This window comes from Falco cherrug, chromosome 5, assembly GCF_023634085.1.
Source record: "Falco cherrug isolate bFalChe1 chromosome 5, bFalChe1.pri, whole genome shotgun sequence".
Classification (NCBI taxonomy): Eukaryota; Metazoa; Chordata; class Aves; order Falconiformes; family Falconidae; genus Falco; species Falco cherrug.
This window is the reverse complement of record NC_073701.1, coordinates 58,322,539-58,610,896: the sequence shown is the minus strand read 5'-3', so window position 1 is coordinate 58,610,896 and position 288,358 is coordinate 58,322,539. Positions and strand designations below refer to the sequence as shown.

At 39.3% G+C, this 288,358-nt stretch overlaps 1 protein-coding gene across 1 annotated transcript; it reads right to left on the bottom strand.

Annotated features, from left to right (window-relative positions):
• Positions 1 to 52,586: 52,586 nt before the first annotated feature.
• TRHDE (thyrotropin releasing hormone degrading enzyme) lies at positions 52,587 to 266,850 on the bottom strand. The gene is made up of 19 exons (XM_027812500.2): positions 265,332 to 266,850; positions 259,296 to 259,569; positions 228,154 to 228,280; positions 185,003 to 185,157; positions 179,058 to 179,171; positions 167,090 to 167,227; positions 150,265 to 150,330; positions 132,449 to 132,514; positions 129,776 to 129,963; positions 110,592 to 110,680; positions 101,584 to 101,717; positions 101,430 to 101,485; positions 85,273 to 85,420; positions 83,091 to 83,188; positions 82,504 to 82,611; positions 67,814 to 67,981; positions 67,120 to 67,260; positions 62,048 to 62,129; positions 52,587 to 60,173 (listed from the first exon to the last, which is right to left on the bottom strand). The coding sequence occupies exons 1-19, from the start codon at positions 266,141 to 266,143 to the stop codon at positions 60,030 to 60,032; spliced, it is 3,108 nt and encodes a 1,035-aa protein (XP_027668301.2). The 5' UTR covers positions 266,144 to 266,850; the 3' UTR covers positions 52,587 to 60,029.
• Between the last annotated feature and the right edge of the window lie 21,508 nt (positions 266,851 to 288,358).

Genomic DNA, 288,358 nt, shown 5'->3' with positions numbered 1-288,358 from the left:
CCTGTTGCTATTGCTTGCCCGTAATATTTACTTCTCATGACAGTATGAGGAAACCCTCTCAGAAATCCAGCCAGACCAAGGCCCAGTTTAACGACTTGTAGGAAAAGAGGAATAAAAAGACAGGGATTAGGATTTGAATATGTACCTAAGAACAAGGACAGTTCACAAATGTAGCAAGACTATGATTTTTTGTTGGAGTTATACCCCAGCCAGGAGCAAAAGGAAAACATGGTAGGAAGCCTAACTTTGGTGCATGGGGGAAAGACATAGAATCATAGAATCATAAGAATAATTTAGGTTGGAAAAGACCTTTGAGACCATCAAGTCCAGTCATTAAATCACCTCCCTAAGTACTGCATCTATGTGTTTTTTAAACACCTCCAGGGATGGCGATTCTGCCACCTCCCTGGGCAGCCTGTTCCAGGGCTTCACCACCCTTTCAGTGAAGAAATTTTTCCTAATACCCAATCTAAACCTCCCCTGGCATAACTTGAGGCCATTTCCTTTTGTCCTGTCACTAATTATCTGGGACAAGAGACCTACCCCCACCTGCCTACAACCTCAAAAGGTTGTAGAAAAGGTTCTTAGAAGAAAGAAGGGACTTTTTATGTTATAAAGGCAGACTGCAGGACTTGAAGTACTGCAGGTGGTATTATCTGATTGTTTGACAACTTATTTTCAAAATACTTGAAAAGCTAGATTATAATTTGCATTATTTGCAGAAATGCTGTGGTTTGTAAAAGTCCAAGAGGGTTAATAGTCTAAGCTAAAAGTCTTAAGCAGTTTACTCCCAAGGTAGAATATAAAAAACTTAACCTATTCCCCACCTTGAAATGACAATGTGTATTTCATAACCTATTGATTGCTCTGCTCCTTCCCCACTATACTCCTAATTCCTCTTCACCCATCGTGGCCACATCAATTCTAGTGAGCCAGCTGGCCAGGACACAGCCTCAAGCATTGCACTGCAAATACCAACATCATTTTGCTGTTAAGGACACTTCTTGGCATAGCTTTCACAAGCACTTTCCCAAATCCAGTACTTTCCCAGACAAGGAATATTACTGGCCCCAAACTGTTCCCAATAAGCAATTTGGATAAGATCCCCGTGCTTTAGGGAAAGACAGTTTAGCAGTATGATACTGATTATGTCATTTGTAGTGAGGGCCCCAGAAAAGTCCTGGATCAATTTTCTCAGTAGCTGTCTCAAAAAGTCAGAAAAAGAGTGAAGCTGGTGACATTGAACGATGATGTAAGGGAGTCCCAAACAGCTTCCATAGGCTCCACTCTTTCCCTCAAGACACTCTCTCTGCTGACATTTTTGCCAAAATAATGAATGTTCACAACAGGAAAACTTCATTTCACCTGACAAAACAAGCAGTGTTTTATGCTCTGCCCAGTGTCTATTTAAGTGGCGAATAACAGTGTTTAACACTCCAGCAGCACACGAGTGCACACCTCTCCTTCACAAAATTCAGGAAATACCAAGCAACAGGGCAACCTTTTGCTTCTTTTTATCCCTTTGAATGAAGACATCAAGTGGCATGTGAATAACTGGGAGACGATGTTCTCATTAAGCAGCAAAGACCAGTGGGTGACACTTGACTTGCATACAACTACTCCAGCCACTTTATGTATATGTGGTAGAAGCAGAAATTGTCCCCCTGCTCTATGGGGCTCCTTTAGAATATTGGCCATTTTTTCTGTGCCCTGCCTTCCCCTCAGCTGTTGCTCTTCTCCTTGAATGCTTCAGGAGAGAAACGTGGTTTTGTATTGCTTTGTGAGCAGCAGTGAGTTTTTGCAAGCAATCCTGTCATCAGCCAGTGGAACAGGGAGACAGAAAATGTATATACAAGCATCTCCCCTGACAGTATATGTCAGTGCTCAGAGACTTAGACTAGGTCTCTGAAGTCCTGAAATAGCACTCTAAGCACTGAGAGATGTACCTTCTCCTCAGCCTTAGCCCTGGTTCAACACAATTTTAGAGGTATGAACTCCTCCAGATGTTTAGGGCGAGGATGCGTAGCAGTGAGCATCCCTTGCCAAGCAGCCAGTGGCGAGGAAGCTCAGGTCTCAGCTTTGTTGGGAATCTCAGCTATCGAGACAAGACTAGGTGGTGAAATGAGAGAGACCAAGTCAACGAAGAGGCACAAAGTCTCAGTAGGTTCGTCACAGCTTCAGCCCCCTCCTTCCTTACAAACACAAAAGGCCTGGGCATCTATATAGCACTTTAGTTAAAATAAAAGTGGTTTAATGGGATAAAGTTTATAGGGAACTGAAATATGCCTTAACAGGCTGCTTATGTGTGCTCTAGAGACCTTGGATAATTAGGATTTCCGAAGAAAGCAAGGCAGCAGGATAACTGCATAACTCTTAATGGAACACTGGCCAAGAAGAATTGCCCTTGACTATTTTTTAATACTCTTTCAGCTAGAGCTGGAAATGATTTCTCAGTGCAGTTTTGAAGTGAAAACAAATCTATTTGTATTGACTATGAATATTTGTCAACACAGATTTTAGAATGGGTAAAAAATTGTATTTCATCTCTTACAAATCTCAAACACAGAATATGAACATTAAAATCTGAAACAACCAACAGTCTGAACATAGACAAATTTAAGTTTTGGGTTTTGGTAAACCAGGTTGTTTACTGATTTTTACTCTTAACTTTTCATTATTGGAACTCATTAGTAGTAAGAATACTGTCATTTAACTATGTTGTTTTAAAGTAACAATAAAAGTTCTTTAAAAGAGATGATTATTTTTCTGCTGTTACACTGCCTACAACTGCAGTCATAGTTATTGCACATAATCAATATTGACCAGTTAAGCAAAAGATTTAGTGCATGATAAATTAACATCCTTACCACAGTAACAGTATTTTTCCTGTTTCCAAAATAACTGAATTCATTCGTGTCCTTTGGGAAACAACATTTTTTATATTTACTGTACCTGTTGCTTACAGATCAATAAACACTTCAGTAATGTATATGATTGCTGATTGTGACTGATATAATTTTAACCACTGTGATAAATACGAAATATAGTCACCATAAAAATAATGAAAATGTAATGAAAGGCAGGCAGACTTGTAATAAAGGAAGGATAGTAAATGCCAGGAGAGTGTTCCTATTAGATGTCAAAAATAGTGTCATATAAAAGAGACAAAGTTAAATGCTTTAGCATTACTGTAATTTCAATTCAGAAAATGAAATGAGATTGCTAACAGCAGCTACTGCTGGAGGGTAGAAGATGGTTAATTATATTTAAGCTAGCTAACAGTGATCTCAAAAGTTCACTTGGGGTCCAGTCTTGCTCCCACTGAAGCCAGTGACAACAAGATCAAGCTTTGATGAGGTTCCTGATGTCAGCGTGATGTTTGCTCAGTTCTAAGAAAGCAAATTATCAAAGCTATAGGAAATTTCCCCCATCTCCAGAGCCTGTGTTTTTCTTTTAGCTAGCCTGAGCATGTAGGAATTATCCACATTATTGCATTGTTAGTTACTACTATGTAAAAAACATTTTCATCAAATCTATATTGTTACTTTAAATGGGATTTTTAACTAATTGAATTTGCTCAAATAGCTTTGTTTCCATGGAAATGCATTACCTTTTGCAAAAGAGGAAGTTCTAAAAGCAGAAAAGCTCTCTTAGACATCTCTGCATGTCCCAGTTCTCCACCAGCCACCATTCCCAGCTGGCACAATGCAATTAGCTCACTGGCAAGACAGGCTGCAGTGCCTTTGGGAAACAGAGCAGAGCCCAGCCTGAGGAGGTCATGAGAGGGCTGGGCACTGCACCGGTAGTTCCCAGGAGATGGTGTGGTGGGTTTCTCAGATGAAATCAGTCTTCCGGGACTTAGGTGTTGGTGTTATTGATGTTTGTTTGACAGGAAGAGGTTTGGTTTGGGTGATATCCTGGTTTGGGTATTTTTTTTGCCAAAGTATTGACATTTTCTATGGAAATATATTGATCAAGGAAAAGAAATACAGTTTTATAACTGTACCTATAATTTTCTGGTCCCCTTTAGTAAAATATTTATCTAACAACACAGTGCTGGGAGGGATTCCCAGCCACTGACTTGGGGTCCACACTACCTCAGGGACTCAGCAAGAAATCCCTGAGTTTAATGAGGAACATTATTCCAAATAATTACTATCAATATTCTGCTTGAAGACAAATCACAGTCATTGCTCCAAATGCTAGAGTGTTTAGTCTATTTTTACTTCCAACTTACCTCTCTTAAAAATCATTTGTTCCTGGTTTTAAACAGCTTTTCCTCTTCCCTGCTCTTTGCCTTCAACCTGAAGTAGAAACAGTAACATCCTCTGCTTGGTGGTTTAAACATCCAGAATCTTTTTCTCTCCCTGGAAAGGTTTCTCCATCCCTCTGATCACCACAATAGCTCTTCTCTGTATTTGTCCCAGTCTGAGTTTGTTCCTTATACATGTTTCTCAGGTAGGGCAATGTCCAAAGTGACATTTGTGGAAGTGAAGTTACTAATTCATAATTATCTTGAGATCGACTACTTCCCTTTGCACCTTCCTCTCCAAGCTTTCTTTCCAACTCGCACGCTCTTTGCTCACTGTTCAAGCTTTCTTATTACCCCCTTAATAAGGAACCCCCCTGTTCTATTTGTACTTGTGATTCATTTAATTTCTATTAAACCATATCTCAGAGTCATGAAGTTCTTCATATGCCACATCTCTCTTCTCTGTATGAAAGATGTTTCTGAACTTCATTCATACCATCAACAAATTTCATCAGTGCCCTGACACTTCTAGTGGCAAGAGCATTTCTGAAAAAAATAAAACTCAATTCCACAAAGAACTTTTGAATTACTCCACTGGTAATCTCCTACAAACCTGACAGCTTTTCTGTCAATGCAATTTGTTCTCGTCTTCTTTTAGTGAGTTCATTTAATGTGTTATCATTCTACTAACCCACATCTTCACCCTCTTAACTCATAATTTCCCATGTGCCACTATGTCGAGTGTTTTCCTAAAGTCCAAAAAAGATGCGATCTACTGGATTTTCTTTGTCTAGAAAAACACCTCTCATCAAAAGAAATCTGTCAAGAAAATCTGGCACATCCTTTCTCTGGTAAACCTCAATATGCCATTTTTCTGTTTACCACTGTGTTTACAAATCCGTTCATGTCTTCCCATTTTCTATATATGACTGCAGGCATTTGTTACTCCCTAGTCATGTGCTCTACCTGTCTTTACTTAACTGTTTGACTAAAAATGTCTGGTAGCAAATCTGTGATTTGATACAATTTTATTGTATAATTAATTTATTGAGTATTTTTGAGGAAGAGAGTTATCCTTTTTTTCCTTTTTCTGTTGAGTGCTTGGGGAAGAACAGGGTAAACCCATTAGTATCAATACAGTCAAGGTTTTTCTTTCTTCGGTGGCTCAACCTTTATTTATTATTCATTATTTCTTAGTGAAAAGGGGATTGTTCAAGGATTGTGCTAGACTAATTAAATAAAATAGGATCATATTAACTCGTTCTGCTTTGGGATCTAAGTTTAGAATTTGGGCTGAAACTCAGAAACATTAGCTAAAATTGAGTGACTTACAAATTCAGGTAGGAAAAAAAAGTGACAATCCAATGCCACTTTTCAGTAGGTCTGCCAGTCTGAGATTACAGTGCCTAAAAATGTTTCTTCTTTAGTGGCATGCCCCCAACCCTGGAGATGAGATCTCTTCACTTCCTTTCATGGAATGCCTGGTTTATAATAGGACAAACAGATATGTGACCAGGAAATTAATTCTGGTGTTTTGTTTTTTCTATTTTAGAAAAGCATTTTCAATCCTGATGGATTCAAGAGGTCCCAGAGGCCTTGAACACCTCTCACCTTTTTAGCTTCCTCAGAGACTTATTGTTACTTAGTGCTCCCATTTCTGTGCTCAGCATCTGAAGTCCACAAGTCTCACCTCCCTAATTATCAGAGCAGGACTAACAGAAATAAAGAAGATTTATAAATTTTGACAATTTTAGTTACATGGTTGTCGGTCCTTCAGCTGGGAAATATAGATTGTTCACTTTCTGAAAAGCAAAACTGAAATCTATGCTACATCCTGTTCTGCAACTGAAAAGCTGGAGGGCTTTTTTGTTGAATGTATTTTCCCTGAGATGTGCATAGCTTCCCTACCTCAAAGACTCTCCTTTTGTAGGTCAGTCTGTCGTTCCAAAAATATAAGGGCTTTTTACTTTGTGGTAACTTTGCTTTATCACCCATATGAAAGTTCATAATTTTGAACGTATCAAGTGACCAAAGACGATCTTTGAAAGAATCCACTTGGAGAATTCATTCAGAATCCTCCATCTAAAAGCTCTACAGTAATCTTCTGACAAATTCTGTCATAAATCAATAATTTTGACTCTTTTGGTAGTCATTAGTTTTGAGGTGCAGTAGGCATTTTGTGTGGTACGGGTACACAAATTCCTGTTTCCATATCATTATGTGTCACAATACTCTACAAGTAGTTTCCTGACAACAACTTTTTTCTTGATTTCTCTGGTAAAAACATTTTTTTCCTTATATCACAGGGCAGTTTATCAATGGCTATATAATTTTCCTAGGGCCACCTCAAAAGTAAAAGAGACACTTTCATATTTCATTATTCTGCTTTCCACAATACTTTAGTAATCTAGCTCCTTCACTTTATTTACAGGGTTAGTTACGTATTCCTAAATTTGAATAGGGTGTGAATACATATAAGTGCATTTTTACCAGTAAAATAAGCAAAATAATATTTTTTTTATAAAGTTTATATTAAGGGACAAAGAAGATGGGAATTTCTTTTTCTCTGCTTCTACCCTAAAAATAGTGTGTGGGCAATTTGAGGGGGGCAAAACTCTGCTCTCAGCTAGAAGTTTGAAACCTCCTTTGAAATTCATGAGAATTTCTCACATATATATGAGACCAGAATTCTGGCCACAGTGTTTAAATGTAAATGGCCTATTTATTTATCTCATCTAGATTTCATTCAGAGTTAAAGACTTAAAGGTTTATTTATACTATAAAGTTGCATCACTGTCTAGCAACAAGTATATATTTGAAATAAAATAAAATATATAGAGATAGTCATATAGCTAATCTACTGTGGATAGCTGCTCTTATATCTCAAAGGAAGATTGTATTTCTATAAAATCTTTGTAACAGTTTGACTGAATACATTGTTTGTGGTTATAAGAGTATAAGTATCTAAGTTTAACGGGAAACAATTATAGCCTTAACTCAATACTTTAACTGATAAAACCTTTTGCATTAACCAGGCTTACAATGATGAATTTTAGGCCAATTTCCCAAAAGTGAGTAAGCTTTATGTTGAACCTATTAAACAGCTAATTAGAATAAGGTCCTGGGCATTTAGGTTATCAGATGTTGGTCTGAAAAGGCATTGTTTCTATGACCAAAGGTAAGGGATTTTTGACTAATACTTTGTGCGGTTGCAGAAATGCATTTTTTATTCCCCAAATTTTGTCATAAAACATGTTTGAAGATGAGAATTAAAAAAGCCTGGGTAGTTCTAGTGACTGGCTACTGTTTAAATACTAGCAATACTGTTCAAAGGCCATATATCGAGCAGACATCCTTTTTGTACCCCTGCATCAGCTATCCCATGCTCACAGAAAGCAAGCTATTCCCAACCCAGTAGAAATGTGATCTTGTACATATACCTAGCAGAAAGGCATTCATTCCACTGAAGGTAGTTCTACAGAAATGTGTTTATTAGCATTCCTAGAGAGTGTCCTACCACCAAAATCAAGTAATGATATGTATAAAAATGAGGAAAAGATTTAGCAATACTTTATTCTTCTTTTCAGAAATGACTGCCAAAAATGGTTGTAGTACAGAATATTAGTACTGCAGTATATCAGCAGGGATATGAAATATCTTAGTCCCGCAGTTTTTTCTGGTTTTGAGAGGAAGTATTTTGCATTTCTAAAAGTTAATTAATTCACTACAGAAATGAAGTTCGGAAGCAAAAGTTTGAGTCCACAATCAATCCCAGAATTTTGCATAAAGTAAAGGTGAAAGGAAGCTTATTTTGAAATTCCTTCAAAGAAAAATATGTCAGTATTATTTCAAAAACCCTGAGGTCACATTGATTTTAGATAGCTCCATTTTGGTCATACTTGAAAAGGGCAAATAAATATTTAAGGGAAAATATTTCTGATGCACTTTACTGAGTGCTGCTACTTGAGCCAAACTAGGCGGGGGGCGGGGGGGAAGGTGGGGTGGTGGAGAAGTGGAATAAAAATCCGCTCTCCCCCCCACACACAAAAAAAATAATAATTAAGAAAGCAGCAACCCTCCCTGGCATGTGCAGAGAGATAGATGAATCACAGAGAATGCCCCAAGGATCAATAACTCTTAGCTCTGTCAGAATGAAGTTTGGGAATACTCCTTAGGTACCTAAGCTTCCATCTTTTTTCACTTTGAGACCACAGATTGTTAGTTTGAATGCTTTTATTGCTCAAACTATCAGGTAGGAAGTCAAGTCTCTGGTCATTTAGTACTTCACAAGTCAAAAACACTGTGATCAAGAGAATATACAGCTTTCAACACTGAGATTATCACAGGATAAGCTAAGGTCAAGGATGTTGTACTTTCAGTGTTATTGAAAAATGGTTAATGTATATAAACCAAATGGAAATGAAAAGAATATGCTGTGCACATACAATCCACTAAGACAGTGATGCCAATTTCACAATTTCCACATGGTATTCCTCATAAATTACTATTAAGTCTCTTCAAATCTTACCACATCTTTGCATCCTACAGAGTCTAAAAGAACTATCAGAAGATTTTGCTATAGATCTTAAAGGCCAACAAGAATAATGCACATGCTGACTAGGAAATAAGTGTGTCACATGGTAGAAATTATCAACTTTCTCCAGTTGCAGAAGATACATTACAGTATTTTACTGAAAAATATCTCAATACACAGACATATATGCAGTAGAGTTTCTAATAAACAGTGACTATTAAACAGAATTAATCATTTAAAAAACACTGAGTACTAAAAATAATGTCTGATTTCATAAATTCCTTACCATCCATACTGAATGAGCATATCCCAGGGAAGGTAGCCTGTCATTCAAGCCATATAAAACAGCAGTACTCAGAGAGAAGAAAAAAAACCAAAACATATAGGTTTATGAAATGTCAAGTAGTGTGTCACTTCCCAGCATTTGCAGTTCACAGCGTGTACATTGCAAAAGTACAGCTCTTGCTCATAAAAGAACAATAGGAACTACATTACAAATTACAAGGTTAAATTACAAACCCCAAAAATGGTGTCTGCATGACGTTGATTTACAAAGCAGTGATACCGGCATGTTCTGGCAGGTTTTCCATCCTTATCAAGGTTTTGAAGTGGTTGACTTCCCTTTAAAACCTGGCAGATGTTCTCACTCTTCCACCAGGAAGTAAGTCAGACCAATTCTTCAAACCAGGCTAGAAATACTTCATAACATTTTCCCCCTTGCGAACCTTGGCAGTGGACACAGTGACACTGACTGCAGGGAGCTATCCATGAAGTTCCCACCAGAAACCATTTACTTATTTTTAGAAACCTCTCACAAATTATTGTGCTGATCTTGTGACTGGAACTTGCATTTCCTGAATCAGGTTTAAAGTTCTCTGCCAGACGTTTTAAAAGCAAAATGACTGTAGATAAAGACAACCAGGAGTCAGGCTACCTACCTGCTGCAGGAAAACCTGGCAAACACAGAAAATACTTTTTGTGTACTTATTGATATTGTGGGTGGGTGCATTTTATTTCCAGGTGAAATATCAAAGATAATATTCAGGTGAAAAATGATGTTGTAAACTCATATGACATCCATATTTTTTGAGCAAAACTCTCAGGTCATCTGGGCATCAGCTTTCAAAATACGCTTTTCTTCCTTCTCCGTATAGAAAGGAGATGCATGAAGTGAACCTCTGACTTACATTTTGTTTGTTTGCTTGTTTGATGAAATGATAAAACTATATAGGAAGGGAAATACTGTCAGGTGAAATGTTTAATTTTGTCAGGAAACACTATTTTCTATCCAAAGAACAAACAATCCCTCAACATATCAGTTCCCAAACATATTTCTGTATTGTAGCTGACCTGACTTCAGCTGTATTTATATATCCCAGAGTCAAATACTTTCTAAAAAACTTGGGGAAAAAGGATCAATGTTTTGTCCATATATTATGGCCAGGCAGAAGTAGCTCGGTGTGTCACATGACAGCCACAAACTATTCTGCAGTTTGTTGGTTTGTTTTTTTTTCTTTTGGCAGCAGAAATACAGGAAAAACTTTCAAAAATTATGTACAGAACAGGCTAGATAAAACACTGACTTATTTTGTTGCTGTTGATGACCAATAGTCTTTTTCAAATACAAAAGAAACTATCTACAAAAATCAAATGAAAAGGAAATGAGAAGATATGAAGAGTGAAGTATGAGGAAAAATACAGATACTGCAGTAAAAGGGTTGAAAGAAAATATGGTTTTGCAATTACATGTGATTACCTGTGCCTGTATACATTATATTGCAAATTGACTATTTTTTTAGTGTTATAAATCAGACAGGATATATTTATTAGGATTTATTAGCATTTAGAGACTTTCAGTCACACATAGATTGTATGCTTCTATTGTATGGCTCTTTGTGATAGATTTTCCGTACCGGATATTCTATTGGTCATGAACCAAATGGAAAATAAAAATCACTGCCTTCTCAATGTCTTCATTCTGCCCTGTAATGGCTATTTACATTAGTGATTATTCTCTTACTGTCCAAAAAATACAATGGCATACATTAGATGTTTCATAATTTGTATGCACTTCTCCTTACCACTGTATTCTTCTCCAGTGTAGAATTCAACAGTCTGAGCTGAGTTCAGCTTGCTTTCCCTTGTCACAAAAAAAAAAAAAAAAAAAATTAGTGGTTTTTGCATGTTTAAGCAAATATTAACTTGTGAGCTTGTAGCTAAATTTAAGCAAGTTTTTGCTCCTGCACTTAAACAGCTTTGATGATTAAAACGTATGTCTCCTGGAAAATGAATATTGCAAACACAGAGTGATGTATTCCAACAGTGAATAATGAGTAGCTAGTAAGAGATATTAAACAAGAAGTATGTCAAAAAAAGTGTTTTAGCTATCGTTAAGACATCACACTGCCTACCCTTCCTCTGTTACATACAGTAGCCTGTAGCCAACAGCAAAACTTGATAACATCTTTAGACATAAAGAGATGCTACTATCAGTTTCATCGCTTTAAGCTAATGTTGAAATCCTAATGAGTACTAAAGGTTTCTTTGAGTGGTACAGTCACAAGCAAGTGTATTTGTGACTGGAAATTATTTATTCTGTGTTTACACAGAGAAGGTAAAATTCTTCTGAAATGAACATTTATTTTATATCTACATATTCCTATATTCCAGGCACCTGAAACTGTTAAAAACTGTGAAAACAAGAAATGGTCCCTAGAACCTCAGCCCTGAGCAGCTGTAACGGCATAGCCCTCCCATCATCTTCTTCAGAAGGACACCACTTGTGAAAGAAATTTTAACTGAACCTTCAGATCCCTTCTATTGGGATGCTGCTGCCCACCTGTCTTTGCCCACATCACTGTGAACTTTTCCACAGGAAAAAATTCTGATTTCTGTGCTTAACAGAAATCTTCAAAAGCACATTGTGTAACACAGTAAGGAAGGTCACATAAACCAACATGCAGCAGAACTGATGTCATCCTGTTTACTTACTGGCTTAAAAAGCAATGGTAGGCTATACAGAGAGGTTTCCAGTTTGTCAGAAACTGCACTGGATTCATCTCATGATTCTAGCACTGAGTATTCATCTCCATCAATATTTCTTAAAAAGTGTCTGTCAAACTACTAATAATCCAACTATTTTTATCAAGTAAACTACAGTTAACAGACTACCTATTGATGTATGCTTTACATCATAACACAGTAGTTAGAGCATCCACTGAGATGCAGGGAATCTAGCTAAGTTCCCTTTATAGCCTGATGGAGACAAATCTGTATCTCCAAAAGATTTCATAGTCACTGGAACATCAGCTGTTCTGAGTGATTTAACACCAGAAGCTGACCCATTTTGCATGGTGAGCAAAAGGTTTATTTGGTCAGAGGCACACAGAGAGAGAACTTTCAAGATGTCCCTAGGCTTCACCTATTTTAAAGAGCTGAGAGGTATTCAGGCAAAGGACCTCATCACCTCCTCTGATTGGGGTCTTCCTGTGGCTCACTGTAGGGCCTCCTTCCCTGCCTTTTCCTAGGCATCCTCATAGAAAACACAGTTTGGAAAAATTTGTCTTGAAAGACAGCAGCAGCAACTGCTCTCACTCACTCTTTTTGGGGAAAGGGTAGCTCATGGACCTTGGCAGCAAGTTCACACCTTATCCTAGGCACACTCCTCTGACCCTTTGGACTAAGCTGCCCCAAATCTCTTCTGTGTTGGAACTGCACCCCCTGGAACCAGCTCTGTCTCTAAATGGCCTGCACACCTTGGTACAATGCCATAGCTTAGGGCTTATTTGCAACTTTATAAGTTAAAGGAAACATATTACCAGAAATATTGCTAAAACTAGCAATTACTTCTGTCAACTTGCCTTGTATTTTACAGCTATGAGCTTCAATTAAATCTTATTAAAAATAATATCGCATACAAAATAACGGAAATAATATTAATACATATTTATACTCCATAACTTTGAGTCATTTCAGATACACTGATCACAAAAAAGCTATGGAATTCTTTAAAACTCTAGTAAAAATGGGAGAGTACTGTGTAAGAACTTCAGATTGAGGCCACGTTTTTTAGCTCAGCCAAAACAGGTCACAGATGTCACCAGTAACCAGAATGTATCTCAGTGGCTCCACCAAAATGAACCCCTCAGGCTGGACAAAGCATCTGTTTAAGAAGCACTGCAGCTTAGCTCAGAATCCAAAAGGAAGTGTTACCCGCATCCCCAGCTGCAGGGCAGAAGACTGATGCAAGAGTTTTGCAAACTAAAGTTGAATGAATAGCAACTACACTGCACTCTCCAGACAACAGTGAAGATGCACCTGAGCAAGCATTGAAGCAGGATCAAATCCTAGTAGGAATCTAGAGACAGTAGTTTGGTCTGAGCATAACTCTGTTGTCTATATGAGAAGTCAAATCAGATCTCTAGTACAATCAGACTTCAGTTTCTTTCAGACTTTCTTCCCCCAAAGGCAGTACTGTGCAGAGTACACCGTCTCCCTTCACATCTGCAGAAGTTACTGGCTTACTGGGCACTAGAAAAAGAGGTAGAACCAAGGCATGTGAACCTTCTCCCCATGAAGCTTACGCATGTGAAAAAATCATATAGGAATTCTAGTTTCATATGAGTGAAAACCCCCAAAACTATCTCAAAGATCACCACAACCTCTTCCTGCCTCATGTAGCCTCCAACACCAGACAAACTCCACCATTATTAAGGCTCCTGAAGTCTGGCAACATCAGTTTAATTTGAGACAGTTTTTGCATGATATCTTGCACTCACTTCTGACACATCTGGAGCTTCTGAATGATCAAGAAAATATTCCTGACCAATTCTGATATGGTTTTCAAGCCTCAGGGAAGCATTTCTCCTTCTGAACTTCCAAGTCTGCTGTGGAGCTTCCTCGGGAGCAAAGTTCACCATCCTTTCTCGCTTGTCGATTCTGATAAGACCATGACCCAAGGAAGAAAATATGGAAGTCTTCTGAATTTCATCAGTAATTATCATACCAAAAGAGAAATTGCCTAGACTAAGTTCCAACAATTGTTCATTGATCTGGCAGCGTCTGAGCATGTATGAAAACTTTGATGTTTGTAACCTGAAAATGTGCAGTGGTGTATCTCAAGAAATATTAATCGGGTTTATGTATAATTTAAGTCAGAACTTCAAAGCTTCTGTTTCTGCAGACATACCTTCAGAACAAGAACATTTGTGAGACATTTGAATTATTCCTACAGTGCAAATGGACAAAATGAAAACAAGAGGAAAAGGTGAAGCAGAGGAAGAAGGGAACAGATAACAGAAGAGATTAATTAGAATATAATGATGGGAGACAGATTATTATTTGTGACTTTTGCCATGTTTTATAAATCATGTATTACATCAATATATTATTCAATAGGTTAATATATAGCACATTATATAGGTGATGATTTCCACCCCTGAATATACTGACTTATGTAAGAATGTTTGTCTGTGACCTTGTTGACATTACCTCGTTACCCAAATCACCACTCTGTATGTCTGTGGTAGCTTGGCATGATCCTGGTCTCTACATTGTCTGAAGCAAAGATTGTACTTATTCTTTTCATTTGTCAGGCCTACAAATAGCAGCAGTAGAAACAACATCAGCACAGATAACTTGTGGTTGACTAATTAGAGTAGAGATGTGGTTAATAAGGTCTGTTCAGTAGAGTTGTAAACAGCCAGTGCCTTGATAGAGAATCCAATCAGTTGCTCAAGGTGGCTGACAAAGTAAAAAGAAGAGTTGCAAGTTAACAGCAATTCCAATGAAAAGGTCAAAATAGGGTGTTTTTCTGCTCTCTGCCTAGAATTACATCAAAGAGCAGAAACTAGAGCTGAGCAAACAATGTACAAAATACAACTGTCTTTATTTTAACTTGGTTCAAGCTAGCTCGCACTGAATATTTTGCATAAGGCAAAATCTCTCCTGTCAAAAAGATCATAAAATAATAAAAATTAGAGTGCTATGAAAGTCATGTAATGAAGGGAAATGGTGTAAAGGAAACCCATTTTCACTCCTATGACCACTGGGGAACGTAGATGTCTGGTAACCAATAATTACCTGGAAATAACTGATGGTTTGAATATGTGTTCTGAATATGCAACACAGTGAATCACCCAAGGAAAGAATACTAATTATTTTTTTTCCAAAGCTGAGGCAGACTGCATAGTCCAATGAATTACACTATACTTTCCCTGTACTGCACTGACAGAAATTTCTTCACAGGGAAATGCATGGGCTTTAATAGCAAATACTGTTGCAAGTACTGTTGCAACAGTTTACACAACGGGTAGCAAAAAGCCCTGTTGGTTTTTTTCTAAACACAGCATCCTTACTAGCTTTCATTGTATGCTATTTCAAATTGCTACCCACACATTTCGTCCAAAGAGAAGAGATTTAAAGACTCTTTCTTCACCTCCTGCTGCACTGTGGATCAGAAGTGTCTCCAAACCCACCTCTGTAGGCATTTTGTGACCATGGGTGGGAAAGAAAGAGATCTGTACCTAACAGCTTTCTGAGATGATGGGATACATGGTGATAGTGAAATGCTCCCCTGTTCCTTTTCACACCTTTTATAGTAGAGAAGCAACACAGAAGATACATTAGCAACCATTAGAGGTGATTGGAAAGAGTTCTTCCACACTACAGAGATTTTTATGATTTCAGTAGTTTTCTGTTTCACATCACAATTACAGTGTCCATAGTTGCCTCACAACAATGAGATTTATGGTGTTAAGAACACCTGAAACAGCACGTTCACTTAGGATGGGAAAAAGTCTAAACTAAGACACTGGGTTATATCACCCGGAATAGGAATATAAATGCTGCTTTCACACATCACAGCTTGTTCTGTTATCATCAGCCCTTGCAAAAAGGGTTTGCCTAGCATGGAAGTCTCAGCCACAGAAGAAAAATCTTTCTTACCAAAAGTGTCAGTAAAGCAGTCCATGTTCTTAGGATCTTAGGTTTCTATGGGCAGTATATTTATTTCTCAGCCAGCCCTAGTGCACCAATAGTCATTCTGTGCTGGTGCAATAACTTGCTGAGGATTATTAAAGCACTGAGCCAGTGCTTTATACAGTTGTGTTTGAAAGGAAAAATAAAAAATGCTTTTGCCAGTATAGTTTATTTTATCGGAAGAAATGATATAAATTATAGCACAACACTTCCCTTTCCTGGCACAGGCTGTCTCTACAGAAAAAGCATTTGCCACTAGAACTGCACCAGCTTACCTACATCAACAAATCTGTTGTAATATATAAAATGCCTGAGACAGGCACAATCACTCTAAGAGCTGCTTCTGGTGCAAAAGTGGCCTTCAAGCCCTTAACCTGAAATACATTTGTAACTTAATTGCAACTCAGTCTCTATAAAGCATTATAATGCATGGCAGCATCACAACAGGCAAAATATGCTGAAAAGAAAGCCATCGTTGTTACCAAAAAAATCTAGAATATAAAGTCAAGAACAGGTAAATAATATGAACAATCCAGAAGAGATGCTTCATTCTTGTTAAAGTTAATGTTGATGCCTGCTATTGCATTGCTGGCATTTGCACATGATTTGGCATCTGGGCTCTTTCAGTTAGAAAGTAGATGCAAACAAGAGAAAAATAATCCTGGAAAAGGCAATTGAAAATTCAACTTAGAAGACAATATCAATGGAACATTTTCCTTTTCTCCCACCCTACCTTTAAGTTTCATTATTTAGTCTGCTTTCAGATTATAAGGAATTAGATTTTCCCTTAGTTATTTTGGTTTTCTTTTAGAAACAAATATTTCAAGGTCAAATGAAGATGAATAATGGAAATTTTGAGTCTTAGGTATATTCATAATCAAATGGGTTGTCTTCACTTTGTTGGAAAATGTGATACAAGTGTCATGCAGATCATTAAGAAGTCTCTGATATATGACCAGTCATGTTTTTCAGGTTTTCATGGAAATGTTTTCAACCATTAAATAAAAGCTGTTATTCATTGCTGCCTATTGATCCTTCAGTGTTTATACCTTCTATTTTAAAAGCTATCAGCCAGGATGTGAGTGAAAACAAAGCTAATTGGACTGAAATGACTAATCACATGCCATGAGTAACAAACCATCAAAATGAACTGTGCTGCTTCTGTGAAAGCAGCCTGTGCCAACAGTCACTGGTTAAGAATTACGGCCCACGATAAGATGCTGTGTTCTGAAAAACCTGCTGAGGGTCAGTGTGTTTCTGAAGTCCAAGATAACACAGTCAGGTTTAGTACTGAGTGCTCCTTGGCCGAATATTTCTAAACACTTATGGCCAGATCTCATCTGCTTCAGTCAAGGCTTGATTACTGAAACCTGTTTCTATAAGGCCCTGCAGAAGGACCAGAACTGCTTAAGACTTCCCCCGTTGCCCATCTATGTCCAGAAATAACTATATTGGAATTTGTGATTCAAATTCTATTAAAATTATTTTGATGTGTAAATGCTTTTCGAAAAACCTCAAGGCACCAACTTTGGCCCTGAATCAACTTCTAGGTGATAAAACTTTTGCTGGTTTCCCACTGTCAGAAGACGTGTGAGACTACCTTGGACATGATAAATATAGGGTCACAACAGCAGCAGTCCTTTTCCCTCAACTGAATTGATACACTAGTGCTATGCTTCCCAGAAATACTTCTAAAGGAGGAAATAATTTTCTCGTTACATAAAATTTCACTTGTACAGGTTTGTACCATGAAGTGTCAGAAAGTGTCCTTCAAGTTCAGTGTGAGACCTATTCAAAGAAAGGAAACCATAAAGGTGATAAATGCATAATAATTACGTGTGAATAAATAAATCAGACTGCTTTAAAATAAATCTTCTCTTTTAAAAATGTACTTACATTTTTTAATTACATAAATTCTAGCCAAGAATATTAAAGAATTGTTAATGAAAATGGCGCCTTAAATCAGAACCATAGAAGTCAATGTCAGTAGAAATAACAGAAAAGACACACGATGCTGCACTAAAGTCCAGCTCTGGTATCAGTTATCAGAGTTATTTAGTGCACCATTTCCTTCTGTAAAAAAATCACGATTCACAACTACATAAACATGCTTTTCAGAGGAAAGGAAGAGCGCTCTCTTCTCAGTTTGTCAGACACCCTTCTGGTGTAAATCAAAATCAGTCTACTGAAGTAACAGGAATAACACAGATTTAATTGGTTGAGAACAGTGTCCACAACATCTTTTTTGTTATCTAAAGAAAAATAGGACTAAATAATAAAAATTGCACTAAATAAACACTGAAATTTTTCAATGTTTTAAATGAAACCAGTAACTTCTTATGGAAGAAATGAACAATTTTTATTTAAAAGTTCTTCCTACTTTGAGAGACTGTCAGATCTTGGCTGCTAGAAGGCTGAGAATGGTTGCCTTCCATAATTCAGTCTCTACACCTTGAGCTGCTGTGGAGATGTCCACCAGCTTACACTGGTTCTCGTGCAGTAAAGAGACACTGAACGTTTTACAGCAAGGAGAGTCCTCATTTGTTTTACCTCATGTAACTGCATCTGGACTTCCCTACAGAAGGTAAAAAAAATCCCAACATGACAACTGAGACCCAGAGTCACAAGAGGAGGAATCTTCTGCCATCCCTTGCTTTTCTGTCAGAAATTTTCCAGTTTACACAAAAACATTAAAATACATTTTCTAATAAATTATTTTCCAGGGTGTTCAAGATTTGGTTCCATTTTCTTCTGTGAAGAATCACACTTTCAAATGGGCATCTGGAGGTCAGCTGGTCTAAACAGCTGCTCAAAGAGCCAACTTAAATTAGGCTTACATCCTGTAGTAATCACCCATCAACACGAGGAAAAAAGACAAATCTAAAATAAGTTTGAAATCTGATGTGCAGCAATAAAAACCCATACAACAAGCAAGCAGAAGAACTGATGAGGAAAACTACAGTGTTAATCCCCAGACATAGATAAAGAGGTTATAAACAGCTATAAAATGCACATGTTAACAAGATGTGGACTATATTGTAATGAGGACATCCTTCTGGAACATTATGAAAGGCATGTCCAAAGATGTGGTGCAGTATTTCCAGGACTCAGAAAAGTATTTGTTAAAATACAGTATAACACAGGGTCATGCAGCAGCTGGGAGGGGTTGGCACATCACAGTCATGTAATGAGCTTGTAACATGTTCTTCCACCTCTAAAGCTCAGATTTTTCATCTTTTCATTTAAGGTAATAAGAAGGTTTAGTTGTTTTATAAAGTGGGGAGCAGGGCACTTATCCCATTTTTCTAAATGCAGGGGTTTTTTAACCATCCGTTAAATTGTTACATTTTGTCCATTTTAAACAATTTACAACTAGCAGTGCTCTATGAGGCATCAGGCACTTGAAACCTTTAGTGGCTGCTGAAACCAGCAATTGTAGCTTATTTATCAGAGCTATGGCTATGCTAGAAGCCTGAAAAAATACTGCAAAAGCTACTAAATATTCAGATTTCTTTTTCTGATTTTTTTGAACATACTTTATGCCTGGTCAAAGCTGAACATAAACCTACAAAACAAGGGAAGGCTGATATTAGAATAGTGCATGCATGTTTGGTAAGCATTTTCTGAAAAGGATACTAAAAGATATGGAAAATATTTAGAAAAGAACTATAGGGTTGATCTCAGGTCTGGAATACAAATACCTTGCAGTGACAGATTTAAAGGATACAATTTGTTGAGTCTGTCAAAAGAAACAGGAGCTGGAACTTGATTATAATATGGAAATGCCTCAACAGGAGTAAAGTAAGTTCCAAACACCATTATAATCTGCAGAAAATGTAGACCAAGAAACAACATATGGGGGCTGAAAATAAACAAATTCAACATTTAAAACTTCTACATGTATTTTTTCATTCAGCTTGCTAAAAAAGGGAATTGTGTTTGTGCCTCTCTTGTCTGTCTGTCTCTACCTGCTTGTGCACGAGCCTCTTGATAAATTGCAACCATGTCTCCCACAGAAGTAGATTTATTATCTCAGAAGTAGTCTCAGAAATTACTAAGTCTCTGCAAGATGCCAGAAAATAAGCAGCTAGAGGAGAAAGACTGTGTAGATTCTCCCCAGCAAGGGAAGGACACACACTCAGCTCCCATTAGACACCAAGGAATCCTACTGGATGAGCTGTTATGCATGCTCCAGCTGTAAGGAAAAGCTTCCATTACAGCTAACATGCTACTAGACACTGGAGAATCTGAATTAAAGACATAAATCCATAGGAACACAAGATCTTGTTTCTACTACTTGCAGAGCTAACAGCTAAAAATGAGTATGATTAAATTCTGGAGCAAAATAAAAAGGGAAGAAATGCATCACCTTAATTTATTGCTATTTCCAATAAGGTCGTGTCAGGTTAGGTTTTTTATGCACACATGGTAAGAGTTTTTCTCCTGGACAGTCTCACATCTACACAGAAGAGAATATCAAAGGGTAGAGGAATGGAACAAAGAAGCATCACAGTTGCAAAGTCATTATGTCATTAAAAAAGGTATGAGCTGTGTTTCTTGGCAAGGGGTCAGAAAAAACAGGGCAATGGGCAATTGCCCATCTCGGTGAGAAAGGACACAGCTTGAAAGCCTACCTGCTCTGTTAGTCATGCATACCTCGAGACTATGGTTAAGCCGGGGTTTGTGTACTACTTTCACTGTTTTTCCTAAATGCAGTGTATACACATTGAGTGTGCTCCACCTGAAAACAGGCAGCATCTGCACAGCAAATGTTGGCAAAGAAGGCTCACTGTACTCTTGTGCTCATGATTTAACTACAAATACTTTCATAAAGGAACAAAAAGCTGCTTCATATAACCAATAGGTCAATGACAAGAACACTCACCTGGAAAGCGAAGGACATAGTCACAAATCTCTGTTGCTCCTGATTTAGAGCAAGGATCTGCAGCTGGGTTTTTGTAGCCCAACCAGCTGTCCTAGCCTGTAAGTTTTAAAGGCAGATTCACCCTTTTCTGCTCCTCTCTCAGGCCAAAACTGTATTTAACTATTTCATGCAACTGTAATAGTGTCATCCAAGAAAATTGCAAAAGAGATCTTGCCCTTGGAAGTGAGAGATTTGGTCTCAGCTTTCAAACAATCTCCTGCTGCTCACCTGAATATTCCAGCTATGGGCTTAAACAGGCTGCTAATCGCAGGGTCCCATCTCTATTGCTTATGCAAGGTCTGATCCAGCTCTGAAGATGCCTACCAAATAAGGCCTTGCAGATAGTGACACAAGGATTGTCCAATTTCATGATCTTACCAGGAATTGCAGATGTGAGTTTGACTGCGTGACTATGTGCAAACCACTGTCAGAGGTGACACTTCACATTCCAGGTTAACTGACAGCAAGACAACCATTTTCAGCAACACATTGGTGCCTAAATCTCATACATGGGCGAAGAAGCCTATAAAGGCTGTCAAAGTTATGAATCATGTGGCTTCTCCTCACTTTACACATCCTGAGTCATTCTCTAGTTTTACACTGCATCACCTGAAATTTTGTGTCAAATCAGATCTCCCCTGGAGTGCCTCCATGGTTTCTGAGACACGGCTTTCCAAGAGGCAGTCTCCTGATCTGTACAGATGCTCTGCATTCACAGTTCTGAGATTTTTGGCTCAGTATTCAGCTATACTGAAATACATCCCACATGAATAAGCCAAATTTACTAGGTAATCCAAATTGCCCTGGGGAGACATTTAATTCTCATCATTATCTGTCTATAAAGTGTCTCATCCATGCATTGTACCAACTCTGTTCATAAATATATTTTAAGATCATTGAAGATAATACTGAACAGCATCCAGCCTCATCTGAATACCATCACTACCCCTTGAAAACCCTTTGATCCATGATTCCCTTTGACAGTTGCTTTTTGGGATTTGCTAGTTAGTGAATTCTTAATCTATTTAATATATGAGTGACAATATAAAGTGTCCATTTTTAATCAGAATATTGTGCAGTGCTAAGTTAAAGGCCTTATAATTCTATTAGAATTGAGCAATTACTTACCTCTATCAACCAAGCTTACTATTTTCTCAGAGTGAGCTCAGCATTGTCATATTTGTAGACTTTATAGAGGTCCCTTACCCACTGTTATTAGGATGAACTGTAAAAAACCTATTTCTTGGCTAAGGTGAACTGATCCAAAATGTCTTGTGGCCAATAGTCTTTCTTTCAAACACTCACTTACAGCAACAGAAAAGAGGTTTCGTACCTGCTAACCTGCAACCCCAATGCTTTCTTTACACCCCCCTTTGTTTTTCTTTCAACATGATTCACCTACAGTTTCACAGGTCACTCCTTGACTAATACCTAGGGAACATTCCTATTGCAAACTGCACAATACTGGAGTAAAAAAAAAGCTGCGTTTCTATGAAAAGATGGATATTTAAATACCTAAAGTGTTTTCTGGTTTGAAGTAGAGACTACTTAACATTAATGGCTGGTTTTGTTCCTTTGCCAACATTTTACTTTAACAAGCTTCTCTTACAAACCAGTAGGCTACCAAACACTAGTTATAAGTTTTGCACCACCACAAAATGTATAGAGTGAAAAGAATGGAATATTCATTTGATGTATCAGGAGGGCTTGAAAGACAGCACAGCAGAAGAAGCGAAGAAGAAATAGGAAGGTTACAAATGTGAATTCTTGCATTTTGCTGGCCCAGGGCACTGGTAGTGCCCTCAAGCAAGAGTTGCAAAAGTGATTCCATCCAATGGGATAGTTGAACACATGATAGATGGTGTACAGTTAGCCAGTTAGGCTCTAAAGGGCATTATTTTAACAAAACATTAAAATCGAAAAATAACTACACAAAGAAGAAAACACATGAAAATGAAAAGTCCTAGTTAGCAGCTGCTTACCCCACCCCACCCCCAGCCCAGAGTGTTGGTTTTTTCCAGATGTTTGCCCAAATTAACCCTCTTGGTTCACCACAGTGAATTTTTCAAAAGTATCAGGTAGTATTAAAATGTCAGTGCTTTCTCTTCTCTATTCCTAAAGACGTCCAGCAAAAACTTCTGCTGGTATTTCCACAATCACTAACAAAAGCCAGAAGTTTCTTGGTGAAGCTTTAAATTATTGACTGAAAAGAGATCAGAAACTTGCACTGCACTCAGCAGAAGCTGATTGGAAAGATCTGATGACCATTAGTAAGGGTTAGATCTGGTCCAACTTGCCCTTATAGTGTGATCAAAGTCTTATCTCCAAGGTTTTTTACAGCTCTTATATGAATGACAGCAACAATCTATTTCCAGCCAGATTTCCAGAAAGACTGCAGCCAAAAGGCCAGAGCACTGGGGGCTTTCTTCCTCCTCTGATTGGGAGGCAGCAGTTTGCTTCACAGACTACCGATTTCCCTGCAATAGTAGTTTCATTAATATCTGTCGCTTGTTAAAAGGTTGCACCCACCCCAGCCGAGAACAAAATCAAACACAAAAGGAAATAACACTGAGGATCCATCTATGTGAATATTCCTCTTATTTACTTTTTTTTTTTACAATAACAATGAAGGTGAGCAGCAGAAGCAATTGTTTCTTGCTATCTGTTTGACATAATACAAAGCAAGTAGTTATGGAAGAAATACAGTATTAGCTACCCAAGCATGCATTCAGCCTAGCATGTGCACTCATGTGCACTGGAAAAACACAGTACACAAATGCAGACACAACTGTTAGAGAACTGGGACATGGATGGGCAGTAACATGGAGAAATGTATGTTCAAAAATCCATTCAACATTGTTCTTTTCACCTGTCTCTTGAATACTGGGTTCACAGATGTTTATGACCTCCCCAAAGCAATGCATGCAAATATTCATAGAAGCAGCTTTAGTTATAGAAGTGGAGGGTCCTAGTACACGGCAACGTGCAGCTGACCTTCCAGCTTTCCGAGGCATAAATGTAGGGCACAATTACAGAAAACGGAAAAGACAAAAAAAAATACTCAGGGAAATTAAGATGCTGTGAGTTTTCTGAATATAAATCAATTTCCCAATATTATTTTCATATTTTTATTGTCCATGTAGATTATGTCCAGTGACATAAAGGAAGTAACACTAAAATTATGCCAGAAGGGAGGTAACTTTGGCATTGAAATGGAAGCCAATGGAGAATTTCTTTTTACATGTTTTCATGGGAGCATTTTCTCAGGAGACATTAATGAATTTATATGGAAAGCTGTCTGTTGATTTGGGAATCACTCAGTGAGGAAACAGAAACAGATCACTGCTATTTCCTGTACTTCAAGTATGATAGTACTGTAAAACCATTATTGACAAAAGGTGCTAAATGTCAGTATTCCCATGAATACCTCCTTCCCTCTTTCACACAGGAATTGTCAGCTATGTCTGTGGCTGCTCCTGTCTCCAAGGTTCCTCCAAAGGCAGGGCCAAGGTAGTAGGGAAAGGACAGGCCTGGAATCACACAAAGCTGGTCCCACGTGGTTCCCATGGAATTTTTCCCGTGATGCAACTTGTTGTACTGTCCATTCCAGATACAACCAAAAGCAAAAACCCTGGATACTTTGATCCTGCAAGTAGCCTGAAGGTTGTTGGAGACTAGACTGGTCTCAAGGAACTATCCAAGGAAGATTCCCACTTCTTGTGGGATGGACGATATGAACAGTAATAAAGAATACTTGGCACAGACTCTGTGAAAATGCCATAAACTACCAATAGAATTTTACACTGTTTTCATAGGCAGTAGCAAAAAGTCTAAGACAATTTGGAATCAGAGCTATTATATCTGGTATTGTCTATTTAGGCAAGACTTCTGCCCATGTGGTTCTCACTATGGGGATGGATTTATAACAGATTTCTTATTTCTTTTTCAGTCTGATGATGTTCATGATCACCACTGACAGAAAATGTTGATAGAGTTTTCTAAACTTTTCAAAATAACATTTTTGTCAGTACTTGTTATTTTAAAATTTTTCACAGAAAGAGATGAGATTTTGCAAAACTTACTATTTTTCCCTTTCCTTTTATCTCTATATGTGAAAGCATTCTCAGATGTTTTCCTTTTAGTAAATTTTCTATTAACCTATAAAGTCACATTAGAATGCTTTATAGACAAGTCTTGCTTGGTTAGTTATATTGCAGCAAACTTCTTTCCTATGTGATTAAAAAAGAAATATTAAGCCATCTTAGTCCCAAGATATGTAACTGATTATTAATGGCTCTTGTTTGGAACCTGACCTTATAAAAAGATAGTTGATTTTGTTTTTCCAAATAAGTATAAATAATTCAAGGAGGTGGTTTTATAAGCTGGTTATTACCTATAAAGATGTAGCTTTTAAGACAGCCTTTAGTATAAAATATGTATAATGATCACATATATTATTAACAGGTACCCAAAATTGTTAGCACGGTACCTTATTACCAGAAAAACAAATGTGATATGGAATTCTGTGTCAGAAGAGTTGTGTGAAAGTAGACTGTTCTTAAATGTATCTGCTTTACCTTCACGGGAATTTAAACAATCAGTGTAAGGGCTTCATGTTTTGTCTCATTATAAATTTAGAGATAGAAGAGAAAATAAGAACTTCTATCACAGCACGGAGGGCAGAAAAAGCATGTTTCACTGGAAGGGAAAATAAGCATATTTGCCATTGAGAGGACAATCTGCTATTTCATTCCTTTGATGCAGTTCATATTATGATGGTCACAATGTCAGGATTAATTAGACTAGAGGGTGGTGTAAATGCCAAAAGAAAAAGTTGCTGTACATCTGTTCTAATTTATCTCATGGATGTTCCTTCAGTGAGTAAGTGAAGAATGTGGCTTGGGCCATCTGTGACCCAGTTAGAGAGAGCAGGATGGCTTGTTGCCTTGCGGGTGCCGGGACAGGAGTTGTGATAAGGTCAAAGGATGGTTTGGAGAGTGCTGGGGAATTTCCACTCATTGTATGTAAATCTCTGACTGGAGAGAGGTAGGAGAGACTCTCAGGTGATCCAACTGACCTTGAAAGGGAAACTAAAACCTGGATCTTCTCAGGATAATCTTCAGCCTGTAAGCAAAGGAATAGACATATTGATAAGTGTTCATTTATTGATGAAGAAATAGTGCCAGGAAGAAAGCCAGTTACAGTCCCTATGGAAGGAGGAAAAGCATCCTCTTACATTAGCTTTTACATCATACAAAAGAAAGTATCCTCTTACGTCAACAGGACTTAAGACACCCAAGGGGAAAGAGGGAAAGAGGGCAGATGACGCTTTTTAAAGATTCAATAAAAGTTTCATATTGACCTGTACTTTCAATATAAATTTTAGGAAAATTACATTGAGGTACTTTACAACGTAATATAATGCACAATGAGCAAAAGCTGTGTGCATTTGATCAGCTATCTATGAAGCCAGAAGAACAGAGCAGACAAGATGAGCTAGCAGAAATTCCACATGTGGTTCTCAAATGCTGGGTCATACAGAACGGGGGGAATGACAGTTAGAAACAGTAAAATCATAGTCAACCTAAATATACGTCTCACACACAGCCACCTTACAGGTGCCAAAATTCAGTTAAATTGGGCCAGCCAGAATCTGTGTTTTTCTCTGGTAATGATCAATAAAAATACTGACATTTAATACAAAAGAGGATTGGAAAGCAATGTGTTAAAAAAACCCAAAACAAAACAATAAACTATCTGACAGCTGAGAAAAAGCTATGTAAACAGTCAACTGGAGATGAGTTTGTAATAAGTAATAATGGCCATCAGAAAGTCAGTGCAATTTTCTGTTGAATAAGCTAAGGGATCACATCCTGGAGTTTTAGCTTTCCTCCACATGCTAGGGAAGAATTTTGAGAGATATAATTAACAATCATGATTCTACAGGGATTAGCTGAAGAGAAAAAATGGTACAGGGATGGAAAGGAATTTGCTAACAGTGCTGTAATGCCAGTAGGAGAAAGCAAGGTACTCAGCTTTGTCAAAAAAAAAAAAAAAAAAACGGGAAGAGAGAGAGTTTTTAATAAGGTATCCACATGAATGGGCATAACTACAAAGGAACAAGATTCAAAAACCTGAAGGATATGAATAAGGATGGGGAAGAACAGAAATTATTTGAAGCAGCAGGAAATTTGAGTATCAGCATTGTGAGAAAGTGTCCTACAAGTGTGGCCTATGAAAGTGAAGAACAGCTTCTTCAGTAACTGCTGAAGCATATGTCTATAGAAAGCTCCAAAGAAAGCATTAAAAAGACAGACTGGTGGAACCAACAAGCTTCCACTACAGGTAGCTAAGCTAAATAATGCATACCTAGAGGTTATTTCCACCACTAATTTTCTATAGCACTTAACTTAATCGAATAATTGAAAAGCTGAAACTTTCATTCAACAGCACATTGAAACAGGTAGACTTAAAATTCCTCCAGGAAGGTTTTTCTTAACTATTAGTTTTGCTAGTACTACTGAGCAAAAGGATTACCAGAAGATCCCACTCAAAGAAAGAATTGGGAATAATGTCTTGGGTCTTTTCACAGGTTCAAAGGTACAAAATAATCCTGACTTTTTTACATGAAGGTCCCCAGATCGCTCAAACCTCAGCAGTTCTGAATTACCATGTTATTGTTTTCTTCCTAATGTCTGCTATGTATCAATAGTTATAATGGAGAGAGATTGATAGAAAGCTGAGATTTAGTAGCAACTCAGCAATTAAACTGCACAAATAGTCTTTCTTCTACTGTTCCCTGGTGGATACAATCCTGTTCATTAATCTGTATGTTGATTACAGCTCCTCCGTGATATTGATCTGTGTTTCACAGTCTTGTGATTGCAAGAACATGTAGTTGCCACGGGCAGCTACAGTACTGCATACACTTTGAATTAATGCTGAAATATTTAAAGCCAGAAAAAGAAAAAACCTACTGGTCCTTAAATTGATTTGAGTTTATGTACTTTTGCCATGGCGATATTTTATTTTTCCCTCCAGCTGCTCTTAATACAAAGATTAAATACAAGAATTAAACAAATGTAGACAAAAGAGGAAAGAAAAAAAGACAAACCCTTAGATGCTCTTTAACTCAGGAAATCTCACAAACGCTATTCTGTAACTGTTGAACCTATTTTAGGTCTTTACCACAACTTCTTCCCCTTGTTTAGATACATTTGTGTGGACAAGTACAAAGAAGTTTATTATTTGTCATTTATTCTCTAAGACACAGTGAATGTATTTCTCTTCCTCTTGCATCCCAGTTCCATGTTCTGAATCTTCTGTATTTTTCTTTGGATTCACTCTAAAGTAACAATTGTTTAGTTTATATTTTGTTCATTTAAAGAATGCACGCTCAGATGGAATAGTCCATCTGTGGATTCATCCATGCCTGAATTGGGCAATTATCCTGTCAGTTGTCTTCTCTGTGCATCCATACCACCAGATACAAGTCCAGAGGTGAAAGCTCCCAGCTGGAGGGGGCCCTCACATCGCACCTGGAAGAAAATCTAAAGGGTGGTGTAGGGGGACAATCTGAAGGAGAGGCATTTTGTATATGTCTGTACAAGGAGACAAAGCAGAGCTATAGAGGATATGCAGGAAAGGGAAAGATGAATCTTAACACCAGGGCTGCCTGGAAAAAGCATGTAACATGACAACAGCAAATAAAAGCAGAGCTGGTATAGTCAGTGTATGCCCCTCAGGAGCCCACCCTGTCCCTTTGAGAGATTGGCTGCGATGTCAGCAACTTTCCACTACTGAGGCAGAGAAAACACTCCTCAACGATTTTTCTTCCAGATTTCTCTTGTGATGAAAAGGGAGTCGCTGCAAAGAAGAAAGAAATGCTCCTGAAAAGAGAACAGAAAGAAGAAAAATGACTGGAAAGAAGAAAGGGACTGATGGCAAAAGAAAAAAAGAGAAGCTTAAAAAGAATATAAGAAGCAAAGCACAAAAAACAAAGGAGGGAAAGTAACATTAACCAGAAGATGTAAAGTTTTTCTGCAATATTCATTTTTAAGAATGAAGAGCAAAACAGATGCACTACAAAATCAGTTTGATTGTCAGTAGGATGGTTATTTATAATAAGATACCAGCCCAGTCCTGAAACATTCATGTGTTTACATGCTGGGGATCTTTCTATCATTTTAAACATTTTTTCATGCCCTGAATTATCAGGAAGAACCTGAGAATTTTATTTTTTTTTAATTGTTAATGATACTGATACAGCTGATAACCACTAAGTCACAATGCAGATGTGAAAAATGTGAGTTTGAGTTCTTGGTTATACTTGGTTTATGCAGAGATTTGTACAAGGCTGTCATATATTTATGGGAGTGCCCCATGAGTATAGTTTGCATACTATGAGATCCTTATGTGAGTCACTTTCAGGGTGACTATTTTCAAAGATTATTCAGTATCTTCTGTTGGTGCTATTCCATTTTATATAGATTTAAATTATTTATAATATGCACTGGGTCAAGAACTATGTGAAAGCTCTGCCTCACTTGCAATGAAGCTAATAGCTGAGGTGCTTTAAGACCATCTTAATCACTGCTTAACTTGACACTTCACCAGGGATTACAAATCAGACTTGATTAAAATGAACCCATACCTTGGCCACTGGAGTTTGTAGCTTGACATCTTAATACCAGCAACCTTTGGCAGAGAGACAGAGCAGACAACTGCGGGCAGCAGCTTCTTAAACTGCCAGAGCTGGATCCATCAGAAATTTTCTGCCCTGAGTGTGAATTCTCAACCCAGTGGTAAGGCTGCCCACCTAAGAAGGTACAATCCTAAGCCACATCACTTCCAGAGTTAAGCAGAACAGATATTTACCCCTTGCCTTGCTCAGAGAAGTGTCCTTTGTTTGATAGCATCCAGTTCTGGTTTTTCACCAACACTTCCTGTGGATCGTTGAAAATTTTCCAAAAAAAGCAGTTTGTTGAAACAGATTAAAACCCATGGTGTGTTTACACTTTAGTGAAGCAGTGTGGCTTGTGTTCTGCTTTCTGCCCAGGTCCCGAAGCATACAGACACCTTGAGCACAACAACAGACAGCTCTCAATGAGCTGGAGATTTTCTCTGACAATACTTTTGTTATCAAACGTCTGGCTGCACTTATTTTTCATTCACTGACTGCTTGATTCATTGCCAGCAGTTCTGTGCCAGTTGAAACATCCAACCCAGTGGATGGCTAACAGTGCTATCTATGGCTTTAAACTACAGCCAGATTTCACAGAGCTTAGCCAGCAGGAGCTGCCTGGAAAACACACAGGGTCGGTGCATCTCCTGGGTGCAGCAAGGGCCGTGGCTGGGAGCATCGCAGTGCCCGGACCCTGCAGAGGCTCCCTGGTACCAGGAACCACACCACTAGTGAGCTTCTTAAATATACACCCAGTTTTCGCTCTCTGGCACTAATTGCATTTTTTTCTATTTCTAGATATGGTCATTTCCATGTCTGAGTTTTCTGCTTCTCTTTTGCATTTGGTTTAGCCAGTTCTTCCCCTCTGTTAATTTTCCTCTGTTTTACATCTTCATGACATTTTCCTCAGAGGTCATTTCTTCGTGATATTTTGTAATCAGGTGTTCTCATTTGTTGGCCTAGTATTTGCTTTATGGCTCTCCACTTGTTTTTTGATTTTGTTGCTATTGCCTCCATTTTTTTACTGTTATTTCCATTTCCATCAGGCTGCCCTTATTCTTTGGACTACTGCTCTCAGCCTCTACAGCAACACTTCCTGCTGGCTTTGATCCTAAATTACCTTTTTTTCATATGAGGCTCCTTCAAATGACATTTGGAATTCAAATTTCCTGAGCTTGCTGTTGCAAGCCCCAGAGTAGTTCTGGAGAAAAGAATGGCCATCCGTACCTGATTAAAGCCAAAAGGTTTGGACAAGCACACTGCAAGTTGTCTGTTCCTGCATGGATCAGCGCTGCAGAGCTGTCCCTGCTCCCCCAGCTTGGCAGAAGCACCCTGCCATCTTACAGCTGCTGGCAAGCCTCTGACTCCTGCCTCCAGCAGCAACCTGCAGGGTAAGGCAATGTGCCGCGTCAGGACGATTGGCAGAGTCCGGCCCTCAGTATGCAAGAACGTGCTACGTTTTACCTTGCTCCTGACAGATGCAGCTTCCACTTCTCTACATTTAATCTTAGCCATGCTCTGTGCTTTGTATTTGCTCATACAGTCTCTCCATGATGATGCACTTTATCCATCCTTTTATTTATTATTTTAAATCCTTTTAAAAAAACCCAGCCAGCCTTATACCAGGAAGGTTGATTCACCGTCTGTTCAAAGTGGAAAACGTCAGGGTAAAATAAAATTTGAGTAAGGAGGCTACGAGTAAACAGGCCAAATCTTTCTAAAATGTTGGAGGTGACAACGCATCTTAATCATCCAGTTTTCTGTGTACTGAGTACAGCCGTTTGCTTTGAAAATTTTGTCAGCTCTTAATTTTGAACCCTTTCTTTCCTTTCAGCTTAGACTATACCAGAGGTGAGATAAGACTGAGAGACTTGAGGAGGGAGGAAGGAGAGTTAACAAGTTGAAGGTATAAGCTTTATATAAAAGCTAGTGTTAAATATTTTTCCACATCAAAGCACAAAGAATGGGCACTAAAATGACCTAAATATCTTTTTTACAAATAGGTGCCTTAGGGCTAGTGAATTTTAATCTCAGATGCATGCTGCACGTGGTTGTCTATCTCAGAAAATCTGATGCTCAGAAAATCTGATGCTTTTTATGCAATTAATGCTTGCACGTGTGAAGGGCTAATTTTTTATGCATTTTTCCGGGGTATAGAAATGCCTGGAGTTGTGAACCTGGCCCTTAATTTGCAGACTAAAGAAACCAAATCTTGGATTTACTTAGAATTGCCTTTCACATGTTTACAGTTTAAGGGGTGTTTCAGCCCCAGAATTTAGAGGATTAAGTTCATCCCTTAATTATTGCAAGTGACGAGGCATTTATCTTCTAGTCTCTAACATATTGAAAATTATGCAATTTACTTGAGAATTTTAAAAAAGAAATCAATATGTTCCTATGATAAACATACTCTCTATCCTTCCTCACACTAGGGAAGCCAGTCAGGGGTAGTTAATTGCCTAGACCAGGCAGTGCGGAGAACAGCATTAATAAATGGGGTGTACTGGCTTGTATAAAGGACAGATGTGAGTTTTCTGCTCCACTGTACGATGAATTAATTCTCTCTTTTTTCCGCTTTTTCTCAATTTATATATCACAGTGACCACTGAAGAGCTGTGTTTACAGTCACTTTGGCCAAGTGTTCCCAGAGCCAAATCCTGGCCATAACTTGCACTGTGTGGCCACATCCTTCTTCTTCAGTCCTCATCCCTGGGTCAGATCAGCCGGGAAAGATGCTCAAGTCTGAGATGTAAGTGGAATCTCATCCGAAGATGGGAATAGCTGAGCAGCAAGGACAGGAGAGGTTTGCAAACTGACTCATGACCCATCTTACCTGTTGTCATCTACAGACACTTCCTATCCCTCTCCTTCTCTCCCCCCCGTATTGCTGCTGGCCCCTGGGATCTACAGTTTCTGAAGTCTGTTGCAGCCCTCACCAAAAAAGCTTGCTGCAGATGAAAAGGTAGGATCCAGGAAACAGTCAAAATGGGATTTGGCAAGTCGGGTGGTGCTTCAGGCAAAAGCAACTTCTGGCAAAGAGGCTGCGTAACCATCAGCTGTGTGCTGTCAGACACAGCGTGGTTCAGGACTCCAGGCTTTCCGCTTGGCTAAGGAAGGGCACGGCAGCACTCGTGACTCTCTGGCTCCTTGGCTTCTGCCCACCGGAGCTTGTCCTGTCACTTATATGGTTGAAAGATTAGGGCAATAGAGCTAGCCCAGGGGGAAGCAGGGAGTTGGCATGCCTAACAGGAGTGCAGGGCTACCAGGACTGGAACACAGAGAGCTGGCAATGGAATGGGGAGAGACAGTCCCAGCTTCCTAAACCCTTTCAGATAGCTCTCATCCACGTATACACACTGCAGGCCAAGAAAGATGCATGTTGTCGTGGATAGGAAATGTGTTAACTCGCAAGGTACTGGTAACTCTGTGGAATTTCCTGCATGGATGCTGTTAACCAAAGCGGAACACATGGAAGAGGGCGAACATCATCATACTGATGGGGGGTGGGGGGTTGTGGGGGGTGGTGGTTTGTGAGCACCAACCCAAGGAGCTGCTGTGCAGTAGCTACGTAATGTGCAGTGCTTTTATGCCCAAAGCCAAAGTCATTATCAGTTCTGTTACCGTTTCAGGGTTCAAACAACTTCTTTTAGAATTTTTCTATACTTTTAAAAGACAAGACTATGAAATATCACCCTTTCCCTGATTGTGTAACTAATCTGTGCCTCCTGGCTTCCACAGGGGAGTAGTCAGACACTAGTTAGAAATATGTTGTTTCAGAAAAAGAATTTGTCTAAAATTATAGGGATGTCTCAGTCTAATGTGCAGAGGATTTGTGCAGACTTGAGAGTTACGTAAGCACAAATCACATACCATGAGAGTCACACATATATATATATATATATATATATACATACACACACGCTCCACAGTGTTTTTAATAAGTCACTTTTTTAAACATCTCCTTTTAAAGTTTCTACTCGCTGGGGACAAGGTGTACCATTCAACTGGTAATTTCACATTGATTTATTCATTTTACTGCTCCAATCTACTGTTCCTCAGACACTTGCCATGGTAAGTCTCTGTGATACTGCTGTATATCTGTAGGCTAGATAAGCCGTGTAGAATAGGGTTTGAGGCATTCACACTACAACACTCTTCCAAGACCATTCGGGATCTAATCTAAAGGCCAGCAAAATCAGTGGAACTCTTGACAATTTATTTAGTGGGGTCTGGATCAGGCAATTTGTACAAAGACTCTTTAAAAAACATATTCGCAAAGACATTGATGAAGAGATCCCTGAGACAGTTTCAACACTAGCCAGTGAAAATATGAAAAGATATGTTTGATCATACTTTTTCTTAAAAAAAAATATATATTTATAAAATAGCAAATGATAGCCCAGAAACTGTCTAAATTTCTTTTTTCTATATTTCTTTTAACATGATAATTTTTAATGAGAATTCTACCCTCCCTAAAGATATACTGAATCCATGCAATAGAAACTTGTAGCAAGCATAATATTTTCATTAAATGTTAAAGTCTGTGTCAAAAATGTATGGAAAGCTTTTAAAAATTGTATTGGACTTTACCACCAGGTCTATCTTGTCTAATGCAACATGTATCATTTCATTAAAATTAAACACATAGCCCTCCTCTCACTGCCTCATCTCTTCCCCTGCTGCTACCACCGTAGCACCACTCATGCTAAGATTTTCTGATGTAAGAGGGATTAAACTCACACCTCCTGAGGGTATCAGATTAAAGAGCTGCGGTCATAATTCCTCATTCTACAGGGAAAACATGACCATATCTCAAAGAGCATCCTTCTTATCCTCTCATTAACACATAAAGAACTATATGCTCACACTAATACAATTACAAACACTGGCTAATCTGTATTGCTTGCTTTCCCTTTCACATATCCTTTGGGAAAGATACTGTCTTGTTCTATATATTTTTATATCCAATATTTTTTTTTCCATTTACAATGAGATCGAGTTCATCTTTTGCACAAACATTTCATTTACAGTGTTTGCTCTCTTTGGAAATTATATTAATTTTTAACCCTATAGCTGATTATCCCTTATACACTCTAGAGTACTTGCTTGACATACACACATACACACTTATATACAAGGAGACTTTAGCTTTGCTGTATATTGGTAGAAAAAGAGTAAATAAATATTGACATTCTAGTAATTCCCAAAGCCTCCAGTGAGGACTGACAAGCTGTTGTGACTTGCACTGTACAGAAAAGAAAATTTAATTGCATCATACAGAAAAGAAACAATAGATTTATCTCCCATCCCTAGGCAATATGTGCACTGTAGCTGGGCAAATGCATCAGTGGGCTCTTTCATGTTCAGTGGTGCAATTACATCCCATATTCTCAGAATGCAAACAATTACAGTGCATAAAATCTACAGTATTGTATTTAAAAAAACAGCAACCCCCCCCCCCCCCAAAAAAAAAACAGACTAAAAAGAACCTCTTGCCAAAACCTGCATATAGGATATTGTCTGTAGTATGGCACTCTTTTCCAAAATAAGTGGATGGAGTCTTTATAAAATAATTTTGCATAATTTTAATGTTATGGAAAAGACATTATCTTCTTGCCGTGCTATCCTGCTTAAAAACAAAACAAAAGCTCATCCCATTTATCTTACTCTGATGATATCGTTTGTCATTACAGCTGTAACTTTCTGTTTTACTTCTGAACCATCCATTTCAATTGTTATCATAATTATCGGCTTTTTTGTGCATGTTTTTCCTTCAGAAAAATTACAGAGCTGTTTTAGGCAGCCTTTACTGTGGACGAGCCTTTGCTATCAGACAATTTAGCTCCTCAGCTCCTTCCCAGGCCCTGCTCTCCTGACCTTAGACAAACTGTATCCATGTGCCTTCAGTCACTCTTCAACTCTCTTTTGAGGTGAAGCGACTCAGGAACTGGACTCAGGCTGGGATACAGCCCACACTTCATAAACATGACCAGCCACCTTTGGCTACCTCAGCCCTCATAAACTATCCAAAAGGTTTTGCACCCCTCAAACTCCATCCTGCATCCCCCTGCCATGCCCTAGGGCAGGTAGTACATGACAGAAAAGAAAATGTGAGCTGTCTGGCAGGCTGTAACACAGCCCTCGCGTTATTCCAGACATTTTCTTTGAACTGAGGAAAATGCACAAAGCAAGCAAGCAATTATTTCCTGAGGCCATAAGCATGCTACCCAGAGCCCAAAGAAGATATGAACTTGGTCTACAGAACGATGTGAATGAATACAAAATATGTTATGATTTGGCCAGGGAGCTAGGCACCATTCCCCAGAGTAGATGCCTTTTAGCAGAGTGGATGTAGCCTAGAGGTGGAAGATGTCTGTACTGCATCATACAGGACGTGAAGGTTTCTTGGAAACCAGGCTGAACTGTCAACTGAGTTATCTCCTGCACAGGCATCTTAAAACAACCGCAGAGGCTGTCTGTTCTGAAGAAGGATGGGGATTTTCTGCAAGGCCCCCAGGTACCAGCAGCTTCAGACAATGAGTCATCATCCTCAGAGGTAATATCTGTACAAAAAAGAAAAATTGGCAGTCATGGAAATGTCACGTTGGACCCTGACATCACTTATTTCCTCCTGAATCCTTTCCTGAGAAAGCTCCGGAGGGGCTTGGGACCTTGTCTCGTCTATGCCCTCATCCCGGGAAGTATCAGTCATGGAGATTGCTCCTGGTGGTAAGAAGGACCACCTTTTGACCCAGAGAGAGTGAAGGAGGAAATCCAGACTGAACTCTGGAGGGACATCTGTAACAGCTGCCACAGCTCAGGAAAGGACACCACTGAGATCTGGAGTCACAGGCCAGGTCACACCAGGGGAGGAAGAACTGGGATGTTGGCTTGGGGTCTGTGTGCTCCTCTGCCAGCAGCATGGGATTCTGCTGACTCCTAACCATGGGACACGTGTTAGGAGATATAATAGCACCGGTAAATAAACACATAAATACGTAAACATGTGCAGAGCATTACACAGTTCTTCACATGGCTGGCATCTCATATCCATCACATGATCAGGACTGATTTTTCACTGCTATAAAGACTAGAAAGAGATAACTTTAGACAAGATGGTCATCAATAAATTCAGACAGCAATTTCTTGGCTTGCCTCTACTGCTGTGTAGAGGCTGTGCATGGTACGAGGTCAGCAGCAAGCCACTCACAGGAGTTGGCTCCCACCCTGGTAGGAGCTGCATGAGCTTCAGCAGGAGCTGAAGTCCCTAACAACAGCAAAGCAGACATCTGACAAGGGAAGACTGGGAAATGACAGAGGCTCAGAGACATTAATTTGTTTGAAAGAAACAGCCAGGCTATTAGTAGGGAAAAAAAGGACAGAGAAGCTGAGTGTCTCACCTTGATGCAGAGTCCTGTCCTACGTTTGATGTAATTTCCAGTGCATTCATAGCTTAAATGAGTAAATATATTCCATTAAGATCAGTACCTCATGTATGTGCCAAGTGTTATTGAAGAAAGTAAGGCTGCCATGGGAAGTGCACACACTTTTTCTGTGCAGTAAACAAATAAAATCCAGGTAAATTTTTTTGTGTGTATATTACTGATTCTTGAAGATTCAGGAACAGAGACAATCTTATTCCTAACTATACAAAAATAAAGATGAACGCTACTTATGTTATTGCTTGAAATGACCAGCAGTTAAAATAAAAAATCATTGACATTTTGTAAGTCTCATTTCAAGTGCTTAACCGAAGGAAAATGGGAAAATGGGCATTAAGGTTTAATTTGTAAACTGTGAATAATTAAAAGTTTTTAGCAATTAAATTATTGCCAGTTAGGTAAATCAACACTATTGCAGTAGTTTGAACATAAACGCGATTTTTCTGCCCTCCATAATGTTCTCATACTGGTTTAATACCACCCAATTTCAAAAGAGTTTTTATATACAAGCTGTGGCACAGACATAAAAAGCATGAAGTCCATTATCCTTGCATGAAGTAATGACTATATAAAATCTATTTATGCTGCATCAAGGTAAGATTCAATAATATCCTGTACACTTGAGATATTATGATTGATATTCATCACCCTTCACCTACCTATATGCATTTGCCTGCACCCTTTGATTATTTAGGGTTGCATGGGCAACGTAGGTAATATATGACCACCTGACATAATTTGGATATCCACATTACAATGGGATGAACAGCACCATGCTTCTCCCCATTAACTATGAAAAGACCAGATGACTAATTTAAATATACTTTTCTTATTGTCTGTTTGCATAGTGCTAAACTCTAAGTGCCCTAAGCAACTTCATAATGCAGTGTCCTAACAAAAAATCAAATTTAAGACATCAAAGTTTGATATTGAAGTTCCTCTTTAGATAACATTACAATCAGTTTTAAGGTTTTTATGTCATTAGCATATTTAGGGGTTTTTATGTGATTACTTACCATGTATACGTTTAGGTCCTCAAATGTAAAAAGAACTTTATATTACCCTTTATTTTAAGTATGAATAAGATCAGTGAAAGAATGGTTTTGTACTCTATTATAGTAGCTAATAATATTACACCTTTAGGGCTTTACTTTTTCGAAGTATTTGAACAAACAGCCTATAAATAATACTTGAAATAATACTTGTGCATCTTAACACAAAGTTCATGAGCATACCTTCCAAGAGAATTCTCCGTTGTTCCCCCAGACCTTATTGCACTTTGATTCACATTAGGGATCCATACTGGAAAGGTTGCACTGGATTCCTTCCAGAGGAAACTGAGCCAGGAGATGGACTCCAGCAGCTAACAGGCATTTAGTCCATGGGAGCACTCCTGAGCTACTCTGAAATAAAACTCCTGGTGTTATATCCAGTTTCTCTGTATAGAACTGCTGTTCCTAACACACACACACAGAGCTGGCTAATGCAGTCTTAGCCAATGACTCACTATGCCACATTTTAACACTATACACTTCATGTGATGTAATTTTGAATCATTTTTTTCTTCTCATTTGTATATGTGCATGCATTGAACAACTCTGGCAATTTCTGAAGAGATGGTACTGCAGTTTTCCTTAACCACGGATAGTTTTCTGCAAAGTAGAAGGGACAAAAGATGTGGACAACCACCCTTCTGGGAGCCAAGATGCCAGAATTCAACCTTCACTTTTCTTTTGTTCAAGTGCTTTTTACCCTTGTATGCCAAGGTAACTAATTTCATTAGGAAAATGGGTTGATAAATAATTGCAATGCATTCACACTCCTATCTGAACTTCTGGAACACTGCATCCTCCCCCTCTATTATCCTATCAATAGAGGGATATATTGCCACTGCTGTTACCTGCGCTTGTGCTTTCTCCATTAGGACTCAGATCACTCAAAACATAGCACACTGCAGCACAAATTCTGTCACTCCTTAAAGTATTTGAACACTAAAATCTAATTCTGCCAGCTTACACCCTTCTCTGTTCCCATGGTACATATTGTTGATGCAGATGAAAAAAATGTGTAGTGCTGTATTTTGTCAATATGTAGGTATATTTATCCTGCAAGTGCCTTCCTTTGGCACTTCAGGCTGTAATTTATCTCATTTGCTTTCTTCTGCACCATGTGATGGGGAATGTGAAATTTGATTCTGGAGTTTCAGCACAGTAGCATTTTGTTGCAGACAAGCTTGACAAAGGCTGTGTTATTACTTTTAGCCTAATTAGGCTATTAAAATGATTCATGTGCGGTATTTCAATCACTCATTATTTTGCCTCACTGTTTTCTTCAATTGATTAAATCTCTAGTAATCAAAAATGTTGCGGTTTAGGCCTACCACTTACTTTGACTACACTTCATTGTTAGGACTGATCATTTAATAAATATCGATTGAGCAAGCTGCTCAAAATTCACCAAGTTTAATGCATAAAAATGTACTTAGATGGTATAGCTTTGTATAACTCTGCTCCCAGAGAATAAACAGAAATTTACAATTAACCTCATGGGAAAAGAAATAGGACAATGCCTATAGAGCTCTTTTGAAAATATGCTTGTTTTGCCCAATAAAATGCAAGCAGAGAACAATCCCTTTAAAAACTGTTCTCTTAGAGTCCCAGAGTTATATGGTCAAAGAAAGAAGAAAGAATACAGGATCCTGTGGAAATAACTCTGCAGGATGTACTATTGGAGAGCCTGCAATGTATAATAAAAATGTGTCCATAGGCTTTGTGAAATTGACTTGTTTAATTATACTAATAATAGGAAGTAAGAGTATAAAGCTGAAGTGCTGCAAGGCTCAAGATTTGTTTTCGTAAAGTCCTTCTCTAGGGAAGAATATAATTATAAGCTTGGTTTTTACAGGAAGTATGGAGATCTGAAGAAAAACAGGAGTTTGAAGGAAAGTAATTAGTCTTGATCAAAGTTACTTGATAGAAAATGACAATCTTCCTTTGCTAAATGTGCCTGCTTACAATGTAAGAAAACTGACTATATAAACTTCTATTTTGCCGTCTTTCCTTAAAAGACAATAGTGTGTGCTGCTCATGACTGAATATTCTAATATTACTCTTGCAAAAAGATAACATTCTTTTGGTGAATTGTCTGGTAATGCCAATTAATTACCACAGTCACAGTATCACCATTATTTGAAGAGGCAGTAAGTCATCAGCCAAGATGGCATCCACTGTCCTTTCCAAAGTCTGGACTTGATCCCATGGCCTTCATCAGGTGTTAGCTGGCTCAGGCTATAAATATCCAATGCTTTCAGTTCACCTTCCAAAAGGAAAATTTGGACCAGTGCTTTACTGCGTTTCACAAAAGGTGGGTGAATGTCATTGTTAGCCCCAGAAGAACATAGTTTTGACTGTGTCCTGCAGAAGAAGCAGCCTTCACTCAAATGATGCCATTTGCATGTGAGGCCTCAAGGAGAGTAATTTCTAGCCATGCATCTTCCCTGGAGGCTCTGGAAAAAGAAAGATTCAATTAAGAACTTGAAAATGACCATAGTATGAAGTTAGACCAGAGATATGAGCTAAAGATTGTAAACATCACGAGAACTGCCTGTAAGCAGCGTCTAAAGTTTCTCGGTTCAGAGGCAGCATACAGAAAAGTATCAGCTTACTTGTCCTATTATGAAAGCTACATATGAGCTTAAAGCTATCTATAATAACACTTGTGTGGCTACAGTGTAGGCATACACTTTGATAGGAAGCCAGAAAGAGTTCTTAAATGAAGGAATTATCATAATTTTGATAGTGCTTTGAAGTGTTTCTCTGATCAGGCAGTGCTGTTCTTCTCATGAGATCACTAACCGCTGAAATTATTGCTGCTTTGCCAAGACACTGACTTGAAGCAGAGCACCAGAAGTCTTTGGAAGAGGTGCTCTGCCATTGGATTTCTTTGTCTCCATCTTTCTCAAAGGAAAACATGCGAAGATTTCGTAGGGATCTCCCCAGATGACAGTGATGTATCTCTCAGGTTGCTGTAGGGACCAAATAACTCCTGGGAATCAGCAATGTCAAAAACTGTAACAGACGGAAGCATCAAAAAAAAAACAAAACCCAAACCCCCCAAAAACCCCCTACTGTTAGCTAACCTGGACCAGAAGAAAAAGTTACCTGCTATTTCCACAGCAGAAATAGACCTCGGCCATCTTTTTACTGAGATATTTGGCAAACTCTGGGTGTGTCCAGCCCCGAGGCTGGGAAGCCAGGGAACAAACAGAGCCAGCAGCCAGCCCACCTCAACACAGAGCCCTGTGTCAAGGCAAGACATTGGCTTGGCTGTCTGCACACCCAGCCAAGGGCTCACCAGCCACCAGCACAGCCCAGTGGCAGGAGCTGCTGGGAGAAGAGAGGGAGCAGAGGACTCAGGGATGGCAGTCCTAAAGCAGCCGTTTCTTGATTTCATCTGCGGTCACAGCCTGGTAGTTGTGCTGTGCCTCTCTTGAGGATGCTGGGCATTGAGCTCTTCCCTAATACAGCCCACTTGTGAGCTGAAACCTCCTTTTCCAGCCCTCTGCCAGCAGATGTGAACTGCAGTGGCAGTGCTTTTGCCCTTCCTTGACCCCTTTGACTCTTCCAGAGACATTTCTCAGCGTCCTCTCCATCTTCTTTGTAAAGTATGACGAAAATCCCTCACATTAGAAGGCATCCAGGAAGGTCGGCTATCTGAGTTAATTAAACAGGGCTGCCATCAGCACAGCCACACATAGATCTTGTATGTTCCTTTTTTGCTAGAATTACATTCTCCAAGGCCAGTGCCTCTGCCAGTGATCAAGCATCTGAATTCATTTCATTTTCTCTAGTGATTTCTATTGCCCATTTTCAGAAAATATATTACTCTCAGTTCAATCTCTGGTTAGAGTGTTATAGATCACAGCTCTTTAACAACAATATTTTGGAACATTGATGCTAAATACTGAATTATTATAAAAATAATGATGGAGAATGTAATTACAAACACACTCAGGATGTTGTTGAATACACTCAACACATACCTGTCAGCCCCAAATCCATCAACTATAAGAAATCTCCATGGTAGCAGCTATTCATCTATCCATCAATTTTCACATTTTCTTTTAGCTTTCAAGTTGGAAACAGCAGTATTAGCATCAACTGATAAAGACATCATGACGGTGATGGATGGAGTTCCAGAAACATATGCTGGGGATATGACTGATTTCAGAGATTTACATAAATTAAGTGAAGAGGTTGTATTCAGTCTGGTGGAGCCAGTGTCTTGATCTCCCTCACCAAAGGAATCTCACTAAGCTATGCAGTCATTTATCAGATGATATGGTAATTAAAGTAGTGTCAGCAAGGCATCTTGGCAGTCTCCACTGAATATACTGTTTGTAAATTTTTGCAGAGGTACAGTTATTGTTCCAGTATGGTCCACATGAAGGCTGTACAAAGCCGGTAGGCAGAAATACATCTTTTATTGAACCTACTGATAGATTTGGAGGAAATCTAAGATTTCAGGCACATGAGCCCTTCTTTAGCTTTGAAACAGAACAACCTACAGACGAGTTCAGATTGCCACTTTAACTGTGTTAACTGGTAAGTCTGGGACAAGAGAACATTTTGTACCTGAGGAAGAAAAAGGAGTACCAGCAAGCAGCCACCTTTGAACAGTGCAGCCCTTAAGCTGACAAGCTGATTACAGAAGGGAGGTAGAAAGGCCACTGTTCCAGGTCAGGCTGTGAGCTGTGCTGGGGGGGATCTCTGCAGACATGCCTTGAAAGTCTGGGGATCTCATTAAATGCTCTGAAGGCAAGATGCATCTTTGTGGAATCGGAAGTGTTCTTTTTGCGCAACACTTTGCATGGACATAAAGTGGTTGGGAAGGTGTTAACCTTGTGTTCCAGGGTCAATATTAGTGATAACAACTGCATCAGTGACAGCCTTGCCAACACACAAGGAAACCTGCTGGCAGATATGAGCAGGAAACAAGTGCCAAGAATGGCAAGTCATCATCTTCCTGCCCATTATAGCATGTAAAAGCAAGACAACTTTGTATTCGCAAAACAACTATTACCAAAGGCTCGCTGAACTTTTTCCCACCTCTCAATACTCAGAGCTCCCAATATCCCTCGGGGGGAGTGTTATTATGCAAAAGCTAAATGACTTGCATTCTGCTAAGGATAAATGATTTGCCTAAAGACACAGAGCAAATCAGTCGCTTTGATTTATAGCTCTGATCTAGCCTGACTGCAAGGGAAGACTCTTTCGGATTCGCATGGAGCCCCACTGAAGTCTCCAGCCCCCACTAGAGAAAGAGCCAGTGCAGGCTCAGAATCCAACAGTTTGAGTCTCAGTACTCAATCTAGGAGAAGGCAGGCACCCCTCTTCTTGCCCAAGGTACTATTTGCTGAGTAATGCCTGCAATGTCTTTGCATTATGTGTTTGACAGAAGAAAAAAAAAGAAGAATATAACAAGAATACTATAATGTAATAATGTATGTTTATATGCATTGCCACTCTTCTTAAAATTGTGTTTGAGCAATCTAGCTCTAATATTTCTTGTTTCTATAGAACTCTTTGCTAGCTAATTTTGTAAGTGTGTCTGATCGGGCTCATTTAATTCATCATTTTTGTTTGACTCATTAATCTCTGCCTCTCCTTTGAAAGATAATCTGCATTTAATGGCTATGTTATGTAATATGCAGCAAGCCAGGAATATCTTGCACACTTTCAGAGGGCAATATTGTAATGTGTCGCTAGATTTATCTATGCATCAAAATCTCATTTTTAAGATGCCCAAAGAGCTTTCAATTACCAATGGGGTGAGTTTCTGAGCACTGCTATAATTTGTTTCTGGGAGAGTCTGAGGATTAGAAATTAGAGTCATGTAAGAGTTTTGCAAGGTATAGTCGCAATCACACAAAAAAGCTACAGATGGAATAAATTAAAATTAAATTATACGCTTTGTATTTTCTTATCAATAATTACTCACCCCAAAGCCATCCCTTCAGACCATCACTATGCTAAGATTGGTCATGAGCTGATTTCCAGACCCTGGCAGGGGTACAGTAAGCCGAAACCCTTCTGTTCCATGTGCTTCTTGCAGCTCCCAGTAAGGACAGCAAGGTCTTTGCAACTCTGTTATTGGCAGGTAGCTGCAATCGATTTCCAGTAGCATACGTCAATCTACACATCGTTTAGCTAGTGAGGGAAGGTGTTCTTAAGATATTATCTTCTAAAGATACAAACTGATAGCAGCTGGAAAATTTTAAAGATGCAGTCAGGGCAGTAAATCTGGCCTGCTGATGATTTCGATTCAGTCTTTGTAATGTTTTACAGAGTGGAGAGTCAATGGAAACACTGAGAGGGTACTTGCAGTCTGCTCACCTGGGTCTGGCGTTCCTGTAATTAACTTCATCCCATTACTCTTAATGGAGGATTCACACTGTTCATTCTAGGAAATTTGAGATAGCTAAACTATGGCACCTCTTCTATTCCTATTGCCTCTGAAGGCACATATTACCACAACTGATGTAAGGATCCAAATGCTAAGCACATAAATGATCCAAAAAATTCAAGATGGCATTGCAAATACTCTTATAGGTATTAGGACTTCTCTTGTCTTCAGATATAATCACAGAAACATCCTGTCCTTTACTGTGTTTAGGTTACTCATAGACTGCCACTGGTCTTTCATTTAAGATTTTCTTAATTATCTTATACCTATCCAATGTGCATATAAACACACAGACAGTTTTTATTTTCATAATCTCTTTGTCAAGGACTTCATTTTATTAACAAATTGAGGTAACACAGGCTGGGGGCTGACCTGCTGGGAGGCAGCTCTGCGGAGAAGGCCCTGGGAGCCCTGGTGGACAGCAAGCCGCCCACGAGCCAGCAGTGTGCCCGTGTGGCCACGAAGGCCAGCGGGATCCTGGGGGGCATTAGGGGGAGCGTGGCCGGCAGGTGGAGGGAGGTGATCCTGCCCCTCTGCTCTGCCCTGGTGAGGCCATGTCTGGAGTGCTGGGTCCAGTTCAAGAGAGACAGGGAACTACTGCAGAGGGTCCAGTGGAGGCTGCAAAGATGATGGGGGGGCTGGAACATCTCCCTGATGAGGAAAGGCTGAGAGAGCTGGGGCTGTTTAGCCTGGAGAAGAGAATACTGAGAGGGGATCTTATCAATGTATGCAAATATCTTAAGGGCAACTGTCAAGAGGACGGGGCCAGGGTCTTTTCAGTGGTGCCCAGCGACAGAACAAGGAGCAAGGCACAAACTGCAACACAGAAAGTTCCAACTGAATATGAGGAAAAACTTCTTTAATTTGTGGGTGACGGAGCACTGGAACAGGCTGCTGAGAGAGGCTGTGGAGTCTCCTTCTCTGGAGACATTGAAAACCTGCCTGGACATGATCCTGTGCAACGTGCTGTAGGTGAACCTGCTTTAGCAGGGGGTTGGACTAGATGATCTCCAGACGTCCCTTCCAACCCTGACCATCCTGTGATTCTGTAAGTGAATTTGAGTAAATATACTACCTTACCTATATCTAATTAGAGCAATCAAATACTACCTCCCTAAACCCTGTTTTGTTTCTCATCTTGAATTCTTTCCCATTTCCTAAATTCTTTCTGAGAATGAAAAACCATATCCAATTGCAGTCAAACAAAAATTGGTAGACAAAGATTATAACTCCTTTCTAGGTGACATTATTCATTACAGTGTGATCCCGTAATGGTACTAGCTCATTTTGCTACTGTAACTGATTGCAAAATGTACTTGCTTTGCTCCGCTAAATCCTTTAGACTATTTTCCACTGGTATTATTGAATTTTCCCCATTTTACTGAGTAACTGAGTTTGTGAATTATTTTTCCCAGGAGAATTAGCGTGCGTTTAGAAGTTAATCTTATTTCCTGCCCATTATTCAATTCTTTAGGTAGGGTCTTGTAAATTTTCCCTGTCCTTACCATTGTTAACAAGTCCCTCACACTGTAAATTTCATTAAGAGGCTGATTTTTCCTTCTTTTCTGAGCAATCATTAACAATTAAAACTTGAGCAAACCCAGGTATCCACTAGATATCTCACGCAAATCTTACAAAGGGCCACTTCTTCGTATCTTTTGTTAACAGTTCTTCAGATAACTTCAGTCCCTGTGAACATGTTTATTCCCTGGGCAATCTGAATTAATTTTGAAAGCTTCTGTCAAATGCTTTATTAAAATACAAATAAGTGATAGCTACTACTCTGAATTATCCCAATAATTTTGCAATTCTATCAGAAAAGCAATAATCAAGTTTGTCTTGCAAGATCTGTACTTGGTAAGTTCACACTATATAATGCTGTTGCTTTCATTATCCTCCAGAAGTCCAGAAATGCCTCTTTCCCCCAACACTTCTTCTTTAGCAACCTGATGATCAAAGTTAGACTTATTAAAGGGTAATACTCTGGCTGCCTAAGTCAAATCATTGTGTGTTGCCACCTCCAATTTTCTGAAGACCAGCAGTAGGTAATAATTGTTTTAATCTAGATCTCCATTTCTATTCTGCCATTTGCCCACTGTGTTACTAATAATGGTTTGAAATGTGTGTAGGGGCTATGAAGCCTAAAGCTGCTTCTTGCTTGGTCAAAGGAAATAGTTCATCTTTATACATAATTTCCAGATTATTGATGCTGTACTGTACTGTTCCACTTCCATACTTCTCACTCAATATCTTCTTTCTCTAAGTACTCAGTTACCTGGTGCTCTTTTCTTGTCTCAGATTAAAGTGGAATGTTAATTCATTTCAGTCCAATGCCTTTGTTCAAGGCCATGAACACTTTTGTTATTTTTTTATATTCCTACAACCTACCTTTTTTTTTTCTACAGCCACCTTGTTCATTTCTTATTGCCAGTTGCCTTCACTGAGAAGAAAATCATTGCACCACCTTACATTTGCCAATACGTAGTAGTGCTTAGATACTACTTCTGGTTTTATGATGTAATACATTACAAACTGAAAAGACACAGACAATATAAAGTATTTTCTGTATCAGACAACAACTCCCCTACAATGTCATCAAAGAGTCAGGAAGAAATTATATTATTCATGAATAACAAAACCAGAGTCTTGCTCAGAAAATGTGTGGGCTCTCTGCCCTTGGAGTACTTCAGGAGCTACACTAGTTTTAGCCAAACACACTACTCCATGTCTGTTCTTGACTAATATCATCAAGAAACAGTCAAACCCCAACTACTAATTAAGTGAACAAAAGCTAATATCCCCCATGTGGTGTGGACAAAAATTATCTGGGTTTAAATCAGGATATAAGAATCTGTTTATCAACTTTGCAGCAATTACCTGCTATCAGAGGATTGTCATCTGTCAGAAGTGTCTCTCAAACATATTTTGACTACGATATATTGCTTCCCATCTCACACAACTGAGAGAGGTCTATGAAAAACAAAACAAAACAAAAGCCCTACTGAGACTCCCTTGGTTTTATGGTTACTTTTTTACATTCCAGTTCTGACCAACTCCTGGAGTTAGGCTTCAATTACTTATTTCATTATAGAGTAAATGGAGTCAGTTTTTCCAAGAAGTTCAACATTCACTTTAAGTTATGCCTTAAAAGTTTCCTGAGTACATTATCCTGCTACTGAAATTAATGATACTCACCTTTTCTATCCACATTACTGCACTAGCTGGATATTTTATGATGTGGTTGGTTTTTTATCCACGTTGACTAAGGGATCCTCGATAACTAGCTCTGATGCAGACATCTGTCTAGTAGACAACTAAACTGAGCAAGTCTGACACACACTGTAGGAGCCAGGCTCTTTGCCTGGTAGTGTATTGAACTGCTTAGTCTCAGCTGTTCAAATCTCTCTAGCTCTGCTAAAATAAGACTGGATAGTACATTAATTGAATCATTACTACCAGGACACATGGAAGTCCTAGTCCTGCTGTGCCTTCAGACCAGTGGACACAATTCTTCCATCACCAACTCTGATAGAAATTAGAAGGTGCTAGCACAATGTAGAGAAAGTGAGTATACTTACTTACTAGGAAGACAAACTTGATCTTGCCCAGCTGAAAGTGGGTCAACTCTGTTTATTTGAGTTTGTCCACTCGTCTATACATTTCTGCACTTAACTTGCTGAAGTTTGTAGTCAATTCTCATTACATATTTGCCTTAATCCCTTGGTGTCAGCAAATCTCATTATTTACTTCAGTTTTTCAAATGCAGCACAATTAGCTTGTTGTACCTTTATGCTCTGTCAGGTTTGTATCTGGTTAGCAGAAGCTGCAAGTTTAACATATGTAGGAAGGACTTCTCTCCTTTTATAGCCTAAACAAATCACTTTCAGACAGTTAAAATGTGTATCACCATTTTATACCCTATTACAAAGTACAATTGCTGAACACAAGTGAAATGTTTTTAAAATTGTAATTGCAATTGCACATGTGATTTTAAACCTGTGACCTTCATTTTCCCATTTAGCGTATGTGTAATTTTGAGTACTTAGCCTCCATAGAAATTCCATGCACCTATATCAATTAAATATTTGCCCATTTTAATTTAGTGTAATACTGTGAACATAAAAATAGCAAAATGCAACCCCCACACATGCCTATGAAATGTTGGTATTGGGCAAGGTCACAGAAGAATGAATTATGTAAAGACAGATGCAGAGACAGTTTTTATGGACCGTGATCCTGATATTTTGTCCTTACTTTTTATTCAACTGACTGTTCTTCCCAGGCTGAACTATGAGTTACTGAAAAACACCCTCAGTGATAAGGAGATTTAAACAGAACAAAAAAAAATCCTGACTCAACCATTTATCTGCTGCTGAATTCTGTGAACTAATCCTAGTTCAAGCAAGAGCTCCTCTAAGCAGTTCATGTATTTCAATATTGTACAAGCACTCTGTATACATGGTACAGCTTATGGCTTACACTGTTTTAAAACTAAAGGGAAATATCTGCAGTTGCACAGCACACCAGCTGAAATCCTAACCAAGGCTCCCAGCCCACCAGACCAGACCAGTTGCAGTGAGGCACTAAGGAAGTCTTCATCTTTTACTGCCTCTCAAACCCACCGCATTTAGTGGTAACCACCACCCAGTGTTTTTCTTAAGCAGAAATAACTTGCCTTACAGTTGTTGGTAACTATAGGAGGTAAGTTTTAAAATGCATGTGCCTCATTAGTCTTATGATACTGGTCGGTGAAGACTAAGATAAAAACTTGAGCTCTCTCTGGTTCCTGACAATGTGAAATAATTCTCTGTACATATTTTTTCGGTCTTTGAATTCAGCATTTAGCCCAAAGTGACTTTTCTGTAAGCTTTTCTCAGAGCCATAGTCCCAATTCTTGTTTGCATCTTTGGTTGAGGTTTTCCTCTGCTTGTCCCTTACATCTGTACAAATCTTTTGAAAACAACTAAGAAAGACTCCCTCCCCCTTCCCCTTCCAAGTGCCTCTGCTTTCCAACCTGATGTGCTCTTTTGGAGTAACTCATCTGACATGGGGTTACTGACCTGCTTGGGTTAACCTGCTTTTGATAAAAACCACCCAAAACCTTACAGGCATTTTGAAACCTACAGAACTGCTCTGATTTCCATCTGTACATATGGAAATATATGCTGATTTTGTGCTGACTTCTACATCATCATTACTCATACCTCCATGGAAAACATCTGAAATGTGTCAATCAGCTAAGCAACTGAGTAGGGTGGGAAAAAATGGGTTACATCCACAATTGTAGAGTGGAAACAATATACAGTTTTGGTATTAACTGTTAATAGTAGTTAATGGATCTAAAAGTGCATCTCTGAAAATAGTACCGTTTATTAAAATCATATTTGTGGAGATGTTTCATCTTTTTAAGGGACAGATTCACATTTGTGCTTGTGCTTATTGCAACCTTTTGACAGTTTTATTGTTGAAAAGTTCAAGGTACATCTCATAATTGTACTAGGAACATGCATTTATCACTGGCAACAGTTCTCTGCCACATGAAACGAATTACTGTAATAGACATGTCATGTAATAGCATCTTATTATCCTCCCCCTCTTCCTCCTCTTTCTTTTTCTTAACCTTCTGCAATGAGCAGGTCAAAAATTATGGTAAGTGTAACAGACAAAAGTGATTCCTGAGTAAGTTCAAGAAGCAAAAAGATGCTTGCTAAAAGTAATGCTTTGGCAGCACAATGAGTAATTAACATCATGTTCTATATACTGCAATATGAATGTGCTGTGCTAGGGATCAAGTCCTAATTCTGCTCCTCAGGCCCTAGGAGTTTAGCTAGTTCAGGTAGTGAGGCACTTTGGTGGGTCAGGGGCAGTATGGCTAGCACCACGGAAATCAAGGACACTTAGATCTTTCTGCCCCGGTTTCTTCACTGCAGCCTTCTAATTCCTGCTGAGAGGCAGGGTGATAGGAAGGCAAAACCATACAAAATACACCCAGGATCTACCTGCTGTTCCTACAGTTGCTGTGGTCTGAGAAGAACAGCAGCTGGACCATGTCAGAAAGGGGAGAATGGGAAGCGTACCTGAGGATCAGGTCTCACCATGGCCCTGCTGATGCAGTTCTCATTCAGCCTTGCACCATTAGTCCACATTCTAACAGGGTGACATAGAAGAAATTGGTACAGACATACAGGACAGTATGGGCTGAATTCAGTACAGAGGAGTTTCTGTAGTTTGACATCAGCACATGATGCAAACAATCACCACCGGTAGGATGCCTCTTTTTCGCCATTCACCAATTTCTGTTTAACTAGATTTTGGCCACAGTAGATGTGGCTGCTGACTCAAAGACTAAGTTTCTACACAATGAGGCTTTAATTTCCCAAGCACATTCTCGTTCTTTCACACCATTTCAGCTTTGCCTTCACTACACCTTTCTGACAACTATCTTTGTGCTCATTTTCCCCTCCCACCCCTAAGACAGCCTCAGCCATCAAAATACGTTGTTCTCAATACTGTCTCTCTAACATGGGGTTTATGCACCTGGTTCTCAGAAAAGCCAGGATTGTCACCAGCTCACTGAGTTGTTTCTCTCCTCTCCCAAGGCCTTGGTCCTTGCAGTATGCAGGAGCCACCAGTGCCTCTGACAGCAGTGGGACTCTGCGTGGTGGCTTCTATGCTGAAAGTGCAGCTTAAAAGAAGCTAGATATTTTTTGTGAGGAATACGAGGAAGCAGGGAATTAGTCAGCACAAGCTGCCTTTCTGTTATTAAGATAGCAAATACTCCTAAGTCAATTTACAAACCAAAGACTGTAACTTCTCTCCCTCCTACTCCCTCCAGCTCAGCTGTGGAGCTTTCAAAGCAAACGGGTGACTTAAAAGTACAGCTCTTACTGAAGAGCTGAGCTGAGTGCAAATAAACAGCTCTTCATTTGGTCTTGTACGAAAATGTTCAACTTGGAAGCAGCTCAGCCACCGACTGAAGTGCTGCTGATTGCAGCGGCCACGCTGGAGAAGAAACAAACATGTTCTTTCTGATGTTTGGTTATGAGATGTGCTGCCACTGGGATTTCAGAGGGAAGTGCCATTTCTCCCTCCACACATTTTGCCTCCTCTCCCAAGGATGCTTTCAAGGTAGCCTTGCACTTTTTCTCAGCTGTTTCAACACTCCTGCAGAGCTATATGTAGCATAAAAGGGAGGGACCAGACTCCTTTTGGGGGCAGTATGTCCTAGCCTTTCATAGTTCATCCTACATACCAGTATGCCCTCTTAATGTGAAAGTTCTCTACTGGCCCCCAAGCCACCTCCTCAGGCCTCCTGAACTCTTGCTGCAGACCTGAACTCAGGAAAAAAAGAGGTATGAGGCATACAACTCCATACTCTGCTGACATACGCCCATAGGATGGTCAAAACTCAAGTCCCAGTACAATACAGTGAAGTGTTTAATGGTAAGATACTATAAACATACTCATTTAGGCCCCAGCTCTGGTCACCTGTGCTCAAAGCACCAATGCTGCCTGTTGTGCTTTGCAAAATCAAGACCTTAAAAATTCCCTTCAGCTTTTCAGCAGACTAAGATGTGCAGTACAGAGGAAAACATCTGTATTGTTAAAGAAAAAGACATTCTGGCATTGAAAGGTATATTTTGAAAAATACAGGGTTGGCTTTTACTCCCAGTGATGTCAATGTCAAAGCGCCAATTGACTTCAGTGGGAACATGATTGTATCCAATGGGTAAATAATTGCACATTTTTCACATCTCATTGTTACTGAAAACTGTTCTTCAAAAAAGGAAAATAATAGCCTGAATTCAAGGACTCTATTAAAAAGTCATTTGAACTGCATTCCAGTTGAAATCACTTTTACCAATGAAAAGGTCTTTTTGCTTATTCAAAATTTACATAATTAGAAAAGCACAAAGACAGACCTTGCTCTCCATTCTAGTCTCAGTCCTGTTAGTCTTCGAGGGCTTAAGAGTACTTCCAAGCCCAAATTTTGTATTTTCTGTGGATCTCTGCTTTCTCCTAGTCCCAGTATTTTAATGTTTTGAAAAATTCCTCATATCAAAAAAATACGTTTCCTTGCATGCTTTTCATTGTAAGCCCTCAGTGTATCTATTCAGCATTATTAAACTGTTATCTGAACTGAAATGGGAACATAATCAAAAGGCTGGGTATTATTTATCTTAGCCATGTCTCCACGTCAGAAAATTAAGACAGTGATGAATTACACATTACTATACAAAATTTTATTATCAGAGACAAAATTCAAATTTGTTCTGCTTAAAATACAGAAGATAAAGTTTCTCATTTAAAAAAAAAAAATCTGTTTAGTCAGTCCTTAGAGTTGAATAAAAATTTTATGTTGAACACATAGCGGTCCCATATTTATGGAGTCATTTTTAAAGGCATATCATAGAAAAACACTGTTTTGGTAAACTGTAACAGAAATTCATGTATTTTATTTGGCCAACGGTTTAAATTGCTCATTAGTTCTATATTCAATAATTAACATTGTAAGAATAATTCTGCTTTTATTCTGAAATCCTAAGATGATTCAAATAATAAATGAAAAACCTTATTAAATTTGGCATTTTTAGATATACTGAGAATCAGTTAGTATCTCCCCTCTATATGCAAAATATATGCTTTCCTATAAAAAAAGAAAAGAGAGAAGAGCAGCTGGCTCTATAGAAAGTTGTGATTTTAAATTCAGCAACACATCACCATATCCTGCACCTGAAACCTGTGCAGAAACAGGTTTCAACCTAAATCACTTTCCAGGAAGACTGTTTCAGCCATATGCATGATTTGATACATTAATTAGAAGCATGTGATTAATTCCGCAGAAATCAGTGGGACTGCCTACATGCCTATATACGTGGTTCAGTCATGGTCAACACAGCCTCACATCATGCCTATGTCCAACTTCTTTGCTGAGTTGGAACCTTTGAGTAAGACCTATAAATACAAACAACCAATGGAAGCTTTTTCAAAGCAAATCGTCCACAACTAGAAGCTATACATGCATGTGTATATGGTACATAGAGAAAAAACTGTGACATTATGCAACTATCTGTATTTCCTTTAAAGGAAAATGGCATTCTGATATTGCAAACACTCGTTTGTATGAAACCATTGGTGAAATGTATCTAAACTGAGCTCCACCTCTTACTTTACAAAGAACTGAATTCCAAAGAGTACAGATTTGAGAAGTGATGGAAAAATATGTTCTTCTAATTACAGTATTCAAAATTAATCTAAGGCTGAGACAGAATTAATAGAGGGACTCATCCATTATAACCAGCATTAATAGCTGCAGGACTTCTTCCTTCTTCTTAAGGTGTCAAAAGTTCTTACATGTGGAGTCTCTTGGGAAAATAATGTAATTTATTATCAAGCCTTTATTTTCAATAGTATGATCCATTTATGTCATTGATGTGTGTGTAGTGGAATAGATTGCTAGTTTTCAGGGAACTGGTTTATGTTTATCTTCTGCAAAAATAGAGCAAACAAACACCTTCCTGTAAAACATCAGACAGGGAGCTACAATCTCTTTTTATAAGGCTATACGTCTCACCCACCCCAAAGCCTATTGTCCCTCAAACATAAAAACAACATAACAAATTTACATTTACACATATAATAAGGCTGACTTTGTACAAGGTAGTTATACAGTAATTACAATGATGTTTCCATTAGAAACTGTCAGATTTTTTTTTTCACAGAGTGTCTAAGTCCACAGAAGTCCACCTCTGCTGAAATCTACCATTTGCAGGAAAAAAAACAGAGTGGCCACACTCTTCACAGTATAGTATTCTGCAGTTCTCCAAACATATTATAAAGCTTTATCACATTGGAACTGATCACAAAGTATTATTCTAATGAAAAGCAAAAGGAAAACAAAAAAAATTTGTCATCCAATATGTGCTACTGAAATGCATATGCAAACAAATATGCAAAACCTCCTGTACACCTGCTCAGCCGTCACCTCAGGGGGCTGTTTCGAGAGCAATGGGTTAGATCCTCAGCTGCAATTCACATCAGTCACTTCAACGGATCTACCTCACTGTGCACCACGGAGGATGTGCGGCCACATGTGTCATCAGTTTGGCTACAGGTTATTATGAAGTTACAGAAATGAACATATTAAGTGGACTGAAACATATCGCAGAGAGTTGAGACTGCATCTTGGCTCTTGGCCTCGCTCGTTGCACCTAGGCTATCCTGATCAGGCAAATCCAAGTGATGCTGTCCAGGAAACGCTGGGGCACTCTGCCTAAAGCCTCCTAACTCGTCACTGCTTGCTGCAGCACAGTCCCCTCTGCTCTCACAACGCTGCTCACCTCTACGTTCTACCAACATCACTTTGACATCCTTACAAAATGGTGCACATAAAACATGCAAAGCATTCAGAAATACTATTTGGCATCATTGCACTAACTTCAGTGGTTACAAATCAGCCAAATGTGGTTTTTTTCTGAGAAAGGACGTTGGGTCTGACCCACAGAACTTGCTTATGTCAGTGATTCTCCTTAAACACATCCCAATGAAACTGGCTCCACACGTCTTTGATAAGAGCCGACTGACCTAACTGTTTTACCATGTAGGGGTATTCTGAGATCAAGCTAACCTCCACTGGCAGCATGGACACAAGATGGAGCTAAGTTTAACCGGCTTCTTCAAAACATTCTTAATTTTTAAATTCTGCTCCGATTAGGGCACATGGCCTTACTTTGGTGAAAAATCCTTACACACAGCAGTCCCTTTCTCCCCTTCCCTCTCTCTGAAAATTAAATCACTCATGTCAGCATTGACTACTTGCTCAAGTCAGAGTGGCTTCACTGGGTTTCAGTATTTGGTTTAAGATAGGCGGAAGCTTCCGCAGTCTTATGAGAAACAATGTGGCCAATCTTTTATGGTTTTGTATGTAAAAAGGGAACTGCTCAGTCATTAGTGCCATACAGGTTTGGACAGGCATCTGAAGGTTTTTTTTTAGTATTAGTACAGTAGCTGCTATTACTTGTATTACCACCACAAATAATTTGTAGTAATTTTTCATAATGGAAAAGGCTGCCTGTGTCCTTATGCATACCTGATAAATTCAAAATATTTGACTGTTTGAAATTACTTCTGAAGAATGGACATTATATTCTAGACCTTTACAAGCACTTTGGTCAACACTTTCCAGCTGGGGCGACCAGAGCTCAGTTTTTTCTGGGAAATGCAGGCTCACCAGCTGGACCTTTGTTTCCTGCTAGCATGAGGCAATGACACCAATCTCTGAAGATCACCCATAACTCATGATTAGAAAAGGCATCTTCTCTTCCCCCCTGCCCCATCCAGCTGAGAGAAACCTGGATGGCGCCTCTCTGCACTTCAGTGGTTCCCAGCTGCCCTCCTGACTCAGGCTGGCAGCAGTGGCAAGTGATACAGTCAGCAGTTTTTAGACTGCTCCATCCAAAGCTGGCCAAACAACCTCTATTCAGGCTGCTCAGAAGCAGCATGGTCCTTTTACTCCTTCATGCTCGTACTGACACGGGGGCTATAAACCCTGCTTAGGACAGGCAGCCTGATATGGTGAGTACTCATAACAGGAGTGGTGGTAAATTGATAATACACATGAACAATTTTCAAAGCCACATCCCTTTTCCTCAAAGAGGAAGCTGCACATTTGATGCAAAATCTATTTTCATTTACTTCAGTATAGGCTATGATCATGTGGAAAACCAAAATCTTATTATGCAGATATCTAAACAAAGGCACCCTCATCTGCAAATATTGGCTTCACTTCATTCTATCTAAATAATCAGACCTACTGACATTTTATGGGAAAATTATCACTACAGAGGATTTTCCACATGAATATATATATGTATAAAATTTTCCTTTTTTATTCCTCCCTACTAAGGATTTAATTGTGTCATTCAGGATCTTTGCTGTGAAAGCACCCTTCTGCATCAGTGGAGATACTTCCTTTGACACTCTAAAGCTCAGTGAAATATCCACAACAGCCCAAAAGTTATGCAAAATTCACCTTCAGTTCCCAACATAGTATTGCAATTCTTGCTATGTTCACTGAAAAGATCATCAAAGGTCACAAATTTGGATGTACTTAAGGAGAAGTCAAAATCAATGCCCAAGTACTCCCAGTAATAGAAGTGGTGACATTTTGTTTTAGAACAATGTTTTCGCATTGTTCTGTCCTAGTCACAATTAGTAGCTACTATCATTTTAACAGCTATTAGCAGTAGATACATGAATAATTCTACCAGCTACAAAGTAATAGGTTGATGTTTTTGTAGTGGAAAATGCCATAAAAATACAATAGATACTTTGCAGTAGGTGCATTGTTATGCTGGAATAAAATCATGTCTATTCATATGCTTTCCTGTATGATTTAGCCAGCCATATCAATTAATAATGGCAAAGGATCCCGAGTCATACAAAGGCTGATTAGACATAGAGGCCTTATCAAATCTCTATAAAATGATGCCCAGGGCCTTGGTGAGGTCCATGTCCAGCCTAGACCCGCATTTTGCAGCATCTCCTCTCCTTAGAAAGCACAAAATTAAATCCATTTGAAAATGCTGAAAAGTTTTGGCTTCTTAATCACAATCTAAATTATAAAAATGGGGGCCATATTTAGATAAGGACAAAAGAAGAAAAGGACTGGTAACGGAGAAAGAAAATCAGTAAGATAAATAGATTTTTCTAAGCAGACTGTAATAGAGTTTTCCATGAGGTATCAACTATTCTTTATCACAGAGCTGTGTGCAACTTCCTATTAAAAACAACTTTCTAAAGTCATATAATTAAATGCAGGGGGGTTGAATATTGTAGAAAACACCTATAGTTTTGTTGGATTTAATCCATTTAAATTTAATCCTGATTCAGTGTGAAACAGTAAAATACAAAATATAAAAAATAAAAGAATAGGGAATTATAACGGAAAGGCCAGTTCAACCTTAGCTGTAGCAGTAATATCACATTACTAGAATACAACAATTATAAGCAATACATCAGTAGGTATGTTTAATACATTTAGGGCTTGATAGTTGTGGTAGACCAGTTGCTCAAGGCCACTAAAATATTAATTTACATCCAACACCAACTAAATGTGCAATAACTTCAATTCAAATGAGCAATAGTGGAAAATTCTGTGCACTCTGCATAATACACAGGCTGAAATAAACTTATGACTTTGGAACATATTGTTAGCCTGCCCTTTACCAGTGCAAAGACCAGAAACTTCTATGCACATCCTGGAAGTACGTAGTTTAATCTGTGGTGCTGAAAAAGAAAAGTCATCAAAGACAGTCTTGAATAAAATCGCAAAGGGACAGACCATTACACACTTCTTTTCTCTGAAATCCTCAAAACAATTCACGTTTGAGGAATTGGTTTTCTGCACACTCTTTGGATATCATGATTTTGGCCTTCACTACAGGGTAGAGGTTATATTAAATAATATTTGGCTTTATTTTTATTATAAAAAATCTGTATATGATTTTGTTCAGTAGAAATTAAAAATGTGATGCTACATACTGGCATTGAGGTTGAGTTTGGTCAACCACATAAAATAATACTTTGCAATTTTAAATGCCTCTCATCAGAGGATATTCAAGTGCTTTGCTAACATTAGTCAAGCCTCACAACACCCCTGTGAGGTAGGTAAAATACATAGGAGGAGAAGGAGGATTTCACTCAACTCGGACATGATCATGTCTCTGGGCATTAGGTTCACTAGCATTGCAACACAGCACAAAGGTTTAGGGCTTATTTATAAGGCAAAGAGTTAACAGTACAAGAGCACAGGACTCCCTCTTCTTTTGGCTACATGTGGTCAAGCTAACGTGGTGCCACACAGCACCGAACAGCAGAGCAAATGCCCAACACAAAGATTTCATGCACCCAATCCACAAACAGCACCCTCTGCACAGTAAAAGACACAAAATGACAGGCTCAGGATGGGTACAACAGCTTAGTTATGGGATGCATCTACCAGTCTTGAGGAGCAGAGTACTATGGGAATGAGAGCCTCGCAAAGAATACTGTCTCCACAGAACTCTGATCATATCTGAACATGCTTGGGTTTGGTTCTTTTTGCACTAGCGCATCAATTCACAACTTACTGGGGATAAGCAACCGCAATCATAAAGTGTGTTGGTAACTTCCATGCCTTGTGAAGGAAACAACCAGATAAAATGGCTGCTCTCTGCTTTGGCTGGCCACGTTCCCTATGTTGAGGACCATGGTGTGGTCAGACAATTGTGACAGGCTGGGATGAGATTAAAAAACCCCACTGTTGTACATCTACATTCCTCCTCTGAAGCTCCTGCAATCTACCTCCTGAAAACTCTCCATAGTTTTGTGGGGTTTTTTTCTCCCTGGTATAGACATAGGAGAGTATTTAGCGCCCATCAGTTTTATCCAGATAGTCATTATACAAGTAGCAGTTCCACCATGTCACTGACCTTGATCTTTCAGATTAGGGATTGAGAAGAAAGAAATACACATATGATTAAGAAAAGTATCACTCATCTACAACAGTCCATGTGAAATTCAAGGAAATAGAAAGAAAATGGTGCTTTTGGTATTAGCCAGCAAAAATTAACACACACACACACCCTTTTCTCCATATTTCACTTTTCTAAGTAGGCATAAATGGTACATCTCATATTTGCAAAAGTATTGCCCACATAGAGAATCTGACCTGTCCATCATATTAAATCTCTACAGAGGCTGGTCTACCACATGCAAGACAGCCCTCTTGGGTAATTTTATGTCTGCATGCAAGATATTATCCTTTTGTGCTGATTTCCATTTGAATCTTATGTTTATTTATAATACTCGTGCACTATCAGCTGAACAGGTTGGGTGACCCGTTGTCAGTATCACTCCTTGTAAAATAGCTGAGAAGAGGTGGTTCATGGATTCTGTGAAATCAATGCAAAGTTCCTCTCCAACACTGCATACATTCACAGCTAGAACTACTGTTCCACTGATCGGCAGTGAATAATGTACATGATTAAAATGCATGGATGATGTCCTTCTCATTTTCTCTCTCGCCCCCACTCCTCACCCCCTTCTCTCTCCTGTCTCTATATATCCTGCTAATTTAAATATGGGAATATGGAGACTGCTGGTACAACAACTGGCAACTAAAAAAAATGAGCTGGCATCTTTGTAATGATTAAGAGACAATATGAGTGGTAGACCAATTGGCAGCTAGCAGGAAAGTTGACTTTACATCTCATACTGCCCCAAGCTGGAAGCCTTCTGCATTTCCTTTTCCTTGCTTTCCTCCTGTTCATTGCAACACTGATTGTCATAGATAGTCTTTGTGCTTTGTATAATGCCCATCTTTGATGTAACTGGAACTCACATACAAAATGTGGCTGCTACACATAAGCATGCTAGAATACAGGCAGGGATGGTACAAGCATGCAGAAAATAGTCTTTGAAGGGGTTTCTGTTTGTTTCTCTTCAACATTTACATGCACCACTTAATATGTTTGGTTGTACACACTGATGACTGGATTTCACAAGCATTCATGATCTTCTCCTGAAAAGCTTCTTGACAATTTCACAAGAGCCCAGTGTAAAAAAAATCCCACAGTTAAAAAAAAAAAAAAGAAAAAAATCTTATCCCTGCAATCTGATCTTGTCTTCATGATTTTAATGTTGAACACTTCTAACGTGACTCCTCTTCCTTTTGCAGAGTTTTCTGTTAAATGGTTGGCTGTAAAGACAGATTAGTGTGTCAAGGATTTTCTTAGCCACTGGAATAGTTCTTCCTTATAAAGCCTTTGCCACCGCACGTTGGCTTCCACTGTTTCCACGGCACGAGAGAAAGAAGCAGCAGCTCCCCCTTCATAACTCTTCATAAAGTTCTTTAGCTGGAAATACAAGTTAACAAGTTAAATTTGCAGGAACCAAAGAAAGTAAATATTTCCAGTGCATACAAAAAAGTCAGGCATTTAGGACAAACCTCCATGATCACTGTTGAAGTAAATGCTGTATCGTACAGAAAGATTTAATAGGAAATGTAATAAGACAGCAGACTGTCAATTAGATGTGATGCAATTGCTTCACATTACACCAGAAGATACTGACTTGTCAGTGCCGGATCACATCAATATCATTACCTCCTTCTCTCCTGCAGCAACACATAAGACAGCTGGGCTGATCTAAACTTTTATTTCTATCTAAGAAACCAAACTGGGAGCACTGGAAATGCTTCTAATTCAGGTTTATATGCAAATATCAGCAGAAGGCAGTCCTGATGTCCTTTGGTTTTATCAAGCTTCACAACGAGTTTATTTCACTTTGATTTGCAGAACCCTTTTGATGATACCATGCAGGTTGGTTGTTTAGAAAAAGAAGGGAAGATTACAGCCTGAAGACAATGGCAAAAGAGCAACTGGGAACTCATTTGATGATCTTTGAATGCCTGAAACAGATTCCTTCCCTTATGAGAAAATTTTGATCTTTTTTCAGCAGACTGAAAAGGCCCTTGCTCTGTTCCTGTGTATACTCAAATTACAGCACTATCACCTGGGTTATTGTAGCTGATGGCACCAATGTGCTTTGAATTACTGGGGTTTTTAAACGAGAACTGCAAGGCTGATCTGCACTGTAGGTTGCTGGTTATGTTGACTTGTATAAAATCAGGCAGTTTTAGCAACACTTATTAATAACTAGTTAATTTTTGCGTCCTGGTGACACCAAATTAATCTTGTTTATTTAAATCTAACTTCCAACAACACCTCTTTGTGCATGGGCTCAACTTAAAAGGCCGATCATGCAACTGCCTCATTCCCATCACAGTCAAAAGTATGAGAGGGAGCTGGAAACTAACTACCAAAATCAGACTTTACCTGATCTCTGTATATTACATTAAACATTATAGCAAAATGTTTACAAGGCCAGCTTCTTTTAGGGGAAGTATAAACAGGCAGCCTGTCAATGCTATCATGGAGGTGAAAGCTAAGAGTACAGGAGGCTTCCTTGGGCAGGGCAGATACTCAAACCTGGCCAGCCCAGTCCTTTCTACCTGGACAGTTTTGAGGAAACCAGCTTTGAGGAAAACAGCTGCAGCTCTGCCCTAACTTCCTGAGGCCAAATGGTTGGACACAAAATATCATAACATAATCAGAGGTCAATTAATGATGATTGTGCTGCATAAGAATCCTTTGATCCATTTGGGGTAATGTCGAGCAGCTGCTAAGCAGAGCATAACTCAACCACAGAACTACCTCAGTTAGGGCAGATGTTAAGGTAAAATGAGAAACCTTTGCAATCTAAGTAAGAAGTACTTAGCATTTAGAACCAATTATTGTCATTTCATTCGGCTTTTCTCATCACAGAAATACTGTAGGCAAAAAAACCACAAAGGGACAGGCAGCTTCTAATTTCAACCCTGGGGTTTTCTAGGGCCGCCCTCTGCAGTATAAACTAATGTGGCTAGAAAGATCTCATCTTTAGTTTCTCAATGAGCATTCCAGAGAAAAAAACCAAACCTACATATCCAGCCAAGCACAGAGAAGTGCCTGTACTACCCACATCCTGATGCCACCTCACTCACCCTGACGTACTCACCTGAGTGCCTGTGCAACCTGCTTTTCCTTCTCACGCTGCCCAGCTGCAGCATGGGCCTGCGACCCCAGCTGAGCAACCAGAGCTCCTCAGCAATCAACACCTCATTGCTCCTGCACTGCTCCCTGCTTACAACGAATACAGCCTCACGTGCCAAAAGTAATTTAAAAATTACCTCTCTTAGCTCTTCTTCAGTATTGAGAAATTCTGTGACCCCACTAATAAGCTTTGAATTCATAAATAATGCTTCTCCGTACCTGCAAGGGCAAAAAGAAGATGCACAGAGTTAGTGCAAGTCCCAGACAAGCTGAAAGTTAAAAAGTAGACTTCTATAAGCAAGGGAGAAGACATGGGACCAACTCTGGGGATCCAAGGGAATAGCACTGGAACTGGACACTGCTGTTGCAGTGTTCCATGTTAAACACCTGGACTGAGACATTTTTCTAGTCTGAGTTATTTGTAGTTAACTTTCAGTAAAATGCTCCTAAGCAGAATGGGTTTAACCACAGCCTCAGATGAGAGCTCCAGAGGGGAGGCCCAAATCACCACACCTCAAGCTTAATAAAACAGCTTTCTATGTAATGACAGCAAGCAGCTCAAAATACAGGTGCCAAAGAAGGAATGGAGCAGCAACTATGGAGAAGTATTCTGAGGAACCCTTCTAGCTGTACCATTAAAACAGACTTTTTGAAGTGCTGCAGCCTTCTCTGCATTTTGTATTCATCCACCTCATCTACATTACAAATAGCCTCTTGATAAGTGAACCGAATCAAATTTTCTTGTTCCAGTACCTGATAATTAAAATAAATAATACTGATAGGGAATAATACTGCTAAAATAATCCCCCGGGCCATGATGTAGCATCTTCAAAGAATCAAACTGGAATTAAAATTTGAAAGCTTGGGCAAGGAATATTTAAAAGGTAGGATATTCAGCAGCAATCAGCAATGACCTTCTGCAGGTATTGCTTTGAAACTGGCCATTCAAATCCGGCTATTTCAGTTGCTTTTCCACAAGTTTTTTCCAATCACACAAATGAAGTATCTACAGCACTTATAAGATTAACCAGACTACTCCTGAAGGTTTGCATTTCATGTGGTAATAGTTTGTGGCAGATTTTGTTTTTCAAATTCTTTAACAGGAAGAATATAATTCCATTGGAAACCGAAAGCATGCCATTCGTTCAAGGTAGATGCCATTCAGCACAGCAAAATGCACTTGACAAATATTTATCCTTATCTTTATCTGCACATACATCCAAAGCAATATCCAGCTAATCTGAACATGACTGTTTTTAAGATAAGGAATCCAGCTCTCCTTTCAGACATGTGTAAGTAATACCAACAGACTTTACTGTAATTAAGGTTATCTGGGGGAACAATTCAGTTTATACCCACTATTAAAAACTGATTTAGAGGAGGAATTCAAAATTCAAAGTGAAATGAACTAGCACAGTCGCAGCTTTCTGTTCTGCTTCTATTAATCCTAAATTAATTACCCTTAGATGTTTAGGTACCATAAGCCACAGTCCTTTCAAAAGGGAGAAAGAAAGAGAAAAGGAAAGGGATAGCCCCAGGGAGAGGATAGAAAGAGGCAGAGGGAAGAGAACTGGGTTTTATTTAAGAAGATTCTGTTTTAGGGAAGGTCTACTCTGTGTTGCTTGCTACCTTGAACTTGTGTGAGGGGAAACACAGTTATAGGTATCAAAAATCCTACTCCCTGACCACTAATAACTGAATTATTCATGGATATTTCAGAAGTACATCTCTTTTTCCAAAACTTCAGTCACACTGACATATACAGACATCCAGAGGCAAACGCCTCCTATGGGAAGTATGGATTTCATGGTCCTTTAAGCACATTTAGGCTTTCTAACAAAGCCCTTTATTATTACAGTCTCAGCTTAGCCTCATAATTGACTGCTTGGAAAACTGGAAGCTCCTCTTGATGGGGTCTTTTGACAAGGTTACCAATCCACTTTACAGAAGCGACCTCATAAAAACAGCTGCAGAGATTTTATTTTTCTTGCAGTCTGTACTGTAGTCACAGTGCAAACAAAAGTAGCAGAATTTCTTCCACTGAAAATGATACTTTCACAAATACCTGTGCTGATTACTGCCCATTGCATACACTTGGTAAAAACCCAGCCACTAACAGCAATTTCTAAACAGGCTCTGCTGGCAGAAATTACAGAAATGCCACCTCCCAAAACAGTATTTTGCAGGTGTGAAATATATGAATAAACAGAAAAAGTGTTTGGTCTTGCAAGTATCAGTTTTCCCAGCCTTCACAGGAAAGACAACAGCACAGCAGAACCAGGACCTTACATGTCTAAGCTCCCTGGAAACATCCTGGAGTTACAGGCTCTCCATCTGCTCCTTTACTTCTGGGGGTGAGAACCTCCAATGCCTCGTATTTGTACGGGCTTTGGACTTGTGTGAACTTGACTTGAGAGGCAGCATAGTCCATTTACTTTGGACAGATGTAAATGGCTTCCCAAATACTGTCAAATTCCCAAATGCTGACAAATGATTCAGCACTTGAGAACGAAGGAATTCTGTTGGATTAAATTTTCACACACAGACACGCATGTGCATACATGAGCAAAATTATTTAGGAGCCAAGGCAGTGCATGCTCAAGTAACAGGAAATCAAGCACAGTATTGTCAATTCTCTTCTTCAGAATTTTAGCTTAGTCGCATGGATTTCTTATGAAAGACTTGTTAAACACCTCAATTTCTAGTCACCTTTGTAAATGGGATATGAATGATTTTGAAGACTTTATACATTATCAATATCTTCCAGACAATGTGAATACAAGCATATTGTAAAAATATAAAGGGATAACAATATTTTGTTGTCATTCTAAGTCTTCGACATGCTGTGTTTCAAAGTTAGAGGAAACAGCATTATAGTATAATTTAACCACCCTCAGCTACTTCATATTACTATCTCAAATGTCAACACTTTTTATAATAAATTCAATGGAAAATACCATTGTGATAGCACCTTATTAAATCAATGTTTTGTACAGTGGTTTATTATAAATAAAATTAAATAATAATTTAAATGTACTTATTTCTTTACATTTATTTAATTAATATATTTAAGTAAAAAATTGTAGAAAAAACATGCCTTGGGACAGAGTATACCTGAACTATAATTTTGCAATAAAGCTTGTATTTTAAAAATGTACTAGTGGGGCAAGCTTAAATCAGAAGCCTAATTTTGCATCCTATCATGTCACTGTTTCACTGAACACTAAGGGCCAAGGTGTTAGACTAATTCCACCCTCTCAAAGTCTGTCTTAAAGAGTTTTAACCTATAATTACAAATTAATAAAAACAAATTTATTTCCTATATATATCACATATGTACAGTTTGTATGAACTACTTCATTCCACTGTGTTGAACCTTTTGGCGATTGACAGAAACTCAGCTGGCTGTCCCTTTCAGAATAATGCGACCACTGCATTCCTTTTGGCAGCTCTGACTTGTGTTTGGAGATCAAACTGAATGTAGATAACATAAAGTCAGTGTCGGGCAAAGAGGCAGCCTCTGTTATTTTCTTATTAGGGAAGGACAGTAACAGGTTTTTGATGAGGCCTTGATGATTGTTAGGAACTGAGACAATGATGCAAGTGAGATAAATAAAATCCAAATTTTAAGTGAAGGTAAGCTGTTAAAACTAAAACACAGAAAATTTGGCATGTGGTACAGTTTTCTAAATCTTGTCCATTTGTCTACGCTGCTTAACTTTGTCCATGTCTAAAATCACAGGTGTTAGCCAGGTTGTCAGATCAATGTACTGGCTAAGGCAGGACACAAGTACTGAGTATGTGTTTGTAGCAATACAGATTTTAATAGATTTATGCCTAAACTCTGTCCTGGAGGAACCTGAAAAATTATTTGCTATCCAGAGCATAACTAACTGCATTGGGTTGCGTAATAGTAATGGGCCTGCCATCCACTTTCTCTGTAAAAGTCCAGTTCCTAGAATAATCATGCCAGAAGCGGAGGATTCTTAATTTTTAAACTCTTCAGCACTCTTAAAGATTTTTGGAAATTGCTTTCAAGAAGTATTCTCCTGCAATATAAACTTCTGAAACCAATTCCAGCTCAGACCTATTCTTCCAGCTGAACTTCTTCTAAAATCCCACCAAACTATAAAGTATGATCCAAAACAGCATGAACAACTTTTTGAATCTTCAAGGAAGTTGCACAGTCTCTGAGTTTCCTTGACTCTTCTTTTGGAGCCGTGAAATCTATAGTATGTTTGTACCTGTATTCATCAGGCCCTAGGATTTAGTTGCTTAAACACAGCATCTTAAATATACCATTTCAAATATTCTGTGATACACTAGATGGTTCCTCATAAGTTCAAAATGGAACAGATCTCCAATAGTTTTTCTGTCAACACCGTGGGAGTGGTCTGGTGTGGGGTGTTTGAAGTTCTTGGGCACCTGCCTTTAAGAACTTGAACCTCATCTGAGCTGTGGTCTCTCCTAACCTGTCAGTATCAGATGAGCGGCTGTGAAATATTTCAGACCCTCAGGCTGTCCCTAAAGAGCTAAAGAAATTTGTCATTCATTGAATTAATATCAAGATCTTAATCAAAAAGGATTTTAAAATGTTGACTGGGCTTCTGAATAGGACCATGTAGCACTTGTTCAAAAAGAAAGAGAAGTAGGTGTAACGAAGAACCCCGTCTCCTTCCTGTTCATTTATTTTTAATTCAAAATGTTGCTCCTCTGTTACTTGAAACTCACCTGAAACACAGAGAGGAGGAAAGAGGATGACACTACATTAGCATCCTTTTGAAAACAGAACTGTTTCAAAAAGAGTTTGGTGGTGTTTGCCACAGTTGAAATAATGTTCTTGAAAAGATATTTTTTTTCTATCAGACTTAAAGTCAGCAAAATTCCTTTGGGAAGTGCTGCTTTTTTATCTATGTAAAAGTAGAACTGCAGCAATTGACATATAGATAGAATTCATTATCATAAGCACAGACACAATACAGTAATAGATATATAAAGAAGATAGCTAAGAGATAAATGTTTCTATGCATGTGTGTGATAATCCATGAATAAATGCATTTATGACTCATATGTATGTATTTCATATTTAATGACACCTCCATTTCTGGATTAAAAGAGCATGGACTAGATTCAGGAACTTACATGACTACATATGTATACGATACTTACATAAATTACATCAAAATAAATTTAGACTTTTTATCTTTACCTAGTGTTTAATATTTTCCATTTTTCTCTGAAAAACTTCCAAGCAAGATCCCTCCCATGTGGATTTCGAGCTACATGGATTATCACATCAATTGCATCCTGATCCAGGACAACTTCTGAGTTGAGAGACAAATTCAAAAGCCTAGTGGGAGAAACAAGGGAAAAAAATCTTGTCTAGTTTCACCAACACATAGTCTCACAACAGCACATCAGAAAACTCTCAGGAAAAAAAAAACCACGACCACTGCCAAATGGTTTGTTTAAATCTCCAAATGAGTTCCGTGGTTTATTTCTATGATTTCAAACACCAGTCACATTTATGAGTCATAAAAATCTTGATGTAAAAGGATTTCAGTAAAAGCAGAGTGGAACTTTACATGTGCATTTTTATGAAAAAAACTAAGATCAGACAGACTGCTCAACACATTTAAATAAAGGATATGCTATACCAAAAAAATAACAGCAATTATTATAGGATTTCAATCATTTCCAATGAATACAGGAAAATTTGGAAGTGAAAAGACATAATACATGTGAATTTTTGTATGCATTAATACAAAAATAGAAGACAGTTTAAACAGACAGCAAGCCTGTGCTTGAAAAGCAAAGTTCTTTCATTTAGACCAAAGCTCAGGCAATGATCTATAAATGTTGAATTGATTACCAGTTACAGATACAGATATATATTTTTGTACCTGTTGAGCAAGTTTCTGTCATCACTGCAAGTTAAGGCTTCTAATAATATTTTCTTCTCAGACACTGCTGTGGTAGAATGAAACTTCATCCAAATGAACTCCCATACATCTTCATCCATCAGTGAAACTCCTGTACAGTAGACAATGTCTCTCACATTGAGTGGGATTCTATAAAAGAAATCAGTACGAGCATTGTGGTAAATAAGCAGCCTCCCGATATTTGGAACAAAGGTGACTACACTTATGAGACTCCAGAATTAAAGTGCAACAGTAATAATTTTTTGGAAGATTACATTTTCATCTCTTTACTGCCACCAAAATCTTCCAGGCTATCCTAACGGATTTTTCTAATGGGTAACACATGTTTGCCATTCTTTTCCTAACTCAGTCACATTGTCAGGACAGTATAAATTATAGTCATCCAGTTCATCAGCACATAATGTGCCACATAACCTGTGGGACAGGTAACATAAGCTCTCCAAATTAGCATGGGATCTTATCGCCCTGTTGCTGGGCTCTAAGCCAAATCTCCTCTTCTTGTCCTTAGTGCTGAGGTTTTAGAACAGGAGCTGATCAGCCAGAAACTCCCCCTTGCTTGTGCTGTAAAGTGCTCCATCTTCATATAGCAACATGCAAGTAAGGAAGGATATACTGAGACAATGCTACTTAAAAATGCTGTTTTCAGGAGTGACAACAATAGAAAGATCTGTACATTAATTCAGCATATATATAATACCAGTAGAAAACCAGCTATGCCACAGGATGGTTGTGAACTGTGAGCACTGCTCAAGTAATATAAACTCTGACTGGGTTAAATGAAAGCTTCTTGAAGCCAAATTCAGACCTAGAATAGGATCTGCATATGTACCATTTTCTTCTAAAAAGATCTCAGCTGGGCTTTCAATTGCCTACCCTGCTTCTGTTTCCTATACAAGCATAGAACCTGAAACATTTGTGAGCTAAAGGGTATTCCTGCAGATAAAGCTAGATGCTTCCCAGAGGAATAAGTTTCTGATTTGCAGGAAGGAATGAATGCCCCATTTCTTGATAAAATTTATACCAAAACACAGTTGCTAATACCCGGGCTGAAACAACTCTGAAACTTCATATGCAAGGCCTCTTTAGAGAATCTGGAAGCAGATACAGCTGCTGTCGGTCCCTGGACACGAATACAGTGGGACAAAAAATGAAATTACCTCCGTAAAATATGGTATCAATACTGACACAACACAGAAAGAAAAGGTTACATCAATACTTTAAGACTTTCACCAATGTCTTATACCATAGACTGGGCTATCCCAGTCAAAAGCAAAGAGGTTCTTTTACTTCCATCTATTCATTCTCCAGAAAAAAAAAACTTTTGTACATTGAGATATTCTATTGTTGGGCTCTGTGATGAGTATTTTTGTTAAAAAACTTCAGCTAATCTCTTTGGACATGTCTGAGTCCCTGGAAAACGAAACCAGTGTGGTTTTTCAGCACTTCGAAGTTTTGGTTCTTCTTTGGTACTTCAGAAGGAAGCAGGCAAGGTAAGAAACCATATATTGATGACTTTGAAGTGTTACAAACTGTTGTTGCCTCTATGCGGTTAGCTGGTCCCAACAGCTATGATGGTTTCTTGAGAAAAAGAATAACAGGAATATGTAGCTAAATTAAGGCAAAACCAGGGGGAAAAGTGCACTCCTCCTACTACTGGCCAAAGAACTGTGGGGAATTAATGCCTACTGCTTTTTTTTTATGCTTTTTCTGAACAGCAAAAACATCCTGAGGTTGAGGTTTTATTCATGTTCTCTGGCAACTGTAGTCATCAGCTCAGGGGGCGTATCTGCAGGTTTAGATGCAGTCACATGAATTTTGCTTCTGCTGAGCTGACATAGCTCAGGATAGTGCTGCTGCTTAGAGATTTTTAGCAGAGCCCCACACTAACAGAGCCACAAAGGGCTGCCTTGACTAGCACTGAGGTATTTTGCATTTGGTGCAGACAAACCCAGACATTTATTCAGGAGTAAACTCTCCAAAGCAAAACTGAAATGGCAGGCAAGAGAAATATAATCCATTTCAATGTTACTAGGAATAAGAAACCTTTAACTATGCGCAGCACACACCAGTAATATTGCCTTCTAAAGCAAAATCAGAGGTGCAATGTCTTCATCCAGAAGTACTGCTGGGTCAAAGCTTAATCCTAGAGCAATTAATCAACTTGCAACTACAGTTGAACTTGATGATCTTGAAAGTCTTTTCCAACCCAAACGATTCTATGATTCTATGATCTCTGCCATGAACTGCTTCCATCTGGCCAGGGTAGACTGGTATTACAGTGCAGAACCTGGCATGGATTCAAGATCTTACTGTTTCTTCTCCTCTCATCACCAAATTGCCGTGTGAGAATATGCATATCCCAAGCCATGCAGGCAATCAGCACTGCTATGGTTATGACCACATAGCTCAAGCAAATCCTACATGTCACCAACACATAGATGGGACCTCCAAAAAATGCACGTTCCACAGTTTCTCCCCTTGATGCTTCCTGTTAACATCTTAGAATCTTGAAAAAAGTTAGTGACTCTTCTCAGATTTCCCAGGATCAGTAGGTATTGGCTTATGTATGTTCTATGCAACTGCTTCTGTGGTCCCTATAGAACTGCTATGCCAAGACCAAGGAAGTACGAAAATCCTTAAAGCTAACCAGATCCATTAAAAGAAATAATGTTTAAACATACATGGGCAGTAAAGAAAAAAAATGAAAACTTTCACCAGCCTTTCCATACTGCTGAATTTTGATTCTCAAATCCAGAGTTAACATTAGTAAAATGTGAGTTTGGTTGACATTTACAGAATTATCCATATGTGCTAGGTGCTGAATTTCCATTTCACTGAAATGGAATTTGCACTTCTTACTCAAAGTCTATCATTAATATAGATATTTCAACAATATTTCAATATTGAAAGCAATAAATAATAAATATTGAAGCAATATTTCAACAGTAATGAATATCAACAGTTTATTTTTATGCATCCAACCCTTGTTTCAGAATGTGCACGCAAATGAAACTGCATAACATTGAGTCTATCACAGAAAATTAAGAATACATATTCAAACACAAGACATCAAGACACTAAAATTAATGGAGCAGATATTTAGGTGCTGCTTTTCTGTTGGCTTCTATTAACTCAGAATGAGGCTTGAAGTTTTCTAAATAACTGCAGCTCTCAAAACTTTGGGTCAGCAATTACAGCAACATAAATATGCGGCCATATACACATATACTGTATAGAATGTGAAAGTGATATTAATTGTCATTGTGTCTTGACTTTCTGATATACTACGTTATTTGTCTTTAAAGCACAACTTCCTTACCAGCTTAAGACTTTTTTTGGTTTTAGTTTGACATTTCATACACTGACAGCAGTCATGAGAACACATGCTAAACCAAAAGGACTAAGGGATGCTATCCTGACCACGGGACCAACCAAGCCCTTACCCCCAATCTGTCTTATCATATGATATCTGAATATGAAGATGAACTGAACCCAGTCAAGTCTTATTTCAATGAAGGAAGGACTTTATATCTTGACAAACACTAAATCATTTTCTTAGACACACACATAGTTTTTCCTGAGTTTGCTGGCAGAAATATTATCTCTGGTTTACTACAAGAGATGCAGTTCAGCCAACAGATACTCTAAGGAACTATAAGGCACTGGAAAAGGTAATTCTTTTTTGGTTAATTGCCCCATTAATTCAGGGAAGAACTGTGTGCTGGAAGGACCGTCACTCTGTGTTTGGCTAGTACAGTCAGTAGCAGAGGTACCCTAGGAGTGGATGTCTAACCCCAGAAAGGTCAGCATTGCTCACTTGTGAGGTTTACATTTTTGAAAATTACTGTGAAACATAACAATTCAACGGGCTTTGCCAGCTACTCTATTTTTACATTCTAAGGGCCAACACCAGCAATTTTAGCAGTGGTGTGGTCAGTGAATGCAAGGTCATTTCCATGCTCTGGCAAGGAAGGAGGACTTAAGACAAGTGATGGCACTGATCCCATGCCCATATTGTAAATGTCATTATGCTCCTTGCTAAGAAAACTCTATTGCCACCAAATCGGTAATAGCATACTTGCAGTACTGCAGCAGATCTACTCAATAAAGTCCAACCAGTTGCTCCAGGGAAGGTTTTAGGTCTCTATCTATAAGTTAAGTCACTAGGATAATGTGAAAAAAACTCGTCCCTACAAACCAAGACATCAAAACAAATACTGATTTTAACTGGCTTAGCTTCAGAAACTGCAAAACCTATGGTTACAAAAAACTACAAATTACTCCTGTGAGAGGCTTGTAATCAGGACTGTAGACAGGAGGGTTCTTCTTGTGGAAAGGAAAATTGTTTATGAAAATGTGAGTATCCTCAAAGTAATTTCTCTTTAACTATTGCCTCAACAAAGAGCCCTCTAACTGAATTTTCTCCATTTGTGGGGATTTTTCTTTCTCTCTCCTCCAGTCATTATGGTTTTGCATTTAATTGTTACCTAAACATGTGAAATCTCCCCAGTCTACAGATTTTTTATTTTTATATCTTCATGTAAAATGTTCCAAGATTGCAGTTCCAAGGCACTAGATCAGCATGTGAAATGTTTTCCCTCTGTATTAACTGAATCAAGTGGATAAAATTACCATTGTTTCAGTACCGCTTAGGTAGTAACACTGCAGAACGTATCCCCATGTTATATTAAACCTTATCTGGGCCTTCAAGGCTGCTCATATTTAAAGAGCTAATATGATTGATGGACACTTCAGAAGAATAAAGATAAAGATTAATTTTTGAAAGCATCATTTTAAATGGCTTTTATTTGAATACTGATCCAATTTATTTAACTTTATTTTTCTTGCTTAACAGATATGATGGTGAGAATGAAATATGTAGCTAGCAGAGCTCATGTTTAAAAATTAAACACTTTGGGAAAAAATTAAAAATTAAACAGTTAGAAAAAAATTAATTAAAATTGTGATGTGCCTTTACAGGGATTTTTTTTCAAGAGTGAATAATAAAACTCTACAATGAGCTAAGAATAATCTTCTAAGTTATAATTAATTGGTACATACTTGCTCCTATTTAAAGTATGTTCTTACAACTGGAGATACACTTACAAAATTGGACCATAATTATTTATCTTCTGGGCAAATTGTGTTCTATTTTTTCGAAATGTAATAGCACACAGTTTAGACAGTTCTTTGATTAAGTGACAAATTTCAATACCATTTAGGGTACTATTTGAGAAAGAAAATTAATCAGAAACATTAATTTTTATTTTTGCTACTATTTAACATTCAACTTAGGTCTATTTTTCTTGATGACTATATTTATAGTCTCACTTAATAAGTTACAAGGCTCAGATAACAAATAACGATGAAGCACTGGTACTTTCTTGGCAGATCTGAAACACAGATTCTGTTATAAGGAACAGCACCACGCAATGTTTAGTTTATAAGATGGCAGTCCCAAAACCTATACTCCCATGCTCTATTACAGAGTCCAGGAGCCATGCTGCTGGCACCACTGCACACTGCTGGCACAAACCCAGTCTGAAAAGAAAGGGCAGCATTTCCCCTTGAAAACTGAGGCACAGAGCTGTCACGGGCTTGACATCCAGCTGCCTATCACGCATTGAATTCAGGGGATATTAACTGAGGATGTGGCTTCTCGGTGTCTGTGGCAAAGCTATGCACAGACACATCTCCTCAATCCCAGTTCTCTGCTTCAGAGCTTCAGGTATTGCATGGGTCTGACTAACACGTGACTAGCACGCTCAAGCTCTTCAACACTGATTTTAATGACTGAGTAGTGAGTTAAGCACTTCTTTCTGAGACTAATGCCTCAGCAGATATCCTTGTTTTGTCCTTTCTGGACAGTTTTTGCAACAAAAATATGGCCCTTTCTGTTCAATGGTTCTGCAGGGTTGTGAAGAGATCATTCCTGAATGAGAAAATTGGAGACAAATCCATCTAACTTCTAAGGATTGCAAATTAATTATTGCTAATCCATAATCGCTACACATAAGCGATTTGTGTGTGATCACTTTATTTGTGATCACACACTGAAGTTAGCAGGCAGAAGTGCCACCTGAACCATCTGCCCCATGAAGCCAAGTTTTGTCGTTCACAAGACAAAATCCTCTCTCTTTTCAGACATAGTCCCCAGATGGTCTTTCAGAGCACTATCTCCTTGATTAACTCATGCACTCAACAGTGTTTTCTTCCTTCTTAAACAGTTTTATTGACTTGAGTGCAAGATTCTACTCAAACGTTGTAACAACCTATTAATTAGTTAAATCACTTCAGCAACACCGGCTGACATTAGCTGGCAAAGTTCCAGTAACAATTCAAAATGTATGAATAGCTATGCCTGAATTTTTTCAGTAATTAAAACTTCTAGGGGTTAAGAACACAGAAGAAGGGATCTATTTTATTGTTTTACATTTATTAGACATTCATGTGTGAAAAAAATGAAAATAACTCTCATTTTTTCATGTTTGCTGCTATTGATTTCCAAAAATAGCTGGTGGGCATCAAACCCGTGAAAAAAGCTAGTGCCTCTTCCAAGCAACTAGCAAACATAATTAACCTGTTGGCCACGTTCCCACAAATACTTATGAGGGTGGTTAAACATAAGTATATTTATAAGTTGTTGCAAGACTGTAGCAATAGTGTGCCCATGTGAAACAAAACAAAAAAATTATGTATATCAAGTCATTAGAGAGAGAAATAAGGGAGAAGAAAAAATACTTTGTTTGGAAAAACATTTGATTTTCTATCACCTAAGCCAGATTTCATTGAAATGAACTCAATTAATGACTGGTAATTTGTTAATTACCGCTCCCTCAGATCTATGGTTAGTTTCATTTATAAACACGTTACAGTCTCCTGTACACTCCTGCAGTGCAATTTATTTTTCTGGTGCCATTTCTATTGAGTAGTTAATGGTCCATCCAAATAAGCACACTGCCGATTCAGGCAGCTGGATGGACAAGAATGCATTGTTCCTTGCAGAGGAAATACAAATTCTGCAAAAAAAGTACGGGGATTTAGTACTCTCAAATTAGGCTTGTTTGTTATCACTGTCTTTGTTCAAATTAAGTGATGGAAATCATCTTATTTCATAACTTGTACCTTTCTTAAGACTGATAAAGAATTAACTAGTGTTTGTGACGGTCACAGCAATGTCATGAAAGTCTTTGAAATGGCAAACAGAAGTCACTGGAAAAGACAATATTCACATTATTAGACTTACAAAGATTAAATGAGGTAATTGAGTACTAGGATGCAATCATCCAAGATCCCAATTTCATTTTTTAGTAACCAAAAGTAGTTCATCTATAGTGCAAAATGACATACGGAAGTGTTCTGACTTGAAACCCACGGACTGAACAGGAAAATTCATGGCATATTCTACTTTCAGAGATCTCTGGCCCCATATCAGCAGCTCAAGACTTCTCAGAACAACCTGGATGATTAGAGACCAGACCAGACTCAAAACATCTAGATTTACAGGCAGGATCGTCTGGCAGTCTCTACTTCTCATTCATGAAGACAGACAGATGCAAACTTCATGAACCCATGGGCTACAGAATGGTGGTGACTTCAGTCTAATTCAGTGCAGCAGCCTGCACTCCACTGCAAACATCATCTATTCATCTGAGCATTGCTTTCCTTAAGAGACAGAAAAAAAGAAAAAACCCATGCCTTCCTATCACTTGTGTCAGAAAGTGTAGGCTGAACATACGCTCAGAATTGCAAAAAAAAGAAAAACAAGTATTAGAAAGAAGCTACATTAGCTCTCCTTTCCAAATAGCATAGCCAGCTTAGCTCTGTTCATCAAAGATTAGCAGATTGCCATCAACCATAAGGTCAGCATAACAGGTGCAAAGACAAGAGACACCAAATTTGCAGACAGCTGAATGCAACTCTCACTTTAGTCAAGTTTGATGGTGTGTGGAATATTGGGTTTTTCCATTATTTTTTTTTCAATATATTGTATCTGTAAGGCAGTATTCCAAGTAAACAAAATTGATCAGAGTGCTTGTGACAGAAGAATAATAGTAAAAATAGTAAAAACTGCATGAAATCTAAAATCACCCTAAAGTGATATGAAGTCTGGATCAATCAAATCCATTTACAGTAAGTTTTCTAGGGGTATTGAGGCAATTAATTAAGGTACTTTGCTTCCATTTGAAAGGCAGCAACCAATAAATAGAAATGGTTACACTTCTAAAGAAAAAAGAAAGAGCAAACTGAAGTGGTTATGACTAGCTGGGGAGGCTCCCAACTGGTCCAGTAACATCTTAAAGAAACATTGCCACATAATTGCGCCTGATGCGATACTATCATCTCCCACTGCTCACTGCTGTATATTGGCAAAATAATAGTATCACCACAACCCTACTAACAGAACCACAATAAAACATTCCTTTTTCTACTGAAGGCAAAATCAACTGTCTGAGTTCGGTGCAGCTCTCACTTACACATTCATGCTATCCGGTCGAACTTTGCCTCAAGCAAACATACATCCACGGTCCACTTTGCCAGCAGAAATGTGTACGTGGCAACCTGTAGCTGATGGATGGCAGCAGTAGCTGGAAGAAAATCATGCCTTCACCCACAGAGAGGTTTGCCAAAACACGCTTGTGTGTACGGCTAAGTTATACTTCGAGCCATCATAGTGTGCATTGACAGGTTCCCTGTTGTTAGGATATCTCTTGTCAGGAGTTTACAGATTGCAGCTCTCCACAAATACTTTCTTGAACCTCAGTAATACACGTTTACTTAGTCTATCCAAGGCAGAAAGTCTGAAAATGCTAATCCTCTTAGAAACATGTTTTTCTTTCAGAATAGATATGCAGTGAAGGTTAAAGGGGTTAACAAGGCTGATCCTCAAGCTCAGGCAGTCATTGTATGGTAATTTTTTTAATTTTTTAGGCTGAACCACAATGCTGTTATATCTAAGGAGTGTGAATAATGTATTTCTTCACACATGAAAGAGCTTCATAGGGATGAGCTCAGCTAAATGAAGGTAGAAGCAAACATCTTAATTTTCAGCCAACAGTAGCTTCTCTTGTACAGCATTCTGCTGTTGACTGAATCCCAGAAACCTTACATTCTCAAACTATAAAGGGACATGTCAATGTGCTTGTATGTTTTCTGCTACGTTTGTATTCTGAACATCAGCACGGAATTTTCAAGGGCTTCCATTGCTCCAATACAGGAGTAGCATATATCCCAACTTAACAGATTGAAAATGTTTGCCTTCATATCAACTATCAAGTCAGAAGGCAATGCAGACTTGCAAGTAAAATGTGCTGGAGCCATCAGTCATTTAAAAAGAGCAAAATTACTTGAATTCATTGATTAGCAAGACTGTAAGACATACCCTGAACTCTAATCCCAGATTTTCAGCTAAAAGAAATAATCGCTTCTTTTTTAACAATTGCAAAGATTAAAATATGGTATCAATTCCTAAACAAGTACAACCAGTTGTCTCCTTATAGCCTCTTCTACGTGTAATGTTATGTGTTTGGTTTGCTTCTCGTAGAGCCAAACTTCTTTTTCAGAGCTATGTTCCTTGCTTTAGCATTGTGTTTTGCCCTGCAAAAGTGGCAGTGAGCAATACCACCTAAAGCTCTTTGCATACTAAGTAATCCTGGTATTTCAGGTACCCAAGGCTCCCTCTTTCAGATGAATGTTTTCATCTTTAGGCTGGAGAGCTGTATTATTTCTCTTGATAGCAAAGTAAATCCCAGTGGCTGAGCTTCAACCAGAACAAGAAAGTGCGTTGCAGTGTCTTAATACTATCCAAAACTCCTCAAAGACAGGTCATTGGGGTTGTCTTCTGCATGTGGCAGATGCAGGGCTGAGGTACTAAGCTGAAGCTCTACCACAATCTCAGAACCACTGTTTAGATGGGGGTTAAGGAACAGCTTCTCTGCCAGTGGTGTTTGAAAAGAAAAGGAGCAGACCTTTTCCTGTTTTAGTGACAATTTTGAAAGGCAAAGTCACCTTTTGCAAGGACCTCTAACTCTTATGATCACTATTTACATACTCATTCGATATAAGTATCTTTCTCACTGTAGTGATGGACCCTAAGAGGGCCCACTCTCTCTTCAGTCTCATGTTAAGAGGCTCTTCACTCAGCATAGTGGCTGCCACTAACTTAATTTAGAAGTTCCCAAATCCCCTTGCAGGAAGCATAACCCCAAGCATTTGATTCTGCCCTGTGAGTCAGGCATCTAAAAATGAAGCGCTGCAACACCTAAGTCACTTTAGAAATTCAAGCCTTCAAGCCTCTCAGCTGACTTCTACTTCAATGCGCTGAGGCTAAACTTGCAGATCACATGTGCTTTGGTTTTTTTATTAATTCCATAAGAAAATCTGAAGTGCTACAGTTAGAAATATAATGTCTTTTTTCAAATAATGCTGGAAATATAAAGAGGACCTCCGGCTTTGTGCTATGAATGGCCATTATTTTACTTGGTGAACACTGGCAAATTATTTGCACAGTAAAGAACATGTAATTACAAAGTACCAACAGTAACTGATTATTATGATTATTTCAATCCCCTACAGTGAAGAGTAGATGGTAATTAATTTCTGGACCTATCCAACTAAATATAATTACTAAAACCCACAGCAACTGTAGGCATATGCTGGTAAAACACAGTTAGATGTTACTGTATTTGTTTATTACTCAACACTTTTTCCATAATTAAACGCCACAAGTAAAACAGAAAAAACATTTCAAAAGTACTTCTAAAAAGCCACGGATTAAAAATGTGGCTAAAAAGTTATGAATTTTAGCATTGCTACAATATTATTAATTGCACATTCTCTGTTATGATTATTTGAACTTTAACTGCAGTAACTGCCAGGCAATGAAAAACCTTCTTTACATGATTTACCACCTGTGAATTTATGTGGTATATAACACCACATATTAACTTAATAATACCCTAATTTTGTATTGATTAGAATTTTGTGACACAAGCCTAATATCATAGCCTCTACTGCTTTGAAGAATTCGTGTTTCTTCCAGCATGCACTGCTTGTAAATTAGCTTACCGTATGAAACATCTCATCTCCCAGAATAAGGATTTTGGGAGGGGATTGGTGGAAAGGCTGCAAATTAGCCTTTATTTTTAGTCTTATAGTCAAATCCAAATTATATCTGTATATAAAAATATCTCTGAGTTCCCTGGAACACTATCTTTGTGCTCTGGCTATGCAAAACCCACCAAGACCAGGCATTCTGCAACACATCAGTCAATGTCTTTGTTCTGTTTCAGAAGAGGGAAGGCCATCTACAGGAACTTTCAGAGTAGTTTTCAGCAGATACAACTTTATTCATTGCTGATAAGGAGTGGAACACACAAGGATACATATAGTTTTGGCACCTGTCACCAGCTTTCCGCACCAGGAGTTGTCAGAGAAGTCTGAAGAAAAATGACCAGCATGATTTACCCCTTCTTTGTAAGAAAATAAGCTTTGAGTGGTTCCTACAGATTCTGAGGTAGCTGTTTGCAGCAAATTCACAAACAACTGTTAAAGGCATCAAAAAGCAAAACACTTGATTGATGAGAAAGAATACAAAATGGCACCTGTTGAGTGGGCTTTCTGCACGTATCTTGTATTTACCTGCTTGCCCTCTGTACTTGAGATAGCTATAGTCTCTGCAGTGCTGAAAGAGGCAGAAGCATGACTCAAACACCATGTTAATTAAATTGTGATTGTAGCATCATCATAACTTTGTTAGTGGAAAAGCAGGGAAAACAGCCCTTGCTTTATTTTCAGGTTTCAGTCTGATTTGGTTTAAACTGAGCAAAGGTGATACAGGGTACCTCCGATGTAGCGGGGTCTGAACATTCCCAAGAGAACACTGACAGACCCTTACGAATTTTGTTACTGGTGGATTTTATGTCTACCACTTGCTGTTTCCTAGTAGCCTGCACAATTTCGTTTCAATGTTAAGTAGATACAAAATTAGTCTGCTCATATGTTAGTTACATGCAGTATGTGAGACTGATCTGAGAACAGCAACTGGAAAATTCTGGGGTGGGGAATTGAACCAATCCTATAACCTTGAGAAATACATAAAAACACGTCTCTGACTTCTTTTCAAGTTGTACCCCTGTTTATCATCTGACTGTCAATCTGTATTCTGTAATTACATTATTTGTGGCGACTGTTTTTCAAAACTGTGTGGTTCCTTTGGAGAAATGCACTGCTTTAACTTGGTAGCTATTCTCTTCCTCTGCCCTGCTGTGATGTTTTTGTCATAATACTCGTCATATGCTGGCAACCACAATTTTTTGCTCGCAAGAATGGCCTCATAGAAAGGTTAAGACAAATCTTCGGATGCCTCCTTAAATGTATTCCTTTCCTTTCTTGCTATTGGTAGCAAAGCAATAAGCTGCTTTTTTTTTTTTTTTTTTTTCCTCCTGATGCCTCTTTCTTCAGTCTTGTTGGAAAGGATGAAGACACAGGGTGGGAGAAAGCATTGCAGGGTGACAGCTTTTTAACAATGAATAATCTGCTGCTGTGCATGTTAATAGGTGGCACTAGGTTTGACTAACTATTTTTGCAAATTAATATCTAAGTAAATTACTTTTGCAGATTGTTTCCAATGATTCTTTCTCTTTAATCTACTCTTGAATAGTTTCATACCGATTGTTGCTACTGACACCAAGAATTCGTATAAAACCCCAGTGCATATATTTCATAGTAAATATAGCTGGTATCATCGTACACAAGAAAACCCGCTCCCTCTCATATGGCTTATTTAAAGGTTTAAAGGCTCATAGTCATAGTCTCAACATATTTATTTTTTTTTTTCAGAAGTTTCAAAGTCATATAGGAATGCAATTTCCATTTATGCCCTGTTCATGGCTGGTTTTAGGCAACACTCAGGTACCTATGTAAACGGGTATGCCTGTAAAGGATTTTCAAAGATTACAGATGGACATGTTTTAATTGCAAAAAACCACCTGATTGGCTCAAGATGTCTTTGAAAAATCCTACCTGCCTCTGTATCTATAGAGATCTGATCCTTTTGCAGAGCTTGTACAAGATTGGGACTAAAAATGTAAGATTTTTTTCTTTTCTTTTTTTTCTTGGTTACTTGAAAGTACAATAATTTCCTTTAAAACAAAATATCATATGATGTACTTACACAAGTACTTCTACACCCGCATTCCATATAATCAGAAAATCCATCATGCTTTCCCAAGAAGTCATAGTCCTAACCTATACTCTGTACTTATCTCAGTGTCCATAGGTCAATACATACTTAAATATTTGTATTTTCAGTAATATATCATTTCTGAGGTGCTTAACTTTAAAAGATAAATTTCATACACCATCCATGGCCTGTGTTCCCTTGCCTCAGCTGAATAAACCTGTGTCTGGACAGCCTAACTTACATATCTGCTGTGTACTGGTTTTGGCTGGGATAAAGTTTTCTTCTTAGCAGCTGGTGCAGTGCTTCATTTTGGCTTTGGTGTGAGAACAGTGCTGGTGGCACACTGATGGTTTTAGTTGCTGCTGGGTGATGTTTATACTAAGTCAAGGACGTTTCAGTTTCTCAGGCCCTGCCAGCCAGAGGGCTGGAGGGGCACAGAAAACCGGTAGGGGACACAGCCAGGGCAGCTGACCTGAACTGGCCAAAGGGATATTCCATACCATGGGACATCATGCTGAGTATATAAACTGGGGGGGCGGTGTGTGGGGTGTCTGTTGCTGGGGCCTTCTGCTCACTGCTCGGGGACTGGCTGGGCATCATTCAGCAGGTGGTGAGCAGCTGTATTGTGCACTTGTTTTCTTTCATCCCTTCCCTTCGGATTTCATTCCCCTCCCCTCTCTTTCCTTTTCATTATAACTGTTATTATTATTATTGTTCTTTCATTTTTATTTTATTTCAATTATTAAACGGTTCTTATCTCAACCCTCGAGTTTTACCTCCCTTTCCGATTCTCCTCCCCATCCCTCTGGGTGAGGGGCAAGGGAGTGAGCAGCTGCGTGGGGCTTAAATTACCAGCTGAGGTTAAGCCACGGACATGTTGTCAAACCCCTACAGTGCTGCTCGTGCTCAACACATCAGCTATCATATTATCCCATCTCTGAGACCTCACGTGACGTTTTCCATGTATTCCTGCATTAATTTCCAAGTCTTCACCCTTAAGTACTTCATAATATTACCCTAAAATAGATTGTCTCCTTTCTTACTTCTCAGTCGTTCTGCCTCTAACCTCTCTCACTTCTTTCATCACTTAGCACTTTCTGCTCTCTTGCCCCGACACAGCCTCCGTGTTGGTCTGCCAATGTGGCGATCACTAATCTTTCTTCATTTAAACCCTTCGTTAGAACACATCTTCTCACCTTCTAGCACGTTAATTGCCTGACAGCAATTTATCAGGAGAGGGCAGAGGCTGCATGGGTGTCCCCTTCACTCACTCATACATGCAAAGGTAAATAATTCATTCTGAAGTCCCACAGTCATTTTTAAATAACAGCCAGTGACCTCTGCTTCCTCCCATACCACTCTGCAGAACGAGGCACCATGGATAGGGGCAGGCAGGAGAGGAAGAGCATGCCAGCTGTATTGCCTCTGAGAAGGAGAAATGGGAAATACACATTTCAGTTCCACTTACCGGTTCCTATTGCTAGAAATCCAATCCGAGATTAACGTTGCAGCCTGCTGGTGACAGTGTTTGTTACCGAAGCTGCAGGCCAACATGATGACTTCCCGATGCAACTCTCTGTCCAAATTCAAGAAAGCAATAAGGCTGCATTAATAAATGTGTTTGAATGTTTACAAAAAGCTGTTTCTTGTAACAGTGGCATCAACTGATAGTTGGGCAAATAGCAAAGATAATCTAGCTATACAAATCCCAGTGTCAGTTTAATGCCTACAGCTGCTGCAACAAATAAAGGGTTGTGGACCAAAACCAGCCCCCATTTACACTATGCACTCTCCCTGACCTCTGTGGTCACATGATTCCAAGTTCTTAAATATCCAGTGCAGTCAGATACTAAAATAAGGCTTAGGAAATCATGTTCTCCAAACTCAGGAAAGAAATTAATCTCACAGGATCTGCTGCTCTCCCAGAAAAGAAAAACAGGATGACAGAGTTAGGGAAGTATGGCATGCTGAAGATGAGACCAAATTTTAGGAGAATGCATTATTACAACTATATCCCACAAACAATCAAACAGAAAAAAAGAAATGAAACAGTACTCATGTTGGTATGATGCTTGAACAAGCGATTTGTTTAAATTATTCGTTGGCCATCCAAGCTTGAGATACATTGAGGCAACTTGTCTTAAAATATACTCCTGAGGGGGGAAAGAAAAATATATTTAATGTTAACATTTATTTTTTATTTGGAATTCAAACGCTACTGACTATTGAGTTTTTGCCTTTTTACCCTCAAATAATGTCCAACTTTCCAAAGATTTTGATCTCCATTTAGCAAAGCAACATGTCCACTTGCAATCCTCCTTCATTGCTATAGTGAGAAGACTCTGTAGAACAGCTATTTGATTAGATGCCTAGTATATGACAATTTATTGTTATAAGCCCCATCAATTAAAAAAGCTTCTTACATGCTATTTTGAACTCACAATACACAGCTGAAAAGTTGCAAGAGTGGCAACAGCTTAATTTCTACTCTCAACAGCATTGGGCATGTTCACTTTTAGAAGAATATTGTTTAATATCCATAGCCATGGCAAAAACGTTACGTAAGTACAGTCAATTGACTTCAGAATACAGAAAAATGTGGCCACAAATAAATTTATACATTTAGTGACACTATGCTTTAGGTTCTTGGTGTGGTTAAAAAACAAAGCAAGCCCAAGAGCTATTTTAATTACTTTTACTTTTTACACAGGAGACATATTTACATATTCTGACCAGTCGTGAGGGAAACCACTGTCATTGTATTCAATGTAATCTTTTGCCAGTGGAAATCATCCATTTGAAGAAGAGAACTGAGATATAAAGACCTGCATAGAAGAGCATCTGTTTTATTATTGTGAATGCACAGGCATGTATATATGATGTCAACACAAAAGGAGATTCATAGCGCAGCTTTCTTTAGCATGTATGTTATTCTGTGACTAAAAATATTTTTTATTTCCTCTGCTATCACCTCTGCTTTCAAAGCTCTCATCAGCAGTGATAAAACACAACCCAGCTGTGAATTTTACTGGCCTTATTTATTGAAATTGTGTTTTCTTTACACAGCCATGATTAAAAGTGAAATAGCAATGGCACACTCATAAGAATTTTTCTGTGCAGTTAGCAATAGACTAAACATGCAAATTATTTCAACGTAATTTTGTATTATGGCTCTAGTTTCCATGTAGGCCTACATGGCAGGTTCATGAAGAATTTCATTGTGTCTTTATTAATCTGTAGTATATGTTCTACAAAAATAATTGTCCATGTCAGCAGGTAGCTTTGTGTATGTGTGTGCGTATATATACACATATGTACTTATACATATATACATACATACAGCCACCTCTAGCTTCCTGCTGTCTAAGCCTGTGTGTCTATGGACACAGACACAAGCAAATATATGTCTGAGAAGAAAAAAAGCACCTTTATACTTTTCTGGCTGTAAAGAGTTCCTTCATTTGAAGGGTCTACAAAATTACAGTATATCGGCCATTTAAAATATGTAGAGTACATAAAATTTATAGCAAACAAAAACGCCCAAGAGTTCATAATTGTCACTGGCTGCCCTCACATTCTGTGTACTTCATAAACCATGCTTCAGCATAGCTATGATTTTTTTATTTTTTTTTTTCAGGTAAAATGTTAAAATGTTTGTCATGTCTATCTTAATTATTTACTGCTAGCTGTTACTGCTGTCCCTTCGGACCCAATTATGAATGGGCTTTTGATTCAATGGCGATTTAATCCTTGTTAATTAAGGTAACTGCATTGAATTCACCATGACTTTTGGGTGAAATAATGACTAAAAATCTTTACTTCAGTTGCGTGCATCCTATTCAGTTGTGCCTGCACTTGGTGTCCTTGCTGAGCTTGGGCACCAACCTAAATATCACCATGGGGCTCCTCAAAAGAGGAAATCTGGAAATAGATTACTTTGGCTCCTTCAAGTGAAATACTTTATTTGCCATAATATTTAATAGGAGGGATAATTAGCTTTCCTTTTACTAATCATATATGCCTCAAACAACAGTTATCACTGTTCAAATGCAAATGAACCAAAGCTTGACAACTGCTATGATTAGGAAGAAAGCTCATAACCCTAGGTCATTTAAAGTATCTGACTGGGGAACAGTTCAACCCTTGGCAATGAAAGGAAGGAGAGTGAGAGAAAGAAAGAAAGGGAAAAAACGAAGCAGGCTGTGTGAAAAAAACAGAGGAAGACGGTATCTCTTACATTGAAGATGTTGTAGTTCTCTGTGCGGTCCAGCAATTTATCTAGAGGATAAAGAGCTCGGCTGGCAGCATGCCAAGGCAGAAAATCCTTCTCCTCTGAAAGGTATCTGATAATCTCCAAAGGAATATTCTGAGGCAAATAACCAGCTCTGTACAATAAAAGAAGTTAGTATTAAATTGGTTTTGCAGAAGATACATGACAAGGCAAAAATGACTTTTTTTTTCCAAACGAAACTAGAAGACCGAAAAACATGATAAACTCATCACACTATAATGACATAAAAGTGAACCTTATAAAAAATCAGCAACTCACAGTTTCTCCCGACATGTGCAAGCATACTTACTGGATGAAGGAAGGATGCACACACATGAAAGAAAACTAGACAAGCTATGCCTACTTTATATGGATTCCAGTGGCTATAAAAGACATGAACAATGAAGTAATTGACTTTAAGCAAAAAACAAAAGGAAGGTGTTGCTTTGCAAGATTGAAAGCTGTCTGCATGAAATCAACAACCCAAGGCATTTTGCTTCAGAGAACACTTCTACTGGCCATGGGCAACTGGAAAGAACTAGTGGTGAAGAAGCATCTTTAATTCCACAGTTATCCTCCCCACTCTTATTCCTCTCCCTTAGAGCTGCCTTGTCTTCTATCCACATTAAGCCACTTTGGAATGACTAATCCAGTGACATCACTTTGGTTAAGGATGTTCCAGCACTTTCCACATGAACTATGGTTTTTTCAGGTGTTTATAAATCAATCAGCTAGAACTTTGTCCCATTCTTTTTCCATCATAAAAGACCTCTTCCTGCAAGGGAAAAAGTGTGTGTGTGTTGGGGGGGGGGGGCGGAGCGCGGGGAGGGGCACAGTTCAGGAAAGCTTTTTAAATTAATAGCTTTACGGGTGCAATACAGACACAAGTATTTGAAAGCTGCTTTTTAAAACTGAGTACAGGAAACATCAAGCTTTAGGATTTGCTCTCATTTTCTTTTTCAGAACAGCATCTTTTCTTAACTATCCAGACTAGAGAAACAAAGTGTAACACTGTAGGCACAAACTTCCCAGAAACACACAGGTCTAGTCTTCTCTTGATGCATGTGTTTAAATCCCAGAGGAGGTCTCTACCTGCCTAGAACAGAGATAATGATTCTGTTTTCATTAAACACTTAAAGTTAGAGGATTCCACAAGCTTCAATTTAACATAGGCTACAGTATGATATATCTTCATAGACTAGTTTTTCTCCTTGTTGGTTGCAAATGTTCCCCTTAATTTCCATCACTGTCTGGGGAAGGGATACATGCATATAACAAACAAAGAAAATTACACAGATTATTATGGAAATGAACCAGTACGTATATGTTGATTTCTCAGTTGTAACAGCATATAAAAATACTTTGCTGAAATATTTGAAATAGATTGTTCTTTTTGGTATGGTGCAAAACCATAGTTTCCTATCACATCCACACAAGCCATTGTTTTTCACACTCTCTACTGGAAGAGTTACACCCTGTTCCCTTTGTGTTCTCAAGAAAGGAGTTCATGTAACAGCTTTCAAAAGGATCTGTGCCACGTCCTTATGACGATACACTCTCCAGTCTGTCTGTCATCTTTGTCCACATTTTGTCAGCAAGATTCTGTTCTTAATTCCAGTTACAGCATATACTCGAGCAAGAAAACCAAGATCTCTTGGTGAGCTCACTGTGTCACTCAGGAACTGAGCAGATATGAAATGAGAATGGTGGAGCTCTTAGAGTGGGTGGCAGACAGAGTTCAACGCATCTGAAGAGCAAGTTACTCCATTTTATAGGTCTTTCTTATTTCTGAAGCAGCAGAATATCATTAAGATGAGTTGTAGGTCTTAATACTTTGTAAAGATGTGCAACCATAATTAATGGAGCCAGAAGCAAGCTGGATTGACTGCAGTTAAAAATCTTTGAGATAATGTTAGCAAAGAGGTAAACTAGCTTGAAGTTGCACATATGTAATTAGTTCTTAATGGGATTTGTGATTATTGTTACTGATAACTTGATTGACATGAGAAAGTGTGGAGTAAGGAACAAGAGGATTAGCTCTAGGAAACATGCTGCTTCAGGAATAAACAGATGAATGTTTATTACAGCTGCACTAATGGACATTGAGGATCATGCTTCCGAAATTAAATCTCTGTATGCTAAGTGCAAAAGGGAAATCATCACTGCAAAATAAACAGATTATTTCTTTTTAAACTTAACTTCTCCATAAAGAAACATAAGAAGTGAACTCAGAGAGATCTATCTCTTATTCCTATTCTCTCAGCCTTCCTATTAAGTTTCAAAATCATGATTCTTAACTGATGGCAATCATCCTGTTCACATCATAAGCTTTTACTCTCATCATTCACTGCTTCTGACTTCTAAATTTATCAGCACATTCAATTCTGCCTGCCTCTCTCCTGTTTCCCACTTTTCCTATTGTTTCCCTGAGGGTATACTCCTCCTCACAAAACCAGATTGTGGCAGTCTGAGTTTTTCCTGTTTATTCCTGAACTTCCTTCTCTTTCTGGGTATGACCCTTGAAGAGCTTATCCACAGTATCATCAACAGAATCAGTCCCAAAAGCACGAACAGGGATGAGGGGAGGTCTTTGTGGATGACATTACTATATAAATGACAAAAAATTCATCATTTCAGATCATGATTTTGAGGGAAAGTGGTTTATGGCTGCTATAATCAATGTTAAACTCTGTCAGTACATGCTGGGCAGATGTGCTTCAAGTACACTGGCGAGGCTGGACCTCTGTGACAGACATATATACCTAAAATCCTCTTACAAGTGGCAGTTAAGATAGGAGTACTTCCCTGGTGAAAACAGAAGTGCTTCAGGAACTTTGCCTTGGAAGGATGTTGTTTATATTCTACACTACTTTATTGTGAGGCCTAGAGAAAACCACGATAGCCCTGTTCTTTCCCGTCAGCCACTAAGCCGTGTTTATGAACCTCTTATTCAAAATACACTGCACTTCCAGACTATTTGCCATTAAATAGTTTCTGTCAAGAGGTAGTGATAAGTACATTCATTGTTTTATCTTTTTGTGTAAAATACATACACCATCAGGTGGCTGACAACTAATTGAAATCACTTGTGTCATTTATGGAGCAGGACAACAACCAAGATGAGGAAAGAAGGCAGAACACAGAATGAGCCTGTTCTGAGTATCTCTGTGAACTCTGGTGGAAAAACACAGACCCATAGAAATGTTAAACAGAAATGTTTAACAATTATCATTACAATAATAAGAAAAGTAATAGTAGCAACTTTCCCATCAAATGGAAAAATGTAAAATAATTTCCCTGTCATGTAATCTTCTTGAAATATTTACTCAAAGGCACTACAGAGTATAAGTACATAATCTACACATCCAGCTTGATTTATCACTCTCTTCCAACAATGCGACTTAGAAGGTCAGTGACAGAAATCCTTATTTTTCATGTGTCTTTTTAGCCATCGATCATACTGCTATCCTTAAAGTCCAGAAAAATTACTATCAGATATTGCCTGCCAAAGTCCAAATGCATGGGAGCCAGGGCTAAGAGATAAGGTTATTTCCAGGTTAGTCATCTTGGAGGAAAATGGAAATATTTTGTGCCACTTGGGCAATACCTGATTATGGGTTATACTGAAACCAGGTAAAAAACACCAACACTGCAGAAATACTGCGATGTCCAATCTTATTCTGGTCTGAAACAGTCACACTGTTTCTCCAGGTATGTCTCCAGTAGCCACCCAAGAATCTTAACAAGCACCTATCTACAATCAATAAAAATTCTGCAGAGGAATCTGGGATAGTCTTGGCAAGTATCTTAACAGATAAAATAGTCAAATCAAACAGTGTTGATTCATAAACATTGGCTGGACGAATATCAATGTTCAGGTTAAGCACTTCTCAAGTGCAGGTTGAAAAGTTTATAAAACTTCACCTATAGCATCTAGAATGAAAAGGCTGGAAGCCACCTTAAGAACTCATCTACTCTCTCCCCTACCCAAAGCAGATTAATACCAATGCCATTCCTGACAGAACTTTGTCTAATTTTGTTTAATTAGGCCTCTAGTGATGGATATCCTAGGAGCACTAGAATTTCGGTGCTTCTCTTCTCAGAGGCATGATAATAAGAATATTATAACTCAGGTCTTTTGCAATGTAAATATTCACAGAAGGGTACCAACAGATCCATTTCATGTCCTAAAATGAACTGCTGTTTATTTAGCTTCAGTATAAACCACAAAAAGCAGGCATCCCTCTTTATTGTATTCTAGATTAGAGAGTTTTGATTGACATCACTGGTCACACGGATAGGAGCCCAGACTTAAAAAAGAGCCTCTACAAGCCATCTCTAAGCCAGCCTTCTCCATACTGAGTCATTAAAAAAACTATGACTACAAAAGCAAAATTTAACCTAAAAGATCACATTTGAGATGCTTTGTTGTTTTATCACTTTTTATATAGTTGCCCTTACTCATCCGTTTATCAGCATATCAATCATTCTGTAGCCACTGTTACACATGAGAACTCTAGCATGTGTTAGAAACACTGTACCACACGAGGTTTGTCCTATCATCCACATTTTTTATTTCACAACTGCCGGCTGAACCAAAGTGGAGAACGGGAGAACAGGAACACAGAGTAGCAAAGTGATCCCCTTTAGTTATCGGACAAATTACCACCAGACAAACGTTCTGGTCCAGCAGATTTTTCATGCTTAAAGAGGCTGCTGACAAACTGTGGTAAAAAGGTGATATCCCATTTTTATGACAAGGGCAAAGGTGGAAAATGACCTTTCAAAAGACAAATAGATATAGATATAGATATAAAGTGTCTTATGACATTATGTAATACCATAAGCACCAACCTTTAGCAAGGTACTATCCTGTTTACACTGAAGAAATTGCTAGGGTGGTCATTGCTACAAAGAAAAGAGGCAAAGAACAGAAAAAGAACATACTGAACGTGGTAATGAAATATCCCTCACAGAGAATTCCCACTAAAAATCTCATAGCAATCAAAACAAATCTCTAAATTACATGAGGTTTTTTAATACGTCAGATGAAAGCAGGAAATCTAGATTATATTATGAAACATCAGTGTGTATTCAGCTGCATTCTGACCTTGATTTGTTCTTTACACTGAGCCGCTGAACTTATGGACAGATCCCAGCACATTCATTTTCCCCTTAGGGACAAAGTACCAAATGGTAGTGTAATTGCCAAGGGAAAATTATTACTGTGTTCTGAATTATTTCTATCATAAATCCAGCACCAGTCAAACAGACTCTGTCACAAAAACGACAGGGTTGCCATACACTGATGAGAGTCCCACATACAAGGGCACCATAAATCCCTTAGTCCCACCACTCAACAAAGTCATTATAAGTCATGTGTTTAAATCAAAATTAGAAAATCCAAGCTGGCAGCAAACTGGTCTTCATTGTTGAAACAATGGAAATGAGGTGATTTAGTTGCTGCTGGTTTAAAACTCACTCTGCATCATCTGTTTCCTATGAAATAAGTAAAACATAACTAGCTTTTTGTCTGGGTAGTTTTGAAGGAGGAAAACACAGCTCTTCAGAACATAGATGTGCAACTGATCAACTTCAGTTCTATTTCTATGCATGTGCAATATAAGAATAATTAGATTATACTCATTAACCCGTAAAGGGACAGTTTAGGATTCTTATTCATTCTTTTACCTTTAAAGTCAAGTGTGTGGATTAGAATAATTCACAGAGAAACTTGGTTCCAATTTAAATGTATTTGGCTTTTTCTAACCCTATTCATTTATTCTGGACCGACTAAGGACTGGTGTCTCTACTGATGTATTCAGGATATTCTTTCCTACACTGCTTTAGGAGCAGTTCTTTGGCAGCTGAGTAAAAACAGGTATGTTGAACCCTGACAGGTAAAAAAGGCTTCAAGCAAGGTGACCCACGCAACAGGGAAACCAACTCTGTAGTCACAGATTTCACCTTCAACTCCTGCATGACTGGGAAGTCAAAGATTAAAAACTTATGATGACTGCCATCCATGTTCAACAAGGGAAGCTGGAAATAGAATGTTTTCTCATAGAAAACTAACGGGCAACCTGTAAAAAAGGCCCTCTGATCTCCAGTATCAATGAATGATCTACCTCATCTTCCACTCCCAGGGCTGGGCTGCCTTAGGACCAGATAAGGACTCTGCTTTTCTAAGACATCCAAAGTGACTTAATGGAGGCATTATGATTTGTACCAGCTATGGACTTCCACGTAAATAGGACAGGAATGCACACCTACCCTTTGATAAATACAACAGCAACTTTTGGCTTACAAGCTCATTTTAAGTACTAAATTTAATCAGCATTCAACCTCTACAAATCAAAGGATTCAGTGAGTATGATGGTTTTAAGTGAAGCCTGATTATTATTGTTATGTTTTCTTACAAGCAAAATATTTGAGGACTCTTCAAGTGACATTCAACTCGACACAAGAGCATTTGAAGCATCCTACAAAGAATAGTTCAAATTCAATGTAATTATTCAGAGTATCATATGGCTTAAGTTATCTTGCACAGTTTTTAGAGTTGCCACATAAGTAAAGGCTAATATTAATTTGTATTAATTACCTTTGTTTAAAACAGAAAAAAAAACCACCCACACTTAAAACCCCATTTGTAAAAATGCAACAAAAATGCCTTCAAATTGGAGTTCAGTATCTCTTCTTTCCTCTTCTTCCCCATATAAATATATATATATATATATAAAAACAAAGCAGTGCAAGATGAAAAGGAATAATCTCACTGCTGAAAATTAAGCAGTAAGTTAGGTATGTAATGTTTTTCATCATCATGAAACCTTGATTTTTGAGAAGTATGTAATTCACACACCTAAATTAACTAAAGAAATTTGAATGTATTTCAGGGGCTAACAGATGTCAGTTTCAGATGACTCAATTATTTAAAGTGTTACCTGTTTTCTTTCTTGATGATTTTGTTGGGAAGAGCAGAATGAAACAGCCTTTCTATTTCTTAAGTTCTCAATAGGCAACGTTATCTATGACAGCATGTTTGAGCAAATTCAAAATTCAGTTTGGTTATTATTATGCACAATACTTTTTCATATCTTTTTTCCTGTTATAATGTTTATAATTTGCATATCAGTCAGCCAAGTGAAATATGTGTTTAAAAGCTAGAAACTTCATATGGAAAGCACAGAAGCCTGATCTTGAAAATACATATATAATCTGAATTTTGTTTTCCAGAATATATACAGAATTGGATAGTGTTTCTACAAAAGCAATTCCCTATAAAGCTATTCATAGTAAAAGACTCTGAAATTCTCATAACCCCTCACCTATTCTCTTATCTCCATTCTACAGAGAGAAAACAGACACAGTTTAAGTGATTTTACCAAGATCACCCAGGAAGTCTATAGTAGAAACAGCATCCCAAGTTTCTCTAGTCCCCGTGCACTGTCTTAGTCATAGTATGGTCCTTCCTGTCATTTATTGCTTGATTTCTGGGTAGAGAAAGCCACATTTCTAACTAAATAGGAAGGAGCTGAGCTAAGACAACATTGATCCCCAAGACTTCTCTAAATTTTATCAAGCAAAGGGACTTTAGTGTACATGAAATGAAGACCAAAAGACTTGAAAGCATAATCTGCACTTTGAATTCAAAAGTTCACCCTGGCAGTGTGTTCTGCCAAGCGGACAGAGCATACACCAACAAAGACCAGAGCTCTAGACAACGATCCTGGCCAAGAGCAATTGGATGAGCCCAAAAAGCAGGATCGTGTCTGAGAAGCAATGGTGCAGTCAGGTCAAAACAGCAGGCAAAGCAGTCAGTAGCCTAAGGCAGCAGACTATTTTGTTTATGCTGATGAGGCATCGGCATTGTCTTTTCTAGCTAGAAAAGTTGGCTCTTGCCATTCATTCATATATTCTTTGTCAGTGTTGGAAAAGGATAGGTTGTTTAAAGCAGCACCTCCAGCCTCTCAGGGTGGCTCATTGCTGCTACCTTGGCCCAGGTAGCAGCAGGGTCTTTTGCTCTCCATACTAGCCCTGCCAGAACCTCAGAAAGAAAAGTAATGGGGTTCTGGGGTAAGGATAAGGAGGAAAAAAAGCTGCTTATTGTGTGAGGACGGGTAAGGGAGGTGGGGAGGAGGGCTGACCAGGCAGCTGTGGGAAAGAAAAAGCAGCCTGTAGGTGAGAGGAAAGCACAGGGAACAGGTGTATGCTAGGTAGGGAAGTATAGGGCCCCCACAGAATGGTGTAGGTGCTGAGTGAAGACTTCCCCGTGCCCCACCAACACACACATTCGTGAAGCCATAATTGCACCTCTCAGCCCCCTTTCCAATACTCAGTTGCTAAGTTGCTCAGCAAGGTCCACTCATGTCACTCTCCTCCTCTTGTTTAACCTCAATCTCCAAGTCAGGTGTTCTCTTGACATGTAATTCACACCTGGTTTAATTAATGTTCCCAAAAATAATTTCACAGACTGTTCCCCTGCCCTGTCACTAGACAGCAGTCCCTGGCACCTGAGCTGCAACATGGATACATCCATACCAAGCGGACTTCAGAGACCAGTAACAGACCAAGACAACGGAGTGAAAAGACAATGGGCTAACAGCCATTATCTAAAAATAATTCTTTCACTCCCTTGAAACCAGAGTCATGTTTTCCTGTCAGTTTATTCTGGGTTCAGCTAAGAACAGAGTTAATGCAGTTTACAGGATTAAACAATTGCTGCTATAATAACTCAGAAGTACCAGAAATAATTGAAGCATAGGCAAATTTTGTGGGGATGTGGAATAACATCACCCACTTCTACAGGATAGATGTATACTAGACCAAGACCTACCCCCTGCACTAAACACTGCAGAGAACTCAGATCCACAGTGTCTCTTTTGTATGTGCTGAAGAGTATTCTCCAACTTCTTCCCCAGCTCTTGGCATGTTTTTCTATCATCCAGGCAGCACTGGCACTTCCCTGGAATGTACTGTACACCTTGCTTTACTGCTCTTATCTATGCAACAGGATCAGATGCACATATGATACTTACTGCAAAGGCAGAATTGACTTTAAGTGTGCTTAGTCTCCAGAACTGCTTTGATTCTTCTTGTACAAACATATGCAAATGTTAGCTTTAATGTGTAGCTCCATGTAAAGCAGATATCAAGGCTGTGATATGTCACAAAACATATGGACTGACATGCAGCATATGGAATGAATGATGGCTACCTTAAAACATTTGTAGCTTTCCATTTTTTCTAAAAAAGGCACAGCTGCTCTGGCCCATTCAGAGAGTATTTACGTCAAAGGAAATCCAACAAATTCTGTAGGAAGCCATATCTAAATCAATTGCTGGTGAACCATCATCAACATTTGCCTGACAGTGGAAGAGGGTTACTATAGCATCTGCTGAAATAATTTAGATGAGGCCTCATTTATTAAAATAGTAAACCTATATTACTATTAATCAAGTGTAATACAATCTATCGATCTCATACTCGCTCTCTTAGCTGGTAGTCAGAGGCAGTAACTAAGGGAGCTGCTTAACATACCTGTTTGCCTCTGTGTTGAACTATCAGCAAATGTGATCAGGAGTAATAATGAAGGCTGGAGTTAAATTCATTTAAATAGATCCTATATGACTGTTTATAAATACCCAAGCAAAACAAGGTCAACAACCCTGGATCTGGCTGCTGAAAATTTGAAACATTTTGAAGTACATTAATTGGGCTAGATGAGAACTTCTACCTTTGTCACCTACTTATCATCCAGTCCCAGAATTTTAAAGGGTCCTCAAATGCCTTGACTTTCCCTGACATTACACTGAACAGGACTTTAAGTAACACAAACAAGTGTAACATGAAACCAATTAGCTCATATATATTGGAAGACTTCAAATGTTACAATAAATGAAACAATCTCTGGAGAAGGAAAAGAACAGTGATGATCAGTTGAACTCCACTGTTTAGTTTGTTATTGCTGTGGTTTAACCCCAGCCAGCAACTAAGCACCACGGAGCCACTCACTCGCTCCCTGCCATCCCGCAGCAGGATGGGGAGGAGAATTGGGGAAAAAAGTAAAACTGGTGGGTTGAGATAAGCACAATTTAATAATTAAAATAAAACATTATAATAGTATCAACAACAATGACAACTGTAATGAAAAGGAGGGAGGGAGAGAGAGTAATAAAACCCAAAGGAAAAAACAACAAGTGATTTACAACACAATTGCTCACCACGTGCTGACCCATGCCCAGCCGGCCCCTGAGCAGTGATCGGCCCCTCTTAGCCACCCCCCCCCCCCCCCATGAGCATGACGTTGTATGGTATGGAAAGTATAAACTAGAGGACTAGTTACAAGATAACTCTCAGTTTACAGAAATGTTCAAGGCCAGGTTGGATGGGGTTTTGAGCAACCTGGTCCAGCGGAAGGTGTCTGTCCCTGCCCATGGCAGGGGGGTTGGAACTAGATGATCTTTAAGGTCCCTTCCAACCCAAACCATTCTGTGATTCTGTGATTCTGGGAGGTGGTGTTGCTTCAGGTAGCTGAATGGATAATATGTTGTTGTCGGAGTCACAATACTTCACATCTAGGAATTAACTTAAGGAACAAGCAGAGGCTTGGCTTTGATTTGTTGGTGTGTGTGTTGTATGTGTATGTGTGTTGGGTTTTTTTTAATTTTTTAGAAAAAAAATAAAACAACGATATGATTTTCCAGGTTCCAAAGGCTATACTTTAACTTCAACGTTAACTGAGACTTACTTTTAAAATTAATTTCTCTGTTCAAGTTGGTGAGAAGGTGATCTAGAGTGAGCATTAGATTACTTCAGTATTTTACTTCTGGAACCAACCTTGGAGTCATAAGCACCTGCTGTTAAAGATAAATTTGTGTCAAGGGAGAGAATCTGGATTTATATGTTGAAAAGTAGCTTGGCACTGCCTTTTCCCTTACCCTCAGACTTTGGTTTCCTAGAGTCAGCAGAACTCACAGCTTAGAAAGAAGCAAGCCAAGAAGATGTGATTAACAGCAGGAAAACAACCTTCATAACATCATGTATCTGCACCAGGTTCCTGGCTGTGGCCTGGTGAATGGAATCCTGAGAGGTGAGAACTCTCATGAAGGTCATCTCCAGCAGGGAAGCCGCTTAGGTCACAGACAATTCTGAAAGAGTGTTTTTTTTGTAGCTGCTTGTTTCTGACACAGCTCCCTATATTTCTGAAGTCTACAGGGGCAGGCTTTTCTGGCCTAAAAAAAAACCATCTGAAGAGAGTATAGCTCACTCTCCCCCTCATCTGTGAAGGGAAATGGACAGCACTCCAACATGGCCATCCGGGACTGGAGCAGAAGAACAATTATTTAACAACACTGCTTTATGTTTTCTCATTAATCCAGTTAAGAAAAAGCTTCCAATAAACATCAAAGAAATGCTGCTAAGAATATGCAAGAACTACTGCTAAGCTTTATCTTTGGCCTTTGCTAATGTGTAACCAGAGTGAAGTCTTGACATGCACTGTACTGTCCCCAGGCCTACGACCCGCCTGAAAAGGAAGTCAGGAAAATGCCCACAGAACGCCACCACTATCTCTTCAACCATGGAACAGAAGACAAGGTATTAATTGACAGCAAGACATATTGTCAGCATCAAAAAAGGTTTCCTGAGCAACTAGCACACAAACCAAGCACCTGCCGCCTTAATACGGCAAGCTGACGATGGTGCAGGCATGGTCAAAGGGTGATGAGAAACACATTAGGTTTCAAGAGACAAAACTGATGGATTCTTCCAGAACTGGAAAGAACAATAACTATTTTATATGACAGTAAAATAGGTATCCACAGTCACATGTGATCCAACACTGATTAACACTGAATACAAACCAGATCTATTCCTTTGACATAATATTGGATTAAGTCAACCGTTTAATGAGGGGAAGAGAATATAAAGATTTAGAGGCCAGCAAGGAAGAACTAGGGGTGCCACAATACTCCTGACATTAGGAGGGTAATTTATCTTATCCTATGTGGTTAAGTGGCTTTGACAGGTCAGGTGCACGTTTCTCTCCATTAACTGTCAGTCTACTGCAAGGTGACAAGCTCAGATTTACAAATCTACCTTTGGGATGCTTAAAGTGGGAGGCATCCCACCTCACATACTCACTAACTGACCCCTTATCCTAAGGAAAGAGAAAGGAGAAGCTGACAACATTACACTCTCAAGAAACAGGAGGATCTTTGTTATTTCCTGTAATACTACTTATTGGAGCTATCTGAACTGCCCTCTTCTCAGCTTAAGCTTAGGAGAGAACGCAGCTTTCACAATGAACACATCCCATTTACTATAATAAACATTTTCAAATTGTACTGAAATTCCACAGAAAACATGCAAAACAAAAGATAAAGGATCTTCAAGAAGAAGGGAAGATATAGCACCAAGGTGCTGTTCTTGCTCAAGAATTTGGGGCATGTATTTTCATAAGCTACGTTACTTCCAAGGCTATAGTTCCCCAGATCCTCAGGGTGTGTGCAGTACTACAGCTGAGAGCAGAATTACACCTAAAAATCTGAAAAACAAACAAGCTTGCAAGACTCAAACACAGTGAGCAAGCTCCAGCTTTCTTTATTGTTGTTATTCAGTAAAACTCTGCTTGATTAATTTTATGGAACCAAAAAAACACGAAGGAAGAAGAAGGAATGTATTTCCATACAAAATGGGCAAAACCTTATGAAATTAAAGTTATAAAGCTTAAAATACTCCTTGAAGCTATCAATTCGTTTATGTTATTTATTTTTGTGAAGTCATTATGCTGGACACTAAAAGGCTAATAAACATTCTGGAGGAATGAAATCAAACACACTTTTTTTTTTCTTTTTTTTTTTCTTTTTTTTTCTTTTTTAAAAAAGTGGTGCTCCAAAATATATGAGCAATTTTTTTCATCTTTCTCCAGAGTTAAATATTATTAGATTTCACTGAAGGTAAGACCTGTACTTGTTCCACAAACAAAATCAGTTAGCAGTAAAACTACACAGAAATATCATGTTAGGACACACCATATTAGGACAGTGGAAAGACTGAGTCAAACCTTTCTGGTGGGGACTGCACATTATATCTGTATCAAGTTCAACAACACACTAGGGAGTATTTCAGAAGTTTCTAAGAAGGACAGGGTATTTTGAAGAAACAGTCTCTTAAGTACATTAAAAAGAACTATTCATGTTAGAAATTCTTTTAGAAAGGACCAGCACGAATTTAAGAAGTTACGTTTTCATTTTTGTATTATTTTATCACTGAAAATAACAGCTAGGGATTAAAACCAAAGTATGTATTCCACAGTACTCTCTCTGAAAATGTGTATCTTTATAGTTGTAGACAAGGAGATAACACGAGTGCAGCTAGGGACCACATCTTAGGACTAAATTACCCTTAAAACCAGCCAGTCTTCTCCGAAGCCAGGTCTAAACTACCAATTACTATCTCTATGCCTGGTCAACAAGGCTACTCACCTCTTCTCATGTCACAGTCAGAGACAATCGTATGCATTTAATCTCCCCATCACGTAACATTATACGGGCAGGGAGAAACACATGCTGTGTTTAGATAAGCTGCTTTTAGGCCGATGGTGGCCTTCTGAACACTGACTTTTTGAGGAAACCGAAAGGGTCTGTGTGATTTTGGCAGCCCTTGAAGCTTGTTTTAGGAACACCGCTGTGTCACGTGGGAGCACCCGACACAGCAGAGGCAGCCGTGCCACACTACCGTGTTGGCATGTGATTCCCCGTTGCCTGTCCCACCAAGAGCTTCTCCATCTGCTTTCATAATAGCAGAAGTTCGGGCACTCTGCCATCAAGGCCTGCCCCCAACACACTCCTCTTCTAACAGTCTCTTGATGACTTTCTAGTCCTACTTGTGATAAGGGAACAGAGCAAGTATTAGGCCCATTCCTCATCTTTCTTTGTCTGGGAGAGGGGAAATGAAACAAAAAATACCAATATCTTCGTAAAAAGGTACCAAATAGTCAGCTAGCTAATTAAACTTACTTCAGCATCACTATAATGGTCTGGGTTTTTTTAACAGGAAAGATAATAGATGAATAAACTAAAAAAAGTATACCCTACATGGCACATTTAGTCAAGTCCACATATCTTACTGTTACTCTTGAAATACGGAACATAAATCTACTGTTGTAAATATACAGATCTTTCCTCCACCCAGATTGGCTTGTAAGGCATTTACTCAAGGTGACACTACTGATAGGAGTCTGTGCAGAGATTTTAAAGAAACAGGAATCTAGCTATGTATCCCTGTTGGAAGAATATTTCCTCATAAGTAATATCTATGCATGCACATGTGTATACACTGCCAATATTTAGCTCAACTACTTTTTTCCATGGTGCATGAGTAGCAAATGCAGCAGCAGTCTGCTGCAGCTCATTGTTATCAAAAGAAAGTCAAGTTTTGACAATGTGAAATCTTGTGAAAGATTTCACAACTCTTTGGTGTAGTTACCTCTGGAAAAGCAGCAGGATCCAGTATCACCATAAAACTGCTTTGGAAAGCAAGTGGGGAATGCATTACTCATCCAATCTGTGGGTGGATTTTAGATACACAAAACTTGGCCAGACAGTGTAGGATGGGCTTGCCTTTATGCTTCATGAACAAGACATCCTAGAAGACTGGCTTGGTACTGACTCAGAAGAAAAACACTCACCTACAAGTACAGGTTTAAGAAACAGCTTTTTTTGGTGTCTGGCTTTTCAGGGAAGTCTAGCCACTTCTGACTGTGTTCAGTGCATGGGAAAAGAAGAAAGCACCATACTGACTCTGTCTGACTGCACACTGCTTTTCTGAGGTGCCAAAACCAAATAAAATCAGAACAGACTCTTACATCACTGAATATTTAGTGTTCTTCTAACTGTCTAGATACTTCAGAATATTCTGCAATATTCTACTAGTCTGAGAGTACACAAATCACAGTCCTTCGCTGTTGCCAATGGGAAGATGCTATGGGGCAAGAATGAAGGGCAGTGCAAAAAGCAAATGGATCCTCCATCTCTCCCCATGATGTCTCTCCCTACTATGTCTCTGGACTGTTAAGTAAAGGCCATATATTCAGTCTAGCACTGGCAGCAGGAACAGCGTGGTAGGGCACACAACTGTGTTTTACTGCAGCGATGCTGGAACATCACTGAGTGATAATTTCTGTGTGACACTATGCTTGAATCTCAAAGATCTCCGGTGACCGTTTGTAGTGAAATGTACCTCAGTACTGCCAATTCTTGCAAGCCCCTGCTCAAATATGGCTATAAATACACCAGCAAACAGGAAAGCCAGTAGTATCAGGAATTCTTTTCACACTGCCTTTGACATCACAGTGTTTTATTGAGGCAGTGTTCCCAGGTACCTCAAGAATCAAAAGTTTGAAATGTTCCACTACTTTCCTCTCATTTTACACTTTCATTATCAACATGTTAGATGTCCTGTTTTCCAAATGGGTACAATTCCATCGCCTCAGTTCATAAAGAAGGCGTTACCTAACCAGCACTGTATGTGTTAATTCTCTCTCTAATCATAATAAAACACAAAATGTTGCATAAATTCCAGAAATGCTTAATGGAACTCTGATTTTTCATTCTGCATGAAAAGCATCACACAGAAAAAGAGTCTGTTCTAGCAGATTACAAGGAAAGAAAGATATTGGAGAAATGATATAAAAGTACAAGTCAGGGCAAAAAAAATTACTGAAGCTTGAAGATGCCTTGCATCACAAATTAAATACAGAATAAGGGTCAGTTATAAAAAAAGAGAGGTAAGGCATTAGGGAGAAACAGAAGAAAAAACCCTCATTCATTAGAGAAAGAGGAAAGAGATTATTTATCTCCGAAGTGTTAAATTGAACTTGCTGCAAAATTGATCAGACCTTTCCAGACTCGGAAATACCCTACGGCAATTATTGATCAAGAGTAGTGAATGGGCTACAGACCATGTTTATGTGCCATACAAAAAAAAATAAAAGGGAGCAGAAAAGAACCAAAGCGTGTTTAAAATATATCTAAGTTGAAACACACTCAACTGCTGAGTTAATGACTGCATGACTTATTGCAGCAATGTGTATGAGGATAGATTATTTTCAGGAAACATACCTGGCTAGATTGAATGCATCATCGATCAAGCCTGCTCGATTACTGACAGAGATAACCTGTGAGGGCCAAGTACAAAAATTGAATCATTTAGAGTGATGAAACTGTGAAGGTTCACCTACCAAAGCAGATTTTAGGGATGAGAAGATGAGCTTACCTCATGGTTCCTTGTTAGCTGATTAATGAGCAGCCTCCAATTCCTAATATCATAATTAACTCTGAAGTAGCCAGTCTGGTTGATGTTCCCCAGCAACCAATTTGCCTCTTCCAAAGCAGGAATTCTGTGGTGTTCTGGAAACAAAGAACAAGATGGGAAGGGGACTTGGTTTTACATTTAAAAATTCTGAAGGTGTATCTGTTAAATTCACTCCTTATTTAAATATCCATGAAAGCAGTAAAATTAATTTAAAAACTAACAAAATAATTATGAATGATTAATAATTTCCTTTATCTGTTCTATGCAGAGAGACAGCAGCTGACATTCCTATGGGGACCTTTTACCCACACAGAATCCAAGGGTGTTTTTTTCCTGGCAAATAGTATTTATATGAGAGCTGCCTATTTTAAGTCTGGTACCCTGATGCTGGCTATGCTAAAATAGCTTTCTACAACTGTAACTCAATTAATTCAATGGATGTGCTATAGGAAGAAGACTAAGTCTGTGATTAAAACAAAAAAAATCTTAAGCTTTGCTGCATGTAGTCAATGTAGCTTTTATATTTGATTTTAAATTAAAGTATTTCCAAGTGTAGAGCTTCCAGCTGCTAACCACTGAGAAGCTCCCCTTTAGAGCTATACCAATTAACCTTCTATCAACTAACCTGTTCTTCCTCTTTTCCCTCTTTTTAAGTAATCAGTTCAGGGCTAAAAGTCTAAATTTAGTCCAGTATTTGTACAGTCAGGCAGTCCACAACTATTTGCAGGATTAGAGATTTCAACAACAAAAAAGCCCTGAACTCACATTGCACACTTCTTTCACTACAGAAATAATCATCATGGAATGAAGCCTCAGGTTTCTATGTCTCTTGAAGAAGCCTTCAATCTATAAACTATTCCAACAAAACTGATCATGAAACAGAACGCTAGAAATTCAATGTTTTTTTCTACTATAATAAAATTAGTTTGTACACTGTTGACAAAAGGAACGATCTTCTTATGCATTTTTAAAATAAAAAAGAAATACATAAAATTTGTTTTAAACATAATTCCATCAGGGAATTGTTTGGTGTGCTTGAATTCCCTGAAAGTAACAAATAGGAAAAAACCTTAACAATATGGCCTTAACAATTCACACGTACTATCTAGTACCTAGACTTCAAAAAATCGATTTGTTTCAGCCTTTCCTATAAAAAAAGTGATTTCTGAGGAAATAATAGATGACTATGACTACAAATAAAAGTTATGCTTCTGCCTGGACTAAATATCTCTAGCAAACACACAATTAACTATCATTTTAAGGTGCAAAAAATACAAAGAACAGCAAGACCCCAATCCTAAAACCACCTAATTATATGTTTAACTTTAAACTCATGGAGTCGAATTATGCACGCAAATTTAGATAAAAAGCTGCAGGATTAAAAAAGGAAGTCCTCTTCTTACCTAGGTAGTTCTGACATCATTAAAATCTCTTAAAAATATGCTTCTTAGAAATATTAAGCCCAGAATAACTCAGTTATTGCTATTCAATTCAACTGTTACTGCTCTTTTAGGGTTTGTCTGACTCACACCAGTTCAATTTAATTATTTTATATAAACAAATGAGAAAAAAAATACAGATCCCTGGTTTTAGTTAAAATATTGATTACATCCATTTAGTTATCTGTGATAAAGAGCCAAGCAGGCACATTCTTTAGGAGCCAATATATCCTGCAGAAATGGGACTGAATGAGAAAACAAGAATTAAATGCTAGAACTCTGAGGGCTTTCTAGGCATTCCTACTGTCAAAACATCTAAGCTGCTTTTGCCACGCAATCTGATTTGGAGCAAGATTTAACACCGGGTGTCCTTCCTTCCACAAGGGTCTGTAAAACACTGGACTATACAGTTCAGTCCTAAGCAAACTCTCTTAAGGCTGCTATAGTGAAGTTGCTCTTCTGTTTAAATCTTTTCTTCACTGAACCTGAAGTTAGAATAACCCAGTTGCTCCAGCCTACTTAGGGAAGACTTGAATCCTGGTTCCTGTGTAAATCACTGAATCTTCTATAAAGACAAGTATTACTGTAGTAATACTTTAAAAGATCATTAACAATTTACAGCATAGTGATAAAGGCACCTTCTTAGAACAGGTTTGGATCTGCTGTAAAACAGGGAGAGAAGGAATTTGAATCTGGATCTACCCCGTTCTATTTAGTTTGCCCAGTTCAATGCTGTGGATACAGTCTATCAGCGCCTAAACCTCAGCTATGTTCCTTATGAAGCTAGTGAGCTTCTGAAGAGTAATAGCAAAAATACCCAATTCTGTATCTAGGAGAGACTGTTGAGGGAAACAATGACTTTTAGAGTTTCTCTGGGTCTTCAGAGGCATATTGCCGTGTGGGGTCAGGAGCACGCTGTTCACACCGGGCAGAAAATCCTACCACCTTGATGTAGTAGTTTTCTGCTCATGTTTTCCTGTTGCAAACTATTAAATGCCACCATCCCTGGCACCATCTACTTCTAACTGGTTAATGCCTACACCTCAGATACCTAAAAGCATACCAAATGGGCTATAAGCACAAATTAATCAATATCTGGGTAAATAAATATATTCAATGGAAATTTTCAAAATCAGATGCAATAAAAAAACCTACAGATGTTTTTTCTTGTCTGAGCATTTTTATTAAATTTTGATCTCCAAAGTCAGGAAAATAGTTATGCTTTAATAGAGTACTGAATGATAGCTGCCAGTCAAATGCAACAAGGTCAAAATAACCTATTTCACAACTAACACCTCCAACACATATTGCTTTAATGGAGAACAGTAACTTTTCAAAGCTCCGTGGCATTATTGCTGTCTTGGTCCATTTAAATCCAACCATAACCTCTCATCATTATTTTTCAGTAAGACCACTCATGTGTTGACCTCCTGAAATACAAGACAGGAATCTTTCATGCCTTTCCAGCTCATACAAGGAGGTGGTTATTTTAAGGGACTGCCTGATGCATGCGCTTCACATAGTTCTATGTAATTTAGTGGAGTTTGGTGTTTGAGTCTATCGATTCTCATGCCTCCTTATAATTTTTTTTCTTTTGATGATTACAGCACCGATAATTTCTATACACCTGGGTAACTTCTCCACTTACCACAAAGACATGTATTAGTTTCCCATTAAAAGTGTTATAGTTAGGGAAAACATAGTCTTTCAGTGTTAAACCCTATATTAAACCATTCATGACTTTCTAAACCACAATAAAGATTTCATTTGGGAAGAAATCTATCTCTGGTGGGTTTAGTTCACCTCTTAAAATTCAATCTAAAATATATATACAGTTGTATTTGAGATTAAAGGGAACTCTTTTTAATCTTCTTCCATCAGAAAGTGTTTCTCCATGGTCATGTTTTGCCTGGATGCCTCAGGAAATAACACTGCTTTGAAACTCACAGTTCTGCCACATAGATATAGGAGACATTTAGGAGGAAATTGTTAAATTTTATGGCATTTGTTTTGAAGTAAGAAAAACAGTTAGGGTCTGATTCTCATTTTGTCTGCTCTGAAAGTGTGAGACACTCCTCCAGCTGGTGCTAACTGCACGTGGTTTGAAGCTCTGAGCTCTCCCAGCTCTGGAGCAACTTCAGCTCCATCAAAACCAGCAGGAATGATGGAAGCCTGCTCCTCCACATGGCAACATGAGTGCCTTGTGAAGCAGCTCTGGGCAAAGGGCACCCCTCTGCAAGACACTACTCCAATGCGACAAGAGTGTGGGCTCAACACATTTCTACCACTGTTTCAAGTGTTCGGACTCACAGTTGGTATTTTAACTTTTCATTTTATACAACCCCTAGCGTACTAGGAAATTGGTTTATGCTGGTAGGATCCCTACTGGGAGAACTGACTCCATTTTCCTGCAAAAATAACTGCACAAGGGTAGCACAATTTCATGCCAACAACAGCAACTGAAATTTTTCTGATGAAAATATTCCACGAGGAATTTCATCACAATATTTTGTGAAAATATACTGGCTTCCACTAAATTCTGCAAATCTTTTTGCAAGAACTTTTCATACAGGGAGAAGGCAAACCAGAAGGAAAAGTTCTTTCCATCTCACTTGCCATGATGCCATAGTTCCATGTTGAAAAAAACCCCAAGTTTTGGTATAATAAATAACACAACAAATGGAGCACACATCAGTAAATATGATCATGTTCTGGCTCACATACTCTTTCCTCAGACTACTCTTCCATCCATTAACATTCCTGTATGATGGAACTGCTAATGTCTGAAGTGGTACACAATGTAAGCAGCAGTCTTCTGACAGGATCTTTGCTCAGCTGTTGGGATAAGGGGAGTGATTCCGTATCACTGTTAAAACCATGCCAGGATTGCAGGTCATATATTCCTGGTCCTTACTATGGCTGGTGAAAGTTGTAAAGCTGGACCTGCATATTTATTTTACTTCACAGTGTTTCCCTTCCTCCTGCTTTTGAAAGACAAAAGAGCAGAGTCTGGAATCAACACAGGTCAAGTTCAACAGCTGAGTCTCAGAAAGGAAAAAAAAAGCGTATTTTCCTAATGCTGCACTAATGCTTCATTCCCCAGTAGGCAGCCAGCAAACCTCAGCTCAGAAGCAGCTGTCTTCTACAAGACACTTAATGGAGGAGAATCAGACTGTCAGGGGGCTTATTATCTAGTAGGAGGTGGCATAATGTAGTAAGTTGGGACTTGCTGTTTGGAAGGCAATTGCCCTGTTAAACTCTCCTTCCCCCATCTCATAGCAACCCTCTGGAGATACTAAGAAGAGTCTGAATGACAGTCACTTTACCAGAGGCAGAGATATCCATGAGAGGAGTATTTCCCTGGGACTTAACAGATCAGCCAAGTTACAGGAGGTGCGGACAGAAAGGGCAGGGAGGCAGACTGTAAAGCTGCGTCCATCACTTCAGCAGCACTTGCTGAGTCACGTGGAGATGTTTCCTACCTGGAGCCTAAGCACCAGAAAAATCATGCCCAGGGAATGGCAGGTATGCCTTTATCCAAAGCCTTGCTCATCTGTTTGAAACGGATGCTAGCTAAACCTGAGGTTTGAGGTTAAGGTCACTTCTCCCAGATCCACAGGACAGGTGACCCTGTGCTTCCACACTTAGTATGCCTTCGGCAGCAATCGCCAACACCTTCCCGCCAGCACCACTAAGCAGTGATTTTGTGGGGATGGGCTGAATTCAAAGCTGGTCCTTGACTTGCTACCCACTACCGATTTTGGGCTGATCCCAAAACAGTGTGGACATAATGTTCAGCAATCATAAAAGAGGTAACTTATATAGGAGAAACAGAAACAAGCTCCGGATCTACGACAGAGCAGAAGTTTCTAACACCAGTGATTTCCACAGTGCCAGTGAAATATATCATTCAGCAGACTTGCAAGACTGTAGCCCAAAGAGCATTGCAGCCAGCTTAGCGTGATGTCTCTGACCTCAGCATGGCTAGGAAGGCTAATCATGAGATGTCTCCTTTGTGACTAATTTAGTTTTCAGAGGTCTAATAGCTGTCACTGGCCTGAAGCAGAACAGCCTCATCCGTGGTTATGGGGAGCGAAGAGGGAAAAAGCTGGTGGTGACGTATCTGTGTAGCACTCTGAAAGCAAAAGAGACAGCTCCGTTTCACATGCCCAGACAAACTGAGCCAGTAAAAAGGTCATCTGATGGCTGGTATGTGAACTGATGAGTAGAAAAATGGTTACATAAATGCTGTGGTTCACTGAGTAAGGAGAAGAGAGACTGGCAGAAGCACTTGCAAAATGAGAACCTTCCAAAACTATGACTACATACTGTCCACAAACGTATGACAAGCTACACTAAATATGAAACATCTTGGAGATTATGCACTTTGTCAGACATGTTGCCAAGACCTAGCACCGTCCTCTCTACAGGATTTGTTGCAAAGGACAATGGATTACATCTCAAAAAGACACTGCATAGTTGTAATTTCCAGTGTGTCCCTTCACCTTGGTGTGGTGAAAAGTGGACAGAATGAGCTCTGTTGACAGCAGCTGGGATGACCTGCATTATCTGAACTAACCCTGCTCAGCATATTGAACAACCAGTGATCTTGTGATGGTTTAACAGATCTGCATGCCTCACCATCTCTATTATGTAACCAGACATGGCCAGGGTGAGTAGACAGCAGCAACCCAAGCATCCTACATTCAGTGACTTTCACAAGACTGGACAGCAGCCTCTTATCCCTCGCTCATAAAAATGTCAATTGGCATCCTACAAGATCTTGATGAGATGATGGACATGGTAGCAAAGAGGATACAAAAATCAGCAATCCTTTCTCTTGCCCTTTTGGATATTCATGAAGGAAGAGACTCTTCCATCAGTAAATAATTATCCCTGGTGAACCCTAGTGCAAGGCAGGGGGTGTACTCCCCTGGGAAACTACCACAATAAAGGAATATTTATTGATGTCAATATATGTAACTACTTGAAAACTGCTGTGGTTTCATTTCTTTCAGGTAACACATAGACAAGGTTAATTTTATTGAAAAAATTAAGTGATATGCCAAGATATCATAATGGTAGTCATTAACTTGGACCCTCTTCATTATTGGCAGCTGAAATGAAGTATGTGGCCAGTATTACTTGACAGACAACAGACAGATGTTCATCATCTCCTATCCACTCTTCAGGTTACACTGGAAGCTTCTTTAGCACAGCAGTTTAGTCAACAAGAAGGAAGCACCTGCTCCTTCCTAAAGAGGGCATGGAAATCATCCTCATGATCAGGATTTCCTCCAAACTTGAGTATCTACATTCAATTACAATCTCTTGAAGAACAATGTGACCCTCTCAATATTCCAAATATCCTCTGGAGTAGTTTGTTTCACCTCCAGCTTGCAGAGTTGTTCCTAGACTACTTGCTGGGACAACACTGAAACTGTGTCCTCTGTACAACAGAAAGTCTTCAGGATTTTTCCTCTCCACAACAATCATGCCACATCCCCATGAAACAAACATACCAGCTGCAGAAAATCTCCAGAAGTATCACAAAATCATCTATAGCAGCCCCAATACATAACAGCACATACAATGAATCATACATTCAGTACATCCAGGGATGTTCTTACTAACTTTTTTTACATTGAGGAGTTCTTCAGCTGAGCTAGACAACAATACGTAGAAGCAAGAGGACTTCTTTGCTGTAGTCATAAGTTTACAGTCTCATTTTCAGTGAGGCACAGCAAGTGAGTGAGTGAGAAAGTAATGGGGAAGGACAAGGATAATGACAATAGATCACAGTGGCATTGATTCGCTACATAGAAAACTGATGACTCAGAAAGGTTCCTCTTTAATTTCTATATAGCAGCCACCCCAAAATCATTGCTCACACCGGCCATCATTAATTTGTTGATTTCTTGAAGGCATTCCGATAGGAGCAGTAGATCTTAAAAGAGTGGGTAGAGGTTTTATAGACTTGTTCCTCCACAGCACTCTGCAAGTAAAAGGCAATGAAGAAGCAACTGTGCAGATAATAGTAATATACTGAACTTTCAAGGCAGGAGTGAAGGGAAGGAGGCATGCATGTACAACCTAATGAGATGAGATGAGATGAGAAGAGATGAGATGAGATGAGATGATCAACTCTCTCTGAAGGCAGTGGGAATCTTTCTATTAACTTCAATGAGAGTTCAATCAAGCCCTAAAGGACAAAAGTAGAGCAGGTCATTAAGGCAGACTGTGAAAGTGCAAACAGGTTTTGAAGTATTTTGGAGGTGTTAATATTAAAAAGTATGGCCAATATGATATATTTCTGTAAAGTGAGGCAGCATCTGTATGCCCTGACTAGAGTATGTTTCCTGGGTATAAAAAGTGCCCTGGTCCTGGCACATTTCTGGATGATTATGTCATGGGGACAGCATCAAACATATTACGTTCTGACAGGCTGCAAACAATCTGGGAAAAGAAACGCAGACTTTATACCACTAGAAGGTTGGGATACTCAGATTTCCACTGATCGTGCACCATTCATTTTTAGTCCTGCTGGCTGCTAAGCTCAAAGTTACTATTATCTTTCAGTGACTTATAAAAGGGAAAAAAAGCAAAAAACACAGGCTCACGCAGGTCTGACTCTTTCCTCCCTCCAATTAAATTTCTGTCAGAGGGAGGTCTCTATACCCTTCTAATTTTACAAGGAGTCATCAGTTCTCCCTCTACAGCCCATGTGTCAAAGGGATGTTTGGATCCTTCTTTCCCCTTCTATATAATCACTCCACTCAATCTCCATATTTCTTCCCTCACTCTCTTCAATTCCAGTCCAAAACTGTCGCATGAACTGCTAAGGAAATAGACAAATATTTCATTAAATTTCTACCATGGAATTCTTGTTCTAGATGATAAAAAACCACTGGTGTCTAGCCCTAGCTGTCCTCAGGACAATAGCTATTACGATCATGTAGGAACAGAGGAGGAAGAAAATAAGAGTATACAGAAAAATGCACTTTTGAGGCCCAGCATCTAGTTATCTAATAGAGAGAAGAAATACTTTGATAGATCAATAAGGAGACTTTTTAATGACAGTAAACATTTCTTAGCCCTGGTTCAGACTACGGATCAGAGTTCAAAATGCTAGAATTCTAAATACTTTGCATTTACTAAGTAATACTTATCAGATGTTTTGCTGTAAAGATATTACATTTAACTTTCACCAATCAATAAAGTGAATAGCATTCATCAATTATTTGATATGTGTTGCTAAATATAAAACACTTAGCACTTAGGTACACGTTCTATGTAAAAGCTTTTCATTATACTGTCTAATTTCTGCGATTATTATAGATCTTGCTTGTTGCTCATCCTTAACTCCTCCTCCCTCCCTTCCCAACTCTCCTTCTTTTGTAATTCATTTCAAGTAGCTAAAACTGCGTACAGAGTAACTAAACAATTATCTAGGATCAATTCCAAAGAAACAGTTGAGGAAAACACAAGTATGCTTTATGAGATTCCACTGGGAGGAAAGTTTATTTTTACCTGATTTGTTAGACACCCATATAATTGCCTCTGATGAGATGTGGCTCGTATTTCCTACTGCAATTGTTAATGGAATCTGCCACAAGTAGCTGCAAGACAAAGGAGGGGGAATCTAAGAACAAAAATACTGAACTGATTCTTCTCACAGCAATCAGGGATCATGTCAAAGAAATCAAAACACAATTTCAGCAGCAGTGTAAAGATGTGGATTCTAACAAGTTACCTTGATTTTGAAATGCATTTGCTATTAGCAATAAAACAATGAAAAAGTCATTCATCTTAAAAAAAATCCTAAATTATATTTTACATTTTTCACACACTATCATCACATGAGGGCTTTTTGCAAAGCTTTCCTAATTTAGCAAAACGATTCACAAAAGAGGAAATAACGATTTCCCACAGAAAGAAAAATACTTTTTTACATTTACTTAGAAAAAGAGAACGTTCAGGTAAAACATGCTTTGATTTATAGGAATCCAAAGTTTAAAAATAACATACTCTTCTAGCAACTCCTCAAAAAGCTATGATGGGCTTTCATAGCTGCTGGTTTATAAAACCAAAATGAATGGGATGGATATCCACTTCTTTGCACCATTTATTATCACTTACATGTATGCAAACCGGACAAAACATGCTATATGTGGATTTGGAGACATGCTGGCATAATCAGACCCCAACTTCCTTACAAGGTATCACAAAGCATTTCTTATATGGAATAAATCTTATAATATACCTAAGACTTTTATATCTTTATCTCAGTAAACTGAAATTGACTGTATGAGGTCAATCTTTTCGGGGAGAGATGGAAAGGATGAATTCCTGTGTGTTTTCATTATCACCTCTCTTCCTGAACTCTCAAAACTATCATTTCACCAGCAAGTGAAAGAACAGACGTTTCCCTCACAGGCCTGCCAAGTCATACTGTACACCACTTCAAGGGGAAGCACTCAGTAATGGTACAGGTGGTACCTCTACCTAGGGAGTATGTGTGTGTCTAAGGATGGCAAAAGAATGACCCCAATTCAGATGTCACCACACGCTACCACTTTGGTATCAAAGTAGTATATAATTTTAGACTGATTGCATTAAAATGGTGCAATGATCAGTGTGGTCAAGTTCTCAATGTGTACATCAGCTCCTCTCCTGTCAGTACACAGCATTGCAAAACTAGGCTATGGTACTAAAAAAAAATTTGTTTGCTCCTTTCCTAGAAGCCTGCTCCACTGAACTACAAACACCACCCAAATGTGCCACAACTGCAGCCAACACATGCTGGCTTGCAAGGCCTGCCTTGCTGGCCTCACCCAGGGGCTGGGGGAGAGAGAGACCCCTGCCCTGCTGGCCCTGCTGCCACGCATGGCTCCAGCTCCCCACCAATTCACAAAGAGCCTGCATGCATGGGGCTCTGCAGCGCTCAGAACAGAACAACATGTGCCGGGAAACATTTGTCCATACAGCAGGGATTCAGCAAAGAGGGGGAGATACTTGGGAAACTGTACAGCTGAAAGAGCTATGAGTGACACTAGAAAGAAAACATGGCGTTTATTGCAATATGGGAGAAGAAAAATGGTCCCATGTGATTTTGGGTTCTCTGAATGTTGGTATCATGACACACTAGGAAAATTATTAGATCTACTCATGCACTGAAGACATGGTCCACATAAGCACATACTCTGGCAGACACTTTTTAGATCATTAAGCTGTGACATTTGAAGATGTTACTGCCTTTATCAGTCTGCCCACTCCTTGTACTGAATGTTACCATGCTCCATAGCACAGCCAGCAGAAAAAGATGTCAGCTAGTGCATTAGCTTCTCCAGTTCTCAGTCTGGGGTCTTCACACAGTTACCTTCATTGTTGGCTTAATTAATAATCTGGACTGAACTGGAGAAATTCGGTGAAAACATGTATTGTATCCTGCTGCTTCTGCTACAGTGGCAGTAACTTCTGGGTTTGACAGGTGATGGTAGTCAGGAGATGCTGCGAAGTGATGCACTGGAGAATATTCACTACTCTCTTAAATACCTTATGCCTTACTAGACACCCACCAAGGTTTTAGAGTCTGTCCAAAAAACTTTAGGAAACATATCCTCTTTAAAAACACAGCCAGTTCTAAATACTTTTCCAGAATGAAAAAGATGCTGTCAAACTGTGATTGAGAAAAATGAGGCAAAATTAAGCATAAAGCTTGTACATCGTCTGAAAGAACAGGAACTCTGGTATATGAAAAAAAATAAATGAAAAACTACATTTGAATGGTATTTTTATGACTCTTGAGATCAACTCCTACCGAAAAAGTTAAACTGCACAATCAAAGATACTAAGAACTGCCTGTGTAGCTGATTTAAACAGATATATACACATACACAAACATTAATGTATGAACATATACATGGACACCTTTGATTTTGAGAAGGAACTTCATAGAAAGATAGTCTGTACATTGCAATATCTATACAGACAAGAATTTTGTATTACCTTATACTATTTTATGTTACCTCCAGTCAACGTAAATCCTATTGAAATAAGGACAGATCTTCTGCTGAAAGGTGACCTAGATGTGGAACAGGAGTCAGACAAGCTACACATCCTCAGAAAGCAGATGTGGATTTAGTTGGGAAGATTAGTACTGGTAGATTGAACTTTTTTCTCCCCAAGATGAGAGACCTCCTGATGTTATTGGCACTCTCCAGAACCTGCAAATCTCATCCTCTTGGTTATTGGTTTACCAGGTGAATCACAGATCTCCTTTCAATAGACATCTCCAGAAACTCATTTTTCCTACTTTATTGCTGCTGTTCTCTTTATCTGCTTTCTCCTTCCAGTCTTCCTCATTCTCAATGAAACTTCTGACGCTGTTGCAGAAGCAGCTGTGGCTAACTTTTTCATACGTATGTGAAGGAGATGTATTTGGCTCTCCTTTCAGGAATTTTCATTAAGATTTCTCCTACTCACCATGTTTGAGTGACCTGTATAGACTCTGTTGTCCAGGTGTGACTAGGAAGAAGTCCTATATTTTTTTTGCACTTTTCTATCACACTTTTCTACTTTACAGAGATAAAAGGAAAAAAGGGGCCCACTCACCTGTTTTCCTCCTGCTTTGTCTGAACATAGTATATATCTTTTATTTATTCTTTATACATTGGGAGCACCACCAGTTTGGTCTAGCTATGTATTTGACCAGGGGAAAAAGCATCCTGTTCCACCTGGCTATCCACTGCCTGCTGTGACGAACCAGTGCCAGTGAAAACAAGTATCTAGCCTTGAGAGCCCAGTGGCAAGGGCAGCAGGACTTGAAACAACCTGTTTGGACCTCCTGCCCTCAAGAATATGTCTGCAGGAATCAGATGCCTGTTCAGGTAGCACACTCAGTCCCTGGGTGAAATGGAGCTAACGAACCAAGTGTCCAATCTGCCCAAGGTGCTGCTGAGCTTCAGAGGGATCTGCACATAATACCCTCTGGATACAAACTTTGTCACCTTAAGAGTGAGCTAAAGGCAGACCACTTAATCAGGGGGAAAGTAAGGGCTATTTCAGGAATTTAAGAAACCAACTCTGAGGATAAGGAGGAGAGAAATCTAAAACTGGAACAGACATGGTAAATACAAACTGTGACGAGCATAACACTGTTCAGTCATAACTGTCTTAAAGAGATGTAGGAAAGAGGGATCTTGTTAAAAGGTAGCATAAATAAGCCTTCTACTGTTGATTTACATGTGAGAAACTGTTAATGTGAAATAGTTACATTTGACAGGATAACATGCACAATTAAAGTGAATGCATTGGTGCTTTTTTTTTCTTTTTTTTTTTTTTTGTAGCACCACCTCAATGCATACATAATAGCAAAGCATGTTAGCATCTCCATTAAGCTTAAAGAATTATCAGAGTGTCTTGTTTGATAAAGTAATACAATCTTGCATCTGCCAAGGTACATGCAATACTAGAAGCTAGCTAATTATGCTGCTTGGATTATATAGATTTTTTTTCTTGACCATTACATAATGACTACGTAGCCAGTATTAGTGTACTTTACCTCATTCAGAAAATGATCACATTTGTGATGAGTACTTGCATATTCCTTGACTTCCAATTAATAGGAATTGAGATCCCTTTGTGGGCAAATTCTGAGACCATACGGTGTTAAGCAAACATGATGCCTCACAGTTCTGTCTCTGATGAACCGTAATGTTCCAGTAACACTGGACTGTCAGTGGAACAATTAGTTGGCTGCTTCATAAAGAGCTATGCAAAGCCAAAAAAGGGCAGTCGTTTATTTCCTCTACTGACAAAACAAAGATCTCAGATCATTAAAAAAGAAAAGGGAAGGTTCTTGGAGTGTCAGATTTTGCACACTTCTACTTTTTCACATCAATGAACTTTTTTGCTGAGATGTAAACCATTTCCAAGATTCATCTTCCCAGTAACCATAACGTGCCAAGCTTCCACCCACTGCCAGCAGTGAATACCATGTTCTTCCAGTGGCATTTCTCCTTTCTCCCCTGGATTCAAAACTAAACAAAGTTCAGCTATTCCTAGTCATTACTCACAGAACAATGAAGGTATCTGCTCAGTATTCAGAAGCTTATTACCCCTGGCTCCATTGTGAAGAGTATACAAGTAATATGATTGCTTCATACAAAGTGACAGAACATCTGTACCTAAAATACCTAAAAAAGCAGGACTTAGCTTACCTTTTTTTTGAATGAGAGAAGAAGTGAACGACCACATCCCTCTCTACATCCTTCTGCTTTTACAGACCTCTGAGTTAAAGTCTCCTAATCCATCCTGCTGTTCTTTATACAGAAACTATACTTAATCCTTCTTATTTTCCACCTCTGTATATTTTCTATCTATTATACTCTTTTCCGGGTTAGAAAGCCAGGCCTGCCCTCACTGCTTTGAAGGCATGCCTGCCATGGATTAAGAGTGGCATAATTCTTGTCTCTTCTACACTTTTTATACTTTTTTTAATTCTCCATTCCTACTAATCCCTACTGTTATATTTATTTGCTTGACTGTGTCTGCACACTGAGCTGGTGTTTACAGAAAATTACCTACCACAACTCCAAAATGTCTTTCCCAAGAGAGAACAGTTTCTTCTGAACCCACCACTGAGCATCTAAGTTAGGACTGTTTTCCCCATATGCATCAACTCATTATCAGCATTAAGCTTCATTGGCCATTTTATGACCATGTCAACCAGCACTGAGGAATACTTCTATAATGTTGGCAATTAACATTTGGATTTACTACCTTCACAATCCTCCTATTATCAGAAAACTGTCATCTCACTCTTCCATGCCTTTTATCACATGACTGAAGAGGAAAAACTTCATCACAGGTTTCTCAAGAATTTCACAGGTTATCGCTCTCCACTGAGAAATTCAACCATTTAATTTCTCACTTTTTGCTTGTATACCTTAACTGAGATCTTCCCTCTCATCCAAGTACACATTATTTTCTTTAGGAATCTTTAATGAGGAAGCTGAACATCAAAAAATACATAAAGAATAGTTAAAATGACAAAAGGCTAGATACATCTAGATATAGAAGACATCTATTAATAGACTTTGATTATACTCTTATCTAGAAAATCAAAGGGGGAGAACAAGGTAAAAGAATAGAACAATGTACAGACTTGAGAAAAAAAATACTATTTTTTAGTACTTCTAACAACAGAAGAATAAGGGGCAAAATTAAAATGCTATGTACAAAAAGCAAATTAAGTGATCTACCTCTTAGCAGGATATAATGAGCATAATTATTTTAAAGTGTAGTAACAATCATTAACTTCAATCACAGAATGATTTAGGTGGGAAGAGACCTTAGGAGATAAAGCCCTCTGCTCAAATGCACCAACAGCAACAGGAAAACAGTTTCATTGTAGGTAGAACATGAGATCAGAGGAGGATACACAGGCTGTACATTCAGTGGCATCACACAGTGTCATCACATGAAGTCAGTCAAGTCAAATGTGGCAAATGAGTTGCCACCTGCTTTTCCTAATCTCTCCCACTGCAAAGCATCTACAGAACTACTTTCAGAAAAACTGAACACCAAAAGCTGTGCGTGCCTTCAAACAGCTTACTAGGATGAGAAATTAAATTGTCTAAATTATCCCAGGCTGGAAAAACAGAAATAATGTACCCATCAGTTGGCACTAGTGAAATCTCAACCATCATTCTTCTGTGTTGCAAGTTTGGTTATGCAAAATAGTGTCAAATAAGCTGCCATGGGGTACTTGAAACATCTGACATGGGCTGGAAGATCTGGTAGAGCACCTACCGATGCTCCTGCCCATGTAGTGGCAGCACAAGGTCAAGTAAGATACCTGAGGGCACCTCCAATGGCACCAGTCACCTCTGCAAGTAACTGAATGGGCCTCTCCATCCACTCAATGTTGACAATGATAACTTCCAGAATTAAACACAAGTTTCCCAAGGAAGCTTTTTCATTTCTGCATTTCTAACTGAAAAATGCAACTTTTCAAAACAAAGCAACTTACAAGAAAAAGAAGGTTTCAGCACAGATTTTCAAATAAAGCACTTAACTGCTGAAAATATTTTATAACTACTGTTTTAAATAAAAACTTTCACTTTGCTGATTAAAAATGAATTTCAGCTAGAAATACAAGTTAATTGAAGGCAGAGATTAAAATGAGTAAAACTGAAATATAAGGTACTGAAATTACAGAATTGAAATGAATGTTCTAAACCAATTTTTCCCCAATTTTTGCTTTGATTTCTGTCCTGATTCAGTACAGTAAAATGTTTTGATATGTTGGAAATTTCTGTGGGATGGGAATCCATTTCTTGCTCATCTGTAACACTGACTAATCTCTGTAAAGTATTTGGAGAACATAATAATCTAAGACTTCATATCACTGAAGGATATGATTAAAGCTATTTAACACAGAGATAAAGTGAGGCATAAAAATAATTTAAGAGTAAAAAGGATAAAAAGACTATCCAAGAGAAAAACTGACTGGTTAAGACACCTGCCTCCTTGTTTTAACCACCAGAACTTGATAACCAAAACGCCAATTCTGTCTCTTCAGTTAAAGATAAAAGCCTGGTACATCCAAAGTGGCTGAAGCTGAGCAACAGGGAGCAAGGACTCCTTGGCATTAGTTTCCCATTCTCAGTTCACCAGATGGAGAATGCTTAAATTTCATATACACAGAGACATATGCTTGGGTGAGCAGCCCTGAGTCTGAGGAGGAGACACCTTCCCAGTGCAGCCCTTGTGAACAGTGGCAATTTCTTGATGAGGTGAGGATGCTGACAGGGGCATTTCCTACCAAGGGAATACCTTGCTATGAGCCCTCCGTACAAATTCATGTTGTTGGGGTTTCAGACACAAAAGAATGTGAAAGCAAAGTAATGAGAAAATGGGACCTTTCGGAAAGCAAGTCTTACAGAATGAATTAGAGATCTGTACTTTTACTTCAGTTGCACGCTTTGCATATACATATACAAATAGTGGCCAGTAAAAGAAGCATTTAGCTGCATGGCTGCAAAAGTTTCTGGCTAATAACCTTAAAGCCTATTATAAAATAAAGGGCACGGAGAGTTGATAACATGAACTAGTGAAAGGATAGCGTGACGTTTGGACATTAAATCAGTATAGGAGGAAGAGAACAGAGATCTCCAATTTCTTTTTCAAGACAACTGCAGTTTGTGTTAGCAAGGTATGCTCATTTTGGCTGGGAGAGAGTTATTTTTCTTTATATTAGCTAGTATGGGACTATGTTTTGGATTTGTGCTGGAAACAGTGCTGATAACACAGTGATGTTTTAGTTACTGCTGAGCAGCACTTACACAGAGCCCAGGCCTTTTCTGCCTCTCACCCCACCCCAGCAGCGAGCAGGCTGGGGGGGCACAAGCAGTTGGGATGGGACACAGCTGGGACAGCTGACCCCAACTGCCCAAAGAGGTATTCTATACCATATGATGCTCATCCTACAAAGCTGGTGGAAGAAGAAGGAAGAGGGAGACATTTGGATGGAGTGATCACGTTTGTCTTCCCAAGTAACCGTTACGCGTGATGGAGCCCTGCTCTCCTGGGGATGGCTGAACACCTGCCTGCCCATGGGAAGCAGTGAACGAATGCTTTGTTTTGTTTTGCTTTGCTTGTGCATGTGGCTTTTGCGTTACCTATTAAACTGTTTTTATCTCAACCTGTGAGTTTTCTCACTTTTACTCTTCTGGTTCTTTCCCCCATCCCACGGGGGGGGAGTGAGCAAGCAGCTGCACTGTGCTTGGCTGCCAGCTGGAGTTAAACCACAACACAAGGCAAAAGAAGGCCTCTGTTTTCAGTGAATTTGGAATATTAATATAGTGGAAGGTTCAAAGATAAATTGTTAACAGAAAACCTGAAAGTGCTGATCTATGAAATTACCAGCCTTGTTGCTATGATACCTGGAAGTATGTATTCCTAGGCTGAGAGCACAAGTAGACATAAGTGGTCAGTGGGAAACAAATGAAAGTTGTTGAGCAGCCCAACAGCTTTAGAGCTTCTTACTACAGAAGGAGAATTATATGTGAAGCAGAACTCAGCAGTACCAGGTAAAATTTCGTAAGCCACAGTTTCCAGAGAGATTGTGTTGGGAAAGATAATTTAAAAGCTTCATGCAGATTCTCCCAGGTTATTATACAGTATAGCATCTCATTCAGTAAAGAGTATTTCAGGATCCAGGAGAAGCTCATGTGAATATCACAGGAAATCACATACTTTTAAGTGTGATTCTATAGAGTGTTAGTTCTGTTTAATGGGTAAGGACCTGACAATATATTCATGTTGTGAATATCATTCTCACAAGACTAAAGAACACAGAGATTTCATTAGATTTAATATGTGTCAGTAACATGATTATAGGCTGTGCCCAGAGGCATAATACAACAGAAGAAGACACTATTCCCACTCTCACAAGTATTACACCTCCCACACTGAGCCAGGGTGTCAAGGGATTCCTTGTACCTTGTCAGCACAGAAGATGGCAGATAGGAAGGGAAGATCTGACTAACTTTGTAGCACAGACAAATACAAGATGTAAAATGGATAAAGGAGAACAATTTGAAGTAACTGAGATCAACCGAGCACAGCCTGGAAGTATTCGCTGGTCATCTGCATATGCCCAGTATGATTTTAATTCCTATGTTTAGAATAAGAACAAGAAGTTTAGTGCAAAAACCAATAAGAAATAGGTGAAAAATACTGGTAAAGGTAACTGATTACGTTAGTAAAAGTAACTGAATATTTTGGATTCCCCTGCAAGTGGAATGAAAAAGCAGACAATAGTAGACTTTTTAATCAAATAAGAAGTTGCAATTAGCCAGTGTGAATTCAGAAAGGATAGCACTTAGGTTTTATTAACCTGAGAAGGCCTGAATTGGTGTTTGAATTGGACAGGACTTTCACAAGTCCTGCAGACAGACAATTGCTGACTGCAGCAACATGGAGAGGAGGACATGGTAAGTGTGCCATACCACATTAATTGTAGGATGTACATCAAGAGTTTGGGGCACTTGAGCAAAATGAGGAAAGAAAATGGTGCTAAGGTTGGGATCCTGGGGTTCCACGGGTTCTGCCCTCACCCAAGACTAAGAGACTGGCCAACAGGAAAAAGGTAAGCTAAGGCAGGACTGAGAAGTTAGTAATAGTGATTACAGGACCAACTAAAAAAGATCGAAAGAAAAAGATTGTGGAAGTATTTACTCCAAGACCATTCCAGACCATGCTGGACAGATGCATTTCCAGTCCCTTTACAAAAGCAAGGTAAGAATCTGGAGTTTGGTGAACTCTGTGAATTAAAGACAGTGTTCCAGCATAGTCTTTAGGGTATTCTACCTGACTGTAATACAGGCTGTATTTTTTTTCACCCATGAGTCCAGCCATAATGCAGTTAGGGTGCCACATAATACATGTGCAGTATTGTCAAAGCAGGTAACAAAACTGCAATTGAGGCAGACGTTACTCATAAATCAAGTCTTCATGTTAGCATCTATACCCAACAGTGTCAAAAGCTAAATGAGCTTTTTTAATCAGTTTCTTCTCTATCGCTAATGCCTCACTTATGGTGGAATTCAACTTTTTAGTCAGAGCAACCCACCAACCAAAACAACCCAACGGAGTCAGCTTTTGAGAGATGCTGCCAGGCAGAGAACAGTTTTGACTGCCTGGTGGATCTGAAAGGGCTCCACCCCTGTGATGCCAGTTTTTTAAGAACATTGCAAGTTTTTAATAGAAAAGAACTTAATAGATGCCTTGCAGATGAACAGAAATCAACTTCTAGAGCAATCTTGCCTTTCAGCTACTAAGATTTATCTACTTGGAGGTTTTCAAAGGCTCTGGTCAGATGTGTAGTTGGATCCACTTAATACATATTTCAGAGGGAAACAAAACTTGGGGATTTGGAAAGTATTTGGAATTGTGGGTCTATTATAACTTTGAATACAAACCATACTTAGCTGCATACATGGAGGAACCTATGGATAATCTTTATAGTTTGGAGAAATATTTAGAATTGCATGAGAGGGTGACTAGGAAGCTTATATTCTAGTCTTGAAAGATGCTAGCACTTCTGAGATGACTTGCTTCTGATGGTAAGCCTCTTTATTTGCAGTTCTGCCTCAATACAGCTGCTAATTTTATATAGTCTATTATGTATGCTTTCATTTAGAAACATGTCAAAAAAGACAATTATATTGGCATATTCTAAACTAAGGATTGATAATTGCTTCTAAGTGGAACTATTTCTACGCTAGATTGTGGACCATTTAGGGTTTTTCCATATAAGGATCAAAATACAAGGATATGGAGGGGAAAATATCTTCAATGCCAATGGAATGTATTTTAGAGGCATGTATACAGTCATTGACACTATAATTCATATGTAGTCAGAACAGTGATTAACAAGTTTAACAGCAATGTAAGACGGAGATTTTGTGCTTTTCCTTTACTCTACCATAGTCCTAACTCTTCCTGGATTTTACAAGAATCTTTGGAATAATTTTCAATAATGAGTAAGTCCTAGAGTTGAAATAAGGGAAACAGTGTACATTCTTTGGAGTCTTATGCCAAATACAAAGCCCTTATCGATGCAACAAAACAACAAAGTCCCAGACATAAGAAAAGGCTTCAGTGCTGTAACAGCTGCAGTAGCATGAAAGAACCCATGTGCGGCTCTGCCCTGTGGAACTGCCTTAAGATGACAGCATGTATATTCTGTTAGAAAACAGCTGTATGCCTTTGCTCATCCTATATAAACCCCACTCTCCTTTGGTCTGATTGCTTTTTTAAGGGTGGACACAAGGTAGTGTAGACGAGTTAAATTGAGTTAAATTACCCCATTTGAAAAGAAAAAAAAAATTGCATTGTCTGAATAATATAATATTATCTATTTATAACTATCTGATTACTAAACCTTCTATACATTTTACCTTAACTTTTCATACCAAAATAAAATATAAATCAGCTGGTTATAAATATTATGGGGCTCTCTAAAACTGACTCATTTCAGTTTCAGTGCTCGCAAAGTATCTTACTAAATTTAGAAAAATATTGTGGGTAAAGAACAAATACTACAAGTTTTTTGTCAGCACATGCTTTCTCCTCCCTGCCTAGCATTACCTTTTTACACTAAAACACAAAAGGCTTCATTTTCAAAAGTGACAAGCAATTGTGGGTACTGAGTCAGAGATGGATCGAAAGAAGCTGGGTTTAAGCAGTGTTGTCTATTCTAAAAGTTGCCTCTTTGTCCTTGAATACAGGCTCTTAAATACAGCACCTTCTACTCCATCTTGCACCAGTGCAAAATGTTCTTGCAGAATTGCACGTGGTGCTGATCATGCAAACCCTGTCTCTATGTTGTCTTTTAGCCATCAGCATAGTCCCTTCACTACAGAGTGCAGATCTGAGGTTTCTCTGAACAGAGTGGAAGGATGCACTATGGGCTGAGGAAAGACCCTCCCCCAGCAGGAACAAGAGTAGCATTTAGCTATGCCTACAATCCTCCTAATGTGTTCTCACAGACTTAGTGCCAAGCTTTTTTCAGCATATTCCAATGTTTAGTTCTGATTTTTCCTCAGAATATGGTGAATTTAAGCAAGATCAAAATACAATTCCTATGATAGCTTCTCTTTCCCCTGTAACCTTCCCTAGAATTCCCCCACCAAAGTATCTCTGCCATAAAATCTGAGATTCTACTATTGAGCATGAAGGCTCACATACAGAAACAAGGGAAAAAAATCCATTATCAGCAACTTAAGAAAGCAAAAGGAAGAAGAGGTAAAAAAGGAAGCACATTAGCAGTTTCATTCTCTGATCTACAATGGTGAATCCGTATCTCTGCTTTCTACAAAGCCAACAAAGCCACCTCCATCCCTCCCTTTACTCTTGCCTCTGCCAAATTCTGTTTGGCCTTTTCCCAACCTGCTAAACTCACCAAAGCCCCCACCTTATCCACCTTCTCCATTTCCTTGGTTCTCTGTATTTGCCTGTTCCAGTTACACAGCTTTAATGCTCCCAAACCCCAGCTCGTGTCTGCATCCTGCCACACGTCACTCCCTTTCCCTCCCCCTGTATGTCAGGCAGCTCCCCACCAGCACTGCTGCCCTGATTCTCTTCTATGTCTCCCCGTCTCACTCTGAATTAAAACATAGTGCTGCCCTCAAGTACATGCTCCTTCCCCTGCCATGAAATTGATTTAATTAATGTGAGTTAATTAACTAGTTTGGGTATCCAGCAAATTCTAAGAGTTAGCATTAGCAAATAAGATGAGGAAAGTGACACAGTCTGCAGTGATAATAAAATACAGCAGCAGCTTTTCCCCATCAGCCTAACTTCCGTCAGGATACGAGCGCTGCCACCACACATGAAGCAATGACACAATACACCAATTTTTTCTTCTTTAGCATTCTGCAAATTCTGACACTGAAAGTTGCCCATATCCTGCATACCAGAGCATCCTGGAAGTTTGCCTAGTGAGAAGCATTTCTCGCAAATAGAAGCTGTGAAATGGTTTTGGAAATAAAGTGTTAAATTACAATCGGCATTTCTGAGATCTTTGCTAGCAGCAAAATCTTGCTGAAGAGATACCAGCACAAATGTGTGCAGGAACAAATTTTAAGAGCATTTCCTATTCTGATTTAATAATGCAACAATCAGAAGAGCCTGTAAAAATAAAAAGGCAAGACAAAAGACTAGGGACTTTCTAGTGGCTTCTACAACAAAAAAAGATGCTATTTCAGCAGGCAGCATGCAGCACAAGTATTAGTCTGGCAAAAACTGGCATCCAACAGCAAAGGCACTCTTCCCGCCAGTGCTCGAGGCCAGCAGGCTTCCTCCAGGTCACTCACAAAAGCAGTTCTTCTGCCTGCTCCTTTGGAGAAGCAACACTCTGCTCAGCACGGTCCTCTCTGCGGCTGCTGGGGTTAAGGACTGTCTCTACACACACAAAATCTATTGGTGTTACAGAGCTGTCCTCTACTAAACACCAGTGTACGTGTAAAGAGAAGGACCTCCTTACACTTTCACACTCTTCTGCAAGAACAAGTATTTTCAAGTCCCTGCTTGACCAGCAAAAAAAACTGGTTAAATCAATATCTGGTTGTGTTCACGCACAGTTCTGTGCGCCACTAAGGATGCTTGATTTTTTTAATCTCACTCCTGATAATTCCATTTCCTCTGTGCCTCATACACCAGTACCTTCCTCACCTGGAGCCCATTCTCTTCATCATTATAAGCTGATATAGAGGCACTCGGGTCAGCCAAGATGAACCAAGGTACCCCATCTACTCCCTAGGTAGCAACACAAAAGTTGTTTCTAGTAGAAACACTGATATAAGTGTAATCCTTCAGGTATAGTAAAGATGAAAAGGTGTAACAAGAAAACACACAAAGGACACGAGAAAATGGAATATTAGATGGTATTTCCCAGAGACAGGGAAGTAAATGAGCACTCCTTTTTCTATTTATATTTTGTTATCCCTTTTTCCTCAGCTTATGGAACAATATTTGTCCATATTATGGTCCTTTTTATTACATAATTAATACTACATATGCTACACTACTCCACAATTACTCTAGGAAGATTTCAAAGATACTTACCAGCATTCCCCTTGTGCTCCTAACATTTTGTTTTGTGTTTACCTAGCCCCTCAGCTGATAAGTGGACACAGTAATTTCCTCATCACTGCTCAAGTGATAATGCCATACAAGCAAGAATACACATGGCAATATCCACACACAGCTATGTTTTTACTACTCAAATAATTACCAGTAAAGGGACAAGCACAGTCCTTTTTCCACAAAGCCTGAATAAATGAGCTTTGTGTAGGAAATTCAGAAGAGACTTGAAGGGAAATAAATTTTTCAGTGCATCATTCATCTTGGAGTGGAGTGACTGCTGAGTAGCTCTGCTGCCTGTTGTAAAGCCTTTCAGTTGTAATTACTACATGGTGTTGGACCTATGAGTCTGTACAGCTCTAGTTTTGCTGGGCAAGTCCCTGGCTTGCACTGTTTAACTGAATTATCCCTAGTCCAGGTACACTGAGAAAGGCACAGAGGATTGCCACACTACAGTATGCCTGAGTACCCTGTCTGTATCCCAGTATTTACCTCTTCCTTTTTTCTCTTTCCTCACAGCCAGCTGTGTTCAGCACCTCACAAGACACCTCATAATTTCGGATATTACCATGAACAAGCAAAGATTAGCTATGGAATCTGCGTGCATGATAAAAACACTACACAAGTGAATACTGCCTCAGTAACACCTACTTAATTATTTTGATAACACTGGAAAGGTTATTTCTCCACTTCTGAAGAGACAAGCTCTGTATATTTTTAAAAGGTAAAACTTACACCCATAACTAGAAAGCTTTGGTCCGCTCTTCAATACAGTATATAAAAGGTTTATGGATTTCATTAAAACTGGTTAGTTTATTGTCTAGACCACAGATTATTTTTCGTAAGATCTCTTGTCATATCTGTGAACTATTTTTGTAATGATGGATGAGACACTGCCTTAAAATCATCATTTTCTCTGTCAGCAGGGAAACCCACTGAACCCTGTCAGATGGAGTATCACCTCCTCCCCTGTACCCTCATAATGTAAGGGCATAATCCATGCTCACAGGGGTATACTGGACTGAACCTACACATAACTAAAGGACTGTTATTCAGGGGAAGAATATGAATTATACAGTTATTACAGGATTTTTAAACTTTTGCTTGGATAAGCTGAAATTGTTACTGAAACATTGTACCAACCACAGGCTTCAACATTCAAATCAAAGCCAGTCATTTTGGCCCTTCTGAGGAATGGCATTCCTTTGAAACGGTGTCTGTCATTGTTAGTTTTATTCTCTCATAAAATGAGGACTATGGATCATGCAAAGGCATAAGTGTCAAGTAAAATCTATGCTCAGTTTCCAAAGAAGTGAAACTGTATGCCTTCTATAATTTCAGGCCAAATGTTAGCATGCCATACAGCCAATTCTATGCACTCAAATAAATCACAGTTTATGTATGTATGGCCCTTGAAACACATTTTTCTGCAGTTATAGAGACAAGGAGTCCAATTGTACATGAGATGGGAAAATCAACTATATGTAATCATTCTCTTCTGCAGTACAATTAAAGACACTTATGGTAATAGACTAGGCAGAATGAGGAGTAAACCACTGCCAAAGGTATCAACAATTTTCACGTATATTATTTATCACTTAGAAAAATCTGCTAGCTGGTTCTATATTCCTCTATATGATTTCAGAAAAAAAATTAAATATGCTGCTCCATATTTCATTTTCAACAGTTAATTGCTGCATAAATACATAGCATAAAGAAAAGCACAGACATTTTATAAAACTAGAATTGTTCTGAAATACTCAGTTGTCTATTTATACTTCTTATGCAGCAGATACATCTGAAAGACCTACTCTGAAGTGACTCTTTCTACAGTAAGGCAAAGTTAAATTTGCCTAGAGAGGGTCTGAACCACAAGTTTAAACTCCTCATCACCCTGAAGGTAATATAAATGATGTTTATTGCTGTGCCATGACGAACTACAGTCCCACCTCTGGATAACTAAAGACTATATGGCAGATGGATGCTTTAAGAGCCTTCCCTGGAGCCTTTCAGTGCATATCATGTTGTCTGTTTAGACGATAAACTCCTGGAAAGGACTGAACCTGTACATTTTTCTGTGTTTTGTGCAGCTCCACTCTTTGTAGTGTTTAAAATGATCACCACAATTAATCCATAGACAAACTACCCTAAGGAAGCCAACGCTGCCTGCCCTGCAAGAGCATGGCCTCAAATGTAGCATAAATACCATTTGCTCCCCGTTATTTACAGTGCCTATTATGGTTCCCCAGGGAGCCATGCGTCCAACGCCTAATTCATGGGTCACACAGGGGAGATGAGCACCAGCTTTATTGGACTGTGAATTAGACCACTGATACATAACCCCTGCAAAGCCTGCAGGTTGATGTTATATATGTATATATATACACCTCTGTGCATCCCACAACATCTACTGGGGCTATCAGGGCTCATGGAACATCAGTAAACATTTGCCAACTTCCTGACCAAACACTGCTCGCGTAGAACACTACCCTTGTGCATATCACAAGATACAGTTTGAATTCTGAATTAATGTCACATACAAAGATAAAACTAATTCTCACCTGTATTGGATTTGTGTGGCCAGGTTTTGGTAGCAGGGGACTATAGGGGTGGTTTCTGTGAGAAGCTGCTATAAAGCTTCCCCCATGTCTGATGGAGCCCATGCCAGCCAGCTCAAAGATGGACCTGCTGCTGGCCAAGACTAAGCCCATCAGCGGTGGCGGTAGTGCCTCTGGGATAATATATTTAAGAGAGGGAAAAAAATGCTGTACAACAGCAACCAGAGAGAGGAGTGAGAACATGTGAGAGCAACATCCCTGCAGACACCCAGGTCAGTGCAGAAGGGGCAGGAGGGGCTCCAGGCACAGGAGCAGAGATTCCCCTGCAGCCTGTGGTGACGACCGTGGTGGGGCAGGCTGTGTCCTTCAGCCCATGGAGCTCCGCGGTGCAGCAGATACCCAGCTGCAGCCCACGGAGGACCCCACGCCGGAGCAGGTGGATGCCCAGAGGGGGCTGTGACCCGTGGGAAGCCCAGGCTGGAGCCGGCTCCTGGCAGGACCTGTGGCCCCGTGGGCAGAGGAGCCCCAGCCGGGGCAGGTTTGCTGGCCGGGCTGGTGACCCCGCGGGGGACCCAGGCTGGAGCAGCCTGTGCCTGAAGGGCTGCGCCCCGTGGGAGGGAGCCCAGGCTGGGGCAGGGGCAGAGTGTGAGGAGCCTCCCCCTGCGGAGGAAGGAGCAGCAGAGACAGCGTGGGATGGACCGACCGCAGCCCCCATTGCTCGTCCTCTGCACCGCTGCGGGGAGGGGAGCGGGGAGAGAGATGGGGAGTAAAACTGAAGCCGGAGAGAAGGGAGGGGTGGGGGAGGATGGTTTTTTAAGATTTATTTTTTATTTCTCATTATCCTACTCTGATTTTGATTCGTAATAAAATTAAACTAATTTCCCCAAGTTGATTCTGTTTTGCCCATGACAGTAATTGCAGAGTGATCTCTGTCTTTATCTCAACCCATGAGCCTTTTGTTGTATTTTCTCTCTCCTGGCCGGCTGAGAAAGGGAGTGATAAAGTGGCTTTGGTGGGCACCTGGCATTCAGGTTCAACCCACCACATCACCCCTGATATTCCACCTTCAATACATTTACACACCCAGTAGTCTCTACAACAGCAGTTATTACAATCAATACTGAGTACATAGCAAATCTATTTAAGAAAGTCTCTACAATACTTAAAAGGTTTAACATATCTGTTTTAATCAATCAAAAACCTAATAATCTCTTTTTTTTTCTTAGTGAAATCCACTCACATTACATTACACATATATACAATTGCACAAAAGAAATTTTCAAGCGAGTGAGGGAGAATCTCTCTCACACTGCACTGAACTGTGAGTCATGAACGCTTCTGACAGTCCACATTCACTTGTTTCATCTCTTTTTCACAAAGGAACTATTTTCAGCCCAGAACTTAAACAGATGCTTAATACCCCTCTAGGTTGTTGAAATACAGCCAGAAAAACAACTATATACAGATGTATCATGTTGGAGTTCCATAATATTCATGTTCTAAAAAGTTAACAAACTTCTGAGCCCCACCCAATAAACATAATTATATTTAGGCCTTCCTCAACAGGAATATTCTATAAGCTCCAGGTGTGTCAATCAAAATTTGGTAATAATTTTTTACCTTTTAATGATTTAAATCTACTGGACAAACACAGAGTACTCAAGGTTGACAGCATGCCCTCTTTCCCACTAAGCATGAATAGGTGAACACAGAAGGTTCTAAGGCTATCATGCAATTCTCTATTATCAGCTCTATATTCTTGGCTTTAAAATATGATGCCAAAACTGCTTTAAACAATAAGATGAGGATTCCCCTGCATCAGCTGGGAATGTCAGATTGTCTGTGGGATGAAGGAAGTGTGTGGTGTGTGGAGTCAGCTGGGAGCAGGAATGAAACGATCCAAGAAGTGGAAAAAGGGTAGGGGCAAGCATGCATAAGTGACCTGGTTTCAGCCAGTGTAACAGTCCCCATAGGGCCAGTTCAGCTGGCTTTAAAAATGGAACAGCTGGAACCCCCTGCCTTGTACAGAGGTCCAGTTCAGCTCTTGACTGCTTCCCAAGTCAAGTGAGGTATGTATCTAACACACGGTTACGTCTGCCTGCTCAATGTATGAGAGCATGGAGAGGACCACTCCAAAGAGTTACTTAAAAAGAATTATCAGACCTTCCAACCACATTCCAAATTACTTCATGGGATGTGATAAAATCAAAAGAAAAGGACAGGAAATGGATGTGTAATGTAACACAGAAGACAGTCACAGAGAGAACTGTCAGGATGCAAATGGGCACATAAAAGCTTTAACTGGTTCTATTACTCCAATGATTTTCTTCAATTCTTTTAACTAGCCTTTACTACAGTTCAAATGAAAGGGTCACCACATGCTATTGATAACAAGGAAAGCTCAGAGATTTCCAAAGAGCCATCTTCATAAAAACAGACACATGAAGCACTTACATAAACAACTACAGCCTCTTGAGTGATATTGAGAAATGTAAGTACCTGTGGTCTCCAAGGGCAGGATCCTTGGGTTTAGCATCCCTATCATAAACAAAACGCTCTTGGGAGATAACAACAACATTGCCTGTAGTTTCATTTCCCAAGACAGTGATAACAGGGTAACCCATCTGTAGTGTCCACTGATCCATTACTTCTTGGATATTTACAGTTTTTCCAACCCTTTTTAAAGCCTTCAAGAAAAAATAAAAGTTTCAGTATGTTGAAGCAGTATCATCACCAAACATTAATTAATATTTTTCTTTGTCCCAGAGACCTTAAATTAGTTTTAGAGGTTTAAATAACCATCACACATGCGCACACACACATTTACACCCAGTACATACACACTACATGATTTAATCAACAGTCTCTGTATATCTTAAAAATAAACACTGAGCAATCTTCCCAGAGAGGAGGAGTCAGCAAGTCCCATTTCCTACATCATCCAGGCACTTTTGCTGTAACAGAAGAAAAGTCTGCTTTACAGGGTTTTAACAAGAGCCACAGAAATACTGGGTGGCTATTTCCAAAAGATATTCTTGACCATATAAGGTTAAAAAAATCTCAGTGTTAGTTGATCTAGGGTACCTACAGTAAGGCATATTCAAAGGGCCTGATTTCTAAAAGTACAGAGCTTCTCTGTTCTGAAAATCAAATGACTAGTTATTTGAAAATACTGTCCCTCACGTTCAATGTGAGGCTATATACACCAAGATATCCCCAGCTCCTCCATAAACTGCACCTGTTATAACACAAGGAGGATTAATGTGTTCATATTTGATGCCATATGTCAATAAAAATGCTGTTTTACAAGTGGATTTTCATCTGAAACAAAAAAGAGATACTATGGCAACATGGGGGATGAGACTGGGTATGAGAAGGACGGCAGGCATCATTTGTTCTTCAGCAACTGAAATCTCCCTAGCTGCCTAACAGTCCTAGATCACAGACTGAGCAACCTCTGATGATTACAAGCAGAACCCAGCAAGAAGTCTTCAGAACTGAAGCTGCAATTGCAATGCATTAGGAACAAAGCAGCTGGCAACAAATGTGCTTGCAGGTAAGGAAAATGGAATTATTAGCCTTAACAATAGATTTGAGCACACGGTACAGCCATAGTGGTTAGGGACCAGAATACAGTCTCATTTTTGTTCCATTTTATTAGCTGTGGGTTCTGCTGTTCTTTCAAGATTACATTCATCCCTCAGACCTCCCATCACCCAGAACCGTCCCAAAAGCTTTAACAGAGACAGGTGACAAGCAAGCAAGACTTTTGCAGTAGCATTCAACTTCAAATTAAGACATAAATTTAAGAGCCTGACTGTATGTTACATGTCTCAATTCTCATCAACAGTCAGCACAGACATAGGAGTCAGTTCAGTTGCCCACACATAGGTGGCTAATGTCATTTGACCTTGCCCTGCCACTCCAGAAGAGTATCAATTTCCCCACAGATCTTGTGTCAAATTGATTAGACCCACCAGAATGTCTTGAACATCTTACTGTACCTAATGTGGCGCTAGTTGCCTATATTTGAACAACTATCTCAAGTCCCTAGTCAACAGTCAATGGTTCAGGCTCATTATAAAATAATCATGTAGTGGCTAGTCAACTGAATTGCTCTCTATGTTCTGCTGACTATATTGACTAGGTTTATAGGGCTCCAGTTATTCCTATGCACCAAGTGTCAAATGCGTTGTCCTAAACATTCAACACATTCTCACAGAACTGGTGGACCTATAGCAGACATGTTTATCTCCTGCAGTAGCTGGAAGCCAGGTAGGATAAATTAAGGTAAATGTCGTTACAAGGTATTTATGAACAGGCAATTGAATCCAGTCCTCATTGACAACTGGAGCTTGGACACCAAGCTTATATCTATATAGCTGCTCGTCCAGATAAATGGAGATATCTGGAACTCCAGCTGAATCCTAACTTTGGTGTCAATAGTTACAACTAGATGTCATGTTTACACATAGCTTCAGTCGGTACCTGTGCCCGAACTCCCTGACTGTACTCTACATTGCCTTGCAGTCTGTCCTTATTCTGGAGTGCCCGGACTAGCTCTGTAGGTGAGAAATTCAGGTGTGCTTGGCTTACTTTACGAAAACTAAACTCCTGCCCTTATAGATCCCTGAACCAGGCTCCAGAAACTCAAGATGAGCTTGGGCATAGCAATCAAAGGGAGCATGGACAGCACAAATATAAGTCTCTACAGCATGCTAAATGTTACAGTAAACAGTTACCTGCTTACATCAAACTTTAAAGCTTTAATAGTTTTGTTCTTCACAAAAATCATAACTCCACACAAAATCACAAACAGACCCGATGTAAACGCCAAAGCTCAGCACTTTCGTGGGCTTTCCAGCTTATGGGCCTCAGCATGCTGCCACTAAAGTCAATGATAGCAGATTCCATGAAGTATCTTTAACTGCACATCAGTGACAGCGCAAGCAAGGAAATATATTCTAACATAACAAAGAATAGAAATGCCGCAAAAAACATATTTTGATGTTGCCACTAGGTTAACTCAAATGGAATTTCTTTGCATCAGTTTTTATATTTGCTCTGGGATCTGAAAATCTCAATATGCACTATTCACTCCTAACCTCACCAAGAAAAACACGACAGTAAATTCCTGCTTCTCCCTCAGTGCAATAGATTAAAGCATTTTACCTTTGAAAATGTGTTCCAGAGATCATTTCTGGCTGCATTGCCATACTTGTGAATGGTTAAATAGTCCTACAGAAATAAAATAAAAATACAAATCAGTATTACTATACACATGCCAAACACCTATAGCTGTGAATCACTGTTATTAGAAATTAAATCACTTCAATGTTTAAATTTGTCAGTAATCTAGAAATATACAATATGTTCATCCTAAGGGAGTAAATAAACAGTTTCTTAAGCTACTTTACAATGCAAAAATTGTTGCTAAAAATTTCATTTACAGCATTAATTTTTTTTCCTTCTCTGTGTAAGTCACTCCATAGGCTAAATATTTTGAATATATAGTTAACTTGTCTAATCTCAGAAGGGGTTCCTAGGTAACTCCCAGCAATGAAAGGAGAAGCTGCTGGAACACAGTTCCAGTTGCTATTTTAGCAGATCATTCTGCACCTAGTATCAAAAATTTGCTCACTTGGATGACAGCTAGATTTTCACAAAAGATTTAACTGGGCAACAGCCTACCTGAACAACAAACTCTTATCTAGGGAGATACTGAAGCTTCAATGTCAACATACATCATACTGGCAACTGGGGCTCTAACAGGTTATCGCAAAGGCTCTCCCTGACAGGGAGCAGTGGAAGAGAGGTGACGGGAATGCAACTCCATGCTTGCACACAGGTACCTACATGTGTGTTTTCACAACATACATAACTCAGAGTCTAAGGGGGTTATAAACTGAATGCTTTCACTGGTTCAGCTGCAGTCTCAGTGTCTGAGGGTCCATTTTTCTCCCATAGGAACCAGAAAGATAATTCCTGATAATCTACCATCATATTAAATTAACTTCCCAAATTAACAGTTTAAGCATATGACCAGGTTAGGTCTGGGCTTTTCAGGCACAAAACTCTTCCAATTTTTAATGACATCTGGAGAGACAGCAATGTTCATTTCCTACCATCCTCTGTCCCTAGATAGCAGCTCATTCAATTACAGAAGTGAAATTCAGCAATGATTATTTCAATAACATACATTTCAAGAATTTTGATTGGAAGAATTAAGTGAAAAAACACATCAGAGGTTGTAAATCAATGGGTTCTCCCGCATTTGAATTTCTACCATCTTCACTTTACATAATGGTAGGAGACAAACCCTAATTTACAGCACAATGATAAAACGGAACAAATTTGCTGACTCTATTATCTGTGCTTTGTGTGAAGTAAGGTACTTCGGGAATAATTAGTATTTGGAAAGCAAATTTTCTGAAAGACAAATTGTAGCACCTGTGACAGATTTAGCTTTTGTCAGCCAACTCATAGTACAACAAGCAGCAACTCCCATTTGATCACAGGCTAGGAAGGCTAAATGAGAACACTGACTCTGTAAATGCAGTGCTGAGTCTTAACAATGGTATGAGACTACCTTGGAAAAAAGACAAATACTATATAGGCTGCACCTACAGCACACCGTGCTTCCATTTTGTCTAAAAATACAGAATCATTTAAGGCACAGTTAAATATTCAATAGCTTTCAAAGCTAAAAAAGTTGAATTCCAAATTTAAAAGCTAAAATAGGAATAAACAAAAGTGGGATGAGGTAAATAAATAACAACAAATATACAGTGCATTTTAAGCAGTACTAGAAAATGCTGCATGTATTGGTCCTTCTAAGATTTGCTTTCAGAATTGTTACACAACAAAATAAAATGGGTGGAACACTTGAGGATTTGATCCATCCAGGCAAAAATTCTGTTCACCATTCTCCCATTAGACATTAAATATTACTTTTACATTTTGCATTCAGAAAGACTGCAAAGAGATGCAATGCTTCTGCCCTTTCTTTTGTATGTGTGGTTTTTCCCCAATACAGTTTGGGAGGTTTAGACATGGCTCATCACTGCGTTAAAAATTTTTTATCCTCCAACCTAACATGTTTATCACACAAAGGAAAACAAAAGGAACCCTAGCATTTACAATGACATAAGAAAATACAATGATAAACACAACATATGAGTACAGTCCTGGTACCATACAATTTGTTCACCCATTTTTTCATTATTTCCTGAAAGTTGCATTGAGACCATACACTTAGCATCAAACGAGGAGTGTTATCGAATGCATACTACACAAAAAACAGCCCTAAGTGACTCTGTGCAATAAGTATGCTTCCAATAGTGAATCTAAACTGCCATCCAATGTAGTGCATTTTCTACAGGCACAAGAACAAAAGGTTACTGAACTAGTCCTCATATCTCAGTATCCTGTTTTTAACAACAACCAGTAGCAGACACCTAGAAAGGGTATAAAAGGGGACAGGAATACAGTGATACTTCCCCCATACGCTCTCCCATTATCCAGCACTTCATGGCACAAGGAATCCTGAGCACATTAGTATCTTTGTAGTTCACAGTTATCTTCTGTGAATTTGGCCAATTGCTTTCTAAACTCATAAAAATGTTTAGCATTTGCAACAGCTTATAAAAAAGTGTTTCCCACTTCAGTGATCTGTTGTGTGAAGACACCCGTTTCAAACATCTGCCCATCTGATGGGTTTCTCTGCTGCTGCCTAGCTCCGGCACTAGAAGATGCAGTGCATTGCTGTTCCCTGCTTCACTCTCCCCAAGCCACTCATGCTTTTACCGATCTGTATCATACGTGTCCTCATACCAGAGCTTGGTTTTATACTGAGAACACCACCAGACAAAATCACTCCCAGATATCCTGCAAATTTATGTTTTGTTACCATCATCCAAGCTGTTGACTTCAAAGATAGCTAGGGTTACCATGACCCAGCCTGAACTTTCATCACCAAACTATCAGCCTCCCTTGAAATCCCTTTCATGGACGGACACTAAACTTAAAAAGGAAGAGAAAAGGCTTATACATATCAACATCAAATACATCCCAGGAAGTACTAAAACAGGAGTCAAAAATCTATATATACCCTGCTTCTCTGTTCCAAGGATGGACCAAGCAGGAATATAATCCATTCTTCCCCCTGGGGATCCATATCTAAGTCTTAACTAGCTTGTAAAGGGGCAGAAGACATGTCCTCATTCACTGTAATTCTCCAGGGCAGGATCAGCCACCCTTTCGCCTTTACACTGAGTAGAAAAGAATTAAAGCAAACAGACACAAGCCATGGAACAGAAAAGGAAGATGACACTGAAAACACAGCTGCCTGAATCTAAGCTGCGCTCAGCACAGCTCCAAAGGAGGTAAAGTGACTTAAAGCCACTTTCTTATAAACACATATGCCCGGAGCCATCTGGCTGCAATGCTGCTTCCCATCATAAGCTTGCAAGTCTATCACCTACAAGAGCTGCTCCACCAGCTGGAGTATGCTGGAGCATGAAGATACGCTTCAGCCACCTTCCTAACTTTTCGCTATAACCCTACGGTATGTGCGAGGAGAAAACATGGTACAAAAACCTCTTTAACAACCCAAGACTCAGAGTGGTCTTCTACAACTCTCCCTTTCTCCTTCACTTTAATGCCACCTCTAAACCTTTTGTCATGGGGAAAGGAGAAAGAGAGTTCACAGATCCTAGGGCAGTGTCACTCAACATGAAACTTAATCAAATATGCACACAAAAATGATCAATTTGGTTTGCATTTTCAGCAAGCATCCTCTTGTAATATTCTTCTTAACATCTTGGCATTAAAACATGAAGCCACCGTTTGTCAAAAAATAATGGAATATGATACTTATAGCAATAAAAAATATTATTCAGACAATGTGGTTTTCTGACATGTGTTTTAGCAATTTTTAACATCAAATAAAAAAACATTATCCAGAATCTGTCACGCCATGAGAACAAAGTCTAAATAGTGTACAATCAAAACTTACAATCTTGCAAAAACTCCCAGATTTAGACTATAATATTTTGTCAAATAGTTATCTCAATCCCCTCCCCCCAAAAAATTAAAAGGCTCAGTGCTTTTGAAAGCACTATTTTTTTTTGAAGCAGATAGCTTGAACAGTAGTAGGAGTACAGTGAAAAGTGCTGAAGGATTTTGACAAATGTTTTAGTGATGCTGTATTAATTAAGCTTGCGCAACTTTTATTGTATTAGATTCCTTTAAGAAAAGGAGATTACTTAAAAGGAAAAAGTCTTTTACCCCTTTGCAATCTTAGTTCTCTCAGTACTGCTAGGGATTGAGCCTCTCTGTTTCAAAAAAATGAACAACACTACCACCCAAACATGATAACGCTCACAACACAAGGTAGTGACTGATACACGCTGCTAAATGCAAAGAGGTTGAACAAGTGTAAAGGGGAGGTAAGTCTCCAAACACTTATCTTACTTTCAGGGGGACTTCAGATCTATTACCAGGAACTGAAACATCAATTCTAGGACCAAACTCCTTTCTCAGTTTATCTGTTTGAAGTTGGTTGGTTAGCTGAAGGAACAGCTCCCGACTTAAATGAGTGGTGCTGAGACCTGAAACAGATTAACAGTGAATAACTTACCTTTTTTTTCTTTTTTCCCCCCTAAAGATAACTGGGAAATTCCACCATATAAGATGAATGAGAGAAAAGTAGCAAAATATGGCATCAAATTCTTGTGGCTACATTACTCTGAATGCCCTCATTTCTCAGGGCTCAGGAAACAGCAGTCTTGCCTTTACCTCCCTCTTTTGTATTTCATTCCTACTCCTGGGTGCACATCCTCCTCCCTTCAGCCGACAATATGTTCTTGTTGAACAGTTTTATACACAACTGCTGTATCTCACCAAAGATTTAGAGCTACTAATAAAAAACATTCAGTTCAGGTGGAAATCAGGCTCTAAGGCTCCAGCTATCAAATCCAGCATGGCTTTTTCCCTAGAAATTTGTATACTTAATCTTAAGCCACCAGACACCATCTGACAGATGCTGACTCGCTGACTATAACATGCCACCTTTTTTCCCCCTTTCCTTCACACTGCTAACATCAAAGCTGCTATCACATATTATCTTGACATTGCCTAACATTCAAATAGAAAAGCTTGGGCAAGGGTCAGAAGGAGGAAGGTACTGCATATGTTTGCAATGGTGAGTGACAAACAAGAGGGAGTGAGAACCAGAGGAAAGCACTACCAGCAAGCTACAAAGAAGTGAAGATTCCCATATGACAGGAAGACTACTGAATAGAAAAGCTAAAATAACCAACTAGGTTTGCAGTCTTTTTCACCTGTACAACAGACTAACCCTTGAAAAAGAGCCTTAAGGAAGAGAAGCGATCACCCTCCTGGCTGGGCAGTCAGGCAAGCAGTAGAGTACAAAAGAAGGAGTAGGTAAATTCACCTTATCAGTCATGGTAAACACTGTATAAGGCAAATTAGATGGGGGTTAACTCTATTTGTGTCAGAATTAATTTGTACCAGTGAATCAAGCTGCAAAGCTACATCCAAACTGAAAGAGCAGCTGTGTTCAGACCACTTATCAAAGCAGCACTGCAAAGCCAGCTCAGAAAAACCCTGGAAACAGATTTTTCCAGGTCAGGTAAGCCAAGCGACTTCTCCACCTTCTACATCAGTTTTAATAAGAGTGCCCCAAACTGCTTCCAGGCAGTCTTGTCAAAAACCACCCACCTACAGAATACACTAGTCACGGAATATACTTTAACTTCCGTAAGTGACTTCTACCAGAGGATCAAAAGTGTTGATACCCTTCCTACACTTTAATCTACTATTGCATTAAAATGTGTTCCTCCAAGAAAAAATAGTTACTCACCAGCTAACAAGCCTAGAATTAAAAGCCTGTATTTTTACCATTAGCTACATTAAGCACTTAAAAATTCTTAAGAGTAAGTAACATTTTCAATGTTCCCAGTGATTCTACTGTGGTACCACAGGAAAGCAGTGTTTAACATGTCCACTGTCAGGAACTTTTCAGCTAACTTCTAGATTCAAACTCACAAATTGGCAAAAAGAAGTTAAAAAAAGAATGAAAGGTGTGCAGTATACTTCAGCTGTGTTTTGCCTACTCTTTGGACTACTATCTCCATCAATGCATAAAATCCCAGGGAAGGAAATCAGTGGAATCCCATCAACGTACACCAGCTGAAATTCCAGCCTTTTATTTTCAAAAGGTATATTTAGATCTTTTTCACACACAATAGCGATACAATGCTTGCAATCAGCAGCAACTGGAAAATATCCACTGTCAATATGTCATATCTGCAATTAAATCATTATATCCAAACAGCAAGCTATAACTACTAATCAGGAAGAGTGATACTGGAACCATATATGGAAATAAATCTTAATTTTCTCTAGAGCAAATGATGCTGAATAGTTCACATAATTATAGTATTTTACTTTGTCCTTTTTCCTTTGTAATTCCTAATTCCTTTGTGATACTTTCATGCGCTCTAACAATAATCAGATCAGCAGAAGTGACAATTCTGATATGATATGGGATTTTTAACATTGATTTCAGTGGAAGAACAATTAGAGCAGTGTTGACAGTAACTCAGCCACAGTGTTGGAAGTGTAACATTCATTTAGAGAATATGAGACACAAGAGAAACTAGTAAGAGATTCGAGGAGGCAAGAGCCATCATTAAGTTAACGGGACTACTTTCTTCATTCTACTTGCTTCTTGTTGGTAAGAGACCAGTATTGTAAATCAGAAGTAACCCAACTGAAATCAACACAGCCCACGTCATTTCAAGAATCAAATTTCAAACCACTGTAAGAAGCACAGTTTTGTAATTAATACCTCTTCTGCATTGCAACTCAGTGAATCCAATGTGAATGGGGCATCTAAAACAGATTGAAAATTTGTGAAAATTTGTACTCGGGCAAATTTCCAGCTACTTTAAAATATATCCTGCTTTGCTGGGAATCCTTATTAAAAGAACAGAATTATTAAATGGAGACATTTATTTCCCTTGCAAAACTCAGCTTCACCTATTAACTATTAACATGAACAGGAAGGAGGTTCCACTGAAACACAACAACAGCAATTGCAGAGTGGTGGCAAAACAGTTTACATGGGAAGTCTAAAGGGAACAGTTGGAAGGATTGCAGAGTTATTGCCTAGCAGAGTCTGACGGTATCTGCTGTGCAGTGAGACACCTGCTAGTATATTAAGCTTGGCTTTAAAGAAAAATATATTAGATGTATTATTTGGTAGTGGTACTAAACTACTGAGGTAAGAACAAATCTTACAGAAATAAAGTACTCCTTGAAATTGAACTGCATATATTTGATTGAACTTGTACATTCATTTTAGTTCTGCCTTGTTTGGTTATATAATACATTTGAACCTAAACCCATATATTGCTCAATAAATATATTTTTAATGCACACAAAAAAACGATGGAATGTTTTCCAGAGATATTTGGATAGCACCCGCTAATTGTGACAAGCTGGCTGCTCATTTCTCTGCATTAACTTGAACTATGCCCAGGGACTGCTAACCAGGCAAAAAATCTCTGCTGTACTTTTCTTTTACACTTTTTATAGAAGCCCCAGAATTGGAGAGAAATTAATGCTACTTACTATGAAAAGTTAACCATAAATCACTCAAGAAAACTTGCTGTAAGTATGATTTGCATGCCACTGTGTCTAGATCATAATGACCTGCATCATTTGTACAGTAACAATGAATAACAAATAGGAAAGCAGTAACTTTAAAGTGAAGCTTCGACTTTGTTTATAAGTTATTTGTTGTTTGTATCTACTGAGCAAATATTTCTCATGGTGCAAAAGACCAGCATACAAAACAGTCACTAGAGAGCTGCATTTAATTTTGCAAAATGAAGACACCTTCTAAAATTTACATCTGGCTGTATGCTACTGTGCCTACCTAGCTACAGGAACTGAACTTTAAATATATGTAGAGAAAGAGAAAGGAAGAGGAGGAGGAGAATGAGAAAGTTTTGATGAAAGCCTGTTTTATCCAGTAGGGATTCAGCTTTTTTTTCTGAATGTCCTCCACTGGACTGAATAGAAGTAGGTTTATTTAATTTCCAACCTGTATTAAGTGTTAACTAGGAGTTCAGTACTGCAATCTTTGTGCTGAAAATATCCCCACTGGCTTCTAAAGGGCTAATAGAAATTTTGATTGCATGAGGACGGCAGAATTGCACACAAAACACGTACTTCCAGCACCCCGTATAGCCCACTGTGCTGCCTCATAGCAACAGAGGCAAGGTTGCCACTGGGCTTGTATCAGGAAAGCTGTTTAATTTTATTCCAAAAGAAAACATTTTCTTAAATAGCTGCTCAGCCCGCTGATGTTACCTGAGAATTCATACATATCCTTCTTTCTCTTAATAACTTCTATAATAAAAATGAAGGAGAATATAGTCATAACTGAATTTCACATGCAACAAAATAAGAGAAGCTGACTAAAAACACGTCAAGTGAATACATATGCAGTATCTGCAATATGACTGATTGTAACATTGTCATAAAAAGCAATCCTGTTCCAAGTAAATAAACTTAAAAAGTTAAGTCAGTCATGTATATACTAATTGTTTTTCTTTTTGTAAGAAGCTTTAGTGATGGAGCCATAAAGCAACATTTTATCCTGGCTGAAAGACAGCATGACTTCCTCGTAATGAAAGCGACATGGGTTGTGACCTTGCTCTGAACGTGGGCACTATTGCCCACTACTGAGCTTGAGCCTTATCTCCCATCATCACTCTTTGTAACTCCCTCTGCTGGGACCTCCAGTGTCACCAAAATGTACCTGTCTGAGCTGAAATCTTACCTTTAAAAAAGTCCATTTCAGCCTGAATTCTTCTCCAAAATCTCAGCCAGCACCAGAAAGAAAGTATGGAAAAACAGCACATTTTACCTTGTCACTCTTTCCTGTGAAAAGTTCTGGTATTCCCCTGCACTGGAGGATGGGTCTAAAGGTCAGAAGGGAAGTGATGTTGTTTCAGGGACATGCTTTTTCCCAGCACTGATCAGCTTTAGGTGACCTAGCAGCTAGAGAGTCCCTCTCTCTCCCTCCATTGATGCCTCACAGATGCTTAAGCTTAGAGGGAGATTAGGGCCCTGAAGCAGAAAGCAAAGAGCCCATGTCTCATTTCTCTCAGCAATCCCTGACAGCCAAGAAACAAAACTGTCTGATCCAAATGCTCAGAGAACAAAGCAGAGCAGAAAGGAGGGAAAGAAGTTAATATAGCCAAACAGGAATATGCTGCTAATGCAACATTTTAGGAAAAAGTTCTCTCTGAACAGCACCTACGTTATATTGGGCAAAAGTCAGCAGCGGTCATGATGCACGGCTGCTATAATCGTGGGTGCATTATGTCCGGCCCTGTGGCATGATGTGTGGCAGAGCTAGACTCTGAATGTGATGCGTAGTCTGTCCTGAATATGCGAAATAGCTTATAATGCTACATCAACAGAACATCTTCTTGGGTTTCAAAATAGGTATCCAAACTTCATGGATCTTTTTTATTTTAATCACATGGGTCCAATTTCCCCCAAAATGTGCAGGCACTCCTTTAAAGCCATATTAATTGTACGATCCACATTGTATGAAGGCCCACCTTGCTGCCCCTTAGCAGCTCAGCTGCAGCCATGCTGAGCGCTTGCAGCTGACGATCAAGCCAGTGGAAGCTGTGCTTTGGACACATAAACTCTTCTGATCCATAAGTACTAAGACACATGGGAGGGAAAAGTGCTGCACTGGTCGTCTCATACTCCACACTTGTGTAAATTTTAACATAAATTTCTGTAGGCCTAGATGTCCATTTCTAAAATGAGGCTAGCACCACCACTTCCCTCCCTATGTTTACATCTTCTGTTCACTAACTGTTGGTGATGCACTCTGATACCATAACTGGATGGCATCTAAGAGAACTGCATGTAGCAGATAGGAACTGGGAGTATGAAGCAAATGAAAAGTATACAAAGCTATTGTATAGAAGGACAATTCAGTTAGCATGGTCCACTTTGTAAGTGGACATCTTCCTATGTAGAAAACACTGGGCAACTGCATAATTAAAAATCCTAGTTAAGGTGCATGCAAAAAAGGAAAAGAATGCAACAATAAAATTAACTTTAGCATTTTTCACTAACTGTACATTTAAATTATGCAACTTCAAACACATTTTTTTCTTTAAACAGAAGCATTTTGCTGTACACATAGTACACTCAAATCTTCTTGGAGCTAGAGAAAGGACCTCCATTTGCGGTAGTGATATCCAAGTCAGGGCTTGACTATGCTGTACATCTTTAACATTTTCAAAGGAAAAAAATATTGTGACACTGCAACTTACAGAAGTTTCTTATGTAAACTTTTACAACCTACTTAAATAATGGTGGAAAAAGCTACAGAAAAAAGTCCATAAGACTGAATTCATTTAACAAATATAATCCTAAAATCCAGAGTAATGTAAATTAGAAGCATAAGAAATGCTGAGGTGCCAGAAAAGGTGAAAGGTTGTCAATCTCTTATGACACACAGTGTAGAAAACGGTGATGTCAGCTCCTGTGAGATTTCTTATGACTTCCTATGTCCTGCTTTTAACATGCTTAAAGTTATCTTGTTGACAACAGCCAGTAGAAGTGAGATGGTTTAAAAAATAAAGGGATCGGTAGCAACTAACTTAAGGACAGAATGTAGCTAATATGCTAATGGTGATACTTTGATGTTCACCAAGGTCATACATTCTGTGTTCTTCTAAGCCAGAGGAGATGGGTGCAGAATTTGCTGAAAAGTACTTTATCCAATATCTACTAAATGCACCAGCTGCAACACCAAAGGTACTCCAGCTTTAAAGATACTCCTGCCTGGTGCCAAAAGTTACATCCTCCCACCGAACAAGGGAAGACTCCAGGTAGTTCTGCCTATACTGTTGATCCTGGGACTGTATTCCAGCTCATTCCTTCACTGAACTTGATCCTAAGGTGCCTGAATTTTTTGGGGTTTTTTCATTTTACAGATTTATTTATTTTTCACAGAAAACTCTATTAAGAAGTCTCTAATGATGTCTCATTTTAACAGCATACAGCTAGCTAACTTGTGAATTAGAAATAAAGATATAATAAACAGGTATGATAAAATGGGTACATTGTTTAATATACTAGGTAAAAATAGATTATAAAATAATACTGTGGGAATAGATTAATACATTTATTGCACTACTAGATTCTTGGACAGAAGTGGCAAACAATATGGAAAATAGCACATTCGAGCTTTATTTTACACCTAGAAAGTTTCTGATAGAGTTTCACATTCACTGCCGCAATTCAAACAGAACACAGGCACACACAGAGGTGTCTAAAAAGCAGGAAATACTAAGCAGTCTAGACGAAAGAAAGTCTAACTAGCCAGCTTTATGATAGTAAAAAGTGATTGAAATATGAATCTTGCTGTATTTAACAGCCTGCACATCACATTTCCCCAGACAGCTCCTCTGAAAGGTTGACCCATTTGTTTCAATACAGTGGCCACTCAACAGCACCAAAAAAGACTGTATATCCAAAGCACTGTATGGAAATTCTTCTTCCAAATGTACTATGTGAAGCCTAAAGTACAAAAGCAGTTAATTTATCACAGAAGCAGATATTCCTACAGTAAAGTAACTAATTCAAACTGCTGATGATGCACTAAATCAGAGTGAGTTATGAACACATGCATAGCAGCAAGTGAAGTTCAAAAGGATAGAGATCTATGTGATCAATGAGCTGCCACATGGAAATGAAATGCAGTGTTGACAAACGTACAGTAACAGAGATGAGACTCCAAAATAATCAAGCCAAATAGAAGAAAAATTTAAACAAACCAGTGCAGAAATGTCTTATTACAGAGCTTGAGGTGGCTCTTTACGCACATCTAAGTACCAGACTTTCAAATCACTCACTTTCTCTATATATTTAATATGGAAAAAAAAAACCAAACTACTGAACTTGAAGAGGTCCCTTGCTATAAAACAGTAAAACCTTCCAGGAAATGTAATACAGTGACACCAGTCATGTAAGCAACCATCTATTTCAAGCACACAGATTGGGAACAACAGCCTACAGATGAAAATCTCACACAAATCTAATATTATATTGCATATTACTGCCCTGAGTGATGACTGAATGATAAGGCCAACTTAAAGCTGCTTCCTCAACCAGTCTATGCAGTTCAGAAACGTACTCAGAGCAAGTGGTGCTGACCAAGCCTCTTCATACTCTAATTGCTGTCCTAGCTGATTAATGGCTTTTTGACTGAAAAGCAACACCACCCTGTAAGAACAGTACTAGCATTCTGTCATGTGCACCTCTTGAATTTCCCTGGAGCATAAAGAAACTGCACATCATGAAAGTTGTCAGGACTTTTTAAAAGAAAGAAATCGCCTACTCTGAGAAGGAAGGGTTTATTAGACATTTTCTAAAAATAATAATAGCTGTGACTTCCTCATATGCAAGTGTTACCAGCTGTGGCTGCTACTGTGGTTATTCTATTATTCATTACAGCCAATATCAGTATGTTCTCTTTTGGTTTTGTCTATGATGTGCTATGTGAAAACAATGAGAAAGTCCTGTCTTTGTTACTAAATCCTCTGTTTGAAAATGTCGTATGATTCAAGACATCGTATGTCTTTGAAGGGCTTCCAGAAAATCATACATTCACTAGGTGGTCTCTTGGCTGCAGTTTTATTGTGGAACTTCCACACTATAATCCAATAGTCTTTCACAGTACATTTACTGTGATAGGAACAGACCAGTTATTCTTGACAGTTATGAATCTCTCCAAGGCCATCTATGCTGTAAAACTGAGCATCTCTTCTACAATTTTACCTCCTTGCAGATTCCTCAACAGAACAGTTTGCTGAGCAGTTAGGGATCATGTGCACCTTTTTACATTTACTTCAGTTCATATTCATTGTTGAAGAATATCTAACAAAGAGTCCCGCTCTCCATCAACTTATTTTCTTCTTTTTAACACAATTGATTGTTTTCCTTGACATATAAGGGATTTTTCTCCTCCAAGCTATCTCTACCCGCTTTTCCGAAAGTCCACCTGCTAGGTGACAGCATGTAATTAGATTAAGAAAAAATTGGTAACGAACAAAAAAGGTAGCCATCTCATTTGTTCCTGCTCTAAACCTTATCTTTCACTCTTCTTGCCCAAAGGTTAGCATATTTGTTGTAGCTTCTCTTATATAAAATCTCTAACTCTGTAGCTCTTAATGAGATGATGAATTTTACCTTGATTTCGATGAAACCACAAACACTCAATGCAAACAGAAATAAAGACCTAGTCATTTTGGTTTATGCTAGTGTAATGAGACTACAGGAATACTCTTGTTTATCACCTGTGAAACACTTCAGGACATACCTGATACACTAAAAAGAACCCAGAAAATATTAATACCAGAAGTACAACACAGCAGAGAAGAAACAGTCCGGAAGGTTCCTGGAGTGTGTGGAAAATAACTTCCCAACACAACTGGTGAGAGGGTCAACTAGGGAAGGCACTCCACTAGACCTGTTGACCTGTTGTTTGTGAACAGAGAAGGACTTGCAAGTGATGTGATGGTTGAATGCCATCTTGGGCATAGTGATCACAAAATTACAAGGGTTTTCAATTCTTGGAGAAGTAAGGAGGGCGCTCAGCAAAACTGCTACCTCGGACTTCCAGACAGCAGCCTCTGGCCTGTTCAGAAGATTGGTTGGCAGAGTCCCTTGGGAGGTAGTCCTGAAGGGCAAAGGAGTCTAGAAAGACTGGACATTCTTCAAGACAGAAATCTTAAAGGCACAGGAGGAGGCTGTCCCCATGTGCCAAAAGGCAAGCCAACAGGGAAGACTGGCCTGGCTGAACACAGAGCTTTCTCTGGAACTCAGGAAGAAAAGGAGAGTTTATGAACTTTGGAAGAAAGGGCAGTCAACTCTGGAGGACTACAAGGATGCCATGAGGTTGTGCAGCAAGAAAATTGGAAGTGTCAAAGCCTAATTTGAACTTAATCTGGCTATTGCCATAAAAGACAGTTAAAAAGTTTCTGTAAATACATGTGCAACAAAAGGAGGGCTAAGGAGAATCTCATTCCTTTATTGGATGTAGAGAGAAGCATGGTGACAAAGGAGGAGGAAAAGGCTGAGTTATTTAATGCCTTCTTTGCCTCAGTTCTGTTGTTCTCCAGGTATCCAGCCCCCGACACTGGAAGACAGGGATGAGGAGCAGAACGAAGCCCCCATAATCCAAGAAGAAACAGTTAGCAACCTGCTACACCACTGAAACACCCACAAGTCCATGGGTCCAGATAGTATCCACCCAAGGGTACCAAGGGAGCTGGCAGAAGTGTTCACCAAGCCACTTGCCAGCATTTGTCAGCAGTCCTGGCTAACTGGGGAGGTCCCAGCAGACTGGAGATAAACAAATGTGACACCCATCTACAAGAAGGGCCAGAAGGAGGATCCAGGGAAAAAACAGGTCTGTCAGCCTGACCTCAGTGCCAGGAAAGGTTATGGAGCAGATCACCCCGAGTGCCATCACATGGCACTTACAGGACAACACGGAGATCAGCACGGGTTTATGAAAACCCCCGCTCAGTGAATGAGGCAAAGGTTGGACCTTATTAAAGCCTTTGACAGCATCTCTCATAGCATTCTCCTGGAGAAACTGGCTGCTCATGGCTTGGACAGGTGTACTTTACACTGGGTAAAAAGCTGGCTGGATGGCCAAGACTACATGGTGGTGGTGAATGGAGTTACATCCAGCTGGTGGCTGGTCACAAGTGGTGTTTCCTAGGCCTCAGGACTGGCGGAAGTTCCATTTAATAACTTTATTGACAATCTGGACAAGGGGATCAAGTGCACGCTCAGTAAGTTTGCAGATGACACCAAGTTGTGGGGGAACATTTAAAAAGGCTCTGCAGAGGGATCTGGACAGGCTGGACCAATGGGCTGAGGCCAACTGTGTGATGTTCAACAAGGCAAAGTGCTGGGTTCTGCACGTGGGTCACAACAACCCTACACAACGCTACAGGCTTGGGGAAGAAAAGGACCTGGGGGTGCTGGTCAAGAAGGCCAATAGTGTCCTGGCTTTTATCAGAAACAGTGTGGCCAGCAGCACAAGGGCAGTGATTGTCCCCCTGTACTCAGCACTGGTGAGGCTGCACCTCGAATCCTGGGTTCAGGTTTGGGCCCCTCACCACAAGACAGACACTGAGGTGCTGAAGTGTGTCCAGAGACGAGCAAGGAGGTCTGGAGCACAACTCCAATGAGGAGCGGCTGAGGGAGCTGGGTTTGTTCAGCCTGGAGAAAAGGAGGCTCAGGAGGGATCTTAGTGCTCTACAGCTGCCTGACAAGAGGCTGTAGCCACGTGGGGATCGGTCTCTTCTCCCAAGTAACAAGGGATAGGACAAGAGGAAATGGCTCAAGTTGTGCCCGGGGGTTTAGATTGGGTATTAGGGAAAAATTCTTCACTGAAAGGGTTGTCAAGCATTGGAACAGGCTGCCCAGGGAAGGGGTTGAGTCACTATCCCAGAGGTATTTAAAAGATGTGTAGATGTGGCACTTAGGGACATGGTTTAGTGGTGGATGTGGCAATGCTAGGTTAAGTGTTGGGCTTGATGACCTTAAAGGTCCTTTCCAAACTAAATGATTCTATGATTCTAATAACACTGATGTGTTCCATGTACTGGAATCTAATGAAAAACAAAGTAAATATGGCAAAGCATAGGTCCTTCAGAACTCAGTTACTCAGCAAGCCACAAGAATAACCCAGGAGGAATGAACGATCGAGAGCATTTTCAGAGTATTCATTATTTGAAGAGATTTATAAATAGTAGTGATACTTGATTTTGCAGCTATCCTTGAGAAAGGCCATTACATTGAGCATTAGAATTCCATGAAAAAACTGGATTCAAGACACCATAATGCTAAACCCCAAGTGATGGTACTGGGGCTAAACAGCTAAAAAGCCTAAACCGATGCATGATAGAAAGGGTAAATTAGTACTCCAGTTCTACTTATCGTTAGCAACGCTGGCCTCCCAAATCTACAGTGCAGGAACACTATTTTGTTAGATCCACAAAACACAAAGAATTAAATAACTGACAGACATTTCCAATTGCATAACTTTTTGCTTATGAACAAGCTTATGAAATCTTGTTTTATGTTGTTCAATTTGGAGACATACACATGGAAAATCTCTATCTGGACTTCAAACCCTTTTTATAAAAGAAGCTAGAATATCATCATCTTACTGAACTCATGCCAAGACTTTCACTACACAGATTTTTCAGTTAGATTTTTCAGAGACTTTCATTAGCAAACAGAAGAGTTTCTATTTAGAGCAGAACCGGTAAAAAGCAGAAATAATAGGAAACCACTCAAATCAAAAAACAAAGCCCCATTACAACTTTATAGTAATTATGATTATTTAATCCCTGCATAGCTCTATTCTTTGATCTGAACTTTTTTCTAAATTTGTTTCAGGACAACTTGCACACTGTTTTTTCTCAGGCAAACATAGAAGAAAATAGAAAAACAGGGTTTGAGATGTACGTATTAAAACTTTTCTAAAACCCTGAGTGAATTTTTTTTTTTGTGGGAAATTGAATTTCCATATGAATGGATCTGTGCAGGCAAAAGTTTCTAGCTAGAACATGGATTTTGCTAGACTAAGGACAGAAGTCATATTGGCTTAAATGAGATGACATATACAAGATTTTATGCAGGAAAATTTCAATTTCAAGATTTCTCAGCTGGATAATAAGATATCAAAGTGATCTAACTTGGTTACAACTTAGAAAATGATCCAACTGGGTCCTGTGAATAAGTTATGCTGCAAACCCTGAATGTCCTGTAAACTCTCCAAAAAGCTGTATTTCCCCAGGTTTCCTTTAATTGCCTATTGCACAGAACACACCTCTGACATAACCAATGTGTTTATTTAACTTTTGTTTTATATTTTAGCTTCCAATTTATTTTGGTTAGAGGTAGAATTATTCTGTTAAAAAATGACCTGATCCTAGACATAGTTTATTTAAATTTCAAAATGAAAAGCTTACTAAGAACAGATAAGATTGATTGCTCTTTCCATCTTAGCATAATTGTATTTCAGGTGAACATCAATTTACTTTAAAGGACACTTCTAAGTAGCAGGCTGCATCATACATAATTCATCAATCACAGCTGCCTGTAACATGATTAATTCAAGCAGATTTCAATGGAATAGAGGGAGTTGCATTGTTTTTTATGCTTTGGCTTGTTTGTTTTTAAATAGTTTACAAAACACTCATTTGTGCTGAATTATTTCTGAAAAGAGTTCATCCTTTGTAATCAGCATGTTGAATTTCTCTTCATACAGAAATGTTACCTCTCTAAATTTTTTTTAAAAGGCAGAGTGAGTTTTAACAAAATCATTAAGGCACAGAACATCCCAAGCTTATCAAAGGTAAAAATAAAGCTCAATGATTTTGCTTTGGGGGAAGGGAAAGCAAAAGTATTTACCTGAAAAGCAGTATTAGTTTTAGGGCTGTGGATTTTCTAGCTGGCTTGATATCACTTGTTATTATTTGTTAGCCCAGCAAGAAAATGTAATTGAAGTAGCTCCTTCCTCAGGTAACCCTTCATACAGTTGTCATATGGACAAAATGGCTTTCATGTGGCAATCCACACAAAACAGACACAAATGTATGCAATTGCTTGACACACCAAGAAATAGAGGTGAAACTGGGGGCACCGCCATGTGTGTTACACTACTCAGCAACTTCCATCAAATTCAGTTTCAGGGACACACTGGTGCCTTAGATGGCCCTGAAGTAAAGAAACACTTCCACAGATGCAAACATAGTTTAAAAAGAAAAAAGAAAGCAAGAGAATCTGCTAGAAATGTACACCTACACAAAGACAGAAATGCCTTTACTTACTTGTAAGCCCATTTGAAACACAGAGTGACCCATAAAGTTAGCCAACATTCGAATTAGAGCTGCACCCTGTGGGAAATAATAGAGGAAAAAAGGTGTTACTGTTTTTGCATGTCAGTTTTACACAATAAAAACCTGAAGTAGGCATTTCCATCCAACACTATCATTTTGGACTGGAGATTAATAAAATCTTCTTTTGTGCTGGAATGAAAAAAAGAGAAAGATAAAACAATGCAAATACTTACAAGCAAAAGTGAGGAAGCAGGCTGACTTTGTTAATATCCTGTCCCACAGATTGAATAAGGCACAGGTCATAAAACACACTCACTCCACTGCTGGAGCACAGATGTGGCAGCTCCCCAGCTGGTTGCCCCCAGCCCTTCTACGCACTCAGCAGTACTGCACAGTTTTAAATGAGGGAAAAAACCATCCACGCTAAATCATACTACAGTGATTATTCATAATTTTACCCTTGTTATACTATTGTAAAACAGCATTTAGTGAGACTACTTTCCTTTGTAAAAGCCTTCAAGGTCTGATGATCTGGAAGTGGATCATTTGCATAGGAATTTTATAATATGTATATAAACATATTTGACTTATTAATCAACAGCTTATTTCCAAGACTGTCATGCAAAGAGGTAAGTACCTGTATAAAACTTTTTCTCTACTTATATTAGTTCTTTGCCCCTTCAGGCAAAGCAGAGAGATCTGAAAGATTTCTTCTGTTTCACAGGTGATTCTATTTCTCAGCACTTACACCAAGAAACAGATTTCTTTAAGGCATCCCTTTTCTATTTTCTCACTCCCTCTCAGAACCACAATTGCTGCGTGTTTTCCCCGTGCACAAGTGCTCTGTTTCAAGCACAAGTATCTTTGCAGACCTGATTTGATGATATAGCTATAGTATCCCTCTTTGAAATCCATTTTCTAGACAACTAACATTCCGATGCCATTAATCAAATGTTATACTTAGTACTGATCACTGCATGACAGGGAGGACACTATTGATTTAAAGTCAGTGAACTCAAAGGCCGTAAGAAAACATGATGCTAGAACTCAACAATCTCAGCTACAGATATAGGTTCAGGAATTAGGCTAATGCTCAATTAGAAAATAAAGAAAAAAAGAAACATTTCACAGACCAAAAAATTCCCAGGTTATAAAGCCAAAAGGACTATTATAACAATGTAATCTGACTTCCTGCATTAATAGAGGTCAAACAGTAATTTAGGCAAAAAACCTACACAACAGCATCTATTTTAGGAAGATTCAAGAACAGGAAAATGTTTACATAACTTGTCACAACTAATATTTACTGTCACAGTAAAAATGTGCACCTTCTTACTAATTTGAATATCTCTAGCTTCAGCTTTCAAAACAAGATTTTATGTCTTTTCCTGCTAGATTAAAGTTCAGAATAATTTTGCAATTTAACAGTTGTACAATTTTTAGACCATTTTACACGTTCCACTGATTTTTTGTATAAAGACTATTTTTGAAGTACTGGAGGGAATATCTGTATTAACCAACATTTGAAATAATGGCATAAATCAAAAAGATTTGTAAATTACTAGTAAATTGTAAGAAAACATCACAGTTCCTTCACATAGGCAGCAACAACAAATAATACATAGTAAAGTAACTGAAGAAAAAAAAAAGGAAAAAAAATCATTAACTGAGGAGGTATTTGTAGTTGCTTATATAAATTGGACAGTGGATAAACCAGAAGATGGTGTTTGCATTATTAACACTGCTATGTTTTTATGGTGGTACATAATTTTACTGGGAGACCAATCATGTCTGGAAGACACAGCAGCACAGAACATAATCCCTCGAAGCAGATTATTACCTGAACAGACAAGACCATAGGTCAGGAAGCATTATTACCCTTATTTTACTAGAGGAACAGAAGGAGTAAAGTTCTGAGAGATGTTTAAGCAGATAAACAGCAGATAAATCTGTCTAAGTAGATAAAGAGAAGATTAAAAAATTCTAATAAATAGATAAATCCTATTATCCTGTATGCAACTTGGGCAGGACAACCCAAAACTTCTGTAGCAGAACCAAAAGTGTCTACAATATAAAAGTAATCAGCCTAAACCCTGACATTTTTCCACTTATCACACATTCCTTTTCCTACTCCTTTGTAAGTATTCCAGGATCCCCTTGTTTGTTTCTCACAGTTTAAATGTCACATCGTAGCAACAGTCATATATTTATATAGGTACCTTAACTCTACTGATTCCTGTGAGAAGTAAGCAAGCAAATACCTTCATCTGATCTTGCCTGTAGAGTCATCTTCTATCCAGAAACCAAGAACAGTCAGAAACACGTAAAAGTGACAAAATTCCTCTCACAGGTAATATTTAGCCACACGTTGGATGGAACTACAGCTGCCATTACACAGCAAAGAAAATAAAAAATGCAAGCAAAGACTGAATAGGAGATCCAAGGCACAAAGGCAGGACTACTCTCTTAGGATCCATCCCTTCTCACAGCTACTTTAGAAGTACTTTCTGCCAATTAATTACTCTCAGGAAACCCAGAAGTCTTACTTGCAGCTTGTAGAGCAATATGCTTGTCCCAGTTCTGCCACCTTCCCCACACAGGGAAAGCAAACGCCTTCTTAATTTATTTGAGGAATGGAAGGTATTCTGAACAAAAAGGGGAAAACAGAAAACCTGAGAACCTTAAGGAAAAAACTGTCTTGGGAGAAGGGAGAAGAAATGGGGGCAAATGCAGCCCTTGGTGTGGAGGGAAAAGAAATGGGAGGAAGGAAAGGGAGGGAACCACCCACTTTACCTTTCTTGCAGTTTGAGAGCAGGCAGAACAGAGAACAGTGATACATTTGTATGAAGAACAGAAGCAATCAATATACTCCCAGCACTGGGAAGGAAAGGGAAAGGCAGCAAAGACTGCCACTCTGACTAGAGATGAAAAGGAATAGACTTGCAGGCAGAAGGATAAAAAGCAAGAGGTATGCAGAGTAACTGGCATAAAGAAGAGGGGCTTACAAAAAAGAGGAGCTTGGAGGATGACTCTAACCAGAGGGTCCTGGGAGGTAAAGAAGGTATGTGTAGTAAGTTCAGTTACAGGAGTAAGAGAATACATAGCCCTGGGGTCATCTGAACGGCCCAATGTGCTAGCATTTTCATTGCCTATTTGCCTGGCAAGCAGTAAACTAGATGGAGTCCAGAGGACCTATGCTTCAATACCTTCTGAAAGCTTCTCTGACCTAGACCTAAGCCTACAGAAAAATCCTAAATCACAACAAATTCATCCTGCTGCAGAATACACCCTTTGGAACCTGTCAGCATCCTTCCCTGAACACTCTGGCATGCAACTGATCTGCTCCTCACTCCAATCTTGGGGCCACTTCTGCTCTGCCAACATTTGTCCAACCAAGGAATGACATATAGAGTCTTGAGAAGTGAACCTGGCTCTCTGACAGGGCAGAATGGCTATTTATTGATGATTTAAGTACTTTCCTCCAGGCACTGGATGACTTAGTACCTTGTCAAGAGGTAGAACACATTGGTTTAACAGGTCTAGTGGAAAGCAATTATTTCCTATTCAAAAAAGGTACCTATGTTCCTGCCAGTGTAAAATCTGACTCACCTTAAGCCACTGTACCCCATCTTAATGACAGTCTACTCAGACAAAAACAGCAGATATCCAGTCAATGATTAACGGCACTACCTGGTTCTGGTGAAGCACTGTTCATTAGCAGATCTCGTAAGTGCTTCATAAGACACTGATACCAATATCCTGAAAATTAAAGGAAAACTGAGGCACATCTTGATGAACTCATTTGCCAGAGATCACCCAGTATGCTCCTTATATAACCTATGATGACACAGTCAAAGCTTCCTCAGCCTCAGCGCTGCGACTCCGCTGCTACAGGAAAGGAAGGCAGAACATGTCAGCAGCTCTGGACATTCAATCATACACAGTCCTTTTCTGCGAAGTGCTCTTGGGAATAGGCATGCTCATAGGCAATTAGCCAACGCTGGCTGAAGTGCTGTAAGTTTATGCTCTTTCTTTTCCTGAAGAAACTTGATTGCACACTCACACCACGGTAAAGACCATCCGTAAGTGAAATTAGGAGCAAAATTCCTATACATGTGAGCTGAACTTGTCTTTGAAATCTACAAAATGCAGAGTCCCAGTTAAGGCATTCAGTCTAAGTATCTACATGCCAACATAAAATAATATGATTGCAACCTTGATCTCAGATTAAATGAAACTAATTTCTAAAGACCCACTCCTACATTTTCTGATCCTGTGGCATCACTACAAGTCACAGTTACTGTAAGTTAATTTAATTCTCCGACCCAATTTTATTATAACTGAATTCTTATATTAATCTTTTCACTTGCAACTTGCATCCTGTAATCATTCCTTATACAAAAGAAAGTTTCAGGTGGAATTTTCTTTAACAGGAAAATAAAGCAAGTCTTATGTATGAACCCACAAAAATATGACTACTGCACACCACACAGTACTGGTTATACAGCCACGCAGGAGGACATGCATCTGACTCAATGCAGGTATCTGTGTCTAAACTTACATCAGTTGTTTAGGCTTCCCTTATAGTCAATGGACTGCACCAGTCACTTCTGGGTTCAGTTCACTTTATCTCATCTTAAAGTAGACCTCTAAACAGACTGGGAGAATTGTACCCTAAAAGCACCCCTCTCTCATAATCCACTCCAAAAGTAGCTTGGGGTGAGCAGCTCATATGCACATATCTGCACTGCAGGCACCTAAAGCGAGGTGAGATGAATTCAACTGCGCTATCCAAAAAGGCCATACTCTGATTCCCCACTCTGTTACAAAATGTCCGTACTAGTACCTTGTTCCCAAGAATTTCTGAATTGTGGAGATACAAAACTGGTGTGACACCATCCTTTTCCATATATGCAGTCGAATAACATATATTGTATCTCACTTTGTTCTTCATGTCATACTTTCATATAAGAAAACCAGCAAGGGTAGGTATTCGAAAGAGGGCCCTGAAGAGAGGGTAGAGTGCTTGCTAGCTGAAGGTGGATATTCTGTACCTAGGAGACAGTGAAGAAAAGCACTTTGAAATAATGAACTGGTGAAACAATTGCAGTGAAGGGAACAATATAGAAGTCAGTATAACCAGCACACAGGATTATGCAGAAGCAAGGAGGCAAGCGCAAGGGGCTGTGTGTGAAGAGATACAAATGAGCTAGAAACTCATTCAGCATTATTCTTTTAAGGACCAAAAATTATGCCAGTAATCTAGAAAGTGCTCATGAGAGAGAAATGTCACCAACACAAAACAGAAACCATGAACTACAGCTGACTCTTGTGAGGGTGAAATATATCATTTTGTAAATGTCTTGGAGGGGGGGGAGGAAAAGAGCCCATAAAAGGCTGAGCCAGAAAAAGCATAGCTCTTCCACCCTCCTTCCCACCATAACTTGTCATTTTTTACTAGAACATCAACTTCTTTTTGGTTCTGCTTTTGTGTGTTTTGTTGTTCTTGTTTTAACCGTAGGATTGAGGTTCATCAGAGTGAATGCAGATGCCTACACTGTAGCTATGTGATGCACACTCAGTTGCATACAGCTGAGCCAGCTGCCTAGACTCTTTAAAAGCATGGAGAGAGAAGCAAGCACTTCAGCTCATCCTGATTCATCTCATCCAAAGACATGCATCTAAAATAGGACAGATTAATTTCACCCTAAAAGTGCCTGTTTATCCTCACTGATGATACAGGGACGTTAGAGGACTAGTCAGTTGGGACGTTCACTGTGTTAGACTCCTGCAAGTGAGGTGACATGAATCCCTCTGAAGCTGTTTTATCCTGCAACTGACGGAGCAACCTTAGAAAACGTGAAAAAAGTAAACAGTGCAAAAACACCTCCCTGACTTTGCAAAGCCTGAGATAGCATCTTGCAGGCTCACCTATCCATTTATCTCATGTAACACCAAACATCAGCAAAGGTAATTACACAGACCTCAATATATCTCTTCTTCACTGAATGTCCACCTGGTCACCCCTGTTTAGCAATGAAAGCTGTTTATTTTTATTTAGTTCAGAATGATCCCTTTTATGACATAAAAACTAAAATCACCAATGCGGTACCCAAGGTGTAAGCGGGGTGTGAGGTGCTAAGAGGAGCATTGGACTACCAACAAAAATTACATGACCAAATTTCTAAAACAAAAACGTTAATTATGTCAATTTTCCGCAAACCTCCAACCATCCATTTTGTTTCTCCTTCTCTCATTTAAAAAAAAAAAAAACAAACCAACAATTAATATAGGTGATTAATTAACATTCTTCTATCGTACAGTAGTTATTTCAAAATCAGTCTTAATTAATATGTAATAGCACCATTTGTTTTTCAAATACAACAGGCCACAGACAGGAGGCCTACAGGTTTTTTTGTGTATGCTGGTACCGCTGCGATTCAAGATTAGGGTTACTTTCTCTCTACTTGAGGGAGATGTGAGGTACTCTGTCCTCTATCTCAATTACCTCAATAACTAGATTTCATTCATATTATTGTTAGAGCTATTATTGTCAATAATAATTTCTTATAATCACTATCTTATTTGATTAAAACAAGGCTCAGACCACATACAGGCACTCACATACTTTCATAAAGAGCTCCTGATTTAAGATGAGAATCAATATACAAAGTTTGATGGCTACTAATACATACCTGATGTATACTAGTATTCTTTTTTTTGATCAGTCACATTACACACGAGTTAAACAGTTCCCTCCTTAAACTATTTACCCTGAGCTATAGGTGAGGTGCCTTGTCAAAATTTTTTTAAAATCCAGTGTCTACTGACTCCCCCCAGGAACTCCAGCTGGTTAGTGAGACAGAATCTCCCTTTGCAGCAGTTATGCCCAGGCAAGGCCAATGTACTTATCCACATGCTCAGTTATTTCACTCTTTATATCCTAGAGTCCCCACCTCACTGGAGAAGGAAGTCAATCAAACTCACCCGCCTGCAGCTCCCAGGACTTCCTCTGGAGCCCCTTCTGTACGTTACTCCAGCAATTCTCTGGCACAGTGGCTGTCTGTAAGGATGGCCTACGTCCCATTGCCAGAAGTCCTGCAGCTCCACCTTCAGAAGGTGCAGACGGATACCACCCAGCTCTGCAAACTTCCTAACAGCTAATTCAGCTTTTTTAGTTAGTGTTTCCATACACCTACCTCAAATTGGTAGTTCCTGCAACCTACCCATTACAAAGAATAAACTGAGCATGGGAATGAACCCATTCTTCAGCAGGGAAGTCCAATACAAATAATCCATTGCACTTTGCTATATTATTGAAAATCTGAGTCCCCCTTTTATGCTTTGGCCATGACATGGCCCCTCACCCAGAAAGCCAGAGCCATACCTGCTATATACATTCAAGTCAGGCATGAAGTACCTTAGCAGGATCACTTAAGATCACACAAAAACTTCCAAATTTTGGCTAATATGTTTTGAATAATGGCTGAAATGTACCTATTCTTCATGAAACGTGCTGAAGAAAGATATTTTCAGAACTGCAAATGTAACAAAAGCAGTAAAGAGGTTGGGTATTTTTCTTTAAAATGTTGAACATATTTTTACAGTATTCTGTCAAACAGAAGCCTAAGCATATCCATAATCAAATGGGTTAAGTAAATGAGTATATTTTCATTTCAGTTCAAAGTTCCTGAATTCATACATTATTATTTATTTCTCAAAATCTTAGATAATTCTGTGATTCTAAGTTCATTTCCAATATTAGAAGAGCATCTTACCAGGCACTTATACAAAGAATGCATATTTGCACATTATTTTTGTAATGTGAACACTAGCCAACAAGTAATATCCAAGTCACGTTTTCCAAAACAATCATTCTTTGTTGGTACTAAGCAACCACAGCTGGATGCCCCATGAAATTTAGCTTATTGGGAAAAACACAGCATGAATCAACGTGAAAGAACAATGTACATCAAACATGCAGCAAAAATGTGACTCTTTAAAAAGAACTCTTACATAAAATTAAACCCCAAAATTAAATCCGTCAAATCCTGGAGAAATTTAACACAAAAAATGTGTTTTGACCAAGTCACACACAGAATAGCATATAAATGTGTAAATAAATTACTTATAAATTTGGTCAACTGAGCTGCTGTGTTACACTACGTGTAGTGCACTGAATTAACTGAATTGTAACGCTCAGCACATTAAAGAGGAGGACCAAGACATGAGGGAAGCCTGGCTGTAATATCTGCCGAGTGACTGGTGTGGCATTATGCAAATTAATGGACATCTCTTAGCTCCCCTGTAAGAACAACTGAAAGCTGGGTAAGCACTTTCAAATCCAGGTGTTGCATTTACACCGCACTTCCTTAAGCAAACACAGTCACTGTACACTCTTGCTTTTTTCCTTTTTCCCCAAGGGGAGAAGTCCAACCATTCCTCAGCTCCTACTCAGAAGGTCACGCTGAAATGTATTTTACCTTCCTACTTCTGTCATCTGAACTATCTTTCAAGGTATGCAGCCTTACCCTGACAGTTGTGGAACAAGAGTGTCTCGTTCATGCCATCAGTTACAGCACAGTACTGCGGCAGGCTCCTGAGAGACTTCTGCTAAAGTCCTTCTATCGAGCTGTAAGAGCAGAGATAATTGCAAAGCCTTCTCTGGAATTCTTCAGCTGCCTCTATCCAAAATATCTCATCTCTGGGAACTGCAGAAGTACTCACCGAGAAATTCTTTTCAGGAAATTAATTAGACTGTATCATGAGTCACCCAGCGCTAAATCCCCCTTTCATTTTCAGAAACTGAGCACTGTAATACACCAGCTTAGCTATTTTCTGTATTCTCCAATGGCACCTCCAAATACTATAAGAAAAATGAAGCTTAATGCATGTGAATTTGATGACTGTGAATACTTCCTTATTTGATTAGGATAACAGAACGTATTTGTTTAAATGAGTAAACATGTGGCTATGATTTCCTCCCTGTGGCAGAAATGTAAGATGTTCAAATCATTCCTAGAGGCTTTCCCTTTGGAAAACCCATGTAAAAGCTGTAAGAAGTAAGTAAGGAGATAGATATATGCAGACTACGCAGTGCACTAGTACAAAACGTGACAGTATCAGCCTAATCCTGAAGGTCTTCGTTCAGGCCATCATTTAGTGACACACTTAAGTACCTTAAGCATGTAAGCAGCCCACTTTAATTCCACAGCTTACACACATAAAATTAAGCAAGTAACTATGTACTCAGCTGAATTTGAGTCTGATTGGCTTCCCTGCACCTGGTAATAAATTGTTAAAAAGTAAGGGACTACATTCATTACAAAGACCCAGAAAAACTATCCCTACTTGATTTTAACAGTACAGACTAGGAAAAACCCCCACATTTAATTTATCTTCTTTACTTTTTAAATAGTACAGAATTTCCAATTGATATTTGCTTATCAAGCTCTGCACACCCACAAGTTAATGTGCTGTTGATACTCCGCAATAAAACCAGGATATATTTTAATAAATAAATTAAACTTACAAGATGTTAAAAATTTTATTTACAGTGTGGATGAGCCAATATTTTTTAAAATCAGCAGATATACCTATAAACATGTAATGTAGTGTGCTAAATCGTCAAAGATGCATAAAGGCATCTTATGTTGTTCTTATAGATGGAAAGGCCATTTATCTGATGCTAAAACATCACTGAAAAAGCAACATTACATTCAAGGAGAGCTTTTCACTGGGAAATCATAATCATTTTCTATTCTAACACACACAGCTGTCCTAGGGCTGGATAATACCAAAATGGTGAGATGGTAAGATGAGCTTTGGTGAAATGTTTATCTTAGACATAAATTCTGTTGCAAATTTTAGGAACATGACACAAAGAACAAAATTCAGGGGTAAATGACCATAAGTAATCATGTTCTTCAGGTGAATATTGTCACATTATTTTCCTTGAACAATAAAACACTATGTCACCTACACAAAATGCTATTGGGACTCCATTTACAACAGGAGTTTTATTTAGCCTTACCACCAAAATCTCTCTTACATGTTCTGACACCACTGACAAGGACAAAAGCACATTATATGTTTTCATTAACTACTCGTACGAGGAAATCTTCAAGGATGGACAAACACGAGAGGTTGATGGCATTATTTACACAGACAGGCCATCATCAGAATTTAAGTAGCAAATAAACTAGTGCATCTTAAAAACCACTGTATTAAGAATCTCTTGCAATAATAAAATGGGCTCCACAAATCTGTTTTCCATTAGGAGTAACAAACAAAGATTATCCTTTTTATGATGAACATTTGCCGAAGTCTTTACATGGTCACAGTTACTTCACTTCAAAGAGGAGATGCATCACCATTTTACCAACCAGCTCCACCGAGAATCCAAAAGCAAATTAAGTAAAATAAAACTCAGAATTCATGGTGATTCTCCATTGACCAGGTTTGTTTCCATGAAGCATGCAAATTAAGATTACTTTTAGTTCACTAAATACCACATAAGAATCTCAAACCATTTGCCTAAGACGGATTTGCAACTAACTTTAATTAAACACGCTACTCTACTTTCTCTCTTTTAATACCTCTATTAAGCTTCAGAAATTATCCAGTACTTAAACATACCTTTAAAAAAAGCCAACAACAAGAAAACAGTATGGCAGAGGTTGTTCCAGACAGTTCCCTCCTGAATAGAGGGCCTGCAGGACCACATTTTGATCAAAACATTGATCATATTTTTATGTCAGGTGGTTTCCTTTAGCTCTATTTCACTACCTCCAGTTTATTTTTGAATTCTTACAATTTATTCTGAGTTGCTCTAACAATTGAAATCGTTGCTCTTGTTTCACTGATCTGAACGAGGATGTCTGCCAGCAAAACGCATTCCTTGCCTTTACTCGGGCATCACTGGTTTTTGGACTCCTTCTGGCAGAATACAGAAACTACCTGTAAAGGCTTACAAAGTTACTTTCTGCTCTGCCCTTTGCTAAAAATGACAAAGTATAAAAAAAAAATATCACAAAGTATAGCCAGAGAAGCAGAAAAGGCAAGTGCATTTCAGCAACTGGTGCACTGGCTGGTAACTCCATGCACACACTTATGAACACTTTATTTTAAGCCATGGAAACATCAGGCACAGATGCAGTGTTCTGTTCCTTCTACTTCCTGTCAGGGAGAAATGCCGACAGGACACCGTGTCTGGAGCCACCGTTGCCATTTCTTCTTTGATCGCCTCCTCCAGCCCTTGTGAGCTGCCATTTGCAGCTGCCTTTTGGCAGGGAACAGGCAGAAGACAGTCATACCACAACAGGTTGCATCTTCCCAAATGCTCTATCTTGACTAAGTAATCTAGTCTAACAAGCTCTATTTTAAAATCAAATGCTTTTATTAATATTTGTGCTTCATTTTTATCACTTCCAGTCAAACTCATACAGTTCTCCCCAGTGTGGGAAACATAATGCTTCTGAAGCACTGTAGGTGTGTTGCTGTTTATATATCATACACAGTGGTTCCCACGTTTCTTCTTCAGAAAATACTATCACAGCATACGCTAAACAGATTAAGAGGTTAATGACAGGAGTTTTTTGAGTCAGGAAGGTGCTCAGATGCCTTAAGAGAGGTGTTTGAAGCATCCTGAAGCACCTGCCTAGTTTTATGCGCTAGTACCCAGGGGCTGAAGTGGAACAGCCTCCATACTTTAAGTCAGGCGTTCTTGGGGCTGCTCTGAACTTGGACTTAAAGGATTCACACAGACTTTGAGTTTCAACAGCTTTCACATTGGAAGCAGTATCAACCTACAACCTTTTTATCTATACAGAAAGCAATTCTTTTCATTACAAGATACTTCCTCTGTTAAAATGCATTACAAACAAATGGCTCCTGAAAGCATCTTCTGCAATCTGGGCACTGACCTGCTGCACTCGTAAATCATGGAACAGAAACCAGCAACAGGCAAAAGGGCACCCAGGACTTAATGGTATGCACAGGCAACATCACAGCTAATCGAGTCAGGGAGAACAAAAAGCTCTCCCTCTACACTGCAGTAAGGGAGTGGGTTGTAAAGCAAACTGTATTATATTGTAAGACTTTTAACTAGCTGGATACCATCTTATCTTATTGATTTAGTTCAGCGAATACTTAAAAATAAAACCTATTTTACTATATTTTACCATTTATAAGTATTTCTCTAGTATGTCTTTCACTTTTAATGGGCTGCTCTCACTTTCCTTTGGTCATTTCACAGACGCACATTGTCACAATTTCATTGCACTCATGAACTGAGTGGACATCGCACTGATATTCATCCTGGGTTTACTAGGCAGAATACATGTTTTGGGGTTTGGTTTGGTTTTCATATGATAGCGTCAATATCCTTCTCAGTGCCTAAAGAAACAGAAGTAAGAAGCACAAAGTTTTTAGAGAGCCTTTCCAGTGACTGCAGTTAGCTCTCCTGTTCTTCCATATTCTTGCAGAACATGTTGTGCTGTAAATTTTCAAAGACAATTACACTCAAAAGGGAGAGCAAGCCACTGCTTTCAATTTCTTAATTTTTTTCTTTGCCAGAACTGTTATTGCAACATACATGAAGCTGAGCAGTTCTCTTTGTGCAAATCTTTAGCTGAACAGATTTCCTAACATAGAACATTGCCTTTGAGGGGAGGCAGGGAGCATGGTCTCCTTTTATTACTATTAGAAATACATCTTTCTTCCATCACTTGACTCAGAAAGCAGGAAAAAGCATTTTTAAAGAAGTGGCAAAAAGATAAAAAGGAACAGGAAATCATACATACAAAGGTTTAGGGAATAATGAATTGTTTGCATTACAAAGCCAGGCTCAGTAACTGATCTCATTGCTGAGGTTAATTCTGCTTACAGGCAGAACAAAAAAAGGAATATTCTTCCATATTCCAGCCATCTTCTTCCTCATCCTGATCAGTGTTTGTCACTTGCCAAAACATATCCTATTGGGGGTACTTTTATAGCTACGCTCCGTCATACTGGTCTTGCCTGCTCTGTTTGCTGCCAGAATCTTCAACCAGCATGCTTCAAAGCATGCAGCAGGCTGACTGAAATGACTTCAGATATTATCTGGCTCTCTACAGTGCCCTTGGTGCCTTTTCATCCTTTCTCATATCTGGCTGTGACTGCTCACCTAGGGCAGTGACTCCTTTAGTTCTGTCTGGGATCTGTCTCCCTCATGCCACCGCTCTGGGTCTGGCTGCTCCCTCTGAAATGCAGCTGTCTTGTTTCTCCATTTTATTACAGTCAGACATTCCTTGCTGACTGTTGCTCCTCATGTTATTCTTGCTGCGCTCTCTCCTCCTCTGTTGATGCAGCTCTCCAGGGCTATGATTCCTGCTGTCAGTGATTTCTGGTGTGGAAACGCTGCCACACTTTTTGCTTTGATTTAACAATTCTCAGATCCACTCTTGTGTTCAACAGCTTATACTTCCTACTGCACTTGCGATATAACCACTTTTCCCATCATTGTGGGAGGACACTATCTCACTTCCAGCTGCACTAGGAAGATATATCCACCCTGATGCAACTCGAGAGCCTTGAATCATCTACCAGTTTGGTTTATTAATGAACTATCACGACTTCTTAATTTTCTCTACATATTTGTGGCCCTAGTGGAGGATGGCATGCTTCTGTCTGAAGAATGACTAGTATGAGGCTTTTGAAAGAGGCAAACATTACCCTTAAGAGCGTAACTGGAAAAAAATTGTGTGCTGCCAGGCTGTAGCGCCTCTTTCACTCTGCTTGTGGGATTACCTGAATGCCATTCTTCAGGGGTTTATGTCATGAGATTTTTTAACGTGCACAATCACCCAGGACAAGAAAATGGAAATAAAAAATATATTCAGCTCCAAGGCATTTAAACAGCACAGTTTCAATGGTCATCTCTAAAGTGCAGAGCAAGATAAAGAGGTACATCTCTAAAATGACACCTGAGTGTCTAGCAGAGATGGGCACTTTAATGGTGTCTAATTGATTTATGTCATATTGATGACAGAAAAGACAATGAAATGACAATGACATTCTATGACTGTCATTTCATTGAACAAAAATTAGATGGTACAAAGTTTCATCATTTCAATATCATGTAGAAAATCATGAAAGGAGAAAAGAGAATACATAGACAATCCAAGGTCCCAGAGATACAAAACGGACATTTAAAAAAATAATTAAAAGAGAATGGAAAAAAACCAAACTATACCAACATGTAAGGAAAAGATACTGGGAATAGTGTTAGACTGTTTAAAAATGAACATCTTATTTAAGACAGTAGAAAAGTCCTCACTAATGGTCCTGATCCAATGTTTACTAGAGTCAACAGAAAAAAATCCGAGTAATTACTTAATTTTAATTTTAAATTTAATTTTAAATTACTTAACTGCAATTTAAAAAATCAGTCAGCAAAAAACTAAAAAGTCATCCCAGAAATACCAGCAACAATATCCCTCCAGCAGGGCTCATTGTGTGAGGGCTTTGAAGCACCTGAAAATACTTGAGCACACAGCTGACCAGGTAAAAGCCTTCAGTATAATTTTACAGTTTGGATTTTATTGACATACCACTCATCACAGTATTTATATAGGCAGACACTAGAAGGCTAGAAGGATAGACAAATGTTCTAGCTATCTAATAAATGAGCTTGTTTCCCTAGTTGATTTTAAGTGCAAACTGACCATGCATACAAGGTTACATAGGAATGAAACAGCATAAGATCTACAACATGTTAAATTTGCTCTAATTTATCCTCAGAAGGAAGCAGTGTCAGGTGTCTGGACAAAGGTACAGAAACAGTGAAAAAAGCAACTACAAAGTCAGTGGGAAAAGTTTCTTCTTATTAGATATTGCTTGTATCTAAAACAAAAGGATGAGTGGCTACAGAGAGTAGCAGACAAACAGGCAGGAAAGTAAAGACTTCATGGGTGAAACAGCGGGTCTTTTAATCTCCTCATCTATGAAGGTGTGTAAGTAAGTTCTTCCATTGCCATTCGTCAAAATAGTTTGCTAGATCTGGTAACTGGCTTCAAAATTTACAGGATCAGGCCCTGGTATGAGCACGCTCAGCATCACCTAGGGTTCAGGAGAGGTGGCCAGCACAGAAGCTGAGTGGAGATGCTGCCCTATCCACTGAGCATGGCCACCGTTACACTGAAAAAGCAACCTTTAAATGGACAGATCCAAGACAGAGATTGTACTCTAATCTGCACAGAAAACAGAGTGATCCTATTAGCCTGCATAAAATAGCTAACAGAATATAGGGGCATACTACTGTCCTATCTGTCATTTCAATGTAAATGAAAATTATTTTTCAATTACAAATCAAATGTTTGCTAAGTGTACATAAAACAAAGAGTGTTAAGGATTACAGTTTCCTGTGTGATGTAATTATTATTATTATCCTATTAATTAGAAAAAATAATTAGCTTGAAATATTAAGATACTGACGTGAGATAAGCCTCTGAACCTACCAAGGTTCAGCTATCACCAGTAAACATGACTGAAACACTTAAACAACGAGAATATTTCAGTATGCTCAAAGCTGCTGGCTAATACAGCTTAATTGACCAAGAGTGATGTTTTCAAAGCCAGCTAAGGGATTTCTGAAAACGTTCCTTGGGCTCTTGAGCAACTCCAGCATTTTAAAATAATTTCCTAAGTATTTTGTGTTTGCATATTACATCCTATACCTATTACATGGACATATACACACACCCTCTCATTTGCCCATCCTTAAAGGCATAAGATTCTTTCATGGAAGAGGATGAAGTCGAAGTTACTGCTGATGACTGTAAGAGAGGACACACATCTTTTTTAGCCCAGAATGAGCACTGGATAAACTGGAGGCTTGGTAGGCCAGTCAGTGCTACGCTGCTGCTGTCTTGTTACAGCCTGATGTTAGGCAGCTAATGATCCAGAAAAAAAAAATATCAAATGCAAAGGTGATAGTCGAAAACTGCATGGTCAGCAGAGAGCTCCAGTACAGTCTTCACAGCAGAAGGCTGCAGGCAGCAGCCTTTGCATCACATATCAAGAGCATTGGGTCATGACAGTAAGGCACAATATTACATGTCATACCACGTAGCAGAGAATAATCATGTGGTACAATGGAAAACACTAGCTTTTGGGTCATACGCTAACAGCAAGACTAGTCATATGATGGAGAAGGTGGAAGTGCACAGCCTTCTCACTCTGGCACAGATGCTATTCAGCATCAAAGCTGGCCAAAAGGCTCTCTATGCATTGAAATGCAATTTGAAATTCCCTGAATTTAATACATATTCCTTCACCACCCCAGAAGGCAGTTCCTCCACTCTCACTGTTCAGCAATGACTTCAGAGTTTTAATTAGCTGACAGAAAAAATCTCAGGCACAATAAAAACAGAAAACACTTTATATTTAACTTCAGCACTTGACAAGTTTTCCAGGGAGTTTCAATAGGACAAAGACTACACATCCTTCTGCTTTTTAAAGCATCTAACACAATTCAGACACTGCCACACAATAAACAGTAATAAAAACCCCCAAATCTTCTTGGCTGGATTCTGACAGCCTTCCAAGTTTATTTATAACATTTAATAACACTGGATATGTTGAATGTAATTGGCTAAAATTGCTATAGTATATTCTAAATATATTCCACAAAAATTACAAGTTTTCCAACTAGTAAGTGGGAAAGGCATTGTAAGTGTACATATTTTTACAATGGTATTTGGTTTACAGACAACCTTCTAATAGTTACTGACATATCTATATATACATATATATACATAGGTTTAATTCATCTCACCTTTTTATAGGCAATCCAGTCAAACACCCTGTCAATGTCTGTGGCTTGCTGCACCTCCTGGGATACTGGATGTGAACTGGCCAAACCATCCAGCAGCATCACTTCATGTAGGACATCTGTCAGAAATCTCTGCTTTTCCTGAAATACAGCATATGCAGTAGTGTCGCAGACAAATACACATTAACAACAATACAGAAATGATGCACAGTTATCAGAGGCAGCTGACTAATAAATATGACAGTTGACTAAAATCAGACCCTCTGGTCTGAATGTAAGCCACCATGACCTCCTACAATCTTGAACTGGTACAGGGAAGAGATTCTGACCTGAGGTTTTTTGCTGCAATGAAACTGACTGAAATTAAGGACTACTAAATGAATGAAAATGTATCTGTAGGTGCAGACTGCGATTCTGATTATGACTATTTGTTCAGTTACAAGGGGTGGGAAAAGAGGCAAAATGGCATAGTCTTCAATAACAAAAACACATGCATGCTACAAGTTGTCGAGTTCATTGCATATGGAGGGACAAAACTTTTGACAGAGATGGGTAAACACAATTACTACTGCTTTATTTAGTGAAGTTTAAGTCACTTGGCCCTCAGTGCCAAGTTCACACAGCAGGTCAGTGTGGGACAGGAAAATAAACAGAGCCCATAGCAGTGTCACAGCAGATGCCACGCTGCCTTTCATAGCTCTGGTATAGAAATCCTTTCTCCTCAAGAACTTGTATGCTTTACAAACTTTGTAACTTCCACTTGAAGGAAACCATAATTATTCCTCTTTACAAGCAGGACAATAGCTGCATGTAGAAGTTAAATGACATAGTCAAAGTCACAGCTACATCAGAGGCAAACCCAAATAATGTCCAACATACTGATTTGTTTCTATTCCTTCTATAAATACGGACTGCAGACTTATGTCAAAACTGCCGAATATTTCCTCTGGCAGCAACATTAATTAAATGTTTACGTATACACTGTGAACTGGGCTGCAATCACTTCGACAGTGCGACTAGATGGGACTTTTTCAGCTGAGAAATTACATGCCTTAAAAGCTCCTCATATTGCATTGATATAGATGTCTCTAATCCAAAAGACTGTGTCAGGAAAGAAGAGCTTCATTTACTTGTGTTTTCAAATCAGAAATAAATGCAAAGAGTGAGTTAAAAATCATGGAAGGCTTAAATAAGCTTTACTCACCCCAAAATGACATATCTCAAACTTTATCTAAATCACCACTGTTCCCGAATTAATGTCAACCTAGTGCCACAATAAACAGAAACTCTAGGGAATGCTGCATTTTTTTCAAAAGCCACCCTGATGACCTCAGATAAAATAACCACACAATTACATAATATATTCCATGTTTAATTTCTTGGGTGGCAAGGTTTTGGTATCAATGTGCTGATTTAAATTATACTTTAAGACAGTTGAAAAGCTCTTCCAGTGCTGATCCATCTAGAAATAAACCTTTATGTTAAAATTCATTAGAGCACAAGAAATGCACCTTGAGCCAATTGTATATTCAGGCAATTAAAAACACCGGATGCAGGAAAGCAAATTACCCAACACACTCTTAGTGTTCTCAGCTGGCTGCATGAGGTAAGGTTTGTGAAGGGAAAAGTAATGTCTTGTTCACATTATTGTTCATTTCCAAATTTTCTCAGGCATATGTAGATAGTAACTGCCCTTTTTTTATGGGGAAAAAAAATGGTGTAGGGAAACAATTATTATGACAGTCCTACTCAGGGGAAAACTCCTGAGGTGTAAAGGATTGTAGATGCTTTGGTTATACCTCACCCACATTCTCTATTAGTCAGTAACACAGCCACAGTTTCATCAGATGTATGGTAAATAATATATATAGGTAAGAACACACAGAGGTATGGACCTGTCCCCAGATTCAAGTTTGGATATCACAATTGGCTGTGGGAGTGGATGGTTACTGCCTGGAATTGAGTTATTAAAAGGGCCCTCATTCATCACAGATTAATACTTTAAATACAGCACCTGGAATTAAGAAAATCAGCATGTAGGAAACAAAGTGAGGCTATAATAATGCAAAAGATATAAAAAGGACAGGCTACATTTTGGTTTTCTGTTTCTTTGGTTATCTCCTGAAGAGCTGAAAAGGAGCATTTTACATTCATGATCGCTCATTCAAGTTACCATAGCTGAAGTCTTCCTTGAAATTTATGGCAGACCATCACACTGGGACGCAACGGGATTACCTAGTATGCCTCCAAACATGGAAACCTGCATTTTAGTGAGAATTAAGAAGACTTTTGACCTATAAAGCTAAATTTATTGATCCAAAAGGATTTCCAAAACATTCCCACCTTTTCCCTTTAGTACAAAGCCTCTGACACCAGATTTCAAAAGGAGACTCAAACACAACTTCAGGGAGACACAGAGAGAACAAGAGAGAGGAGTTTGCTGGGTGACGGGGGGGCTGCAGCTTGAGGAGGAAACAGGAAACAGAAATGCAGAACAAAACTAAAACTGCCTTAAATTATGTTGAAGAAACACTACCTCAGCTATTAAAGTCCTATCAGAACATTAAGGGGGAAAGGCCAACACATGTGACCAAACTGCTTACAGTGATGGAAGAGGGGCTTTCTATTCCCTGGTTATTTTATCCTACACAGTACAGTGGAATCGATCTGTTCTAACATGATACCTACAGGACTAAAGAGACACCTAGCACAGAAATTGTGAAGAAAATCAATCTTGGAATGCATTTAATGAGGCCAGCGAGCTGTCAACATGGTAGGTGACAGGTTTGCAGCTAGACATGAAACAATGACAAAATGCTGTTCAAGATGACCCTCCTTGGAGGGAGTTCAACTGCAAAAGAAAAGGCAAAGACTCCGATCCGCCTGTAAGGAAAAGAGGGCTTCAGGTGAGTCTTGAGGCTCTGCTTGGAAAGTGTAAGTAGCGGCATGTAAGTGCAGTGCTGTGCAGCGCTAACACAGGGCCAGGGCTCTGAGCAGGAGCTGGTATGACAGCAGCAGAAGCCTAGTCTGAAATAAGGACAGAGGTGCTTTCCACTCAGATTTCTGCCTTTCTTTAAAGGCAAGCAGGAAGCTCCCCTGCTCCTTACCTTCCTACTGCCCACTTGGAGTCCTGTCTCCTCATCTTCTCTCCCCAGAGCCTTCCGCAAACTGTGGATAGTCAAAGCCTGGGTGATCAGACCAGTGTTCAGAAGAAAGGACATGCCAATTATTTCTGGTTTCTTTCCCTCTTACTCTTCAGAATGCTTCCAGGTGCAGGGACTGAAGTGCTGTTATTGGACAAACATGTCTCAAAGATTTACATTTTCAGATTATTTCCCAAACACCTGTGGTCACTAGATTCAGGTACTTGTCTCTTCATAGGAATGACTTATTTTAACCCTCACAAATAAGATCTTCTCTGTCTGGTACAAGGTTGTCCTGAAAGACTTACCCCTTCTCTGTGTTCTCCCCTCCTTATTCAATATGTAACCATGGTGAAAATTCAAATTTCACTGCTTTGGGTAAAAGCAGCACAAATGCTACAAGGTAAACCACGACACAGGGTCAGAAATTTTCCACCTATTGCAATTTTTCCACATTATGGAAATAATCTGGAGATTTTTAAATGTGGATCTGTAGTGTTAATCATTCCATAGCAAAAAGAATCAGGACTAAGAAACTGACTAACCACAAGAAAGCTTTCTGGTACTGGCTTATTTTCGCCTTGTTCTAGGGAGGAAGGTTCATGGAAAGGTAGTGGTCACTGTGTATTTACCTCCAACAGCATACCCATCTTCCAACTAGTTTACCTCAAAATGGAAAGAAAGAAATCATGAAATAACATTTTTTGTCAGAAAAGACTGTACCTTCAAGACCCATTAAAAATTTATTGTGCATAACAGGATAACAATGATGCAATGGAAAGAGGTTGCTGCTGGTGATTTTAAAATATCATATTGAGGCATAATGTAAGAGAAGAAGTTAGCATGACAATAATGTAATACTTAAAGTTAGTCAAATAAAAATAATTTCTAAAAATTAATATGAAATACCAGGGAAAATAATTAAAATGAAAAAAAAAATTGAAAACATCTAACAGAAGAATAAAAGGAATAGCATAATGAAAGCCAAAACTGAAAATCAGTACACAACAGAGATCAAGGGCCTCAATATTAAAGGCATTGCCTTTGTTCTGGGACAGCCATTCAAACAGTTTATGGACTGAGAAATCTGCATGAATAAAGCTTAATAATATATGTGCAAATCTGCAAATGATTTTCCTGACAAATTTGCTGGAAATATCTTTTCCAAAATATAAAGCTTTACTAGTCATCAGGCATACAAAGGAGATAAGTGATCTCTCATGCCTGACAAAACAAGCATTTGCAAGACACAACAGTTGGGTTTATAGGGAAAGTGCACCCTCAGGAAAAAGAAAAAGGGGCAAATTTTTAAAGCAATCGAAGAACACCAGTATATACACTACCAGCAGTTCAGTTACAATACGATAGATTGTAGATCATCTATGTATATCATCTATGAGGAAGCCTAATGTTCCATAAAATACCTTAAGGCCAGCAAAGATCCACTGGGGGCCAAAAGCAAGTTCTTTCTGTCTGCATGCTTATAAAATCCTAAGTTGTCACAGCACAGGAAGTCTCCTGAATACTTGCAAATGAAAGCAATGTTTCTTTCTCTTTCTCTCTCCCTAACAATAATTTTTTATAGTAGCTTAAGCAGCTTATAGATTGCCTTTTTTTTTTTTTTTTAACGTATAACTCTGCATGTGTGCTTCAGTTATGTGCATCGTTCATTGAAGGTCTGCAACATAGTCTACATTTGTCAGCTGTGAATATGTCACAGTTCCATGTCTACCTTCATAAACCACTTTTCCGCATTTTCAGTCAAAGTTCTTGCAAAATACCCATCCCCCGTGCTTGAGAAACGTTCACATTGACTGACAATTTTTTTGTTGTTACAAAGCAACATAGATGTTCTAGGAGTGCACAGCTGAGGAAGACCAATAGCTTTGAGTATCAGGAAAGAGAAGTGGGTACGTATTTTCTTTTCAATGAAGTGCCAAACAAGATATTCATGACCATCTGCTTAAGTTACCGAGCAGATGGGTAGTTAGTTGATTCAGAGTTTTTAAGCACTTTCACCACCTATTTCAACTACTGTTTCCTCTCACCACTCTGTTTTTCAGGTATAGCTTTGACTTGGTTCTCCATCGCATCCATTACACTAAATGGAGGCCTACAGAATGGGAGGATGCAGTATAAAAAAGGGAGCATTAGAAAAGGAAACACCACATACTGACCATCAGCACTTAAAAAAAAGGCCAGTTTCACTCTCCAAGATCACGTTTTGTCACCTTGTATGTAGCTGTCTTCACAGAAATAGTCATTAAGCGAACACATGAACACAGATCCACTCTCTCTTTATGTGTTTGTCTCCAGAGCATTTTAAAATATTAGGCAGCAAAGTATGAAGTTTATCCTCTAACTCAAACTCCACAGGGGGAATCTGTAGCAGAAATTCACCTCAATTCAAGAAACAGTAAATAATATTTAAATGACAAGTGGCTTTGAGATGTGGTTGCTATACTCAGTCAACTTCCAGCAACAACTGCCAGAGGTCACCATCAATGAGAATACTTTTTGGGTGCTCTGACATTTGCTGGATAGATCTTGCACACCTCGGCTCTGTTTCAACCTGAAGGTGATGAGATTCAGTGAGCTAAGTCCTGAAGGAACCAAAGATGCTTTGCAGGCACATCAAAAGTTACTTATCAGCTTGTGCTCCAAGTAAGTACACGTTGCCCCAACTTTCAAATAAACAGTAGCAGCACATTCAGTACAGCTAAAAATTTGAGAAACAGAGCCCTTCAGTAAGGATGCCCTCAAATACACAGCTACAGCTTTGCCACCAAACTTCCAATATCAACTTTACTTCCTTATGAAATGCGTATTCTTGTTTCAGTAGGGCTACTCTGCAGTGAGTCCTCACCTTGAGGCAAAAGTTGCCATAAAGTTTCTTTCTCATTTTTACTGAAGACAAAGCGGTTACTAACTCAAAATTATGTGAAATTCAGCCAGTTCACTGAAGTTTCTTCTAAACCAAAGCTTCATCTAAACCCTGAACTCACGAGATTTGAACTCACATGACCCAAAAACTCTCCTCATAATGTCATTTTAACTGCTCTCTCAAGATGAGCAGATAATGACATGAAGAAAGTTGAGACACTGACATTCTCCAAACCTGTACTTACTCTCTTGAATAAATGTTTCATCTAAATGTTGGTATTCATTTATGTCTGATCTCTAAATGTTAAGAGGTAACTACTTAAATTTAAGAATTCCATATATTAATCCACCTTGCCAGAGCATAAAAAAAGAAACTGTGTTAAGGAAGACCATGTGGAGATGGAAATTTAATTTCTTAGTTATAAGCTAAATTTAGTATAAGGATTTCTAAACTGGTGCACTTTAAAAGGACTAGTAATTAGCGACCACAAGATCTTGCAGCTTACCTTTACATATCTCTTTTTTCCTGCCAAAGTCAATTATACATGAGATTCTAGTTAATTTTACATTGAACACTTCCCCCATAGTTAAGTTAAAACAGAAAATCATACAAGGACTGACTTCACTGAGCAGTTACTGGGGGAAAAAACACTCCATGTGGTATTAATTAAAGGCTTACTTTTTACTGGCATGGGGACCCTTTAACCATAAAAGAAGAGATGAAAGTAGTTTTAAAAAATGAGAGGTTGAATCTCTCTCAATGCTGAGCCAGCGTGATATTTATGTTGGGTTAGAAGGATCAAGCAGGCTACAGCTCAGGTCTGAAATGCCAAAATAATAATGAAATAAATCAAAAAAGCCTATGTCTTAAGTCTGCTTCAAAACTTATAATGATTTTCTGAGGTTTCTATGAGTTAAGCAATGCCCAGAAAAACTTTATAGGTGGAAACAAACACTTTGGGAGGCAATCTGAGTCAAAGCACGTTAAAGACATGCATGTGTCTAATGGCCATCTTCACTTTTATTATTTCAACCGAATCAATGAGACAGGCAATTAAGATCATTTACCAAGAACACGGGCAGCATGTTGCATAATGTTCAATGTACTTAATGTAAATAAGTTCAGTTAAATGGTTTTCTTTTAACTTCTTTAGGCACAGGTAATTTCTTGCAGCATGTATTTTTAAAACAGAAATGTTGACATGCAGCCTCATTATTATTTTCAGCTGTCTGCAGTAACAGCAGGATCATCCAGGCTGTGGAACCTAACAGAGTGAAGGAAGCACGGTTCACTTTAAGAAAGATTAAAGATGCCATTTCACGTAGACACAAGGGTTTACTCCAAACACCGTAATCACAATTGATTAATACTAAGAAAATGTCTGGCAAATACGACCACCCTTCATTATAAAAGTAGTAATCACACAAGGAAGTGGGAGATCTTCTCCCAGAGCTTCAATGGATAGAGAAGGCAGAGGATTCAAAGCTATCACTGATGTACCACACCTTCATTCAGGCAATAAAGTTGTCAGCAAAGCTAACTTTTATATAATAAAGAAAAGGGAGAAGGCAGCTGGGCTCTGTGAAATGCTTTCTCAGCATCAAGCCAGGTACTGACTGCTGAAGTATTTGACGCTCATTTGATGGATGAAAGGGAAAATTACATGCCAGTAATTCCTGCTGTCATAGCCCTCAAAACCTACCCCAATACCAGAGACATTCAAGGACAAACGTGATGGTTCCTTCTACCAGAAAATAAGGAGGCAAAAGATCTGTCAATAAATTCCTGATCTGTAAGCCTCAGTTGAATTCCTTCCTTTACAAAGCCACATACAAAGGACTTCAGGATAACAAGAGAAACAAGCACAGAGGAAGACAGAACACACAGTAGCAAACAGGCATCTGGAAGGAGGAAGGTGAGCAGGGTAGATGAGAAAAGACAGAGCTATGAAGTGGAAATTACCAGCATGTAGTCTTCTGCTGTAATTTTCTCTTTTCTCTGATCCTAAAACTAGCAGAGGCCACCGTCCACAGAGGTAAGATTACTTTGTATCAGCCGTTAAGATCTTACAGCTCACAAACTCACATCCAATTGCTGTTGCTTTTTGATGGCTTGGAGAGACAACCAAACAGTTACATGGTCAGCCTCTGATACAGAAACCTCATCTCTAAGTCATAAAATAGCACCAGCCAGGGAATTCACATGCAGATGACTACTTTGAGTACACGTGATCAAGTGAAATTCTCTGATCTCTCTAGGGAACAGTCTGCAGAGCCAACTTTCTTTTGGAAACCATCCTGACAACATTAAAAAAAATGCTTAAACTTCCAAGTTGTTGAAGAATGAGATTTAAAAATAAGAATTTTAGACATTTCAGAATAAGAATTCTAAAAAAACTCCTAATTTGGGGGATAGGCAAGGCAAGAGGCTGGAGTGGGAAGAATGGTGAATTAATTTCCACGGCAAATGTCTAATGACTATATAGTAGGGACATATTTCCTGCAAAATCAGAGGTAGCTTCACCTTCAAGAGGTAAAAAGTAACATATAGGGACTTATTTTTTAGGCGAGGGAAGGAAATGAGAATTTTTAGCTTTGAACTTGAAGTAACTTACATTTTAAAAAGTATATTAACACCAGTGATGGAACCATGAAGGATCTCAGCACAGGAAGCTCACCCTCCTGTTTTAAAACCAGCAAAAGTTCAGCCACTTCCTCAGGAGAGTTATGATGTATCTTATATTAACTGCAGCGGATAATGGACACCTCCATCAGAACGACTCTTCATTCTGTTCTGCACCCAAAATTTTAATAAAAGGATCAAGGGAATAAGGATGGTAAAGGTTTAATAAGGACTGGATTTCCTTTCTCACTAAGATTATGCAACCCTGATGAAGTATGTAAACACCTTCTCCACAAGACAAGAAATTCTAGACCTGCTGGAAGCCACAATAAAGTGTTACAGCTCCGTGGCAGTTCAGACTATATTATTATCCCTCCATCTTTACTGCAGTAAAAGAAAAGCCTTAAAAAAATAGAAGAAAAACTGATAAAATCAAAATCCTCAGAGGAGGAAGAAATGTTTAAGCAAGCTAAAGAACTTAGAGAAGAAGAAAAAAGGCAGAAAACAGGTTTCAGACAAAACCCATGGCACTCCGCTTTGTGCAGAACTCAGTGCTGCCGGTCTAACCTATTAACGGTGTGAACATGCCTAATGGATATCTGTCCTTAAGAATCTCAGGTTCAGACATACCAAGTTTGTGAATGCCAGATAAGATGGACAGTGAAACACACTCGGCTCTGCCAAAAAAGACACATCTTCAGACAAGTAGTAGCAAAACTTTAGGGGCTTACAGAGCTTTAATGGTGAACGCTTATTTGCCTGTAGCCTATAAGCATCCAACAAGTTAGGTAGGAAGCTGTGGATAGATCTATTTGTTTCAGATGTATCCATATCACCCAAGCTGCATTTCCAGACAAAAGTCCTTTTTCTGGAATTGACTACCAGTCTTCTGCTTCTACATTTATCCAAAATGAAATGTGACAAAAAATCTTTAATAAGCTAAAAATAAGATGACTTTGACCTTATAGCCCATGGGCTTCTTGATGAAACTTTCAAGGGTAACATTTCAGAACTACAAGAGAAAGAACTTCCTTTAGACAGAAAGATAATTTTGGCATATTATTCTGTTTTCCTGATGCAAAGAGCTGTGGTATCATACACCATAACACCTCTGTATTTTTATTCACAAGTATGAATTACTGCTGACAAAACACCACTCAGAATGCTGGAATATTGGTCTGTTTAACCATCATTACAGAAAGTAAGGTTTGTAGTTATTGGTTTTGCAGCTGATTTATGACACTTATACTGTATCCTTCACTTTTGGGAAAAAAAAAAAAAGTTGTTTGGAACAGTTTTTATTTTTATAAATGCTCACTCTTTATTTTTTCAAGATCACAAACGTCAGTATGATCTAAACAGCAAATGCACTTTATACCGTTAACAAAAATATCCAGCAAGCCAAATTCAGGTAAATGTAACTTTTGCTTCCTCTTCCAACAATCTCTGTAATAAGGCTTAAGCATCACAGTATTGATTTCTACTCTAGTCTGCAAAAAAATGTAGCATGTTTAAATGTTTAACTTATCAAGTGTTCCATCTTGCCACCGATTTTCTAATTGTTTAAACATTTCAGTATGGTTATTTTTATATAAAGGGCCAATGATATCCAAAGCCTTATGAAAAGTGTATGTCTACCTTCTTTCTAATTTAAGGAAAAACTTGACAGATGAGTATTTTTCCAGGCACCGCAGTGTTACTGTAGTTAATTCTAATTTATGCAGCATGTGTCTGATTTCCCAGTTTAACTGTCATACCTTGCTCAACCCATTCGTTTTGCCTGTATTCTGCTAAGATGCCAGGATTTCACGTGATGGGCATGTCATTTGCATAACAGTGAACATTACATTCATTCCACAGAAATCTCAAGCAAATATTCTATGTTCCAAATGACTTTTAAAGCAAAGTTATTCTGGGTTTGTTAAACTGATTATGTGATGAACAAATGACTGATGATTTGAAGATAAAATTCAGTGTATAAATGTTGTCATCTACAACATTTCACTGTGCTAAAATCATAAAGGACTGCCAGATTTAATCGCATTCATAATTAGAATCATTACATTGTAATTCAGGATATGTTTTTCATAAAGATGGAAGAGAATGAGTTTTAATACAGCCAAAGCCAGGTAAACCCAACAAGCCTACCTATGCAAGACAGATGTCAGTTCAGATAAAGATTTATTTTTCTTTTCATAATGCAATTATAAACCAAAATTGACATCTGAAAGAAAAAAATTAAAATACTACAAAGAATTCAAACTTCACAGGACACATACCTAAGTATACAACTATTTTTAAAAATTAGCTTTAACTCATAATTATAGCATCTTCACTTCATGACACGCAAAAGTTAATGGCATAAGAATACTCAACAAATCACCTAGAAATGGGAAAAAACTTTTCAGAAGCTAGTATGCAAGAGTTTAAGCAAAATATTGAAGCTACAACAAATCTCTATCAGGCAATCTGTATTTCTAACATATTTTGCTACATAATTAGAAGATGTGTAAACACGAAAGGGTAGCAAAGAGAAAAATTTCTCCAAAGGATAATAAAATCTATACAGCAACCCTCAACATAGTCTCACACACAATTTCCTTGTCCTGAGGTCTCATGTCGCTTCTTTTTCTTACAATACTTCTAGACTACAGCAGTTGGTATAAACTGAGACCTGACTAGGTACGATATAAGAGAAGGACTCCAAAAGAATGCCCCAGCATGGCCTTCCCAGTCTGCTCTCAGAGAGCTACAGCACTTGCACACCAGCTGACAAAGCATGTCCAGCTGGAAATCATACTGGAACCTAGATTATCAACTCATTTACCCATGTTAACTTAGTACATACTGCTAGATGGCCAAATAAAGCAGGAAGATAAAAAGAGTAAACTTAGGGAGAAGAGCACAGAATACTGTAGGAAAAAATATGCTCGGTTTTACAGTATGGTTTAGACAAAAACTTCTTTCCAATTTACCTTGTGTTTGTGGATAAAATTCAATATTTGAATATTTTCAGAAATAGTCCATGTTAAATCATAACTGCTTTAATCCATAATGTTTCTGAGCAGAGAGACAGCAGTTATTTTAATGTTGGGTTATGATAGACACGACCTTATTTCTCTTGTAATAAATTAGAGGTTACACTTTTGGAAGGCTGTCAAATTATTTCACACCTAGTGATTTTGCTTCATTGGACATCTGATACTTGCATGCATCATTTGATGTTTTTCAGCAGTCCCTGTCTGTAACAAAAGCAGGAGTATAGCAGCAGAGCAACTTTTCTGTGGAGTCTCCAAATTAACAGAATAAAAAACTGACTTACCATGTGCCACCCTGGGTAGAGGTAGTCTGTCCCAACAAATTCAAAATAGTGAGCAAAACCTTCTTTCAACCACACATCCTCCCACCAAACTGGAGTCACAAGGTCACCAAACCACTGCAAAGAAATTCCAAATTAACAACCATTGGGAAACCATGTTTGTGTACATCTCCCATTATGCAGAACATATTCTTCACAAGTTTTAATAAAAACAGTAATATATACCACCCACTGAAACTCATTAACTGTTTCTTTCATGTAATAATGAATTAAGCCTTTACAGGATGCACAAGTTACTGAAGTAAAACATTAGAAAACAACAAGCAGGAGAAAAGAAGCATTAAGGAGCGTATTCAGTTATCCAAAGCAGATGCTCCCCTAAGTTTAAGGGACTAACATACACAATGGACAGAGAAAGGCTTCTACCTTGAGTAATCTGATTGATTACATATGTATAGTGCAAATCTTGAAAAACTGGGAAGACAACTCCACACCCCAGACCTAAATTTTAGCATTTCTTTCTCCATAATGTCTGCCCACTACAATTTACAGTCCTACGGATGTTCCAGTCATTGGCTGGTTTCCTAAGGAATGCAGTTTTATACAAACATGCCACCTCTTTGTGGGCAGGATTCAGATGCCTAAAAGCAGGTAGTTGATGTCACTTAAAGGACATCTTAGGGCATCTGAGATACCACAGGCGTAGAAAATTTCATACGAGACTTACAGGAGATCTGCAGCCTTCACAAACAACAGTCAGAGGCAGAGGGTATCTAAAATGGCATCGGCCGCCTATGTCTATGCAAAGGAAACCTACCCGAGCTGACTGCCTTTCCTGCTCCCCCCAGGTCACTCTTGAATTTACCCACTGACTTCAATCTAATTTAGAAAGAAGAAAAGAGATCTCAAGGATAGTTAAATTGCTACGTGAAGATCAGCAGCTGAAAAGAGGAGAAGGACCTAATCTGAGGGCAAGGCAAGACGACAGCTATTAGATACTCTGCTCAGTAACTGCCAACAGCCAAGAACTTGTCACAGTGCAGGACACGTGGGTGTCAGAGGGATTTCAGACAGAGCTGGGATGATCACTGGAAGAATGAGGACAAAAATTCAAAGGAAATCAGGCATGATCAATTTTTCAGCCTATGGATGAAGCTGTTTAAATGATGGCCGCAGCCCTGTGCAACCAGGATCATTGTAACACCAGTGGTATGGGCAGAAACACATATGCTATTATGAAAACATATTTGACACAACCTGCAGCATCTTCTTTGCCAAACAAGTACTGAAACTTTGTTTCAATAAAATTCTCTGCCAGTTTTTTTCTTAATGTGAATAGAAATGAGATTAATTCATAATCAAGAGATTCTGAGCTTCCATGGAGTCGTAAGCTCTGAAAATACACAGAAGGGGAGCAGCAAATAAAGTATTCCAGAGGGAAAGACTCATGTCAGAGCAGAGGAGCTGCTGCTGATACGGTAACGAGAGTGGGGAACGAATGAAACTGAGTTGACCGGTAAGCGGTTGCTATCATGACAGTTGGCTTATTCGAAGGCTTTGTCTGGGACCTGAAAATGAAAGGTCTCACTTCTGTGCCTTTGTGGAGTGAGAATAGTGCCAAGGAAGGATCAATGCTGTAACGAGGACCCTTAGTGAAGCAAATATAAGGGCTCCAAAGAACAGACTACAAGAACTGAGACTACCAGACTGCCACGCAATGTTCAGTAAACGGGATTTAAACAAAAAAATAAAGTGAAACATGGCAATGAATGTCACTGATAACAACTTAAGAATTTAGAGAGAAAAGGTGAGGCTGACCAAAGTCATATTCACACACTATGCGAAACCAAACTTAATGGAGACTCAGTGATCATATTGAAGACTATAGATAAATTAGCTCAGAGAGACCAATGCAGGTCAACCCTGATCTCATGCACACTTAACTGACAACACGAAGAAACACTGGAAATGCATTCATACAGTTAATGCACTTTTCACAATCTGAAATATTAGAGTAGCATATCACAGAGGAGTATGAAAATTATAATAGAATAGGCTGATTAAATGATTTCTGATGAAAACAGACTACAGACAATAGCAGAGAGTTTATTTCTTGAATTACAAGAGAACCGCTGAACAAGTATGAAACCAGTTACAGTGGTGGTATGCTATGACTATTCAGAGAGAGTTTTCAAAAACTAAAGGTTTTAAAGCTCATAATACATCCTTTTGTAACTCAAAAGCATTAATAACAAGAATTTATTCTGTCACAAAAGAGAATTTCTTATACTCCTTTTTGAGTTTTCCAGGTTGATTTATTATTGATACAATTAAACAAATACTTTTAATTATCCTCCTAAAGGAAGAAGTGTTTTACAAGTATTAAAACAGCATGTGATACCAATATTAAAACACAGAGAATTTCCTTAACTAGTCTTGAATAGTATCAGAGATAGTTATGAATATCAGAAATAGAGCAGCTCCAGAGTCTGCAATTAATGAAGCCAAATTTTCCAGCAGAAAGGTGTTATTATCTTCCTAGGTGTTATGTGACTGAAAGGAAAACATTAACAACTTCATTTATTTAAGTAATTGTTTATTTATTTATTTATATATTTATTTGTGTCTGACTCTAGACACTATTTGCCTGGAGTGAAGATCATTACTTCTTTTTATTTTGGAAAAGAAAAATGAATTTAAATGTATTGACTACATAAATTTCTCATCTCCTTCAGGTATTATATTCAACCTGACATGCAGAAGGCACTTATTTTACAGACACACTGAAAGGACACTTTCCTATATGCCTTCTTTACAGATTATTAAAAAAACATTGATTTAGAAATTTTTAATTTTCCTTCTGCTTTGATGCCTCTTTAACTCAATCTGTCACACCAAGTTTTGTACTCAGGTGGGAAAATTATCACAAAAGATCATGGTGCATAAATTCAAATGACTCCTTCTTCAAAGGCTGTAGGTGGGACTGAGCTGTGATACACAAATAAAACTGATTACTACCTTAATAGGATTATTTTAATAAATTAGGGTAATTATTTCAAGCTACCAACTTAAGCTCCTAGAAGTATGTGTGTTTTGATCAGTATCTCATTTGTGTTTTGGGGCTTGAGAAAGAAGGTTTTATGCCAAAACACTCTTTCTTCCAATTACTAGGTTTTTAAATTAAATATAAAATGTTCTAAAAGAACAATCAAGCTGCAGTATCAAGCTCTAGCACCTACAAAATCACTAAACTAAAGCTACCCATGTTAAAGTGTCCCTCCTAAAACACGTACCTAAAATAAATATCTAGTCAAGCAACAAATCACCTGTGAAGAAATCAGGCGTAAAATTCTTTCTTACAGGCCTTTTACCTGTATTTTGACATGCACAAAATTTATTTGTCCTTCTGCAATGCTGTCTCTCCTTTTCTCTGTCCTGAACACTGTGCTCAAGCATTAATACCCAGCATGTTGGGGAATTCTGATTTTAAACAGTCATATCTATAAGTAACAACCCCAATTCTTAATATTCTTCTGATTTTTCTGATCTCGGGAACAACATTAGCAAAGCAACTGCTGTATTACTCTATCAAGGGTTTCACACAGGTCAGGTTGCTACATGCCCAGTTATGTTCTGTAAGTCTTAAAGTCATGGGTTTAAAATCAAGGGAAATAGGACAATGATTGAAACCTTAAAAAAAAAATATTTTAGAAAAACGTATTTTAGGAGAGTTCCCTTTCCTTTCACCTGAGATTTTAAAGAAATCAGTAAATAGAAATCAAGACTGGAGATGTGGATTCTACTTTTGGCTGCAACAGAAGTGATCTTAGTTAATCTCTATTATTCTGTGTGTAAAAAATGAGTGAAGGGAAGGAATATTCATGTGCCACCCCAGGTTAGAAGGCAAGATGATGCACAGCAAAAGACAATGAAAAATGCAGTGAATAATTAACAATTAAACAGCAGAGGCAGGAGATGCTGGACCCAATCTGGTCTCAGTTCAATACATTTTCAGCTAAATTAGTATTGTTTAGAGTTCCTGCTCTATGCTATCCACAGCTACAGTTGCCTTGACAGGCTTCTAAGTATGTTAAGATAAAAGCAGAAAAAAATGGCTAAACAAAGACAACACTGTGATGGAGGTGCTATACAGTGTTCTGTGGCTTGTGTTTTTGGAAGGTTTCTGTCTTTAAACATTATTTACAGATGAACAAACCATGTTCTCTGTGACTCGATTCTGCATCTAAAAGGTAGAAATAATATTTCTTCCACCTGAATATTTTCTATCTTGTCTAGTTACCCAGTGAAGCAGCTGAGCAAGGACCTGATCTGCACGGCACTAAAACAGAAACAGCAGCAACATTAATGGAAGAAGATACTTCTAATTAAGCTAACAGCACTGGAAGTAATATCAACACAGACACCAAGTAAACCTTCTCATTTGCAATTTTAAGGTCACTTAAATGTAGTCATAGAGTCCTTTGTTACCCTAAAATAAATTCAGATACAGTTTTCACCTACTTCATGATCCTCTGATATTCCCACAGCAATGAAAAAAGGCTTCAGTTTCAATGAGAACCAAATAAACAAACTTGGCAAGTTACTGATGTGATAATTGCCCACATTTGAAGTATAAATTGCTTTGGAAGCAGAGGAAATTATTAAAGCCGTGCAAAGAATGACTGGGAGTAATGGAATGACTTCACAAAAAGGGAGACAAGCTGAACACTAGGAAAAAGTTATTGACCATCAGATTTAATCAAAAGGTTTTAAGGGAAGCGGTGTAACCCTGTAATCAGGAGCACTGAACCCAGCACTACAAAATGCACCACATGGAAAAAACTAATACTAACAGGAGCCAGAATTTGATGACCTAATATGTGTTTTCTACACTTGATTCCAAAGGGCCTGTAATTTTTCTAGCAGAACAGTGTGCAATTCTTATTGTACTGCACAATAAAGAGCATATAACAAAATCAGATGATCATATTGAGAACAAACCAGCAATAACTTTCAATAAGAATTTCATGTTGTAGTTGAAGACTTCATATCCCAATGCAAAACATGAATATGAACCAAACATTATTTCCAGGTTCATCTATCAGAACTCCACTACAAAAGCTCCCTCTTATATGGTACTTTTTATTTGCAGAAAGTGTTAAGAATTTGCATTGCCTTTTAAAGAATACTGTGTAAAGTCTCAGATGTAAGCCATGCTGATTACACAGTAGGATTTCATTCATTTTAACCTGAAGGCTATGATTATGCCTCTTTCGAGTGCAAGAAAGGGTTTCCTGCCCCTGCAGCACATTACTTCAATAACATTTGCATTCAACTCAGTATTATTAAACACTCGTAATGTGTTTAGTTTGAGATAAGATGGAAGAAATATAAAATAAATTGTAATATGGGTTTATTGTCAAGTTTTCTTATTGATACAAAAGTTTCTGTATACATAAAGACTCAATTTTCCACTGTTAGTGAACATAGGGCCAGTATTAAATTTAAAAACAAAATGAAAAGAAAAATAAAATGGAAGTATGTGTATATGTGACAGAAGAGGACAACTACCAAACTGATTTCCACCAAAACATTTTTTACATGAACACAGAACTCAGCATTACTCTGCTGTTCTGTAATAAATCATTTTCTACAGTTATTAACATGTTTAGTCTACATATCAACAACACACACACAAACATACAAAATATAATCATACAGAAGATAGGGAAGTCGTTCATTGCTACTAACTTTCTCTTCTACCCCCATTTTGAGTCTTCCCAGTTCCAGGGTTGCAGTGATGTGTCTTACATATCTCCATATTATTTGGGCTCTAGTTACAATGAAAGTTGCAGTTGTCTATATGCACAACAAAAAATCATTTTCAGTTTTGAAAAGGAATGCATGGTTTCTGATATTAATATCAAATATCTGAACACCTTTAATACCTGATGACATAGCTCATGTACAATGACCATCGTGACATCCAGTAGGTATGATATAGAAGAAATGCTTGGATCTAGCAGTATCCTTTGCTCCACAAAAACACTCAGTCCCCAGTTCTCCATAGCAGCGTACGGATGCTTAGGCACAGCTAACAGATCTAGAAATAGAAAAAATACATTAACTCCTTGTGGGAGCTACTATGCTGAAGAACTATTAAAAGTAAGGCCATAAATGATCGCAAAAAGCATTTTAAATAACATATATGTAAAAAACAAAACTTAATTTCAGCTCTCTTGTAATGTTATTTAGGAAACATTCATAAAATATTCATTTTTTTATCTTATGCCACTACCTATTCACACATGATTACCATGTTATTGCTGTAACACAGTACTTAATATTTCTAATTGTAGTTTTCTATACAGAATCTAGCTTATTTTTAATACTTTGTTGATTTACTTCTGGGTTTGATACTGCTTCTCATTGTTTACTATACAATAACAATGCAGTAAAACAGACTTTTACCACAAGTATTTTTTATCTTTTCATTAAAGTGACTCCTTTATGAACATCTTGCACATCAGACCATAAGGACTGACATTAAGGGTAGCACTGAAGAAATACTGTTTCATAACAACCAGAAAGATGGTGAATGGTTCAGAATCACCAGTTCTTACAAAACAAGATATCCTTCAGCGTGCAGTAGTGCTAGCATGCGTCCTCTGAGAACAGAGCTGCTGACAGTCACCTCTCAGCCCTGCAGGCTGGAACAACGGTGCTCTACACAACGTCAGGGGTGTTCAGTTTTATATTCAGCGAGTGACACAGTATTAGGAAGAAGATAGGAAGGTCCTTCATCAGGTAAAAAAAAAAAAAAAAGCAGTGGGGAATTTCTCTCAGTGGAATGAGGTTGAACAAGGCAATATTACAATGTCTACCCATGTGTTAGAAAAATCTTACTGCAGAAGATTGAGAAGAAACTAAAATTGACTATTTTATATTGACTGGAAAGAAATTTAAAATTACAGTAAATTGACACAGGCAATAAATCAAAACACAACCTGGCAAAACCATCTGAAAGAGCCCAGAAACAACATGTATGCGTACCAGAAGCCCAGTATAACCTGTGTACAAATCAGCCAGAATTTTGGAAGCTACACTGTCACATCAGCATGGTGCTCCCTCCAGTCAAACTAATTAGCCTGGCTTCTTAATTAATTAGCCTGGCTGCCACACTCCTCTCATTTGGCTGTATTACTTCTGGTTCCAAAGGTAGTTCATTCACAGTTAACACAAGTATCTCTCAGTGGTACTGCGCTGGGTGGGATAAAAGGTCTCTGGGTTGACTTCCTAACCTGAAGAAAAAATTCTGACCTGCTTATTCTAAATAACACTCTAAATTATATCACAGCACTGACACATCTCCCAGGTTTGTCTGTCTTGGCTTGCTGATACATGTGGTGGAATTGGCTTGGAGAACAACCTGACAGCAGGAGCTTTACTTCAGGATTCACAGGAAGTTGCCACTGAAATACCAGGAATGGAAAAATTGGGTATTTTCCAGCACTCCCAAAAAGGGCCTGCTCCAAGAAGCAGAAAAATATCAGCCTTCTAGTGGAAGCATAGAGAGAGTCTAGCAACTACTTCCAAACAAAAGCAAATTGAAAATATCCAAATTGCAAACAGAGACATACTACAAATGGTAAAGAATAAATATTTTATATAAAAGCAGACACTAGAACAAGAGCCTAATTAAAGAAAATACAGTAAAAATCTGAAACATGGTGTTCAAGGTTAGACATGCTAGTAACTTCAAAATAACTTGCTGTACTTATTTTTTAGAATAACTGCAATTTTTTATAAATCACATGCAAAATGAAAAACTCCTGTCCGCTACACAAAGAAGGGGTAAGGACGGAAAAAAAAAAAAGACACAAAGTCTACTGGGTGAAATCACTGAAATTAATAGCAAATCTTCTTTAACATTAAACAGGCTCTCTCCCATTCCCAACTCTGTAAAGAAAGCTGTAACTCCTCCTACAGTGATGAAACTTTCCTCCAAAAGGCATCTTCAGAAGAATGCAGAAATACCCTCTTCTTACTTACACTAACTAAATTTTCAGCAACTCCCCTCAAATAAGCAAGGCAACACTGAAATCCAACTAGCATGAAAGTAAAACCAGTTCCCTACTTTTAACTGGTCCTTTTGTTTCCTTTCTGTCCTTTGGGTTCATTTGTGGCTTTTGGTCTTTCTTCCCAGTCATAAAAGACAGATTTTTGTCAATGTCAGCCAGTTATAAACTGGAACAACTCAGTGGAACTGCGAAACTAGGGTGAGGTCCTATAGTAAACACCTTTACAGGCTAATTATAGACTGTCTTTGACTATTTGTGTCATTGGTATCGGTGCTGGTTTAGACTGATACTTTATAGCACTGACATACCAATAAAACCTTCCAATCTGATGGACGGCTAACTGCCTTGCAGGTAGACAACTGCAAAGGGATATTCTAAATCACTCTAATCCAACACAGCCCTGTTGCTCTGCAAGGCTGGAAACTCCTCTCATGCATCAGCTAATGCTTAAAGGGCTTTTCTGAACAGACAAAACAAAACGTCATAGATAACCCTGCTGGTTTCCAGAATGCTAATCCTTGCAGGTGACATGAGCATACCAATAGCTCCGAACGAATCAAGAAGCATACTACAACATAGAGACACACTCCCACCTTTTCCTATTGCACAGTCTGATGCACTGCACTTTAATACCAAAGAAGAGACTTTCTTAATCTCCAGCGACTGACAGAACAGACTCTGAACATATTCATTATCACAAAATGAGAAATCTTTTGCTTCTCATTGTCTCTGTCTAAACTCGGAATGACCACTTCCTGGTGTTAATTTAGAAATTAAATTCTTCAGCAGTTGGTCTTGATTGCTCCACTATCTTTAAATAAAATTCCAAACATGCCTAGTTTTGTGGTAAAAGACACAATGATCTATATCTTTCTCCAGGGAGTCATAAATGTTTGATTCCAGAGGGACAATGTTTGATGTTCAAGTCTCAACATGAGAATTTATATTTCCCCACTTTTATCATGCCATTAGAGCACTGAGGAAGGTATCCTGTGCTCCTGGAGGTGACATCTGTTAAGGTTTTAGTGTAATTTATAAGGAGCAAAGTACAAAAGGAGGGGTGATGATGCACATTTTGATAGAAATACCATTCACACATATTACTGTTCAAAGTGTTCTGCACTAACTGCAAAACATGAACTACTGAATATATAACAGCTTGTGTGCATGCTGCATCCAGTTACTTTGCACACTATTTAATTAAATTCTTTGTAAAGCACTTGTGAATGTTTGATTACGTGGATATTGCTGGGGAAATAGAAATGCATGTTATTGCTTGCAGAGAATAATATCCTCATATATCATAAAACTGTTACTTGAGATTTCCTGATACAGCAGTGCAGAGAGTTCTGTGTACTGCTGGAATAATAGAGGGTTTCCACCTCTTGGCCTTCACAGAGACTAAATTCATGACCAAGAAGTAAAAACTATACAGCTAAAATAAAATTGCCAGAAAAGCCATCAGGACAAAAACGTGTTGGAACTTCACACTAACTTACTACACTGGTACAATTACTCGAATACAAGCAGAGCATTTGGACGTTTTTTAAATCTATTTCTGTACGAATCTCATGAAAAACGTTTCAAGTTACAAAAACTGTACATAGCTCAACAGCTTCTTTTATTTCCAAACATTTAATTAAGGCATCACAATTATGTGAGCTTACATCAAAATATAATTGTCTGACATTATTTAGCAAGTATCATCATAGCGCAGAATAGAAATCAGCAATTTAACACCTAAGCTGGTCACAAAGCAAATCAACATTTGATGTTTTTTTAACTTTATCCCACCTTTATCCCACAGAACTTGGTATCTGTTCAATTCAAACAAATGATTTTTTTTTTCTTTCCCCCCACTCAGTTACGGTATTTTCTAGGCACCCTCAAAAAACACTGAATTCCCCAAACCATGCAACTGGGAACATCACTCTTGCGTTAAGAGAGGGGTCAGAACTGAATAGGATCAAACGCAAAACAAGATACAACTCTCCCATGCAGAGTATCCTGAATCTGGGGGTCCTCCCCCCCTTTATCATCCTACTCTTTCACAAATATCTAAGCACCTTTTCTACCACTGTGATTCCACTGGTATAACAGACACACATCCTTACTATACATGTAAATATGACTGTATGGATAAACACAGAAAGACAGATGGACATCCGCATGCATTAACACATTTACTAGCATTTACTAATACTACGTACTGCAGTTTTATTTGGTTTAGCTGCTGGTTGAAATGCAACCGAGGGCTAGATCCTGCAGAACATATGGCTATTAAATTTCTAATGCTCAAGATGAAAGATAAAAAGCACCGCCTGGGGAGGATATGGGGGGGGTAGGGGGCTGGGGAAGAGTACCTACCTAAATGTGTAAACAATTTCTGCAAATTTTCTGTTATCATACATGATAAGTCACCCAAATAAATCTGCATCCTGACACACTGCAACTTGTGAATGAGAACACACAGTGAGAAACAAGAATTTTCTATCAAGCATTTTAGACACACATTTTCCTTAATAAAATGAGGAGGCACACAGCGATAAACTGTTCACTCCATTGTCCCTTAAAATCCCTGGTTTCATTACAAAAGTGGCACTACGAAAATAATTTGAATTTACCTGTGTGCTTCTGACAATATTATTTACATTCATTTCTTCACAGAGGGTTTCTTCAAGGTTTCAGATGTAGATTTTTGCTACCAGGTATATCACTTTTTTGACAATTTCAATAAATTAAGAGAAAGTGTGGACTAACATCAGTTTATTTTATTCTTGACAAATGAAAATACAAAGTATGGTTTTGCTTTTTCCTAATGCTGTACAATGCAATGAATAGCTTTATTAAATCTCTTTAAAGGTCGTGTGCAATTTCCTAAATGAATGTTGTTGTACAAAAAAAAGAACTATTTACTAAAAGGGTTTATATTTCTGCCACTCAAATTCCTTAATCAAAGCCATTTCTTTTACTAAGTAGAAGGTGCTTTTCAGTAACAGAATACCATTTAATGATTTATGCAGATTTCAAGGAACAAAGCAACTACAAAAAGTGACAGCTCTGGTTCAAAACCATTAATCAAAAGTAGTTATTATAAAAAAAAAATAAATCTGTATTTTCTGCTAACATATTTATAAGAAATATCTAAACTGGCTACTGAAAAACTTTCTTTTCTGCACTGTGTGCTTAGTATGTGGCAGACAAGTTTACGCTGGAAACGAAGTTTTCCTTGTATATATTTCATCACCTTAAAGAATTATTTGGGAAGGAAAAAAACCCCAAAACCCAAGCATCCCAGGACCTGGTGAAAGCTCTCTGAAGCCAACAGAGAGGTCCCCAACTGACTGCAACAGCAGAACGAAACACAACTAATAGATTTGAATGCTCACTCTGAAATGCCTGATTTTCAGAAAATACTGAGTGCACGTTTCCTGAAAATTAAACTATTTCACTATCTCACTTTTGGCACTTAGGACCTAGCTACTATAAATTAGCTGTCTTTTAGCTATTATTTTTATTTAAAATTAATAGTATTTATTTAAGCTTAATAGTATTCTTCTGTCTTCTCTCACTAGATGCAAAGTATTCAAATACACAAAAGTCACAAAAACCTGGATGACAGCCCCATGGGAAATCTTCAGCTAGCAGTTCTGTTTATCCAAACGGTTATTCTGGCACACATCAGTTGTTATCTCTGGGACTACACCACCAATACCCTTCTGTGAGCATGACACTTACTAACCCACACGGACGTTATCCTGCAGAGTTAATGCAAAGGTCTAAAACTGTTTGCCATTATTTCAGTCAAATCAAATGGCTTGTTGCAGACCCTGAGGAGAAATCACTGACACACAGCAGTTTATTGCTGGGGTTTTTATTGCTTCTTATTGCTGTACAAAGTATTACTTAACATTAACTGACATAAACAATGGATGGATTTCCAGAGTGTTTGATACAAATAGCAGATGTTTAATGCAATGTGAATACTAAAGAATCCAAGAGGGAAGAAAAAAAATAAATGTGGGAGAGAAAGCTGGGGAGCATAAGGGGGGAGAACAAGCAGTAATATAGAAAGAAAAATTTTGAAATTTTTTCAAGCAACTGAGCCTTGACAGTGGGTGATGGCTAGTTTTCAGTTTAATAAAATAAAATAGAAACCAGTTGATTTTATTTGACATGCATATTATGAAATTGCTTTCAATTTTCATAACCCAAATCTACAGATCACTTCTTTGTCATTTCAAAGTATATCAAATGATTCAATGTTAAAATGAAAAATGAATGCAATCGCCCATTGAGGCTAGATTATGTATCACCTGGGTTGTATCAGTCTCTACATGAACAATGCCTTCCTTTTAAGTAATACCTGGTCAGATCATTAGTAATTGCTGTACAGTAACAAACAGGGCAGGGGAAAAAAAAAAATCTTTCACAAGGTTTCTTTAGAAACATAAACCTTTTTTCCCATCCCTCAATCTAATGTGGGTATTCTAGTCTCAGACATACATTAGAACATAGAGTTACACACTTAGTTAGCATAACATAGTTAGAACAAACCAGCAGAGAGTGAAATTCAGGTTTCTGTTACTCTAAGCTACAGGGGTAGTACTGTATGTGCATCCCTTACAGTATATACACAACACATGAACAGAGAAAATGTATCCCAACTCTCAACACCAAAAGATCTAGAGAGAAGAAAAAACAAGAAAGACTTTTGTTGCCTTCATAAATACTGTCTCCAATATATATAAGAGCATTGACATGATGGAAAATTGCCAACAGCCATTTTCCTACCACCACAGTTAATAGAGCATGAGGATTCTACAGCTGAAGACAACACACCACTGATTACCGAGCGCTTCCAGTATGAATACTGCTGCAAAGAAAACGATCAAGTGCCACTGCCATACTCCTTCCCTTCACTGCAAAGCTGAGGTGCAGGTACGCAGAAAGCTCCAGAAATCAATACTACTTAAGGATTATAATGAGGTAAATAATTCTTTTCATCTGGTACACAGAACACTGATTTGCATCACAGTAATAAAGATATGAATGTTTCCATTAGCACAACACTCCATATACCCAGATTTACCTCTTTTATGTTTGCTTTAAAGTGAGATCGTATTCACAGGCGACGGGCACAGTTAAGCAGAAGAAGTAGAAATAGTAATTTTGGGAAAACAGGCAGGTATTTCACATTACCATTGTCTCAAAAATATGTATCACAGTGTTCCAGTTGGAGATAAAATTACAATATAACTAGTCATATGTGCTCCATCTGAAGTCAATGTTTTTGTGCGGACTGTATCTATTTATCTTCTCCTAGATGCACTGTCCTGGATAGCTCCTGAGATACTGTTTTTAGGTCTTGCTGTTTATACTAAGCCCTAAAATAAAGTTTATACCACATTCTTATGCAAATTCTTTAAATAATATTACATCAGGATAATTTTTTACTATCTTAATAGTAAAAATAGTAATCTATTCATTATTTTATACACCAAGAACCAGTATCTTTCTGTGACATAATACAAAAAAAACCCACAATCCTGAATTCTAGAGAAACACGGATAACAGAGGACTCACTCTGTTGTCTTGTCACAGAGTCCGTATTGACCCTTACACAAGGCTCACAGGAACACTCCAATGGATCAGTGGGACCAAAAAGTTAAAGCTGAACTTCTTAGTCCATTTAGACATCCCGGAGAGATTTAACCAAGAGAATTTACACCTTCATTCTGTTCCAGGTCAGCACAGGCACAGGCTGCCAGCAATGTGCTGTACAGTTACCCATCACAGGTTAAAAATCACAGTTAAAAAGCAGGCTTGCAAGATTGTGACCGAAAAAAGTTATCCTTCCCTACACAGTTACCCCAAATCTCCCACAATAAGATGCAGCACCAGGGCCTGAACTTCTAAGGAAGCTTTGCTTTCCTGGCACAGGAAAGCTGAGCTACAGATTCTACTCAGCCCACGTCCTGGTACGCAGAGACAAGCAGTAGTATGTCTCTGAATAAAGTCTTTTTTAAGCATCTTGGGCCAAGAGTTACTCCTAAACCCCACATGCTTATCAGCAGGGGGTGGGGGAAGGAATTAAAATAAACAAACAGGATGGAAAAGTAGAGCAGTTGAAACCTCCACCAGAGCCGAAAATCTCTCTAAGCATGGAAAACAATGGGAAAAGATGGAAATGGTGCTTCATTCTGCATCTGGAAGCAATAGGTACTAGTAAAAAGAAAGAAAATAATTAGAAAGTATCCTTATTCCTGACAGTTGTGGTTTCAGACATATTTGAAGTGTTTACTAGTTTCAATTAACTCGGAGAGTGGAACCCAAATGTGAAAGTGTGATACAGAAATGGAAGAATACTGCAAACCATGTAAAAACAAAGCTCTAGAAAGAAATGCTTTTAATCTGAAATTACAAAATAAAAGTGACACACTAAAGAAAGGCGGGTGACTGACACAAACTGAACTGTACTATTGAAGTTTGGCAAGGAGCTAACAAGAGCTGAGAACAGAAGAGGCTGTGACAGACCTGGGACAAGTACCTCAACAACAGACTACTGGGAGACACAGAAAGAAGGAAAAGCAGAGCCTGACAAACAATAGGAGTCATCCCGTCCAGAACAAAGTTTATAGAGATCAGTCAGATCTCTGACACGGTGAGTAAGATTGATAATCCAATATCCCACCAGAAAAGAAACCCGACAGAAAATCATGCAGAGCTCTGAGAACACGCAGAGCTGCACACACGATGACAGCCTGGACAAGTGACAGTCCTCTTCACTGTTGTGGAAGAAATACTGGAAAAGTGATGGATTAAATCTCTTCCCTCCGCTGACGGAGTGACTATACTTGACAAGGGGGCTGATGACAGCAACACCAACTCCTATTAGTATTTCCTGGGTACCTTTACAATACACAAATGCCCTAGGGTATGGTACTGCTCCCCTGTTGTATGAAATATGCTTTGTTTGTTCCCTTAAATCACATTTAAGCCAAATTAAGGTCAAAAATCAGAAACATATTTTATCAGTAACTTTCAAAACAGACATACGTTGTAACAAATGCTTATGAAATTTACCACCAAATAGACAAAATCTATGCTTAACGTATTTACACTGATCCATACTCACATCCATATTCAGCTGCCACTGACAAGCAGGCAATCACAACTCCAGTCCTTGTGCACACCTTGTTTCATGTTTTCCTTATCATCAAAAAATTAATCAGAAGTTCTGGTCTGAGAATACATCTGCAAGAGATGAACTTCCCACAGAACACTTTCAGGTGCACTCCTCCACTCCCTCTTAGATCTTCATATTCCTGCATGTCCCTTGGTTAAACCACAACAGCCTTTTACCAATCTCACCCTTGAAATGTTCCTGCGATCTAAACAGACTTGATCTTTCATCCTGACTCATTTTGTTTCCCCCATCTTCAAGACACGGTCTGTCCATTTTTCTTAATAGTGCTTGTTCACTTCCTTAGATATGCAAATATCTGTTTGTTGGACTAGAAATTATCTTCCATACTAAACTGGCTGGTAAGCAGCTTCTTACTTCAATGACTTCAATGAGGGGATAAAAACATTTCCCCCTCCCTTTGGTAATTCATTTGCATTTTTCAATGTCTAATGTGACCTCCACTGGAGCTTACATTCTGTATCAATCTCTACCTGCATTATACAAAGACCTAAATAGAATAAAATGTATGCAGCTCATTACTGACTGCTAACTGAGACCAGTAATGCTAACACACCAGTAATGAACCACTTTGGGATAGCAGAGGGCTTGCAGTGACTGATCGATCCCCATTGCAGCCTCACCGCTCTTGAAGCCAGAGAGCAGAGTAAGACAACTGCAGGATATAACAAATAAGGAAACATAAAGAAGGTACGTCTTCCCTTGCTTTTGCACAAGGCAGAACTCATGCAAAATTGGAACTTTTTTTTTAATTGCCTACAAGGGGAGATGTTTCGTGAGACCATGGATGTCAAATATTTCTGGTTTAGATGAATACACAAAACTCTAGCAGATGCCATTTGAAAAGGTTATGCATTCATCTTGTGATGGCACAGGCAGAGTATTCAGTTTTACACAGTAGCACTTGATACGGGAAAAAACCAGGAAGGGAGAGTGGCAAGAGGCTTTGGTCATCTTTGAAAAAAAATTTTAAAATGCCAAAAACTTAAAAAAAGGCATAAAGGGCATACAACAGAAGTACTGTACTTGATCTCGGGTTTTCTTAGAAAAAAGTTGTCTCCCCTTTTTTCCAGAAGATACAACTGAGATTTTTTTGTGTGTGCTACAAATGTATGAATCCTAATTCAAATCTTTGTAGTTTCAGCAAATGAGACAAATGCTCTGGATTAATGGACTGATAGTCAGGGAACAAAATCCAGAGCTATGCTGTCTATACCAACAACAAAAAGGTTGTTATCAGAGAAAATATGGCCTGAGACTGCCAGAGAACTGAAGCCTTTCAGAAAGTAATCAGCGCTTTTAGGATAGGATAGCCGAGGCAACATATTGCTGTGACTCCAGACGCTTATTTACTGAGGACAAAGAGGCACACTTTCTACAGTTCCCTAAAAGAATGAAGAAATAAGAAATTTGGTGATCAAAAAAACTAAGCAATCAATCCCAAGACACCACAATGAATTAACTATCTCCACACCGGCAAAATACCAGTATTTTATAGTAAAGTTATTAATTTGAGCAGATCAGAGATTAACAGCACACTTTTCCTAAACTTGGTTCATGCGTATGGTTAAAAAATTGCTAAGTGATTGGTGAATTTATAATACCCCTGTTATGTTATTATTGAAGAAAAACCAGACAGTGAGAATTTTAGTTGTAAGTGGTTCTGCTTCCCAGACAAAATTATTATAAGTAGGACTCGGGCTAAGTCCATGTTCTGGTCAGAAGAGGAAGATCCAGGCACATCTGTGCAGACAGGCCATCCTGAATTTTACATGATGCACATACCAGATGCTTCTACATTTAAACCTATAGGCAAGATACTGTTTCTGAGGCATTATTGGTGAATGAATGCTGGAGGCTATGTGCCTCCCAGCTGAAAGCTACGGATACAGCCAAGGTCTCTGTTCTTCACTCTTACCCTATGCTCCTTATCAACCTCATTTTACCAGGGCTAAGACCTTATCCACAGGAACTCTACCCCATGCTAGAGACCTCACTGCAAGCTGTCGCTGTAGTCTGTGAGCACGCTCCTTCTCTCATGACCTCTCTCTTCTACCACAGTCCCCCAGCCCCCATTCCCATTTGGGGAACTGACTCCAGGCGCATGAAGACAGTATTGCTCAGCTCATGACAAAGAAACAGGCTTGGAGGGAGGTCAAGCCAGGCAGGATAAAAAAGACCCAGGTGCAAGACTATTATAACAAATAAAGCAATAGCATCAACATCTATATCTATAGGGTATGAATTAAGCCAGTTTCTTCAGTCAGTGTCTTTTGACTTCTGAACTAATAAAACTCACCCCCTCAAATTTAGTTCTTCAACATAAATTGAAAAACAGGAGTCAGTTTTTCTGGTATTTCAACTCTGTGTTGAACGAGCCATGAAACTAAACAGAATAAATCAACGTAAATAAAACTTTATTCTTCTAATAGCACAAGAAACTAAAACTACCCAAAACTGATGCAACACTTCAACATTCTTTTTTCATGGGGTTTAGAAAACTACCTTGCCAAATCTAGCAGTGTGTCATTTTTCAAGAGTTCGGCAGAACAGGAAACTATTTGAATATTATCTTAAATTTAAATTTGCACAAAAGAACACAGATCAGTCAGACCACCAAAAATCCACTACAACTTAGAACCTGAGTTCAAAAGAGAATATTTCATGCTTAAAATCTAATTTAAACTTTGAAAAATCTGCTTTAAATTACATTTTAAATGACAGAATTTTGTAAATTTTTACTAATACACTCGCTATAAAGTGTCTTTCTGTCAGTGTGCATGTTTTACTCAGAACGCTACTCTGGAGTAAACATGGAACTCTTCATGTCCAAATGAAGTCATATTTTTCTGCACTTAACAACCATAAGAACTGCAGACAAACAAAGAGGCTACTGCTACCTCTTCTGTGCGTATTTTCAGGTTGATGACCAAAGAGCCAAGTAGGTAGCTTCAAACACCAGCAAAGCACTAGCTTGTGCTAAAAAAAAATTTACTAGATTACTTCCGAAGAAAAGAAGATTAACTGCTAATGGAACAGAAAGGTCCTGTCTCAGAGTACCAAAAAATGCAGTGGAAAAAGTTGAAAAGTGTTGCCGGAAGGCTTGAGACACATAGTTGAAATAGCTGAGAAACACTGACAAACTGAAAAACAAGTCAATGACATGAAAAATCTGAGACAGCCAGTAAAAGCCTAGAAGCTGAGGAAATATTGCTAAAGGGACTATAAATACAAACAGAAGAAACATTTGAGGGGATGAAGAAAAGAGGGAACAACTGAATGTAGAAAGAGAATACAGGTTTAATCTTGGGTACACGATTTAATTACACCTATTTGAATACACCTTGCAAGGGCACATTTGTAATTTCTCAGATGCCTTCCAATAAGGTTTTGCATATCTTCAGTGCATAGAACAAAAGAAAACAAAAAAACTGTGGAAAAGCCCACCTTCTCCACTGCTCAAGTATAGAGAGTTGAAGGTTCATGACATTGAAATAACTAACTTCAACAACTGTCTGGTGATTAACTAGAGATGTCAACACTTTAGATGTTCATGCACTCTGCCTTTCTGGAGAACTTTACATGGCCAGAAGGGCTGCAGAAAAGTTCTCAGGAAATCTGGAAATTAATAAAACCTTGGGAGAACTGGAGCTTGACGATTACTGAAGGAACAGCTTTACATGTTGGAGTCATATTTGAAAGCAAGCTATAGTTTTTATGGCAGTGACAAAGAGAATTCAATGACCACATGAGCACCAAAGATGTTGAAGGAAAAAACAGCAGTTAAATAAGCTGAAATAGCAAAAGAAGCCTTAAAAAGTAATCTGAGTAAAGTTAACGTAAAGTCGACAGAAATTCAGTACGACCAATTGCACCTACCAGGTAACAGAAGCTGAGAACTTTCCTGATCATCCCTTTTATTGGCAATAAGAGAGCACAACAGATGTAGCCCATTCTTTTCCTAAAAAAGCACTATTTGTCCAAGTACAATCTTGTCTGTGTTCGATGTTATACTGTGGCATTACAAAGTCATGGAGATAAATGTCTGCTCTAAGTACTATTAGCCCACTGAATACATAAACTTTTTCCAATTATACAGAAATCAAAATGGTTTCCCTGAGTAGAATTTCATTCCCTGCATCATAGATTTAAACATTAAAGTTATATTAAAGATATATTAAAGAACCATAACAAAGTTAGGTTCACAATCCTCGTCTAAACTTGATAACCTATGAATAATTTACAATAAAATAATATAGTTTTCATTTTAAAGTGTTTCTATTAAGATTATTTTTCTCATTTAGAATCATAATTTTTCCATATCATCTTGCTTCATTATTATTTACAGAAAAAACAATTTCTGATCATTCCACTTCAAAGAAAAATAATCCAATTAAAGACTTTGTTGCATCAGTAATGGTTGACGAAGACCATGAAAGAGCATACAGGATTTTCTTTCCAGAAAATATAAGAGTAATTTGCACAAATTAAGTATTGCAATGTCTATTAGAACCAAGAGAATAACCTGATAGATCTTCAAAATAATAAAAGGTATAAAAGAACAACTGGTATGGGATCTGGACCTAACAGTCCTTGAACATAGAAATCTTTTTGCCTCCTATCAACACAGTTCAGACTACACAGATAATTTAATATGCACCAGAGAAGTGTTCTTAAAAATCTTAATGCTACCATGCAGTGGACCATTGCAGTCCTGTAGTGAACTTAGTAAACCAGCACCCCAAATCATCAAATCATCTGCACTAAAAGTATGCAAGATTCTCACTGAAGCCTACAAACCAAGTTCTCCTTTACACTGAAGACATCACCTTCTTCCAAAAGACAGACTATAAAAGAACCTTAATTAAACAGTATTTTCATGTGATTCCTGGCTCCTTTTCAGTGCTGGAACAATGTGTAAATAGTGTTGGTTCAAATGTAAATCAGATTCAAAAGGACTAAGGACTTGCTTAAAGCAAATGATTAAGTATGTGGAAGATCAAAGCCTAGCACTTCACTGACATCTAAGAATGCAAATGAGAGATGCAGAAGAGGATGAAGAAAAACAAAGGAGAACAGGGGAGATTCTTGGTGCAAGCATTAATAATCTACTGGTTTACATTGAACAATGACAACTGTATCAATGCAGGAACCCTGTCGTTATCTCATGGCTTTACTTGATGAAAGACACATTATAGTATTTCTGTAAGAGGACAGTTTATTTTGGTTTTTCATGCTATTATTTTGATACTCCCTCAAGAAGATATTTTACTCTTAAAGCCAATTTGTTCTCTCTCATTTAGCAAACACTTCCACCCCACACCTCACAGCCCCACCTGCATTTCAAGTAGAGCTAAAACAAGCAAGGCTGGTTTTGTTTAATACCTTCAAAGGTGCTGAACCTCCTCTGGCTATCTGGAATAAAAATCCACAGATGTGACTAGCTGTTTACGGATATTCCAATCCCAATCTCTTCTTCTTCAAAGCTTTAATAACTGTTTAAAAGTAGTACAGTACATCCTTCTTCAAAGATGACAGGAAAGGTACTGCACTTTGCATTACTATAGGTGATCTCAGTACATTCCTTGCTGTCTACTCCGCCTGGGAGATCAGCTTGCAGATCTTACAGCAATGACCAAACACAGTCATTCACAGAGACTGAACTACTAAGGGCTTCAAGAATACCAGCTACCCTGCCAGCAAGAAAAAATGACATACTTATTTATCAAAAGGCGCTTTTGTCTCTTGCCACAGCTATATGCTATGCAAGGAAGTGCTATTTAATTTACAATTGAATATTCAGTGTTGAAGCAACAACACAAATTTCAGTGAATGGAGGAATATGCATGACAGAGTGCTGAAGAACAAGATTATAACCTGCCTTTTCAAACTTCTGCACTTGAAGTAACCAATGGAAAACTCCAGAAGCATCAGACAAAAGATGAATAGTCCCAGCCATTACTTTAAGATCCAGAACACATTCATCCATTTGTCATTTAATATCCTAGATATCTTATTCCACAGACATTCTCTCATATAAGTTATTTTACATAATAAACTTATGGATTACCTTCATTTGAAAACAAATGTCCAAACACAATGAATGAATTGTATGCAATCTATAATACACAGAAATGCATGGATTACAGAAATACATTCTAGTAACCAATGAAGAAAGGCAAAAACCCCTCACGATAACAGAAGTTATCACAGAATTTTGCCACTTAGTTTATACAGTACAAGTCCTCTGACAGTGGCAAAGGCTGTCATTCCTAGAGATTCCTCTTGAAGTGTTTTTTCAGTCAGAGAAATGTCTTGATCTGTATCAGGATGCAATCTGATCGCAATAATCCTGCTGAAATCAGAGTTAAGAGAGCATGTCCCCAGGCACGTGAAACCCTGTAATGACCTCTTCACTTGGCCTACAGAAAATCCAAACTTCTACAGACCTTCTGGCCTCCCCATAACTCTCCTTTGTCAATTCCAGCATATCTGTTCCAGGTCATGTTATTTGTTAACTCCTCTCCTCTTCTACTACTTTAAGATGCTTCCCTCTTGATCAAAACGCTTTATTCCTTTTTTGCCTATAACAGACTACTGCATTTCACATGCTTAGGTGTATTTGCAACTTACCATGTTTGGATGCTGGAAGGGACTAAAGAGAAAACTGAAGAACTGAACCTTGTGCAACTCCATGCAAAAGAAAAGTATTGGTGTCATCAATCCCCAAAAATCCTTTGTGTGTAGGTAGTCATCAACCCAAAGGAATCACCTATGTAACAGCGTTATCAAGCCTTTATTAGGCAGCATCATCAACTGCATCATTTTGCCACCCTGTTAACGTATCACATTGACATGCCAGGAACCCTTCCTTAAGTCACACTGGCACAGGTCAATAGTATTTTTTCGAATCTAGTCTATGTAATGACCTATGATCAGCTTACCAGGCTCATATGGGAAATTGTTTAACACATTTCCAGGTACAATGAAGATTTAGACCTCTTGGTCCCTCCTGCTTTCTTTGCAACTTTAGAGGCTTTTACCTTTTGTACTCAAGATTTTAAGTACGCTACAAGCAGCTAGGAAGTATTTTGTGGTTTCTTCTGAACTAAAGGACTATTAAGTAGCCATCTGCAATTGAAGGTGACCAGATAAGTTTCTTCGACTGGTTTCTTGCAGGTCTGATAATTTTCTATCCCTCCCTCTTCCTCCAGCACAGGATATCAGAAAACTACAGATATATTATAACTGTGATCAGATTTCAGTTGAATGTTACACACTGATGTTGACATAAAACTTAATTACCTGCCACTTCCTAGACTTCATACTCTTTTGAGATCTACTTTTTTTTTCAGTGGGCTATTGAATTTGCAGGAGTCCGTGTGTTATTTTGGTTGAAGCACAACCACCGATTGTTCTTCCTTGCAATACAGTGTGTCTAGAAGGGTGGTTCTGCTATAATGTGCTTTTTCTTGACTGAAGTCAAGGTCCTGTATAGGTACACGAGCAAAGCTAGTGCTGCTGAAGTAGAAGAGGGATCAGGAAAAACACTAAGCACATACTTGAAGCAGCACTTGCCTGAACAGTTCCAGGGTACATTGTCTTCCCTTGGCAGCGAAGCCACCTGATGCAGAGCTGTGTCTGCCAGCCCACATAGGAAGTATGTTGAAGATGACTGAATGGCTCACCCAAATATGCTGAAGTGGCAGGCGCTGCCACCTCACTGTAATTTTGCATCAATAAATCAACAGTTAAAAGGCACATAATACGAGGTGATTTGAAGTGGCTGTCATTAATTATGTTCTATCTTTTGCTTAGTAGCCACCACAACAGAGTCTTCAATAAAGCTAATCCCAATTACAGTTTGACAAGCTTCCCAAATTATGCTTATGATTTATTTTAGCATGACAGTTTGGGAAACTACAAGACCTGTTAATTTCTTTTTTATTTCACAAGTATATCAAGCACGGGTACGATCAGAGATAAACACACACAGAAAAAGTGCCAATTGAACCCCCAGGAGCCAGCAATGCCAGTGTCAGAAGACACCAGTGTATCCAGAAAATATTAAAAATTAAATTTGTAGTAACCACAGTAGCAGTTTTGCAAACTGGTAAAAAGCTGGCAATGTCCTTCTGATCTCTTATTAAAGTGATCAAAAATTCTCTTCTATACTTCACTAGACACTCTGTAAAAACATATTTTCTGTTATCTGTCCTAAACCAATCTCCTACCACTTTCAATGAGTGCCACATGTAGCAGTGTCCCTTGCAGGATCTGATGAACTGTAGTTGATCATCATTCATTTTGTTTTATTTTTCCCTTTAATAAACTCTCTGTGAAGAATCCCCACAACAACATAATTTGTACTCGCAGAATCAAACCAGTTTTGGATAAAACCAGGGGAGACTAGGAAAAAGGGAGAAAGATTGTTACAAGTAATTTTTAATTTTAAATTCAATCTCTCAGAATAATTCTTATCTGAATCATTTAAATGTTGCAAAATACATTTTTCTTCATTGCTACTCTCCTTTTCTCCTGAAAACAAGGGAATAAGAAAAGACATTGTCATGATTGAAACCCCAGCTAGCAACTAAGCACCATGCAGCACTCACTCCAGCCTGACCCTTCCCAGCAGGATGGGGAGGAGAATCGGGAAAAAGGTAAAACTCATGGGCTGAGAGAAAAGCAATTTAATTATTAAAATAAATTAAGATGTAACAATAATAACAGCAACAACAACAACTGTAATGAAAGGAGAGAGAGGGAGAAAGAAATAAAATTAAAAAAAACCCAAACAAACAAACAAAAAAAAACATGATGCACAATACAGTTGCTCAGCACCTGCTGACCAATGCCCAACCAGTCCCTGGGCATTGGTTGGCAGCCCCCAGCCAATTCCCCCCAGTTTATATATTCATTCTATAGTGTGTAATGGCAGTGTTGTGGCTGTGTCCCCTCCCAAATTCTTGTGCCCCCTCCCAATATCTTGTGCCCCTCCAGCCCCCTCCCTGGCAGGGCCCAAGAAACTGAAAAGTCCCTGATTTAGTATAAACATTAGTTAGCAGACTTAGCAACAACTAAAAACATCAGTGTGTTATTAACCTTATTCTCATACTAAATCCAAAACACAGCTTTGTACCAGCTACTAAGAAAATTAACTCTATCCCAGCCAAAACCAGGACAGATGTTACTGGTTTTGTCCAGTTCAGGACAAAAAATTTTCAGGATGAAATATTACAACAGAGGAAAGAAATCAGACTTCACTGCTGAAAGGTACCGCCAAATCTAGAGAGCTGTGTTTATGTAACATAGCTTTATAAACTCTTAATAGCACACCAACTAGCTTTCTAAACTCCTGTGAGCAGGACAGGAACCTTCATTCCTGCAAAAATGGCAGTCAGAATTAAATAAAACCTTTTAATTCAGGTGTTACAAGACCTTTACAATCACACTTCATAATCACAAGTAGGCAGCTAATGAAGGAATTGTCACATCACCTGTATTCTCTGGTCACCCATACCTGACACTGTTCCTGGGAAAGGCAGAATCCTTGATTTGGCTCAGAGCTGAGATGACTGCTGTTCTGCTCTCAGCTTTGATAGAAAATGGGTTAATTATTAAAAAAAAACCAAAATATTCTCTCTGCCTTCAGTTTGAAGTGTACACACACCAGCCTTTTCTATACATTTTTGCCTTTAGTTGACATTAGTCCTAGTATGCCGTATGCTGGAAAAGTTACATAGTGCTGGCTGCATAACTGACGCTAAAACTGATTTTTGGGAGGTATCAGCCTCAAAAACACTAATGCTCTCACTGCCTTACAAGGAGACTGCAAGAAACTTGCAGAACTGGGCTTCTTTTCTCAGTAATCAGCTCCCACCACTTCAAAGGCTCTGAGTGTCACTCCCTGCTCTGTTTCCATAGATCCTCGGCCGCTACATGGGACATTGCAAATAATGCCAATTATAGGGGCCTCAGACTCTGGCAGTGTTTGCAGAGGAGCCTCTGCTTGAGCTCACTCTCGGCACAAGGAGACTGGCACACCTCATGATCCACAGTGAAGCAACAGACGGGAAGGAGGGGAGAGGAAACAGAATCAAAGCTGTTCCACGCTGTTTGCGCAGAGGTTGCTAAAACAGGCACTGACAGCAAGTAGCCATAGGGAACAGAGGATAGCTTAAGTCCTAATTTCTCAGCAGGTGCAAAGCATGGAGATAGCATTTTAAAAAATCCCCTAGGAAACCCTCCATTTTTCCCCCTCTTCCTTCCTCTTTCTTTTTTCTTAAACAGTTTCATCCCCTAACAAATGAAATTGCCTGTGGCTTTCAACTTACAGCAACAACCTGGAGTCAATTCATGAGTACTTTGTCAACAATGCTAATGTGTAACCCAAAGAAAAAAGACTTCCATCTATAGGTTGTTTAAAAAAAAAAAAAAAAAAGTTGTTTTCTCTGCAAAACAGGCCTAGGAAGAGCAAACTGATGTAATCAGGTCCCTAGGGCCTGTGAGAACATAAAGAGTTCTGCTTCTGTTCCAGCACTGCAGATCTTTCTTTGGCTCTGTTTCCCTCTCCTACACATACACATTTCTACTGTATTTCACTTACGCTTGGCACGTATCTCACAGAAACCACCAAGAATCATTCTGTATGTTCCAGTGTGCAGATGTTCCCTTAACACACACATTACCAACCACATGGCAGACATTCCCTCTATCACTGAGGGACACTTCTCCCAAAGCATTGAATCAAAACCTATTCAATGCCATTTAAGGGGAGATGCAGCTTTCTCTATGCCCTTGAATGTGAGAGCTGGGTACTTAATTGATAAGGTACTCCAGTACCCCATTTTTAAGGGCCATTACAAACAATAGTGTGTATTATTGATGTTAGCTACTTGTCTTTAAATCAGCCTTAAATCAAGTTAAAGTGAAACAAAATACTCGTTTTCTAAATCCAAACATCTGTTTGCACAATTAAAAAAAATAGTATAAAGATGATATGAAGAAAGAAGCAGACATACATCTACTTTGCACTTCAACCAGCTTTAGAAGTTTCTCCCACACTGCATGATTTAGGTAGTAAGCCATAAGTTTTTCTGGCTGAGGGCCATGATTTTCATGTGCCCTACATTTTCAGGTAGCCTTCACCCTCCACCAGAAAAGAGCCCAAATTAAAAGATGCATTCTTTCTCCTATAACCCAGATCTACCATTAGAATTCTTCACATTTCAGCCTCTTCTCTCACTTCCCCATCTTCTGCTAGAAAACCTCTCATTTGCGTACTTCAATCCAGGCAGGAAGAAATCTAGTATCTCCACCTATCTTCTTGCCATGTACTCCTTTGGGATGCTAATGTGGAAGGTGACACCCAAACAGTGTTAGCTGCCCAGACTGACAAAGACTGAACTCTCAACAAGTGATTTGCTAGAAGGCCTAAGACTCCTTTCACTGGAGCCTGAACTATTCCATACTCACAGCCTGACTGACTTAAATATGTTAATCTCTCTTATTTTATAGAGAGGTACACAGAGGATGTGTGACCCACACAAAAGGCAACACTCTCTTTACTGAGAGCAGCTATGGTGGTAACAAGTCTCTTTGGGATGATAATAAGTTTGGGATGAACTGATCTTAATCCGGTCTGGAAGGGTACATTGATACCCTAATGACTATCATAAACTGTCTTTCCACCCAGAATTAGAAAATGCAATCCCTCATCCCCTCCAGTGACCATGTAACTCTTGCATCTTGCTTTACCCAAATGCTTCAGTGAGCGGCACCACTGGGAAGAGCAGCTGTAAAAAAAACAGCACAAGCTTCTCCCTTTTTTCACTTGTTAGCCTTCCTCTCCCTTCTGCCCTTCCATCCCTGTCAATCAGTAGCTGTATTATGTGCTGAAGCAAGAGGGTTTACATCTCATACAAAGTCTCGGATAATCTACTGTAAATGAATGCTTTTATTCATCCAACTCTTCACAATACCCACAAGGTTCTGGCCTTGAGGAGAGCTGGAAGCACCAGGTTTCACAAATTAATCTGCCTCCCCAGATACAACATGGATTTTCTAAGACTCAGCTCTGGGAAAGAACTGCCTGTAGTAAACCTGCCCATGGCCCCTATCAAAACATGAAGAAGAAAGAAACTGAGTGGATCTGTGATACGGAACTGACTGAAAAGGTGAAATAATACAGTACCTAGAGAATACACACTTAAATCAGCATTCCAGTATCCTACAAAATGGAAACAATATGGCTGATGCAGTCACTGTTAGTCCTAGACCTGAGCTGGGATATCTAATTTAAAGTGTCAAAAATAGGATACCTGGATTTTTTTCTTTAATGCTTTTTAAGTAGCTAGCAGCCCTAGGAGGAAATAGGTTACCATGTCATGCCTGAAATGTCAGACTTTCCTCTCGATTACTAACAGCCCCTTTTCCTCTGACTTGTTTCTTTCTTCTGCCTAAGGTATGGCCCTAAGCCAAAAGGTTTTACTCCAGACCAATGTACTGCCACAAAAAGCCCGGGATCAGTCTTTCCTACTTGCACATTTTCCTTCCTGCCCACTCCTTACAGACCAGTGATGGCTAATGAGTCCAAGTTGTAAACAGCTATTTGTTCATAGACAGCTCTCATTCCTTTACCAAGTCAGGATACATTTGCTATGGAAGAAAAAACAAAAAGGTATATGCAATGTTTTATATGGTACGCTTTAAAATTAATGGTTCAATTTTCTTCCAAAAATTAGTGCAAAATTAAACATTCGAGGCCACAATGAACTCTGAGAAACTAGACATGAAACATCTTATTGGTCACTCCAACTAGAATTCAGACTTCACAAGATTCACTTCTGTCAAAAAATTCTGAATCCACAACATTTTCTGGTAGGAATATCAGAAGCAGATGGCTCTAGACATATCTAAACTGGAGTTTGATGAGTTGCTGATATAGCTTGCAGTCAAACACAGAGACACCACTGGGTGCAATGACCCACAAGGTCCCTCCTTTCTAGGCTGTGCCCCAGCCTACGTGATGCACTCTCTCAACCCGGCCCTAACAAACCCTACATTTTCTCCTGTTCAGGGTGGTCCCACAGGAAGTCAGTTTCTACCACTGTGAAAATAAGTCTTTATTTATAGCAGGTATACAAGTTACCTTTCTGGGGCTGTTGCTCAACAGCATTTTAGAAGAAAACTCAATTTGGGGAAAGAAAAAACAACAACAAATTCATGGCACTCAAGAGATACACAGGTATTTCTGTCTGCTTGTGCTTGTTTCTTGGTCATTTATTTGAAGGATGCCACTGTCACATGTGCCAAGACAAGTTAACTGAAGACATTCTTGACCCTTTTGGAAATCTGGCACCAAAGACAGGTCTGCATGCTTCCTTTAGCTTTGATTCTCAAGAGTCTGATACATAAGTCAACCAGCATACATAAACCACGTGTATGCTGTAGAAACACAAATGGAAAGCAGACAGAAATATTGCTAAAAAATGTTTCCACCACTTGACATTTCCCACAATTAACATGGAGAAAAAACACTGTCCCACATCCTTGAAAAAGATTTTGGGATGCTTATGCAAGGACTGAAGAAATGAGATATTAGTAGCTAAAGTCAAGTCTACCTTTCTCTTTTTCAATTCCTTTCTTTGGTGTCTTCTAAAAGGACACCACACTGAAAGAAGCATGCTCCTTGGTGATCAGAGTCAATTGATAGCTGGAAGGAAGCACTTGCTCGTTCACCATTTCCCTAGATAACACCACCTTTGACCAAAAAATCTACTCCTAGAAATACCAATTCACTGCTGAGTGGGATAACTTAGCAACAGCGATGTACACATGACATTGGCTTTGTCTCCCACCGTTCAAGGAACACAAGCGGTTACCCAGCAATCATGCTGCTGTAGAGTAATGTCATTCTCGTCCTTATTTCCTGAGAGCAATCTACAATCAAAATGTGCAGGTGGTGCTGCAAAAGACAGGGTAGTGATGATGATCTATCTGAAACCAAGGGAAACCTTGCTGACAGTCTCCGACAGAAACCTAGGCGCAAAATTCAGCTCCCTTCCCTTGAACCAGTGAGAAGACTCTTGCCTGTTTGGCACGCAACAACTTGACAGCAGCACCCAATCAGCAAAAGGTCTTCCTGCAGACAGACTTCCAGGTATATACTCCATAGACCATACAGAAATCCTTAAGTCACTTCTCCAGTCCAGAAGGGAATTCCAGTTGACAGCTACCATCTACAAACTTAAACCTGGAGTCAGATTTGCAGTGAACTGGGATTCAGCAAAGCCTGAAGAGGCTTTTTGCCATGTGCCACACAGTCTCCCCACTTTCCACAACTCTGCCTCTAACAATACTTAGAAGCACAGTATTAGTCTCTCTCTCAGCAGCCCAGCAGGCACCTCATTTTCACAATGCCCAACAGCCCATCTAAAACACAAAGGCACAGCAGACCTACTTCACATGAACAACATGACTAGTTTAGGATGCCCATCTACCAGACTCTCCTAACAGAGGGTTGATCTACTCTCAAAAAAGGACATATATTCAGCTATTGCACAGAGACCCTGCTGTCTTGAGAATCTTGTTCCCTGGTCTGACATGGGAAGGAAGAAACAATCAATAATTATATATAAAGAGACAGCTTCTTTCCAGGGATTTGTGTAGTGTTTTGCTGCAACAGAGTGTTTCCAGCCATACAAGAAAGCAGCAAAGGTAAGACAACATTCTTTGTTCCTGAGACCAGCCCAGCACTAAGAGATAGATTAGAGTTTGTGAAGAAATTCTGAATTTATAAAACTGCTTGATGGACACAGAGCGTAGCTTTTTCCACACAGAACAGTAACAAAAAACTGGCTTGCTGCTTCTGTCAGCTCGAAGCTTTGAATCAATGTCTGTGGAAACCATTCCAAGTTTTCCCATTGACTCCACTGGGCATGGAATCACACTTCAAACAACCTGTATAGCTAAAGCTCTAATTATCTTGCTGTACCTGAAGATTATCCCTTGGGCTTTTCTCTGTGATTATTTCTTCCAGGTGCTTTTACTTATCATTTAGCAAAATAATGAAAATTCTCCACAACATGATAGAAAAGACAATTTGCTTTCTCAACCAGTAAAAAGTCAATGTCAAATGATTCTTTTTACATAATTTACTTGGCACATACTATCTTTTGATACAGCATACAAGGGACTATACTAGTTGTTCAAGGGACCACAGCCATATCCTTCTCAACAACCTTTTTCACTGCTATCTCGTCAACATGAGCTTGAGGTAAGATCTTATAGAAAGAAAGAAAAGACATAGAGGAAGAACATTTCTCAGCTGATTAACAACTTTCTAGCAACAATAACAATCTGTCCCTTTACTTCTCCAGCTACCTTAACAGTTATCACAGACACAAAAGTGGTGACTCATTTCAGGCTCATTTGCAAAGGGAAACAGAACTTTCAATTGCTTATGCTTTTGCACCAAAATGGCAAGTGTGCTTAGAAAAACATTTGAAAGCTAATAAAATATCAGTTTGTTGGCAGAGAGAAAAAAAAATCATAGGAAAAATCTGACTCTTAGAAAAGGGGCTGACAAAGAACCACACGGTGTTTCTAAGTCTGATTTAGAGAAATGGTGACTTCAGTCCATTGCTGTTATATTTTGAATAAATAATTCTATCATGAAATACTGTCTCATATTAATATGCAATGTTTTTGTGGAGGTTAATTATTTACTGGGGAGGGGTGTTGTTAATGTATCTTTAACAAAGTGAATGTTTATCTTTAAAAAAATCCAAAAGTCCAGGGGAATCTTTCCTGGCAGCTATTTTAACCTGTGTCATTTCAACAAGCTGATTTATAGCAGCATCCAACAAACAGTTTTAATGGGCCATATGTGGGGGAAGCAGGAAGAAGCAGTAATGGGCAGAACAGCTTCCTAAGCCAGCTTTCTCCTGAAGCCAATGTTTAGTATAATCACAGCCCAAAATAAAGTCTGAGAGGACCCAACAAGGAAGATTTTCTAGACTTGTAGACTCAAAAAGAGACCATGGATTCAAAAGCTCAACTGAAGAGTTCTCAGTCCAGAAAGCAAACTGAATTTTTATTTAACTTGAATCTATATATGATTAATGTTAAGATTTGATCCTTAAGCCAGTAATTTCAAGGAAACCCCAAGTGGTGATGGAAAGGTTTACTGATCTGTTACTCTTGCTACCAATGTTTGTGTTTCCAGGATGGGAAAATCCTATTGGAGAGAGTGTTTTATAGAACCATGCTATGTTGAAGTGCTGTCCAAAAGAGCCACAGATTCCTCAGGCAGGTGTTAGTTGAGAAGGTGACCCCATCCAGTTCTACTATGCACCAACAAGAACATTACTACTCATGGATCTCTAACAGTATGACACATCAATTAGCAGATCACCTTTTTATAAACTGCACATGGCACTTTAATACAATTTATAGTTTACTTGTATGTGATGACACGCAAACAATGAATCCACTAACAATTTGAGAGGAAAGGATTACTCAGAACTGAAAACCTAGGACTGAAAATTCCTATTAAAAATTTCATTGAATGCAGGTGAAAGTAAGTCACTTCCATTAACTGAAATATTGTACGAAATTCTTCTTTCCTAAAGACTACTGAAAGAAATTTGAAAAATGGTTTATTCTACAATCAGATATCAGGATAAAGTTGTCTGAAAATCTGTCATAAAGACTGGTTGTATTTTTGCAATGAAAGTTTACTATGGCCAATTGCAAACCATTACTTACCACCTATGTTTTTTTCCTTTCCTACGGATCATAAACCTCAGCACAGTCAAAGCCAAAAAAGTTAAGCATACCCATTTTGTTCAAAAATGAAGTCTCCTGCAAGTAAATAAATGTGTTGCATCTAATCTATTTCAACTTCTCCTTCATTTATACTTTATTCCATGAATTTTAAACATTTCTTCTGTAAGCAAGTTGATATTGACATCTGTTAGCTACCAAATATTCTGTACATTTAATACCACTGCAGCTAGAAATCATTTGCTGGCATCTCCCAACTATGTATTTAAAAGTTCAGGGCAATGAGGTATTTAAACATGTTAGGTTTCAGTCAGTAAAAATAATCATGTACTTAAATTCAAACACATGACTTGTTGAAATAGCTACTGAATTGAAATCTCCATTGGCAAATTATTCATTGGAATGTATAGGGCTGCACAACTCTTTCTCTTCTATTATGTTCTTACTCAAAAAAACAGCTATTTCTTATGTCCATGGAGGGTATGGCAGTTAACAGGCCTAAAAAAACCCCACTGGATACATTTTAAAACTGCCTTTCTTCCAAAAACGTCTACTGCTATTTGAAAAACAAAAATCAATAGAATTATTTTTAACCATAAAATACAAGGCTATTTTTCCAATTCTTATTCAGCGGGAATGCTTTTAACCTATTTAGATATCACTCTACACTCTAATGTTACCATTCCAGGAAATCACTTTAGTAACACTGTTAATCTTTTTATAAATCAGATTTTCAAGCTGTAAAAACTTATAAAAACTACAGCCTCATAGTCATCATACTTCATAATGTCAAATATTTCTGGTCACAAAGGTATTTTTCCAGCCTTACCCATCACCATATGAAAATATATATGGGATGTAATTTATTCTGGCATTTTTAGTACAACACAAGACTTTCACTTCATATTCTGTACTACATATGTATATATATATTCCATAGACAAAATACAGAATAAATTCTGTGCATCCAACAATATAATTTCAGTGAAGAAAAAATAAGAGTACAAATTATATTCTATGTGAAGTATACAATTTAGGTTGGATAACAGTGAGTGATGACAGATTTTATAGCACTTCAATGCTGACTTAATCACTTATTATTTTGAAGCAATTTTGGATTAGTGGGGTTTTAGATGTTGAAGATTCATTTATATACAAACACAATTTACTCTATGCTGGAATTTCACCAAATGTAAGTATCCATATTTATACCTCCCAAAATGTACAGCTATTTTAAGGCACTATGTGGTGAAGTATTTCTTTGGGTTTATTTCATCCTGTTGCAAAAGAATTGAGTTGGTCGGAAGCAGAACATCTCCAACTGAATTAAAAGACTGTTCTACCAACGAGACAGCCTCCAAGCAAAGTCAGATCGCGCCTAGCCATGTCTGATTTATGATAGCTGATGGGATTACAGCCTAGTTGAGGCGACCCACAATACACAAATGTGCTATTAGTAGCCATGGTACACTAATCAATGGGGTAAGCGTAAAAAAATCTAAAATACTCTGATCTCAATATGGTATGGTTTTTCTCAGTTTTAGTGCACAGCAATGGGAAATTTAAGCACAAACCCATGTGCACTGATCATACACTATACCTTAACTGTACATTCAGCAACACAGTTGTTCAGAACTCTGTTTTAAAAAGATCTGTGTCTGCATAAATACAGAATATGAGTGCTCCCCAATCTCATCTTCTACAAACATACATTTTCACTTTGGAGAGTGAATAAAAGAAGAAAATAAATTAACATCTGTTAATTACATTAAGATTTAAAGGAACATAAAGGAAATTAATGAAGTCTGATCCAATCGAATAAAATCTCTTAACTGAAAACATTCTAAATCTGAAAACATTACTATAATTCAAAGGCTTAAATAGGACATCACCTTCTTAAGATCAAGCAGACAGAACATTATCTTCATGTCAGAAAGCATCTTTTTAAAGTGCATGTTTTGGTGCAATCCCATTTAAATCATAGATCAAATTTAAAGCATAAATCAAGAATTCATACTGAGCACCAAGGACACCCAGCTGGTAGTCCACAAGTAAAGTCAGGCAGTTTTGATTCACAAATCTGCAACTCATTCCAGCTCCTGGCAGCTCTCCAGCCATGTGCTGAATTTCTAGTCTAACAGCACCTGGATTCCTGATCTCACTGTTCATCACAATGCATAACAACATGAAGGGAAGATGTCAAGCAAAGATTGCCGTAATAGAGAAGAGCTGCACATTCAGGTTTAAAGATGGAGAGCTGGGTTCAATAATAGAACAGTTCCAGTGGATGTAAAAATAATGTTGAGAGCAGAGAAGGTAAACAGAAGGTTATTTATATGCTGTTGAGTTCTACAGCTATACTGCCTTCACAGTCATGTTGGCAGTGATGCAGAACTTAAGACAGTAACATAAGAGAAGCTAGTATTATCCACAGAGTCAACTGTTCAGTCTACCTGGCAAACCAAACATCAAGATAAAATCCAAGTCCATAAACCCAATTGTCATAAGGTGAGACTTCAGGTGAGATAAATGAAGGAAAAAAAAATCTTTTGCCTCTATTTTAATGGCTAAAGAAAAAAATCTTTTTCAGGAATACAAATCTTAATACGCTGAGAAAACCCATCAACACTTTATTACAATTTGAGCACACAAAAATTTTAAATCTGATGTAAATCTCAGATGACAGTTTTAAATAGTAAGGTACAGGATCCAGCTTCCTGTTAAGCAAAGCTGAAAACCACAGTATACCATAGAAAAGCATCACATATAAATAGGAAACAGCTTGACTAAGAGGTGGTTACCAACCTGAAATGGCACACCCATAAAGACCCAGAAGAAGATAACAGAGGCAATTAGTCCTATAACTGTGACGCTTGGCAATCAGTCTATACAGTCAATCCTCCCCAGGAAAGCAAACAGGCGAAATCATAAAACCCAGGGATCAGCATAAAGAAAAATGTAAGCTGAGATTCTAATATTTCTTTATTATAAAACCCAATGCATGCATCTGCTATTTGATTTTCACTACACCTGCTAAGGAAGGAAAGACAGACAGACAGAAAGAATCTTTACAGGTGCAACTTTGTAAAATAGATGACACCAAACATACAACCAATTCACCCTGAAAGTAATGCAGTATACTCTATTCATTTGAGAATGTATCCCCTGTAACAGATTTCTGAGGGGGTGAAAAAGATGCCCCTTCCTTGGGGTACTCCACACACACCTCTAGAAAAGTGTCAGTCACGAGACAAGAAGGAGGTTCATAGAAGGTGAATGCACAGTGCAACATCTCCATCAGAGCAGGAGACACGGAGCTACTGACAAAAAAAATTAGAAACTTGCATATTGAGGGAACACCAACAACAAATCAAAACTCACTGCCTTTCTATGGCACATACACTTCATTAGCATGCTTAGTTTGAGGAAGAACACTGTGCTAGAGTATTAGGGCAGAGAAAAGACATCTTACTGAGGAGACCCACCCACACGTGGGTGTTTATCTAAATCCAGTTCTATAAAGGCCTACATCAGAGATGAGGTTTTAGCAACTCGAAGACAAAAAAAGCATTTTCCTGTATAAGTGATGATAGATGGATGAAGACATGCAAAAAATCTTTTAAATACACCTACATGAGCAGTTCTGGTTTTAATATCAGGAACCAATACCAACATTATCAGGAATGTTCCACCTTCACACAAAGAAAGAGTAACACTGTGCCGCCTGGACTTGTTCAGAATCATAAGGTCAAAATGCCTTAATCCTGGATGTGCAGTGAAGGGAAATTCCTAGCTAGGAGTGTTAAAACGAGTTTCAGCAAAGCTCACCAGTCTAAAAGATCAAAGAATATGCTGTCACAAGACTGGTTCTGCATGGAATTACCTTCCAAAATATAAAATAACTTGCTTGTGAAGTCAAAAGTTTTGATATGAAGAGAGACATCTGTATTATCTCCAGTCCTATTATCTCTGTAGGAGGCCTCTTCCTATATATGAATATTGACATGAAACGATTTTACAGTTTCTGTGTCTGCCAACTTTTACTTACAGGCTACTTGAATAATGGAAATGAGCCATTGTTGTTAGGTCATGAGACAGTTCCTTCTTGCTAGGTGAGTTACACTCTGCCACCTTTATGTTGCTGACAGACAGCAAAGAGGGGCTTCCTGATGCCGGGGTCCCCAATTTTGATACCACAGATACAAAAAACATTAAAATCTTTACATATGAATCTTAAGAGTTACTTTGGAATTACTCTGAACTTTACCCTGCTGTACCATCTGTGACTATAATCTTCATGGGGTTATGGGTTCATGAACACTGAGAGCAGAGCTGTCTTAAGAAGTTCTGGATTTCACCCACAGCCCAGACACCCGTCCTCATCTCCACATTACAGTTCACTGCTTCTCAGCAGTGCAGCTAAACTGTGGGACCAGCCTGAAAAACAGATCTCTGGAAAGAGATAATTAAAAATAATCACCCAAAAATCAAAGGGAAGAAGATTACTTTACACCACTGAAGTTAATGTCTTAAGAAACTGCATGTAGGACAGAGTCTGCTTGCCCTACCTTTCTTGAGTCTGATGAGAGTACTGCAGCGAGGATCTGCAAGTACAGGGCAGCTAGAAAAAGGTCAGAAAGACTTGTGAAATAAGGGACGTCCAGCCCACAACAAGTAAACAGGACCCCTCTTCCCCATAGGACCCTCAGATAATGGTCTGAAAGCAAGCACACTGCCCCAGTTCTCTTATGATCCACAGATCCAAACTCATCTCATGCTTGGAAGTGAGTCTTCCTGTTCCCAGACTCTATGCCATGCTGCAAACACTTCTTGGTCCTATGGTCAGACTTGGCCCCATTACATGGGATAGCAGAAAGGTAGGAACTATGGCCGGGTGAGCCTCCATAAAAGACTGTGGCACCTGCTGACAGGGATTTGATCTACAGATAAGTATTTGTATAACCTTAATTAATAGGATCACAGTCATACATACATATTATTCTGGCTGTATTTTATCTGCATATGTTTGGCATTGTCTATGTGTACATATGTATGGTTGAAAGACAGATTAATGTTACAGAGGCATTCACAGAAAAATATATGTAAAGTTTTGGGAGGCTAGATCTACTTGTAGGAAGATCTGCTTTTATCATTTAAAATTGCATTATATTCACTTGTACTCTTTTATTTCTCCACTTCACTACTGCAACATTAAATTATCCTTCCACTGAGTATTTGGATTTGACCATTTCATATTCCATATCCACAACTATCAGAGCTGCCACACAGCGATGGTATTTTGATTGCAAAGAGCAAGCCTTTTTTTTTCTTTTTTTTTTCCTCTTCTCCAAAGATATAGACTGGTAAAGATAAAACACAGTGAATTCTTCTGGGGCTGGACTTTCATCCAGCTGTCCCCAAATGCAATATAAGCATCACAGGAAGCAGTCTGTTCATTGTTACTCTGAATGACTTACAGCAATTCCTGAATATCCTTTGGTCTCATCTGACAAGATTCTTAACTTTTTATTAAGAGCTACGTTATATCATTCTGTTATCAATCATAGCTTGTACAGTGCAGATCCTTTTAATCACTTGGAAATCGTTGTATGGTTTCTCCAGAAAATACCTGGAGAGATGGCATGCAGCATAAAACCACGTTTCTAATGAATCTGTTTGTTATTGAGTAACCACCATGCTGCTTCATAAAATTCAGTTGTCTGTGATTACCTTAAAATAGAACCAAAACTTAAAACATTTCAAGAATATGGAGAATAGGTGCCTAGGAAACCATTTTACATTAGCGGTGAAAAGACACATAATGCATTTTTCTATGTATCTAAGTTACAGCTGACAGTCTTGTGAAGCTTTATATATTTCCATGCCTGAGAATCAGCACGCTAGGAAGAATAACTCCCAGACCAATTTTGAAGTTGGAAATATTGAAGCCACTTGCATGCCCCTCACATGAAACTAAATCAATACTTAATTATGAAAGGATGCAAGTTCCAACTGCCTTCTGTTTCAATACATACTCAAATTTTATCTGACAAGTGAACATTTTATACAGGCCTGATCAGCAAAACATCTGCCTGCCTTCACCTCTCAGCACTCTTTGGCTTTCAGCTGTCTGCCTAAATAGGACAACAGAACCATGGTGCTTCTCCACTTGCCAAATGCATTATGCATAAACAGCCAGTAGTGATTATAAAATGCTTAGGTACTATAACAACCATGGGAATACCTCACATAATTTCACATGAGGAATTCAATGACTGGTTTTTGTTACTGTTTTAGGAGTTGCATAATAAACATAGCCACGTGTAATAAATGTTCTGTCAAAATACCTGTGCTTTTTACACGTGTTTTAAAGGAAATCTATCTATGGCTAATGTCATAGTGTTGGTGACAGACCAAACCCCCTGCTGAATAAAACACAAATAGGAACTCTTTTGCCATGATCAGTTCCACTGACAGGTCCTCTAGCGTTGCAGATCTGAGGGTTCTGTTATAAAGCCACAAACTTGGGGGCTATTCTGAAACAGTTTCTAAAGATTTATCCAAGCCATCCAGAGAGACAGCAATAGCTGCCGAAACTTACGACAAGGGTCTCCAGAATACATTTCTAAGTTCCTTTGTGCATCTTTCCCCTTCCCTCCCCCTCCCATCTGCTCAGGGATTCAACTGTCCAGTAACATACAACAGCAGAACTACACTCAGCTATGCTAAAGCTGAACACACCAGGAGAAAAAGTGACTTGGTTTCTCAGGACTAAAATATTGCCTGAGTTTAATTTCAGTGAGGAGTAACATATGACAAGGAACATATTTTTGAGTTGAACAGTGGGAGCTGGTTTAGCTTAATACACTTCCTGAAGTGTGTTATCGCTATGACAAATATGTATCTTCACGAGGACAGCTTTGTTAGAAGTGTTACTGATAAGAATCAGAGAGAGCAAAGGAAAACGCAGTCTTCACAGAAGTGATCCTGAATCTGGAAATGTTACATTTTAAATACACAAGCAGATGGCATTTAAATACATTAGAAGCAAAGAAAGGAGAATTCATACACAGCTAGGGAGAACACGGAAAGCAAGTTTAGCAGTATCTGCCAGAGATCTCCACAGCATTTCTATTAAGTGATTCTTCTAATGTCCATATACCATCTTAAGAAGCTTGCCAGCATGCAGAGAGGGAGGGAACATACAGTGACAATTCACTTATTTTGATGAAAGTTGTTCAGCCATCTTATATATTTTCATCTTTACACTGAAAGTCATTGGCTTCCTTAATGCAAAAATGAAGTTGCTTCAGGCATAGTGCTGCAAATGTAGCATAATTCATTGTGTTAGGATATCTTTTCAGTTACAATATCCTTAGCAAAAGCAATAAAAGGGGAGCGCATACATCCCTTTGAATTTCAGTAGCTTACAGAAACTAGCTAGTACAGGTGGAAGGTTTATAACTAAGCCAGCAGAATCTAGGCAGCAGCAATAGGTTTATTCAGCTCTGTAGTTACATACTTCTTCACATCTTTCCTATGAACAGAAATCTCTGGCCTATTTAAGCCCCACTTTAATGTGCTATAATCTTTTTCAAGACACTGTCATAATCTCTTGAAAGAAACTCCTCATGCTCTTTGATGATACATGAAAATGTATCTTCTTTACGTCTGTATCTATGGGTTTTTTTACAGTACAGAAGACATGAAAGCTCATTTTATACATCTACATATAGACTTTAAGCCATTTCTGATATTCAGGACATTATTAGTAAGTGGTTACTTTTTAGGAACTCTCACTGCATCAGTAATGCATAACTCTTACGTTTCAGATTTCCTAATAAGAATATTACCTGTATAGATATTTTTATGTGTGTGTACTTCAATCATCTATTTTCTTACTGGCACAAAAGATCCACAGTGAAGAAAAATGTTCTTGGTAGGGTCAATTAAGGAGTTTTCCTGATCTTGGTGCTACATTAAGTGTAAATAAGGTCAAATTTTTGAAATACATACATATATAAATGTATATATTTCAAGATCAACATAAGAAAACAAATAAAACCAAATGCAAGTCAGTTTAAGTGAGTCAGTATACAAAGTGCTTTCTCATCAGCTTTGCCTAGTGAAACTTCTGTTTCTCAAAGTAATATATTTGATGCCCTCAAATCAGTATCTAATTGAAAACAAACTTTGTCACAGTACCATCTGGAGAGTATAACAAACTACCCCAAAGCAGCACAGTCCTTCTAAAATTGCAAACATGGGGAGTTAACGGGAACAATTCTCCAGTGCTGTAGCAAAAAAAAACCAAAAAACCAAAACCAACCAACTTGTTTTCCATTCTCCTTTAAGTTTAGCAATGATGCTGATATGAAAAATAATAAAAATCACACACTCTTAAAAGTCCTAATCAGCATGAAAATGATGGCAATGTTATCAAAATTGCTGTGAAAACAGTTGCTATCTCTGAAGAAGAAACAATGCAATGAAAGTATTGTTGAAATACCCTCTTGGCCTTATCTTTTAGTCTTTTTGCATAGAAGTTGTCATTCCAACCATTCACAGACTCTGAGTACATGGTAGAAGTTACAAATTAGCTCTGAAACTACAGCCAAGCACCCTAAAAAAACTTTCAACTAACAACTTTTCAAACATCAGGATATCCTAAAAGAAAGCAGACAGGGAGCTGGGCAAACCATAACAGCTCTAAGTGCCTGGAGTGAGGGGAAGATGCAACAGAAAATTCTTTTAAGCCTTTCTAGCCTGCCTCAACCAAGGAAATAGGCTATACTGGTGTTGCTCTGCAAGTTTCAAGCTATATGAGCTGTCCTTCTGAAATAAGAGTCTGAACAGGCTTTGTCATGACATTACCTCTTCCAGGGCTGGAGAGCTAATGCAGCAACTGCAGGGCTCGGCAAGCATAACACTAGGCAGAGCTAAAACTAGTACAGAACACATGTTTATAGACAGGACTGTGAGAAAAGAGTCCATTGTAATCATTTATAGCTCCTCTTAGATTCATTTGAACTTGTTTCTGAGTCTAGCCTGTAACTGAGTCTTCTTCACTTTTCAAATGAAATGCAGGAGGCCAAAAACCTTTACCACAATGCTGAATGAGAAAATACTACTGAAACATACTGCTGCAGCTCCAGTATGTTTCAATCAAGTCACAACAGAAACCCTTAGAAAAGATTAAAATTGTCCTATACTCAAACTGTACATATAAAAAAAAAAAGTCTGAGTGAACTATGTTGGTGTTTGATAGTGTGGACAGTACTCTGTTACTTTTTTTTTTTTCCTCATCAGCGTAATAGCTTGATATCACTAAGCTTCACTCTTCAGGCAGGAAAGCCTCTGCTTCACATGTATGAAAAAACAGAAGTCACCATAGTATCCTTGGTTTTTTCCCCACACTTGAAACTATAGGGTTAAATGAAAAACTGGAATTTAATGAAATTAAGTTGAAATTATCTTAATTTAAAATTTATCATATGATTATAAATATAAACCAAACACGCAAAATTACAGCAAGTCAAGTAAGTCCTCAGTAAACTTTCTTATTTACTCAAATGATGCCATTATGAACACATTACTACTGCTCTGTGAGCTCTGTGTGTGGATATAGTTATCTTGAAGGTGCTGTTTAAACCATCAGTCACTGCAGAAGACTGTATAGGTGGGCTACATGTTTCATTAGGTCACCAACAGTCATTTCCCTTTACCATCAAAAGACAATACAGCTGAGCAGATGAGCACTGCTTCAGATGCAGACAGTACCAGGTTTCTACCTCAGTTCTGAGAGAAAAGGCCATTATTTCCTCAGTACTCTAGTTAATTGATATAGATCAAACATGTTACCTACTTTCATTGAAAGTAATCATTATAGGTATGATTTTTAAAAGGAAAAATTTCCTAGTTTAGCACATCCTACTGCAATCCAATCTTCCTACACACTGTCCAAGGATTCACACCCCTCTTCGTGAGCGCCACCTAAATCTATCACAGTATCCTCAGTGACGTCGTTCCTCTTTCTTCCAAACCCTTCTGTATTTGTTTTTCTGCCATGCAGCTCTCATCTCCACATGCTAATTTTCACAATGCCATACCATGCACAGAAAGTAACTCTTCCAATATCCTAATGACATATAGCCTCTATCCCATAATAAAAACCACAGAACCCAATGCCTATACAAACATGGAAGTTCGTTGTGGGGGCAAGCCCTAAACTCTTTTTCTACCTATGACAAAGCTACAGTTGCTGCTGTAAAAGGTTTCAGCTGCTGGTCAAAGTCTCTGATGAACCCTCTCAACTGTCAGGTCTAACAGGTTATCAAAAATCTTCATTAGCCTCCTCTTCAAAAAAAAAGTTAAAAATCTGGCCATGGTCAAGAGCACTCTGGTTCCAACAACACTATTCTGCAGTAGAAATCAGTACTGCCCTTCAAAAATATGATATTCATAAGTGAACATTTCTGGTCAAGAACAGTATGATTAAACTAACAGAAAGACAATCACTAGCAGCCCTGGAGAAGACAATCAGGGATGAGAGCTCTGCTCAAGCACAGTGAAAGAAGCTATAATGAAAACTACTTTAGCCACAGCTATCTAAAAAGTATTTTATTTCTAAGAACAAACATAGCTTTTTACTATGGCTGGAGCTGGAATTTTTCCCTCTGAAGCCCTGACCAGCTGCTGTTTTGAAGTGCTCACAGCTTAGAAATTTAAAAGGAAAAAAAAACCCACCCAAACAACCTCAGAGGCTTCAAACATCAGGGTAAAAGTGGCATAGTTTATTCTGTGTACGACTGCTCTGTACCAACAAATAGTCCTCTCTGTGCACAGGCATTATGCTTGTTTCAAGTAGCTGGTCAAAGAAAACAGCATGTCAATTTTGCTGCCTAAACATGGGAGATTGACCATTTCAAATGGGGCTAAGTTCTAAAAAACAAAATACATTAAAAAAATAAATCTATGTGGAGCTGTCTGGTATGGACCAGCCATGGCCCAACAGGATCTAACCTGGATGCCAGCAGAAGCAGCAGCTAAGGGTCTTCAGGATACTCCATGGCATTATAAAAGGTACCAGTTAATTATGTTTAGGCACATGAATCAGGTCCTTAGTGTCTCCTCTCCCACCCTCCCTCGTTCCAGAAGTTTTCTATGCCATTCCCAGAGCATCTCCCTTCTGCACCTCTTTCTTCTCAATTCAGAAGACTGTGTAACTAACAACTCATTCACACTTAACCGTTTCTAACGTTCCTTTCCCTCTCTCCTACAGGATTGTGATGGATTCTCTCTCAGTGGAAGAGCTCTTTCAGAAAGACTGTGTACAGTTCACATAGACGCTACAGCTATGATGTCTTAAGAATGCTAAGAAACTCTACAAAGCCTTGCCATGCTTTGGGTTAGACCACATCAGCATTTCTTAAATTTTCAGGTTGGCAACTTCTTAATCAAGATGCAACCAAACTGACAATCATTTTCAACTACTGCAAAAACAAGACCAAAAAATATTACTTACTGCTTTCATTTTATAGATGGAGAAGGAAAAATGAGCTATCATGCCTGGTGTAATACAGCAATTCCAGGTCAGAACTGGACAGGTGGCAAGAAGAGCTCACCTTGCTAGGGAGAAAGGCAAAGTATTGAGGGCAGGAATTGTGAAACTTTGAGCAGAACTAAAGCAAAGAATGCAGGCAACAACATGGAGGTTCATCCTTGGAGTATCAGAGGCAGGAGGAAGGATAAACAAAAGGGAAGTAAGAAAGCTGTAGCACAGCAGAAAGAGTGCTGAGGAAGATGATGGAAGATCACGCAGAGCAGAAGACAATACTGCAATGAACAGGTTAGGAACATGTCAAATAGTCAAGCTGATAGTAAAGCAATCAAATCAAAACGAACGGTTAATCACTAGTGCTCACAGCAAGTCACTTGGCTATCCTACAACAGCATCCAACACTTTTATTCTGGTCCTGCAATACCTCACACAGCAGCAGGCAGCAGCAGTCTTGCTCACTAAAATACTGACAACAGTCAGGGAACAGAGCAGAGGTGATTAAGTTTCCTTTAAAAATCAGAACAGTTCCTGTTGAACTTTTTTCTTTACATGGCTGAGCTATTTTTTACATCATAAGACAGAGTTTAAATTCTTCCATGACATACTTTAAAAACTGAATCCTGTTCTCCAAAAATACTCAAGAGCAAATGTTAATGGTCCAATCTTGTCTTGCATTGTGCAGCACATTCACTAAATCCCTTGGTAAATAGCTTTCTGCATTCACAATTTTGAAGTGTTTTATGCTGCATGAAACAAGACCATATCATTTTTGCATTATCAAGGGAATTAATACCTTGAACATACCTGTAAGGGGGTGGGGGGGAAATAACCCACCATAAACTGTATCAGATAAAACTCCAAAGTTTGCTGCATGGCCAATCTACAAAAAAAGATACTTCCTAAAGTCTTGGAATTTTTTTTTTAAGATATATTTTAACACTATAATGCTCACAAAAAATCCAGTTATTTATAAATTAAATATTGGTTCCTATCTGCTGACCTCAAGACAAAACAGCAAGGGGATTTACTCAGTCTTTCTGTAACATATGCAGCCATGTCCCAAAGTGAAATTCTGCTGTTCATTTTTCCACCTTTCAGGCCACTTTCAATGGGGAATTAAAAGCTTTGAAAAGGCCACGTTCTTCCCAACCCTGTTCACACCTCTCCATTATCAAACATCTCCTTCACAGGTCTGCATATTGTAAAAATTTAATGATACAGATGACAAATTAAGCTCAGAGGTTAATAAAACCTCTTACTTGGGCAGCTCTGGTAGGGGACTCTGCCCATATAAGATTCAAATCACCTCCAGGAAGATCTCCTTTCCATTGATGAATAAGGAACCTAGGGCAATCAGCTTTCTATTTTAGACACACCAGTGGAGTGCCTAAAGTTGAATGAATCCAAGCAAAGTGCCTTTGAGTTAGGCACTGTATGCCTAACCCTTGAGACAGCCAAGTTCCTTTACAGGACCCATAATGGTTATGCTAATTACATAGGTGTCTAAATTAAGTATCAGAATAAAATATACTGAGTTGTAAAATGAGTTTTTTACAGAAGAAGTAAATGCATCCCACTAACACCATGATACCGCAATGCTGTTAAGAGGAGGAAAATCAAGGCCCAGAAACCCAAAAATCTTCACCTGGGTTTCTTCGCAGTGGCTCATTTATGCACCACACCAAGTTCTATCAGTCTTTCATAACTGAAGCCTTATGAAGTTTCCCAGTTCCAGTACATGAAATATTCTGGAAAAGAGATTCTACGAAAACTGGAAGACTACAAACACATGGATAACCTTGCCAGCTCGCACAAAGAGACTGCCTAGCTCAGTATTCTTCTCTCCAACAGCAGCCACAGGCAGATGCACAGGAAATAGTAGGACCAGGGAAGTATAATTAGCACTCTCTTCAGTACTTCATAGCTTCTATTTTCAAACCACGGGATTTCCTCCCATGGACCGCCCCTCCAAGTACTCATCCACATCTCTCTTTGGACCTGTATAATCTTTTTGCATTTATAATCTCTTTTGACAAGGAGTCTCGCAAGCCTACCACCTGCTGCAGCAACAGTGAATCTCTTTGTGTCCTCTGCACCTGTCTCCTGCTAACCTCACTGGGTGGCCCTTGAGTCTTGGTTGGAAAAGGCAGTCAGCCCCTCCACCCCAAATCATTCACAACCGTCCACATGTAAAGAGTACTTGCTCACCCGGTCATTCCCCGTAGAGAAGCTATTCCAGTCTCCAAAATCCTCATAAGGAAAAGCTCTACGCATACAAAGATATTTTTCTCGTATTGCAAACTGAATTAAAAATAAATATGTGACACAAATACAGAATATTTTATATTCAACAGCCATAGAAACACAATTGAAAACCCTACTGCTTATCTTTTTAGAATTAAATAAAACTCAATGCTTTATCCACCTCTCATTTTAACTAGCATTTATAATGATATTACAGTCTTGAAAAAAAAAAAATCTGTTTTTTAAAGACCTGACTTACTTTTCAGAAATGAAATTCATACAAAAATTATTAGTTTAAAATACTACACAAGCACCTTCCATTTCAGAGTGCGATGCAAGAAAAAAAGCACAGATCTACAAGCCAAGTAAAGCTTTTAACTGTGGAAATTGGTTATTCAAATTAGAAAAATCCCCAATTCACATTCATTACCAGAATTCACATCAACTGGCAAGCAGATCTACTGTTCCAGTGCATTCAGAAGTTCATACAGACCAGGGGAGACCTAAAAAATCTTAGTCATTGGGTGACAGAAAGCTTCCCTCAGATTTTCCACAGTTCCCAATAGTAATAGAGGCTGCCAAGAAGTCAGAGGAGCCCGCAACTGGCAATAGCAACCACAGACATCTGACTGCCTGTAAGTACAGTAAAAAAGCCTGGTCAAAAATAGTCAAGTAGTCAAGAACGTCAGGACAAAGTGATTCTTACAGAGAACACTAGCTGTTTTATTAAAAACTCAGATGAGAAGCACTAGTTTCAAATGCTAAGGATCCTTGGAAATGGACCTCAATGACATAAGAAATGAGCAAATGAACACAGATCCCTCTGACAGAGCAACACATCCCAAAAGCCTACATGTTCTCAGATACTCCTAACATACAGAGTTCAAGTGGATGCCCACATACATGATGGAAGTGCTTCACCAAGGGTTACAGGTCCCTTGTCCCCACATACACCCCCCTCCCAGGACTGACACTAACAACACATTGCTCAGTAGCTGATTCAGCACTTGCATAGTAAACTAGTCAGTATTTCAACAACAGAATTATTTTGAAAACATAAATTGTGTTTTCAACAAAAATAATTACATTTCTTTATGTTCACGCTTGTTAGAGTTGGACAATGTATGAAACAAAATTTTTCATGTCTTAAAACATCTACATTTGAAATAGAATGCTTTTGTACAAAACTGACAGGTTTAAAAGGCTTTTTAAACCACATTCTTCAGTTTTCACTCCCATTTGATGGCATTTCACATTTAATTTATAAATCAAATTAAAAACTCCTAAAATGTCCCACAAAAACCATTCTGATTTGTCCTAAAACTTTAATGAAGTACACAAACCTTTGCAGCAGTGACAGCAGTGTATCAAGACAGCTCCAAGGCTTCAGAGAGCACAGGCACATTTTTGGTATAAATGCATCCTCCTGATGCACACACCTTCCACTGCTGTAGCTAATGCTGGTTTGTCTTCTCCTTCAGAAAATTCTTTAATACTACTGCAAAATCACTATCACAGAAAGACTTTTAGTCCTTCTACTCACCCACCAAACTACTGTCCCTAACTTTCCATTTTCCAGTAAAAAAATATATATACATATAAATTCAGCAGTCCTTAGGGTTAAAGGCAGTAGCGCATGCTTAAATGTAGTAATCAGTGTTCAGCTGAGCTGGGAACAAACATACCTATGTTCATACGCAAATAACATTTTTGAAAATACTTGTATCACTGACTTTTGAAATTGTCCTTATTATATTTACATTAAATAAATTTAACCTTACTGTAGTATACAAAACTTTGCAAACTATTTCCTATAGAATCACTACAGAATAATTAAAGTTTTCAAGAAGTATTCGTATTAACTCAACAATTTCACTAGAAATACTTGATGAAAAAATACATCCTCCTGTTCTGTTCCAAAGAGATCCATACTGGAACATACTTGTTTCCAATAAGATATTTTTTAAAGATGTATCACAGTGTAATAACGCATACAGCACATTGAGTTGAAAGACTGTATGTTGCAATTGTGAAAGATACTCTGACGCAGATACAGTCACTACTGCCTGCTGCTACCCAGCATCCTCAGTAGACTACCTGAAGTAATGATGTTCATCCTTCATAGTCAACGGAAAGTTTCTGATTATTTTTTTCCTTCTAAATTTTTGGCACCTATAAGTCTGTAACTTCCTTTATGAAATTATCATTACATACCTGAAGCCAGGTATGAAAGTATACACAGAAGGATTGATGCATGTGCCATGGTTAACCCATATGCCTGTAATCCATCATTTAAAGACAAGAAACAAATTCCACAACTTTCTTACAAAAAAATATCATGCAACACCCTCATCTAGCAACATCAATTACTTCATCTTCTACACCGTTAGCTGTAAGACTAATAAAAGCTACTCAGCAGGCAAGGGAATTAATGAAATAGACCCCAAGTTCCTGAGAGGATCACCTGTGGTTCCAATTCTTAACGCTTTGATTAAATACAAGCTCTCTTCCTGCTGCTGAGCAATACACTTTTCTGGATCTTGATCAAGCATGCTCCAAAGGAGGGAGGGTGTAATAATATGGTGTAAAGTATTCAGGTGTGTAGGATAACAACTGACTGCAGTGAAAGCGAGGAGGACAAGAAACTATTTAAAAAATAATAGAAATTGACAGCTTTTACATTTAGGTCATTTGAGCAGCAAAACAAGTTCACAGCAATTCTTTCAATAAGCAACAATACAATTAAGCATATGTACTAATCATCATCAATAAACCCACGTATGCCAACATAAAAAAAATAAAGCCTTGCACTATTACAGGTTCCCAGTTTCCACAAATATTTTCAATTCTGTTCCCTACCTAAAGCTGAGGGATCAAGATACAAACATTACAGAAGAAACATCTCCCAATGGCTATCTAAGGAAAGCAAGGACCAAAATAAACAGCATCAAAAAAAAACCCTAACCCAATTATCAGTGACAGCTGTGACAGGTCTCAAGTTCTCTTCCAATTGCCTAACAAATTTAAGTACTGTCTGCTTTCTGCTTCTTTCAGCGTGGTGCTGGACAGGGGACAATTTGGCCTCTCTTCCTCTGCAAGGAAGGGATGAAAAATTCCTTACTTATTGATCCTTCTAAATTAACCCAAACATTCCTTACCTTGAAATGTAGTATGCTCCGTTTCCAAGTGAACTTCATGTACTAGGGGAAATCTTACCTAATTTTGGCAGGGAATAGGGCACTTTAAAATAATCTTCATAAAATTCAATGAGTCTCCTTGTAATATTCAGAGCATAGTCCCCCGATCCTCTTCGGATTGCATCAGGCCTTGCATATAACCGCACCTATTAAAAAACAAAGTGAAAGACTGATCATTTCAGCATCTTTAAATACATTTTAAAGCTATCCTACCTGCAGAGGTGAATATTCCAAGGTGGTTGTGAGGTGGCAGGATTATTCTCTTAAAGCCAAATATGACTGTCATACATTTGTCAAAACATGTCATAGCTGAAAACCAGAACTTTCACAATTAAGGTTATAAAGTTCAGAAGTCACAATCTCCTACTTATGTTGCCAAATAAAAAACTTAATGCTCCTTGCATGAAAATAAATATTCCAAGAAAACACTTACATGTGTTTGCTAGAGATATGATGGGAGAGTGGATTAGTATAATGGCTCTCTGCCTACATTGAATGTAGGCAGGATGCAGTGGCTCCGTAGGAGAGAAGTTCATGGTTTGTTAAAGGCACATTATATCAAGCCCTGAAAGTATTAGTAGACTGGGGGAAAAAAAATAAATTAAAAATTGTTCTCTTTTCTTTTCTCCAGCAGTGACACAGTTACCTTCGATGAGCTATGGAATACTGCAAAAACAACCATTTACAAGCTCATTCATGTACACAAACAATTAACATTCCTGAAACCTCCACAACTGCTTCAGGCCTCCGTTTTCAGAAAGCAGTAAATTAAAGCTGTTTACACAAGCCACAGACCACTGTGTTCAGTATAAAACAGCTCACACATCTGACTACGTGGAACAGCCAAGTGAACAAAACTCACCTTCATAATCCAGCACTCAAGCATGACCCTGCTAAAGGAGGTAGCGGAAAGCACTGCCAGGTTACTCGCTATTCCCCATCCTTACAGTCTTTAACGCTTCCTCAGTGCAAACCAAGAAAGGGATATAAAGTAGAGCCACTTCTCATTCTCCCTCCTCATACGCTGTCTGATGGAAGCAGCGTGTGCTTTGTCTCTAGTGGCTCCGGCAGGTCTCTCCCTGCTGTACATAATGACCTGATACAAATGAGACTCTACTAAATGTCAGTCCTAATAATAATATCTGACTTGCTAATACCTTCTGTGTTCGAATTAAATCCCAGTCAGGGTTCCGTGAAAAGCAGCAGGGCAGAAATCAGAAAATATCAATGCAAACATAAAGGAGAAATATCAGTTTTGAAATGTTTCTGAATGCTCTGTTCTGGACCAAGAAAAGCCAATGGGATTTTCATCTTCAGTGAAAGCATCACCAAATATTGCTTTACTGATCTCTTCCTGAACTAGTTCAGTTATCCGAGTGGAAAATAGATATCAAACCTCAGCACACTGTACCTGTCAATTCTGTTTTAACCCACTATCTCTTTGTTTTCAGCATGCAGGCACATTATTCTTCGTTGTTACTATGTCCACCTTTATATTTTTGTAGTTCTGTTGTATTACTCAGTGCACAATCAACCACACGTAGTTGTCACTTGTCATGTAAAACAGGTGACAGTGTAACCTAATGAGACATGTAATAAAGCAGACTTCTCATAATCACCACCTGAAAGCATAAAACTCATTATCTGAATACCTCCAAGTCACTGGTTGTTTTTTGTGTTTTTTTTATTGCTTCCTTCCAAAGTTAACAGTGACATGTACATTAAGTGTTCCCTTATATACTAAACTAAATATATTTTTTTAACAAAATAGATATCAACCACGGAGATCCTAATTCAAACATCTCAAAACCTTTAGTTTATGGAAGGATGTTAAGAATCACAATTAGATTTGTGATGAACACTGTTTCGTATCATTAAACCTTTATACACAATTTTGCCTAATTGCTTTACTGGCACAGTTGACTGTATCAGCAAATTAGGAAAAAAAAAAAATGTCAGCCAACCAAGTATGCAAAAAAATCATTCAATTTGACAGTGGCCAAATGTGCCCATAATAAGGAATAGGACAACAGAAGGGAAGAAAAAAATAGGTACATACAAGAAAAATCAAGGTTCGACTTTCTGCATTACAACGTGTGTCTTGGCAAATGTAGAAAAGGCATTTAATGGTGTCTGAGATGGAGCTTGAGTACCAAAGCTCAAAAACCGCAATGCTGCAAACTTTCATTTGCCACCTGCGTGACATTGAATACAATTTTATTTTGCCTGTTAGGTTTCCCTGGGTGCATCTCTGCCTGCCCAGAACAGCTCTGAACTGCCAGGGCTCCATGGCTCACACCAAGGTCACCCCTAAGCTGGAACACAGCTCAGAAATTACCGGTGCCTTTGCCCAGGCCTCTCAGGGGCTTTGAGGCAACAGGCATTGCAGAGGCATGCCAACCATCTTCAGATGCTGGGTCTGCTTCTGCCTTTCACCCCAACAGCCACTGAACGTGAAATGTATAGAGAAACCTTAAAGAGACCGCTGCAGACCTACCCCTGGCCTCAGAAAATTCCCTCTTGGTTAGCAGAGGGCTCTGCCTACCTGGCTGGCTGATTTGGATGACACCTCCTCAAGTGCCATTCACACTATAAGGAGCTTAGTCCAGAGCTCAGCCTAAAGGCTGTCACCTATAAGCTTCAAATTGAAGCCCCCAGGCTTTCACACACCAATGTCCCTTAATGTGTATGGGCTTATCTTAACCATGTTTTATCTCCAAATCCATAAAATGGGGATTACATTATTTCCTTAGCTTATATTGAAATTCTGAGTGTTAAGTAACAAAGACTGAAAAGTTTTCAGATACTGCTCCAAAGAGGAGCTTAAGTAAATAAAACAGAATGAAGATTAAGACATGACATTTGTTTAGCATATTGTTTTGTTTGTTTGTTTACTGCTTTCATTTCAAAAGGCAGATATCTTGTGTTACATTATAACTATGTTGGACTGAACAATAACACATAATTATTATATACTTTCCCACTGGCTGTTTGATCACTAGGCTGTGAATTTGATTTTACATTAATTTAAATAAGAGAAAGAACAGAAAAATCTTCTGCAGGGTCAGACCTAAATATAAATAAAAGTAGTATGTGTTCTCCTGCAAAAGATAAATAGGTTTCTAGCTTAGGTGTGTAATTCATCACTCACTGCAATGGCACCTACTGCGTTGCAAATATTCGCAAAGCTCTTTTTCACAATCTTTGCAAAGTTAGGTTATGCTATTATTTTCATGTAAGGAAGTACAGAACAAAGAGACACTCTGTCAACTATACTTAACAGTTTTATTGCACACATTTAAAGCACTGCTTCCATTATATCTTATTGCAGTGGTGAACACTTTATACAGCTTTCAGTCTGGTCACAGGTGCCTTAGTTTGGGTATTAAGAAAATTAGTAACACACGATTAGTGACTAAATGAGACTGTATCAGTTTATGTGATTTGGTCTCGATATCGCATAGCAACTCCAGTGGCAGAGGTAGGGAGGGAATTCAAAGATGGCATTCAGCCTTGCAGCCACCTGACAGCCTGCACCAAGCACCTTCCATGTTTGGGAACTAGTAAGGTAGGACTGGTTTAGATAACAGGTATATTCACGGCACATTGGTTTTGGCCTGATGCAGTGTAGCTCCCTGTCCGTCTAAGTGACATAAATACCAGAAAAATATTATGAAGGAACATATTAGTAATGACACTACCATAATACTTATGAATATAAAAAAAAGTTCAGTCAACATAAATTCGGGGGCAGGTCCTGACTCCTTTGCACCTACATGTGATAATTTCAGCACATAATAAACAGGACAGGTTCACAGGAAGTAGAATTGTTCTATTTTGACATTTTAAAAATACATATTTTTTTTCATTAAAATTGGAGTATGTGGAAAAAAAGAAAATTATGAAAGGGTTCAAGAACAGTAAATGAAAATCTGCAGTCATTTTTTCACATTCTGTGAAATATTTCAGGTCAAACTGAAGGCTTTGTACAGTTCTGCTTTGCAGGTAGGAGGAATATGTAATACATTCAGCATTTTGACCATGGACATAAAAATTAAAAATCCATTATTTACAGATGTCTAATTGCAAAAAGATTGTTATCCAACCTTCTTCCTGCAGGAATTCACCAAAGACAAAGGAAGACCAGAAAGAACCACAGAATATTCCCCCTCTGGCACTAGAGGAAGACACTAATAACCTTTGCTAGATGTGCCACAAGCCTGCCAACCTGCTTCCCCAGAGAACTAAGGAAGCTGACAACCTGGCAGAAATCAGGATGTTACAGTAAGAGGCTTGCAAGCCTGAAGCATGCCATACACCAGAGCCCACCTCTTACTTTAGTATCAAATATGCACTTCTACATTTGAAGCCTGCTTTTGAAGACATGATTCTCTATGCCACCTTCTATTTTATGTATGCATCCCCTTTGCAAACTTCATCCTTAGAGTAGTGTTATCTTTTTAGCAGAGCATCACCTTGCTTGGTATCAAGACATATTTTTATTCTTTCGTTTATTGCAATAGTAAAGTTTGCTGCTCATAGTAATCCCATAAAACAGTCTGTATTCATTCTGCAAGGCATCTTTTCTTTAAATGTTTAGCCATCTTTTCCATGTTTTAAGACCACTCCAATTGCCATCACTGCCTTCCCTGATGCCCCGGGGGGATCACAGCTCACTGGATGAGAAATACTGCTCCAAGGCAATAAAGGGCACCTCTGTTTTAGCAAAGGAAAGCTTGTGAGAGCAGATGGCTCATTGGGCTCTAACGGCCTAACACAACACCCACTGATTTCAACTGAGTGACTCCTGATATGTACAGGGGCTTTAAATCAGACTTTCAGAGGAGACATGACTGATCCAGCCTCTGGGCTAGAGACTATTCTGTCAAGGCAACCCTCACCAACAGCGTTTGCCATATCTACAGCCCATGTTTATAGAACACTACTCAAATAGTCTTTGTTAGGCGGTGCACAGGAAAAAAAGAAAAAATAAGTTTTAAAAATATTCCTTTAAATGGCAGTGCTGTGTTCATGACCACTGATAGATAATTCAGAACATGAGGAACAGGACTGCTGACTTATCTTATGTTTATATCCCATGTGCTGTAAGTAAAATAACTCTCTGCATCTTGAAAACGTCCTGACACAGAATTTACACAGCCGTAATCATTGCTCTGCATCTGCCACAGCATCACGTCCAACAAGGCCACCTTTGTTTCAGACAAGGGGAGAAGATGCATCTGTAAGCCCAGCCCTTGGTTCGCACCGTCTGATACCACGTACATTGCCACACACATGACTACACAAAACCACTCCCAAAGGTACCCCCATCCACAGAGCCCCTTTACCTAGCCCTGAATGCTGTCACATCACACAGGCCTGTGGGACCACAAGAGACCTGAATATCTCTCTCTTTCAGCTTGGCACTGTTATAGCATCTTTCCAAGCAAATGTGGAAATGTTCCAAGGATGGCATCTACCCATGTTGCTACTGTCCTGACTTTCCCTCCCCCTTTTGTCCCTTTCTGGTCCAGTTTGCTACCTGCAGTTAAGTTTGAACAGATTGGGAGCAAACGGGGGGTACAGAAATTGAGCAAAAGTCTGAGGACAACTTTAAATCTTTTTGTTTTGTCAGACAAGCATGGATTAGGTAACCTTGTATCAACACAGGAATACACAATTAAAACCAAGTTTCCCCTCCCACCTACTTCAAGCAGAATTAAAACTAACTTTTTCAGGTGTTTTAAAGCAACTCGCAGGGCTTTCCCTTTACCATGTTTACTTTACATGTTTCCCTTTACATGTTTAACATGTTTACAGATGTTTCTGCACATCAACTGGTGTCAGAAATGCCACCCTGGGAATAACGCGTGTTCTTCAATCCCTTCCTCAAAAGCAGCAGACTCCACATAAAGCACAGTCCTTGGGAGGCCCCTCCAAACTAGCTCCAGCCCTCTGTGTGACTGTACCCACAGGCTCAGCCCAGCGCTGGTACATCTGGGATCGAACTCACAATGATCTAAAAAATCTCAGTTCAGAAAGCACTTATGCATATGTTTAATTTTAAATATGTGTTTAACCTCAACCATGCATCTATGTGTTTCAGAACACCCTAACATTTCAGCAGAGCAGCCACTTAAAAATTTTATAAAGGGGGAGAAAAATTTTATAAAGGGGGAGAAAAGTCATGCTCTTTGCTTCAAGATCCATAATAGTTCTGCAGCAAGTGACACTTTCAAACGAAAAACACATGCATTGCCTCTGTACTTAAAAGCTTCAATTTACTTGATAATCTGAGATCTCTTTTATCATTATTTTGCTCACTATTTTAAGGACATGTACTGTTTTTATTATTGTTACATAGATAAATATATGCTCACATCACACATGTAATACAGCAGACAGATGTCTGGATGCAACAGTCTTGGCTGCAGCCTCCCTGGTTACAAACCTCCCTTCTGCAAACAAGGCATTACCTCTCAAATGAGTTTTTAAATGGGATAAATTCAAAAGAAGTAACACTTCACTACATAAGCGAACAAGCTACAAGCCAAGTTGCACTAAGAACGGGTATGAATTGTTTCACGTGCATGCATAACTCCACAAGTTTTGTGTGTTCAAATGCAATAAATTTTACATCGATGAGTGAAGGAGAGAAAGAGAGAGGTAGCTGTAGTGAAATATCAATTCTGCTGTAGTGAACATAGTTAAACTTGATAATGGGAACAAATCACAGAAGAATGCCTTGTTTCAATCTCCTATTCATTATTCATCACGGACAAAACCCAAAAGAGACTGTATGGTAATGAAATGTGCTTACTGAATACCAAAGGGACAGCTCACGGAGATGTCTTTTCTCCAAACTAAGCAGTCACACACAGCACTGCACTAAGCATTTTTTGGATGTAATTATAACCAAAAAAATTTAATAAATTTAGGAAGTATTTTTTAAAGCAAGCTGGAAACAGTCAAGAGTTCAATGACCTGATACTTTCTGAGAAAACAGTTTTGCTGGAGATTGGGTGGAACTTTTTTTGAAGTAAACAAATATCATCTTTCCATCCTCATTCAAGACAGGTTTAACTGGTTTAATAAACCAGTCAAATTAAGAGAAGTCACCACTACAAATAAAGTTTATATGAAAGAAATGGACATGGAGGGAGTTCTACTGGTAGAGGGGAGTCTCAGGGAACAAAATGCAAGCACAGAGATGCCTGAACGTTGTTGCAGTGCAAGGGGAAAGAGGCTTCAAACAGACATAGCAGATGTTCCTGGATAAAAAAAAAAACAAACTCACAGCACAATCCTGAAGGGGAAAGTAGTGAAAGAACCTTCTGCAGTTCCAACTGACAGTGGGGAAATAAGGAATATTAAGTAAAGAGATTGCTACGTATTTTCAGAGTTGTGAAGGAGATGGGGGGGGGGGGGGGGCAGGAGGATAGTTTTCTGCATCTCCTTTCTAAACAAACATGACTGTATGGGAGAAGCATCTAGTTGTCTTATCGGTTTCTCATCTGAAGAAAAACAAATGCTGACAGCTCCAGCCAAAGGTACCAAAATACATTCCACCAGGAGGCAACACTGTCATGAAGATACGCTACAATTTCTAACTTCGAGATCATAAAATACTTTGGAAAGTTAATGAGCTGCACTCGCACATAAATCCAACCAATGTTCAGCTGGCATAAAATAAAATAGTGGCTATGTCACTGACCACAGTGCCATTAAGATTAATTTAGAGCACTCAGAATCTGTATCATCTTGTTGAAATGGCTCAGGGACAGAAAGTGAGCATGTTAACAACTAATGTATAGCAAATGTAATTACAGACACCATTTCATAGCCATTTCAGCCACCTAAGACTGCCACGATCCCAGCATCACATACTCAGTCATTCAGCCTTGACTCTTCCGTTACATCAGGCTAGAGTTCATCTCATCTCACAGCAAGCTGTCAGCCACATGATCTATCCAACTATGCCAACCAGGTGGATAGTGTCCAGGCAGCCCAGCTTCCTCACTTGGTCACCCATCAGGTCAGTGCTAGAGACAGAATGAGAAAACATTTGTGGAGAGAAGAGAGGACCATGATAGACTGGATACAGATAAATTTGAGTTATCACAGACCTTCAACCTAGGAGGAAAAACTTCACTACTATGGGGAATTCAGTGTCTAAATTGTTGAGATTCCCAGTGGTTAAAGACCCTTCCAGTTCTTTGTAGAAGGTGAAAAATCAGCATAGCTTTAAGAAACAGAGCACAAAGATTTACATTATTTACCTTTTACACATAAAAATTCTGTATCGTAACAGTAGTGGTAAAATGATGTAAGAATGGCTTTTTCCTCCAGGAAAAATCTGCAGCAGATGTATTCCAAGGGTTAATGATAGTTTCCATTTCCTTTGGTTGGACTGGGATTGGATTGACATTTAATAGAATTCTCTTATTCACACTATTTTCCATTGGCTATTTTATAGTCAAAGCATTCACATCGCACATCATTAATAAATAATATTTCACCTATACTCTAATAAAAAACAGAGTTACAGAAGTATGCAAGTTTAAAGAAAGTGCTAACAAGTGACCTACAATGTTCAGCAGCCCTACAGCATGCCCGATTTCATCTGGCTAGAGACTGCTCTGTCACAAGCACACAGATGTTACCTTAGAGTAATTCCATTTGAAATTATAATCTGCAGCCACTCTAACTGCTGATTTATATTTTGGCATTGTCTAGAGGCTGACAATGAGGTTCCCCTGTGCTCAGCCGGATACATAAATAGGAGTGAGAGTTGACTTATTCTCAAATCATTCTGTCTGAAGAGAGACAGGCAAAACATGGGGAAAATTAACTCTTGTTATCTCCATTTTATACATGAAGGATGAAGAAAACTGTGCTTAGTATCAGAAAGAAAATCTGAAAAACAGCTGGAAATAGAACTTGAATTTCCTTACTGCCCCAAACTGATAAATCATCTTTTCATCATAAATCATAAAATTACAATTCCTAAAATACATTTTCTGGAAAACAGCATCTTTTCTATTACAAATTTTAAAAAAATAAAATATCCTGGTTTCAGGTTCCTCAGTCACAATATGTTTTTCAAAAGCCAGACCTAAACTCTATGTCAAACTGTAGACCTGTACCTCTGAAACTGCTCAACTTCAGAAGGCATTCTGAAAACTGAAACTCCCCATGTTCACTCATGTCTAACAGTAACAATCCCATTCACATAATAACATCTTTCATCAAGTGGATACCAGGCTGAAACTAGGTATCTTTGTTTAAAGGGAAAGGCTATTTTATCGATCGCTTAAAAGTAATTAATTCACTTAAAAGTAAGAGATTTCAGCAAAGGGGTCCCCTACAAAATAGCCACTACTGATGTGGCTGTCCACAGTGTAACAAAAAAACTGGGAGGAGGTATACTGTACATGACAATCCAACCAAGATGTTTGCAAGGGCACGTCAGTACTTTCATGTTTCACATCAAATTCAGCACAATCTTAGAGGAAACCATAGCCTGGCAGATACACATTTCACCTTACTCATTTTATGTCTGCAGTAATCTCAGTTCATATTAGAAAAAAAAAAAAAAAAAAAAAAAAAAAAAAACCAGAAAAAAAAACCCCAAACTGTGGTAAATAAAGAGAACCGATGACAAAATATAGTCCTAAGAAAAGCAAAGCAGGAGCACAGCTCATCGCCTAGCTCAAATGCATTTACTCAATACACAGCTTATAACAGCAGCAATAAGCAAAAGGAACACAAGAAAGTATCTTGTGAGCTATATGTAAACTTAACAGAAAAACTATTTGCAAGGTAAACAGATCAGTACTGTAAGGTGCTGAATTTTAAAGTACCCTTTAAAACTTGTTGGCACTGAGGAAACTCAGCATTTTGTAGACAAGTCTGCATTGCGCTAGACTGAGCCCACAATAGTTTTTGAAAAACTATAGCTAGCCCTTAGGATGGAGGAAAATATGCACATGGGAAATTTTGTGCTCTGACTGGTATAAAATCCATAACAAAAACGGGTTGCATCAATAAAAGCAGCAACCATATTAACAGTGAGAGTTCCTGCAGGCTAAAAACTTGTCAGAGCAGAGAGACAAACAATTTGGCCAATAAAAGCAAAATCCATAAGCCACGAAATAGGGAAACAAGAAATCAAATTTTTTGTATGGACACACTTTAAAACCCACTAAAAAAGCTTCATTAAAGGCTCCATTTCTGACTCTCAACTAATATTTTAAATGTTTTTTATAAACCTTCCAAATCCACAGAACAATATAAAAATGAAACAAAAAAAGCTAAATGTGTTAATGGTATCCAAACACTTTTGCACAACTAGCCTCTTACAAAACCATGGGCAGAATGAGCACTTCAGCCAGAGAAAATAAATCAGGTAAGCAGTAGTTACCTATCAATAACTTCTCCAACCCATGGCTGGACAGATTCCAGATCCCTTCTGAGCACACCAATCTCAGTGTAAAACACACGAATTAGAAGAGGGAGAAAAAAAAAATCCAAAGGCAAATTGAGTTATAAATACAGAAAGCAAAATAGAAGGTTTGAATCAATTAGAACATTATTGCTATCTCAGGACTCCCATCTTAGAAAGATCAAGGCCACAACCAGGGACCAAAGTGATTAACCGCCTAACCAGCAGAGACACAGATGAGAAGTGGCAGATCACATGTACACGAAGAATCAGAACTGGCAAACAGAGGGGTTTTTGCACCTTAAGACAGAAAAAGTTGCAAAATTCAAGTACTCTGATATAACAAACTTAGACAAATGTGATGAATAATACTCTGAGGCATGCTGGGTTTAATCTACAGAACACATTAATATGGCATGTGAATTGTTTAAATTAAAATAAAAAACTATGTAATGTTTAACTGCAAGGTTATTAATCTAATCCCTTTCAATATATGAAATGTTCAGGTGTTTATGATTATAAAAAAATATTTTTGCACATTTTATCATTCACATTACATTCCTCATCTTAAAACTTTCACTACTCAAGACATATTTCCTATTAGGAAGATGCGAGTTAATCGGTGATAGTCTCTGCGTGCCTATGGAAAAGGCCAATTTACTAACACTTTCTGATCAGCCACCGTTCAAACAACACATCTGGTTTACATCTGGACAGCTAGCCAGTCAGCTAACCAGCTGAGATTAAACTAGGTCTAGATGACTATCACACAGGTTTTCCAAAATAACGATTTGGTGAAAGCTAACCTCTTCATTCATACACATATGCTGGTTAGCACTAAATTAAAATAGTTTGTTTAGAATAGGATCATATCAAGAAGAAACAGGATTAAAACCCTCCCTTATAAAAAAGTCAAGCTAATTTCTTCCCCAGGAAGCTAACTAGCACAAAGCAACAACATGGTCTGATGGATTATGGGAAGATGGAAAGAAAGGAAATATTTCTGAGACCTGGTTTCCAACCTTCTAGATGCTGCAAGCATGGCGATCATACTGCAGGCAATACTGAACTCGCACTAAAAACTAAAACTCACACAATGTCTTAAACAGCCTGCCAATTAGGGAAATAGGAAGACAAAGGCATTTTTACCACAATCATTTCTTCAGTTCCTAGCACAATAAAACAGACTGTGCAGATATGTTCCTTTGCTGACAGTGGAGCAGATCACCGTTATTTGAACAGACCTTCCTTCTTTTTTCCTAGTTGATGAAGAAAGCTATTCCCCTGCTTAGCTTCCAGCTGACTTTCACATCAATTTAACAGCTTCATTAGTCTCTCTCTTTTTAACACTTTAAGAGCCTAAGATAGCACTCCCTCTCATGAGGCATACCTTGACTTCACAGTGCAAAGTAAACCTTTAAAAAGGCAGGCTTTATTTGCTCTCATGGTACCTGTACCCACAGCATAAACTGTGTCTGCAACTGACGCATCTGCAGATTAGCAAACATTAAGAACAATTACGAGAGGCAATATCAACAGTGTGTGGGCAGCAAGTGCCCTTGTGCACTTTAGTAAGTAACTGATGAACAAATGCAAAATCTTTTGGAAGCTTCCATGGGATACGAACACTGGAAAGGATCAAGCAGTGACTTTGCACGGAAGCTTTCTCTAGGGTTTGGCATATCAGAATAGGACCTCAAGTATGCTTTTTCCCCAAGTTTCTGGTGCTTGACTCTGTCATTGGCAGGACCATGGAAGAGAAGGATAAATGGTCTCATGCTGTCCCACAGTTTGTGTACTCTAATTATCTCCAAGAAAGTATCAGTGAGGAGTGGGATCCCTGTGCTTGAAAATTTGACTTCTGTAGGAGGCAAACAGTCACTAACATCATGGGGATGCAGGAAGATTATTAAAAACAGAGGGGACTGAAGGAGCTAGGCTATGAAAGTATAAACTAATAACAAGTTGAGAGTCTTCAGATCAGCCTATGAAGTAAAGGAAACTGCTACCAGAAGCTTTTAAGAAAAGCATTTGTATAAATATCACTGCCTAATATTCTGCTGCCAGTTTCGCCTAAAGCTCTCAAGCAGCTTGTGGCTACCACCTCTAAAATACCTACTACACTTTTCTCATGAGGATCTTCAAAGCTGTCTCATTTCCTATTAGGCAGAGAAAAAAGGGGTGGGGGGGAAGCGATGAGGGAACAAGAAAGATATCCCCGGGAGAAGCATTGCTGCTGGACTGCATGTTCACGGTGCTGATTGACTGGTCCTTGAACTAGCAAACATTTTAAGCTTTGGCCTTTCATTTGAGGAGTCAATCTCATCATCAGCACCCCAGAGGATTAAGCCTTTGAGAGACAGCCTCCAGCTGCTGTACTTCATGGACTCCCAAACACTACCCAGCCAGCTGCTGTTCCCAAGTGCCTCCATGCATTACACTTACAGATCCAAACAGATCTTGTGACATTTGCAGCTGCATTCGATCATTGCCCTGCTTGCTCATGAAAAAAAAATTAACAAGGTTAGTAGTCACAGGTTATGTTAAACAATTAAAGAGTATTTCATTTCTGGTTTTCTTTCCAATAAGATGAAAAGGCTTCATTACTCACAAAAAACCCCCATCAAACTAACCACAAGATCAGGGCAGCCTTGTAGATGGTGAGCTCAGTCTCAAAAAAATGGTAAACTTTTAGAGGAGAGGGCACATAGAGACATATGCAACCTCAGGAGAAGCCTGGACTGTGCCTGTGAGGAGAAAGCTCCCCTAGGCAGCAGAGCATGGCACAGAAGAGCTAGCAGGCACACTGGCATCGCTGCGTGTTACAATCCAGCATCGCTCAGAGACACGTGTACAGCAGAGGAAGAGCTGTGTCTAAGCTAATAAGCCTTGACTTGCAGCACAGTAAATGACCTGGGACACACCACTCTGCTGACATTGCTATCTCACTCTATTCCAGAGGCAGCTAAATCAGTGTCCATTAAGGGATCACCATGCTGTACTTGCACTGTACTCCACTGAGGATTACTCACCTCTCCCTAAAAAGGACAGATGTGCTTCATTCATTTTATGCCAACGCAGGAATGGGGTCAAGTATGAGCTGTGCAATAGCTGTAAGTCAGCTAACAGCCATCGTTCTCCACATTCTTCTCCATCATTTCAACACCACACCACAGACCCTTAAGCTGCAGCAAAGGACACTTCATTGATCTTCTCTGACCCAAATTTCACCGGTGCACTTGCACACTCTGCAAAGCACTTTCATGGAAGACCCTGAGAAATTACTCTTCTTTAAATGCTGATTTTTACTTTGTCATTACTGCTGAGATGGGCAAGGGGTTTTCAGACTCAAGCAACAGGCATTCTGAAACCAGTATGGTAGTACTGAAGGGGGGGGGGGGGGAGGGAACAGTTTAATAGGTGGTGGCCTTTGAGCTCATGAAAGCTGAAGCCTCTTCATCACATGCTAAAAAGAGAGGGTATTTTGGAACAAACTCCAAATCCTAGGTCACTGGGGGCTCAAGAATAGAAATAGACCAAGTTACAAGGTCGATCACATAAGCAAGCCAGTAGTAAGCACAGCAAGGAAAAGATCTGATAGCTTCATCCCCTTTTGGTCCTGCAGCTTAAAAAAAAAAAAACCTGAGCCAAGAAAGTAAATACAAGATTAAGGGTTTGTCTACACTGAATGCTGCAATGTTTGAAGAGTTGATCTGCGGTGCATTTACTCCCACGTTACACAGCATGATCACAACTATACGGTATCTCCATTTAAATTAGTGGTGTGTCTACACCTGACCTTAGCGGCTATGTTACCTATCCCTGCTAGTTTATATACCAGTAGCTCTCCTAGCTGTACACTGCACTGCATTCATATGGATGTAGCCAAGGCCTTAAAATCCACAACAATCAAATATTTATCAAGTACAGGAATGCATGGAACAATATGAACCTGAGAACAATTCTGTCTCATTTAACTCCCATGATGAGAGAGTTAGAAGCAACCTGAGTTCATTCTGTGGACACAAAAATAGGGCTCCCAACAGGTTTATACATTGTAATCTAACCTGGAAAGAAAGAAGAGCTCTGGTTCACAAGTTTCCTGTACACTGGTGGATTCTGGGATTCACTTACTAAAATGAAGAAGCTGGAAAGGAACAACCGAGAAAACAAGTGTATTTTCAGCTGTACAAGGTGTTTGGAGGCCATTTGCAGTCATCTGTGAGCCATGACAAACAGCCAATAACACATTATACTGGTATGAAATGCTATCCAGAATATTGAATTTTAACTGGGAGGGGCGGGATTTCATTATTGCTATTATTATATTATATTGCAAATAGGTAATGTGGAAACACATCATTCATGATTACAGAGTTTGTGATTCCACAGTCAGCTATTCGAAAAGAAAATTCCAGCTTGCAAACAGTTTGCAGATGTTCCAGACTACATTCATTAAAAATACATTGTCAGATCCAATCAGGAACAAAATGCAAGTTTGCAAAAGTCTTTCAAAGTTATTGTGGATTCCTTTTTGTGTCTTGATGCCAGTGTAGGCACATTCTAAAATGAATTATGTTTCCATTGTGCATTTCCCACAAGCAGGGCAGCACTGTGCCAATGCATAATAATTTGAAACATTAATATTATTTGAAAATAACACAGAAAAGGTACTTTTATTATTTATTTTGATAAAAAGAAATTGATAAGTTTGCTAAAATTATTTTTTATACTACTTTCAATTACAGTGTAACTTGGTCATGTAAATACTAGCACTACAGCCTATAATCCTCTCTGGTAACTCTGCTTTCACCACCCAGGGGTTCAGCTACCCGCATGCCAACATCCAGCTCTAGTATTGCCTAGCTGTGTAACTCGTGAAGAAGGGCTATGAGAAAGTCTGGTGACAGAAAAAAATATGAAAGTTGCAAAGGTTAATATTACCGAGACAACATCATTGCTAGCTCAGGGATTCAAGAAGAAAATACCAATACAATGGTACCAAATCATGCAGAAGTTAGCTGGCCCCACTGGGAACCATCATCTCCAGCCATCAGTATTATCAGAGCTGGTGATACATGGCAGCTCAGCAACACTGAGGGTCTATTGAAAGCAGCCACACAGGACATTCTTTCCTCCCCAGGCAATGCCTGCCAGGTCAGCAAAGATTGTGAGCAATAGAGAGCACACTAACATAGAGCCTAGTAGCTTGTTAACCCCCAGGTATCAAACAAATAATTGTTTTACACTTTTAGGGTGACTGTATCCTGCTTGTAAATTCTTTTTATACCCAGGTCAAACAAAACAAAAAGGGGTTGTAACAGGCCTTACCTTGACAACAAAACTCCATTATTGGCAAAGCCAATAACCAAACAAACACTAAACACATGTCACACTCATCCTTATGACTTTACAAAATCAGGACATCTATTTTCCCTGCAATCAACTAATAAAAAAGTAATTTATCTTTATATGAATACAAGAACAAAAAACAAAAGGCATGCATTTTACTTAAAACACTGTCTGGGGTTAGCCATACCAGGCAATTGTGCATTGCCAAGCACTGATTTGATTTTCATTATACTGCACTGACGGCAAAGTCATTTATCTTTTTTCAGCTCCCAGTCTCCTTTTATCTTTTTCTTATGCTTCTGTATTTTTCCTCTATCCTGCAGTGTTGCTGAATGCTGATGAGCAGAAAATGGTACAAAACCACAAGACAGACTCTTTCAGATTAAAAGTTCAGGTATGGAAGCTCCAACTTTTTCCATTTTGGACTTCCTAAAGAAGCTGTGTATTTGGCATTGTCCAGCTATATAAAGATCGGTTAAATACTTCACTACCTGTCCCTCTCTAGAATAGACAGACTTTCAGCGACATGATGTTTCTGTCATGGTCCTAATGTGCTCTGTTAAGAAAAGAATTATCTTCCTGTCACTACAGCCTTGGATCTTTTAATAAAAAAATAAAGCGACCAATGCAAAAACAGTTTTCCATATATCAGAACCACAATTTTTACAATTACTTTTTTTTTTTTTTTTGCCTTGAACTTGTTACATTTGTAGGTTATTAGCATTCCATAAAAATCAGGAAAACTGGAAATATAAACAAGAAGAAAAAAATCTTCCCAGTGTTCTAGTACTTAGCCTTTAAGTGTGTTAGCATCTCACCAGGGATGTGCAAATAACTGATTTTTTCAGTTCACCAGCTGAACTTGCCATTCTTAGTTTGTTAGTATTGAATCAATATTGCCTTAACCCTCTTTCCCACTGAAACAAAACCAAAGTATTTCATCTCATGAGAGACAATACACTCCCCTTGAAATAAAGCTGAATGTTTAACTTCCTAAGATTTGCTCCAAACACAAATGTAACAGAATTACAGTCAAAACACTACAGCTTATGGTTAGAGTGATGCTTCATAAAGCACAGATGTCCCTCAGGTCCTAAAGGTCTCTGTGATGTACATGTCTGCCTACAAGATGGCGTTTGTACCTCCACCGTCTGTCAATGGAGGTCTGTTCAATAAAGTTAACAGAACCTAAGGAGTGATTCAGAATATTCCAGAACAGATAAACCTACTCAGGTCAGCTGACAGTGACTAAAATACACTCAAAGTGTTGAAGAAGTTGGTCAACCTTCAGGACAGCAATTGCCATTGCTGATGTCGCTAGAGTTCTCACCCAGCAGTGAACTGAGCCATAACTACCCATGACTTCTAGCAACAACCTCATTCTCTGTTCACTTGTTTACATGTGTATATTATCACATTGTCAGAATCTTTTTCAGCAAGACTTTTCCGTAAAGTTCCACTAAATTTTCTTACCACAAAACAGAACATGCAGCTGCTGTTTTCTTGCTAGACATGAACTCTTCTGCCACACCAGCAGAGACAAGCAATAAGGAATGTGTCCAGAACTGACATGGACATATAAGCAGAAAAGTGTGCAGTCTGTACAGAATTACTCAGAATAGTCATATGTACAAAATGCTGCAGGTGAATCTCATGACACCGAGTGGCTGGTTGGTAAAACGGCAGACGAAATTTAACACCAGTAAGTGCAAAGAAACATAAACAGGAAAAAATAACCATAACTACACATACACGGTAATGTATATAAATTAGCTGTTGCTCAGGGAAGAATTCTTGCAGTCACTGTGGACAGCTCTCTGAAAACATCAGCTCAGGGCTCAGCAGATATTCAGTAGGCAAACAAAATGTTACAACTGATTAAGGATAGAATAAAACCCAAAGCATTATTATGCCACAGAACAAACTCAAGCAAATAAACTTTGAGTACTGCAGGCAGTTGTGGCACCACCCCTCTCTTTCACTCAGTGTTTCAAACAGGCACTGTAGAACTTAAAAGGCACAGAGAAAGGTGGTAAGAACAAGAAAGAGATGGGAAGTGAATCCCACACAAGGGGAGATTAAGTACTTTTGAGTTCTGAAAAAGGACAGCTAAACCATCTATAAATTCAGGACTGGTACACAAGAAGTGAATGAAGAAAACCAGTCACTGATCGTCACAGCAGAAGAGGGCACCCAATGCAAATGTGGAAAAAATGCACTGAAGTAAACAACACACATAAGTAAAATACAAATCTTGTTGCCACCAAATGTCACAGAGAGCAAAGTCTTCCAACACAGACAATGCACATTCATAGAGAGCAGGTCCTTCAGCAGCTATTAAAACCAGTGGTCCATGTATAACTCCAGGTCAGAGTTACTGATAGCTGGAATCTAGGAGTAATCCTCCACTTTTTGTCATCTCTAAACTGGTCTCCATATAGGATACAGAAATATATTTCCCTCTGTGGCTGTTCTTACAATAAGCATGTTGGGGTTTTTTTAAAGACTGGAAAAAAATACTTCAGTGTGATCTAACACATAACTTGAAGACCAGCTCTGGCTGTGGGTCCCTTGCACAGTGCCTCTTCCTTGTGGATAATATGTTGGGGTTTTTTCTCCAGCTACAGTGACTGTCACAGCTAGACTCCAGGAAATAACTCATAATGGGTTCTTAATAAACAGGAAGGTGAGGTACAGATATAGAAATGGTAAAAACATCTCACCCCTCTGAAGGGTCTCACTTGTAATTCACACATATCAAACACCTGGCGTTAACTTCTTCACCTCAGTAATATTGACTGCAGCTTGGATGTGAAAGAGTAACACCTCCACAAGTCACAGTGGTGAAATACTTTTGTAGACAGTTTTATTTTGTTCTTAGTCCACAGTTATGACAGCATTATCTCTAAAAAGTACAGTCATGCATTTCATCCTCCTCTCAGGTTAGATCCATGGACTAGCCACACATTAGTTGAGATGGTTCAGTCAAAAGGTTATTAAATGTTGTTGTTAGTTTTCCTTTGGATTATTGCATTGAACAGGCTCACTGTTTAGCCAGAGATCACTAGATCGAACCGAAATGATACAGTAAAAGTGTGCAGGTGAGGGCAGGGAGGGAACAACTCTGTTCAGTAGGAACTCTCAGCTACACTGCATTACATACAATGCTAAACTGCACCCTGCAGTTCAGCAACATTATTTGAACTTGGTCTGCTGAACAAACAACACAGAAGTCCTTGGACCTGAAAGACAGCAAGTCTGAAGTGACTAGATGCCACAAAGCAGCCACTGAAGAAGAAAAAGATATGAAAATCTGTGGTTAAAAGTTGGTAGGGTAGGGGGGAGCTTGTCCAAGTACAGGTGACAGAGCTCAGTAAATACAGAAAAGCACTTCCATTTGTGTTTATTGTGATTGTTACAGCAGTTTAACTTCATTAAAGCACCTCAGCATCCGTAAATCTCTGCATTTGAAAGTAAGCATCTTCCAGAGCAGATAGATTCTGCAAGGAAATCAGTTTTGTTCTCTTCTGGACTTCCTGACATAGGTACTGCAAGGTATCATTGTACCGGCGAGTTCAATTAGGGAACAGACTATATAATTAAATCCATTTAAATAATTTAAATGCTGCTAAAGCACATATGTACGTAAAAAACAGTACTCAGGATACTTCTCCTTAGCCATCAACCTCTGATTAACAGGAACTATGAAACCAGGCAACTCTACACCACCAGCTGCACTATGATTCACTGATCCTTTTTATCCTTACAATACTTCATGGTGGTATAATCATTCCTAGTCATGTGTGGTTCATCAAAGTATTTTGTAGTAAAATCAAATGTTATAATGTGCCCTATTGTAACCATGCAAATTACAAATCTTCATTTCCATACCTAAATTATGCTTTCACCGAACTTTTTCCGCTGATCAAGCAGCTCTCACATACAACCTAGTTAGGCATTTCAAAGTTGTTTCACAGCAAGGAGACCCAAGCTTTCTGAAAGGTGGCTGTCTTCATCCCCTTCCACTTTCTCAAGCCTCTTCATGCGTTCCACAACAGTGTTATGAAAAGGTTTGCACTAGGTTCTTAACTCTAAGCTACCAGCGTATCTCCTCTGTATGCCTCACATTTCCTATGGCCAGAAGCTAATGTAACTTGACTTGGCAGACAAATTCTACAATACTTCCCATGGCAGCTCTGAATGATCGGTTCTCTGTGGATCATCACAAGCCAAGTAATACAGAGACCAAGGAAAAGTTTCAAACTTTCTTTTTCTACACCAAGATATCATATTCCCACTGCATTCACCTTTCTGCTATCTTGGGGCCTATTAACTTCACATATTCATTGTTAGCCCTTTCCACAACAGATGTAATATTTTTAAGTAGAAAACTTACTAGATTTTACTCTATTTCTTAATCCTCTGCATATTAAAACTTTTTTAAAGTCAGGGTCAAAGGGTGACTGCAATGGGATTTTAGAATTGCTCACATTAACTGCCTAAATTTCCAGTTCAAACCAAATGGGTTTGGCTCAAGAATAAACATTAAACAGCACCAAGGAAATTAAAAGTATAACCTTCTGTGTTTGGGTTTTTTTGAACATTGAAAGGCAACACCACTCCACATTTTGTGAGTAAAACAGTAGATAACAATAAACCATACTAAGAATCACAGCCACATGGAGAACCCCAACTAAACCTCAAACTGAGGAAGGTCCCAGGTTCCAGAAGAAACCCCTGCTATTTACTCCATATGAAACAAAAGGAATAGAGAGGAAATAATACATATTTCTTTCCCAACAGGAACCAAAATCAAGAGTTTTGAAATTCAGGCACAAAGGCAAACATACACATTACATGCATCACAGATGCATACTCTCTGTGCAGGTAGATGGACAAATATTTGCATGAATACAACTTGAGCTTGGGACGATAGGAGGCTTCCAAACAAGGGCAGAATGCTACTACTACCTTTACTGGTGCTTATCACAGAAAGATGATATAATAGAAGTACTGTGGACTGAAATGTATCAGATATTCTCTGTGATCACTCCTCTCTTACTCTAGGCACTGCATATTTAACATACTTTAAACATACGGAGTTGCTAAGGATAATGAAGAGAAGCCAAGTTTGGGCAGCACTCATTTTCCATCACCTGAATCCAGTTAGCAAAACTTCAGTAAAACCAGGATAGTTATTCCTTTACTCTGGGGTAGGGGAGGAAGCTTATGTCTTCTCTGACACAGCAGTAGCCAAAAATATGTTTATGACTTTAAATGAAGCAACACATTTTATCACTCATTGACATTGCCACATACAGATTTGGGCTTCTCTTTGAATTACCTGGGTCAGACTAAAAACTATCAAACTTTCTCACCAGGTATAAATAAAAAAAAAAAAAACCCACAACTTTTTTCCCCATGGTATTTAAAAGGTAACAATGAACTTATTCCAGAACAGCATTATAATTTTTTATACATATAGGAACACTTTTCAGTAAAGCAAAGCATAGCATTATGTACTGTTGTTCAACCACAGAGTGTGATTTATTTAGTCAGAGGACTGGAGAATTACAAGAAACACATATGTGGTATGCAAAAGATTTGGTAGGTACACTTCTTTCTTTGAAATTAATCCATAGGAATCCACTTCCCTTCTTCCTCCTCCACCTTTTATTCCCTTCTTCTTTTATCTTTATTAACTAAGGTACTGCTTGCTGCACTGAGGATCTGAACTCTTAATTGAGGTTCCAAGCTGCTGTGACTACCAAACTATCCACTGCTCTAGGGGAAGGAAGGGTGAGAGGGAAGAAAGTGTGGGTACCCCCAGAGGTGCCCCCAGTGAATGTTAATAGCCACCTTTAGCTTCTTATCCCCTCCCCCACTGCAGGCATTTCAAATAAATGAAGTATTAAGTCTTCTTGTTCTGTTCCTCACTGCCACACAGCTCCACTGCATGCTGTGAAACAAAACGCATCGCTAAATATTTTTCAGGATAATCCACTGCAGGATAACTTTTGTTAATACACTTTAGGTCATTTATCCTTCAAAGAGAAACATAATCTGCTTTCAAATTATGCTGTTGCAAATAAGAAGATAACAGGCTTGGTTCTCATCTCTGGCTGCTCTTGCTATGTCTCAACAGCACGCATCAGCCAGAAAGCTGCCAGACAGGAACCGCAGAGAATCTCCTAGGGGTACCGTTTTAGTGGAACCAGGCCAATGCAGCTGGTTCTCTGCCACCTGTCCCCACCCCACTGCCCAAGGGGGGTGCCAGGCAATGGAGCCGCATGCCAGGCTAAAGCGGCTGAGCAGTTGCAGCAGCCTGCTACAAGATGGAATAAACTCAAGAATGAGACCACCATCTGCAAGATGGTTGAGAGCCACCCTGGCTATTCCCACAGCTGCAGTTTTCCCTGTGCAAATTACACCCTCGGAGAGTAGCAGGGAAGGACATGTGAAGCCAGCCTGTACCCTGGAAAAGCACATTTACACCACGAAGCTGTGCCATTCTGGCATCCGATTAAAAAAAAAAAAAAAAAGTCTTCAGAAGAGGTACCTGAAGTGTGAAAGTATCCCACTGGAAGAATGAAATAGTCTTGGTAACCCTACAGACACCTTCATAGAGAAATCAAAAAGACTAGTTCCTTTACTAGTACAAATGGGGATAACACCACAAACCATAGAGCCTTTCATCTACTCCATGGAACAAAATACTGGGACAAAGGCAAAAATAAGATGGCATTTGTGCAGGTTTTCCAACACAAAAAAAAAAAAGATCAGGTACAGGCAAGCCTAAAAGGGTGAATGTCACAGACACCTGACTGTCTGAAAAGGAGGGGTTGGACTGGCAACAGTCGCGAACCTCTGAAATGAGTGGTTACTTTCCCACTACTGGCTATAAAAAGTGGGAAAAAATAAGCTAAATTCTTTGTTCCTGTATGAAAAATATGATTAAAACTTACCTGAACCCTGGAGGAGAGACTGGTCTATAAATAATAAAATTACACATCACTCTCCTCCCGCACAAATACAGTATCTGTCACTCAACTAGATGTCAACTAAGCCACCTGCCTCAGTAATCCATTTTCACTGCACAGAGCACAGTTACTATGGTAGGTATACAGTGTAACACTGGTTTGACTGACAGATGTTCAGGCTGGTGCAGGAATGTTCACCTTTATATTGTCCTGGAACGAGATACCTCCTACAGATTATTCGGCACTTCATTTATTTTTTTTATTTTTTTTTTTATAGCAAGAGCTCTTATGGAAACATGTTAATGGAGTCTTGCTACTTCCTTGGATGTCAGAAAGCAGAATTCATGTTGATGCCAAGGACGGAGATTTAACAAATAACTTAATGAAGTCAAATGTGACAGCAGAACATGAGGCATAAGGAGACGTGAAAGAATGTCGTACAGAAAGCAGAGCACAGCTCAAGTGTTCAGCCTTCACTATGAGTTATATTGTCATAGCACGTATTACTAAGCATATGCTCATTAGCACATGAAGGGAAAAGGATGTGAGAGTCTTGCCTATTCCATCTCCCTCCTTCCCCTGCCTGTAATGTAGGAAATGGGAGGAACTACAAGGACTTCACACTATTCTCCACTGAGCAAATGGCAGGAAGTAATGGAAAGTACTAAGAGTCTCAGACCTTTCTTCTCATTAGCCAGAAGAGACCCCAGATGAAGCAACTAAAGGCTGAACTGCTCTTGAAAGTACAGAATTGCAATTAGAATGCTGTTCTGACAACCATCAGACCAGGAATCACACATGCTGCCTCTCTCTCTGTTCTCTGTTATAGCAGGCAAGCCATAAACCCACAAACTAATAAACTGTATTGTGCTTTTCAACAGTCTTCTTGCTACTACATACAAACTTAAGTACACCACTGCCACCAGATACCTACAGGTGATCTTCCTAACCAAAACTGAAACAAAACGATGTTCCCCAAAACGTGTATTTCAATTCAATAATGTTATTTGCAGAGTGCAGCTGGGAGTTTACGTTAATAAAACAAATACCACATTTGAATACTGCATGTACTACAAGTGCTGATGGAAAGCATTTTTTAGAAGAGTAAGCACAACACATGTACAGTGTTTTCCTAGTGCATTCAACTTGCAAATTCAACCAGAAATCAATAACAAGGGATTGCAAGTTTGGAATTTATTTTTTTAACAGATTCCCTGGCATATTCAGTTTAGCATGCATGCTGATCACATAGGGTTTTGTTTGTTTGTGGCATAGTTTGTAGCTATAGTATTTAAAAATTAATAAACTAGAAGTCATTTTCAATATACAAACCTGAAACAGAATGGCTAAACAAATATTGATGTGGTGAATCTGAGAAAGCTGTGATTTCTTTGGATTATTAATGATTTACATTAAATTACAGTTTCCCACTTAACTAAAACCATTCACAGCAGTAAGCACTGAACTGAGTAAAAGGTACTTCTAGAACCAGCCTTTCTACTGCTACTACAGAGAAGATTTCATACAAGCAAAAGAAAGCACAAACACACCTATCTACATTCATAAGTGTATGTGCTTTTCTAGCTCGATGTAACTGCATACCTCTCAACACATTCTTTGTAACATGCATTGTGTTTTGTTTGATGAAAGCCATTTTGGAGAAGGCAAGAGTGGGAAATTTGTAATGAAGATCAAAAATGAATGGATATCATTGTATCACTATGAGAGCAGCAATCCAGGACATCTTAAAATTAAATGTTGTAAGTCTGCATCGCACCAGACTTCAGAAATACGTCTGGTGAGCTTCCTGCATTAGCTGCTATCTGTTTATCAGATACACACGTGGCCTCCCAGTGGTAACTGATGGGCTAACAAAAGTTACATTTCAAGTATAGGGGCACTTAGAAAGTAGAGCTCAGCTCTGGAGCTGGACTAAATTCAGGTTGCAGAGGAAGAAAACCACATTTTAATTGAGGACTAATTCTACTTTTGATAGCTAAATCGTTCTGCTGTAACTAATTTGCTCACCCACAAAGAATCATCTGGTGTATAATTGCTTCAATACTGATTAATAAATAATAACTGATGGAGAGACTTTGCTGGCAGTTAATAACCAGCAGCTGAAGAGAGGGCCCAAGGAAGAGCCTCAGGCCTTTAACCCAGGTAGTCATTAACTGACATAAAATGTCTGGTCTTGAGGTCATAACTGCTACTACATAAAGATATTGATACATTTTTCAAATACAGAATAATTTTCTAAAAGCTACAGGTGGAACTGCACAATAAGTGCAGACTTATTTTAGAGAGAACTGATGGTTTTGGTTTTTTCTCACAAGGAAAAAATGGCAGAACCCACTGGGGAAAAAGTTACTCGGAATATTCAAGTCAGCTCTTCAGTCTTCTCAGACTGATCACTGCACTGCAGATGAGGGAATGCCCAGCCCAGCTCTCCAGCATCTCATGGATTCCTAAAAGCACTACACTACACCTCCAGTCATCTTGTCCTAAGGACAAGTATAAAAATATAGTCCCATAGTGCTGGACCTAAACTAACATGAGCTGTTGGACACAGGCTGATTCTGCTGACAGTCTGCTTTATGCAACTGTCCACTAGCCCTTCCTGGGCAAAAAAGATTTTTCACTTGTGCAGAATCAAGCCACTATTACTGCACATATACTGCACTGTGTATACTGCACATACAGATCCCATTTTTGAAACCACTCTATCTTTTCTTGTGACGCTGAGCCAAACTGAGTGAGCCTAAGAGAATTCAGTGCTGGGACATTCATGCAGGCTCTCTGCAAGCCAGAGAGCGCTATGAAAACAATAATTACAGCTCCTCCTCATTGCTCAGGATAAGACTTAACTGTACTGTAAAGTATTGAATTAAGATCTTTAGAAACCAGGAGCTTGTGATCTCTAATTACATCTTAGATAAAGTAAAAACAAAACAGCAGTGCAATAAAAGTTGGCCTTATTGTGGTATGACTCTTCTCGTAAGATCTTTCTTAGCCTCAAGGTCTTTCTCTGCATCATGACAAATCACTTGGCACTGATGACTCTACAGTAACATTTAATATCACTGAACCAAGACATACGCAGTTGTAGAGGTCTCTTCAAAAGTGTAACATGCACAGATTCAACCAGCCAGAGAAGTCCTACCCTGAGCAGCTGACCAAGCTGTGGTCAGGCCCCCATGCTGCCAGCCCTGCAACATATGCTGCAACCATTCTGGAACAGGAACAGCAGTAGCATAAGTGAGACTATGCAAAATTCTTTCAGCACTGCCTTCCATCAGCATTCCTCCTCCCACTCACCACCATCCAGCCAGATAGCCACTTCCTTTCACTGCTGCTCACTCCCATCTGCTCTGGTGCTGACTGCACTTGCTCTTCTGAGCCCTGCTCTCGCAATTCCACCTGACTCCTGTCACTTCCATGCACTTTCTTTTTTTCTTTTTAGCAGATACTCCCCTGATAAGAGCCAAACACTTTAAAGCTGCCAGTTGGCACTTTATTTCCATACCTATCTCCACAATCCATCCACAGCAAAAGACAAGAATGGTAGAAGATGAATCTCCCTGAAACATCTCTTTCCAGCAATGCATTCATCTCTGCTGATACACTGTGCTTTGTCGCCGAGTGCTCACTCCTTCCACTAGCGGAAAAGAGAAACAACTAGCAGGGAAAAAAAGGAATGAAAATAACATATGAGACAGTGAGAAGGCATGCAGGATATAGTGAGTTTTCATGTCAACCTGACAAAGCAATGAGAAACAGAGGATTTGGGGAATAGAAGTACAGTAAAAATGAATCCAGACAGGGCAAAAATAAAGTAACAATAGTAGAAAAAGGCCTGGTGGATTGAAAGCACAGATAATGATGTGACAGGCATTACAATCCAGCCAAATATATTTTGCTTTTAAGAATTACTGACAAAGAACATACCTAAGAGGTATGATGAGGAAACACAACATACAAGTTGAAGGAAGCAAGCATGTGAAGGTAAGTGGAGTTTTCTGCATTATTGCACTGTGCAAAGATGACAGTACACAGATCCCGTGATTTTCACCAACTACAGCTGGTACAACTGCTAGAGCCATACAAAGATCAGCTAAGCCTGCTTGTAAGGGCATCCCCTGCTCCCTCAATACAGCATTACCTCAGGCAGCACCATGGTAGACCTATGATGCTCCCTAGTCCACAGCAGCATAGATGACTGCACCACAGCTCTTGCTGCAGGAATCAAGCCCCTGCCCAAAGGCAAAAGCCGTTGGCAGTGATTTCCTGTAATCCCAAATGGATCTGAACAACACATTATGTACCTGTAATGCATATAAAATGTCAACTTTGCTTTCAAATTACCTGTTCTGGAAGGGATTCTGATGAAACCCACGTGGACTGAAGAACTCTGCTAATGATTCACATCAACTGGGCTGTGCTGATAGAAAAGCACTGCTTGTCTTAATTCCCCTTTCCAAAATTAATTTTAGTATATGAAATATAGAACATCTTCATGTCTGCAAGAATTATACAGGATATATCAAAATTACAATTTTGATTGGCTACTTAGGCTTTCCAAAAGTCAGTTTCTATTTATAACTTGATTTGTATTTGAATCTTACACTTAGGTTAAAATGAATTTTGAGGTCAATGACATTCTTTAAGAAAAACTGAACAGCTAATACTTAACCATTTTTAAGTTTTTTAATTTCACGGTTTCTTCTGTTGCTTGGGGAGTTTACCTACCCTCGGCCATAGCACTTTAAGACCAGTCAGCTGGAAGAGAGGTGAGATTTTATCATTAGTATGCTGTCAAAATTTGAAAGGACAGCCCTCTCATCCCAAAATGTTTTGTGAACCAAAATCAGGTTCATGAAAGTGCCAAAACAAAAGCAAAAGTATATGCTACCTGAAGTCTTTTAGGTGTTTCTCTACATGTCTACAAAATAAATAAAATATACATCGCATTAACTGAAGAAATATTCCCCCATGCAAGAAATGGCCGATCAAGATGTTTCAATATGGAGGTTTGTTAATTTTCCTGAATGTTGATTGATTTTTAGAAGCAAACTTGCTTCTGCCATACATTTATGTTCACTGCCATGGATATGGAAGCAACTCAATTTTAGTGAAAAAGTGGATTTGCAGGAAACAAAGAAGTTTAAAATTGCATGTGCCAGAATTCGGATAATTTCGAATTCACCCAGTAGTGTCCATGAACACCTGGCATGGCAATAAAAAAAATAAAATAAAACACCTCAAAAAGCTGGAACACCTCAGCAATTCATCTGAATGAACATAGCTCTGAACTGAAGTCTTTGCTGTGAGTTCATGCCTTAAATCTTTCAACAAAAACTGCACAACAATTAAAGAAGATTAGATCACAAATGGACTGAAAAACAGCAAGATGTATTTAACCAATAACTCAGTGTAAACTATTTTGGTATTCCTGGGCATTAATATACCTTTGTGATAGAGGCATTATAAAAAAAGAGCTAAAACTCTACACTAACCAATTTTATGGGATAAGAGACTATCTCAATCTATGCAGGCTTTTGGTCTTCAAATCTTTATGAAGATTATGTAGTAATTTGCATAACTGTTGGCAAAGTTCTGTACAGTGGCACTGTCAAGCTAGTGCAGTATACGTATGTATGTCCTACATATGCTGAACCAACAGACTCAAGGTAACTGTCAGGCTCTAGTAGCCACAAATTCTTAACACATTAATACTTGGATTTTCTCTTCGGATTCCTGTTAAACCCAAAGTCTTTAGAACAGTTTTTCCAAACACAAGAACAGCAGAAAGTTACCAAATATTGCCTATAAGACACGAGTGTGCCTCTGTCTTCAGGGTATCAAACATACTCAAGCAGCAAAAGTCTGCAGGATACAAGCTCTACAAGAAAATTAGTTGAGTGGGCTGTATCTTTCAAATTAATGGTCCTGAAGGTCCATCCTGCCCATTTCATGTACTTGCTTACACTGATGTTGGAAGCTGAACTGCTTGCAGCTGTTTCTCAGATGAGTCTAGGATATTTCAAAGTGAGATAAGAGGACAAACCTGCACACATTACACTGTATTAGAGCACAAGGAGCACAAGACCTCTCTACTACAGCATACACCAAAAACTTCAGTCTTATTACACTTACAGGAGAATCTCAAGTAACCAGTGTTTTCTAAAGCTGAAAAATACCAGGCCATTCTTACCTTAAGATTAAATCCTTCAGCAGGTGGAGTATATTACAAAAAATCCTCAACTCCTACACAGACAAAAGTCTGTTTCAGTAGTGGTTGATAGGGAGTAAGAGATGGCCTGATACCTCATCCTGTTCTACTGGGCCAGTGAACACTCCTTTTTATCAGACAGTGTAGTGATAGGACAAGTGGTAACAGTATTAAACTGAAAGAGGGTAGATTTACATTAGACATTCTTCACAGTGTGGGTGGTGAGACACAGGAACTGGGAACAGGATGCCCAGAGAAGTCACAGATGCCCCATCCCTGGAAGTGTTCAAGGCAGGGTTGGATGGGGCTTTGAGCAACCTGGTCTAGTGGAGGGCATCCCTGCCCATAGCAGGGGGGGTGGAACTAGATGATCTTTAAGATCCCTTCCAACCCCAACCATCTATATAACTCTATGACTATTACAACAGCCAGAGGCAACCAATTCCTTATCCCAACAGCAATCCCTCTTCTACAGATAATTAATCTGCTGGTATCAACGCTAAGAACCAGGCATCAACTTCTCCCTCCTTACTTCTTTGCCTTGGCACTTGTGAGATCCTTTTCTAAGTGAACTCACTGAACTAACAGCAAAAAAAAAAAAAAAAAAAATCAACAGGAAAAAAAACCAACAACCCCACAAACCCAAAGGCTTTCTGCCATCACAAGTAACCACGAAGACTGCAAGCATGGCCTCAGCAGTTCCCACATCCTCACACTCAGGTTAAAGCACCTCAGAGAATCACTTCCTAGCCACGCTTCCTCCTCCTCTCCTTCATGGGGCCAGAGGGTAACGTCATAGTCTGCTGGCCATGGTACTGAAGGGCTGGAGAGGAGTGAAGGGCCCCCAGTGTCAGACCCTTACCCAGCTGTTGGAGTGATAAAACCAAGACTTATTTCCTGATCACTTCAGCACGGCCTAAACGAGGGTTGCCAATGCGGAGGGCCATCCTGGTTCCACCTTCCATCAGCACAGCCTTGAATTCATACCAGGGCTCTGGCAGTCACATAAAGCGCTGGATCAGAACTGATCTAGTTGAAAACTTACCACACTCTCATTTATTTGTTCAGGTCAGTTTTCAGTCAGATCATACGGCTATACAGAGCTGAAAGCTGGCACAAGGAAGGAAAGGAATACCTTTGGCTCAGAGAAAGTGGGATCAGCTACCTCCACAGCAGATCAACGCTCAGGCTAGCTAAAAGCGGTTATGGAGACGTTTCCTGACCTGATCAGCCATGGAAGGCAGGGATGCAGTCCTTCCCATGCCCCCAGGCTAGAGCACAAAATCATACAACATTTGCAGAAGTATAAGGTAAACACCCACTTTGCTTAGGCACCCAGCTTAAGCTGCCACCTAGCCCTCTGCTTCCAGAACTAGCTCTGTTTTGTTACTCACAGTAACTATGAAGGAAGGGTTTCTCTGTATGTTCACCTGAAAAATTAAGATGATGATGCCATGAAATATCCTGTTAAGCTGACAGCATTTCTCATGTATGTTTGGCTTGTTATATAGTTCTGAGCTTGATGTTTGTAAACAAAACCAAAACTGACATAAATAAAGGATTTTCTCTGTTTTTTTCATGGCGTAACTCCTGGAACCATGCCGTATTTGGAAAAGACAGTTCCAGAAAGTTAGTGTTTCCATCAACAACAGGAAGCTGACAGGTTGTAAAGTCCTGCTCCTGAGAAAGAGATCTAAGATAAAAATTACTTTATCAGCCTCCTGAGCTAGCACACAGCATGCCAAGGGGCATGCCAGTACTGAAAGGAGACTGGAAACCCTGCCAGTATTACTGCTTTCTTTTAATAAATAGTCTCACGAACACTGGTATTAAAAAGGCTACAGGAAAAACAAGAGAAAACTTCCCAAGAAAATGGAACTGAAATGAAATAGCATATTTAAAAGCTTAAAATTTCATCAGATAACCACACTTACTAAGCTAACTAGTTACAAAAATCATCAGAAAAACCCAAAAATTTTAGACAAACCTTCAGAAAAGGTCCCAAACAATGCACACTATCATTGAATAAACTGGCAAATTTTAGGAATGCTCATCAAGGAAATACTTTAAGTACTCGATGCTATGCTCCATTACAAAAAGTGAGGGTTTTCAAAATAATGAAATGTATTTCATACAGCATAAGAAATACTTACAACTACTCCACTCTTGGTGACAGTTTCCCGGTATGTAAAATTGCATACTGCCCAAGCTAGGTAATATGTGGACATGAGAGGGGTCTGTGAAAAATGATCGGTAACCCATCCATCTTCTTCAAAAACAGAAGTTTCAACCGGCATGTTGGACAAAGATAAGTAAGTTGCCTGATGCCTGATGCTGATTTTGAAAGTGGCCTTGTAGATGGGCTCATCAAAGCAAGGAAAGGCTTTTCTGGCATGAGTAGGAGAAAACTGCGTAACACCAAGAAACCTAGAAAAGAAGCAAACAAAAAAAAAGAAAGCAATTACTGACTGCGCACAGCACTTGATTCACAGATGTACCAAATAAGACATTGCTTGACTACTGCGGTTTAAAGGTTGAAAAAACCCCAAACTGTACAAAGTGTGCAGTGTGGGAACACTGCTTTATCACTCTTGCTACCTGTATGACTATGCAATTGATACAAAGTAATAGTCTACAAATTTCCTACAAATTTGCAGACACAACCGTTTAACATCTAACTGATGTTAAATAAACAATCCCTGGCCTTGAATCAAACTCCAGGTTCTAGCACTTTTGTTCATCAGTATGTGAAACAAGTTAGCCAATATCGGTTACACAGTGTAAAACAATCACAGCCCTCTGTTCAAAACAGGATTTCAACAGCCTTCAGGGAGTTCACTCTGCCCTGAGACATTGACAGGGCACTTTGCCTTCCTTTGGGTATGACAACTTACGGTCACATAGTACACTCAAGAGGGTCACTGTTTTCCACTGCTGATTACTTCCCTACCAGCTGCATGTAGGTCTGAGACACAGTATTACACAAAACTGCTGTGACCATACAAGTCCAAAAAACCGTCCTGTGAGCTTTGCAGAATTACAGGATCATAGAATGTTTGGGGTTGGAAGTGACCTCTGGAGACCATCTAGCCCAACTGCCCTGTTAAAGCACATTCACATATAGCAGACTGTAAAGGATCGCATCCAGGTGGGTTTTTAATATCTCCAGATAAGGACTCCAAATACAAGCAAATGATTAAACAAGCACAGAGTAGTTCACCCGTCTTCTACATGTGCTTTTTTCTGGCGTACTTTATAGACAACAAATCAATGTTCTCAGTTAATGGCTCAAATTATGAAAAGATATCTGAAGGAAGAAAAGATATTTATTATGCCACTGTACAGAATGGGAAGAGTTTAGTTCAACAATAAAATCTGTAACTGTTTTCTTTGGAACTAAAGAGATTTTAATCCAGATAGAGAATAGGAAGCTTTCTGGGTAAGACTTGTATTTACACACCTGGAGAAAACCCATGTGGCAACGATCTCTACGCAAAACAAGAAGCCACACTTAAAAGGCTGCATTATGGAGCTTGATAAGGATATTTTCTGGAGGTATGCAGGATGAGAAAATTACTATAAGCCAACTAGGTAACTGTAAAGGTAGCGCATATGTAGGCTTTTTGAGTGGTATTGATTCATGTCTCACTTTCCAAGGTTCCGTCAGTGGAAATAACTATGTGATTTCAGATACCAGGTAAAAATTTATCAGAATTTTAGCGGTTGACTAATCATCTGTTATTCCTCTGAGGGAAGAAGGTGGGAGGATAGATTTGATATAATGAAAATGGTGGCACCTATATTAATCAGTCTATAATCATTATTCTGCATTATGATACTCTCTTAATGCCAAGGGAGAAAAAATAGGTAGCCCATAATAAGAAAATAAAGTATCTAATTAATTTTTTTCTAAAACATCTTGGGTTTTATACAAATTCTGGAGCCTCATTTTATAAAAAAAAAAAAAAACCAAAGAAGAAAAACTTCTTGAAATGTTACACTTTTATCTTGCTATAGTGCATCCACACGTGATAGACCTAGATAGATATTTTCCAGTGAAATTATCACCTCTTTCAAATAAGGCTAGTTTTTTAAAGACCTGAAAAATTTTTCCACCACTGAAGCAGTTAACATTGGCCTTTTGCCTAAAATAAAAAGTCTTATTTGGCTAGTATTTATTGAAGAAATTCATCATAGCACATTTTTCTTGTCTCATTATAAAACATGGATTACTAAAATCATAATTCTGCATAAGGTTGCTAAATATAAAGTAAAAAGTTGGTGCCAGGTATTCCAATGTTAATCCAAGAAAATTCCATATTATCAGTGGATTTGCACTAGTGCAACTAAGCCAAATCAGCCAATTAAATGAAGCAAAGCAACTTAATTTATATGCAAAATATTTCAAGTGGACCTGATTCTGCATTCTAGGCACACTCTAAACAGCTACAGACATCAACAGAAGCTTCAAGTGAGCATGGAAAACTGTACTGTCCTGCTATTAATAAAGCAAGAACAATGAACTTTCCTCTGCAATTAACAATTTCAATGAGCTCCGACACACATGTAAATGCATACTTAGGGAATACAGTATATATTCTGACACTCTCTAAATAAGGAAGCTTTTTTTTTCCTACTTCTCAGAGGTCTTATCAGTAGTCTTTTAATATTTGTTATGTGTTATGTTATCAAAACAATCCCTTCAGCAGGCTAATAAAACCTGGTAAATGCTGCATCTTCTGTATTCTCACAGATAGATAGATATGTCCACACACACATATCGGGGCAAACACTGGATGGTCAATATTTCATACTAAAAATACATCAGCTACCAATAGCAGTGGTATTTATAACATGTGCATTACCATCAAACATCAATTTGCTTGTTGTGCCAAACAAAAGCAAAACAAAGTTATAAATTGCTTCCCAAAGACTAAACCCTTACACACATTTTTAAAAAACAAACAAACAAACCAAAACCAAAACATTGTCTATGTTTATCTATTTCTCTCTCTGTTAGGAGGAAGAAACAAGCAAAACGTCTAAAGCATGCCAAAAGTGAAGAGCAGGCTGAGTATTTCATCCATCTCTCTACACAACTCCCTGGGCACTGACATTTTTATCTCCAATTCCCCAAAATATCACTATAAAAAAGTTGTACTTCTGGGAATGACAGGCTTGCAGCCTGTCTTCTCAGCGTACCCACGGCAGTAATTTGCCGGTGTTTTAATTCCACTTTATCTATTAAAGGAAGACATGTGTTTCCTCAACAGCCTATCTATTTTGACATCTTAGTTGTGATAAGATGGAAGAATATGTCTGTTTGTTTTGTCTATGTGATGTAAGATCTTTTTTTCCTTTTCCTTTATGCCAAAGTTTGATGTTCATTTAAATTATGCGTGCATATTCTTATGGTACTCCACAGTAGCTCTGTATTAAATGCCTGTTGATTACTGCCAGTAAATTCTGGCACATAATGCAAAGCAAATTTGTAGCATATCACTTGCACTTTACATTTCAATTAAAGTAGCAAAGATTTCAGTAAGAAAATAAGTACTTTTATGCAGCTATCAACATTTCAGGCAGATTTACGACTTTCACCTGTGAAGACCAGAGAAAATTAACTAACTTTAGGAAAAAAGAATATAAAGTGAAGGCATTACTATGTTTTTGAAGCCTCACAGTTAGCCAGTTATTCACTCCTCATGTACAACAAAAGTGAAAAATGATGGTTTAGAGCCTTTTATAGCAACTGGTACTCCAGCGAGGTTGCTGTATTTTAATTGAATATAAAGATGTCAAGAAGCTAAAGCCCTGCTGGAACATCAAAGTCTCTCAGAGCGTGAGAGAAGCCTGTCTAACATAGTAGAAGCCGTCCATGTTTAAGGACGGCAAATGGTTATAGGTATTACCTTAAAAATTGGTTATTAATCAAAATGCAAATTGCTACACTGCAAGAACATGCTCTGAACAAAGAAGTTCTCTGGTTTAGAACATGTATTATTTCCTTATACTATAGTGAGTCGTTAAGCCTGTGACAGTTGAGAAAGAAAAATAGTACTTCTATTAAACACCTGTAACTGTAACCATGCATTGATTACAGTCTTAAAAACAACTTTTTACTGAAAGAAATATAAGTGAGCTGGTATGAGGAAAAAAAAATGCCACTGATTTCAATAGAACAATGCTACCTTACCCAAGGTAAGGATCTTGTCCAATATGGCTATATTCAAGTGTATCAAAAACAAAGCAACTTGTATCTGAAAAGTTACACGACGAGTACTGGGAAACAGCACCTTCCACCCTGTGTCTTAAGCTACCTTGATTATTCAAAAAGTGAGTAGGCCTTTTGTTTTTTAAATCATAACTGAGGCATTGGTATGTAAGTGTAGTACAGTAACTCTGGAGAAATGTCACTGCCACACCTGACAGCTCAATTATCCCTATACAAAGTCTAAATACACAAGAATAATAACTGCTTGAATAATTTGTTGGGTTTGTAAAGTGAATTATACCCCCTGCTGCTAACAGTATTTTGTTTTTTGATTTGCCCATTTCCATACAGGTCTGTAAGAACTCCTAATAACCCTAGTCATTCGCTCCTCTGTGATAAAAGGTATTTTATCTGCATCTTTTCCTACAACCATGCCATTATCAGATTTCCAGTTTATTTCACTGTGAGGACAAATCGCACAAACGGAATTTCAATTCCGCTAGCAGTTCTAACATTGGGCTGTTTAAAAGTGTCAGTAATCATAGTAAGGAAAGTATGTTTTAATACAAGGGCTGTTGACTTAGTTGAATTGGTGAGCGCTCTTTTTCTGTCTGACTTACTGTTTGCCCGGTTCTTCCAACTGTAAACTTTTCACTTCACAGTATCAAACAGTAAGAGAAAACCTGCCTACTGCACAGACGTTTCAAGAAAGGACAGCTTAAAAACAAACTAATTCTAAAATGATAAACTGCACCAGAACTATCAGGAAGCCCATCCCATCCTTCTTTTCTGTTACAAAGCCTGACTACGGGTAGAAAACTACTTAAAAAAATTTAAAAAATGCCTCTGTACCTGCCTAAATGGGGGTCTCCACAGCGGGCCTGCCTACCTAACAAGGGCCTCGACAGGGACCCAGGGGCTACAGTAACAGCAGCACATAGAGACCAAGATCGAGCCCCACTCCGCAGTAAGGCAGTGGAAGCTGACCAGGTCTGCCCTGTCACAGGGTGTAAATCTGCAGCGACTCAGTTGCAGCAAGTGGCGTAAACGTTTTCACCTTACGGGAAGTTACATCCCAGCACCTTTCTTTGCAAATAATAAAATAGAACCAGGGCAGCCGAGAAGTTCCGCTCCCCTGCACGCTGCTGCCTGTAACCTGGCACGGCTGTGTCACAGGAGGGCACGGGGAGCCGCACACAGAGGGTGTTTATCAAGCAGACCCGCAGCCTCCGTGCCGGGCGGGGTGCTTTACTCGTGCCACCCCTGGAACTTCGCCCCTTACCACCGCCCGTCTCCCACCCGCGCTGGGGCATCTCCTGACCCGCCGGCTACAGCCTGCAGCCTTCCCCGCCCGAGGCGGGGCGGCCCGGCGCAGCGCTCCGCTCGCCCGGCCCCGGCTAACCCCCGGCACGGCCCGCAGTCGCCCCGCAGCCGCCCGCCCGAGGCAGCTCCGCCCGCCGCCGGCGACGCCGGGCCTGCCCCCGCTCGCTGCCACACACCCCTTCAGCCTCGGCCGCCGCCGCCGGCCGCCCTGCAGCCGCTCTCCCGACACCGGCCGGCGGCGCGGAGCGGATCAGGGCTCGCGGCGCCGAGCGCCTCGGCAGCCCCGCCTTCCCAGCGCCGGCTCTCGGGAGCGGCCGGCCGGTGGAAGGGACGCACGGCGCGACAAGGCGGCGGCTGGAGCCGAGGCCAGGCCTGCGCTCCCGCACCGGCCGGGCGTCCAGCCGCGCTGGCGGCCGTTGGGGCGGGGGCCACTCCGCACCCCACAGCCAGCCCGGCCCCCCCTCCCGGGAGCCGGCCGGGCACCTCGCCCCTCAGCGCGCCGCGAAGCCCGCGGCCTCCCCCGCCTGGCGGCGCCGCGGCCCGCCGGGTCCTAGCGCCACCCCGCCCGAAGTTCAGCGCGGGCTGCCGCGGAGGGGCGGGGGCCGCCAACTTCGGCCCGAGTTGAGCTGAGGCGACGCGGCCGCTCCGCTACCTTCTCTCGCCGTGGAGGACGTAGGAGCTGCGGAAGAAGCCCAGCAGCTCGTTCTCGATGAGAGCATTGTAGATGATCTTGAGGTTGTAACTCCTCTGCACCTCCAGGCTGCGGTTGAGGACGACGACGAAGACCTGAGTCTGGGGGTAGAGGAAGGAGCGGGCCACCCGCACCCCGCCGGCCAGCTTGTCCTCGGCCACGCGGACCGCCTCGATGTGCATGCGGTGGGCGTGCAGCACGATGTAGCGGCTGGCGTTGCGCACCTCCAGCTGCACGTTCACCTCCCCGCTGAAGGTGAAGTTCTCCATGAAGGCGCTCAGCATCAGGTTGTAGTGCAGCGGCCGCAGGTGCCGCGGCAGCCGCGGCCGGGCCCAGGGCGGCAGCTCCCGCCGCCGCTGCCACTCCTCCTCCTCCTCCTCTTCCTCCGCCGCTTCCCCGCCCCGCACCTCCTCCTCCGGCCGGCCGGGGGGCTGCCCCGCGCCGGGGGGCTGCCGGGCCGCCCCCGGGAGGCTCCCGTTGCCGCCGGCCCGCGGCGGGCCGTCGGCGGCGGCGGCGCCGCACTCCTCGAAGCGGACGCTGAGCAGCACGGCGATCATGGTCACCGCCAGCAGCGCCAGGATGGAGACGGCGAAGCCCAGCACCAGGCGCTTGTGCACGGCGATGTGCCGCTCCGTGGTGCGGGGTCTCGGCCCCGCTGCCTCGGCCCAGGGTCCCGGCGGCAGCCCCCGGCTGCCGTTCCGCAGGGCGGCCTCCTCCTCGATCATCATGGGGGTGACAGGCGGGCGCTTCTCCCGCTTCTCCTCCAGGGCCATCACGGCAGCGCCGCCCCCGCCTCCCGCGGGGCCGCCGCCACCCGAGGGGGCCCCGAGAGCATGGGAGGCTCCGAGGCGGGGGGGAGGGGGGCTCGGCCCGGGGGGGGAGGGGGTCGCGCCGCCGCGCCTCTCACTTCCCGACGAGCCGCATCACCCTGGCTGCCGGCAGCCCCACCGGGGAGCGGCCCCTGGCCGAGCAGGACGGGACGGGATCGGGCAGGAGCCGGCGGCGGCGGGCGCTCCCCGCCGTCCGGCCGCCGGGGCCGCGCCGCGCAGGCAACTTGTGCGGCTTCTGCGGGGCACTTCAGCACATGCCGCCGAGCGCACCTCGGCGCCAAGGGGGAGGGCTCTGCCGCCCCGGCACCCCCGCTAGCGCCGCCGCCCGCAGGGAGCTCTCCTCCCCCCGCGCCCCGAGCCGCCCGGGCCGGGGTCGGGCTCCGTGCCCGGCCCCGGCAGCGCCCGAGCCATGCGCGCCCCGCGCCGCCGCGCAGGTCGGCCCCCCCGCGGGGCTCGCCGGGCACCGGGGGCGGCGGCACCGGACAGCGGCGCCGGGCCGGGCCCGTCCTTCTCCTCCGCCTGGCGGGGCTGGCTCCAGAGAGTCACTCCTCGCGGCTCCTCTCGTGCTTTGCCTCTTCTGCTCCTGCAGGTACGGCAGCAATCTCCCGGCTGGCTCGGGCAGAGCCGGCTATATATAGGCACCGGGGAGAGGCGAGGGAAGGGAAGGGATGGGATGGGAAGGGGGGAGAGGCGGGCAAGCCCCGCCGCCCCTCGGCTTCGGCGGCTGCTCCGGCTGCCGGCGGTGACGGCGGCGCCCCGGGGGAGCGGGCGGGGGCGGGAGGCGGGGGCGACGCGGGGACGAGGGAGGCTCTTCTCCGGGGTGTCACCCGCGGCGGCTCCGGCGGGGAGGCCGGCGTGGCGGCGGCGGGAGCCCCGGCCGGGGCGAGCGGAGGGCGGGAGCCGGCCGCGCCGGGGACGGGGACGGAGCGGCTGCCCGGCTGCAAAGCCTCCGGGTCGCAGGACTCCCCGGGATTATACGCGTGTGAGTGTGCTCGCCACACAGACAGCGAACGCCGGCACTGTGTCACATTGATACGGACTTAATAGAGCCGCCGACCACGCGTTTGGACGATAGCGCTGTCATACTAACGCGGGGATGGAGCCGAAAACGGGATAAACACTCCTGCTTAAATCGATAGGATTAATACGCAGAGAATAATCCACTCTCCAAGTGTTGGCTGGGACTTCTCCGAAATCCCCCTGCCGCCACTCGCCTCTGCTCTCCCTCCTGCCCGCGCTGGACCCCGCTTCTCAGCTGGAGGGATTTAAGGATCTGTTCCATGCTGCCCGGGGTCATGCGCCAGCCCGTGGCTTCAGTAGCCCCAGGAGTGAACCCCGGTCTGGGAAACCGAATTACAGAATGGGAACCCGCTTCTTCCAGCTGCCCCCAAAGCTTTGTACATAAGGACTGCAGAAACACAGAATTAATGTGCACAGCGAGGATCTAGATCAATGTCTGGAAGCATCCCTGTTCCCCTTACTTTGCTTGCATACTTCAAAAACTATCACCGTTCATTTTCTTTTTTGAAGTTCTTTAGCTCCAATCTTTTAAGCAGTTACAGATGTGTTTATCCATGTCATTCAGTCCCGTAGAATCTATAGGAATATATGCTGTATGTCAAGTTAAATGCGTACATAACAATTTGCAGAATAAGGGCCTTATTTTCCATAGTGAAGAAAAAAGAAGGGGGAAAAAAAACCAAGTCCTACACTTCTTTCATAAGCAAAGCAAATCTGCAGGGTTTCATGAAATGTGATATATTAGCTATTTTACCTCCCAAAGGAATGCCTGATCTCTGTTTTCCCTGAATCTACTACGTCTTCTAGAAATGTTAACTGACTTTGCACGCTGTTGCAGAATACGAATGATCATTTACTGACACTCAAACCAGTTTAAGTCTAAGGAATGCCAGTTTATAAGGAGTTTAACCAGTGTCCTTATATATTTCCTTATATATTCCTATACAGGGATTATGCACAGGTCTGCTCTCCCTGGAGGAAATTGAGCCTTTATTTTTATCTTGCAGCACAGTCTTGTAATCTTAACTATTCTTAATGATAAGTATACCAACACACTTGTTATTTGTGCATGTCCTCAGAGGACAAAGATTTTGCTCTGTAACTAGTGTTCCCACATATTTACTGTGGCGTTATTTGGCTGCCCACCTGTTATAACAGGCAACAGACCAAAGAACAAAAATGTTATATTATGTGAAAATAACCTTCATTATTTCTTGACTGAAGTTTGAGGCAGAAATGCAGAAAACTATTGCTATGTGATTTGGAGGGGGGGGGGGAACCCAAAACAAAACAAACAAAAAAAATCCACAAACAAACCAACACAGCAAAAGAATATCCAGAGCTACAGGTTTAAAATGTCAGTTTCTATATGTTTCATTAAACCCTTTAAAAGTGGGCACAAAAGAAGTGCCTGAGTGCTCTTAAGATTTTGTGTGCAGGCTGTCAGTATCAGGCATTAGTAAAATAGGCAGTTTCCCTCTATCGCTTTCTGCACTGGCTTCTAAATTATGTTTGTTCCCATCAGCAGAGCAGGGAGACATTCAGGCAAAGATGTGCTTCAAGAGTTGAAATAGCCTGGAATATTGTGGAAGAGTTTGAGTGTCATTTAGAAATATTTTTAATCACATTTTAATTAAATACAGTTGAAGAGCTAGACCTTTCACAGGTTAAGGTTTTTGCGAAGCCTTTGAGTGCCAGGCAGCTTGGGATAACCAGCGCTGCCACTTCTAAAGAGGGATGTACAGCTGCGTGTGACAGCACAGGAACATCATTCTGGCCGTCTCGATATACAAATAACAAATAGATAACCCTGCATGCTGAGATCTTCCAAAAGCAGCTAAGGGAATCAGTCACACAACTCGGCTTTGACAATATTAGTCTATAAATTGACAGGCCAGTATCAGAGAGGGTATGTAAAAGATTTAAAGTGGATGCTAGTAAGAAGCCATGAGGCTAATACCTTTTAAGCCAAGTTGAAATAGCACAGTCAAAATACTGGAGCAAGGCATGAGTGACGGGAGTTAAGGCTGTTTATATTCACCTCCAACTTTGGTCCCATTACTCAAACAAAGCATCAAGAGGTTTGCAGCCACCTTCCACTCCTCCTTGGGCTTCTTGTCAGTCTGGAGACTTACGATAAGAAGGTGCTGCTAGGTACTGTGTTAAATAGCTCATGTGCCTGGACTCATCCATCATTCTAAAACTGCACATTACTAGATTAACTTCTTCTTCATATTAGTAATGATGGGTTTCTAAAATGTAGCTTGACCAGATACAGGTCAAGGGAGGTATTAACTTATTAATTTGTTCTCAAATGCTGCTTTCTGCAAGTAGTTCTTTGTACAGATTGTTATATATAGCCATTTTGATGAGAATTTACAAAGGCATGCAGCTCCCGAGAAACAGTTTGTATACATCTGGGAAAAATTCTTGGGTTTTTTCATTTGTCCACAGTTATAAGCGTAGACATGGATTTCCTGGGTATTGCCTCTGAAGCTTGCAACTCCTTTGGTCTTTCTGCAAAGACTGTTGGAAAATACATCAGATCATAGATCGTTTTTTCAGCAAAATCCTCATAATGACTCCCAGTTGTTCAAAACTTCCCCTAGGCCATCAACATCTTGTATGCAATCTCGTTTTATGAGCTTATAGAATAGGGTTTCAGTTACTCATACAAAATAAAAGAGCATGTCTCACCTTAACTGAATTGCTATGGAGATGGTCCTCCCTAGACAAGTATCAGAAGAAACATTGATAAACTTCAGACAGCACGGTTTCCATTTCTATACCAGCTTATACTGTGGCCAGCAAAGAGCTGACGAGGGACCCCCATAAAGCTGTGGGTTTTGTTACGTTAAAATTGCACACAAACACCTCTCAGTATTCACACCAGTGCTTTACAGTCTTGGAAGAAAAGCTCTATAAATGAGCAGCCTTATTGTATATCATGCAGCTGGGTACAGTTCATCCAAATGGGGGATCAGCACATTCCAGTTTTCTGAGGCTGTCTAACTTTTTCTGCTTCTTAACCTGAGTGACCTGTCTTCCATCCATCTGGGTATATCAAAGGTTTACAGACATGCTTTAGCAGACTGAACCCACTCACACAAAAAAAAAACCATGGTAAAGGGCTCAGAAAATGTCTTCCTATGCAAAGTCCTGAAACGACCAGAATTTATATGGGGAAGAATTACAGGGCGAAAAGACCACATCAGCCCACATCAGTTAGTGCTCCAGTGACCCTTTCAGCCTCAGTCAGCCATTTCTGTGGTCATAGCTGGATTCTCCTCGCATACCTCAAAGTTGAAGATACCCATAGCTCTCAATCCCATCTGTTTAAGTGCTAAAACAGAATACACTTCATAGCCTACTAACATACTGGTCTAAAAACCTCAGTAAGGTGACCTCTCGAAGTATTATGAACTATTCACGTCTCAGAGACCCAGCTTCCATGTGGCTGTTACTTACAAGATCAGCTGGGGGATGACTGTTTCCAAACCACAACAGGCTGCCAGAGAAGCAAAGAGGGAAGCGGCAGCCTATGACTCCATTGCCTTTGCAAGTTGTGACAAATTCCTCAAAGAAGAAGTGCCGCTGCCTAACGAGGGACTGTTGTGTCCTCTTGAGGCTTGCAAGTGGGCCAAATGGAGTGAATCAGGACAGTGGTCCTAACTTTAGTGGTTTTTTGGTTGCTTTTGTTTTGTTTTGGGGTTGGGTTTTTTTTCCAGAAGACATTTTCAGTAACATGTCAGGTTTAACATATGGCACTGGGGAATACACCTTCTGTTTAGTTTAAAAATTGCTGCTAAGAAAAATGCTAAGGGAAAGACTTTCTAATTAAAAGCCAAAACAGCCAAAACAATTGGATTGTAAAACAAGCTGACACACAGTGATTTTTGCTGGCTTAAACATACCAAGAAGAGGAACTTCCCTTCCACCATTCTCCTCTGCTCCTTCACCCTCATGTCACCTGTATAAATTACCTTCTTTCTTACTTGAGTCCAGTGACATTAAGCACTATATGTGTTTATAACTAAAGATTGACAGATGACTAGATACGGCTTCATCTTGGACTAGTTTTATTTTTCATTTTATGAAGGAACAGACATAAGAGGAAGTGACACAGTGCTGCACTATGGTGTGGGTAAAGTCCTGTCTAACGAGAAGCTGGAAGTTTGCCACAAGACGGACAGACAGGCTCCCCGGTAATCTGGATCCATTCTCCTCCTCCCACCTTTCTCTCTTATGATCACCTCTTGCTTTTCGGTCACCTCTCAAGCTGGAAGGAGCACCTGAGGGGGCATCAATGGAGTGTTCCCTGTGTACCACCAGGCCCCAGTGACCACTCACTGCTTCCCATTCATCCTGTGCTTTGAAATCATACCATCGCCATCCTTTGCTGTGGAATTGTCTTCCTTTTTTATTTCAATCCTTTTGAAACTACTCAGTACTACCCTACTAAATCATAACACATTTTTTACTCAAAAGCCAACATTTTCTAACTCAAGTTTTAGGATAAAAATATCTACTTTCACATGAGAAATATTTTAAATTTCCAAATTAGGTGGCTGAGATACATTATTTTCTCCAGATGTTTTGTTTTTGTATTTATCCATGTCTATTCAGCAACTGATTTTTCTTTTTCTTCCTTTCATTTCTTTTTCCACATTTCAGCAGCAATTTAAGGATAATGAGTGTCCTCATTCTCCACTAGCAACTTTTAGTTAAAGTATATTTAAATTTCTTTACAAAGGGTTTTTTTTTTCTCAGTGTTTTTAAACACAGCTTCTTGAAGGTGTTTTTTTCCAAGCATGAGCCATTTCAATTCCACAAGTTCAATAATGCCGTGTTGTTAGTAGTGGGATGCAGAGCATAGATATAATACTGTTTGTTTCTTTCACAGAATAATTACACTTAAAGCTGGCTAATTGGAATCAATTAGTGGTAAGAAGTTAGTCTCAAGGGGAGAAGAAGAATTTGTGGAAACTCCAGATTGTGTTAGGAACCAACAATTCCACACCTAGATCTTCTCTTATCTTCTAGTTCAGCCCCTTTTTCACTGAAAAAATGCAAGGAACATGGTAATGGGCAAGGCAAGGGTTTATTTCTATTAAAATTTATATTAAACCACATTTTTAAAAACATTTGTGGATAATCTCTTCATCCATTTAACTCCACAATAAGTGTTAAAGACTTCTGATACTGGATGTCAATGCAGACAGAGTTTCGTGTGTTTTGTAAAGTGTTGTAAGTGTCTTGCGCTCTTTTTGTTTCTTTCAATATCCTATTCCCATTTTACAAGGAAAAAGTAGGGATGTTACCTTGTGGGTCTCCTGATTCAGCTAAGCTAGACAGGCCCTCCTTGTGCAAGAGCACTTGTTATGCTTCACCATCACCTGCCTCAGACCCATTTTTGTGTCCAGTAGACACTGTACAAGTATGTGAATGTATTTAGTCACCTCCACCACAACCAGTTGTACTCTCCTATGGACACCCTGAGTAATTGTAAGGATATAGGCACTGATCTTCACCTTCCCAATCAAAATACCTTAGGGATCTGTGGCTTGCTGAATGTCCTGATAAGTGTAAAATGGACAGGTTTTGCAGACATGTGCCCAAAATTTAACAGCTGAGGGAAATGCAGCCTGCAACAATCCTTCAAGAAGAATGATCTGTAAAAACAATACAATACAGCTACAAACAGAATGACTGTGAAATTCCTCAGTCCAAATTGATCCCAAACTTTCTCTGAGTAAGGACTGGAAGGAAGAAAGTCAGCATGTGTTTATGGTTTCTGTGTTTTTTATAATTGATTCCAGCAAAGCACTTTGGTAGATGGTGAAACGTGGCTTTCTTTGTGCTAGCCTTTACAATGGAGCAAGTGCCAAAGGGGAGATAAACTAAACAGGGGGAGAAAAACTATGAAAGGGAAGCAGAGTTCAGCTGAATGGGCAGGATCATTTGCCTCAGTGCTCTTCTTAGCCAAAATTTGCCTGGGTTTGCTTTTACTGGGATCCTGAGGAATAGACACTCTTATTTCCTCACACAGTGAATAATGCAAACCAATCGAACGAGGTCGAACCAGTTATTGATTAAAAAAAAAAAAAGAACTGTTTGCAGTGATAAAACTATTCTGAATGCATCAGCAGCACTTAAACTTTAACCAATGTTTAAAATACATGAAAATATCATCCCTAGTAATTCTAGATTCCAGTCGTTCAAGCTACACATGGGTCACTCTTGATTTCCAGGGTGGTTACAATTTCATTAAGCATCAAAATAAATTACCAATTACCAATCCTGGTTTCGGCTGGGATGGAGTTAATTTTCTTCTCAGTAGCTGGTGCAGTGCTGTGTTTTGGATTTAGTAGGAGAACAATGTTGATAACACACCAATGTTTTTGGTTGCTGCTGGGTAATCTTTATACTAAGTCACGGAGTTTTCAGTTTCTCAGGCCCTGCCAGCGAGAGGGCTGGAGGGGCACTGGAAACCAGGAGGGGACACAGCCAGGGCAAGTGACCCAAACTGGCCAAAGGGATATTCCATACCATAGAATGTCATGCTGAGTGTATGAACTGGGGGGACTTGGCCAGGGCCTGTGGTCACTGCTCGGGGAATGGCTGGGCATCAGTCAGCAAATGGTGAGCAGATGTATTGTGCATCACTTGGGTTTTGGTTTGGGGTTTTTTTCCCTTTTGGATTTTGTTCCTCTCTCCTTCTCTCTTTCCTTCTCATTACAATTGTTTTTGTGGTTGTTGTTGTTATTATTGTTAATATTACTATTTTATTTCAGTTATTACATTGTTCTTATCTCAACACATGAGTTTCATCTTTTTCCTGAATCTCCTCCCCATCCCTCTCGGGGTGAGTGGGGGGAGGCAGGTGAACAAGCAGCTGCGTGGTGCTTAGTTGCTGGCTGGGGTTAAAACATGACACCAATACATCTGATCGTGTGGCGGGTCCCAGAGCACACTACCAGGTATTCTGTAATACTGCTCACCTCACAGAAAAATATTTTAGAATCACTTTAAGGAATACTTTTTCTTGATGCATTGGTGCTATTTTAAGTTTGTCTCTGCAAGTAAACTCCTGCCCCCCATTGCCCTTAATAGTAGTGTTCCCATAGGCACACATCTCAGAAGAGGTTAAAATATTATAGCTAGTCTTGTTATAAAGGTCTAGAAATTACTCTGATGCAATTTATGACATGTTGTAAGCTTCAGGTCAGCACCCACCGAACAGTCATGGGTGCTGCTTTTGTGTTAAAACACAAATTTTGTGTTAATCTGACCATTCACTTCTAACTTGGATCTCAAAAGGAGTTTCATGATTAAGATGTTTTTGGTGAGAATTCATACTCGTTATCAAAATGGCAAGATTTAACCGCCATTGGTATGAAATTCTTGATCATAGAACTGTATTATTTTAAATAATTTGTTTATGAAATAAGACCAGAGCAATCAACAGCAAAAGCATAAACATTAAGCAATCAAAACATTCCAGTAGAAAACTCATTCACATTGCAGACGATAAATAATTCTTCATGACATATCTCTTACCAACATGACTAATAACTGAAAAGAAAATTTCAGCTTTTAGTTCATTTGAATTCCTTTGTTCTTTAGAGAGGAAAATTAATTAACTACATTTTGATCAGAATTATCCTCCTTGAGATTCTGGAACTGTGATAAGTAGATGACCTATGTCTGGTTCATTCTCTTTAAAACTTAACTTTTGATGTGGGATGGGGAGAATGAACCATCTTTGCTGCTATATAGCTTTAAGGCTTTTTGCAAAATAAAATTTAACTGACAATAAAGGAAGCGTGCTCCTAATTAAAATAATATTGATTCAGCATATGGTATTTTGCCTTTGGTTTTCACTTTTTATTAGCCAAGTTGTCACTTTTTCTCTTTAGTGCCACCTTGTGGGTCAGCCAGTTATAAAAGCACACAAACCAGCTGGAAAAAAAAACCCAAACAGGATCTGGCATTCAGAGCATCATGGGGAAGGGGGGAGCTTGTGTTTTTGGGGGTTTAGGGCGTCCTTTTTTTAAGGAAAAAGCAATAACGTACAGATAAAATGTTTGCTGTACATTTATAATAGGTATGCAAGAAGACAGAACAATATCTCTGGGATTGAAAGTAATGGGATCTACAGAAAAAAAATCAATGCTCATTTACAGGATAATCATCAAACTTATCTTGGAAAATGTAAGTGGCAAGCTCTGACTTGTGTGGTTTTTGCTACAAGAAAAATGCTCCTGCATCTTAGTGCCATTAGTTTCGCAGAAGCTTTCCATGAGAAGTAAAGCTAGATAATTGTAAACTCCCACTAATCCCACTTTCAGAAAAGATGAATGATCAGATGCAATATCATGGCATACTTGTGAAATTCAGGGTGGATTTGCGCAGAGCAGCTTCATCTTCTGCTGGTGATAAAGCACAGATCTTCAAAAACATATATAAAAAATTAAAAGTGTCAGGGGACACATGAACTGCAAAGGACATTCAGATCAAGACTTGGCTGGAGTGCAGTCACAATACATGTTCTCTAATACAGCACTAATAACTCAGCTGTCCCCTAACCTTACAGAACTGCACAAACACATCCTCATACATTACTGGGAGGAACTGTGGACAGTGGAATTATATTCAATTTGTCTTCTTGAAAGGAGCAGAGAGAATGTTTCTGATGTTTCTAATTTTTAAAAAGCCCTTTTTGATACTTTTCTTAACCCTTTTTGTTGCTTTTCTTAATACCAACAGTTCTGGAAGCTATGAGGAAGAAGGTTTTGTACACTATAAGCCCACAAACAAAATTTCTTCATTTTATTCTGCATACACATTAAAAGCAACAAGCCACCTCAAGCTTAAAAATTCTGGGGTTTAGCTAGCCACCTCCTTTGCATTCTCTCTTAATAAATACAGACTTACAAAGGAAAGCAAGTCATCCCTTAAAATCTCTTCAAACTAAATCAAGTTCTCCTATACCAGGTAATATTGCTGGTAAGGATAGGGGTCATTTTAAATGGTAGCTCTTGGGTTTTACTGAAATTAGATTCCATCCTTAGACCAAGTGACAGAGAATACAAGACAGTGGAAAAATGCAGTTTCCCATGATCAGGTATAGCTATTACTTAGATGGAAAGAGACTAGGGAGCTGCACTGGAGCACATGCCACAGCAGGCATTGAAATTCATTGAGTTCAGTGGGATTTCCCAAGGATGAAAAGCTCCGTAAACTCCCCTGCGTATACACCCTACCACCAAGTAGGTAGGTGTTCAGCAGTTTCTCTGAGTCTTAAACACAGTAATTTCAGCTCAAGCAAACAGAGTAAAGTAGGAAGGATGGTCCAACAGACAGCTCACTAGCCCAGGCTGCAAAAAAATCAGCAACTGACTTCCCAGTACAGCCACAGCCTTCTTCCATAACCCCTCTATTTCTGTACCCCTTTGCTAGCTTTATCCCTCCAAAGAGTGGAAAAGCCTTTGAGGAAAAGAGCTATTAATGACTGTATGGTGTTTGGATGCTGCACCCCATGGAAATACTGAGATAGCAGTGGCTATTGTAGCCAAACACATTCCAAAATTTGCTGTGAGCCAAACAGCCACCCACTATAAAACACTGATGGGCAAATGCTTCTCTACTGGGAAGACTGGGGGGTGGGGTGGGGGGGGCGGGACGAGGGACAGATAATAGTTGCAATAAGGATGAGTGAAGAATGTCACGTGACAAGTGAGAGAGCTTTCACCCTGTGCTCACATCTCAGCAGTTGCTCAGGATACAGCTGCAGAGACAGCTGTCTCTGCGTGACTTCACCATGCATCAGTTATTCTTACCACTCTTTCCCCACCTTTTCCCACCCAAATCTTCATATAAACCAGACTATGATCAGTTATCAGGTACTTCTACATATTTACCAGCACCAGAAGAGATGCATTGCTAATCTGCCTCTCTGAAAGCATCAGATGAAGTTTAAGTGGGGAAAGTGAGTGTATTGGCATACAACAAATACTCTAAAGAAAAAAGGAACGGGATACCCAGGACTGCAACCATTGTTTTTACAGAAGGGCCTTGTATTATTTTTTTTGGAAGTACTTTTGGAAGAACTGAGTTCCATTTTCAATGAAGGGTTTTTAGCCTCTGAGGCTTCGGAAACAGCGTGTACCACAAGCTATGCTTCTGCCAGGCCTAGCTTCCTATCAAACACATCCACCATGGTGCCCCTCATCCCTAGCTGGTCAACAGTCCAACCATCTCACCAGCAGGTACACTCATGACTAGTCAGGTCCCATGAGTCAGACAGACCACAGTTTTTCGGAGACTTGACTGTCTTGCCTGCCCCACTCCTCAGACAGACATGTACCTCCCTTCCTGAAGAAGCTGCTCAATTTGCTTTTGAAAAGTTGCATATATAAATCATTTCACATAGATTTATTTGAAATACAAGTTCTCCACATTGCAGGAAGTTCCCATTTTAACACTATATGCAGATGGCAAACTTAATTTTCCCAGACTGCAAGATACAGAAGACTACCAGCATCACTCTGCTTCAGTAAACACCAGAGCCTTGCCTTTGCAGCGGTTTCGGTTATAGTGAATAGAGCTATCCACGTGTCTATATAGAATAGCATCACCTGGAAGAGCTGTGATCCAGATGGGTTGAAGGGATTTAGCTGCTTTAGACACCATGCTGTTCAGACTGCTCCAACATGTTTTTCAGCAAGATCACCTGTGCAAGACCAAGTGCCACACAGGTGCCACACAGTGCTGCCATTAGAGGTAGCCTCAGGGTCTCTGCACAGCACCTAGCTGGTATTGCACAGCTGAATCCCACCAGGGCAGCAGAAGCCTGCTCTGAGCAGCAGAAGGCTGTTGCGCATGCTTGTAATGCAGTCAAGCATCCTCATCCCATGCTGCCCTATCCAACCATAAGAGAGCTAGTCCACAAAGATAACAAACAGAAAGTCACACCCTGTAGATGCAAGGGATTGCAAACTCAGCTACGAGCCACTACCCTAATTTGCAGACACTCTAGCCCAGCCCATTCAGGTAGGACCTGGGATGTCCAGAGGATGCTCTTTCCTGCTAGCTCTAGAACATGCAACAGCAGATCATCATTCCCTATCTCTCCCTCTTTTGCAGCTTTCTAGCTCCCTGTTTGGCAATTTGCCTCTCCTCATTGCTTTTTCCACCACTCCTGTCAGCCTGTATCTCTGAAGCTTCTCCAGAGCAGCCTGCATCCTCACGGCTTGCTGCCCCATGATACCCAGGCAGCTGTCTCTTGGAGCAGCTGGTTCAGATGCACAGCTTGATCTTAGCTAGCGGAGGTAATTAAGCCATTCATTAACCCTTCCCTGAGCTGTGGGTAGGCACAGTGGACTCACTCCATCCCAGTAACCCAGCTGGGCCTGCATATGGACCAGCACTAAGGAGCCCAGGTGTCAATGGGCTTTACAGACACATCTTTATCAACAGCAGAAGGAAGATTAAATCTATGTGAGATTTTGGAAGGAATGTGCTCTTTTTATGAATATCCTTTTGTCCTCCCCTCCTCCCCAAAGCCGATGCTTTTTGCTTCAGCTACTTCATCCTGCTTTAACTCCCCTGTCAATCCCCAGACATCTCACCTCAGTTTTAGTCTCCATTCCTCGGGCTCCTCATCGCAGCATCGATCTCCTGGAACACCTCAGTGCTGAAAATCATGACGTGACATTACAAATAAGATTTTTGTGTGAGATTTCCAATAAGGTCTCAGATCTCACCATATGAGCCTAATAGTCTTTGTAAAGCTAAAATACAGCAAAGCAAAACATTTTTCTCTAGTTTTGATTCTGAAATGCATCACAGCAGAGGACAGTTTAAATATAAACAGAAAACACTATTCAGTTGTAAAGCCTCTCAGAATTAACTTTCTCAAAAAATATTTTTAAGGCTGACAAATCATGTGCAAGGTCTTTTCCCAAAGGAGAATTTTTCTTGGATTCATTTAGTAGTTGAAGGTTGTGTCATATGTCACTGGAAAGGTAATTTTTCTTAGTTTATGAAAAATGCCTTGAATTTGACTTTGCTGTCACAGGGGAATAATGATATCTATACAGGTAATAAACTGGCACACAGAGATTGTTGTGGGTAGCTTTGCAAGAAGTATACAGTTTTGTAGAGGATGATAGAAAGTAACAGGGTGAATTAATATCAAAAATGCAATTTATTTATGTAGTGTCTACCTGATTCAGTTTTCCAGCATTTTTAATACTCTTTTAAATATTAATAGTTAAAGCATAACAAACACAAGATCATTTTAGAGTAGCTAATGTACAGTTCTGTAAATCCAGTAAGCGATGGCTATTAATGTTCTCTTTTGTCTTCCAGACAGAAAATCAAAGCTTTTTAAATTAAAGGATGCATATAAAATCAATGTATGTTGATAAGGTGTGCACATTAACGATAATGTTTGCAAACATTCTTTGTAACTTGTGTATATAATCTTCTCTTTCTGGATAGATGGCCACATTAGCTGGCATCATCAAGAGCTCCTTAAATTAATTTTTTCCTTTGTTTTCTTTAAATTATTAATTTTTAAGGCTGTATGGTAGAAGTCTAGGGTAGTCTATAGCAGCACAGGTGTTACAGCAGCACAACGACATGTGCGTTCAGGTGAGTGGGATATAGCCATACAGCCTGTTTGGCTGGTAGCCAAGGAAGCCTCCTGGGTCATGGACCTGAGCCTGGATTTGGACACAGGCAGGCCCCACAGCTGGGGCTGGCCGTCCTTGGTCCCACTGCCAGGCAGTGACGACTGCCAGCTCCTGCCTCCCAGCTGAAACTACCACCCACCCAGGGGCTGATCCCCAACACGGTGCCCCAGGGGGCTTGGTCAGAACCACAACCACGGGGTCTATCACCGAGTGGCTGGAGCATAGGGTGGCAAGCCTACACCCCAGGCTTTGCTGGAGGCAGCCAGTTGTTGTTCATGTGGCATCCAAGTCCCATGGCAAAAGCACCGGATAACTTATTTCATGAGCTCATTTGAGTCCAGGGTGAGGGGAGCTATATGTAAGTTGCTGGCTGGGTGGAAAACAGGCAAGCAAGAGCACAAACGTAGGCTGAGACTATGATCAAATGTGCAAAGCAGACTTAGCTTTAGCTTAGGAAGTCATTATCAAAATCCTATGTGATGTACTGAACACACAGCTTTGGCTCATGACAATTAATTAATTTGGCTCATGACAGACTTAAATCTACAAAGAAGCAAGAATAAACTGGTGGTTTAAAAAATATTATTATTATTGTTGTTGTTGTTATTATTATCATCTATCCATCCAGCATGTCCACACTTGCACCCGCATTGTCTAATTTCAACCACTTAGAGAATTATCCACGTAACCGCTATTCATTCCGTGTGCAGTGGTCTAGCTAAACCTTGTAGCTGGCTCTGTAAGCCTCAGCCTTAACATCTGTCATACCTAGCTCTGGTCTTTCCAGGTGTAAAATTCCCCACACCCCAACTTGCAACCAGTTCAGAGGCCAGAGACTTCCAGTGCAAAACATTTGTCCCTAGGCCCCCTGCTATCAAAAATACCCTGGAAGGGATGAAAATAGAGATGGCCTTTTGCCTACTGGTAAGTCACTGAATCAGAATCTTGAGTACCTTGGGAAACCACCTTGACAGAATCAATCAGAGAACATACAAGGCACTGTCACTCAGGAAAAGGAGCTTTGCTGGCCACGGGGAATGGCACTGCAGGGTGTCATTGCTGGGGGTGTACACAGAAAGGCACTGGGGCTGCGGTAGCTCCCCAGAGAGGAACAGCCCAGCAAGTTTTGGAGAGGGCTTCAGCCCAAACACGTAGAAGCTAAACACATCAGATATAACCTTATTTACATGAAGAACCTGGTTTTCCAGCTTCTGCATGGATCAAGGCCCCTTTTACTCCAAAGGAAATGTTTCCCGAATAAAAACTATCAGAATGGATCTCCTGAAAAGCTTTTTTCATATGAATAATTCCACCTTAAGAAAACCATGAAAGATCTATTTATCTGTGGTCATATGTTGTCCAACACAATGTATATATATTTTTGGTTAAGATACACAGGAAGACCTAAAGCTTAAGAATTTAATTTTTGTAATAACCAGGAATGCTCTGTTTTCTCCCAAACTTGAGCCCAGCCACACCAGCAAAATACAGGATCTCACTTTCAGAGGTGCCACTTTAAAAGAGACCATTTGACACAAAAGTTGAATCAGCCTTTCTGTCCTTGGCAAGGTGCCTAATGAGGTACAGAAAAACGGGATACACCTGTTTAGAAGCCAACTAAGCCAAAAGGCTTTTTACAGAAATAGAAGGGGATGCTCAGTAAGGATGAGAACCTGAATCATTATTGTCAGGAGCTTGACTGGGTGCCAGGAACAGGGCACAATGGAAAAGTCGCAGCTGCGTAATCAATGCCTCATCTAAGGCATACCACAGACTGCGGTTTATTTTATTGTTATCTTCATGTATTACCTCCCCAAACTGAAGATAAATATAATATTCATCATCTAAAAGAGCATTTTACCTAGTGCCAAATATTGAAAATAATTGCTTGCAAATGGCTTCTTGCTCCATAAAAATTAATTAAGGAAATTATGTAAAAAATATCTTCTCAGGCAGAATATCCTCAAAACAATGAAAAAAACCATCCTTTTGGACAGATTCTCTTGACAATAATCCTGAACATCACCGTTTCCAGCCCGTGTAAGACTTGTCACTTACACAGTAGCCACTGTATTAAGTTGCAGATTTGTCCATCATGTGTTAGTATGCATTCCTATGGCAGATGAAAAGTTCAAAATCAATTTGAGCTTTGCCAGTGGCTCCAAAATGAACAGTCATGCACAGAACTTCATATAATGACATTTAAAGTCTGCACAGATGCACCCATCTCACATACAGTTTAAATCTTGTATTTAAAAGGAATTGAGCAGTAGTATGAACTATTTCATACATTTTCCCAAGACTGCTGCAGGAAATAGCAGGCATTTTAAAGTGAAAACAATATTATTAGATGTCTTTCTTCACAAACCAGGAAATTATTCACGTTACATGACACCATGAAGCTCTGTATGGGCAAAGCAGAATTGTTGTAATGATAATTCTATTTAGCATTCAGTTACAATTTGTGTGCTTCTTACTCTGAGTAGAAAGTATAAATGGAAATTTTCAGAGAGGAAGGAGAAGAAGGGAGAATCAGACTGTGTCAGATTTAGTCTACATAAAAGATTTAATATAAAAAGGTTCCAGTCTTGGTTAGGTTGGAGCTACTGTATGAATGTACGTCAGTTAATAATACTGAAGAAAACGAAAGCAAATCAGTAGTACCATTCACTTTTCTCTGCATGAATTGAAGTATTTCCTCTCCTGTGCCTTGTATTTGGTCCTTCACACACTTTTTCTGAATATCTGAGTGGATTATCCTTTTCCATTAATTTTCTAATTTTATCTGTCAAATACACTCTCCAATTTCCTTAACTTTTTAATAAGACTATGCATGAAAATACAGCTCCCTGGAAATTGCTTCTGGAGGATGCTATAATAGATGCTTGTCAGGTATATTGTATGAAAAAGGCATTGTTTATTTCTCCATGTAAACTGACACTATTAGGATACCATAAATTAGAATATAATTCATGTCCTGTGTCTCCCGAGGTCCTCCGAAGGAGCCAAACACTATGTAAGTCTTTACTTTGCCCTAAACATGGCATCTGCCATTTTTTTCTGAAGTTATTATATCTTAACTATTAAGAAATATTTTACAGGACAAGTATTTTCCCCTCATTGGAGTTAAACCCTATTAGCCTTTGGTAATGGTCTTTTCTAAAGGGTAATTTATGTGTGATCAGCAACTGCTCCAAGGAAACTGGACAGTGTTTGTAATGTATAATCAAATTGCATACGGTACCTTTTATCTTTGTGAGCAGGTTTCTCATCAGTGTGTGTTTCATTAACTGTCAGCACCTCGGACATGTCAGCTGGCCGTCGATCATCCCCTGGCATGGGCTATCTGAAGTCCTTCAAGAGGGACAAATTCTCAACCAAACTGTTTTTGAAACCTGAAATAGTGATTCTGCTATTCTTACAGATTTCAGCAGTAATGAGACACAAAGTGCCAGAAACTGGGCTGAACCACCCTTGAGTGGTAGAAGGGTTAAGTGACAGTGATTAAGAAATCTTTCTGTGTAGCTACTTGGTCCAAAACCTTGTGGGTTGGAGGAGACCTACTGTAAACTGTGCTCACGTTGCCCTGGGAATTAGTTTTGTAGGCTTGCTCTGATTGTAGGAGGGCAAGCGTGATTCATGCAGTTGAACCCATCGAACTACACAAGGAGCTCACTGGGCTCAGTGCCTAATCTGGTCAATGAGGAGTGAAGATCAAAACTGTCTTCAGCATGACTGACTGACTCCCAGGTGAAGTGTTTGGAAAAGAGGTGACATCCTATGGACTGCAACTGTGGTAGTTCATCTGGGCTACCAAAGTTTCACATGCCTCTGAACACACTGACAAAGTATGGGGTCTTAATCTTTGCTTTGTTTGTGTCACTCCAGTCCACTGAGCTGGAAGAAAATAGATAGTAAGTTTCTTTTACTTTTCAGAAGAAAAGTCTACGCAATTATGTTGGCATCCTTGAAAAATAATACTTCAGTGTTATAAACTATTTCAGAAATCTGAGGTTTTGAGCCAATTCCAATATTGGACTTTTACGACACCCACACCCACCTACCCTTTTATCTGCTTGATACAGTAGCTGCAAAACAGTGTAGGAAGATAGAAACAACTGCTATTTACTTTGCTTACTCTTAATTGATTTTTTCCTTCTTTATTCTCTCTCTTTCAAATGAGTCTTTTATGATTCTGGGATATGATAAGCCACTTTTACAACTTTAAACCATCTCACTACTTCAGTCTTTTTTCCCCCACTTTGTAATATGTATTACACAAGTAATGTGCATTGCAGAATATTAGGCAGTTCTCTCTTTCTTGGCTAGGTTAAAGAATGATGTACTTTTTCAATTTCTTTTCAATGAAAGTTAGAAAATGACAGCTATATTTGTTTTTTACTATGTAAAGTGAATGATAATGGTTCACCAGCTGATTTATTTATTTCTCTTCTTTCCACAGTGTGCTACATCGGTTGTCAAATTTTAGTCTGGTTTAGCTTGGAAGAACTATACTTGACTATATCAAGTCCCTTGCTTTTGAAATTTTAAAATATATAAATAAATAATGGTAATAACTGGGGAGAACAAACTTTTACAAAAGGCTTAAATCTATATGGGGTTATCCTAACTATTCCTTATAGTTCTCTAAGGGTAAGGATGCAGAGAAAGGGATGTTTTACAGGGCCTCCAGGACTGCAGAGAGGTTTCTCATCTTTCTTCAAATATGTAGCCATGAGTAAAAGGAGCTAAAATGTTCATTTTATGTATAAGAAATGGTTTTGAATTTTCTCTGTAATGGCCTTCTTTTCAATCAAAATGATCTAAAAGTCATGAAAAGAAAAATGTATAAAATCTATAAAACAACTCTGTTAATAATGTATGGGTTGACAGAAGAGGCTGTGAGGAGGCTGAGGAGGGACATTACAGTTACTTGTCAGAAACTTCCTGCACAAACAGGACTCATATGACAAGACCCAAAGTTACTTCTCTTCAACAGCTCTTTCAGAAGAGGTATTGATATCAAAGTAGATAAGACACCTATACTATGATCAAAACCATAGATGTGCTGTGATAACTGCTACTGTCAGTTTAGCAGTGTTGTCATCTCAATGCTCATGGGATCTGGCCTGGGTACCCAAAAGCCTGCACACTTAAACTCAAAACTTTGATGCTAGAAGCTTCACTGAAACAGGTGTTTTCCCAATGAAGATTCAGATCTGTATGTCCCAAAATAAATGGTAACACAACATTCTCTCCTTGCACATGGAGATGTGGTTTTCAAGACCTCCGGAAAAGAGGAGGGGTGACCCTCTGTTTACTACATCTCGGCTGGAGGCTTTACCCACTGGACTGTAAAATGCAGAGGAGTCCTTCTGATTTTAAGAAAAACAATGATTGAAAGAGCCATATGATGTAAGATGTGCCATTTGGACTCCCCTGTCCTCCTTAGTTCCTTACCAGCTAACTCCGCATTTTGACCTATTTCTCTTCTGTAGATTCTAAGATTTTTTTTTTTTTTTTTTTTTGTAATAGAGTAGCCTAAGCATCTATCCAGAGAATTTGTGTACATAGCTATTTGCAAAGAGGAAGGTACTAGTTTCATGGCAATTTCAGGTCATATGATAACACCTTTTTCCTTACCTGTTTCCTACTTATCACTAAGCGGTTTCACAATCATTTATGCCAATTCCTTAGCACTGATCCCTGTTTACCAGCAAAGTCTTCATTAGTCTTTTCCTCACCCAGTTGACAATGTGGTTTAGTTTTAAAATGTGGACAAGGCTCTGTGCTCAGTACTGAATGTAAAGAATAGTCTGAACAACAAACTCATGCTTGATATCTCAAACGTTTATTTTCAGGCTTAAATGGAAATTATAGCTAAACAAAATCATTCTCACATGTGTAAATAAAGCATGGGAATTACTCTGTAAGTATGAGGTCATGGCAATACTCTTTCAGTGATGGTGTAAACATCTTCATGTGGTGTGATAACAGACAAAAAAAGTATTTTATTAGAAGGAAGGTATGATCTGAAAAACATACCTGTCACTGAAACTTCATGTCTCACTGCGTAAAGTATGGTTTCTAGTCTAAAAGGTAACTTCTTAGAACTTCTACCATAAAGGCTCTACATTCACATCTCACATGCTGACAACTGTCAACAAATCTGCTGAAGTCCCAAAGAAAAGTTAGCTTCTGCTAATGGGAAATCCTGCAAAGTGGATCTAGGAGCAGAAAACTGGTTCCATGCATCCGACTTCACGCATCACCAGCGACAAGCATGCTGAAGCCTGAACTCAGGCAGTTTCCCTGCTGACGAAAGCACAAATTGGAGAGAACCTGGCTCACGCTTCCACAGTAATGGTGGTTCTTCAGCCGTAACAGAAGGAAAAAGTAGCAAACATATTTGAGTCAGGAGTCATCATTTATGACTGAATACACAAGGGGAGAAGGTCAGTTAGTTACATTATCCCCTTTGTTCAAAGTGACCTTTCACAGCTGAGGCAAAGCATTTCAAGACTAGCTAAAGCATTCAGATACCTCTAAGCCTGCTTATTCAGGTAAGGGCTTCTGCTAGAAAACCCAGAGCTACACTGTGGGAGGTGGGACTGTCAAGAACAGGGATGGAGGAAAGGGGCAGGCTAGGCCTACATGGCAGCAGCTGACAGCCATGGCTGGATGCCTCCAGGTCCTTCTTCTCCAGTGCTGACTTACCACGGCTTTCCTCGCTGCTGGTGGCTGCCCCTCTCCTAAAGTCTCAGCAAGTCACTTAGGGCAGCTGAGGCTTTGGATCCAGACCTGCCACAGGACCTGTGATGTGCCGGGACTGGCAAGGCTGAGTGGTACACCTGGTGCCCAGAAAGACACACACTTGTAGTTGCTGAAAATTTTTTAGGATGCCATCATCTCTTGTGTTGTCTTGCAAAAAGACCCGCCTGTGAGAGGACAGCAAACTCCATAGGTTTTGATTTCCTCTGCTATCATTTTCTTCAGTCAACAAACTGTTTGAAACCAAGCATGGATCTAAGCTAAACAGGAACCCCAGCAGTCCGATTCTCATAAATGTTTAAGGACTCTGTCAGCTTAAAAGGGCCTTGTAGACTCAGTAAACTATTTTTGCATTCACTGTAATGCTTCTGATATTACGTATATGGAGGTATATGGAGTAAAGCAGCATTCATGTACGCAAGAGTCAAGACCTAAAATGCAGTCTTTCAAAATTTCTACAGAAAGAAAGCAAAAGTACTTAATGATCCCATCCCACAAGATAATCCCACAGCTATGCAATTACCTTACCACTTACCATAAAAAAATGCTACCATAGTTGTAGCAGTAATTTATAAATCAAAGAAAGCGTGAAGTATATTAGCATGAAAAGTCATTAGTATATGTGTCTGGTGCAAAGGTTGGCTTGAGTATGGTTTCATCTTTAGTCAATTTGAAGATTATGGGATTTTCACCTACATTCAGTTTTAAGTAAGAAGCAGTAAACAATGGTGAAAGCTGTAAAGTTACCTGATCTTTTTGAATAAAGGTAGTGCACATGCTTGGAGAAGTAAATCCCTAGTTACAACCCTATTTTGTGCTTCAAGCTTTTGAGGACATGTCCTCTGCACTGGGAGGCAGAGACTTTTTTGCTGGGGAACTGCAGGAAAACCTTGATCAGATTGACAGTAAATCAACAGTATGGTTTGTCTGGTAGGATTCTCACAAAAATATTGACTTGCTGTGGTGAGCTGACCCTGGCTAGGTGCCAGGTGTCCACCAAAGCCACTTTATCACTCCATCTCCTCAGCTGGACAGGGGAGAGAAAAGGCTCATGGGTCAGGATAAAGGCAAGGAGATCACTCAGCAATTACCATCATGGGCAAACCAGACTTGACTTGGGGAAAAAACAACTTAATTTATTACCAATCAAATCAGAGTAGGACAATGAGAAAATTAAAAAAAATCTTAAAACACCTTCCCCCCACCCCTCCCTTCTCCCCAGGCTCAACTTCAGTCCCCATCTCTCTCCCCGCTCCCCTCCCCGCAGCGGTGCAGAGGACGGGCAGTGGGGGCTGCGGTCGGTCCATCCCACGCTGTCTCTGCTGCTCCTTCCTCCGCAGGGGGAGGCTCCTCACACTCTGCCCCTGCCCCAGCCTGGGCTCCCTCCCACGGGGCGCAGCCCTTCAGGCACAGGCTGCTCCAGCCTGGGTCCCCCGCGGGGTCACCAGCCCGGCCAGCAAACCTGCCCCAGCCGGGGCTCCTCTGCCCACGGGGCCACAGGTCCTGCCAGGAGCCGGCTCCAGCCTGGGCTTCCCACGGGTCACAGCCCCCTCTGGGCATCCACCTGCTCCGGCGTGGGGTCCTCTGTGGGCTGCAGCTGGGTATCTGCTGCACCGTGGAGCTCCATGGCTGAAGGACACAGCCTGCCCCACCATGGTCGTCACCA

Excerpts from the sequence above, each read along its gene's own strand:
- TRHDE (XM_027812500.2), bottom strand. The coding sequence starts at position 266,143 with ATGGCCCTGGAGGAGAAGCGGGAGAAGCGCCCGCCTGTCACCCCCATG. Across the intron at positions 101,718-110,591 it reads ATGGGTGTCTAACAAATCAG|AACACCACAGAATTCCTGCT; the intron begins GTAAAAATAAAC and ends CTTTGTTTCCAG. Across the intron at positions 60,174-62,047 it reads CTGAAGAAGAGCTAAGAGAG|CTAAAGAACTTTATGAAGAG; the intron begins GTAATTTTTAAA and ends TTGTATTTCCAG.